Genomic DNA, 243,793 nt, shown 5'->3' with positions numbered 1-243,793 from the left:
GCCCTTTCACTTTCTTACTAGTGTCCTTTGATGCACAAAAGATTTTATTTTAGTGAATTCCAACTTACCTATTTTTGCTTTCATCTCCTGGGCTTTTGGTGTCTTATCCAATTAAATCATTGCCAAATCCAATGCCATGAAGTCTCCCCTATGCTTTCTTTTTTTTTTTTTAAGATTTATTTATTTATTAGAGAGAGAGAGAGAGAGAGAGACAGAGACACAGGCAGAGGGAGAAGCAGGCTCCATGTAGGGAGCCTGATGTGGGAGTCGATCCCGGGTCTCCAGGATCAAGCCCTGGGCCAAAGGCGGCTCTAAACTGCTAAGCCACCGGGGCTGCCCTCCTCTATGCTTTCTTTTAAGAATTTTATAGTTTTAGCTCTTATGTTTAGGTCTCTGATCCATTTTGAGTTAATTTTTGCATATGGTGTAAAGATAAGGATTTAATATTATGTATTCACTTATTGCATGTGGATACCAATCTAATGCTGCATTTTTGAAGATACTATTCTAAACAAAGCTTCCTGCTTTCTTGGATATTCTCCAGGCAATTTGCAACAGTGGTAGCTTATTTGGCACCATTCAGATTTCTAGCTTATGCTCTTTCTCACCATGACAGTAGTGGTAGAGGATAGAGCTAAGGTCTTAAGTGTTGCTGTCTCTATGAACTTTACACAGACAACGTCCAACTCCAGAACTTCACATTATATACACTTGGAGGACAAGAATCCAAGTATCCTCTGCATTTTTTTCTTTTCTTTTCTTTTTTTTGCATTTTTTTCAAGTCTCTTGCAAACATAGCGAGTACAATTATAATTAGTTGCGATCGGTTTTATTGACCATGAGCTTTTTAAAGAGCATGTATTGCACTGCATTGCGATGGTTGATTTATGCCTATCTTCCCATGACACTGTCAACTTGTTATTTTTCTAGCATCTAACACAGAGCCTGGCACAGACATTTATTAAACAAAACTACACCAGTAGCACTCTCTCTTCCTTTCTTCAAAGCCATATTAATGTGGATGGGCAAAAGATGAGAGTAAAATCTCATTTTAATTATAACACCATCTTAACTGCATTGCTAGCTTTACACAGGGAAGGATAATGATGATATTGCTCTGAGTGACATTTATTAGATTTTCATAGACTTTTCAAGTTGAGCATTTGTGGCTTCATGAGAAAGGGAACGGAGTCAACCATGACAAACCTTAACTCCCATCTATTCCTTCAAGAAAATGGAATGTTTTAGGATAGAAGTCTTAAGCAGCCAAATAATGACTTTTTAAAAAAAAAAATTCTCTAACAAAATAACTGTATTCATAGAAATGATGTTACACGAATGTAACATTCTCATCGTGGTTCTGAATGTGTGAATATGAGATGCTGTATATTTTCACCTAAAGCAAATGCATGATTTTCGTATTGCTCACATTTTCGCGAAATGAGAAATATATGAACATCTCTGTCTTTTCACTGCTGCGCCAGAATCAGGGTTACTGAAACTAACCTATTTTAGACATCACCTAAGACCAGACTAACACGAATAGGGCATTTCAACTTTATTTTTAAGAATTCCCAACGCTCTATTTATTTGGTCAGTTCCGTCCCATATAATTATTTCCTTCTCCTTAGGAAATAATCACATTTCACCTCAGGTTTACAGAGATAAATCAAAAGCCTGAGCAGGTGACTGGTTGGTAGATATCCTGCTTTCTGACCGCCTTTCGCCTTTCGGGGACCTGATTCTACAGAGAGCTTTGCCTCTCCAGACCCCTTGCCTGGGTTAAATGGGGCTCCATTGAGAAAGTCAAGAAATGTGAATTCATGAATATTCACATATTCAGTAGAAAGTAAATCTAATGCATCAGCGGAGAATGAGACACCTTATCCCACTGAGCTAACTAAGTCTCAGCTACCGCCCCATTACTTAACTCTCCGTGGCTGAGTTAAATTTAATTGAAGGATAATTTGAAGGATAGAAAATAAAGCGTGATTTGGTGTTACCCCAGCCAGTAGCAATATTTGCTTTTCCACCTAGACCGAAGAGCCTGTCCTAGAGGCTGCCTCCGCGGTGTCAGGGGCTAGTGGCATACTGCCTTTTTTTTCCAGCTTTCCCGGCCTTGACCACACCCCCCAATTTAAGGAGGCAGCTCTATTAGGAACATTATGGTCTTTGCATCCTCTATAGCCATCGAGCGGAGGATTCCCGCAGGTAGTTGGAAAGAGACCACAGACATTGAGGGAACCTCACTCAGGACCTTTCCTTCACCCAGTCTCTCCGGCAAAGTAGTAAGTGAAGTGTGAGTTTCTGCCTAAAACTTTGCTATTTTCCTTCTCCTTTCCCTTTTCCCTTTTATTTTATTATTATTATTCTTTTTTTTTTTTTTTTTTGGTTTCATTCCGGGGAATTAAACAGCAAATTGATGGGGACTTTCAGGATACCAGCGGGTTTTCTCTTCCTCTTTTCACATTTTTCTAGATTTTCCATTCAATTGCTTAATAACAATTTTCAAAAATATTTCTTTCACATTCTTAAAATAGTCTGAAATCAAGAGTGCTTCACTCTTTTCCCTGCTTTATAGAAGCAAAAATCACACACGTTTTAGACACTCACAGCTTACTTGTCAGAAACTCGGAATTTTCTTCGCATATTGGAGCAGTTCCAAAGAAATAAAGCTGTAGTTAAACATAGAATTCCTCTTTTTTTTTCCGCTTTCACTCCTAGCAAGCCTATTGCTTTTTTTCTTTCTTTCTTTCCTTTTTTTATTTTATTTTATTTATTTTTTTTTTTTTGCCTAGCAGCTTAATGAATTATTATAGAGAGGAAATTGCTACAGGTTTGGATCTTGTAAGCCAGACCAGCCAGGTTTTTCTGTTTGTTTGTTTGTTTGTTTGTTTTCGGGGGGTGCTTTCCCCTGTTTTGTGACTCCTCGTTCTCCAATATTCTCCTGTTTTGGGGGCTGTAGTTGAGAAAAGGGGAATCTTGAAGTCTGGGAGGCATCTCTTCCCTCCACCGCAGAGCTAGACTTCAGGGGCACTGCCATGGAACGGTAGGGGGTGTGAATGGCTATTTCCCTGCATTCGCTGATTTTTATCCTGCGATGCCACTTTGTGGCTTCTCATCTGCTGTTAAAAAGTCCCTGTTACCCCCACCCCTTAAAGTAGCATTTTACGTGAACAAAGTGTTCCAAAAGATTCTGGATGACTGAGATCAAGGCATTCACTTGTAGCTTTTCCTTACTGCCTTTTGGGTAAGATACGTGTTTTTAAACCATTTTCCCCCTTACTTCTTAACCATTACTGGGCAACTGAAAAGAGAGATATTGGCTAAACAACAGTAAAAACAGACTCGAAAATCATAATTCTGGCAGTTCCATTTGATTTGTAAAATGACTGACAATTTGACTCTTCATCGGTTGTGGCTCTGGGTTGCTCTGGGTTGCACCGCCTCCTTATTACTAAAAAGAAAACCTTTTGCTACTGCGGGCATGGGCTATGCGTGGAGGGTTGCTGGGCGCCCACTGTTGCTATTGAGATTCTTACTTACCTGTTCCTGAATGGAGGGAACGGACAGCTAATGAGTTAATGTCTGCAAAGTGCTTTGAAGATGAAAAGCCCTTTTCATGTGTTCAGTATTGTAGTTATTAATATTAATATTTGAAGAAGCATGCTGCTTCTAATTGTAAATCAACAACTTCCATCCTTGCCAGCTCAGTAGTGAAAAAACAAACAGTCAAAGCAGCCACACAGCCTCTTCCGTCCTGGTTCCGCTGCTGAGGACGAGGGAGGCAGAGAGTCTGATTACAGAGAGGGCATCTTTGCCTTACAGGCTCCTTGCAGCGACGTGCTAGTGGGTAGAGGCGCCACGAGGTCCAAGAGTAGAGCCCGGAAGAAGGTGGGTAAAAGGTGTTCTCCTTCCACACCTGGTCATCTGTGACCATGAACTGGTTGAGAGCATGGACCTGGGCCAATTGCCTGCCTCGGATTATAATGCGGTTCAAAGATGAGTAGGGTCAGAACTGGAATCAGTGCTGGATTTGGAGTCAAGAAAGTGGATACGCATTTGGGTTCTATTAGGGATTGGCTTGGTAACTGAGCAGAGGTATTGAACCTGACTGTGCCTTCTTTTCTTCATCCCTAAAACGTGAATGATGATTTGTGCCCCACCTATTCCACAAGGATGAGAGAATAGGAGTAAACAGGATAAAGAGTAAAAGTGCCAATCTGGTTGAGGAACAGTCTGAAATAATATTGTAACAAATTGGGTGTATGGGTGCAGGTCCCTAGGGGAGAGTGAGGCAGAAGACAACCAAATGGGAGGGAAACAAATAATTGGCATTGATATTCCTCTCTTTGATTACACCCAGAGCCTCAGTGTACAACTGAATTTCTCACTAATAATTCCATTTCTGCTACTCCTCCTGTTTTTATTTATTGATGAACAGATCTGTTTTCCACAGCAACTCTCCTTTTCTAATTACCCATCGAAAATTCCCATGTCTTCATCAAGCAGCTGAAGGAAGGGTTACATCTCAGAAGCTGAGACCATCCCCCACCCTTGGTTTTCTTTCTTTCTATATGGAAATTTAAAAGTATTTGGTATTTGAGCAAACTTAATGTGGTATGCAGCAATTTAGTGGCATTGGAAGCAAATTTTGTGAGTTTTCAATCTGGGGAAGTGCTGGTATGAAAACAACTCATTTTATGCCTCTTCTCGTTTGTCCCTGCTCTACTGGAAATTCAGCTTTAGGGAACTCCACCTTTTAATCTTGGGGACTCTCTGGGTATCATACCTGGCTTCCTCCACTCTACCTGGGAAAGGATGATAATTCCTGATATTTATCAAGCACTTGGTATGCTCTGGGGCCCTTGCTGAGTGCTTTGCACAGACTACTTCATTCAATCTATATCTCCGGACCCTTGCTGAGTGCTTTGCACAGACTACTTCATTTAATCTATATTGAAATATTTAAGGTGGGTACTCTTGTTATTCCTGTTTAACAGATGAAGACATCGAGGCTTGGTGACATGACCAGTTTAGAGGTGGGACCTGATTAGAACCACGGGAATGTGAGTCCAGACCTTGGGGCTGGCACCGGATCTCATAGGAACTTTAGTAGCTTTGAGATACTTACACGAGTTTAGGTTGGATTTTTCTGCGCGGACTCACAATTGGCTCTTATTTGGGAGAATACTGTGGATCAGGCCTCTTTTCCAAAGGGAGATCCATGGATCAACTATTCATTGTCAGAGATACTGACTATGTAGAAAAGCTATCTGGTTGACCAGATAGCAGATGTCTCCTTGAGTCTCTCTTGTGACAAGTTATCGATTGAATTTCTGTGCTGTGACCAGTCTTGTGTTGGGTAAAGTGACAGATACAGAAGGAATAATTATGGAAGTTCCATTTCTAAAATCAACATAATTTTACTTTAGGGGGCAAGATCTTGCCTAGAAAGAGGTTGAAAATAATAGACATGTCAGCGTTAAGCTATGTGACACAGTCTATGAGTATTGGGACTTCAGATGGCCAGAAATGGTGTCTAGAGCAGGGAGTGAAATACATTTCTCACCAATTTCGCTTCTCATAGAAGAAGATAGATTCGATATTCCAGTTGACCAAGGGCTGCTTCTATCCAAGAACTTAGAAGAGAATGTTTGGATAATACTTACTAGAAGGAAAGTCAAGAAGCAACCTCTTAGTGAGATGTCAAGAAAACAAACATTCTCTGTGGGGGAAATAAAATCTATAAATTTTCAACGATGTGGGAAAATAGAAGCCCCCAGAATTTAAGTCTTTTTTTGCATTTAGATCCTTTTTACTCTTCATTTTGAGATCATCTCAGGTGCATCAGAGGTTGCAAAACACAAACCAGAGAGTTTCCAAAAGACTTAGGTCCTTTAAAATTGTGAAAAAAATATACTGCAAATTAGTTTGCTTCATCATCTTTTGGTGCCTCCAGTGATCTTTAATCCAAAAGGATTCCTGTCAATGGGGAGAGAACAGCGACACTAGTTTCTTGAGATTAGTTAGAGGCTAAGTAACTAAAACTACAGGTTCTTAGGAAAGGCAAGAAGCCTTGTTAGATGTGGCCATCGTCTGGCATGTGGCTTGAGAGACAGGGACAGGTCCCAAGCTGTACATTTCCCTGGCCAGGTTTGTATTGTAGCTCAGATAAAAATCAAACTTCTGCTCAGCCTGTTCCACAGATGTCTTCTTGCCTGTTTCTCAGTGGGCTCTGCCTCCTGAACACCTGCCTTGTTATAATCACTCATGAATTTAACCAAGTTCACCCAGAACTTCCTTGCTACTCAAAGTGTGGTCCGCTGAGCTGCAGCGTCAGCGTCACATGGGATCCTGTTGGAAATGCAGATTGTCCGGCTGTACCTCAGAGCTGCTGACTCAGGGTTTGCATTGTAACACAATTCCCAGGTGATTCTTATGCAAATCAGCTGGGGAAGCGTGGCTCTAAAGAAAAAAGCCGAAACACACAAAAAATTAAAAACACAAACAAAAACTTGCAGTGTTTCCATAGCAGCTTACTGCTTCATGAGGTTTGTATCTAGTTGCTCAGGTGTTAGTCCACAAAAGATGGACATATATTTTATTTTTATTTTGTTTTATTTTTATTTTTAAATATTTTATTTATTTATTCATGAAAGACACAGAGAGAGGCAGAGACACAGGCAGAGGGAGAAGCAGGCTCCATGCAGGGAGCCCGATGTGAGACTCAATCCCGGGTCTCCAGAATCAGGCCCTGAGCCAAAGGCAGATGCTCAACCACTGAGCCACCCAGGCATCCCTTGGACATTTATATCAAAAAGATGTTGGTTTAATTCGAGAAGCTACAATATTTCCCACTTTGTGCCATGCAATCTTTCAATGAGTTTGCTCCTCACTGTAAGAAAAATGCTTACTTCTTGGTTTTATGCCTAACAATGGTACAAAGAGACTACCATTCAACAGAAATTGTGGCATTCTTAACTAATGCCTACTCAACCTCTGCTTACCGAAGGGAATCCTTTTCTGATTATTTAAATACAAGTCTTTTAGAAAAAGAGGCAAGGGATTTAGGCCATCTGGGTTCTAGCTAATACCTGAATGAATAGCCTTTGCTGCTTTGGGCACTAAAAATAATAATTAATAAAAACCACTATGACTATGAATGAATGAATGCTCATTAATGCCAGTTGCTGTGACAAAATAGCAATAAATAACCACCACCACTATTTGTTGACATTTTATGTGTAAAGCACGCTACTACGTTTATTTTATCCAACCCTCTACAATGATCTTGAAAGGATGAGGATTATTATCTCCAATTTAGAGTTGAGGAAACTAAGACTTGATGAGGTTAAGAGACTTGCCCGTGGCCTTATGCTCAGTAAGGAGCTACCGGCTAACTCAGTCTATAACTCCAGAGCTCTTTATCGCTGATAAACACTTAACCTCTCTGAGCTCAGCTTATTCAAATAAAAAATGGTGGGTTTGATGGATCTTTTCCAACTCCAAAATTGACTGAATTCGCAAAATCCCTTTTTCTTTAAGAAGGGCAGCAAGCTGCTTAACATTATATTCAGAAATTTGAACCTTACAATTGGGGCAGTAAAACAAATGAAACAACACCGTGAAAATCACAATCGGACATAGTCCAAGAAGTTGCTTGCTGGATTTGAGAGATCTAAGGCAGCTGGTGTCTTTTAGTTCACTTTGAAAAGGGCATTATTAAAATCTATCCCGTTCCCCTTTCATTGTTCTTGTAGTATCTACCTCCATTTATGACGTCTTTCAGTTTTGTTGAGAGCTTCTTAGGAGCCAGAACCATATCTAAATTCTAGATTATATCTAATGTGCTCCACATGCTGTGAGTTGAGAAGTAATTTTTAAAAATTCTAGGCTCTTTAGGGATTTCTTTGGCAACATCCATCGGGTTAGAGGTGACATTTGTAGTCTTGCAGACCTTCTTTGGATTTGACTTGGCCAAGAATCTCATATACCATGACCTCCGCTACATCTGTCATTGTGAAGCAGAGAGCACTTAATGTCATTTCTGTAGCTAACCCTTTTTTGTTTCTATCTCTTTAGTAAAAAAAAAAAAAACACACACACACACAAAAAACACAAAAAAACAATTTTAATTTATCTATTCAGCTATTCATAAATAACTATCATCTACATGGTGGCCAATTGTGATCATTTGCTGAGTTTCATGGTTAAATATAGAATTTGAGGAATGACGTTTGGAGACTGGGCTTGTGGACACTTTTCCTGTAAAACAGTGTACTTAAGGTTACCTTCAGTCTTCCAGAGGATGCTCCCACGTGAAGCCTGATTGACTAGAGAAAGTAGACTATGAGTTTCTGCTAAGTTACAGAGACTGGGGCTGAAGTTGTGGTCATAAAATTCCTCTCATTTAAGAGCAGACAGGTTTTCATGTATTCCCTTGATGTTTATGAGAAAGAACTCCATTCTACCCACTGTTCACAATGCCATTCCAACAGTGTGACTGGGAAGGATTTGTTTCCACGAGGAGGAAACATAAAATGGTCTACGAGGCACTCCTTATTTCCTAATTGCTATGGTACAGCAGCCTAAAACCGTCTTATACTCTCTCTCTTTTTCAGGACATATTAACGGGTTACTCCTTGAGGAAGGGCAAAACAATATACTCTGGTAATAGTATGATAACATGAATGTATTTTTAGTCTTCCAAGAAAGATTGGTTGAGCTATGTCAGAACTTGAAAGTGTTATGCTTAGTTAGGAGATGGGGGTGGTTTAGAGAAATAAGAGATGGATATGAGTCATGTTCATGCCTCTATTCAAGTAAGGCTTGGAGCACTTATTATCAGTGAAGCGGGGGAGAAACAAGACTGTGATGTTAGCTGTACCCTGAACTGCTGCTTTGTGAATCTAGGGAAGGTGGTGCATTTAGTTTAAGACACAAAAGCCAACGACCCATAAATCAGAATGCTGCCTTTATGGGTCAGGGCTGGCTACTCAAAATAAGAAGGAACATTTACTACTGTGACACTGAAATACCCAGTCAAGAAAATGAAGTTCTTACAGATTTCGGACCGAGGAAGAGAAACCACCTCTAATTCTTTGAACTGTTTCTCTTTTCTCCTTATTGCAACCACAAAGTTTGCTTGGGAAACCATCTACATACGCAAAAATTTTACTTCTTGGGAGAATTGAACTTGGTAGCTTTTGTTACAACTGCAAGATTAAAGGAGAGATCTACCAAAATGATTTGAAAAATACCAATGAACTACTCATGAGAGTTAAGAGAGAAAAATGATACAAAACATAGATAAACTTGTCAATCTGGTACATTCATTAGTTTAAAGAAAAGTATGATTCTGCTTGAAGTTAACATTAAAGAAGTGTAACCTAAGGGTTGCATATGGACACATGTCATCATAGGTGATGGCTCTTTTTTGTTCCAGAGATATCCTCATTCTCTTGGATATACTCAGGCCCTGAGACAAACTGATGCCCATTCTAACTCCATTTTATGGACGGGTTCTTTCATTCAATTAACAAACACATTGCATATAAAAAGGCAGTCCCTCCAGGTTTTAGGGACAGAAATAGACATCTATACTGGAAGTACTCTGAATCAAATAACAAATACCAAAGTAGGGCACATTGTTACAGTGAATCCCATGGCCGAGGGTAGAGAGTGCCCATCTAACTGCCTGGGAGGTTCAGGCAAAACTTCTGAAAGAGGTGATGCCCACACTGAGTCTTTAAAAACAGATTTTTCATGGCATTGATAAAGAAGAAACTCAAACTACTCATTGGAGATTCAAGGTGTTGCCTTGATGACATGGATGGCAACGTTTTTAGTTTGGCAAAGGTTGTCATTTTGCTTTAAATGGATAGTCTTTTTGGAACTCAAGCTCTTTTTCTCCTGCAGTTTAAGCCAAAGTGTGTCTTTTTAATACCAATGAAGGGGAATCCTAAATTTTTGATATGAGGAGAGATCCTAATTGCAAAATCTATTTAAATTCTGCACAGCAAATTACCTTATCTATGGGTCATAGCCTTATTCCACAGTTGAATCCTCCACGTGCCATCTTTATACCTAGCAAACATTGTAGTCATGATTCCTGACCTATGAAGTTAACAGGAAAGACAGGAGGGTAAGGTCAAATTTAGAACACCATGCCATTGTTGGTGGCTGTATAGTTTTGGCTTCTCTGTTATAGAAGGCAGTTGGCATACATTCTTTGTCCCAACAATACCTCTTGTAGGTATTTAATGAGAAGAGAAAATATTTTAGGAACTTTTATCATGACAAGGAGTTGGGGACAAATTAATTATACGGTAATAAGAGGCTCATTAAGAAAAGAATAACGCATACATAGAATAGAATACTCGATAGCCATAAACTTTGGAATGTAGAGTTATATTTCTTGACATAGAAAAATGTTCATAGCAAATGTCAAATGTCAATGAAAAAAGCAGATAAAATAGCATGCAGATAATTATATCATGAAGGTAAAATTATGATCATATGTATGTGTTATATCTGCATTTGGAAGGACACATTAGAAAAGACCCAGAGGAATGTTGAACAGAGCATTAGTATAATCACCTCTAGATGGTGGGATTTTGGGTGATTTTGGCATTCATTTTAGACATTTCTGTATTTTTATTATAATTTCTTCAATAAATACATATTATTTTGTCAAGAACAATCATTTTCGGAAAAAAAAAAAAGTGTTTAAGTGTAGTTTACTATTTCCCTAAAGGCATAGTGTTTCCTTGAAGAGCACATAACCCAAAATGAAAAACTGGCTGCTGTCACAGTGTTCATCTAGAAATGCAGCCAAGCAGGGGCAGAGTTGATGTGAACTGGATTCGGATTTTGTGAAGGCTTCATCTCTTTGGGATTTCCAGCTCCTGCTCCTTGGCCTGACACGCTCCCCAGCCTCTCTGCACCCTGGGCATCACTCATGCTGCCCTGGGGGGGTCTGGGTGAAAGGCAGCCTCAGCCTGCAGGTCCGGCCCAGTCATTACACTTGTTGAAGAGGGTAGAAAGTTCCAGAAGCAGTCCATAGCATGCTTTTACCAAGAATAGCTCTCCCCAGAGTCCCATAGAAAAATGTTCAAAGTCCATTATTGGACTGATACACCCGCATAAACTAAATTGTTATCTTTTCTGTCCTCTGCACAGATTGAGCATTTTTTAATCTGGAAAATTCAGGAGAGTGAGGAGAGAAAAGTCCAGGAGAAGGTAGCTGAAGACCTAGTGTCAGATCTCAGCCTGGTTGGTTTACGGCATTGCCTGTGTCCTACTCCTTATCTGTAAAAATAAAAGGGGGGGGGGCTTAAATGAGATAAAAGATGTGTACAAGTTTTCTAATTTAGCTCCTAGAGTCATTAAGTATCTGTGTGTCCATCTACAAGTGCGGGCACAGGGCAGGGGTACAGAGTGAAGACTTGGCCAAAATCCTTGCCCTGGGGGGGCTGAAATTCTAATGGGCTGTGAGTGGTGAGACGACAGCTAAGTGTCCTATGGGGTAACAGAAAACGCTTCTGTGATAAGGTGACATTAATAGCGAATGCTTGGAAATGGATCATGCAAGAAACCTTTCTTTTTAAAAAAAAAATATTTATTTGAGAGAGGGAGAGAGTGCACGGGAGATGGGGGAGAGGGGAGAAGGGGGAGGGGAAGCAGATTCCCCGATGAGCAGGGGCCCCCCACTCCTGGAGTTCCATCTCACAACCCTCCTGAGCCGAAACCAAGTGTCGGACACTCAGCCGACTGAGCCACGCAGCAACTACCCCCCCAAACCTATTATTTCAAGTGGATCTTTTAATTTTTAATTTTTTATTCGTTTTTAAAGATTTTATGTATTTATTCATGAGAGACACAGAGAGAGAGAGAGAGAGAGAGAGAGAGAGAGAGAGGCAGAAACACAGGCAGAGGGAGAAGCAGGCTCCCTGACGTGTGATCTCAGGTCTCCAGGATCACGCCCTGGGCCAAGGGCAGCGGCTGAACCGCTGAGCCACCCGGGCTGCCCAAGTGGATCTTTTTAATCCAGATATTTGATCTCTTCAGATTCTCTGATTTGAGAACCAAATGTATATCTGATCCGCTTTACATTTTCAGTCTTGTGAGACCAAGTTGTTCTTTCATTTACTAATTAAAAAAAATAATGAATTTGCTTATACCCCCCCTAGTCTGTCTTAAAGTCTGGAGACACAAAAATGAAAAAGGCACAGTGCCTGCCTTCAGAGAGCGCAGAGTCGAGCGGCAGAGGCAAACAGCAACAGGTGTTTGTAAAACACCGCCTATGCCCAGTGATAGAAACACAGGCCGGGATTGCAGAGCAAGGGCAGCCAGCCCCGGCTGGGCGGAAGGGTAGGGCAGGGGGGTCCTGGCAGCCAGGGCTTTTCAGATGAGCCCCAGGGCCCCAGCAGAAGCGGGTAGATGGCTGAGGAGCAGGGGGGCGGAAGGGCATTTCCATCAGAGGTGATCACATGCGAAGGGCAGGGAAGCCAGAACCTGCCCCCGAGAGCCCAGGGCGAGTTCCACATTATAGGAGCAGAGGCGGGGTGTCATGCAGGGAGCATGAGGCCCCAGGGCTGGGAGCACTGCTCCTGGAGTCCAGGGCAGCATCAGACACATTAATCTGCTGCTCAGCCATTACTGGTGCCATTCGAGAAAAAATGATCTCAGCCCTTCACAGCTCTGTTATCAGGTGTTCAGATCATTTCTGCATTCCGACAGGCCTGTGGATGCTTCGAGGCTGCAGAGCAGATCTTAAATCACACCCGTTATTTTGTATTTAGGTAATAAACGTTTATAATGCCAAGACGAAGAAAGCTGGTCCAGCTGATGCTTAAGGTTATGTGGGAGAGAATTCTCTTTGGCCAACAAGTCAAAAAAAAAAAAGAAAAAAAAAGTATCACCCAGACACTTCTTTTGCTTTTTCTGAAAGGGTTTTATGTCCCAAGCAGCTGTTCTATGTCACAATCTACAAGTGGAAAAAAGGGTGAGTTCTTTTTTTCTTTCTCCAAAAAATAATACAGCAGTAATCCATTCCTGTCCCAGAGTTATTTCCTGAGATGAGAGCCCTCGAGTGCCCTGGCAACTCCCTCTTTTCAGCTTCCTCCCTGGGCGAAGGGCTTTTCCCCAAGGGAAGTGTCATTCATATAACGCAGCCGCAGGAATCCAGCCCTACACGGAATGCACCATATGTGAGGCCATAGGTTTCCTCCCTCACTCTGTCAATTGGAAAGAGAAAACATATTTCCACTGAACCTTTCCCCAAGCCCTGTTGCTATGAGGAGTGCTGTCTGGCTGGCAGATTGAAACTCTTGATGCCCTGGAGCTGGGCCCGCTTCAGGACAGGGCTGCCACTTCCAAATCTTTTTTATTCCAAATATATAAACGAAATAGGAGTTCAGAAGAGTAAAGGTCTTTGTTGCTTGTGGAGTATAGAGATGATCCATATGGCCATGTGGTCACACCTCTCACTGGGCCATCTTCCATGATTTCCCATTCCCCACACCCAACAGAAGGGACTGCTTATTTTTTTCCGTATTGTTGGTACTCTGTTCATCACATTCTATTATAGTTATAGGTAAGTCTGTCTTTTCCACTGCCTGAAGGTAGACACTGTCTTTTCCTGCCTTATTCGGAGTCAGAGAGAATGTTAAGGTCCATGAAGTCAGAGATCTTTGTTTACCAGAGAGTCCCAAATGCACAGAACAGTGCCCAGCACATGGCAGCTATTTGCTGAGTGGATGAGCAACTTTCCAACAAAAGGCCTTCACTGTGTTTGTTGAATGAATGATTGAGGTCTGTGATGACTCAGGGGATCTGTGGGACCTTTTCGGAGGACGTCGGGGAGGGCTTAAAGGAACAACCCGGTGCTCCCATACCTGACATTTTCCAAAGGTCAAGGCTGCCCTGGAGGGAAGACCAAAGGTACCCCAGGGAATCTGATCATGGTTAATCCATTCTCAGGATGACATACTCTGTGTTGTTGACTTGTAAGCCTCATCCATGAGTAGATCAAAAACTTTCAACTGGGGATGTATAGATTGATAATGATTCCTTAGGACTTCCATGTCCAATTTCAAGATTAAAGGTAAGGAGTGTTTTGGTAGGAAGGGAACGTTGAACTCATTGAGACTATCTTCACGACACATGGTCAGGCCCAGTCCTTGTTGACCTAGGTTGTATGTACCTTATTCTTTCATGCTCAGGGCCCAGCACAGTCTGATATGCGATAGCTGCTCATTATTTTGAGACATGAGCTCTGAACAGGTGATACTGATGGATACTGATTTTAACAATGTCCTTGGACTAACAGACTTTGATCCTTTTCTCTTCAGCTTCAACACTAGTGGTTCTTCCAGGGGCCATTTTGCTGCCATGGAGATCAGTTCCCCAGAAAAACATGGGAACAGCATGTTGATTAACATAGCCTAGCTTCTCTTAGTTATTTTATTTTTTTTAATTAATATTATTTTGCCTGCATTTACTTTTGGAGAAAATGCATCATAAGAAAAGTAAAGTTTTCATGAAAAACAAGAAGCACAGTTCTGGGATAAGGTGTGTCTGCAGCTTCCTGATCTCAACCCTGCGGCATCAGCTGCTCTGTGATTGTGTCCTTAGTAGGTATAATTTTATATTGCTCAGCCAGTTTAACTATATTGTTTAAATTCATTTAATGTGAAGGGAGATCTGCTCATTGGCTGTCAACTGAATGAAGACAGTGAACCCAAAACCACAGATTGAACATAGGACATAGAATACTCATTTTTCCCTTGAAATGTGCCAGTGGCTTCACATATTAGCAAGAATAAAGGAAAAGACAAATGCAGCCTGGAAATAATCAAGTTAAAACTAGAATGTCCCTTCTTTTTTTTTTTTTTTTAAGTTTTTATTTATGTATTTGAGAGAGTGCGAGAGCATAAGGAGGGGAGGGGCAAGGGAGAGGGTGACTCCCCCCTGAACAGGGACCCCAGATGAGGGGCTCCATCCCAGGACCCTGAGATCATGACCTGAGCCGAAGGCAGATGCTTAACTGACTGAGCCACCTGGTCGCCCCTAAAACATCACTTCTTAACAATAGGAATCTGGCCTTCAAATGCTGTGCCTCGAAACTGAATCTTCTAAGTCACACAAGAAAGACTTTTTTCAGTGTATAATATTGAATTTATTAAAGTGTGTGAACTAATGCACATTAGGAAGCATTTATATCAACAGAAATGTTTGATACATAAATGATTTTCCTGATAACCGACAGCCAGCTGGAAAATCCCTGCAGCCAGAACGTTCCTCAAGTGTTCTTGACATTCAGATTTTAAGTTTGGATAACAGCTCCGGGCAAGAATTATTTCATAGTGTTTCTCCTTTTGTTCCAGATGAATAATGTCCAATCCCCTTTTGCAGGGCTTCTCTCTGTTTATCTGTGTCTTGGGGTCCTGGTTGACGGGTCTCTTCAGTCACGTTTTCTATCCTTCTTCCCCTCAGACCTTTCTTTATTTACTCTTTCATCAAATTTATACCACACCTGTGTGCTGAGCGCACCTGCTCCGTGCCAGGCCTGGTTGGGGTGGAGGGAAGGTGATGGGTGGATGGGGATGTTCCTCAAAATGACACGTAAGACCTGATCCTTGTCCAGAAACCCTACAAAAGGGTCTTTTTGTAGATGCTTCTACTGGTTCATGACTGCAGCTCACAGAGGCTGCCACTATCGCTGCTACTTTGGAGGAAAGAGGCTGGCTCTCTCTGCCCATTCTCTGTGTGCCAGGATCCATTACTTTGTCTTTCTGAATTTTCACTTCCTTTCCTGTAGCATGAAGAGGTGAACGCTAGGGACACCTGGGTGACTCTTGATTTCGGCTCAGGTCATGATCTTGGGGTCGTGAGATGCAGCCCCAGGTCAGGCTCTGTGTGGAGCCTGCTTAAGCTTCTCTCTCTTGCCCCTTTCCCCCACCTCTAAAAAAAAAAAAAAAAAAAAAGAATATTAAAAAAAGGAGAGGTGAACTCTGTGGTTCCTAGGAGACACCCAGTTCTCAGATTCGAACCCACTGGGGTTTCTAGTGCACACACTGGTGCATCCAGTGGCTCAGCGAAGGCTTTCTCCCACGCAGGTGCTGAAGTTGAGGATGAGCTACTTTGTGGATTCTGCAGCCAGTGGCCCTGCCCCTTATTCAGCAGTGCGGCCCGCCGTGGTGGTAAGTGGGGCCCCTTCCCTGCTCTCCTCTTGCCCACCCTGCCTCTCCTGTCTTGCCCTTGCCTCCCACTTCCTGACCTCTCCTGGACAAAGAAGCCCAGACCCGACTCCGGGGTTGGAATCAGCCTTGAATCTTTTGGAGGAGCTAAAATGTGAGATTATCTGTCTTTTTATCAGCACATAAAGTAAAAATCCAAGACTGATGGATTTGCTGAGAAAGGTTTTTTTTAGTATGTTTGAGTTTCACAGAAAATGACTCAAACATGATTAATGGTTAAAGCCAGGTGATTTTTCACTGCTCAGTTCACTTGGCGAAGATTTTTCCCACCTTGATATTCTTTAGACTTATTCTAACATAGTTAAACTTCTTTCGAGCCTCATACATAAGAGCTAAATAATACAAGCCTTCTAATCACAGAATTTAAAACTGGGAAATATAATAGTAAGTTTACAGGAAAATGTTATAAATCCTAGAATAAGAGAGATGAAAGGAACTTTAAAATAGGACTGGATAAAGTTTCTTGCCTGTAAGAGAGAAGACTCTCATGCAAGCTATGCACAGATCAGTAGAAATGTTTAGATGAATTTCTTATAAATTTATTGTGTGAGCAATCCCATGGTGCTATCATCGATCAATCCCAATATTAAATGAACCTTTATTATTAGCTGTTGTATTATTAACTATTCATCCTAAATTCTATATGTTTTCACATGAAGGCAGCCAATATAGATGCTGAACTTTTCTCACTTACTCTGGAAATGGACAGATAAAATTAATGTTAAAACTTCCTAGTACACTTATGGGTCTAAATAGACACCAATGGACCAGAGCTCTAATCTGACTGTCTTGAAGTGTCCTGCCTGAGGTTTGCAAAATTTTTGACACTGATACCCTTAAGTTAACCATGTCCTCTCCATGTAGATTGTATATTGAAAGATTTGATGTATTTGCAAATTATTTTCTGTAGCATTGAAAAAATAATTGCTCAAAGGTATTCTGTGTTCAAGCGGTGATTATCACAGCTCTCTTTACTGGCTATTCTGAAACACCTGTTTTTATTCTGTTTTAGATGGCTTCTGTTTTCACATAAACCCCATTCACTTTTCTAAAAAAATTAGAATCAGCCAAAAATTTAGAGTACAATTAACACCAGAAATATGTTTAGAAATATATACACACACACACACATACACACACAAAGTCCAGACCAGAGCAGTCACTCAGTTTTGCTTAGTAGAAATCGCCTAGAGACTTGCACTTGCAGGTCACATAAGGGGCTGGAAAAGTTGCGAGGGAAAGCCTCTTCCTGCTTCTCACACGGAGGTTATCATCTGAGGTCGGCACAAATTACACTAAATTTTTCTTAAAGATGATATTGTAGAGAGTTGTTAAAACAAACCAAGGGTATCGTGATTTCAGGGCGAAACATGTCATTGGCCTGGAAGAAGCGATTTAAAAGCCAGCCTATGTTAGTTCTCCTTACCAGTATGGTAATCAAAGCAAACAAGATTAATAACTTCTCCAAAAAAAAACAGTGCCATGCAAATTTGTATTTATTATATTTCAGACACCGAAATACATGTGATTACAAGTATTCAAAAGACAGGTATAATATTAAATTATCCTTGACAGGGTATGTGGAAATTGGATGAAATTAGAAAACCGAAACCTAGCTCTGGGTACATATTTTCAATGAAAAGATCCCACCCCCAGCTGAATACACTGGCCAGTTTTAATGCATTTTAAATGGTTTCCACTGGTTGCAAAACAAAGAGCTCATTTACCCCCAGCCCAGCCCCAACAGCCATATCTGAAAAGCATTATCAACGTGTGGGATCCTTTTTGCTGTGAGTTTCAGGGTTGCTTGGGTAAAAGCAGAAGGTTGCTTAAGAGAATTGCTAAGTACTGCACCAGCACTTTCACGCCTAACTTCTCTCTGGGCCTCAGTTTCTCCATCACTAGGTCTGGTTAGGCAACTTTTCAGAACCATAGAGCAAGCAGAGAAGTCCTACGGCTTCTTCACCTAAGCTCTCCCTAATGTGAATGAACGAATGAATAAACAAACAAAAACCAATCAAATAAATAAAAAATCTTTGGGTACAAAATCTGGTTCGACAGACCAGCTCCTACGGATACCCTCCGACCCCCGACCCGACCCTGTACGAAACAGTCGAGGACTCCGTAAGTTGTCTGTAGACTCGAACTTGGGTCACTGGCATTAGCGAAACTAACAGATCTCACACCCTCGATCCTAATCTAAGACTTCAGGGAGGAGAGAGCACAGCTTCATGAACTCTCCCAGACAGGAAAGTCCAAGCCCCAGACACCAACGAGGTCTTCTCATTCTGCTGGAGCCACTCTATCTAGAGGTCAACCGATGGTACTTGATCCAACAATCCATGCCCTCCAGCCTGGTGCCTGGGCTCCGATTTGGTTAGGCCTGGCCTCGAAGAAAAGAAACTGTGTCTCGGGTATGGGGGGTGGAGGTGGCAAGAAAATTGTAAAGTGGTGGGTTTTTAATGAGGCTGGTTTTGCCTTCAGGAGATATTTGGTGATATTTTTAATCGTTAAAATTTGGCGGTGGCATCTGCTGGGATTTTGGGTGTAGAGGCCCGGGGCGCAGCTAGCCATCCCACAATACACAGTACAGTCCCCTCCACAACTAAGAATTAATGCGACCCCAAATGTCAGGAGTGCCGGGTCGAGAAGCCCTGTGGCAGCAGCCCCAAGATCAGGTTTGAAGGCAGGATGGTGCTAGGCGCACAAATTGGTCTAAGCACGTCTTTGCTGCTACTTGTCAACTGTTGCTGCAGAAAGGGGAAATCTTAAAGAAAAACCAGAGAGAGTATTTTCGTGTTATGAGGGGTTCTGCTTAGGATGCTGCTTTAGTTGTTGGATCTGAGGTTTGGTTCGATCTAAATTGGGCTATGAATAGTCTCCGGTCCCCGAAGATGGCTAATTCCCAGATTCCTTATTCGTAGATTAGAGGTGGCATCAGCGCTCCTCGTTGTTCGCCTGCCCGGGGAAGGCTTAGGGTAGTCGCGGCAACGGTCATGAACTTCAGCCACCGGCAGGTAATTAGCCGTTTTGCACAGAAGGCACGTTTTCTGCCTCAGGGTCAGCTTGTCAAAACCAGGATGAAACCAGGATGCGTGCTTTCCTCCTTGGAAGGTCAGTCCTGCAGGAGCCCGCGCCAATGAATGAAGTGACGTCACAGCCGGGAGGGAGAACAACAGAACTTTGGGGAGTTGTCTGGCCATTGTGTGGCAGGGGGTGACGTTTTCAGGTACGAATATGGGTTGTGTGTCAGGGACCCTTTCATCCAAGGGGAGGAAGTGCTCCTTCCTGTTATGCTGCCTCAGCAAGCCCACGGTGAGCCCTGGAAGTCCCCAGCAGTGCTGGTGGCTTCATCCTCCCATGCGTCATCCCCTCCTTGGTGGTGCTGGGGCTGCAGAGCTGGGGGGGGGGCTGGGGGGCCGGCATGGGAGGGATGGGCTGCTCCTGGCTTTGACCAAATTTGTCCCAGGCCTTGGCTACCTTGAAAGCGAGGAGGATGTGTGGAGGAGGCCCTCGGGGCGAAATGACCCCCTGGTCCTGAGCTGCTGGGGGACCGGGATAGTACCACCCACTCACCTCCTGCAGCCAGAGCCCAGGCCTTTGGGGACACAGTGCCCTGTCAGGGCGAGAGTGGCTGCCCCGAGGGCCGGACCGCGTGGAAGACCCCAATGCCCGCGAGGTTGGTCACTATGCCCCAATTCCCTAGGGTGAGGCTCTGGGCTTAGGGAACAGCCCCCCTACTCTGAGAGACGCGCGGATTGCATCACACACTTGACATTCTTCCACTTTCCGGATCGAATGTTCTTGTCTTATAAATACGGTCACTATATTTCCTGAATGAAAAGAAGTGTTTCAGAAAGTGTCCAACAAAAGTCCTTTTTTTTTTTTTGACTTGTGACTTTATTCTAGGAATGGTATGAATGGGATCATACGTCCTGGGCACTGAGTTGCTATAATTGTATAGAATAACATGATACGAAGCCAGGGCTATTTCAGACGTAGGATCACTGAATAATTTGGGTGATGGACACACAAATGCTGGAGTGCACGTCAAATGTCAGCTCTCCAGGGGGCAGGGGAAGGCTGCCAGCCGCTGGCTGGTTTTAGGCGCTGGCTGTTGTCCTTCTTGTGCTTTTCCAGTGGAACTCGTGGGGCTGGCAGGCCTTCTGGATCTCTAGTGTGGTGCCTGCAAAAGGGAGTAGCACGGCCATGGGGTCTCGCCGAGTGCATTGCAAAAACGAGCTCCAAACCATGCCCTCGGGCCCAGCTTGCCAACGCAGAGACCTCTGAGATTGAAATCTTGCCATCCGCTTTGTGGTTTGAGCAAATCCTCTTTTGTACATGTTCTTTCCTCCTTCTGTCATTGATCGATTGATTGTTTGTTTGTTTGTTTGTTTGTTTTTTGGATACATAACTCTGTTTCTATCTTCTGACTCTCCAATGAGGTGAAAGCGGGGGGTGGGGGGGTGGGGGAGGACGCACCTTGTTCCCGCGTCTTTTATATGAGATGTGAGACCCAGCTTTCAGTCCTGGGCCAGGCAGCTGTGGAAAGCAGCCCATCCAATTAGGAAAGCATTTTGGAGTCAGACAGATGTGAGTTAAATTCTGGTCTGTTACTCCTTGGCCATGTGACCTCGGGCAAGTTACTTAACCTCTCTGGGCTTCAGTGTCCTCATCTGTGTGAGGGCAGAGGGTAACTTACCATGTAAGGCCATCATGATGGTTCAGGGCAAAAATGCTTGTCCAGTGTGTCCCACAAGTGTGACCTCAGCTCATTCTCTCTCCCTCATGTTCACTGTCTCTTCTCTGCTCTTCTCCGACTTCTTGATTGCGTTGGTTGGAGGCTTAGAGGGAAGAGTGGAAATGATTCCACTTATTGTCCATCCGAGGGTATTGCCAGGCCAAGATGGGGCTACTGGGGTGAAGATGGAGACATTCTTCTTGAGCAACCTCCTTGCTTCATCACTACCCTGCACTAGAAACAGCTCCCTCGCCACCAGATCAAAGTTCCCTTGTAATGGGCTGGTGGTTTACAACCCCATTGTGTAAACAGACCTGGTTCTCTTATCTTGAGTAATTGCAGTTTAATTGGGCCTCCTTGGGAAGCAATTCCCTTCTTCCCCAGGGCTGTTCGCACACTCTTCACCTCCACCCCACAGGCCTCGGGGTTCCAGCCTTTGAGTGGTCACTGGGGAGTCTGCTGCCCTGGCCCTTTGTGGGAAGGGTTCACGCTTGTCCCTATAAAGCCGAGCATCAGTGCCCCTGTCCTTCTCTCTGCCGATCCTGGAGGACAATGGATAAAGAAAGTATTTGGGATGAGAGGAGTAGAAACCCACAAAAGAAATTTGGAGTGGAAATGAAAACTGGAAAAAAAATTTGTTTTACTTGTTGCATGGGGTGGCGATGGCTGTAGCCCCGGAGAGAAGGCTGGAGCGGAGTGCCCAGGGATTGTATGCAGACGTAGGGCTCAGCGCTGGTCGGACAAGCTGAAGAAAGAGCCATCGTGTCTATTTTTCCAGCATCTTAAAGAGGGAGGCTTTTCTGAGATACTGGGTTCAGTCAGCACAATCTAGAGAATTTCGGAGCCAGGACACAACCCGCAGGCCATCTCCCGATATCAGGAATTAAGGTCCTAAGAGATTAAATAAATTGCCTGAGTTTACAGAGCCAGCGGGAAGTGGAATGTGACCCAATCCCCCGACTCCTGGCTAAGGACACCCCTTACTACTGAATTTAGCTTAATCAGTTTTCAGATATGTGGTAATTGACAGAACTTATAATAGACTTTCATTCACACATCTATACGCCTTATTTATGATGAAGTGGTCTTCCCTGATTTGGGGGAAAAAAAAACAAACCCAAACTCCATTTTTGTAGACTGCTTAGGAAATTGGAGTTACTTTTTTTTTTTTAATAAAAGATCGTATTTATTTATTCATGAGAGACACACAGAGAGAGGCAGAGACACAGGCAGAGGGAGAAGCAGGCTCCCTGCGGGGAGCCCAGTGTGGGAGTCGATCTCAGGACCCCAGGATCACGCCCTGAGCCGAAGGGAGATGCTCAACTATGGAGCCACCCAGGTGCTCCAGCAAATTGGAATTACTGCAGGGTCCTTAAGCCAGGCGAGTTCTTCCATCCAAGACCCCTGGGCCTGGAACGAGGCTCTGAGTTATCTGGCCCTCTATCTCTGTGCGATGGGATGCCCGAAGCTGTCACCTCTGGAGTCACCGGGAGTCTGCAGGTCCTGCTAAGTGAGTAGAAGCTGACAACACATATCTCCCTGCAGATCTTTCAGGAGGGAAGTGTCAAGTCCGGGTGCTCAGGCTGGTGGCGAGGTTCAGGGGCCCGGAGCATCAGCTGATAGCACGGAGTGCGGGCCATGGGGGTGGGTGGTGGGGGACTGTGGTCCCAGGGGCTATCAGCAGCCTCAGCTGTGGCCTGTCCTGTGAGCAGTCCCATGTGCCTGTCTCTGCAGCACCATGTCCGTGCTTCACGTCTCTCCCTCAGAAACCTGCAGGAGGTCAGGCCTGCCCTTTCACCAAGGCCCAAGCCCATCACTCTTATTGTTTGAAAAAGAATTTCCTGGCCTTGAGTCTAAAATTAAACTGCCCTTTGAGAGTTTCCTATTTTGTCTGTTCCTGCCTCTCCTGCAGCGGCACCACCCTCCCTCCGCTCCTCCTGGATGGGAGCGCTGGAGAAAGCAGACTCCAAGCCAAGGGGCCTTTCTGTTGGCCTCCTTGCCCTCGGCCTCTCCAGGGAGCAGGGCACATGCGCCCTCCCCAGGCAGACGCACCCCAGGGCCCTTCTGAAGGCCAGACCTGGGCTGCTCCTAGCTTCCCCTTAGCATTGCCAGAGGAGCTTCTCCACCCTGCGCTGGGTAGCCAGGGAGCCTTGTCTAGCCTCTTGGAGGATGAGGAAGCCCAGACTAAAGTCTGTGGAGTTCAGCCTCGGGGATTGGGGGGGAGGCCCTTGGGGGGTGAAGGGTTTAAACCTCGAGGTCCTGTGTTGGTTGTGCAGACTCCCCCTCCCCTGCCCCCACAAGCATCTACGAGGCAGGAGCCCCGAGGGCGAGTCTGTAGACAGGTACTTCCAAAACATTGCAGGTCTCGACTGAGAAATGGGGGATGTGGGGTCCAAACCCTGCCTGAGCCTGGTTTTAGGAAGGAATTAGGACAACAGTACAAAGACTTTCTTTTTCTTTTTTTTTTTAAAGATTTTATTTATTTATGCATGAAAGACATAGAGACAGAGAGAGAGAGAGAGGCAGAGACACAGGTAGGGGGAGAAGCAGGCTCCACGCAGGGAGCCTGACGTGGGACTCGAACCCGGGTCTCCAGGATCACGCCCTGGGCTGAAGGCGGTGCTAAACCGCTGAGCCACCCGGGCTGCCCCGAAGGCTTTCTTAAGTGCAAGGGGAGCATTGCACGTCATGAATCCAAACTACGACTAAGATAATTCTTGGCTCTCTGGGCTCCTCCACCCATGAAGGCCGTGGGTCGCGGGTCAGGAGAAAGAATGTGGAAGGGTCGGCGGGAGAGGACGGTGGAGGTGGAGCTGTCCAGGAGCCTGCAGATCCCTGTGGCCAGCCTCCTCAGGAAGCAAAACTACAGAGGTTAAGTGGCAGGTGGGACGTCACGCAGATCCTTGGGGACAGAGCAGGACTTGAATCCAGGCTTCCTACCCCCCACCCCCCCTCGCCGTCTCCTGTCTTCCTGCTAGAGCGTGTGGACATCGATGCGTTCCTGGAAAACAGTTATTCCTGCAGAGGCTCACACCCAGGCTAACTCAGCTTAACCCCGGCCTAAAATGTTTGTTTTATTGTTATTCTGATTTTTCTCTTTTTCTTTTTTTTTAAGCAGCAGCATCTAGAAAGGAGGGAAATAGTAGCAAACACGAGGACATCTATGGTTGCTTGGCTAATGGCAGACATGAATTTGAAGAACGGGTCACACATAGTCTTACAGACAGGGGGACTCCATATGTTTGTGATTTGGTGGTGTGAAAATATTCCCCTCTTCCCTCTTTTCCGACTTTTGGGGGCAGGGAGAAGGGAGGCAAGGAGCAAAAGCTGTGGCTGCGAGGTTTGGTGGGGTTGGGTGGGGAAGGGTGGGAAGACGGTCAGAAGAGACAGCAGCAGGGAGCTGGGGCTGGGGGGCGAGATAGAGTCCCTGGCTCTGAAGCTCTGAGAGGTGGAGCTAAGGGAGGTAATGAAGGAGAGGAGACCTTGACTGGAGGGCAAATGAGGTGGTGGGCTGGATGCTGGTCATTAAAGCGGGCTCACTTGCAGAGCAGAGCAGGGGTAGGGTATGACCATCGTTCTAGTAGCTTCCAGATTACTGGGGCTTTGTTTTATTTGTTTCCAGTGTCAGAAAGGTGAAGCATGTGGGCTTGGGCTGTGTCCTCTGACAGCCCCCAAGAGGACAGGAGAAGAGTGCTGTTCCCTAGGCAGCTGGTCACCATGTGTGTGACGGAGCGGGGCAAAATGTGTGCTCTCTCGAGATGCCCAGGGCGAGGGGACCCAATCTCTCCAAGGCCCTGTGGCTACCATCCTTCTCTTGGCAGCCACTGGCCAACCGAAGCTCTGCCTTTGGCTTCCACGACGCTGTACACTTTCTTGTTTTTCTTCCTCTGTCTTCAATGGCACCTTTGAGTTGTTTTTCCCTTTTTCATCTCTCGTAACTGTAGGCAACTTTACAGACCCAGTTTTGATCTTTTTTCTGTTTTGTTTGAACTACCATTTTTCTTGACTTTGTACTCTCGCCGGGTGCTCCACGCTTCCAGTTTTAACCACACCCTTTCTTGTCCTCTCCTATCCTGCATTCACCTTCAGGACCCCTCCTCCCCCAAGGCCAAGTTGCTCGGCCACCACTCCATCTAAACACAGCTGAGGGAGAAGTTCTCATCCTCTCTCCCTTCTTATGTACTTAAACTCACCTTGTTCATTATGAAAAAAGCAAGCAATCCGAGCATTATCTGGGATCACCCCTTTCCTTCATCTCCTATCAGTTAGAAAATCATGTGGATTCTTCCTTTGAGGCACACTTACATTTCTTGTTTCCTCTTCCCCTCTCTATTCATGACCCTGATCTCACTGTCCTGTGCCTGAACTCCCGCTCAGCAACCAAACTAACAGGACACCAGTGAAGCACTCACATGAGGGCAAAACAAGGGCTGCCCAGCACTCGGTAATCAAGCTACATGACGTCTTAATGCAATATTTTTAAGAGTCAAAATTAATGCAAAAATTCTTATAAAAAATAAACATTTTTTTAAAAAGTTAGGATTAGTAGCACTGATTCTTTTCCTCCTTGCCTCAGTCTCCAAAACGGCTGTGAGGCACTCTATTTCCTATGTCAGCTTCCTCACCTCCTCCTTTTGCCCAGCCCATCCTACATGGCACCATCAAATGACTTTTCTAGAACATATTGATTCACATGTCACTACCTCTAATGTAACCTCCAAAGCCTTTCTCCTGGAGCCAAATTCCTGTCTGGTATTTATTATGGCCCTAACACTGTGATCTTCCCCTGTCTTTCCAAGCTTTACTTCTTATTAACTACCCTCCATGGCAAGCATCCACATTGCCCAAGAGCACACCTTTTTTTCATCCTTCTCACTACCAAACAACACAGTCTCTCTAGATCACTTATCTGAATCTTTCTTATTCTTCCTTTGATAGTATTATATGTTCTTTTTCACCATAAGGTGCATGATCATCTTCTTTTCTTGTTCTCTAGGCCCTTCATCATATGTTCTAGGCTAAAGCTTACTCAACCTTTCGGTTACCTTAATTTGTTTCCTCCAGGAAGTATTACCTGCTGCCACTCCCCTCCCTCTACACGTTGGTACCTAACCCTCTCACATCTCCTCGCTGTAATTTCCTGTTTACTCATCTGAATGTTCCTAAGGGTGAAGTTCATTTCTTGTTTGTATTGTGTTCTTAGCATCTAACATAATACTTGGCATAGACTAGGTGCATGGTCTCAATTTGCTCCATAAATGCACATTGCCGTAATATGCCTAGTACTTATCCTAAGATAGCACTCACTCTTCTTGAGAAATCTGTACTTGAGCCACATAGCTTCATATTGGATAAGTAGAAGAAAAGACCGTCTGAAACCAAATAGACCTGGATTTGAATTCTATCCTTATTATCTTATTAGCTGTGTGGCCTTTGGAAATTTACTAGTCCTCTGTTTTTTAAAGATTTTATGTATGTATGTATGTAGGTATGTATGTATTTGAAAGAGAGCAGGGAGAGGGACAAGTAGACTCTGTGCAGAGCCTGACTTGAGGCTCGATTCTAGGACCTCGGGATCATGACCTGAACCAAAATCAAGAGTCAGACGCTTAATGGACTAAGCCACCCAGCCGCCTCTACTTGTCCTCTTAAAGCCTCAGCTTGTTCTTCTGCAAAATGGGGGTAGAAATACTAATCTTGCATGAATGTGGTGAGGATTGAATGTGACCATTTCTGTACAATGTTTATCACACCAACTGGCATAGAGCAGGTGCATGATGTACGTTAGTTCCTTTCAATAATCACCTGTGGGATAAATGAGTGAGGACCTGTCAGATGGCTTTCTTAAAACTGTGACAGGGACTGGAAATGTTGCTTACATCTTATGAGTTCACCTCCAGTTGCAGCTACGAAAGGAAGGTGTCAACAAAGAGACTCAAACTTATTTTGGGTGGTGCTTTTTTAAAGCAATGAGGTGGGGGTTGTGCAGCCTAGATTTCTGACCTGTTAATAACCTGCTTCTTTCTCCTCAACTAAGACAGTTTCATAATGAATTGGAACTAGCTATGTGGTTCTTTTGAGTAAAAATGTCATTTTCATACTCTATGAAATAGGTATTAAGTCAGTTTGTGAAATGTCTAATAAACAGGCAGGTGTCTAGATAACAAGAATCATGCTGCTTCCAGGAGCATCTGCTAGCAAAGATGTTTGTGGTTCATGGTAGGCTTGGTGTATTAACTCCTTCTAATTTTTTTAAAGATTTTATTTATTTATTTATTTGACAGAGAGAGTCTGTCTTCAGGGGGAGGAGCAGAGGGAGAGAGAAAAGCAGGCTTCCCACTGAGCATGGAACCCAATGCAGGACTTGATCCCAGGACCCTGGGATCATGAACTGAGCCAAAGGCAGCCACTTAACCAATTGAGCCACCCAAGCACCACCCCCTGCCTTCTAATTCTTAAAAGTAGGGTCCTCTGGCTCTGCTGAGGGGTGCTAAAGAGAAAATATGTTTCAAAAATAGATTTCCATATATAAAGTAATAAATAAACTACCCCTGACAACAAAATGCCTGCTTTGGGGTGGGAGAGGGTCCTTAAAAAAAAAAAGCCAACAACATAAATTCAGTGTGATGCTGAGCAGGGTTGTAATCAGGGTTGGGGGTTGACTCACCACACTGCTACATTGCTTTCATTGCCTGGGTCTGGACCTCATTGCTGTGTCCCTAACCCACAAAGTACTCCTGCCTTCGATCTCTTCCCCTGCATAGTACATCCAGATAGTTTTCCTTCAACACTTCTTTGTAGACAACACCTTGCCATAAGTAGCCTTTCCTTAGCAGAGAAAGCCTAAACTTATAAACCTGAAAAAAAGTTCTCCATTCCATCTTACATCAAAAAGAATAAAATATTTAGGAATAGATTTAACCAAGGAGGTAAAACACCTGTACTCTGAAAACTGTAAGCATTGATGGAAGAAATCGAAGATGACAAAAACAAGTGGAAAGACATACAATCCTCATGGATTGGAAGAATTAATATTGTTAAAATATCCATATTACCTAAATCAATCTACAGATTCAATGTAATCCCTATCAAAATACCAATTACATTTTTCAAATAACTAGGACAAATAATCTTGAAGTTTGTATGAAACAATGAAAGACCTTGACTAGCTAAAGCAATCTTGAGAAAGAACAAAGCTGGAAGTATCACAATCCCAGATTTCGAGATAAACTACAAAACTGTAGTAATCTAAACAGAACAGTACTGGCATCAAAATAGAAACATAGATAATGGAACAGGTAGAGAGCCCAGAAATAAATCCATACTTATAGAGTCAATTAATGTACAATGATGGAGGCAAGAATATTCAATGGGGAAGACATTCTCTTCAACAAATGGTGTTGAGAAAACTGGACAGTTACGTGCAAAAGAATGAAACTGGACCACTTTCTTACACCATATACAAAAAGAAACTCCAAATGAATGGATTAAAGATCTAAATGTGAGACATGAAACCATTAAACTCCTAAAAGAAAACATAGACAGTAATTCCTTTGGCATCACCTTTAGCAACATTTTTCTAGATATGTCTCCTCAGGCAAGGGAAACAAAAGTAAAAATAAACTGTTGGGTCTGTACTAAAATGAAAAGCTTTTGCATGGTGAAGGAAACCAACAATAAAACAAAAAGACAACCCACCAAAGGAGAAAAGATATTTGCAAGTGGTACCTCCAATAAAAGTTTAATATCCAAAATATGTAAAGAACTTACACAATTCAACACCAAAAAAAAAAAAAAGCAATATTTTCTGGGCAGAAGATATGAACAGACTTTTCTCCAAAGACATACAAATGGCCAACAGACACATGAAAAGATGCTCAACGTCACTCATCATCAGGGAAATGCAAGTCAAAATCACAATGAGATATCACCTTACACCTGTCAAAATGGCTAAAATCAACAACACAAGAGACAAGTGTTGGTGGGAATGCAAACCATGCAGGCACTGTGGAAAACAGTATGGAGGTTCATCAAAATAAAAATAGAATTACTATATGATTCAATAATTCCACTACTGGGTATTTACTTAAAGAAAACAAAAACACTAATTTGAAAAGACACATGTAGCCATATGTTTACCGCAGCATTATTTACAATAGTCAAGATATGGAAGCAACCTGTGTCCACGGATAGATGAATGGAAAAAGAAGATGCAAGATACACACACTGGAATATTGCTTAGCGATGAAAACAAATGAAACCTTTTTTGTTTCAACACAGATAGACCTAGAGGGCATTATGCTAAGTGAAATAAGTCAGATGAAGACAAACACTATATGGTTTCACTTGCATTAGTAATCTAAAAAGAAAAAATAAACAGAAATAGGTTTGCAAATACAGTAAACTGGTATTTGCGAGAAAAGAGGGGGTTTAGGAATTGGAAGAATTAGGTGAAAGGGCTTAAGAGTACAAAATTACAGTTATGAAATAAATATGTCATGGAGATAAAAAAAATACAGCATAAGGAATATAATCGGTGATGTAATAACATTGTATGGTGACAAATGGTGGCTATACTTCTCATGATGAGCATAGTGTAATATACAGTATCGTTGAATCACTAGGGTCTACTCCGGAGACTAACAGAACATTGTATGTCAACTATACTTGAGTAACAAATATAAAAAAATAAGTAAATGATATAAAATGCAAAACCAAAACCATGGGGTTTCTACCACCCTCGCAGGGCCTATACCAAACTACCTACTACCTATCCACAAAGCTTCTGCTTGTACTACCTACTGCCATCTTCTAAGGCTTCTATAAGGAGGGCTTAGGCAAACCATGTACACACTGTCCCAAAATAACAGAGCTAGGCAACTTATAATTCTCCTTTGTATAATTTAGAATCAAACTTTCCTCACTTGAGACCTAATTCCTGCATTGACATTGAATTTTGAGACAGACTCTAAAGACATATTAGAAGATGGGGATAGATATTGAGAGCACACAGGTAGTCTAGGAAATGTGTTTCAAAATGATTCAGTTGCAAAGGGTTGTTAAAGACCTACTTATCCTTGGGGTTCCAAAGGTTGTTGCCTCAGGAGCTTACAATATGAAAATACAATGTCCCCCAAATGTTTTTAACCAGAATTCAGGAAACGTTTTCTGCCTGAAGCTCAGTAGAATGTTCTTGACAATGATTTCCCTAAACCTTCTGGTCCCAAACACAAATAACTAGCAGAACACAGTTGCTCCATTTACATTCTAGTGGTTCTCACCAGGGTCTGGTAGTAGAAACCAAGGATGTTAGCCTTGGCTACTCAACAGCTCAAGGTGACTCCATTCAGTTCGAACGGTATTATTATGTTCTCGGCACCTTTAGCCCAGTAGAAGCTGAACAGCCCCAAAGTAAATTTCATCCAGCCAGCCCTACTTTGAATAATTTCATGAATGTTACAGAAAATGTCATCCTAATTAGTGTGCACAAATGTCCTTTTATATTTTGGCGTCAATTGTCATTTTTCTCTGTGTCAATGTATTCTCTTCTGTTAATATTACTGAGCTTAAGTTAGTGGACAATTGCAAAATGGGGAAGTGAAAGTAGATAGGGAATGTTGAATCTAACAGAATAACACAGAGTTCTTGTCCTGAGGCTCACGGGGAGAGAGGACACAGGAAGTTCTCCAATGAGAGGATCTTACTGGGAGTTAACAAGCTACCCTTCTGGGATGAGAATACGTCCCGAGAAACTACATTTGTCCATTAGCCCCTTGACTTCAGTAGGTTCAACCATGTCAAATTCTAGCAGAGTTTGACTATCTTAATTGAGATTTTTATGGAGGTGGAGCGGTCATTAGAGAAGAGAAAAAGGAAAAAAAGAAAGTAAAGGATGGTCCAGTGTAGTAAAGATTCCTCAGGAAATCTTTCTGTGAATCTTCTGCTCCTCTTTTGGTGTCTTACTTTTTATTTTTTTATTTTTTATTATTTATTTATTTATTTATTTATTTATTTATTTATTTATTTATTTTTTGTGTGTGTGTCTTACTTTTTAACCTTCTTGCTCAATGCCAGGATTGTTAAGGGTCTGTTATAGTAAGATAATATCCACCTTCTCTTAGGTATCACATAGATGATTTATATATGTATTTCATATTTTATTTTGCCTTATATATAATTTTCTTTACACAGATTTTACGTAATCCTTTCTACCTTAGGAGGTAGGTATTATTCCCATCTTATAATTGAGTAAACTGAGGTTTAGGTAAAAGAATAGGCCCAGGCCTTCCATTAGTAAGTGGTAGAGCCAAGATTTGAATCCACATATATATACCTAGCTTCAAAAAACAAGGTCTTTCTTTCTTTTTTTTTTTTTTTAAGATCTTACTTATTTATTCATGAGACACACAGAGAGAGGCAGAGACACAGGCAGAGGGAGAAGCAGGCTTCCTGCAGGGAGCCTGATGCAGGACTCGATCCCAGGACCCTGGGATCACCCCTTGAGCCAAAGACAGACGCTCAACCACTGAGCCACCTGGGTGTTCTGAAAGAATAGGATCTTAAACACTGTAAAACATGCCTCCCACGTGTGCTTAAGGAAGCACATCTGCCTTCCTTATAAAGTCCTGGGTAGGTGGTATATTTTATGAATTTCATAAAATGGATGAAAGAATGGCATAAGTTCCCAAAATGTTGCAAGAAGCTGAAAATTTCTGTCTAGCCATTAACATCATTAACACCTATGCTCAATGAACTGAAAAAACAAGTGATTAGTATTACATAGGCCCATGCGTGGGTTTTCCTTGACATTTGTCACCTACTGGTTCTATGAGATCAGAATATCTTGTAATAATATCCACTTACAGTGTTATTACAGAGTAAGATCACAAAATAATTCAAAAGTCAGGGTTGTGCAAAGATGGCCAAGATTCTGCATCACTGTTAATCATGGGTCCTTATTGGAAAATTAGAAAAGAGGGCGGCCCTGGTAGCTCAGCTGTTTAGCGCCGCCTTCAGCCCAGGGTGTGATCCTGGGGACTGCGGATTGAGTCCCACGTCGGGCTCCCTGCATGGAGCCTGCTTCTCCCTCTGCCTGTGTCTCTGCCTTTATCTCTCTCTGTGTCTCTCGTGAACAAATAAATAAAATCTTAAAAAAAAAAAAGGAAAATTAGAAAAGATAGTTGTCAAATGCTTGAAGAAATGGATGAAAATCACTGCCTGTGCAGTCAAAGCAAGAGACTCTTCTCCTTCCCTGTGTCTGTTTTGGTGGCGGTGGTGGGGGATTGCTGTGATCAGTAGTTGGTTCTATTCTGTTATCTTCTATGGATGATCCCTACTCACGTGGTTATATGATAAGAAGTTATTGTGCTGTTCGGGCTGGAGTATAGAGATTTTCCTGTTAATATGCTTCCTTGTTTTTTCCTTGTCACAGAGGCAGGGGCCTATCAACTCCTATGAAGATCCTCGAATGGCCTGTGGTTTCCAGTCCAATTATCACCCGCAAAGAGCTTACTACCCCTTCTGGGATGAGATGGCCACTCAGGAAGTTCCCACAGGTCTGGAACACTGTGGCTCAGGTAGGAACGTGAACAGAGGCTCGGGATACAGAGAAAGTTGAAGGACAGTGGTGGTGTGATGTGGGCTGCATTCTCTGCAGCAGCAACAGCTGCCACGGCTTATGTGGGGACAAGATGCTATTGTTCTCTAACGGAAAGTCCCAGGACTTCTCCATAATTCTGAGTTACTTTATTCTCCAACGACAGGAAGATGGAACTCTAGGAATGAGCCCAAGAGAGGTTGCTTCAGGTCTCCATTCTGTAAATAGTTCTGGCCACCATGCATTTCCTGAAACTTGCCCATTTCGGCCTGGTTGTTGACAAAGGGCCTAGAAGTTCTCCAGTCGGAGAGTATGAGCTGGATAAACAGCCTTCTTACAAAATGGAATTTCTGTATTCATCTTTTTCTCCCCATTGTCTTCAACCTCTTGGCCTGTGCCCACTTGCATCTGGCTCCTTTTCCTCCGCCCCCTCCCTCTCCCCAGCTCTCCCTCAGGGACCTCCTTCTTCTCCCAGCATTCCCTACTCTCCTTGACCTACTGGTCATCCTGCTGCCCCCTGGTGAACAGGAATCGAACTCCTCCAGAGAACTCCCCTGTGGGTCCCATTTCCCAAAGACCTGACAGCTTGAGAATCCTTACCCCTGTTCTGTTTTGCAGAAGTCACCGTGTATCTCACAAATTCTATTAGTCCATGTTTATCTGCACGCGCTTTTTGTTACTTTATTTTTTAATGCAAAATGTAAAGCTTGATGTGGGGATTCTGAAGTGATGGATTAGGGTATTAAGTTTAATTTTTCCTGAGACCAGATTATATATTCAAGTACCAAAAAGCCAGTTCAAATCTGGATTTTTCTCCCAGGATGAATTCTCAGCCTAAGGAATCTCATTACTCGCGTATGTTGAAGATATGTAATTCTGAGGCATGCCATAGGGAGGAAGCCATTGGGAACTCACTTAAATAAATAAAAATTTTTTGTCCAATGTTTCTTTACTCCACATAACGGTATGATAGACTACTTTTATAACAGCAGAGACAGAAAATTAATGTTTGTTTGTTGCCCCTGCTTTAGTTTTGACCAGAAATAAAGAGGCGCAAAGCAAGGTGCTGTAGCACTTGGTGGGTCCTGGGGGGAAGACATGAGAGTCGGTTTCTAGTTGTCTGGTTCTCTAGAGCAGAATGGAATAAATCCCTGTGTTCCATAGTCTCTTGATTCAATAGTCATTGATGTTTCTGATACTCTTTGGCACCGCTCTTGGATTTCAGACTTGGTACATTATTGTCACTTTCTGCTTGGTTCTTCCAAGCATAAATACAAATGTCTCAACCATCTGTTTAAATAGGAGACAGGGAGGATTTTGCGTCTGTTTGCAGGTTAGATTTAAGGACCCCAAATTTAAAGAGATTAAAAAAGTCATCCTTTACAAACCATTCTAAACAAATAGTTTTTTTTTTTTTCGAGCAAAAGGTCAAAATGGTTGTGCTTACACTAGTATAATTCTTGAATTCTATCAATGACACCAGGCCTAAGTCCTGTATCTTCCAGTGCAACTCAAGTTAAAGCTATTTTGCCTTAATGCTTTCTTCTCTGGACGGTGCTTCTGTTTGCTGCAAGTCACGTCTTGTTAATAGGGGAGGTTTTCCACGCTGGTCCATAGCCTCAAGATCAGAATGTTCTTTCTTCATAGCTAAAAGATATGGTTCTTCTCTTTTATTTTCAGCTGAGAAGTACATAAATTCCCAAGTGAAGATGATTTTTCATTCTCTTCCTTGTCAAGGTTCTCAAAGGCAGAAAAATTTTATTTCAGGGCCAATGACACCATGTCTGTGATGCATGTGAAGAATCTCTTGGGATGAAGCTGCTTTGAAATGCGAGGATTCATAGCAGGATAATATAGTCTTTTCCCACAGTTGACTTCATTGTTGCAAGGAGAAGGAAGCCAGGGTCACTAGGCTAGTGGCTTTTGAGTAGGATGGGAAGATGGGTGCATAGAATAACCGGTCCTAAAATGACCTGGTTGTTGTCAACCGCAGCTCAGAAAGGCTAGAAAACCTCCACGGGGAGCGGTGCCTTGGTGGCACATGTGAGGTCTGTAGTTCCTCTGCCCTAGGCTCCCTCTGATGGAAATATCCGGCAAGAACCCTGAGCTTTTCCAGCCCCTCCTTTGCCTTTTGAGCTGTCCAGACGAAATAGTTGCAACGATTATTTCTGGGCTGTGGTCCAGCCCTCCTCAGTGATGGGTGTCCTTTGGAAGGAGATTTGGGGTTATAGAGAAGGGAGATGAAGACATGGACCAACCAATGATTTCTCCAGCTGCAGCACATTTCCTTGGAGATGTGTTGAGTAAGAAGAAAGAGAGAAAAAAATACGCTACATTTTTTTTCATCTTCTTTTATCCTATTTATAACTTCAGTTTCCTTCCCGTCCTCCGTCTCATGGCCACTCCCCACCCCCGCTCTCATCTCACGTTTTGTGCTCTCAGAAGGAATGAATGAACTTCTTTTCCAAGGACTCCACATCTGTCAGTGACTGGAATACCCCGCAGGAGGGGCCATCGAGGAACATCAGGCCCCTTCCCAAGAATGTGGCTCCTATTCACGAAGGGGCAGAGGCTGAGGAAGAGGGGGGTGGTGGTGAGGGAGAGAGAAGACAGGGGATGGAGCTGAGAGGAAATGTGACTGAAAGAGAGCCTACCAGGTGAGCGGGAGAGAATGCTCAGTAAGCAAGACAGTCAAGAATGGGTTGGACAGAACAGATGGTAAGAAAGGTGCCCAGGAAGACAGTGAAGCGTGGAAATGGAAAGAAAATACAGGTATGGGTAGGCAGGTGGAGCAGGATGGGAGGAGAACATGAAAGCTGAATGGGAAGGCAAGAGAAGGGGGTCCCAGAAAAAGACAAGGCCAGAAGGGGAGGGGAAGATGATATGAGAGAGAGAGACAGAGAGAGACAGAGAGAGACAGAGAGAGAGAGAACACCAAAAAAAAAAAAAAAAACCCAGATGAATCTGAGGACATTAACTATACGGCTAAAAAGGGAAGCCACATTTGCATGCAATTGCCTGCGCAGCTGTACATTTCTTCATGACAATCTCGTAGTCATCATTTTCTTTTATTTCTCCTCCTCCCGTCCGCCCATTCCCCCCCACCCCCCCTCAACCTGGAGCCATTAGCAAGAGCCAATGGGGACGGGGAGCTGGTGTGCTGCATGAATGAATGGCCCTTTCTGTCTCCACTCCTCGTCATCCCTCTGTCAGGGAGCCTTGTGAATCAATGAGCCCCTTACACAAGACACGGCTGAAATGTCTGTTACTGTTTATAGTCTGACTGGAGTGGAGCCCACTGACCCTGCCTCCTCCCTGTTCCCGTGTCCACTCTTCTGTCCCCAACATCGGCCCTTGCGCTGCATCATCTTAGCAAGGATCACTTTACTCCTTGTGTCTAAGAACTCATTGACATTTCACTGCCATTAACTGTCGGGACGACTTCTGAACCACAGTCCAGTTGAGAAGGGACAGGGTAGATGGCAAACCATTCTTGGATGGAGCCAGTGAGCTCAGAGCGGTGCCCAGTCCCCGCTGGAGTCCTGCAATGCCTCCTTTCCACTGGGATCTAGAAAACCGACACCAGAGACCCAACTGGGCACGCGGGCCACACGACCACAGCCCATACCGCCAGTCGACAGCTGTCCATATTTAATTTTAATATTATGAATGACAACAGCGTGTATCAGAAAAATCTGAGGCTTACTGAGCACCCTTCCAGTTTGTCAAATAACTTGACAAACTATCAAGCTATTTTTCATTTCATGGGTGGATTTGTCTTGAATCAGCCACACTTGTGGCTATAAGGTGAAATAGTTGCTTGGAGCTGGAAAGCAGTTTGAAGCTGCAGAAGACAGTATCTCCAACTTATCCCTAATGGGAATGAACCCATGGTCTTGTTATGTGGTCCTTGATTTCAGAAGCAAGACATTACTTCTTCTTGTACAATGCAGTTTGGTATGTTTTTGGTCATCGGACATAGGAAAAACCTCATGCACCCCCATTTACAGCCTACTTTCCACTTCTCATTCCTCAGGAGAGAGGACGTATATATAGTATATTGGTAAAGAATCCAGATTCTGGAACCAGATTGCTTGGGTTTGCACATCAACTCTTGCTAACTGAGTGACCTTACGCAACTTACTGTATCTCTGTACTCTCGTTTCCTCACATACACCAGTGGTTCTCAAAGTGTGTCAGAATCACCTGGACGGCTTGCTAAAACACAGGGTGTCGGGTTCTATCCCCAGGGTTTCTGATTCAGTGTGTCGAGGGTAAGATCAAGAATTTGCATTTTTCACAAGGTCTTAGGTGCTGCTGCTGGTGCTGCTACTGCTGGTCCAGAGACCACGCTTTGAAAACCACTAAGTTAATATATGTAAAGCTTGAAGCAGCGCTGTCACTCAGCAAGCACCATATGAATGTTTGCTATCATCACTTATCACCCCGAAACGCCTGAGCGGCCAGAAATATCTGCGTATCATTGAGTCATAAAGTGACCCACTGATTGGTTGAACACTTTTGGTGGTCAGTGCTACATACTGGAAATAGAGGAGATGTCTGGAGAAGGGGAAGACTCGTTCCTTGTCTCTAAGCGACTCTGTTCAAGTGTGTACGGGGGGTGGGGGGGTACACTTACATGATGGGAGAAATTGCTCCCATGTGAAATATGACGCTTATTCATAAGATAATATTTGGCAGTGTGAGTGTGTGGCTTTGGATCTTGCTACTTAATATTTCTAAAATAAATTTACTAGTAAAATGGTAGAACAAAAGAATGTCTTTCTCAAATAAACTCTGGAAGTTCCAGTGGGAGATGTATTGGGAGCCCGGGTTTCTGGTCTCTCTTGGGGCTTTCTCAGACGGCCAGGCGGCTGGGAGAGATCAAGCCTAGCCCCGTGTTTGGAAAGGGCTATTGACAACCAGGTGGGAAGTTTCAACAGGAGAAGCAGATGCCTCCGTTTGGCTTTTAAGCGTTGAGAACGTTGAGAGAATGCCAGGCAGACTTGTTGAATGGAGATTCACCTTGCTCTGAAATGTTTATTCTCATAGCAGTCTTGGCCTTTCAACTGACCATCTCAGATGGCCTTGTGGTTTTAAAGAACAGTATTTTCAACTCTATCTGCTACATATATCTGTTCTTTGCTCATTTGGGCTGTTTTCCTTCTCTGGAGGACCTGTTTCAGTTTCTTTGTTCTTCAAAAACAGCTCTGATCCTGTGTGTGCATGTGTGTGTGTGTGTGTGTGTGTGTGTGTGTGTGTGTGTGTGTGTTTGTTTCTGGGATGCTGTAACATGGGTCATTCCTCTCGGGGAAAATTTTAACCTTCTCAGGTGTTAACTTTATCATTGTGGCCTTGGGGAAGGAGGAAGGTAGTCTCATGGCCTTTCACTGAAGGCTGTGGTTGGGGCCTAGCAGCCCTGGCAAGTCACTTCCATGGGATGGGATGGGGCTGGGGGAAGCTTGATGCAAGAATCTCCTCCCCCCACTCGCATGGCATCTCTGAGGTTGCCAGGAGGTGAGAGCCATGGCGCGCATTAAGAAGAGAATCTATATGCACAAAAGCTACCCTCCATCGTTGCTATATTATTTCCTTCTTCTTGTGATGAGATTTCTGTGAATGCCTGACCTCGTTCTCCGTTAAGTGAAGGATACGACTCCAACTATGGACTGAATATGTTCTGATTTACCTATGTCACGTCACCTCCTCTTTTCTACTCCCACCTCCCGAGCCCTTGGCAACTTTTTGGTCTGTGCTATCTCATATGCACATTACAAGAACTTATTGGCATAGATTTTTGAGTATGAGCTGAAGGATGCCGAGTCCAGGCTAAGGGTTTAGCAGTGGTGTGATGGAAAAGAGCAAGAACATGCCTGGAATCTCGTTCCTTCACCTTTAACAGGTGGGATACTTGCACTGATTGCAAAGAGGTCTTGTGCCCATTAAATGGGGTATATACTTAAAAGGTCATGGCCTACAACAGGCAATCAATAAATGCTGCCTCCCTTCTTTCTCCCTTCAGCATGATTTGAGTGTGCATTTAAGTGATCCAAAGAAACTAGACATCCCACCTTTATCCAGTGAATCTTGCCCACTCATCAGGCCAGAGGCTAATTTTCTGACACCTCCCAACTTTCTCCTTCATGTGTCTCCTTTTGCCAGTGAAGGGAGCCCGGAGCCTGGGGCAGGGCCAAGAGAAGGAAGACAAGCTCTGCCCCCTTAGGGACAGGAGACTCCTGCCTCCCTAACAGCTCTGGGCAGTAAGGATTGGAAAGGTCTTCACACCCGTGAATCATCTCTGGGAAGGTGCTCGGGAAGGAAGGTCCCCTAGAGGGAGGAACCGTTAGTGGAGCTGCCGTTAGCACGCCGGCCTTCTGGTTGGCTGTCCTGCGATGCGTTGCTTCTCAAAAAAAAATCCTAGGATGCAACAGCGTTGCACTGACAATCCCAGGGGGCTGGAGACAGGAAAAAAAAAACGTTCTCTGAACTTTTTCAAACCACAAATATTTGGTCCGAGTTGGGAAAAGGTCCCCGGGGCACCGAGTTCTTCCTTGATTGGAGCAGTTTGACCCCTCTCCTGGAAGTCCTCGGGCGAGGGCTGGGCTGGGGCCGGTGGGTGGTGCGCCTGGCGTCGGCCCCGGCCCCTCTGCGCGCTGCGGGCCCTGCTCGCTCTGTGAATGGAGAGCTGGGGCTGGGTGAATGGGGTGGGAGCTGGAGGCCGGCAGGGAGGAGGGGGTGCGCGCGACCCTGCAGGGGTGCGGGGTGGGGGATGCGCAGAGACAGCCTGTTTTTCTCAGTGTCTGGCCGCCGAGAGCCTCTTACCCGCGCTCTCTCTCCAGATGTTCGCTGTGTTTATAGCTGCTGAAGCAGGAGACCCAGCTCCCTCATTAATAAGTTTCTTTCTTGCACCGCGGCCAGGGGTCTGAGCCCGGAGCCCGCAGCTGGAGGAGGCTCGGCGGGGGAGGGCCGCCCGCAGGGGGAGGCGTCTCGCTCCCTCCCCCCCGCCCCCAGCCTCCGCGTCCCTAACCCCTACCCCGCCTCCCTCCTCTGCAATCCTCCCAAAATACACGGGCGCACAAAAAGAAAAACACCAGCAGATTTTTTATTTCAGAGAGTAAACACTTGGGCCATGGGGGTCTGGAGGTTATGGGAAAAGAGGAAACCATCAGGCTAATCAGGCAGGCACACACTTCCCCTGCTGAAATAAAACAGAAATCATTGCTGCGCAGGGCTGGCGGGTTAACCCCGGCGCTGCCAGCGACGCCAGGGCGGGCGGAGGGGGGAGGGGGGAGGGGGGACAGGGGAGGGAGGGCGGGCGTCGGAGGACGAGGACCAGGGTTTTTAAATCCAGATCCAGGCCAGGAGCAGGGGGGAGAGGAGTGAGCTCTCCGAGGCCTGAAAGCCTTGCATTCAGCCTGCGGTAGCCCATGGGCCCCTCCCCGGGCTTTGCAGAGAGGCGGTCGGACCAGAAGAGATACTGCCCTGAGATGCAGTTTAGCAAGAGGTGGGCGGGAGTCCTAGGTAGGTCAGGGAGAGGGAGAGAGGGTGCACCTCGCGCTGCACCCCGCGCTGCACCCTGCGCTGCACCCCGCGCGCCTGGATGGTTACTGTTCAGAAACCAGCAGCAGGGATAGTGGGGAGGGTCTGGCCTGGGTTTTCGCCCTGCACCTTCAGCTCTGCAACCCTGGCCACATCCCGAGCCCTCTCAGCCCTCATTTTTCTCATTTGTAATAGAATCCTGCTGACCTCCCCACCCCTCCCCGCCCCAGTTATGGTGGGGAGCAAAACTCCACATTGGATGTGGAAACTGCAAACACCAAAGCACGGCCCTCCATTCATAATTTCCTAGATTGCTGTCAATTGATCAGGCTCCCCTCTCCCTCCCTCCTCCTCCCTCCCCTCCCCTTCCCTCCTCCGTCCTCCCTTCCTCACTCCCTCACTCCCTTCCTTTCTTCCTTCTTTCCTCCTTCCCTCCCTCCCTCCCTCCCTCCCTCCCTTCCTTCCTTCCTTCCTTCTTTCCTCCCTCCCTCCCTTCCTTATTAAATGCCTGGCTTCAGCTTCCACCTTCACTCACTCGCCCTGCTGCTGCCTGTCTGGAGAGCATAAATATCGCCTGGGCCAGAGGTCATAGGTCAAACATGAGACCTAATTGCACTGCGAGAGGAATTACCTTTTCACTGATGTACAGGGCAACCTTTGGCTCTTTCCGAGGTTGCTATTTTTAAAAGTAGGAGTGTGTTTTCCCCACTGGACACCCCGGTTTGATTCACTTACCACCTCCGAAAAAGAGGTGCGATTCTTTTGGACTTTCTTGCTGACAAAGGAAACAAACCTTTGGAACCTCTGTCCATCCTTGCAGGGGCATTAACCAAACCATACAACAGAGCTACCGGTTCTCAAGTTGTTTCATGTCTTTCCCCACGTCTCCTCAGACTTGGTGCACTGGGTGCTTGAGAAACGGAGAGGTCATACCAGTGATGAAGTAGCCACCGGAGCAGGGTTCTGGTTGCCTTTGCTGCTCTCTTGATTTCTTACCTGCTTCGTACATTTTGGTTAATCAACCCTGACCACTTTCCGCCCGGTCTCAGACCTGCAGATTCTCAGAGGAGCAGGGATGCTGGACCCAGATGAGTGTCAGAAATGCGTCATCCCTCCTCAATGGTGTGCGAGGAGTTTTTGAAGGGTCTGTAGCTTTCCTCTGGTTCTCAGAGTGGTCTGAGACCCTCAAGGAGTTAGGGACTCTTGCCCAAGAGGAAAGGTACTTTTGAACCCCCCGCCCCACCCCCCCCAGCATTTAAAAGCATGTTGTACATAGAGGGTATGTAAAGCCAATTTTGTTGAACTGGGTTGCATTCCGTGGTATGAGCTTCCTTCCTATCAATCCCTTCTCACCGCTCTGGCCAGTCCCAAGAGAGTGGATTTAAATCTGGAAGCCGATTCTATCCCATTGTGCCAGAGACACTGGGCATTGAAGCCTTGACTAAAGTCCAGCCACATCTCTCCTTTTTTTCTTTCCTCCTTTCAACATCTCCTTTTATTTGTTTTTATTATTATTTTTAAAGATTTGAGAGACACACAGAGAGAGGCAGAGACACAGGTAGAGAGAGAAGCAGGCTCCCTGTGGGGAACCCGATGTGGGACTCGATCCCAGGACCCCAGGATCACACCCTGAATGGAGGCAGACACTCAACCACTGAGGCACCCACGCACCCCTCAACATCTTTCATATCCTGCTCCTTAGAACGAGCTTTCCGAATGTCCATGGAGGTTGTGGACCTGTGGCCTCTGTACTGTGAGGTGGAGGTGGGGAGGGGGAGAGCATTTTGGGGCGGGGGGGGGGGTCCCTCCAGAGCTTCAGGGGAGAGTCACACTGTGATCTGCATTTTACAGACTTGCTGCTGGTCATAGACTTTCCCAACACGCTGTCCTCTGCAGGGAGGCAGAGGGGGGAGGGCAGGGGGTGGGGGAGAGAATGAGCTGCAGAAACACTGCCTCTGAAGCGGGTGGGGGTCCAGAGCTAACACCCCCCAACAATGTGTACAGAAACCACCAGGGCACGTACACTTCCAGATGCTGCGTACCCTCACCCGACTGCCTCCAACTCGGGGCGCTCTTCCGATCTCGGCCCCCATTTCTGATCTCTAACCTCTTGTGGAATCACTGACTGTTCTATCTGTCGTCACAAACCGGCTTAGTCAAGCGGAGACCATTTTCAGAAAGTCTCAAATCTAGGGGGAGAGATTACCCCACCCTGGGTCAGCTACTTTGAACTGCCCAGTGACGTCATAGCATTTCCTTCTTTGGTCAGGACAGTTGGACATTCTTAACTGAACAGGGCTTCGGGCTTACGTGACATTGATAAGTTGAATGTCGGGTTTTATAATGCAAGTGGCTGAAGCGTCTGTGGTCCTGTTCCTGGAGAGTTGAGGGAAGCCTGGAAAGAACAGAAAACTTGTCCTGCCTACTTCAGCCATACGTGAGAAATTCAGGCATTTTATCGGTACTTTGTGCCATGAAAATCTGAGTTCAAAGTTCCTAAATAACAAAACCAACCTATCATGATGCCAAGTTTGATTGACTCTTAGTAGTTCTTTTTGTCCCCCTCTAACATAATTCAGATCCCTCAGAATGTCCAGTTAGATATTGGACCTATCTGTATTTCTGTTGCTTCTCTCCTGATTAATAAAAACATGTAAGAGTGTAGAGTAAAAATAGTTTGTATGACATTCTTGTTCAATTTTAAATAATCTTACTGTAGGAAGTCCCAAGAGAAGGCCTGCCTTCTTTCTAGAACAGCTAGAGAGGATGAGTAATTGCCATTCATTAAATACTTTCTATATGCGAGGAATCACACACGTGTGGTGATTTCACTCTTCAAACAATCGTCTGAGGGTGATACGATGACCCATTTTACAGATGCCAGATGGGATGAATGAGGCTCAGAGGGTAAACTGACTTCCCAAAGAAGTCCATAACTCTGGGAGATGAGGAGACGGTCAGTGAAACTGGGATCCTACTCCAAAGCCCATGCTCTGACCCTGATGGAACCTTGGCCTGCCCCCAAAGTGTTCTTTTAGGTTCTTGTTGCCTCGCCCCTAGTGGCTAATGTCTGCCCTAGACGGGTAGGAGAATACAAGCTCATTGTCCCACCAACCAGAGACCCATGAAAATCTTGGAGGCCGAATGGAGAGGATGAGCCCATGTAGTCTGTCTTTTGGGACCTTCTCTCTGGTTCCTCTGGGTCTGACAGTGGGCACGAGGGAGCTGGGCCATCTGCAGCGCCCCTTGGGAGAATGGGATTTCCTTGGCTAGGCTTTCACTTCGGATCTGTCACCTTAGCATCACGGTCCCCTTTGCTGCCTCTCTCCTTTGCCACCAACCAGTTTTGGGGGCAGACAGAGTCGCTGAGCAAGAGTAGACCCTAAGAAGTTTGTGAAAGCTTATACCCTTGAAGCTCTCCGCAGTGTACACAGCACGTGCTAAAGTTAACACAGACTCCTCAGACCTCTGAATAGAGGGACTAATTGTGGGGAAGCTGCTTTTCAGCACACAGGATGGGCTGTTCTCTGTGGGTTTTACTATCAAAAGGCTTTTAAAAGTGCAGTGTAGCCATTGTTGAATATTTCACAATGAATTAAATACCATTTTTCTTCTCGCAGCTGTTCCGTGTGAGTGAGCGTAGAGTGCTTTTTTTTTTCTTCCCTCTTCTTCTTCTTTTTTTTTTCCCTTGGCAGAAGACGTCTGCTGTATAAACCTAAGCGCTGCGGTAATGAGATTATTTGTGTGTGAATTCTTTAGGAAAAGCATTTCTTTATTTTAAACTCAATGTGATTCGGGCCTGCTGCTCTGGAGATGGGAGACAGGGAGCCTTGGAAAAGAATGGAATTGAAATGTCTCTGAGCGGAATTGGGAGCAGCCGGGGGTGGGGGGGGCACGGGGATGGGGCTTCTGGCCTCCCTGCATGTATCCACAATCCCCGACAATCCCCTGGGGGGCGGCCTGCCTCTCCCAGCCCTACTGACTGGGCTGCGGAGGAGGAAATTCCATATATATATTTTTCTTTTTTTTTCTTTTTTTTTTTAGTAAACAATCACTATTCCATCTGCCCTTTCAAAGTTTCTTCCTGAACTCCCAAGTTTTTTATTTTTTTATTTAATTTTTTGAAATCCCAAGTTTTTATATATTTTTTTAAAGATTTATTTATTTATTTATTCATTCAAAGAGAGCGAAGAGAGAGGCAGAGGGAGAAGCAGGCTCCATGCAGGAAGCCCGATGTGGGACTCGATCCTGGATCTCCAGGATCACACCCCGGGCTGCAGGCGGTGCTAAACTGCTGCGCCACCGGGGATGCCCGAAATCCCAAGTTTTAATGGAATTGAAGGGACATTTGTTTTGCTCTCTCCTGTTTTTATATCACAGAGCAGTTGAGAACTTTCAAGTATGAAATACACAAGGAAATACACAAGCTTTCCTCTCACACTTAAGGTGATTTCCACAAATTAGGACGTAGTCAACCTTACTGGTGCCATCAAGTGCTCTACCGAGCGTCCCCTTGTCTTGCCTTGCTTGACTTCGTTTTTCCTCTTCCAATTTTTCATTGCCTTTCATAGCCATCAAGCGTCAGGTAAGCAGTGAGTTGGAACTAAGTATAAAATCAATGAAGATTAAAGACTATGCAGACGTAACTCTTCATAAAGGATCATCAGGGAGTTACCAGCTGTTCTTTAGATCCAGTGAAGATGAAGGGGGGGAAAATGGGGAAAAAATGGGGAAAAGAGGTTTAGATTAGCTATGGTGAAATTTAACTCTGAAATCCATTATTAAAGGAGTTTGTGAATTGCCTATCCCCTGGAATATATTTCAGGATATTTCAGAAGTAGGTTAAGTAATTTTTTATTATCCTTCTGCTCTTATCACATGAGATAAAGATTCCAAAACCTTTTAAGGGAACTTCAAGGGAATGTTTCAGGAATCTATCAAGTGGGAAAGAGCAGGTCACATATGAAAAGAAAGCTATTGATTTCGAGAATAATCTTTTAGTTCTGCATCAGTGAGTGAAGCAAAAAAAAGGGGGACTTGGCTAGGCATGTGTTATGAGAACTCAACCAATAAGATTGGGGGCAGAGGACAGAAGGTTTGAAATGTCATTCTGCATCTTTCCCATTGTTATTGATCACCTACTCTTTTCACTTCCCATATTTCCCGATATCTGTGGCAGGTGGGCAGGTGGAAATTAATCATTCTCCCCTCCCTTTACCCGAAGTGAAAGACCTGCTTCCTTTAAAGAAAGAAAATTTAAAGAAAATTTGTAAATTAAAGAATACCTAAGGGGAAAGGGCACTATCAGTTTCATCAGTTAATGGTTAATGTTAAAGTCTATTCTATGAATATTTTCCTGTGAATATTTCACCTGGTTTGTCACACAGTTATCTCAGTTACACTTGAGCTCATCACTTTCTCTCCTGCGTCTGTAACGTAACCTATACCCTCAATCCTGTCTCAACGGAAGTCAAGCAATCTACCCATCACCAGCCTAGAAAACTAGTAGTTAGTATTGACTTCCTCCTTTCTGCCTTGTGTTGTTTGAGGCTCTTTTTGTCTGCAAGTGGCAGAAATCTGGCTCAATTAACTTAAATTGAGGAGGAAATTCCTTGACTTACAAAGCTGAGAAGTACAGAAGAGCCAGTTTGGGGAACCCTAGGATATAAAAAATCTTGTCAAGTCCCTTGCCTTCCTCTTCCTGTGTCTCTTTCTTCCTCTCTTCTTTTTCTTCCTCCTCCTTTCTCTTTAGCTTCTTGTCTTTTTGTCTTTCCTAGAAGAGAAATGGGAGGGGTCAAGTAGGAAGAAGAGGGGAAAACTCTAGGAATGCAAAAGCAGCAGGTGATCACCATATCCTCTTATTAAGTTGGGCACAAGTCCTGTCAATCTTATCTTCTAAATACCTCTCAAATTTATAAGGAATCTTCTTTCTTCCTTCTCCTCCTTCCCCTCGTCCTTCCCCTCATCCTCCTCCTCGTCCTCCTCCTCCTCCCCCTCCTCCCCCCTCCTCCTTCTCCTCCTCCTCCTTCTTCTTCTTCTTCTTTTGTCAATCTCTTAGTTTAGGCCCCAATTGCATTCCCCCAATACTGGTGAGTACCTGAATTGTAGAGATTATCTCCCTGGGTTGCAATCACTGGTTTTTGTCTTTGCTGCTCACCTATGTGCACCTCGAGGGTAGGGCTTTGTTCTAGTCCTCTTCCTAGGACCAGGCAGAGTGTCTGAATTGTCATAGGTGGTTAAGATCTGTTGGATAAATAAGATAGGGTTATGAGCTTCATCTGTCAGGACGACGGTGATAACTACCCAGGATTTCAAAAGTTATTACATTAAAACAAAACAAACAAATAAAACTCCCAAACCCTTCAGAAGAAAATCCAAAGATTGTTCCAGAAGGCTCTTTGTATTCGGTTTCTCTCCCTCTCAGCCAAGGGAATTTACCATTTATTTTCACATTTCCAATACTTAGCCCAATACTTGCCACAGAACAGAGGATGTGATTAAATATCTGTATCCTGGTTATCCAAACTCGTCATAGCTACTGGTGGGGTTATTGGTGTCTTGATCCTCAACTAGACCAGAGATAATTCAACATTTCTGACTGGTTTAGGGTCTTGTTTATGTGAAAGCACTTAATCAATCTGTCATCCATCAACACATATTTATTGAGCCCTTATTCTGCATGAGGGATTGTGCACACAACATAAGGTGGCGCATTTGTTCTCAAGGTGCATCAACCCAAGCTTGATGTGAGGCTGAGACAGACACAAGCACACTGGGCAGTCAGGTGAGCACCAGGAGAGTGGGAATTATAAGAATATTCCTGTTGCACACTAGAAAAGGGAGAGACCAAGGCGACCTGGTTCCCCCTCTGGCCTCTTTACAAATTACGCAAAGTGAAGATACAGAGTGTCTGCGTGAGGAGCATTCATTTGTCCAAACTTGGTCAGCCGTATGAGGATAGGGAGTCTGATTTGAAAAGGGGTTGTTTTACTGATGTTTAGAATAGTGGTCACTCCTGCTCTGTTTTATGTATCCTAGTTTCACTGTTATTCTTTCCTTCTTTACCCTGTGTTGATTTGCACCTCCCTGGCCCTAATCTGGCCCCTCCTGGGCCTTCCTGACTGCCTTCAGAGATGAGTTCAGACTCTGCTCAGGCCTCCCAACCTGAATGAAATGTTCCATTCGTTAGGTCTGCTGCTCCTCACTTCATTAGTGTTCCTGATGTTTATAAAGCCAGGAGATAATATTTTTAGGTTCCATTTGGAGTTTCCCCGGGCAGCCTCTCTCTGAGCCACTTAGGAAGTTTAGAAAAGAAGGTCATGGAAATGTTAGATGTTTTTCCACTGAACTTTGGTTAAGCAAATGGTCTTGAGATGATGTTCATAGACTCCAGTGGGCAGGCTTTACTGGATGATAGGAAATTCTTTTTCTCCCTTTTATTTGTCTTGACTGCACCTCTGGAAAAGCAGAGGTTTTTTTTTTTTTTTTTTAATTTTGTTTTGTTTTTAAGACAGTTTTGAGATGAACTTTATTGAGATATAATTCACATACTAGAGAATGCACCCATTTAAAGTGTACAATTTAAGAGTTTTACATATATTCACAATATTGTGCAAACACCACCATAATTCAATTCTAGAGTGTTTTTGTTTCTCTTAAAGGAAATCCCATATTAGTAGTCAGTCCTGGTCTCTCCATCACTCCCACCTCTATGTCTTAGTAACTCCCTGTCTATTTTTTATCTATGAACTTGCCCATTCTGGCCTTCTCTTGTTGATGCGGTTTTACAACTTGTGGCCAACTTTTTGGGACTATTTTCAAGGATTATCCATGTTGTACAATCTATTAGTACTTCATTATTTTTCATCACCAAATAATATTCCGTTATATGGGAACATTACATTTTATCATCTAATGGACATTTGTTTTTTTTTTAAATTAATTTATTTATTTATGATAGTCACAGAGAGAGAGAGAGTGAGAGGCAGAGACACAGGCAGAGGGAGAAGCAGGCTCCATGCACCGGGAGCCCGACGTGGGATTCGATCCCGGGTCTCCAGGATCACGCCCTGGGCCAAAGGCAGGCGCCAAACCGCTGCGCCACTCAGGGATCCCCATCTAATGGACATTTGAGTTGTATTCACTGCATGTCTGTTATAAATAATGCTGCTATGAACATTCACGTATATGCTTTTGTGTGAACCTATGTTTTAATTTCACTTGGATTTATACGTAGGCATGTAGCCAGGTTATATGGAAACTGTTATAGAACTAACAAACTGTTTTCCAAAGTGGCAGCACCATTTTACATTTCTGGCAGCAAAGTTTCCAAGGTATTAATTTCCACATATCCTCACTACTATGTGTTTTGTCTTTCTGATGGGTTTCATAGTGAATGTGAAATAGTATTTCATTCTGGTTCTGATTTGATTTTTCTTAATGACTAATGATCTTGAGCATTTTTTCACCTGCTTATTGGCCATTTGTACTTGGGGGAATGTCCATTTAAATCTTTCCCCATATTTTTAAATTGGGTTTTCTTTTTACTAATGAATTATGAGTTCTTTATATAGTCTGAATATAACTTCCTTATCAGATATATACTTTACAAATATTTTATCCCTTAATATACGGGTTATCTTTTTACTTTTTTGATGTTTTTGGTTTGCACCAATGTTTTTAGTTATGGTAGCCTGATTTATCTATTTATTCTTTTGTTTCTCATGCTTTTGGTGTCATAGCTAAGAAGTCATTGACTAACCCAGGTTATGAAGAAATACCCTTATAATTAATTTCTTGTTGAGAGTTGTATAGCTTTAGTTATTACATTTAGGTCTGTGATCCACTTTGAGTTAATTTTTGTGCATAGTGTGGAGTAAGGGGACCCATTTCTTTCTTTTGTGTATGTATAGCTTGCTGCCCCAGCACTATCTGTTAGAAGATTTTTCTTATCCTGGAGCGGTAGGCTGGCTCAGTTAGTAGAACATGCAACTCTTGATCTAGGGGTCAGGAGTTCAAGCCCCACATGGGGCATAGAGTTTACTTACATAAGTAAGTAAAGATTTTTCTTATCCTGTTGTCTTGGCACTCTTGTAAACAGATGTTTTTAAATACATAGGCCACCTATGTATTTCTTAATCAAAGGCATAGATATTCATTTGTATTAAGTGGTTCTGCAACATTGCTCACTGTAATGAGTGTTTTTTGATGGATATTGAGTGAACTTAGTGAGTTGAGGATGCCTGAGTTCTAAGTCTGGTTTGGAATGCATATATATATATATATATATGCATATATATATGATATATATATATTATCAGCTTATTAGACAGAGAGAGAGAGAGAGAGAGTATTCACAAGTGGGCGGAGGAGCAGAGGGAGAGAAACAGACTCCCCTCTGAATAGGGAGCTTGATGTGGGACTCAATCCAGGAGGGTGGGATCATGACCTGAGCCGAAGGCAGACATTTAACCGAGTCACCCAGGCGTCCCTGGAATGTGATTTTAAAGATTTTGAACCTGAAAAGAAATTGCAATTTATTGTTTATTTTGAGCCAGATACTGTTAGATATTTTATATATATTGTCTTATTTAAATCTTACCAAAAAGTCCCATGAGTCCATTTTATGGAGGAGCAAGCTGAGCTTTATGTAGTTGAAGTAACTTGCCAAAAGTTGCACTGTGAGTAAGTTCTAGACTCCCCAATTTGAGCTCAGGTTAGCCTGACTCTGTAGCTTAGTATTAAACCCTGTGCTGGACCTCGAGCAGGATCTATGAAATAATAGTTACCAGGAAAAGGCCTCAGAAAGCAGCCACTATGTGTGAAATTAGTGAAGAATGCAAAATCTAAAAATCTAGTTTTGCTAAGTGGTTATCAATTTCCTCATCTCTAAATGGGAACATAACACTTTTTCCTTACCTCTTGTATTACAATTAAACTAAAGCAAAAGAGTATTTGATTTTTAAGTCACTTCAGTGTGTTTCTTTTAGTCCTTCTTGGTGTACTGTTTTTAATCTTGGGGATGTTAAGAGGATTCATTAAAGCAAAGGATCAATCAGTCTCCAAGAATTTAACTCCAAAAAGAAAAAAAAGTCAGCAGACTTTTCTAAGCAAATTTTATTAATTCATTTTATGAATGAATTGTATAAATCCCATTTAATGCATGTTTGTTTCTCCAAGGCTTTAATATTGATATTCTTTTTTTTTTTTTTTTTTTACTTTTTTCTTTGATAGGTTTCAAAAAAAGTCACAGTTGTCTGGCAAATATCCTGAATCTATCGAGTTTGCCATAAATAATATTTTTAATATAATTAATATGTTCAATTTGGGCATCTTGAAGGAATAACCACTATGAATAAGGGAGGTAGAGCCACCTCTTATAGTAGAGATCTCAATAAATATTATATCTAAAATCAACCCTCGACTTCTGTTCCCATCTCTTTTCTCTCTCTCCCTTGTTTCAGATGCTCACTTGGCCTTTGGTGAAGAATGGGGATATGTGACTTTAGAACAATGGAACATTTTCCAGAATATTGTTTGTGCATTTGTAATGTATGTCCTGCTTGTCCTGAAGTCACCATTGGAACATGCTATTATAAAATCCCAATATACATATATAAATAGAAAGAAAGATAATTTAGAAATATGAGTTTTGTGACCAGCTGCTCTTACTTCTAATGCTTCCTAACATTTTCCTGCTGCAGCTGTGAGGGTGATGTGTAGCAGACATTGAGCATTCTGAGTGCAGGAGCTTACCCTATGTCAGTTTCCCTTGCCTCTTCATTCCCATGGGAAGGGAGCTGAGTCCTTCCTCCCCTTTCCCTTAATCCTGACCCTGATTTCATTCTTCCTCTGGTTCATCCTTGAGCTCAGCCAGATACATCACTTGGGACCTTACTCTATCCACCTCCCAATAACAGCTCCCCTTATTTCTATTTTGAGTGAAGATGGCTGGGAATTAATGCATCGATAATCCCTTCTCCACTGCACCATACCTTCCCTGCTTCTCACCCTCATCCTTTCTTGATGGGAAACAAGGATTCAGATGGTTTAAGGTACATAAGTGATAAAAGGTCTAATAAGATATCCAACAAATGAAGACAGAAGACTTGGTGGGCAAAAACCACATTTAAAGATCTCTGAGTGGTAGGTGAGAGAGATGTGGGATATATGAATAAATGGCAAGAGTTGAGCAAACGTGTGTCATCAGTATTTTGCACAGCTCTCGTGGATAAGAATTGAGCAAAAACAATGGAGAGTCTCTCCACCCTGAACCGATACTGGCATGTTGAGGCCTGGGATGCATGCCCTCCTCCTAGATGTATCTTGGGGGTACTGGGACATGATGTTGATGGAAATGCTTTGTGACCTTTGAGGTCAGACAAGGGAAAAGTATTACTGTGCCTTCAATCAGAGGAAAGGAGCTGTGCTCATTCACATTCAGTTCTGAGTTTTGGCACATAAAGGATTTAAAAAGACTCAAACTCTATGAAGATGGCATGAAATGGATGTCATTTCCTGATTGCTCTTCTAGGGGATCCCATTTGCAGAGTTACGTGGCTAGTTTACTCTGAAATCACTGCTTAAAGAACCGGCTAACCGGGATGTATTGTCACCAACTACCAACACAGCTGCAATGTACCACCAATTCTGAGCTCTTCCTCCTCCTAAAGAGAGGGTTCTTCTGTGTCTTGATTTGTCTATTTTATGACTTTAAATATTGCTGAAAACCTCAGTTGGATTCAGAAAGCAGCCATGTCTATCCCACAAAAAGTATGCTATTTTCTAGGACCTTAATAATACCATGTTTACCCAAAGTACTTAATTCTTGTGCCCAATACCTCCATGACAGTACTCATATTTACAAAACATAGTTCTTATCTTATGTTCCTACTCTTTGCTTAAAGTGCATTGATTATATGCATCTGATATTTCTCTTTGATTAATATGGTGGCATTCACACTTACTTTCATTTCCAATCATTCTTCCCTTGCTACCATATTTTCTATTTATCTTTGTTGTCATAGTTTATTTCTGCCAGGTAGTTTATTTGATCTGTCCTTGTTAAATTAACAGGTGTGATTTTTACACGCTCAGTGCTCAATGGCTGCTTTGTATTCATAGCAAGCTGCGTGTTGAAGAGTCAGATCTATATAGAAATGCAGATCTATTTGTCTTCATTTATTGTCCTATTTTTATATATCTTAGAGGTCTTGGATGAGTCTTCTTTAAGGCAAGATCTGAGAATGGGGGCACATTGTGGTAAAGTCAAGTAATAAAGAGCTTATTGCCAGCTGGAATCTAATTTGATGGCTTTCAATCCATTATGGTCATTATAAAGTGGGCATTCCACTTTATGAAGTAGGAAGTTGGCCAGAACAAAGTGACTGCCGAATGAATGACAGTGTTTTCTCCCTTAGCTTCAGGTTGGAGGTTATAGACTCGTGCTGAAATGGTTATCTCTTGCTGCTGTAGGACCATTGACTCTTCCTCTGTGTCTGTCTTTATGCCTTGATTTCTCTCTCTGTATGAAGTTACCTTCAAATATTAGAAAAACATTGTTTTAAAAGTTGAGACTGTTTTAGGAAAATAATAAGGAAAGAACCAACCCAAAGTCATCATGCTTAGACATGAATTCATAGACAAATCATCAGGTAATGAGTTTTGCGATGAGGTTTTATGTTTATTAACTTATTTATTATTTAAAAAATTCTTTAAAGTAAGCTTTATACCCAACATGGGGTTTGAACCCACAACCCCCAAGATCAAGAGTCTCACCATCCACCAACTGAGCCAGCCAGGTGCCCCAGGCTTTATGTTTTAAAGAGAGTAATCATTCAGTGACTTTGGCTGCTCTTAAATGTTTGGGGATTTGGCAAAGTTCAAAATCTCTTTTGCCACATGCTTTATTTTTTTTCTTTTATTCTTTCCTGCTGATTTGGAGGCCCACGAGTATTTCATGGGATATTTAAATGGCATATGGGTTTACTTTATAATTTAGTCATCCACTCATCAGTATCGGACGTTCAAGAAGATTGGTGACTCTTCTTAAAAACACTTGGAAAGGAAACTTTATATGGCCCAGTGACTCAGTGAGCTAGAAACCTTAAAGACTAGAGTTGGTTTGAAAAGCTAAGCTCTAGAACTATTAAGCAGATTTAGAAAATGGCTGGCCTGATCTCTTTCCATTCTATTATTTTTAAAAAAATATATCTAAGAAGTATGTGCATGTGTAAGCATGCGTATGAGATCAGACAATTACTTTTTTTTTTTTAAAGATTTTATTTATTTATTCATGAGAGACACAGAGAGAGAGAGAGAGAGGCAGAGACACAGAGGGAGAAGCAGGCTCCCTGCAGGGAGCCTAATGCGGGACTTGATCCTGGGACTCCAGGGTCATGCCCTGGGTGGAAGGCAGGCGCTAAACTGCTGAGCCACCTAGGAATCCCGAGACCAGACAATTCCTTTTTTTTTTTTTTTTTTTAAAGACTTCATTTGAGAGAATGAGGAATCAAGGGGATGGGGCAGAGGGAGAGGGAGCTAGAGAATCCCAAGCAGACTCCACACTGTGCATGGAGCCCAACGTGGGGCTTGATCTCAGGACCCTGAGATTATGACCTGAACAGAAACCAAGAGTCGGACTCTCAGCCGACTGAGCTCCCCAGATGCCCTGAGATGGGACAAGTTGAGAGAGAGAGAGAGAGAACCATGTGGTAAGAGAACAGTGCCCTTTCCAAGCACACAGGTCCTGGTGTGGTGAAGCTGGGAACAGGCCTGTTTCTACCATCTCAGATCATATTTCATACCGAGTGGTTGTTTTATTAATTCATCCATTCATTCATGATTTCTTTTAATCATCTTTTTGGTTATCTGTTCTTTCAACACGTATTAAGCATTTACTATGTCTCTATGTCCTAGTCACTGTGTTTTAAGCTGGAAATTATCATTTAAGTAGAAGATGGTTCCTGCCCTCGCTGGGCCTGAGGTGTTTTGTCAGCAATGTTGGAAGTGCTTGGTCAGAGCCTGTATGTGCTGACTTGGAGGCAGTTTGTTCTACGAGAGCAGAGGAGGAAGTGCCTGATTTTATCCAGGAAGGCCCAGGAAACCTTCACCAGGGTGGGAGGAATGCTTATGTTTGCTGCTTTGTCTTGAAAGATGAGTGGGACAGGTGGACCGGGGCTTTCTAGAAGTACACAGGAGGGTGTGTTTCAGGGATTCCAAGTGCAGGTGTGCTGGAGAGCAGTGTCCCTTTGCAAGAAAGAAGGTAAAGCGTGGTGGGAAGGTGGGCAGAGGCCAGTTTTGGCCCTTTGGGCTGTGGTTGGGTTTTATCTGCTTAGCAGTAGGAGGTTTTGAAGGAATTCATTACTTCTACATCATGTTTAAAACGTTTCAGTTGAACGGCCTCCTCTGGTCTCTGCTTTCCTCTATGATACCTTTCCAAGGAGCTCGGGCTTAGTCTGTCACAGCCCTCTGAGTTCTTCTGTGATGGAGAGCTGCTGTGGCCCCTGCCGCCAGCTTGGCTGTGCCTTCCCCAGGCTCTGCGACTTCTGTTGAAAGTCCTTTACGCGTGCTGCACTTCAGGGCTGGCAGCCGTGCTTTCAACCCCATGTGGGTGGGTTTCCACCAAAGAGTCTACACTGTGACAGACATGTTGCCCTTTCATATCATCTACTTTCTAAAATAATGATTAAAAAATAAGAACCAATAGCAATCACAAGTTAATAATAAATTTTATTTATTCCGTTAAGGTGGAGGTGACTAAAGTCTGAACTAGTGGATGAATAGGGAGCATGAATAAGCTCAACGATATTGATAAGATGGCTTTTCAAAGGGGGAGCTTAGGAGAAGTCGAACGTTGGCTTGTCTATCTCTAGGCGCCTTGCAGAGAGGTCTTGGACAGAGGAAAGCTAATCAGGAGACCTGCATGGGGAGAGAGGCGTGTTATTTAATTAGCTTTACAATGGGCTGACTTGAAGGCACGTGGTGGCTTTAATAGAGGGAGATAGATGTCCTTTTTTACAGGGCTAATTGTTGGGAAAAAGCAAGGTCTTTGTTCAGACCCAGCATGAGGGCTCTGATCTCTTGGAGCCTAGGGCTGCCCCTGCTTATAATTTTAGACAGAGCTATTCAAGGCTGCTCTGTAGAGAAAAGAAGAACAAGAACCGTATTGTGTGTGCAGGATCAGTGCCCAAACCTCCCCAAAGTCACTAGGCAAAAAAAAGAACGAGAGGACCCAGCCATGTGCATTTTGGAGTATTTCCCCATCATTTATTTGCCACGGTTGTTGGAAAGGGCAAAGCCACACTTTAATCAACTTGGAGCTGAGGTGGGGTGACTTAACCAAACACCCCCAGAAAACCAATTAAGTCCACTTGCCCAGTGATGTGGCATTAATTTTGCCAAAATGGAGCAGGCAACTAGTGAGGAGGCTATGTGTGTTCTAATGTGCCAGGCTTGATGGCAGGGTGCCAGGTGCTGGTAGCGCCAGAATACAAATTATGTAGCCGGTGCCCCCTAAATAGCAAACTATGGGTTGCCATTGGGCAACATAGAGCGGTGAGGGGTCTGACTGGCGGCAGAAGGGGCAATGTGAAACACCTCTCCCCAGGGTTCCTTTGGGCAACTGGTCAGCGCAGGTTGTTGATGCCAGCAAGTAAAGCACTTCATATGAATTCTGGGTGGCAAGTCCAAGCTTGGAGGAGTGCTACACGAGTCCAGAATTCTGTAACTAAAATGCACGCGTATGGCGCAATCGATGGTTCGAGGTTCAGAGTTACAGCCCAAGTCAAGTTGTTAGAAAACTCTAGCTCTCGAAACAGAGAAAGCCAAGGGAAATGTAAGATGGGAAAACACAAGACAGGACTTCCATGGAGTGAATGCAGTCGCGTACTGCCTAACGGGGGGCCAGCAGTGAGAAATGCCTTGGACAGCGTTGTACAGGGCGTGTATCCCATAATGCGAAAGGTTCTGCTAAGTCACTGAGCAGCTTGAAAGCCAAATGGCACAGCCATTTGCTTAAGTTCCTGTTTTGCTCGAGTCGTACAGAATCACTGAATGGGTATGAGACCTGCAGCCCAGAGCAGGGGACAATCCAACATTGGAAGGTGTCCCAGAGGGGGACTCTCTCTCTTTTTGCTGCTAATGTGTAATGTAGCCATGAACATATATTAGAACTTCCTTAACTGTATGTCATGTCTATATAATGAGAATCAATCCCCTTTCGTCCAAGAGGATGGTGTGATCTGCAAACCCAGACCTAAAGTTATCTTTATGATTATGTCATGGATTTAATGGCACACACCAAGAGGGATCACCATGTCCTAATCTCATCACGGGAGCACTGTATACCATGGAATCTGGGTTAACTTCTACGAAAATTTTATAATCCCTAAATCCACAGTCACAATTCTGGTTTTTCTAGTGAATAATAGGAGCAAAGTGTTGAGTGCTCATTCTGTATCAGGCCCAGGGCAAATTACTTGGCACATGTTCATTCCATATTTGGTTCAGCTCTGTGAGCGGGGCATGATGATCACCTCCGTTCTAGAGATGAAGAAATTGAGGCTTTCTGAGGCCAAAGGACTGACAGCTGGAGGGTGGCCAAGCTGCAACTCAAACTTTTGTCTCTCTACTGCCAAGCCTCTGCTCTTACTTACTCTACTGCAGTGCCTCCTCAGTTATTTTAGAGCTTCAGTGCGTTCCATGACGGATAGATTAAGACACCAAAGCCTGATAGTCGAATTGATGAGAAACTGCAGGTCTTCATATGGACTCTTTGGAAGCAGGAACACTTATGTGGAATTGTCTCTTTACCTCTACGCTTCAGCCCAATTCAATTCAATTGAACAACAACAACAACAACAACAACAACGACAACAACAACAACAAACTCTCCATGACAGAAAATGTTAGCTCATTGAAAATGAAGAGTCTATGTGGATGATGGGCCTCTCCCGGATCTGGGAATGGTTGTTGCCAGCCATCTGGTCTCTCTCAATGCTGTGGAATTCCCTGAAAGAAAAGTCTGCAATCTTTCTGATTTTTGATAATTCTCAACATTATTTAGAATTTTTAATTCCTGGAAAGGGATCTCTCCTGGGAACCAGCCACAAGAGAGCTGACTGCTGTTTATTCTTTCTCCCACACTCTGTTGCCAGCTCCCCACCCAGCTGCACCTCCCTCCCCCCTCCTTAGCAGGTCCCTAACGGCCCTTCCCACCCAAGGCCTTTTTGTGATGAAGTCTTTCAAGATGGTTTCCCAGTCTGGGGAAAACACATGTTTCTGATCAGTCTGATGAAATACATTTCCATTAAGAAGTAACTTCTATATTTTCTACTTTCTTCATTCTCCACATTACCTATCATTACCTATCATTTCAAGCCCCGAACGCTTGAAAGTGCTTCACAGGCCTGACTGATTAAATGGCGCCTCTTGGCACGTCACACGTGTCGGATTTGCTTCTCTCCTCCTCACTAACTCCAAGGAAGAAAGGTTTTTATTGTATAGAAGCCAATCCAGATAGATGAGATGTGAGCTGGGGTCTGTTCCACCTCATGCGTCATTGCCAGGACCATCCACTCCATTCCGACTCCTTCCCGAGAGGTGATGTAAGATGCAGAGCGAGCACAGCTGGCTCCTTGCAAATGAAAGAAGGCTTCATCTCTCCTTGGCCCTTAAGAGCAGAGAATTACATGTGAGCTGTAATCCCAGAGAAGTTGACATATCCCTTCTTGAGGTGGTTTTTCAACTGTCAACTTTCTATCGGTGGCGTACTGAGGACTTTAGTCATTCTGAAAATGACCCTAGAGTTGTTTCTATGGCCTTAGGTTCCTGAATCTTTACAAAACTTGGATTTTGTTCACATTTTTCAGGAAATACAAAAGGAGAGCTTTTGAAAGTCTTCTGCATTGCAAGGTTCAGCAGGGGCGAAGGTAGTATTCGTATGAATTCCTTGAGATATGATGATGCTCAGTGGAGGGTGCTAAAGGTAAGAAAGGAATATGCTCCTGAGTGAGATGTTTGTAGATGACCCACAGAACGGTATAATTATTGGCTAGGAGGGTGTTCTCTGTGTGACACATTCAATATGTTCTTGGGCCTGTTATATGGGCTGAGGTCCTTTGGTGGAGGTGATATAAAATAATGTGTGTTCATGATCCTCCTCACAGCTTGGTGGTAATGGTGGACCCTAACCAAACCAGTTATTGCCTTGGTTTCTATGGATTAAGATCAGCCTGCTTTTCGGTTGCAACACTTCCATTTTCCAGTAGTTGATACAACCAAGTACAGAGCCGTAGTCTGCCACGGTCCCGCTGGCAAGGGGGGTTAGGTCTTCCTTAGGTGTTTTGTTTTTTTGTGTGTGTGGGTTTTGTTTCCCTACCTGTTAGGTGCTTGTGGCTCCACTAACTCCCTGTGTCCTCCCCACTCCCATCTCCTCCCACTCTGGGGGACCCCCACAGTATGGCCAGTGCTTCCGGGAACCTGACCAGTTAGAGCAAATTTGGGAAGGTAAAGGGGATTCATTACAGGTACTGGCCTCTCTATAAGCATCTGACAGTCTATATTCTTCCTCACAAAGATGGAGCTAATGGGGTTTCTTCCATGCATTCTCTGGAGTCTATTTTTTTTTTAAGATTTTATTTATTTATTTATTCATGAGAGAACAGAGAGAGAGAGAGGCAGAGACACAGGCAGAGGGAGAAGCAGGCTCCCTGCAGGGAGCCCGACCTGGGGACTCCATCCCGGGTCTCCAGGATCAAGCCCTGGACTGAAGGTGGCGCTAAACTGCTGAGCCACGGGGGCTGCCCCTATTCTCTGGAATCTTACAAATAATGGATATAACAATTACACATCTTACCTTCACGATAACCAGTGAAATACAAGATTCGACTTAAGGTTCAGAAAGCCCTGAAGACTGCCCGGTGGGACTACGGACAGTAGGTTGCAGTAAAGTTCAGACCAACACCGAAGCAACTGGTTGGCTTTGTGGTCAGCCAGATGCCATTTTTCACAAACAACTCTACCGTATATGCTCAGATGACAAATAAAACAAATATGCTGACCTTAAGCAACATTTTCCTCTAAAGGAGGTCGAAGAGGACAGGAGCACAGTAAAACTTCATAAAGACCTTTTCAGTTGAAAAAATGTCACTCGGCCAGGTCTTTAGTCTTGAACTTGGGGCAAACTTGAGTCTCACATTAGACAAAACTAAACAAACAAACAAGTAAATAAAATCGGAGATGATATTTGAGTCAAAGATCCATATTTGGAATGCTGGGAAGTTACCGGTTCCTTAATTAAACAATCAACGTATTTTCTCAAGCTCCTACCGTCTCAAACTGGGCACTGGAAGGTGTGATGTCTGTTGCCGCCCTTCCGTAGCGTTGGGGGTAGACGTGCAGGTTCAGGTATTCACTAGGTGTCTACACAGCCTGCTGAGCCCAAGAGGAGCACCTTTGTGGGGATAGGGAGGGAAATTCTTTGCATATAGCGTGACCACTTTGGGGGGAGTCTGTGTTTGATGTCCGTTTTCAGCTTGGCCTTCCCTTGCATCTCCTGTGACCCCCTCCTGAGATCCTCACCCCTCTATCCCACTCTGTGTCCTAGGCAACGCTTCCCGCTTGAGAACCTCCTCTTGATTTGCTTTATTGTCACCCCATGACCATTGGCTACCGGGAACCATTACACGGGCCCTGTGAGCATACGGGACACATTGCCAGGCCTTGATTTCATTTTGCCATCTTGGGGCTGTAAGTCCCCAAATGCCGAGGATACAGAATTGCTGTGACCGTACCTCTTCTTGCCTGCCCTCGACCCCCAACTTGTCCTTCCTTTGTTCTCAGAGAAGGTCCCTTCCTCATGCTTCCCCCCGTACTATCATCCCTTTTCCTGTCCGGACTATTTCTTGTTCTTCTGGTACTATCTGCTTCCTTTGCTTGAGTTCCAGCATCAAGAACAGGCTGGGGAAATTCTCCACCCTATCTCTCTCCTCCTTCATCTCTGGGGTGGTAAAGGCTAGTGTTTGGGGGCAATTGCCTTGGCATTTTAAAATGAAAGGGGGAAGGAAAAAAGGGGGAAGATTCCACAATGAAATTATCTTAATTTAAGATTCAGACCACAACTGCAGAGAACATCTGTTTTGAAGTCTGCTGTAGTCTTTGTAACCCAAGAGAAAAGCGGGGTAGATCAGAGGAAGGCTTCAGCCTTCCACCAGATGAAACCACCTGCAGCCTGGGGAGGGGGCCAGGATTCTCTTCTCCCGGGGTACGGAGCTCCTTGCTAAGAGCCTGCCTCTCTGCTTCTGCAGGTTATTAAAGAGCACTGGTTCTCCGGCCACCTGTGCTAAGGCTATCATCCCTCTACCTCCTCAAGAGGCCAATTTAGGACAATTTAAATTGGAATCCAAATTACATGATCCCTAAAGGCTCATAGGGTTGCCTGCATTCTGCATTATCCAGGCCCGGGAGGGAGCAACAATCCCAGGAAATGGGCTCAGTGTGGGTGTGGAGGAAGCCTCGGAACCCTGCAGCCTTGATAGGCAGCTCCTCACCTCTTTCTGTGGGATCAGAGCCTGATTTGCTGCTAGAGGAATACGTGATGTCTAAACTGGTGGATTTTATAGTGTCGCTTGGTCTGTGGATTAGGCCAATCCATCCCACATTGTTGGGGCTGCAGATGCAGCTGAATGGCTCATAATTACAGCCTAAAGAAACTGCAGACAGCAATAGAGCCAACCCAGGCCCCTTTTCTCCCTCCGGCCCATGCCAAGCTGTCTCCCACGGGGAATGCTAGTGTGGTTGTCCTGCACCGTACTTGCCCAAAGACAACACGTCGGGCTCAGAGAACACTGTCAGATTTCTAGAAATCGAGGCCGGTCATCTATCTGTCTCTGTGTACACTGGATCCTGCTTTGTGTCTCTAGAGCGTCGGGTGACGGAGCTCGCTGACCGGCGGGGGCTTCTGCAGACGCCGTATCCGTAGACCCGAGGATGCGCTTGTAGTACTGACACGGTTTTTTTTTGCGGCCTGTGTGGCCTTGGGCAGAATGACCTACCCCTCAAACTCGTTTTTTTCCCCTCTGATGAGCAGGAGGGCTGGACTTGACCATCTCGAAGCGACTCCCAGCTAGCTCCACCGTGTGACAAAGCCAGGACCCGAGAGTTCTGGCTCCCCAGAGGTACCACCAACACCCTCATCCTTCCGAATTTGAACTGCGGTTTTTCCATGACTCTTGAATGCAAATCTGCAGTTTTCTCTTCTGATCAGGTAGTACTGGAATTTCTCAAATGAGGCCAAAGCTGGGCAAGTTCCCCAATCAAGAACTGAGTGAGGAAGGGGTCTGGAGAGATGTGTAAATTAAACACAATCGTTCTCCCCGTCTGTCTCCCCGAAGACAGTTCAGGTAAATAGAGGACCCAAGCTACCCTGCGAAGGGGACGGTCATGGAGACAAACTAGGATCTCTTGACGGTTCTACCTCCTACTGGATCTTAACAGCCACAGCAATGATTTAGCTTTAACTGAGCACGTTTTCTGACCTGGACACTGTGCTAAGTGCTTTACAGGCATTATCCCATTGAATCCTCCAAACGACTCTAAAAGGTGGGTGCTATTCTTGTCTCTACCGCGAGTGTGGAGGAGCCGGGGTTTTGGAGTCAGCTAGAGTTTGAACCTGAGTCCTCCTCCAGAGCCTACACCCCGCTCACTCTTGTCTTTGTTTTATTGTAGAAGCTCTCCCGGGGCCAGGCAGCCCCCAATCCTCCCTCTCCCTGCTCCCCCTCCCCTCACGACTTCCCCCTAACTATTGCTCTTCTTATGGCCCATTGTTTATTGTGCCTTCTAAACAATAGCTAATGAGTCTGTATTACATGGTAGGGAGAGCCAGGGGTGATTTTATTCCCTGGAACAGAGATGAGGTTGTCACACACAAAGGTTAAGTGGCTCTGGTGAGGTCACAGTGAGCCCGCCACTTGGGTTCTTGAACCCACCCTCAGGCCTTCTGGCATCAGAGTTTAATTAAGAGAGTTATTTTCATTTTCCTTTCGATCTCCAATTTGCCATTTTATTGCTGCTTGATAATGGTAGATATTGAAGCCCCAGGCAGTTTTCTGCCCCAGTAGGCTTTTTTAATGACTCAACTTATCACGGAGAAACCACTTGCTTTAGAGTTAAGCTTTGGAGGCCTGTTTCTAGGTCCCCGTGTATGACAGAGACCGTTTTCTGACAGAGGACTGTTTTCTCAGAGAAAAACAACCACAAACGCAACTCAGGTTGGTAATTGAGGACCTTTTTCTTTTCTTTCTTTCTTTTTTTTTTTTTTTTTTAATCTTACATTTAAACCAGTAAATCAACATCTGTGAGTCATAAACTTGTCCTGGATCAGCCGTTAGTGGTCTGAATGTTTTTCACCTACCTCCAATACAGCATATTTTAGCTCAAAACTCAGAGGTTCTCTGGTTTGTTGAAGCTGAAGACTCAAGAAAGAGACAAATAACTTATTCGAGCACACTGGTGGAGAGGCAGATCTGTCTTCCATGATTGTTTGAAATGAGGTGTATTTTCATATTCCTTTTTCATTGAGGCTGGTGTGGAGTTGAGTGAGGGAGTAGTAAAGAGAAAGTTTATGTTTTGGACATCTATGTGAGGGAATTCTTTTTCTTTTTAAGATTTTATTTATTTATTTGAGAGAGAGAGAGAGAGAGAGAGAGGGAGAGGGAGAGGGAGAGAGAAAAAGGGCATGGAGAGGGGGAGGGGTAGAAGGAGCAGGAGAAGCCAACTCCCCACTGAGCACGGATCCAGGGCTCCATCCCAGGACCCCAAGACCATGACCTGAGCTGAAGGCAGCCGCTTAGCCACCTGAACCACCCAGGCTCCTCTGTGCAAGGGAGTTCTTATAAAAATGTGTCTAGTTCCTTGATATCATTAATGCCTAACTGCACACCCCTGTCACCCAACTTTTGCAGCCCTGTTTTGATCCTTATCGACATGCTGTTCCAAGTTCAGGGAGTTTTAGCACTGGCTGGGTGTAATTCCCTAGGTCCTAGGAATGTTTAAAAATACAATCCTGTTTTCTCCTAAGTGTAGGAGGAGTAGACTGCTAGCAGCATAACAAACAAAAGCAAAGAAGTATGTCCCTGGTTGATTTTTCCTGAGTGCCTCCCCATCAGATATAGTCTTTGAACAACCTGCCCCAGTAGCTGGAAGGCAAGGCCCAAGCTGATCTTGTTTTGCTGGTGGGGAAACTGAGGCACAAGTGAACCCGAGTGGACATTAATGCTTGGGAATGGGGGTTCTTCTCTGCCACGGGGGAAAAAGGGCAGACCTAGGGGCAGAGTCACCAACATGCTTTAGTTCTTCTTCACAAGCCATAGCAGAACCAACTCATTTAAACCTTCGAGTTAGAGAGAGTTGGTGGCAAAGTAGATGCCCGTAGTGACCAGGAAGTTGAGAGCTCATTACTGAATACACAGTTCCCGAGTGTCTGCGATGTGTCAGGCACTGGGCTAGGGATCATTTCTTAGGCTCCAGGACAATAGAAATGCCATCTAAAGTCCATAGAACATTCACAGGAATCTACTCGTGTCGTAGAGAGAATGACGTTTCATTTGCAGGCCTGATTGGATTATTAATATCCCAGATATGTAAACATATTTTAACTTGTCTACATCAGTACCCCTTGTCCCAAATGACGTTTCAGTTAGATCCGAAGTCAGATGCATGATGTCTGATAACTTCGCTGAGTTCAATCAGCCTCAAGTACAGGGAGATTTCCTGGAGGTTTGTGGTGGCCCCTGGTATCTCACCCACCCTCCCGTCTTACCTAACCCTCTTCCTTGACTTGAGCCTTCAAGTGTTTTGAGCTTCTGTGCTACAGGACTGGGTTACAAAAGGGTGATGAATAAGGTGAGATGCCATTGTTGAATAACTGGGGGAATAATTCCCCAGTGTTTCTGGTTGGATCAGGGCGGGTTCATTCTAGTGTCTGATGGTGGGGGCTGTTAGCAGGGTTCAGGCTGGCCTGGGGAAGAAAATTGAGGAGGATTCTGGGGAAGAGAAAAGACTGACTCTGAGAAAAGTACTCACACTTGGGTTTAAAAATACCATCATTTTCTTAACACAACATCAGTAAAAAAAAAAAAAAAAAAAAAAAAAAAAAAATGCCCCAAAGCAACTCTTGATTTGCTCAGTTCTTCTGATGCATTCAGAGCAGCCAAGGCAGAATGGGTTCAAGATCCTTTTCTTTGTGGCTCATTTGGATGTTTAAATGTCCAGTTCATTCTTCCAGCCATTTCCTCTGGCTTTTCCCAGGATCAGAAGTGTCTGTTCTTGTCACCTGGAGGCCACCATTGTTTTCTCACACCTTTTGGAAACACAGCTGGATTACAACAATCCTTCAAATATTAGAATTATCACATACAAATATTTTCCTCTCGTCACTGAAGGAAGGCTGTGATCCTCTGAGATTTGACCCAGGAGCCAGGGATTTATTTTCTGTTCCTGGCTCCCTCTCTCATTTGCTGTGGGAAACCTGCAAGTTACTGATGATGCTTCAAGGAGACAAAACTGGGATTAGGTGCAGGTAGGCAGGTGTGTTAAAATTGATCAGAGTCAGAGGGTATAGTTACAGGCAAGTGTGGTAGTTCAAGGTAGGCTTAGAAATCAGGAAACGGTATTAAAAATAGCTTTCTCTGAGTTTGTTCAGAAAGATTTATGTTGGGATCCCTGAGTGGCTCAGCGGTTTAGCGCCTGCCTTTGGCCCGAGGTATGTGTGATTCTGGAGACCTGGGATCGAGTCCCGCATGGGGCTCCCTGCATGGAGCCTGCCTCTCTCTCTCTCTGACTCTCATGAATAAATAAATAAAATCTTCAGAAAAAAAAAAAAAGATTTATGTTTAATGGCCTAGTTAATCAAAGGTAGATCTTCACCTCTGGCTCTAGCTGTACACCTGTGTCCCGGGCTGGATCTCTAGATTTACCGGTTCATATGTTAATTAGAACCAACCGATAACCGACGCGTTAGTGCAAACTCATTATTTGGGATCGTGCTATAGTGTCCCAAGTGTCTGGAATTCCCAAATGGAACAGGGGCTGTGTGCATTGTGATTTCTGTCACAGCCGCGAATGATGGACTCCAGAAATTCAAAACCACAGAGGCTCTGCATCACTTTTTTGCTGCTGCTCCTGCTGCTGCTGCTGGTGGTGGTGATGGTGGTAGGGTTGTCAGTTTTATCTAGTGGAGGAGAGTCTGGGATTGGAAAGGCGAAGGGCGACATAATCACAGAGGAACAGATTAATAGCTTTTCCCTTTCCACCCAAACCACTGCTGTAGGTAAACGGGAAGCTCAAGGAAGCCCAGGTCTGGGTTCCAGTTTAGGGGCCCTGTTCTGTGCTCTCCCAATAGTACAGGAGCATCTGGGTCTTTGTTTTGGGGTCTCCAGTAGGCTGCCTTGGGCTTGATCCTTCTCCAGGGCAGCCAAGCCAGAATTCTACTGCACCCCCCCGCCCCCCCCGCGCCGCCTCTTTCTTAACTCATGTCTTAACCATGACTCGGTTGGGCTCTGGAAGACGGAAGGCTCCCCCAGCAACACAGCCCCGATCCCTGCCTGACTCACCCACCGGCGACAGTCCCTGCAGGGCTCCTAAAGCCCCGAGGACACGGGCTGGAGGGCCCCCGCGCCCGACCCCCGCGGGCACGCACGCCCCTGCCTCCGCATGCCTCACGTCCTGTGTGTCAGTCTTTGTGAATGAATGATGCACACGCACTCGGGAAACTATGCTGCTACCGGGAGGGGGGCGGGAGCGGGTGACCAAGTCCTCAAGAATGCGTGGCGAATCAGACGGACTTTCCCCGAACCGGCGGCGGCAGCGTGTGCAGCCCGTGCAGCGTGTGCAGCCGGGGTGCTCGCCGGCCCGGGGTCGGGGTCGGGGTCGGGGTCGGGGTCGGGGTCGGGGTCGGGGTCCGGGTCGGGGTCCGGGCTGCGGGGCTGCGGGGCTGCGGGGCTGCGGGGCGGCGGGGCGGCGGGGCGGCGGGGCGGCGGGGCGGCGGGGCGGCGGGCTCCGAGCTCAGCGATGCGCCGCGGGGCGGCGGGGCCTGGGCGGGCAGCGGGCGTGGGCAGCGGGCGCGGGCGGCCGCGGGGCCCCGCCCCTCCGTCCTTTCGTTTTCAGCTCGCCGCCTCCGATTGGCCGCGGACCTCAGGCCCCGCCCCCGGCCCCGCCCCCGGCCGAGCCGGCCCCGCCCCTCGCGGCCCGGCCCCGCCCCCTCCCCCCGCGGGGACCCGGGGGGATGGGGAGGGGGGGCCGGCGCGCAGACCCGGCGGCCGAGGCTCGGCGCCGCGAGAAACGCCCTAAAGAGGAGGGAGCGAGGGAGGGCGAGAGCGAGCTGAGGCTGAGGCTGCTGCCGCGGAGCGGAGGAGCGGGGCGAGGCGCAGGCGAGGCCGGGACCCGGGGCGCGCGCACTTCTCCGCAAAGTGCCAACTTCCCGGGAGAGCGTGCGGGGCGCGCACCTCCAGGGCGCGGGGGGCAAGTCCGCGGGGGCTTGAGGTCTTAGGGCAGAGGGTCGGATCCCCCCCGCCCCGTCCCCCCTTCCCCCGTTACTGACCCCCGTTAAAAGGACCGACGACAAGGATCACAGCCAAACTTGCCACCTACTCCCGCCCGCCCCCCGCTCCCGGCACCATGAAGGCGGCCGTCGATCTCAAACCGACTCTCACCATCATCAAGACGGAAAAAGTCGATCTGGAGCTTTTCCCCTCCCCGGGTGAGTGGCGACTGTCGAGGCCCCCGCGCCCGCCCCGGGGTCCCCGCCGCCTGCCCCCCCGTCGCTGCTCCCTCCCAGGCTGGCGATGCCGGCGGCAGCTGGAGCGAGGGCGCGGGCGCGGGGGGAGGACGGCTGTTGGTGGCCGAGACCCTTGTTTGGGGGGTGGTATTTATTTTCACAGCTGTGTTTTTGTGACTAGTGGGAAAAAGCTTATAGAATGTCCAGCACCCTCATTCCTGCTTTTTTTCTTTCTTTCTTTCTTAAAAAAAAAAAAAAAAAAAAATCTTTCCCGATGAGCGAGCACACTCTGGCCTTATTCCTTAGCATTAGGGGGGATGGACGCTGCCGCTGAAGACATCCTCCACAGGCCCTGCATCCCCCACTGGCCCCGCATCCCCCACTGGCCCTGCATCCCCCAGCACTGGAGCTGGATGGCGGGGCCCGGGCAGCCAGAGCCCAGACCCTGCCTAACTGGCCGGCCTGCAAGCACATTTTCAAACGTCTCGCCTCCCTGCGCTCCTCTGTCACATGTCCCTTTGCTATCCAGCTCCTCTTTTCTAGGTGGAGGGCAAGGAGGTGGTGGGAGAGCTGAATTGATCATCTTAACTTCTGAAAACATCCCGATTCTGTTCGCTCCCCGTGCAGGTTCCTTACTTTATCCTGATCTCTCTCATCTGCCACAAATTTGTCCTCTGGTACCAAAGATCTGGTATGGAAGAGGGAAAAACAGTCTGACAACCAAACGTGACTCGGGGACCTTGGTTGGGGGTGTTCTCCAACTCTGGTTTGAAGGATTTCGAGGAAGGGTCAGGAGAGAAATTTAATTTTTTGTCTCAGATACAGTTTTTGATCCTAAGCAGTTTCATGGAGTCCAGGATTCCTGGAATAAACGCAGTTTGAGGAGAATAGGTGTTTTCTTTTAGAAGAGGGAACCGCCAGCTCTCCTTTAGAGATTGGAGATTTTAGAGGTGAGAGTATCTAATAAGATATGGAGAGAAGGTGATGCTTTCTGGAAAATAATTAATGGCAGTGACCTGCTGCTCTGTTGTATCTGATTATTGATAAGTTTAGCTGCTCTTGCCTTGGGTTAACACTTCTTTGCCTCTGGCATCATGAGTTGCTTATTTTAACCCTTTTCATAATCTGCTTAAACTTCCAACCCACGCCAAGCTGGTGCTCTGTCATTTGGAGAGCTTTCCGAGATGTTCTTGAAGACACGGCCCTGTCCTCTCCTGTTAGACCCTCTAAACACTCAACCCCAGGGTTGGGAGTTCCACTGGGAAGTGCAAAAAGAAGGCTACGTTTGTTTGCTGTCACAAAGATGGGGAGGGTCAGAGCAATGCTGCTGAGTTAAACTAGGAACCCTGGAGACATTTCAGGCACTTAGAGCTACAGTTCAGAAATGATGTTGCTGTGCTGGTTGTGTTTGGGGTTCAAGGAAGCCGCAGTAAATTCTGTTAGTCACAACTGATCCAAACCGTGTATAAAAGAAATGAAAGGTTCGTTCCCAGCAAAGATATAAACTCAACTAATAAGTTCTTTCCTTAAGAAGGGCTTGTTTATGTGTGTGTTTATGGGGAAGAGACAGATTTGGCTGTCTGGGAAGTATCGTGTGAGATAGGTCAGCCCACATACCTACAATGGATTTCGTCTGCTGAGAATGAAGAAGCGCCCCTGGCAACACATGTTTTAGATCACAGTAAACAGTTGAAGTAATTTTGGGGGGATAATTTAATATTATATATTAGAGATTTTGAGCATATGGTGCTGTTATTTTGGTTATTGATAAAAATAAGCCCCAGGGCAAATAATGTTGCTTAGCATTCCCATCTGTAAAATGGGGACAGTAAACCTTCTTGCTACAGTCAACTTCTATTACAATAAGTGTCTTTACAGTGCCTCTCTTTTTCAAAAAGGGCTGACGAGTCACCGATCAGGTGTCCTAAAGCAGCCTTCAACACAACAGAATGTCAGCAGGTCGGAGACATTGGGTAAATCTTGTGCTAGTCATCATAATGAGATTTGATTTCTGGCACTGTCATGGGGAAAATAGAGAAATTTGAAAATACATATAGAAGTTTTAGTTAATGTTTTTTTTTCCCCTAGATTTTTAGTAGCATAGATGGGAATACTATACCCGTACCTCAGAAAGGAAAATAGAGGCACAGAGAAGGTAAGTCACTTAAGAAAATCTTGTAAGCCGGTGGCTAAAGTAAAATGAGTCCCTCTTTCTAACTTCTCAGTGTGTGTTGCCTCGAGTAATACTGCAAGTTACTTTTGAAAAGCTCAGCAAAGAAACTTCAGTTGAGGCTTAAGCTTGCAGGTGCACAGAGAGAAGAAACATTGGACGGGCCTGCCTGCTTTTGTTGGTGGGTGGAGAAGACACTGGCTAAGTGGGGATTTGCTTTGCCCATCAGACCATATAGGACATGTGTTTAAAGTTTAACTTTTCACAGCATGGCTTTGTGTCCACAGCTGTGACTTAAATATTTTTCAGAATGATTCTTTGGGTCGTTTAGTTTCTTACGTGTGGAGACAACTAGTTTGGGGTCTTATCTGACTTAAATAATTAAACCAGGATTTCCCTCCCCCCAACACATGGGAGCCAAAGACAGGCAGTAGGGAAGTGGGTGTTGAAACAGGAGTCCTGGGTTATTTGCCTGTCTTTGTGGCTAGGACCTGATCCAGAACCTTTATTCACATTTCTTCTAGATTGAGACCTCCCAGGATTTTCAACAGCTTTAAGTACCAAATTAACATATATTTTGAAATAACACTGGAATTGAATATCTCTTGTAAGCGTGAAGTGGGTATATACCATTTTGATTGCAATATGTGATTGCAGGGCTCTCGGATCTTAAATGGACTAAAACAAACAAAGCCTTGGAGAGTCCATGGAGTTCCCTCCTGGTGTGGAGCTTACTGAGAAGGGTGGAGGCTGGGTGCCAAAGCAAATACATTCCCAAGCCGCTTAATTTTTCCCCTCCTTCCCCACTCCACCTTCTCGGTGAGGTGAGCCTAATGTCCAGAGAAGAGCAGGAGGTCTAATTCTGCGTGTTTGCTCCCCTGGCAGGGGATGTGCATTCATGGGGGACCCATTCTGCCCTTAGAGATAGGAAGCTTCATTCCTCACCCTGTCCCTTTGGTCAGTCTTTGTGTCTTCATCAGTGTAGACAAGAAAGAAGGGCTGAGCTGCCCAGGCTATTAAGCACGCTCACTCACTATGCCTCCAGACCCCTACGGACCACGCTCCATTAGTGACTAACGAGCCCGGTGGTTCAGAGCCCTGACTCTGGAGCCAGCCTGTTTGGGTTTGAATCCCAGCTCTGCCACTTACTGGCTGTGTGACTTTGGACAGATTACTTCATCTCTCTGTGCTCTAGCTCCTGCATCCACAAAATGAGTGTAATATGCATGCTATCTCATAGGGGTGGATACGAGATTTTTCTGTCTGTGGATGTGCACAAAATCTTCAAGCAGTGCTGACCCCTGATAGATTCTAAACAGTTAACCAGACAACAAGTCAACAGAAAGTGAGCCTGGCCAGTGTAGCATTTTCAGGGGCCCTTGAAAAGTTTAGTAGGGGCCACTGCTGGATTGTGAGCCTCCTCTCATGTCCTTTTTGAGGGGGGAAAGAAGAGTCAAGGTAGAGGGAACTTTTTCTTCTCGTGGCTGAGATCTCATGCCAGTGAGGTTCAGTGCTATGCCTTCCAGAGCTAACACAGGGAGCCAGGTAACTTTCTGAGTGTCCAGGTATCTCAAGGTCCCAACTCACAGCCAGAGAAAGGCCCAGCGGTTGGTCCATTACTCTGGGTGGTGGAGGTTATCAGTGCTACCTCGAAGCAAGAGGGCCACCGAGACTAGGGGCCGGGGAGGGGGACATTTGAAAGGCTGATGAAAAAAAGTAGTGTTTCAGTTATGCAGAGTTGAGAAAGGCATCATGTCCAGTTATTATAAAGCATCTCACATTTTATTTATTTATTTGGTTGGCAGAGCTTGCATTCCTGGCATTTTTGGTTAGTTTGTATTGCTGTTTTTTTTTTTTTTTTTTTTTTGTCTATGTAACTTTTTTTTCTTTCTTAAAGAGACCAGACCACCCTGGAGGAGGATAACCACCCCCCCAACCTTCCTCCCAGGAGACAAACCAGCCCGTGGTCAGCCTCCCAGAACCCAGCTTACTCTGGGTTCCAGCAAAATCTCTGCAAGGCAGAGAGCTGGTTAGTGTAGGTCAGGATTTTTCAGGAAACGAGGCTCTCTGTTTCAAAGAGCACAGATAACTCTACAATGGCTACGGCAACAGCATAATTACAGATGTCGCTCTGGTTTGTGGAATGAAAAACCCATGGCTACAATGGTATTCCGTGAGCTTGCGCTGAACGTAGATTCTTGCCATTCACAAATGACAAATGATGGAGCCTTCATTATGTGCGTGGCCCTCTCCCATAAGATAACACTTTTACCTTTCACATTAACTCAGGTGGCGAGAGCTATTATTTTATCCATTTTTTTTTTTGCAGATGAGGAAAATGATATTCAAAGAGATGCATAATTCACCCAGGGCCACACTGTTAGAAACTTCCAAATTGAGGAGCTGTTGCAGGCATTGTAGACCTAAAATAAAAGCACCCTGCTCTTCACAGAAACTCTGGAAATCAAAAGGGACATATGTTTAATATATATATATATATATGGGCAAATGAGAAAGCAGTGATGGTGGGTGATCTGGGGGTTGAGGAGGTGCTTTTCTGACGTCCAGGAGGGGGCCTGTGCCACGGGCAGCCTCCAGGCAGGCCAGTCCAGATGCGCTGCTTTAGGAAGGTGCTTGAGGGTTTGAGCAATGCTCGCCTCCAGTCACTGAGCAGAGAACCAGGGTTCTGGTTTTTCCAATGTCTTCCAGATGTGCTGCTCTCTCTCTCTCGCTCACAGGTGGGGAGGCGATTATGTTCCCTTCCAAGGTCACATCCTTCCTGGAGCCTCCTCATGCTGCCTGTTTTTGCCTCTTGCATCACGGACACAGCTCTGCATATAATCTCATTCACAATCTGGTTGATGAGAGATATAGATCAGCAACTAGTTTGGTTTCTTAATATGGTTGTAGTTTAATTTTCCTGCTTCCTAAAGAAGCCATAGGTGCCTATGTTGGCTGTCTACACACCAGGATTTTTTTTTTTTTTTTCCAACTAAAATTTAGTATTTTCAAGTCCATTGCATGGGTCTGGGGACTGTGTGTGGTTATTCTGGCACAAGGAGGGGAGGGCAAGCTTTGGGAGTCTACCTGCAGACCCACCAGCCCCCCATGACCCATGTCTAGTTGAGAAACAGTCACCTTGACCACTTGTCCCTGGGTGAGGTATGGTTTCCTCTATCACTGCCTTAGGGGGAGCATTGTCTCCAAGTAATTCCTATCCTGGGACCTGTACAGTCATCATAGAGATGGATTTGGATATTGACAACATAGTCTCCGTATTTTTATCTGGCTTCTCCAGAATGAAGTGTTGGGCCTCCTTCCCTGCTTGGGCAGGATGTCTGATGAGATTTGCTCTCATGTTCACAGCCTCTTAGGCCCACTCTTTGCTTACAGCTGTTGAGCAGTTCTTAGCTCAGCATTGAGAATGTCAAGACAATTCCCAAATCTATCATTTCTATTTGTCATGTGTCTATAGCTTTGCTTTTCTTCGGTTGGGTTAAAGACATCTTTCAAAATGTCAGTAGATGTTTTTCAAATTGCATAAACAGGCTGTTGCTACTTGGCTCCTTTTTCCAAAGCCCTGTGCCTATCTGTGTTACTTTTCTCTTTTAATTGTGTAGTTTAGAGTCTCTGTGCAGATATGGAGAGAAATTGGTCTGTGGTGTAGGTTGCAGTAGATCCAATTTCATTGGCAGGGAGCCATGCTTACAGACATACTAAAAATATTGCTGTCCAAGCCATAAATATTTATTGATTATTTGGCCAACCTCATCATATTTCCCAGGTGCTTTCCAGTTTCTGCTGCTTGGGTCCAGGCCTGTCACTGGGCCCTCCAAGTGTCGCTTCTTACTGTCCCATCAACTTTTTTTTTGTCTGTTTCTGCACCATTTAGTTCTATCCTTGAGAATTGTAAAATAATGACCCAGATGGACCTTTAAGACCCAAAGTCGTACTGGCCAGCTTTAGGCTGTTGGATTTTAGATCTTGATGATGTATAGGTAGTGAGTTCATATAATTTGCCATCTAAACTGGGACGCTTTTGAGAGTATAACAGGTGAATAATTATACTAGAATAGTATATAAGTTTCTAACAGTGTGGCCCTGGGTGAATTATGCATCTCTTTGACATAAGTTGGGACTCTCCCAGCAAATGAGGGTCACACCGCTTAGACGCTGAATATAGATGACAATATTCTTTATAATATCTATTCTCAATTGCTAGTCTTGGGGTTTAGACCGTCCCATGTAAGCTACGAGGGCCAGATGAAGAGTTTGAAGCAATTCAATGCAGTGTGGTTTTTCCCCCAACCGTGAGTTATATTTTTAAATGTGTTTTTGACGCATAATATAATATTTCTCAGAGGCTGAGAAACAGCTACAAATCAACCTCAAACAAGTTCACTTCAAGCATTTGAAACCTCTTGGTAACTTTGGGTAGCTAAGCTAAGCTGTTAATTTTTGCTTTGCAAAGTTCTGCAGGGGAACTGTAAGCTTTGTGGATGTAGTGTGTGTGTGTGTGTGAAAATGAAGTTTTGAGAAGGGGGGAAATGTCATCATTGCACAAGTGAAGACAATTAACATTTTTGCTTTGTTTTCTTTTAATGCTTGTCTAAGATGAGGAGTTTTACTGATGGGATCAAAAGGGCAAGAAAAAAAAAAGTTTTTTTTTTTTTTTTTGGTACCATTAAAGTGGGTAAACACAAAAACAAAAGTAAAAAGCAAGCCCTCCGTGCTTTAGGAAGGGAGGAAGGGAATGGTGGATTCTATTGCAACATCCCTTTTGGCTAAAAAACGAAGAAAGAAAAAAGGAGTAAGGAAGTATGAAAGAACTCATAAAGGAACAAAAAGAAATAATAGAAAAATGAATCAAAGCATCGAAGTGATTATTTCATAGACTTTTGGAAAAATCCTCATAGGGACCTGTCTCGGGTGGTCAGGTGGGTGACCTCGGCTCTGCATTCTTCATCTGTGTTGTCTTTTCAGGAGCCTTTCAATCCCTCGCGGATGCATGGCTGGTGAAGGTGAATCAGACGTGATCATCTTCCCTGTGCTCTAGAGGCTTCCGTGGCTGAAAGTGCAGGAGGACCATTGTGTGAATTTACGGACCTGTGTGCGGATCAATGATTATTTATATTTTCTGTGCCTGTTGGGTTCTTTCTTCCAACACTTCTAGGCTAGAATAATTTCACGGGTCAGCTTCAGGGAGAACGTGGCTATTTTAGAAGCATTTGAAGGAGGTGTAAAAACAGGGAAAGGATTATTTTAGATAGAAAGAACAGTGTGGGAAGGATGCCGAAAGTTTAGCGTAAAAGAAAGGCTTACATAAATATGAAGAAAACTACCTTGATTGTAGAAGGGGAAGAGAGAAGAAAACGTGAAGCCAGGACCCATGTGAGAACATTTTGAGTCTCAGGATGAATTTTGCATTTGAAGGTAGGGAGGTTTTAAGGACAAAGAAGTTGTTACTCAATAGGCTTCTCAGAGAGGTGATTTTTTTTTTTTTCGGTGGCATTACTTTATCTCCTACTCATACTGTTAGTTATTAAAACCTCTATATCAGTTTATCAGAATAGGCGTTAAACCTCAGCAAATGACAGAATCAATCAGGTACATATTTTCAAGCTACAAATGGAAAATAAAAAAAATCTAGGTCAGGCCAGGGCATTCCTAAACCCAGGGAGTGTTTGTACATCCATGGTTTTTGAAGTATTTAGGAACTCTTACTACGGGCCAGGTACTAGAACGGTTCTTGTCGAATGGCATTTTCGTGCGATGACAGTTTTGTGCTAGGATAATTCCTTGCTTAGTGTTCATGTTTAAAATAAGAGCGGGTGGTTGAGTCTGATTTGAAAATGTCCTTCAGGAGATCCATCGCCAGCAAGTTTTTGGTGGAAGGATTTCCATAGGATGACCTTTATACTTCTAGGCTTTATGTTTTTTTCCTATGGGATATTCGTTGCCTAGAACTTGAATTCTGTACCTTATGCAAAGGTTGTCATTAGTATCATTGAAATACTAATTGAATGTTTGGAGTACAGTGAGGATTCATGAATGGTAGAGGGAGACTTCTCAGCATAGTAGGAATCAATACTGTAAGTGCAGTGTACACACTGGGGCCCCCCTCATTCATTGCCTGGTGAGTCAACAGCCCTGGATTCCAGCCATGGCTTTGCACCTGTTGGTGTGCGTGACCTTGGGCAAGTCATTTCATTTTTTTCTGGACCTCATGTTCTTTCTCAGTCAAATACATTAACCAGAGAAGATGACCTATGAGGTTTCTCTTTACCCTGACATTTTAGGGTCTCAGATAAATAATTCAGGCTTGGCGAGAGCGTAGAATGCCACTCTGGAGGTAGGCAAAATGAGGAGGTTTTCCTCCTAATCCTTGAATTTTGTCAATCGCTGGGAGCATTTGAGATACACCTGTGAAGGTCAGTAACTTTCACGGAGAGAGGTGTTGGGAACTGTTCCCGGCCTTGCTTGCCATTGGGGAGACCGGGCACAGTGGCTCAGGGGTGACACCGGACCAGGAGTCACACCTTCCTCTGGGTCCCCTCCGTGAAACAGCTTCCTCGTTCCATCAGCCTTTGCTACGGTTGCGGCGGAAGGCAGTTCCAGCGTGGGGTCTCATCTGGAGGAAGGAGATGGAGGTTAGGGGTCCGGTAGGTGAAGCAGCCGGCCCCAGCTGCATCCTCAGGGCTGAGCATGTGGTCTGAGCCGGGAGCCGATTCTGTGTGAGCCGCCACTTCTCAGTGCACTGCTCGGGGAGGTAAACAGTCCCCTCCTGCAGCAGGAATGCATTCTGCTCAAAGCCACCTCAGTACCTCTTCCTGACATACTCAGTGACTCAAGGCCCCTGCCTCCTGTTTGTCTAGAGGGCAGGGCCCGGCCCGCTGGCTTCTGGCTGTTCACACAGCAAGCAGCTGACCCTTCTTCAGGGGCTGCCCCCCACCTCGGGTGTCAGTGAACAAGCACACCACCTGCTTGTTTCCCCAGCCGACCCCAAAGCTGCAAGTGTGTGCTGGGGTGCGGGGAGCACAGGCTGCCTTGCTTTGCAAAGGCCGTTCTCGCAGCCATGGACGAGCGTTGCCTGCACGAAGCTGTTATCTGAAGATCATTTTCTTGATGTTATTTCTACACTTCGAGAAAGGCCTCTCACACTTTACCCTTTCTGTCAGCGGCAGGCGCCTCAGAGTGGCAGGCCCGTTTGGGGAAAAACAGGAAAAACTGCCATTGGTATAAGGTACTTTCTACCTCCTAGTACTTACATGGGTGCCTCTCTCCACTCAGCTCGACCCTTTGGTTTTGTTTGGTTTTGTTTGTCCTATTAGTTACTAGGTGCTGACTTCTTAATATGTTAAGGTATTCATGTCCCCAGAACCTCATTATTTTACTTTAACCCCTGATGGTGAAGTATTATTTCCATTTCACAGATGAAGAAACTGAGGAGTTCAGCAACTTGCCTGAACACACACAGCTGGTGAGGGGAGGGCTTTGAATTCAGACCCACTCACTCTGAAGTTCCGTGTCTGTGGCCTCTAGAACGTGCAGAAATATCTGGATGCTTGTTGAATTTGGTGGGGGGGGGGGGAATGCTGAGGTCTGTTGATGCTTATTAGCAGCCAGGTCACTTAATATTTGGTTATAATTTGGTAGCAGTTTTACAGTTAGACACATGACTTCACTACATTTGAACCTCAAGGTGGTTTTTCTTTAGTTAGTAACATTTTAGAAACGGGGCAACTGCAGAGCAGTGATTCTGAGTTTTTTTTTTTTCCCCAAGTTTGGGTCAGTAAGGTGTAGAGTTAGGACAGGAAGCTCTATTCCTCCAAGCCCCCTAACACTTCCATTTGGCCATACATGTTTTCACTATTTCTTTGATTTGGTGACTACATAGTGGGTTCAATGTTAATAATAATAATAGTAGTAATAGTAATAAGCAGTAGCTTGAGAGAAGAAATGCCAACAAGACACCCTGTTCTCTTTTGCCAGAAATAGATTCCCCCACATATCTTATATGTAGTTAGTAGGTTCCACACATTTGGCTAATTATTGAGTTCTGAGTGGGCTGCACAGATGATTCTGACATAGGATCTGGAAAATCTGCATAGCTTTCTGTGATGCCAACTCACTGGCCAACCCCTAAGGAGGATGGCAAGTGAGTTTCTTCTCAAGAATAAAAAAAAAAAAAAGTGAGTTACTCCACAGGCTTCTAGATAAATAAGCAATTTCCCTCTGGGAGAGGTTGACCTTGGACTTTGAGAAATACATTATTTTTTAAATGTAAAGAGTTCCTGTCCAACCTATTTTCCTATGTTGAGATATATAGTTTTCTGTGCCTCTGTTTACCCATTTCAGCAAATGAGGCCCATTTTAATGTTCTAACAAGAACTTTGGATAGCTGGAGGGGGAAAAAAACAAACAAACCAGAAACAAAAACCTTTGAATCTCATACTGCATTTCATGGGAAAGAATTGTGCCCAAGAGGTGTGTAAGAAGTATGACATCTTAGATGAGTGGGTCCCTCCCCCCATTCCCATTTGGAGCAGGGACATTTGCAATGGCACCAGGTATATACACTCCCGAGTTTAGTAAGCTCATGCCATCTGTTGTTCTTTAGCAGTAAAAAGTCCCCTCCCTCCTTGTGTTGGTCCTTCTGGCAACTTGAGGGTTCCAAGGTGGAGTGACAGGTTGTTACACTGAGAAGTATCCCCTTGGAATGTTGTTCTTTTCCTAGGGGTGAATATAATCCTAAGTAGTAGCCAGCAGTGCGCTTGGGAGGGCTCTGGAGGTGGGAATGGGGAGTAGAGGGTGGTATCCCTGATGACAGCAAAAACAGAGATGACCATTTTAAGTTTGTCACTTTTTAAAAAGGATTTTATTTATTTATTCATGAGAGACACAGAGGCAGAGACACAGGCAGAGGGAGAAGCAGGCTCCATGCAGGGAGCCTGACATGGGACTCGATCCCAGGACCCCGGGATCATGCCCTGAGCCAAAGGCAGATGCTCAACCACTGAGCCACCCAGGTGGCCTATGTTTGGTACTTCTTTGAATCTCAGCCCTGAACTTAATGCTTAGTAGGAAAATCTTAGCGTGGCTGCGAAGTGCATCTTTCTCAGCCTGGCCTTTGGCTTCGTGCTCGCCACATGTGCGGAGTTTGGGGCAAACCTAAGGCACCCTTGGTCTTACCTTTTCCTGGGTTGAATGTTCTCTGTGCTTGAAACTGGGAAGGTCCACTTAGACCCCACTTAGTGCCTGGTGTGGAAATGAGGGTTCCTGAGTCTGTTTTTGCTCTGGGCTCCCAGAGTATCTCCACATCTCTGTATCATCTCTCCACTCTTCTGGAAGAAAGGTGCTCACTCCTAGTGAGTGAGCTGCCTCTCATTGGGAGAGAGTGAGAGAGAGTTCAGGAGCTCGGGTATAGAAAGTACTCTGGAGTCATTGGTGATGTAAGGAGTGTTATTAAATTAGGGAGCGATGTGATATAGAGTCACATACAAGCTAAGGGTGAGTCATGGGTGTGTGTACAGGAAACGCATCCTTGATTTCACGTAAGATCAAGAGTTCAATCTTACACCTTCCTTGCCTCCTCATGGAAACCAAACGTTCTTCAAAACTGCTGGGTGCTCGTTTTTGGTCTTTGAATGTCTCTGGGTTTCAGTTTGGAGGAGTGAGAGAAGTAAAACAAATATTTACAGAGGACCTACTATGCGCCAGGCGCGTGATAGGGTGCTTTGCACCAACTTTGTGAGGTTGGTGTTTTTAATCTCCATTTTGAAGGTAAGAAATTGAGTCTTAGAAACGTTCTATTAATTTTTCCAAGGCTCCAGAGCTGTCAAGTCACAAATGTGGGCTTAGATCTATTTCTAATGACAAAATCCTACCAACTTAGAATCTGTTTGGAGAGAAAATTTGCTGACATTCTCATCAAGGGCCTTGATTCGTGGAACATCCTTTTGTGTGTTACGCTCTTTTAGGCTCCTCATTATTATCAGGGTAATGAAGAAAAAAACATTCAGTAGGTCTCTAAATATCTACCATTGGGATGTGTAATACAGAGAGAGCCCCCAAAAAGTTCCCCAAAAAATAGTTCCCAGAATTTTGGCTGTGTATTTTCAAATCCAAAATGCACAAATGAAAAGTCACTAACTGAATTCACCAAACTCATGTTCGGACCTAGGGCTTTGGCCCCCATTTTCCAGATTGAGAAACCGAGGAATGAAGTAAGAGCTCCACCCTAGGTTGAGAATTCTCCAGGGAGGGGACGTTCAGAGGCACAAGTCTAGGCCTTGAGGCCACTTGATGCAACAGGAATGTTTATAGATAAATAAACACACATGGAATGAATCAGTGTCTACATGGTGGACCTGGAGTTAACCTTTGATTCAATTGAAGATTTTTTTTCTTTTTTTTCTTTTTGAAAAGTAAAGTATCTCTTTCTTTATTTCTGGATTTCTGAAGGCTTCTCTTAGGGGGGCTTTGTGGCTTTTCCATGCCCTCACCTGTAGCCTTCTGTGATGGATGGGCTGATGGGAGAAACGTGAAATTCCCAACTGGCTTCAGTGTCTCCAAAGAATTTGAGGTGGTGGATGAACAAAACAGAGATTTTGGTTTTTTTCAATGAGATTGGGCCTTGACGACTTGCCTCTGGGTTCTTAGGGTTTGGTTAGGTTGTGCTCCCAGGGGCACTGCAGACAGTGAGCGAGGAGCGGAGATGAGTCCAATCTCCAGTGGCTCTCAGAGACCTTGCTTTCTAAGAAGAGACTATTTTTCAGTGTTTTTCTGGGCAAACCAATGCCAAAGAATTAATTAATCTTTGAATTTCTACAAGCTGGTGTAAGATGGGTTCCTTCTACCCAAACCAGTCACAAATCTATTTGCAAATCTCAAAATTACCCCCCCTGCAGTGTACCTTTTTTAGTAATTATATTTGGTTTTTTTGTTTGCCAGGTGGATTTGCTTATGCCACGAGTTTTTTCCCATAATCTTGAGATCTATCTTCTCTCTTTTTTTCCATTCGGTGGGTGAGACTTCTGAGGCAAAGGGAAGGGATTTGCACTTAGGTTGCTCTGTAGAGTGTGATCTTTGTCCCTAAATCACGGTCTGCCATTCATTGTGCATGTGATAATGATGTGCCTCACTGCGGGCACCGTGGTGTCCTAGGAAGAGCAGGGTTGACGGGAGCTGGTCCTGGGTTCGAATTCAGCCTTTCTACTTGCTCATTTGCCCTTAGGCCAAGTATTTAACTTCCCCAAGCTTTGTTTTTTTTTTTTTTTTTTTTTTCTGGTTCTTACAACGGGGGTCATCATGAAGAGCTTTCAGGGCTGTTGTCAGGATTTGAGATGATTTGAGACAATACTTTTCCACTGCCACGGTGTCCAATAGTCTTTTTTATAGTTATCTCATAGGCCACCGTGCTCATTGCTGACAGCGCTCTTATGACTTCAGTGGTTGTTAAAACTGTGGTTACTGTTAACCTGGTTGCAGAAATTTTCCACTCGACACCCCATAACCCGCGGGCCAGAGCAGTCCCTGTGGCCAGTTAGCAATATCTTCTTCCTCTCACGCATACTTACCGAACTTGAATTAGGACTTTGGTCACGTTTCCAACTTGAAAGCTTTATTTACAGGCATTGCCTCTGCCTTCATCCATGAGGACGTTCCCTGGAATTGTGGTTATCGGGGCACAGAATGATTTTTAGCTGCCCGAGGGACTCTCCCCCTCGCCCTGGCTGGGATCCTTTCTTTCCCTGGGAGCCGCCTTAGGGAATCTCTGCTACTTGTGAGAGCAGCAGGCCGGGAGGAGAGCCTGCTCCACCCCGGGAAGGCCCAGGCCGGTGAAGCCGTCGGGCAACCCCCCCCCCCCCCCCCCCCGGACCATGATGAGCCTCAGGACCCAGGAATCCTGCCTGCTGTCCTCTCTGTCCTGTCCGTGCACCCAGGGCGGCTGCTGGAGCTTCCCTGTTGGGGCCCTGGCTCCCTCCCCGACGTGCGGGAGCCGCCCCTCGAGCATGCCCGGTGCCAATTGCGATGGTTGATTTACAGCCGGAATCTGGCACCTCCAGAAGGGGATCCTGTGTCTTTAAACAGCTGTGTGCCAGTGTGTGTAAATGTGCTTGCTAATCCGGTGACTAATTCAGTGTATCATAAAGCAGCAGCGCCGGCTGCCAAGGCAGGGCTGCGCCCCGAGGGGACGGGGCCGCGGCTCAGGATTCGCCCTCAGGCCCGCTGCAGGCCTGTCCCCCAGTGGGCTCCAGGTGTCATCGTTGGTGCCGTGCTCCACGGTCGGCACGGCCCTCCGTCCTGCCCTGGCTTGGCCTCACGGCTGCCCCCCCCCCTTGGTTCCTGGGGTCAGTTTATTTACTCATCTGAGGGTGGAGCTGCGCTCATTCTGAGTCAGGGCCCCGGCACCAATCAGGAGCGCCCTGGGGCATTCCAGGGGACAAAACTCATGATCCCTCTTGGAAAAGAATTTTCCAAAAGATGTCTTTTGGTCACAGTGCTGTGACTGCACCTTCCTCCGTTCCTGTCCAGTGGGCCTGGCCGGGTGTGTGTTTGTCTGAAGCCCTGGTCTGTCCTCACCTTCTGTTGTCTCCCCCCAGGGGTGGGGAGAGAAACCTCCAGAAAGAACCTGGTCTGATGGAGATTATTAAAAATTTTTTCCTCTTGAAAGCCTTGTAGATCGAAGTATGAGTGCTTGGGCAGCATCTTCTGGGGACGTCTTTGGGTCGGGGGAACATGGGGTGTTCTGTGGCTTTCCCTCCCGGGCCCCGCCCCAAAGCTGTAGACACCACAAGTCAGCTTCTGGAAATGGACCTTGCCCAGCCTCTCTCTGGGGCTCCAGTGAGCAGAGCCTCTCTGCTATCTCAGGAGGCATCCACGTGGCAGGGTCCCAGCCTCTCTGCCGTCCCTTCCTCTGTATGCCATCCATCTGCCCTCCGAGTTGGCCTGCACACCTTGGCACACCTTGACCCCCTGCTGCCTCCCCCACACACACACCCAGGACATCACCAGGCTTCTGGAGCCCAGCTGCATCAGTTCATCTCCATTGCAAAACCTTTTGTCTTAGTCATCGTTCTCTTCTTGCTCATCATGAGGTGTGCCTGTGGGGCCCTCGCTTGTGTGCCTGTGTGAGGTTTGTTTATTTCCCCCACAGAAAGAGAGAGAAACTCCACGGGAAGGGTCCCCATCACCCAGGCATTGCTCGGCTCATAGCAGGTGGCTCACTAGCTCCTTAAAAAAAAACCCCAACTATATATATATATAAAATATATATAAATATAATAAATTATATATATTATAAACATAGGTAAATATATATGTATATTGTTTTTTTAATTGAGATTTAATTTCCATAACATGAATTTCACCATTTTAAAGGGTACGGTTTGGAGGGGTTTAGTACCTTCGCAGATGCATAACTTTGCAGATGCATCATGGATGCATAACTGTAGCACATTTTCATCACCCCCCTCCCCCCCAAAGGAACTCCATACCCCTTAGTAGACAGTAGCTCTTTCTGAATAAAGGAATGCAGCCAGGCTGTCCATCAGAGGACATGAGGAGGGGGACTCCTGTGTCGGGGTAAGAGCCCCCACTACTCTCCCCTGCTGCTCTCGCGTGCTCCCGGGGCTCTCTCTGCCTGTCCTAGGCTCAAGCGCCTTCCTGCTGCCTGCTGCTGCACCGGGCACGCCCCAGCTTTATTTTGGTGGCTCACTTGCTTAGGCTCCACTGTGTAGCGAGCTCCTGGATGTCTGGGCAGAGATAATGAGTGCTTTCACCATCTGCATGCAGACTGTCCGTCCGAGCGCTGAGGGCTGTGGTGGCTGCAATTTCCTAATGGCTTCCTGATGAGGCAGGGCCATTTATTAGCGGCGGATGAGGGCTTGAGGGCTCTGCATCTCGGCCTCCCTTTCCCTCCTGACATGGGCAGATGGAGTGTGGCTTCTGCTCCTTCCCCCTTTTACATTGATCACCTTTTCTCTGCTCTCTACCCATTGGCCTATCACACCCATTGATCTGGAACTCAGGCCTGCCTGGCGACTTCCCAGCCTCTAGGGTTTGCCCCTGGGAGAGGCATCCGGTGCTGTTTGCTGGGGGCCAGCGTGGGCGACACTCAGAGGGCAGCGAGTGGTGGGGTTGTCAGAAGGTTTGGGGCCATTAGGAGAGGTCTGTTCGGAAAGGAGAGAGAGAGAGAGAAAAAAAAAAAAAAAAAAAAGAATCCCGTGGAGGCTGAGACATCACACTGAGGGGTATCTTTCCCTAAATCCTTAGCTCCCTGTCTTCTAAATGGATTTCATTTAGAACTAGAGCTGCTTGTGTTGCTTTAGGACATGGCCTTTTGAGTCAGACATCTGGCCTCATTAATTAGAAGCATAGGTTCAAGGAACAGGCCGATGGCCCCTGATTTGATGTCCTGGCTCTGTTGGTGGGGTTTGTTGCATCTCCTCACCCTTATCCCTGAGTCTCCATCACTCTGTTTGGGATACCAGCAGCAGGACTGGGATAGAGTGTTACAGAACCTTTGAATGGCATGGTGGTGATCTGTTTTCCTTTCAGTGCTTTTTAGATAAAGGTCAATAGATCACTAAAATTAACTGCAGCCTTACTCTGTCTGGATTGATGTGAACAGCACCCTCAGATTTTAGAGCTGTCAAACACAGCAGTATCATGCAATTGAACTTCAATATTGAAAGTCGCTTGCTTTAGAGTTCCTGGTTTTCATCTGGAATCTCTGCTCAGAGGAAGCTCTTCTATAGTAGAGGCTGACTGGTATTGAAAGCTTATAGTCTGGAGTGGGAACAGGTGGCGTCACGGGTCCGTACAATCCCAAAGTCATGCTTATTAGATCTTTGGGTGGATTGTGCCTCTTTGATTGTTAGGAACCTGGGGAAGAGCAGTGTTAGTCCAGAAGGATGAACCAGGGCTTGATAGTGGTGAAGTTATGAGGGAGACTGACTCCTTCCCAATCTACTGTTGTAAGTAAACAGCAGTGGGACACAGTTAAAAACAAACAAAACAAACAAACAAACAAACAAAAAACAACAACACTGGACAGGGAATCAAGAGGTCTAGAATTAGCAGCCCTGAGACCAAAAGCAAGTTGATGTCACCTCTCTGAGTTTCATTTTCCCTATTCTGTAAAAGAAAGGGTTTGATCAAGGTGACGTCTGAAGGGCCTTCTAAGTCTGTGTTCCAGGAAGAGCATAGGACCCCCGACCAGTGACAGATCTGGGCTCCTCCTCCTCTCTACCAACAGCCTGCTTTCCATTCATCTTACAGTTACGTTGAGTTGCCAGGAAAGAGAACATCCCTCCAAGGAATTGTTCAAGTTTTATAGCAAATTCTATAAATTCCTCTTTCCTGCTTTTGGGCCCCAGATAAGGCTTTATGTGTCACATCGCCGTAGTGAGGTCCGTAGGGAGGAACAGAGAGGCGAGGAAAAGTGTGAACACACAAGTAGAGTGGATGGGTTGATAGTTAGGGCCCAACGCCATAAAGAAAAAAGGCCAAAGTTGAAGAGATAGGGGCCAAAATTATAGATTAGGTAGGTCTAAACAAACCTTGGAGCAGCCTCAGATGATAGGTTTAGCAGCGAACCCAGTGGTTTAGGGAGAGTACCCACAGTCCCTTTGAGGCCATCTCTCTGGGTCCGAGGTACCTCCTTAGCAGCTCGGCCACCTTGAGTGGGCACTCTGCAATTATTACCTAAATCCCTCAGAGCGACAGGATTTCTGATTCCTCATCAGGAACGTACATTTGGGTTTACCAGACTGAGTGCGGCCTTTAGTTCATGAGTTGTTTGTTGAATCCATAAAGCCTGATGCTCTAAACTCCAGATGTTCCGTGTTCTGGCGATGCCATCAGTTTTTGGCCGGGTTTATCTGGTGTGCAGGCGTCTGTGAAGGCTGGTGGGTCCAGAGAAGGGCCGTCTCCAGCACTTGCTAAACATGCTATGGGTGGGAATCCTCGCATCTCCTCCGCTGTCAGCCCCGCTTCAGGGTGGGAGCGTTGTCTCTGCCTTCTTCTGCCATGTGGCTCCCACGTGGCTCTGTTGAAGCGCCCTGGGCTGGTGCAACAGGACCCTTGCAGTAGAAGGGAGAGTGAAACCTGTTGGGAGCATGGGGGTGGGTGGGGTGGTGTGTGGTGGGGTGGGGAGGGAGGGGGGCAGTCCAGGAGGCAGGGCTGGGATGAAGCAGTGGAGCAGGTTAGTGGCCCACACACCCGTTTGGATCTTCACAGTTGGGTGTATTTTGGGTGGTCAGATGTCTCATCTGGGTTTCAGGCTCTGCCATCTGTCTAGATAGAAAGATGTTTAGGAGCGTTTGCATGCTGTGGCCTTGTACATATTATCTCAGTTAACTGGTAATTCAAGCTTCTCAGAGCACCTAAACCTGAGCATCTGGAGGCAGGCAGTCCTAGAGTCACCGGAGAGGGTGTGGGGCGCCCAGCAAAGGGACACGAGGCAGCTCTTGGAACCATTCGCCGGTGGCACCTGCTGCAGCCATGCCCAGCGCTCGTCTGCTGTGTGCTTAAGCCTTTACATTCCACACCATTGCCTCTACTTCCTGGGAATGTGGTGACATGACCCAGGATAGTCTCCACGACACATTCTAAGCTGTGTCGACGAAAAGGAGGAAAGTGATCTTATTTGGGTCCCTTTCTGCCTCCTTATGGTTGGTTGTCTAGGTGCAAGGAGGGGAGCTGTGATAGGAACGGGTAGGCACTGGGGCGGGGGGCGGGGAGGCTGAAATTACTCCTCAGGGGATCTCTGTGAAGCCCTGAATTTCTTGCCTTTGGGAGATTCCAGCCTCGCACTTAGGATTCTAGGAGGGCTGTTAGGTTGGATGCTGAGGGCTGTCAGGGGAAACAGACCATAGAGGGGTGTGGCAGGGTGACTGCCCTCAGGGCTCCCTCCCGTGTCCCCACCCCTTCTTCCCTGGCTCGGCTCTGTTCATCTTCAGCTTGGTGTCTATCACAGGCTGTGACCCCTGCGGATCCTCTCGACCGGCCTCTTGGAAGGTTAAGGATAGAAGTAACACGGTGACTACATTATACACCTGAAACCAATATAACACCATATGTTAACCCTCCTGGAAGTAAGATAAAATAAAATAAAAACTTAAAAGTGGAACCCTAAAAAAGAAAAGAATATGAGTCACACAGGAAGGATTAAAATGGACGATGGCTCCATAGTCATGTCAGAGCAGAAGGTGGCCTTTCCAGAGAAGAGAGAGACCGTCCGCGAGGCAGAGGTCTTTGTGAGACGTGAGACACACATATCAGCGGATTTCAGCTCCTCGCCCCTTTATGCCAGCTCCGAAAGAAGTGAGGAGGGAACTTTCCCACAGAAAACCTCTTTTCTGTGCCCTGCGATGGGCGTAATGAACAGACCTGATAGGACTCTTGTCCAGGAAGCGTAGAGTTGACCCCCATCCTGGTTAGTCTTCCCTTGGCCTGCCCACCTTCCTTTGACCTCTGTAGGGAAGGCCTTACTTATGTTGGGCTTGGGCTGAGCCACAGTTACGTTGGGGACCCATCCCTTCCCAGCGGAGGCTGCACTCTCGCAGTAGCCACGCAAACTTCTTTCCTTGGCCGAAGAGACCCTTTAGGCTAAGAAGAAAGTCAGCGAGCAGAAAAGGAGCCTGTGCTAAGCAGGCAACATTCTTGGTGACCTCATCATTCTCCCAGCTTGGGTCCAGTTGGAGCTGTGCGTACAGGGCAGACTTCCAGTTCCTCTCGTCTGGGACTAACAGTGGCAGATATAAATAGACCAAGACTTTGTCTGTAGCCATTGTTCTCTCAGTGACCATTGTTTCTGGATGCAAAGTGGCTGGAGCGCATGCGTGGAACGTGGAACGTGCTCTCTCCCCCTCCCTCCCTCCCTCCCTCCCTCTTTCCCTCTTTCCCTCTTTCCCTGCCTCCCTCACACCCTCCTCCGTCTCTGGGTCTCTCTCTCTCTCTCTCTCTCTGTCCTTGTGCAGAGATCTCCATCCCAGCTCCATTTCCTTCAGCTGCCTTTGCACTTGTCTGGCGCTTGGTGAGAACCCAGGAGAATGGGCTCCACATCAGGTGCATCAGCTCAATCTTGTAGCCTCATGTTTTCACTCCATCGAAGCTTTGGTCCAGGTCTTTCCATGATGTATTTGTGGTCAAGAGGAGGATATGTGGATCCAACCAGAGTAAAATCAGGAGGATTTGTAACCGGTCAAGCAACTATTGCCCAAAGGGTCTTGGTGAATGGGTCAGTGTCAGAACGATGCAGGGTCTCTAGCGTTACAGGGCCCAGGGCTTGCTCATTGCCCTTTTAGCGTTTTTATCGGGGGCTCAGATTAGAGAAGGATACAGAAAGCATGCTTACTAGACTGCACATGGTGCCAAGCTAATGGGATGAGGACAGATTCATGATATAAAAAAAGATCTCTGCACCTGGAAACATGGATCAAGACAAACGGGGTCAAGTTCAATATGGATAAATGCAAAGCCTTGCACTGAGGTTAATAAGATTCAGTCAGCGGGTTCAGAACTGGCTCAGCCTGACTTCCTATGGAAGAGAAGGCCCTGGTAGGGCACTTTGAGTGGCTTTGGTAGCGTCGCTGTTGGGAAACTCAGTGCTGGTGTGTACCCATGGAAGGGCACGGTGTAGGGGGATGGCCTCATTTCTTCCCCAGGAGTATGACATGCACCTGGGAATGCTCATGAGGCTCTTTGGGAACATGGGCATGCGGGAATGCTTCTGGGGAGGGGGGCATGGATAGAACCATGCCATTGAGCTTGGTGGGAGGAACCACCAAGGAATGTAAAAACCTGGATAGACGTGGTGACAAAGGATGTTAAAGCAGTTGGAAAACCCACAGACGAAGAAAGATTTTAATCCTCTATGGGTGGCTTCAGCCTACAGAAGGAGGGCCAAAGGCTAGAAAGCACGAGAAGGCAGATTTGAACTCAAAGTGTGCGCGCATCATGAAATCGTTATTGCAGTTCATAAAGAAAATCAAGTGGCCCCCAAAGGACAGAGCAACTGAATGTCTTAGGAAGTCAGGCGTCGTCCTAAAGGACCGCTGGGGGCCCTTCTGGGAAGCACGGTGATCGGGTCCAGGTGGTTGTCCTCACTCGTTAGCACAGGGTCCTTTGTCCATCTGGGGGCCTGGGCGGGCCACGTCCGTAGAGCGGACAGCTTCACTGCCCGTGGTGGCCTGTTGAGAACATTTGTCCCTGTACTGGGAAAATGGACTTAGGTATTCTTATTTTTCATTGTGGTTTCCCTGGGTTGAAAACAGACAGTTGTACTGTGTGAATGTGTATGAGTACGCGTTTTCCTTCTCTGTCCAGATTTATTTATTAAAAGAAAAACACATCTGCATAAAAAAGCCTCAGAACACAGGAAGAATGTCCACTTTGTTTTTCTTTCTGTAGCACCAAGACATGTGGGGTTTCAGCTTCCTCTAAGGGGTTTTTGAAGACTGGCTTTCATCTCAGACAAGGCCTTTTCCCATTGGAAAAAAAAAAAAAAAAAGGTCCTTTTTTGGTTTAAAAATGTATTTATATAATGTATAAATAAATAAGAAAGTCGAGAGAGAATTTCCTTTCAAAATTTATGGAAAAATGCTGCTTTCTGAACATCATTAATTGGAAGTTGCTGGCTCTTCCCAGCCTGCTTCCACTCTGCTCTCTGGCCTTTATTCTGGTTTAAGGTTTCCCAGTAGCTCCTTCCCCTGCCTTCTTTCTCTCCCTCTCTTCCTCCTCGCCATCTGCCTTCCCTGCCAGCCCGTCCCCTCCTACTCCTCTCCCAGCTCCTACTGTCTGCTCCCTCCCCGCCCCCGTGGGTCTCTAACCACCCCTCATACCCCTCTTCCTTCTGCCTCTCTGCTAGCCTTCAGCCACTAGAGCCCTCGCTGCAAGAGGCCTGTCTCAGTGTTTGTTTCCTGCGTGGGAGGGAGAGGCCAGCCTTGAGAAAACAGTTCAAAAGTGCAGAAAAACTTTACCTCTTCCAGCCTAAATAAACGGGCTCTACTCCATTTGTTTGCCCAGATTTTTCCTTTGCCCGTGGAGAAAACTCCTCATCCTCTGCCTCGCCCGGCCTGGCCTTCCCGGTGATCCTCATGAGGCCCCCACCGTGGCTGTCTTGCCTCCAGACCCAGTGTCAGGTGGGCCCTGAGCCCAGGGGGGTCACTGGTGGGCCCTGAGCCCAGGGGGTCAGGGTGGGACGGGCGGTGAGGGCCCCCCACCCCCACCCCCCCACGGCCCTGGGGATGGGACTGCTCTCTGCAGAGGGGCTCAGGGATTGGGGTGCTCTCCTTCTGCAGGAGGAAGGTTCTCAGCCGTACACATGATGGGGGAAACGGAAAGAAGTGTCCTGGTGTTCAGCGTTTCCGCCTCCCCTGCTTGGACCTCTGCTGATAGGTCTGGGTAGAGAATACCCGGCTTTAGGGCCTGAGGATCTGGGTTTGCGAGCCGGTCAGACCCCGACACGCTGGCTTGGGCATCTTAGCAAAGCCACTTGAGTGACCCTTGTGAGCCTCCAGGTGTCCTCACCTGTGCGATGCAGGTACTACCACTGCTTGCGTGGCTGTCTTCAGGATCCTGTTAGAGCATGGGAGAAAACGTTCTGTAAAATGTGAAATTCTGGGCTGATAACAGTCTTGAGAGGGCACCTGGGTGGCTCAGTGGTTGAGCACCTGCCTTTGGCTCAGGGCGTGATCCTGGGGTCCTGGGATCGAGTCCTGTCTCCAGCTCCTGTTTCTCCCTCTGCCTGTGTCTCTGGGTCTCTCTGTGTCTCTCATGAATAAGTAAATAAAATCTTAAAAAACAAAACAAAACAAAACAAAAAAACAATAGTCCTGAGAAATCCAAGGCAGGGGGCAAGTGAAGTGAAAATCAATTGCTTAGGCCAGCTCACCAGCATCTCCAGGGTCTCCGGGGGTGAAGCATCAAAGGCCAGTATGTAACCTAGAAGTAGTGGTGCCTGGGATTATAGCAAGAGGTAGCATCTCGAGTGGGCTGATTCTGTGCCACACCGCCACCGAAAGCCTGGTGGTCCCATCACAGTGCACGGTGGGACAAGGGTGTGTCCTCACTCTGAGGCAAAGACAGGAGAAGAGCCAATAGGAGCTCCTGAGGCCATCTGAAAAGCCTTGGGGTCGAAAGAGGCCAATTCAGGCTTCCTCCTGAGCAATGTGGAAACGCGGCTGTGTGTTTTTCTCTGTATTTTTTGTGACCAAGCAGTCACACGGTTCGCGGACACTCAGGACTTGTAAAATGTGTGATGTGGCGGGAGTCAAGTGTAATCATCCACATGGGAAATGATAGGAAGCATGTGACATACCCTGTAAATGGCTGGAAAGGATCGTGTCAGAGCTTTACATGATTCTTTACAATTCCCCGTTGAGCTGTCCCTTTCAATGCAGGAACCCAAATCTCCCAAATCTCCATTGTTCAAAGATTCTTTTAAATCGTGAGAGTGTCATCATTCATTTTCAGGACCGATGAATGACTCGGGAGGAAAAAGCAGCTTGGGTTTTGGCAAGTTTCGAACTATAGAGAAGGGTTTCGAGCCCCAAATTACAATTCTGTCTTGTGCCATGTGGACTGTAAGGTGGCACTCTTAGGAGGCTTTGAAAACCAAAAGGCATCTCAGGTTGGATCCTGGAGGTGTTGTCGTGACAGGACACACCTGGGGTGACAGTGCTGACTGGAGCCTACAGAGTAGGTCAGAAAAATAGTCTGTTCTGTTACAACAAAGAGCGAGATTCGGGGGATGTCGATTTCCATTGACATCTCAGAATCGGATTTTTGCATTCATTTTTCTCCTTTTCTCAGTTGCTTACTTGTACCTGGGAAACTTGCCAGATTCCTACCCCTTGCTGTCTCTGGAAGCATTAGGAAATAAAAATCGCGTAGTCTTTTCACTCTTGATATTTTATAAGGTACTTTTTAGTTCTCCCCAAGTCCCCAGTAATTTACCGAGCCCCTCCTCTCTGCTGGGCGCTGGTATTTTCACACTTATTTAATTTAATTTAAACCTCACTGCAAGGTGGGGAGAGAATCCTGGATAACGAAAGAAGGCTCCATCTCCTTGGTCTTGGAAACCTGTCTCATGCACCTTCACTTGCTAGGCTGCCAGAAAAGAAAAGAAAAAAAAAAAAAAAACCAACACATAATTGAGGAGTCATTCTAGCGGGGCACACTCATTCAGATGTTTCCCCTTTCAGGCCATTTGCCCAATGTGTAGGGTAGGAGATTTGAACTCCTCTAAGTAAAGAGCAAGAAAATTTAGCTGCAGGACCCAGGGGGCAGTTCTGCTTTCTGGCTCAGATTCTGGAACGGAAGAGCCTCTCTGGGTTTCCCTGAACACCTGGAATTAATTTGGGTTTTGCTCTGACTTCGAAACATTTGCTGAGGTGGAGGATGGTGGAAGGGGTAGGAAAGAAATAAATCCAGTGATTAAAAATAGCTTTGCATGTCAGGTGCCTGAACGGATTTGGGAACATGCCTGCAATCCCTTTTGTCTGGCAGGTCTGAACTCCGGCGCTGCCGAATTACAACCGCTTTCATTTGTTTTTCCTGCTCCCCTACCATGTAATGGTCAAGGGCTCATTGGAACCATGTGTGAGCCTGGTGAGTCACCAAATCCTCAGGACTTCAGTGGTAATAATGTGTTAAAACTCCTTTTGGGGGATGGGGCAGGGGTGGATGGAGGGGAGAAGGGAGAGGACTGAAGTCACTTCCTACAGATGTTCAGATGTTCAGAAGCCCTCTCTGCAGGCATCTTTCCCAGGCCCGGCTGCAGGACCCCGGGGCCGCTTTCCCGGTGCAGTTGGGAGCATGCTTTGCCTCGCCCTGGACCATCTCTTTTGTCCCGTGATGACTTCTGTCCGAGAAGGGCCACCTACCCCCGAGGTGGCACGTTGTACCCAAGCAGTGTGCATTCCCCGGTGGCGGTGGCCTTGGCAGCAGAGCCCAGAGGCTGTAGCTGGACACTCACTGGCCTGCATTTTGGGTCAGGTCGTTGGAGGGTGAATTGGGGGTTTTTCTGCACAGCCCGTTTCTGCCCTCTTTGGAATGGCTTTTTATTGGCTGGTGACTCGTAGGAGGTTGGGTGTTAAGAGAAGGGCGGAAGCCTGGTTGTATGTTTTCCTAACCGATAGGAGTCTGTTTCAGAGCTCATGGTGTCCCCTTACTTGGGGGCAGTGATGGACTATTAGGAAGGGATGGGTGGCTCCACAAGGGGACACAAGCCCTATCTTGCTCTCGGCTTGCCGGAGCACAGTCCTGCCTGTCCCCCATTGCTCCGTCACATCATTAGGTCTGTGAAAACAGAGCTGAGGGGCTGAGGAGGGACATTTATTTCCCTTCTTTGCACTAAGCTCAGCCCAGAAGCTTTGTGGATTATTCTAGCTCCCTCAGCTGGAAGGCCTTCCTGCCAAGTTTCTAGGGCCTATTACAGAATTTAGAATCAGGAGTGTGAGAGAAAGAGGATCCTTACAGGTCTCTTCATCGCTCCTTCCAGTCCACCTGTCCATGAACGAGATAGAGAGAGAGAGAGAGAGAGCAGCGGCGATGGGTTTTGAGATGCCCTGTCACATTCCTCTGAGCCGTTAGTGTCTTGACTGGGGAAGTCCTCTTCGAGACCAGTAACAACTTACCAGGGACAGTCACCTCTGGGGTCAGCGTTAGCAGCCCCTGGCCACGGGCATTTTTCTGTTTCTCTTGATCTAAAGGAGTGAATGTGCCTTCTCTCCCACACTGGGACTTTCTAGGCAGCTTGGCACTGCCCTTTGGATGCTTGCCAGAGTCAGCAGCCTTCTCCTGCAGACTCCTAGCTGCAGTTATAAGTTCGCGCAGACATTAGGAAGAATGGTCCCCGCAGTCTTTGCTTGTAGGACAGGGGAGTCCGAGGGACTGGCTTTCCATCCTAATTTGAGCCATCCCTCTCTGATCCCGCTTCCTCACTTTCCAGATCATGGTAATGCTGCTTTCAAACAAGCCCTTGTGGTTCACATGGGCCGATCAATAAGCTAGACCTAGGTTTAAGCACTGTGGAAAGTAATCTGAAGCCTTATTTTCCTTCTCCACGAGTTTATCTGTCTCTCGTAAGCTTTCCTATTACGATCCTCCTTTATCTAGAGAATGTCTTCATGACAATAAAATGTTTGTGGGTGAAATGACATGTGGTCTGGGATTAGCTTTACAGTTTTTCAGTGTGGGGGAAGGAGATGAAATAGAAACTGGTAGTGTTGATAGATTTTGAATAGGATTTCATTGTACTGTTCCCTCTACTTTGGTGTATGGTTTGAAAACTGCGATAAGGAAAATTAAAAATGCTACTTAACATTAACCTAGAACCTATTAATAGCCTTCTTTTTAGCAAAGCACTGATTAAATGACTTATCCAGTGTGATTGTATTAATGGCAAAACTGAGATAAGAACCCATGGATTTTGACCAACAAGCCAAGTCAAACCCCGCGCACACCCCACTATGTCTTTTTTCCCTTGTCTTCAGAATTCTCTTTATGTAACTAATTAACCTTATATTATGTGCACGGTTGCTCATCAAGGTGACTCAGGGGTGAACATAGACAGGGAAGGAAGCCAGGTTGTCATTTAACCTGTGTTACTTTGTATGGAAGGAAGGAAGTGTCACTACCCACACTCCCAAGAAAGGACACGATTACAGTTGATTCTGTGAATGGCTTTTAATTATGTCTTTGTGAGGCTAGCCATGTGAAATTCTGGATTTGTTCACTGTAGGAAAGGTTTTGTTTAAGTTTTTAATTATTTCCTCAAATGTATCTGATTTTCCAGCTGAGAAATAAAAGTCCCATTTTCTCTCTCTGAGCTGTAAAAAATTTAGTTTTCTTGGATCTCTGATCTATTCCTATTTTCTGCGATGGAATGGAGTCGAAAGAGCTTGAGTTTAAGAGTTGCAGGACTGGGGTCCAGCCCCAGCTGGGCCTTCCTGGTTCTGTAATTTTATGGCAAGCTCTTGATCTCTCCGAGCTTTGTTTCCTCATCTGTAAAATGGGGATCCTGTAATACCTCCCCAGGATCCTTGGATGTTTCACATGTGATATCATGAAATAGTATCCAGGAAGGGTCTTCGTGGGCCATAAATGGGTTTTCAGATATAAGGCATATTATTCATTCTTGGTGTTTCTTTCATGTTGTTGCTCTTGATTGGGACAGCACCCACCACACACAGATAATACCATCATGGTAACCTGGTGGGGTTTGGCCAGTTGGATGATCTCACAAGACTGGAATAACATACCTGGCCTTTCTAGTTCTTACTTTTGTTTCTCATCACCGAGCCCTTGGATCCCAGACACCCCGCTTTATTTTTGAGAATGGTGAGGGGAGAAACGTCTCAGGTCAGTAAGGCCATGTCCTGACTTCTCCTGGAACAAACATCACTTCAGGTGTAGATTCTCCGTAACATGGTTGATATGAGCCATTCAGTTTCAAACAGCTTAACAGAAAGGCATGAAAAGTCACATGAAAACATCCTGGACAGGTTCTTGGACATCGAACAGCCCTTAACCTTGAGTTACATATAAGTGAATTGAAACTGTTGTTCCACATTTGACTTAAAACATCCATGGGGTGTGTATAAACTTTTCTTCAGGGTCAGGCCACAATGCAAAATGAGCAGATGTTTCCATGCATTCAGAATGCCCTGGCTTCGTTATGCCCCTACTGATTCAGGGAGTGCTCTCTGCTCATTTCCGCCTCGGTACTGTGCAGGCTTGGTAAGACAAGCGTTTGGGACTGTTACTCATTCACCAGCTTCTGTACAACTCTTTTCTCTGAAACTCAGGGTGATTCTTATAAATATTAACTCACAATTAGGGTCCTGAGGAATAAGCCCTGGGTAGGAAATCCAATATGCTCGCAGTGTCTTCAGTTTGTCATGTATTGTATTTAGTCTCCAGTGTATTGGCATCATCTGTCTTTGGGTCAGGTCCTTAGCATTTTGAGACAAATGTGTTATTTGAGTCCAAGATACTGCAATTACAAATATTAACACAAAGGCAACTTTAGTTCTTGTCCATGGAATGCAGTTAGTGAATTTCTAGGGGGCGGGCATTGATTAATTTCTAGATGCCATCCATAAAATTAGAAATCTTTGGTACCTGAGGCAAAAATATTAGAACAGGTAATGAGATAAAAATGTAGCAGGAATGACAGAGATGCCTGCTTGGGCTACCCCAGGTCATAGTCTCTTCACCTGTGTAATGATTTCCTTATTTTTGTTGATCAGTGTAATTAACAGAACTGCTGCGATCACAAACTAGCACCAGAGGGGGAATTTTTGCATTCATAGTTTCTATGAAGAGAGTTTAATCTCTTAGATTGATGTCTGCTTTCAAATGTGATTATTCATCATCATTTAAATGCAATGCCCAGGCTCCTGATAGAGACAATCCTGGCTAATTGTTCACTCACTTGGAGAGGGGGTTTGCTTTTTTTTTTTTTTTTTTTTTTTAAAAAAAAAAACAGTATTCCACACTGTTTAACAAGGGAGGAAAGTTCTGACTTTCCTGTCTGAATCCTTTTGGTCCAAGGGCAATGACACGCCTTCTCCTGACCTCATCAAGTCTAAATGCAGGTGTCCCGAGTGTGCAGGGTTGGCCTTTGCCAACCAGCTGGGCTGTGAGCACTTTTCCAAGAGATCCAGCAGCTAGGGGCAGAGCTGATGGGCGCTGTGCAGCTGCAGCTGACAGCATGCGGACCAGGCTTTTGGAGATGGCATTGAGGTAGACAGGCAAAAGTCATTCCAGCTGCTTCTCTTGGAGAGAGCAAGCGAGAGCCGGGAAAGGCTAGTTCCCTAACAGGAAGCAGGAACCTGCACGGAGAGTTGTCAGCCCAGCGGTCCTGTCCAGACCATACTGCCTGAGTGTGCAGGATTATAGGAAGCAGACTCCAGGAAACCTCTTTCTCGGGCTTTCTCTTGTCATCTTTAGCCTTCACATCACCTTGGCATCTTCTGTGTAGAAGATGCGTGGGGCCTCCCAGCCAATACTGGCCTTCAGTTCCAGCTTGTAGCCCAACCACCGCTTGTGCATTTGGCCTGGCCTGTATTTTCCACGTGTGTTGTCCTGGCCAATTTCCGCCATCAGTAAAGTTCTTTTCATCGAATCATAAATCAATAGTGGGAACAAACACACAAAACAAAACCCACACAGTTCAAGTTCATGAATTTGTGTTGGACGGGAGCAAAGGGAAGGAAAGTTGATTCAAATTTGGAAAACATTGAATTAACTAAACATTTGTTGATTGACTCCTGGGTTCTGCTCTGTGCTAGGAGGTGGGGATGCTGTAGTTGTCCCTTTGAAAAGGACTGTCCTTAGGCCATTAAATAAAAGGTCCCTTTCTCTGAGGTCAACCTGACTTCTACTCTAAGTGGGGACATTTCTGGACCTGACACTTAGCTGTTCTCGGGCGTGTAGAGTGGGGACAAAGGGGCAGCACTGATGTCTTTCTTGGTGACTCATTTGATGATTACTCCATTGTTTGAAGAGCTGGATGTTATGTAATCAACATTTTATCCCCTCCCCCTCTTAACAATCTGGGATTTTCCATCATTTTGTCAACCTTCCTGGAGGCATGTTGATTTTTCCACTAGATTACTAGAATTTTTTGGGCACGTCCCAGGGCAGCCCAAACTCTCCACTCCCTAGAACTTCAGATTCACCCTTGGTGGCAGGGCCTGTGGAACAGCTGCCGTGAACCCTTCGGTGCTTTCAGAGCAGAGCTGAACTCCAAGCTGTTTCCTGATGGCATCACTCAAAGCAAACTGGAGGGAAAGTGCTGGCTCTTCTTTCTTGCAATGTACTTTCCATTCATTTTGACATTCAGAGGCAATATATTGGCTCCTTTTACAGAGATCACTAATGGTCATCTTTTCCCTTCTGTATTTCCATCTTATTCAGCCAGTAACACATACGTATGTCCAGGGAATTTTTTTTTTTTTTTTTTTTTTTAAAAAGGCCAGAGCTAAGGGATTACTGGTTGAGGAACTTATACAGTAGCCTTGCCTGGAACTCAGCCATTGTTATAAGTCAGTTTCATATGATACACTCAAGATCCATGGTGAGGAAGAGGGCTTCTGGAAATTACTACGGTAAAGTGTCTCACTGCCTAAAGATCATAGGTTGGCTAGTAGGAATTCTCAGGTCATTTCTTTGTCTTCCTATTTGCTTTTTATGGGAATTTGTGCCTGAGGTGAATCCAGAGGATTTTTAACCTGAGCCATATTTATGTATCTTTGCTCTGAACGTGGTCTGTGAATACAAGAGGGATTGGATGTGGAGATAAAAATACAGATGGATATAGCCAGGGATGACATGTTGGTGGATGTGCAGATTTTGATTCCTCACTCTTCCTCACCACCTAATAGGAATCAGGCTTTGTAGATATTACCTCCTATATGCACTTCAACTTTGCCCACTTATATGACCTGTATCACCATCTCCCTAGTCAAAGCCACCGTCATCTTTCGTCACAAGTAATGCAAGAACTTTTTGCCAAATCTTCCCACATCTATTCATGGTTACCTCCTCACCCACTCTATACAGAATAGCTAAGGTGATCTACTCTTTTCCCCCCCATTTTTTTATTGTAGTAAAATATACATAACATAAAATTCACCACCTTAACCATTTTTAAGTGTACAGGTCAGTGGAGTTATATACATTGATAGTGTTGTGCAATCATCACCAATATCCACCTCCAGAACTCTTTCCATCTTGTAAAATTGAAACTTGGTTCCCATTAAACAACAGCTCCCCATTCCCTTTCTCCCTCCAGGCTCTGGCAGCTACTATTCTACCTTCTGTCTCTATGAATTTGATTATTCTGAGTACCTCATATAATTTGTCTTTTTGTGATTGGCTTATCTCAGCATAATGTGAAAGTTCATCCGTGTCATAGTTCAGGTCAGAATGTCCTTCTTTTTTAAGGCTGAATAACATGGCATTGTGTGTATATACTACACTTTGCTTATCCATTTATCTACTGGTACACATTTGGGCTGCCTCTACATTTTAGCTACTGTGAATAATGCTGCTGTGAACATAAGCATATGGATCTCTCTTTAAGACCCCACTTCAACTCTTTCAGATATATAGAGAACTCCTAAAACTCAACAAGAAAAACCCAACAACTCTATTAAAAATGAGCACAATCCCTTGAATAGACATTTCTGCAAAGAAGATACAAAAATGGCCAATAAGCACATGGAAAGATGTTAAAAGTCATTAGTCATTAGGGAAATGCAAATCAAAACTGCAGCATGGTACCACTTCATGTCCACTAGGATGCCTGAACAGATTCCATGCTTGTCTTTCCCCCTCCTCTTAATCAACTGTCCTCCTGGTTTTTCTGATCCAACTGCATAAATCTTTTTGATACTAAGATGGACCAAGTTTCCCCTCCTACTCCCCTCTTCATAACCTTCATATGTGCTCTTCCCCTTGTCTAGGACCATGAGGATGGTCATTAGGATCACCTGGATTGTGCGTTAAAGCATAGATTTCTGGAGTCCCCCACCCCACCCAGAGGTTCTGATTCAAGAGGTCAGGAGAGGGTCTGAGAATTTGCATTTCTAGCAATTTCCAGGTGATGATTGATGCAGCTGCTCTGGGGACCACACTTGGAGAACTACTGGAGTATTTTTCTTTTTCTTGTTTAAACTAGTATGTGTGTTTTGGATCTCAGGTCAGGCATCTGTTCTCCTGAGGAAGGCCTTTTCTGATTCCCCCAGACTTGCAGGAATAACTGTTCCATGTTAACATCTCCTCTTCTGCTTCTCCTACGAAGCCCTTATTGAGATTTTGAATGTTTAATTGTGCAGCTAGTTTTGTAGTGATTGATCCCCTGCCAGAATGTCCTCACGTCCAGCTCCATGAGGGCAGTGATCATTGCTGTCTTGCTCACTGCTTGCTTCTCTAATTCCTTGCACACAGCAAGTGCTCAATATTGATTTGTTGAGTGAATGAATGTTGTTATTTCCTTTTCGTGGAAGTAGGTAGCAACATTAATACTCTCACTGAATGTGAAGGATGAGTAAGGACTATGGGTGAATTAGTAAAGCTACGCAAAAAGAATGAGCTTTTTTTTTTTTTTTTTTTTTTTTTTTTGTCGAGGATGCAGAACATTCTAGGCAAGAGTCAGGTTTTTTTTTTTTTTTTTTTTTAAGGGGCCTACCATGCTGTGGAAAGCCCCCCAAATTTTACCTGCCCTAGTGAGGACGTGTAGTACAGTTATTTCTCAGCTTGCCTTCTTCAGGCCATTCATGCCCTATCATATTTTATGGGTGGTTAACTGCCTATTAGTTTTTAAAATTAAGATACAATTAGCATATATCAGTTTCATGTGTACAACATAATGATTTGCTGTTTGTATCTATTGCTTAATGATGGCCGCAGTGAGATGAGCTAAGCTTCATCGCCTGTGTTGTTTTTATTATTCATACGGCATTTCTTTTCCTTACAGATATGGAATGTGCTGATGTACCACTATTAACTCCAAGCAGCAAAGAAATGATGTCTCAGGCATTGAAAGCTACTTTCAGTGGTTTCTCTAAAGAACAGCAACGACTGGGAATTCCAAAAGGTGTGTTTTGTTGATGGGAAAAGAGAGGGATGGGATCAGACTTTTGGGTGAGGTTGGTTTTCTCAGCTGTAGTGTGAGGTAGACATTATGACTAAGCACACGTCGGACAGCACCTGCCGCTGCCTGCAGACGTCTGCTCCAGCCATCGTAGGCACATGCCAGTGCTTCCCCATCTCCCAGGTTTTGCCACTGTCATCTTGGTCTTAGAACAGTGGTTCCTAAACTTGTTTGCACATGAGATTCACGATATTCAAAAAATTCCACAGCCCGGACCATGTCCCAGACCCAAGAAGTTGCAATCCTTGGTAATTCCAAAGCACAGTCAATCTTGGAAAACACAGTCTTAGAGTCATTTTGGGCCATCATTGGATGAACCCAGTGAGCTAGATTCCTTGGAATTTAACTGATTGCTCTTTTCTTTTCCATGTGCTTTGGCGAAATGTGTTTATGCTTGGGTGTTCTCATCTGAAAGGGTTTATTCAGGAATGTAAGGGGACTGGAGTTGTCGGAAAGGACAAATGACTGGAGAACACTTAAGCCTCCAGCAAGCAACAGTTCCCGAACAATTGAGCAGAGAGAACACTTTTCTGTTGAGTAAGAGTAATGCCCTCCACAGCTCCTAGCCCAGTCAGACCCACATCTTAGTCAGTCTGTGGATATACCTCCAAACCTTTTCTCACGTATATACTACGTCACTACAGACCTTGGCTGACAGCAGTGCCCAACATCCTATTAGGATCACAAAGCGGAAGAAAGTGAATTCTGACCCCTGGGTTTTCCCAGCATCTCATGAAGTCATCTGCTGGATGGAAGTGGGGGGGACCTGGACAGCAGGCGCGATGTGAGCACCACAGCCTGCCTGCCATCCTCCGAGCTCTCTAAGGACCACACTGGCGTAGTCATGTTCAACCTCAGGCCCCGCAGGAAGAGGATATGTTATCTGGTCCCTGATGTGCCCCATTCTTGCAGGGTGTCTGGTATAATGGATACAGGCACCTGATAATGTTATCATGACTAAGTACCACTTGAATGACTTATTATTACTAGTTGCTATGGTTATTACTAGCCACAGTCCGCTAAGATAAAAATGATTAATGCTAACATCTCAGGTCAGTTATGACAGTTAAGGGCAGGGGTAGGTAAGTGCAATCTCCAGAACACATTTGACTTTGTTATTATTGTTATGAAAGGAGTCATTTTGTTCCTTGGTCCTGGACTTAAAAAAAAAAAAAAAAAGAGCCTCATGAAAATAAGGCAGTGAGAGAGGAGATTCATGAACTTATGTCTGAATAGAGGGTGGAGACTTACTCATGTATTACGTTTTGGCCGATGGTAGTGATCCTCCTAGCTGGCAGGATAGAGAAGGTGGAGATGCTGAGTGTGGGGAGGAGTGTTATGGAAGGTGCCCCGCGACGTGCCTCTAGGGCTGGTGCTTCCTAAATCTGTAAATCAGAAAAACATCCTCAGCGAGTGCAGATCCTTGAATGTCCTCCCTGATGCTGGGGCAAGAGATAAAAGCTGACCTGCTGGATTGTCTTTTGATCCCTTTCCTCAGACCCCCGGCAGTGGACAGAAACCCATGTTCGGGACTGGGTGATGTGGGCTGTGAATGAGTTCAGCCTGAAAGGTGTGGACTTCCAGAAGTTCTGTATGAATGGAGCAGCCCTCTGCGCACTAGGGAAAGACTGCTTTCTCGAGCTGGCCCCAGACTTCGTTGGGGACATCTTGTGGGAACATCTCGAGATCCTGCAGAAAGGTAATGGTGTGGGGACAGAGCGAGGTGGAAGCTGCGTGGGGTTGCTGCGGCAGTAGGTAGGGGAACATGCCCCTGGTGGGATGTCGATGCCATTACCTGTGGGTGTCTTCTCACAGCGTATAGGGTCTGCCGAGACACGTCAGGCTGGCATGTGCCAGGTGCTCAATAAATGTCAGTTTCTTTTTCTTTTTACGTATTGGAGGTTCAGATTTTAATATTTCGCAAGATTGCGCTCCCAAAGCTTCTTGATATGCAAAATTCTGATCCCAGTCCTTACTTTAGACTCCTATGCTCTTCGAGCAGTGTCAGACGGGGTTTTTTTTGGTGGTTGTTTTTGTTTTCCTGGCCACCTTAAAACACATTCCCTTGATCCATGGCAGTGTGACACCTGTCCACATCCACCAGAAAGCTTAGCTTCTCAGAGCTAATTACTGAGACTGGCTTCTCTGCCCCCTACCTGGGGTGGAATTGCAGTCGTGTGGGCTACCTTTTTCATCTGGAGCAGCAGCTGGGGTTATATCAGGATACCGTGTTGCAACCTTGTAATGACATGGCCTCCCCTACCAGCCTCTTCCAACCTTTTTGGACCAAGTGACTCATGTACCACAGTCCTGGCTGAGTATAGAAACAGCAGCAGGCGGCAAACTTGGGTGTTTTTGCACTTATTTTTCTGAATTTCTTCTTAAAATAAATTGCAGTTACCAGCAGTCAGCGGTGCCCTCCAGCTGACTGTAAGCCTAGAAGCCCGTTGCCCTCCCTGACCCAGGCCCACCCTTTCCCTGTGGTCACCCGCTCCAACCCTTGGCGCAGACGCTGGGGGCAGGGAGCAAAGCTCAGGATTAGCACTTTTAGTCCATATAATACCTTCCTTTGTTTCAGGGTATTTTCCACCCCGCAATGCTCAGGAGAGCCCCAAATTAGATTCCTCTGGGCCCAGGAGTGTTATCTTTCTTCCTTCTCTTCAGCTTCTGCTGGAAAATAAATAAATAAACACAGTCAAGAACTAGGTGAATCTTGCTGCGGCTGCCACCGCTGAGGCCGGCGGGGGAACAGGCTTCCTGAAGCTGGGTGTCCGCGTAACTGCACACACGCCCACTCCTGTGTGTTGACATGAGTGACCTGTTTATAGAGGGAAAAGATAGGGCAGGCTCAGAACCCATCCGATGTAACCGTTGGCGTATAAACACAACAGTGGATCCTACCAGACCGTGTAACCCAAATATATTCTCCTAATACGCTGTTGGCCTCTACTTAGCTCCATGGAGCGACCAGGTGCGCTGGAGGGGCTGTGATCACAGTTGCCATTAATAAGTCTGTGGCAGCTCCTGGTTTCCAGAGTGCCTGAAGATGCGTTTTCTCTTTGGATTCTCAAAGCAGTCCTTGTGAGATAAGAGGGGCATGTACTCTTGGTGTCCTCATCTGTAAAACGAGGGCAGATTAGGTGGTTTCCTCAAGATCACTCATTTCCTTAAACTTGGGTCTCTTCGATTTAACTTCCTGCCCTGAGTTCTTTGTGTAATAATATGGACTCGTGGGGGAGCGTCTGGGCCCCTGAGACAGGTGTAGCCTACCTTCCTGCAGAGGAACAGTTTGAGAGAATGCAGGCAGATCAGGAAATCATTGAGAATGTTGGGGAACCAAAATCCCATCATCCCACCCATTTTCATCTGGGAGAGGCAGTATGAACCCTCTCTGCTTAGATCCTTGAAGAGCCACAGCAAGAAGTTTGCATGGCGGCTCCTGCTTTTGTTCTGTAATCAAACTAGAACAACGGGGCCCCAGAACATAGCTGTGTGGGGTGGGGTGGAGGGCCAAAGGTACAGGGATGTTTCAATCTGATAAGCTGCTAAAGCAAAGCTTAATCATTTTATCTCAACTGGGAACTGTTTTTCTGTGCAGGCATAAACTTGTTTTCCCAGCAATCTCTGCTCCCAATGAGCTATCAGATACCCGAGGAAAAAAGAAAAAACAAACCCAAGCCAACACTCCCTCTTTATGTCTGATTTGCAGTGAAATAGAATCAGACCACTCCATACAATGGTCAAGGTCACACCCATTGGGCTCCAGGGTGATGAGAGGATCCTCGAGCTCACCTTAATTCGGCGGAGGGCCTGTCTGTGCTCCATTCCTTTCTCATTCCAAGGGGAGGTGGCACCTGGTTGCCAACAGCAGTTGGTGATACTGTCCTCTGTCTCTGCGTGAGCCCAGCCATATCCACCAACTTGTCACCTTCCCAGTATTCCTGTTCTTCTCTGGGCCTACCCCTTGAAATCTGGGGGTGATGGAAAAAAAAAACAACCCAAAAACTAGACAGCTTTTGGAAGAAGTGGAGGCTATAAAATCTACCTACCTAAAGATTGTAATATATTTCTGAAAAAATTTTGGAACCGATCAGTTGGAGCGTTGGGGACCGATTTGGGGTAGCTTCCCCAGATGTCTTGAAGCCTCTGATGGTAATGTGTTACATGCGTGCATCAGAATGAGGGTGGGATGCCTTCCCAACCCTTAGAGATTACTCACTGGTGCTGCTTCCAAGATATTAAATCCCATTTTGCAGCTACTGAAATAATAGACTTAGCCATACTTTTGTGATCTCATCTCTAGACAAGGCCCCAGTCAGGGTAGACTCAGACACCAGCTCAGTTAATGAAAATGCCGATTTCTTAGAGGGACTGAGATCACTGCGGCCCTTGTGTCCAAGGTCCTCGTAGGCCAAACGTTACTTGCATGTTGACCTTTTCGTTTGGTTCCCTGCCCCGTCTGTTACAGAGGATGTGAAACCGTATCAAGTGAATGGAGTCAACCCTACCTATCCAGAATCCCGCTATACCTCGGATTACTTCATTAGTAAGTTCCTCTTCTACTCTTCTCTCGTTTGGCTTGCTATGGTGGGAACCTAGGAGAGGATTCCTGACCCAGATGCTCTCAGGCTGTTTCGTGGTGATTCTCCGGAAAATAATATTGGCTTAAATGTAGCCTCTTTGTCACTTATTTTGTTATCTCCACGAGGCACGAGGCTTCAACCTAGCTACATGTTGATATGTTTATTAACTACACACCAGGATCTCTCCTGATACCTTCAGCAGGAAAACCATGTGGGGGGCCCATGACTTGACCCCTGAACTTTGATCTTACTTGATGCTGTGTGCCCTGGTGGCCATCAGAGGTTTGGGTTAGGGATTTGGTTGTGGCTCTTGTTCTTTCCCTTTTACTAGTAGCTATGACAACATTGCCTCCGATCATTCCTCGAGACTGTGCCATGTAGCTTTAGATTCCATTACAGAAAACAAAGCCTTCTCCCTTCTAATAGATGATACGTAACTATACTGGAGAGGTGGCCAGAAGAGCATTAGGGTAGGGCTGTTCTTATCCAGTGGCCTTGCTTTCAAATGGAGTCTTGAGCAGGTTTGTTTTCATTTTACCCTTTTACTTTATTATGATTTTTATTCTAATAACACCAATGATATTAAGTACTGAGATGCCAAGAGTTTATCATGTGCCAGAGGTATCGGTAGGCCTTTTACACATATGCCCTCATTTGCTCTTCATCACAACGCTCTGAGGGAGATTGCAATCATCCCTATTTTAGAGATGTGTAAATTAAGCCAGAAAAGGGAAGTTATCTTGTCAAGGAAGTATCTTGTTAAGTAGTGGAGCAAGGTTAAACACCCAGGCCCTTCTCACTGAAAATATGTTCCTTTCATTCTCTAAGGCAGAGTTTGTTTTCATCTTGTGCGGCTGTTGTGAATGGTGAAGACCCGCCTATTTATTTTGGGTACAAATTGGCCCTCTCTCCAACGGCACATGTTCTGTTTCCAGGTTATGGTATCGAGCATGCTCAGTGCGTTCCTCCCTCGGAGTTCTCAGAGCCTAGCTTCATCACAGAGTCCTACCAGACACTCCATCCCATCAGCTCGGAGGAACTCCTCTCCCTCAAGTATGAGAACGACTACCCCTCGGTCATTCTCCGGGACCCTCTGCAGACAGACACCTTGCAGACTGACTACTTTGCCATCAAACAAGAAGTTGTAACCCCAGACAACATGTGCATGGGGAGGACCAGTCGTGGTAGGTCAGATTTCTTCTCTAGGAGCTCTTGGGTTTCCAAGAATTACCTGACTGTGAGTTTTTCAGGCCCCATCTTTTTTCCTTTGCCACGGGCCCTGAGTTTCAGCCTTTCCATTAGAATGTCTAGATTCTAAGAGCTTTCCAACATGGAAGTTTAGCCAAGTCTACCGTGATGGCAAAGACCATGTGTCCATGGTGGACTTGGAACTATTTGGGTAAAACATTTTATTAAATGGTAAGTCTAGTTGAAGATGGTTGTTTTTTTAAGGTATGATTTATCTTCTTTGAGAGCATTTTGCTTGGGGAAGACACAAATGGTTCAGGTGACCCTCCTCGAAAGCCCTTAGCTTCCCATGCATCCTAGTGATCCTCCCAGAGTAATCCCACGGCAGACTGCAGACCCCGGCTTGGTATCTGGGTGACCTCTGCTTCCCAGCCTGGGCTCTCTAGCCTCCTGTGACTTCTTTGGTTTGGGAAGATACAAGATGGTTAACCAACGGTTTATTTGGAACCGGTCATCAGCAGTGTGGTGAAAGTGTGTATTTAGCTGGAGGACCAGGGAAAGAGGTGGCCAGAGGCTTCCAAAAGAAGGTACTCTTGTTGACATGACTATTATGACAATGGTAAAATATTCACTGACAGTGAAGTAAGCGTTTCAAAATAGAACTGACTGACTTTATAAAGCAAAGAAAAAAAAACAAAAACCAAAAGGGTAGGTACACCCAAATTTAAGATCAGGACATGAACGCTCAGAGGCGCAGCCCGCCTGAACAGATGTCCAGATTGTTTTGTGTCTGAGAAAAGTGCAGTCCTCTGTAAGGAGGGATTCGTTCATCGAGGAAGAACTAGCCGATTTCTAGAGAGTTGAAATAAAAAAAAAAAAGACTTTTCCAGTGGATCTAGGGGAAAAAGCTATGAACAGGAAGAGGAACAGGGGAAGCTCATGTGAGCAGCGCTGAGGCGTTTGGTCACAGAAGGCAGGCTTGGCCGGCCCCGTAGTGGTTTCTGCTCAGCGCTGACCCTGCTGCCTCTTCTGAGTCTCTCAGGAGGGAGCCCAAAGACATCTTTACTTTGAAGAATCACTGTACAGGCACTGGGGGCCATACACATTGTCGTCTTCTTCGAGTGTCAGCCTCACGCTTCCTCCCAGCAGGCCCTAGGATGAGCAGAGGGAAAGTCCCTAGCAAAATCTGAACCTGCAATCTTCCTTCTCAGGGCCCCAGGGTGTTTGTGTTCAGACCGAAGGGGATGGGTGGGACCAGTTTTGCCTTCCCCTTTCTGACTTTTTTATTTTTGGATACAAGTCTATTTAAATATATACACACATGTATGTGTATCTTTTTTTTTTTTTTTTTTCTCTCGGGCAGGTCAAAGCAACAAAATGACTTTCTTTCTCTTGGGGCTTTCTGTACATCTAGGTGATGAGGCCGGGTCTGAGGGCTGGGCTCATCCGCGGCGTTACTTGGGTAGCTCTGCTGTCTCCTTGTTTTTAAGTCGCGTCTGGCTTGGCTTTCGTGGGATTGTCCCTCCTCCGGCCCCTTCTGTTGGTTCTGGGTTTTGGTCCTGACCATCCTTCCAACCCCACGTCTGTGACTGTGGACCAGGCAGTGACCCGCTCCAAGGGGCACGAGGTGTTTCTTTCTGACCTCGCGGCCCGTCCCTTGCAACAACCTGGCCATGTGCACTGGAGAGGAAGACCTCGTTGTTCACGGCTGCTTTGGCACGTGAGGAGTCCTGCAGACCTGACATCTTCTGGGGGCCGACCGCGTCTGACGTGGTGTGGTTGGCTAGACCCAAGGCCTCACCGCTAGCTGATTACTAGTAGCAATCATCCTGGTGCCCGTGTACTGCATGGTAGCGTACAAAGTGCTTCTGTGTCCCATGTCTTTGGACTCTGAGTACTGTCTTTGTGCCAGTCTGTCCAGCGGGTTGCTGTGGGGCCACCCCGTCTGCTATGTAGAGTGCTCTGAGGTCTGTTTGGGGGAGTCAGATGGCTCTGGAAGGGCCGTGCTCTGAGACCTGTCACAGAGAAGCTGGCCAGTGGACGTCTGAGAGGACACATGCTTCCCTGCAGGAGCACAGTAGCCTAACTGAGTGCCTAATCCAGTTGGATTCAACCCATTTTTGGAGAGAATACCCGTAAACGAAGGTTCCCAGCTCCAGGATTGTGAAATAGAGCTAAAATGAAAGCAGCCTACTGCTATAAACCGCAACTCTCAACAGAGTTACATTTGGCTCATGTTTGAGAGGCTGCCAGAGGGTGGTTATGGCCTAGTTTAGTGCCCTTGCTTCTTGGGGCTCCTTGGAAACTCGGCTCTCCTGCTTGTGGAAACTCCAGTCTCCGTGCCCTCCGTGCCAAATAAAAAAGTGACTGATAGAGATAGAATCGTCTCAGAGAGAGATTGGAACATAAATACTGCCTACATACTGGTGCCGTGGTGGGGTGTTCTTCACGAAAAGATGACTTCTCTTTCTTAGGCTGGTGGTGGGTTTGCCTCACAAAGAAGTGGGATGACCATTAAGAGGGGTAGCTGGTCTAAGCAAGCACCTTTTTATGAGATGCCACAACATTTCCTTTTTTCTGTTAAAAAGAGGCTATTGCATTCTGGTTGTAGGCTGTTTTCTTGAGTTTCTTCATGTGAATTTTTGGAAAAGACAATTCTTTCATTCGTTATGATAATAAAAAACTTAACAAATGTGCCAGTGGACTGGGTAGGTGGTGCCAGTAACCCATGGAGCTCTTCAGTTTGCCTTCTGGAGATTATTTTTCTTTGAATGGGTGGTTTGAGGAAGGAATGAGATTAAGTGGATAAATACCTTTCTGTTAAAAGCAGTATTGGAGGGGATAAGAGGTTCAGGAAATCTACAACAGGGGCTTTACGAAAAGTATATATTTAACGGAATACCTTTTATCTTGGATTTTTTGGTTGCTTGTTTAAATTTTATGAGCAACGTATCTTCCCTCCTAATTATGGTAGGTTTAATTTTGGTTTGGACACCATAATTAAATATTTGAATTCCACTGTTTTAACCAATCCCTAGTATTATGAGGGGGAGACTATGCCAGAAACCCACCCCTATTAGCTTATATCACCCAACCTTATTCTGGGATTTAAACTTTATAGTAGGACCAGCCACCCCTGAACAATTGAGAGCTGACTTAGTATCTCTACATACACATTTGTCACATCCGTTTGCCCCTTGGCTTGTGCTGACTTGAGATGCTCATGTAGACTCCCGTGATTTAATTTAGGTTGCCTGAAAAGTGTCTGAGAGGGAAACAGAGAAAATATTCCTTTGAGCTTTTCAGCTTTTAGATACATTTATTTTCCTCCAAATTATTTATTTTTTTGGTTAGTCTCCCTTTTCATGGCATTTTTTTTTTTTTTTTTTGCCAATGGAAATTTCTCTAGGAGCTATTATGCAATCGTTGCAGCTGTTTATAACCTGGTTTGGGAAATTAATGAACTTGCATGATCTTGTGGTCAGTTAAGAATGCCTTAAGCAACTCTTAGAGTAAAGGATTTCTGACATTGCTATGGACCTTAACTCTTTAATCAACTCCTTTGTGTTTTATTGCCCACACTCCCCCAGTGAAGTATAAGTTTCAAGTACAAAATTGTACTTGGAGGGGCTAAAGAACTTGGATTTCTATTTAGAAGAGCGATAGTGGTTGTATGTGTGTTTTTTTAATCTCCTGGAAAAAGCATCTCATAACTTATTTCTCTATTTGAGAAAGCATGGAGGCAGGGTGTATATTTCGTTTTAAAATAGTATTTGGAAAAAAATGCTAAAAACTGACACTTAAGTTCCAAGGTCAAGGAAGGTCATGCTGCTCTTAGTCTAACGGAATATTTTTTCTTATGACCAAACTACTTTGCCAAATTGGGCCTTTTGAAATCCACTCGTTGGCCTGAGTTGGAATAGGGAGTTGAGGCTGACACTGCTCCGATTTCTTCATCTCTTCGCTGAGTCTACTACGTCAGCCAGAAATTCCGTAATATCATGTGTGATGCTCCACTTTTGGATTTCCGGCTCTAGGGATCTTGAGGCCCCAAACACTGGTGTCTCCCTCTGACAGATATGAGCAGCTTGCAGCTGAATCTCTGTCCTCAGGCCTATAACATAAAACAGCACAGTGGCCATGGGCCTGCAGATTGTGACCCACGGTGGCATCCTTCCCCAGACTCAGCCCATAAGCTTCCATTTCCACTGGCCTCTCCTTCCATCCCTCCTGCGGGTCTGATTGGCAATCCGTCCTCACCAAGAGGGTTTTTACAGTTGTCTTTTCCCAATTCCTCCTCCCCCTGCCCTCTTCCTACCTCCTTCACCTCCAGGTAAGCTCGGGGGCCAGGACTCTTTTGAGAGCGTGGAGAGCTACGACAGTTGTGACCGCCTCACCCAGTCCTGGAGCAGCCAGTCATCTTTCAACAGCCTGCAGCGCGTCCCCTCCTATGACAGCTTCGACTCAGAGGACTATCCAGCCGCCCTGCCCAACCACAAGCCCAAGGGCACCTTCAAGGACTATGTGCGTGACCGTGCTGACCTCAACAAGGACAAGCCTGTCATCCCTGCTGCTGCCCTGGCTGGCTACACAGGTAGGAGCCCTGTCCCTGTCTCCGCAGCCTCTGTGTGCTCTTGGCCATGGGTGGGCTCCGTTCCGTACGAGGCACCAAGTGCATCTTCCTAGGCACTGGAGTCCACCTCTCTCTATTTCGGAGGAGTGGGGAGAAGAAGACTCTAGGAGGTCTGGTCAGTCTCTCACACCACTCTGTGACTAGCCATCGATTTTTAGAAGTAAACAGTATCATTCTGTCTCCCAGGGGATCATTTCCAAGAGTGGTAGAAAGAACTTCTCTCTCAAAGGCATCGTTGCAGGGCTTACACTCCAGATTCTTCTGCAGTAGGGTCCTCAGTAGGCTAGCTCTTCAGATGGGAAAAGCATCCTCAGTCACCCCATACTCTGTCTAGATCCTGGCCTCTCTAGGAAACTGGTGTGTGTGTGTGTGTGTGTGTGTGTGTGTGTGTGTGTGTTTATTTTTCCCCCTCATTTAGCTTTAGTATTGATTTTCTTTGAGGAGTGAAAGTTCTAGTAGTGGTGAATAAAGAAAGAGCATAGGGAAAGGAAGATGTATGTTGAGAGCTTAGGCTTTGATTGAGAATCTGGTAATGAAACAATTCATTGTCTGAAGGAGTCATTAGCATGTATGCTGCCTACGCTTGGAGACATTTGAAGAGTGGATCCGAGAAATATCCAAGGAGCATTCATGTGTTAACTATCAAATCCTTCCTGTAGGATCGTAGTGTTTTCTAAGAATTGGAAATTGTGTTGTGAGTGGAGCTTATTTTAAGCTTTGATGACTCAGCTGTGGGGTAGGCCGCTATTGTCTTATAATTGACTCCGCCCTCCGCAAGTTGACATGTGGGGACCCTTTGTGTGGATGGAGGCAAACAATCCTACCTGTGTTTCTAGGGAGGGACCTATCTGATCCTTATTCTTGTGTATGGGAAGTCTCAGGGTTTTACTAGGAAAGGCTTAGGGAAATTACTCCTTCAAAGATCAGGAGTGTGCCTTTCATGCTGCCTTCTACGTAGCTCCTAATGCAGTTCACTGCATGAAGAGGTGCTCAGGAGTTACCTCTGAGTTTTGAGGAAGTGACAACGTCTATATAGAGTCAGGACCCAGAAGGGCACTTGAAGGTCCCCTACCTTGTTCTTTCGACTCCCATAGTCTTTGCTCAAACGTTGCTAGTATGTGGAAACGTGCTACTTTTCAAGGGAGTCCTCTCCCATCTCTGGACAGCAGACTGTTAGAGAGGTGGCCCCTTTCCATTAATGATGTCTGGGAGGAGGAAATGCATATTCATTCAGTCTCTTCCAAGATGTGCAAGAATGCTGGCTTCTGTAGCTTTAGCTCCTAGGTATTTTAAGCCCAGACTCCAGTTGGATGGTGATGAAGGAAGGGAAAAATGCAGTTTAATAAGGGGGAGAAAGGAAAGGCCAAGGAACCTACCGCAGGACTCTGTGGGCTTTGGAGGTGGTGGTGTCTCTACTGGGTTGCGCTTGCTTCTGTTCTTGTCATGTCTGCCATTTGCCAGGGGTAAAAGGCTAGCTCCTCTTCAGCTTCCACCCTGACTTTGTCCTTATGGGAAGTACTTCTGTATTCTCTCTGGCATCCTCACCCTTATAACCACAGGCAGCCACAACCATTGTTCTCCCATGGCAGTTTTCATCATTCTCTCTGTTAGGAACGACATAATGAAAAATTTGCTACTTAGGGTAGTTTTGTGGATAATAAGATTGAGTAAACTGACTTTAATTTCCAAAGTCTGGGTTATGGCCAAAGGAAGCCTTATGGTTGAGGTCATCCTTCATGGGATGAGATTCTGGTCAGGATCCCTGGCTACCACTGCTGAAGATCTAGAAGTTTCTGGGAAGGGCAAAAGGCTGATCTCCACCCCAGATAGAAGCCCCTCTGAAAGTATTACATGTATTAGTTACACATTTTCTATGTGGGAGAAGCCTGCAGCGCTAATGGTCTACAAGGGTGACTTAAAGTGTTTTGACTTTGACGATCTTAGTACCTTGAAAGAATTACCTGAAAGTTGGAGAATCTTTCCAAGTGTCCCAGTTTCACGGCGAGACAGAAAGGGATGAATTGGAAATTCTAAGAACTAGGAACACATATGAAATACAAATTTGAGACAGGAACTGCCCTCAAGTTAGCCAACACCAGGGTGCTACCCGAAAGGCTTCTCTGGTGATCCAGACTCAGAGCCAGAGAGATAAGAGCCTCAGAAAGTTCTTTCAGCACAAAGACAGGTGTGTCCTGGAGGTCTGAGCTATAGTGGATGTCACTTCTCATTCTGGTTGGGTTATTTTTATTTATTTTTTAAAGATTTTATTTATTTATTCATGAGAGACACAGAGAGACCACAGGCAGAAGGAGAAGCAGGCTCCTCGCAGGAGCCCGATGTGGGACTCGATCCCAGGACCCCGGGGTCACACCCTGAGCCAAAGGCAGATGCTCAACCACTGAGCCACCCAGGTGCCCCCAGATGGGTTGTTTTTAAAAGTTGCTGTCTCTTTCTCCCTCCCTCGGTCTCTCTCTTCTCTCTGTCTCTCTGTCTCTCTATCTAAGGGAATCAAACAGTCAGTGAGTGGAAGAAAAGGGAAGGTAAAGGCCTCAATGACTAAAGTAGGCCCTTGAATTAAAAAGCACGTTTTAAGCATCTCACTATCCAGTGTTGCTCTCTGACCCTGGGGATATAACTTTCACACCATCTCGGATGGTGGTAAGAACAATAGCCCAGAAAACAGAACTACCCTGGGCCGCGCCCCCCCCCCCCCCAGCTGTAGCACACTGTGTGATTTTAGGCAAATTTACCTTGTACCCTTTTCTACTTTTAGTGAAGTGGAAGTGTACATCCTTATCTTGGTGGTGGGAGATCTGTGAAAATGAAATTTAACTAAATCAATTAATTAATGAGTGCTAGACATTGTACCAGACGTGGGGTGTGGGGAGCTCAGTTATAACAAATCCATTGTTTCAGCAAATGTTTCTGAGCACATGTTGAGTGCAGATAAAGGCCAGTTGCCCTTGGGGGTTCATTATCTTGTCACATTCAAGATATTAGAATCATCCTTAGACTTGGCCTGAATTTTCTTCATGTTGTGGTCTGAATGAAGGTCAGGATTTTGTGTCAGGCACGTGGGGGGCAGCCCAAATTTTGGTGACGTTTTTCCTGGGCTCAGTGCCTGGCGAACATCTGTCCACACTGCAAACTCCTTCTACTTAGCGGTTCCCTTGCCCTCACATTGCACCCTCGTTGTGGTCCCTAATGATTCCAGGTACATCCCAGGGAGTGGGAATGGGGATGGAACATCCCCGCACAGCCCCCGCCACCAGCCCAGAAGCTTGCAGTGCCTGGGAAATGGGGCTCTGACCCTGCGCAGACGTGTGAGGATGAGCTAAAGTATGGAAAAGTGCTTTGGAAAGCGGAGCGCATCGTATGAGTGTTGGCAAACTTTCTATGGCCTATAAAAGTCAGGCCTCTTTTCTGTCTCAAGTTCTGCCTCCTTTTTGTTCATTCCTTTAAAATCCGATTACTCGAGAGTATGTGTGGCCACACCGTGGGAGCACTTGCACCCTGACTTCCCCGTTGCTTGGCGTGGACTACAGTGTGTTTGCACGGAGCCTTCGGGAAGACCGTCATTTCCCTGCCATTACACGCGGGGGGCCTTTGTCTGCATCACCTTCAAAGGAATACATTTCACTTCTTCATATGATGTCTTAGTTACTGCACTGTACGTGTGGAAATCAGTTAGAAACTGAATTTTCACATTCTCTTGCACAGTTACATTCTTCCTCCGAAGATAAGAAAATTGCATCAACCTTCACTGGGCTCCCATGGCAACTTGTTAAATTAGGTCAAGATGTGGGGGCAGATAACATGGCTTGAAAGCCTGCCTGTGAGCTGAGTTAAGAATACATCAAATGCAATGCTGGCTTCCGCCAAAATGTACCTTCTTACCTTACTGTGAACTGCTTACGGTTATCAAACTGATACAATCAGAAAGCTCCATTTTCTCTTGTTTGAAGATACATTATGAACCCCATCTAATTACAAAACAATCTGAGAGAAGTGGCCCAGTGTTTTCTATCTATTTAATAGACCTAAAGAAAATGTTCTCCAGATCCCTGAAAAATGGAGGGATTTTTGACTTTTTTTTCCCCCCAAGTTGCAGTAGCTACAGAAGAATATACTGTATTGTCAAGTAGTATTCTCTCCTCTTCCAGCCCCATTTTATAGATGATGGAACTGAGGCACAAAAAGTGAGTTATTCAGGACTGTATAATTGCCGTGTGCCCAGAAGTAGCTCCTGAATTGAACCCTGAGTGCCAGATGTCTCACTCGATGGTGAAATCTATCTCCATGTTAAAGAATGAGCATACTCATTGCTTATCTCAGTTGCTTTCATATAGTAGATTAGGGGCCTCGTGTCCCGTTTGTTAGCAATTAGCCCCGTGTGTATGTGGGTTAGAGGTATGTAGGACATAGTGCTGGTCTTTGGCTTCAGTCTAGAGTTATTGGCCTATAAGTCACCTTCATAGAACTTCATTCCAGATTGCCAGACAGATAAGGCATTGCCACAGATAAGGCATCTGTTTCTATCACTTCTGCAACTCTTCTTGAGGCGGGCCTGGTGGTAAGGCTATTGTTGTCCAATGCCTGAGTATGTCCCCACCTAGAGTTGCAAAATCCTCAATGAGGTGATCTCTTTTTCATCCTGAAGCCTGAAAAGGGCTAAGCCCAAAGCCATCAATTAACTGTCAGGGAATTTGGTCTTCCAGTGCTGTGCAGATTTGTGAAAATACAGTCCCTCATTTTCCTTATGGCTAAATTTGGGTTATCTGGAATTCACCTTTCAAATACTTTTGCATGAAGCATCACACACACACACACACACACACACACACACGAGTGCTAGTCTTGTAGATAAAGAAGCCCCACACATTCCCTGTAGGTCCTCTCAAATTGCTTCTGGCCTGAAAGAAATCTTGCCCCATAACAGGTGGCTCTAGAGCCAGTCTGAGGTTCTATAGGAAGAAAGTCCCTGGGCTAAACCCAGAACCTTGGAGTTCTGGCTTGTAGTTAAGTTTTAGGCTTCAGTAACCCAGAGCTACTGCTAAAACATGTTTTTGAAAATAAACAGCTTCATTGCAAAGGAAGTGCTTCAAAGCCCTTCAATTCAGAATGAAACCTGAGATTTGGCAGCGTTACCTGAAATCACAGTTTTCTGAAGGAAAACTGGGTTGCAAAAAAAAAAGTCTCAAGGTACTCAGGTACAAATAGCAGCTGAGGGAGCTTTTGGTACGAGTCTTCATTACTGATAAGGAAAGGGGAGAGGGGTCACCAGAGTAAGTTTATAGTGCAGCATCAGTTTGTGCAGAGAGTTCTAAAATCCTAAACCCAGGTGCCTATGTTCTTAAAGAAGCATAGGGCTCTTTAATTTGGGGGCCAAGGGAGGATTACTACCCAAGCCAAGCGCTGGAATCTAGTGTCTGCCTATAAATGCTGTCAGTTTAAGAGAGTGTGAATTGACCAAAGTCGAGAAGAAAGAACTCATTGGCCTGAACACAGAACCCTGGTCCCCGTTTGGGGTGCTTGCTGCCTTTTCCACGGGCCCCGAGGTTCTTGGGGGCAGGCAAAGCTGGGGCTGGCCACCACGGTCTCCATAGAGAGCATCCTTAGGTAGCAGTTGACTGGGCAGGAGGACGAGACCTAGAGAGGAGGAGGGCAGCAACAGAGGAGGGCTCCCCTTTCTGGCTCCGATGCCCTGTGACCCGCAGGTTGCAGGAAGCCAGGCTGAGCCCTGGGCCTAAGCGGGACCTTGCTGCCCGCCAGCACCTCGGACGCTGCGCGGATTCCCATTCTGGGTGCTGTGTTTGGCTGTGGGTCCTGGGTAGGGGGCGGGGGCGTGGGATGGTTTGGGGGCATCTCCCTGGGGAGAGGCTGGTGGGGAGATGGCGTGGAGCGGGGGGGGGCAGGCTCTTGGGCACTTAGCACTGGCCGGGTGGGCGCTGCCCCGGTTTCTGCCTCCTGACGGCCTTGGGGACCCTTCCTGCCCCTCTGCCGCGAGGAGAAAGAGATCACGAGTGGCCGGATTCGGCCTCACTGTTCATTTTCCTTTTTCGAAATGTCTTTTAAAAACTATGGAAAAGGAGGCGCCTGCGTCCAGCGGCCGTTGGGGAGGGAAGCAGCCGCCGGGCTGGGGGGCAGCAGTGCCGGGAGGGCCGTCCCCCCACCCAACTCCGCTGCTGGCTCTGCTTCCAGCGATCGGGGCCGCGTGGACGCGTGGGCTCGGGGTGGCAGGGACCCCGAGGCCTCACCGTGTGGGGGTCGCTGTTCCTGGAACAAGACCTAACTGCATGCGATGGACCTGGGTGGTGACGGTTCTGGAACTCAGCTCTGTCTCCAGTTCGACACCCCACCTGTCGTGCCTTCGAAGCCCAGTGTTTCCGCCGCGGCCTCTGGACCTGGTCCCTGTGCCCCGCCGGCCGTGGACGGCTCCCACGGGCTGCGCCCAGGCCCCCGCGTCGCCCTCCTTCCCCCCCGGTGGCCCGCCCCACGCTGGGGCCCCGGCCGTCGTCTCCGTCCTCTCTGCGGCCATCCTCACGCCGCCTGCAGCTTGGGGGGCTGCCCCCCGGGAGTCCGGGGGGAGCAGCCGAGCCGGAGGCCTTGAGGCCTGAGGGGCCCCTGCGGGAGCCCAGGCCTGAGTGTGTCCCCGCTCTGCCGCTGACTGTGTGCAACCTCAGGCAAGCGGATGTCACTGTGCCTCAGTGTCCCTATCGGCGACACGCTAACACTAGCACGTACCATCTCGGGGTGTTGCAGAAAGCACCTAGGACCCCCGCTAGGCCACCGCAAGCCCTCTCAAGTGCTGGTTGGTACCACGCTTCCATATTCTCCAACCTCCATCCATCCAATGTAATTCTTTTTTTTTTTTAAATTTTATTTATTTATTCATGAGAGTCACACAAAGAGAGAAAGAGAGAGAAAGAGAGAAGCAGAGACACAGGCAGAGGGAGAAGCAGGCTCCATGCAGGGAGCCCGACGTGGGACTCGATCCCGGGTCTCCAGGATCACGCCCTGGGCCGAAGGCGGCGCTGAACCGCTGAGCTACCTTGGCTGCCCCTAATTCTTTTTTAATAAAGATTTTATTTATTTATTTTATATATTTGAGAGAGAGAGAGAGAGATAGAGCATGAGCGGCGGGGGGAGAGGCAGAGGGAGAGGGAGAAGCGGGGAGCCCACTCGGGGTTCAATCCCAGGACCCCAGGATCATGACCTGACCTGAAGGCAGACGCTTAACTGACTGAGCCAGCCAGGTGCCCCTCCGATATAATTCCGTATTTATATTTCTTGAGGTCAGGGGACCGTGTATTTTATTTAGAGGATTGCAGTCACCCGTGGCAGTGACTTAGGGCCCAGAAGACATTTAACATCAGATTAGGTCATTTCAGCTATTTCTGCTCACCCCACATGTGTGTTAGGCTCTTGCTATGCCCCAGCCTCTTTCATTTACTTTTTTTTTTTTTTTTAAACTGTCGCCAACAACCTCATGAGGTAGGATCGGTTATTCTCATTGTACAAACGAGGGACTCAAGGTTCGGGGGGCGGGGGGGAAGGGTCTAGCCCAAAGTCCCAACAGAAAACCACAAGGAAGATACCGTTCAGAGCTTTTCACAATGTCAGACAAGTAGTAGGAAAATCATCACTTTCAGTGGACATGTTGGTGTGTTATTTTGGGTCTGCTAAGACGCAGGTGGCACGATGTGGTGAGACGGGCGAGAAATATTACTGGGGTGTGAGGGAGATCTGTGAAGGGCAGGCAGGGGAGCCCCGAGGCCCTGCCGCAGGTCCGTCACCTGGAAAAGGAAGAGGGAAGGAGAATCTGAATGGGGAAGAGCCTCCACCTGCTGCTCGGTTCCGAGAAAGGTTTGTCCAGGCCCCCGGGGCATCCCCAGGTCAAGGGTGCCCAGTGGAGGAGAGCCTCCTCCTGCAGCAGGAGGTCTGAGTAGCACCTTGTCGTGGCTGCCACAGCTCGGGTGACCGTCCCGTCAGACCCGACGGATGGACGGGGCTTGTCAGAGAGGCCAGCCCGGCTTTTCTGTCTGGCTAGTTGTCCAGCAGAGCTCAAGACCCCAGTCCCCGTGCTCCTGGGGGCTGGTGACAGGCCTCAGAGCTCGGTGCCTATTGTCGACTGTAACAAGGCAAATGGCATTGTCTTGCGTGTGACTCACCTCTCCCTGAGAATCACAAGAGTGAAAGTTCTCCTAAGGTGAGTGAATGTGAAAGTTCATACTTCGCCGGGAGGTTGGGACGCTCTTGGCTGGAGAGGTGCTCGCAGGGCGCAGCTCTGTGGAGGTGTTTGACGTTCAGAGGCGAGGTGGGTGCAGGTTCTTCTAAAGGCCTCTCAAGGCTAAGCTCTCGGTCCTTTCTTCTTTAAAAGCCAGGCGTAGGTAGGACATGCTCAGCTCTCTGCACGATGGTGGAACAAAACGTGTTTTTTTCTGCTGCCTCTTTGGCTGTCGCTCACGTTCTGTTTGTCATCCCACCCAGTCTGGCTACCTCGCCTTACATTTGAGGGGCGTTCAGAAATTATTTTCCGGATGACGGCTGGAAAACTTCAATGCCCTGATGGGGATGTAGCTCACCTCCCCAAGACTTCGCTCGTCCCTTCCCGCATCCCTGATCCACAGGGGCAGCGTCACTGCTAGGACAAAATAAATTCCAGAGCCTGCACTCAGCCTACGGAGAGGAAGGACAGGCTTCAGAATCCCCAGATTCTACTTTCTGATCCTAATCAGCGCACATATCTTTCTTTCTTCCTGTTACCTAGATACATCATCCTCGGGAGGCAGTTTCTATAGACCTCTGCATTGGCTTGAAAACGCATTTCTCTGGTTTCTAACAAAATTTCACCCCATACCCTCAAATCCAAACCTAACCCATTTCTGGTGACTTCTTAAAACAGTCAGTTACCTAGAAGACATCAGAAGGAAAAGCTCTAAAGAACCCACTTCCTGACACGAGCTTCCCCAGCTCTCTGTCCGAGGCTGAGTGGTAGCTTGAGTATGGTTCCCCAGAGCCCTTGGGTTGGGAGGCAAGAGGTGGCTGCATTTGAATCCAGGCTGCCCCTTTAAGAGACGACCAGTCTCCTTTCTCCCTCCACCCCCACACAGGTGTACTTGAGCACCTGCAGGTGCAGGAGCCCAAGTGAAAACAAGGGTCTTTCCTCCATAGGCTCACTAAACGCGTGTAACCCTCTTGTTCTCAGGACCAGCACAGGCTGGCTGGGGCAGGGATGGGAGTGGAGGCTCAAGTACACCTGTTCCAGGTGGGGCAGCCTGGGCTCGTGGCCCGGCCTGTCCTGGACATCGATTAGCTGGACGGGACTTTCTGCTTTCCCTCCGGGTCGTGCTGTGGGATGTGTCCCTAGGCCCAGACTCCAGGCCCGACCTTTGTGAGCTCTGCTGCTGAATCCCTGCTGGGTCGGCCCTACATAATAATTAGTGGAGTAGGCTTTGTGAGGAGCATAAATGATTAGGGAGAAAAAGCACATTGGGGGAAAGAGGATCTAAGTCTGTCTGTGGCCAAGATTTCCCCAAACCGTAAATGTCTGTGATACTTTCACTTGCAAAGCAGTTTGCATCTGTTCTTTTTTGTGCATACCTACTTTGAATCAGAGCAAGAACTTCACAGAGTTATCCCTGACTATCACAAATCTGCACTGGTCCTTCTCATGTACAGTATTCTTTTTTTTTTTAAATGTCGCAGTTATAGACTTTAACCTTTCTTTTAACCTGCAACTTTATCCCTTTCCGAAGTTGCCATGTTAAAAGGCCAATTTAATTCTTGGAAGAATAATTGAATTTTATCTAGTGCTTTCGCTATGTTTAATTTTTAAAAAATGTCATCCTTTCAATCTGTCTTTCTTTGAAAACTCTGCTTTTGAAAATACATTTTCTGTTGTTTCGTTCTTCTGTTCAATCCCATTGTTGTATTTGATATTGTTTCCCAGATATTGGACGCTGTGGTTGCCTCTCTATATACGTGTATGTGTGTATAAATTTATATTTATGTATTCTTTTTGATAACAGGGACTCAGTTTACATTTCTATCAAGTAGGGAGGAGCAAGGATAACTATTTCCGTTTTAGGGACAGGAACACTAAAGCCCAGAGAGGTTAAATTAGTTGTGCAAGATCGTGCAGCGAATCAGGGAGGAAGTGGGATCAAAGTGCTAGATGCTTGACCTCCCCACCTGGGGCACTCCTTGGGCGTATATATTTTTTGATTTCTTAGGGTACCGTCCGCTCTCATCTCTCAGTTTTCTACCACTTGACATGTTGGTTTGTTTTCAGCGTTTTTTTTTTTTTTTTTTTTTTTTTTTAATTTCTTTCTCCTTTCTTTTGCTCTAACGTGCCAGAGACACGGACTTGACATCAAAGGCTGGTTTTAATTGATTCGAGAGCTGTTTTCTGTCTTGCTTCCATTGTGAGCTACTGGCTCTTTTGAGCAATAAATAAATGCAAGTTCATGAAGTCATTGTCCATTATGTTCATGGAGGGTGTTCTCCGGGGACCCGTCAGATAGTATTCTTTGTGGCCGTGTGTTGAATTTTTAGAACCTGTATCCCCAACTGCTGGTCCTTGAGTTGTTAGCGATTGATACAGGAACTTCCTGATGGACCATGTGATTCATTGAGCCGAGGCATTGTTGACTAGTTATGGAACGTACCATATTTAGATCATGTTGGAGATGAGAGGACATCGGGTTGGGGTCGAGTCAAAGGAAGGGCATAACTCAGAAGAAATGGGGAAAAGGTACCTACAGAGGTAAACCCAAGCCAAAATATCAAGCAATCTCTGTCCCTCCTTTTCTTTTAAAAGTCTTTGAAAAGACCACCAGTGCTTTGGTGGCCAAACCATGCAGTAGTTAGTTATTCATTCTCAGGCAAAAGAGCTTTGCAGCTTCGGGTGGAGTTTGGTTCAGAGGGCAAGCACCTGTCAGGAGAAGGAGGGCAAGAACTCATCAGGATGTTTCCTGGTCGTCACCCAACTTTGTTTCATAAGGACTTAGTGGAAATAGATCTTTTGTGAATGATCGTTTAGAAGGGGGTTGACAGGAAGGGCGTGATGCTTCCTAGACTCTGGGGTCACCCCCTGTACCACCAGCGGTGGGCACCTTTGCAGTGGCAGGAGGGGAAGATAGATTTGTGAACAGATGGGTCATTTCTGGATTTGGGTGTTCTGTTTTTGCCATCATCGTTTGGCTGTGGGTAGAGACACCTGGGTGGAAGGGAGGGGCCAGTCAAGGCCCCGTTCCTCTGGTTTAGGACCACCTGCCAGATGTGTGCTCTTAGAGCAGAGTCTACCCTGTTGCAAGGGTGACCAACCATGAGAGTTTCATAGGTTAAAATAAATGTGGTGTCCTGCCCACACTGAGATATTTGATTTGACTTTTAGAGTCAAGCTGAAGAGATTAACTTCTCAAAGTAGCAAATGAATCCCCAAAGGACAGGTGGTGTGGGCGTTTTTATTTTGGGGAACGTGTTGATCCAACAGCCTGGGAGTCACTCATGTTGATTAGTCCCAGATAGGGTTTAATAGAGAGAAGCAGCTGGGGTAGCCTTTCAGATCCTTACACCTTCCTGCGGAGGACGAGTGCTTCAGCTGTACGAGCCTGTAAATGTTTACTGAGCACTTGTCCCAAACACCATACCTGCCACCAAGAAAAGAGGTGTCAGAAAGATGTAGCCTGTGCGCGCAAGGAGCTAACAACTGGCGTCATTCGACAGCAAGTCGCCTTTAGGTTGTTGGTATCTGTTGGGGAGACCCCCACCTAGGCTTTGGATTGCACCCCGGCAAAAACACCCCCTCTGCCCTGGAGAGCATATATACTAGTGATAAGAGAGATGGGCACAGGGCAGACACACCCTCAGGCTGGTCTCGGTAGGCGTACCCCAAGAGAAGGCTCCCGGAGAGCGCGACTGGCCCGTGCTGACCTCCGTCTGCATGGAATTCAGCTCTCACATGTTAGCCTCATGCTGGGGCACCGATGACCAGGTGAGGTCTTGCTGTTGAAATGAAAAAGAAAAATTGAAGTGCAGTCCTGCACCCTGTTCACCAGCAGTGAGTCCATGGCCATGGCCTAGAAAATGAGAAGACACCCGACAGGCTGTCCAACGGAAAGTATGATTGCCAGGAGGCTCTTACTAGGATTTTTGTCCGCGCCTCTTTCCATGTATTGAACTTGTTCACTTCTTAGACTCAGAGTAAGGAAACAATAACAACCGCAGCAGCTGGGCAGCAGGGGATTTTAAATAACCGACCCTCATCAGGATAGATGACGGGCCTTCTAGTTCCTGGATGAGGAGAGGGGACCTAAAGCATCACCCAGATGAGTAGGAATTTACTTGAAGCTTTGCCTTAAAAAAAAAAAAAAATGAGACTAGGGCACCTGGGTGGCTCAGTGGTTGAACATCTGCCTTCAGCCCAGGGCCTGATCCTGGAGACCTGGGATCGAGTCCCACATCGGGCTCCCTGCAGGGAGCCTGCTTCTCTCTCTGCCTGTGTCTCTGCCTCTCTCTCTGTGTCTCTCATGAATAAATAAATAAGATCTTTAAAAATAAATGAGACTGACACCTTGGATTTGAAGTGCCTTGAGGGTCCCCACCTGATACTCTTGCTTCTAAGGTTTCGTCACGTTCTTCAAATCAGAACTGCCAGTGTTGTACTAAGAACTTTCCTCTTACCCAGAAGCTGAGGAGAACAAAGCAGTCAGAGGAAATCCCCCTGCTGCAGCCAGCGAGGAGCTGGAGGCCCAGCCAGTGTGTGTGTGTGTGTGTGTGTGTGTGTGTGGTGCCCTCCCTCCTGCACTTCTGGGGAGAGAGACTCCCTTCTAACAGGGACCCCTCTGTTGTTGTGGCTGAGAGTTTCTACTTGAGAAGCATAGTTTCCCAGTGATGCCACCGGATTCCTGATGTGTGACACCCCGGGGCAGCATGGTGAAGGACGCCGTTGACTGCCTTGGGGCCCCCAGACAGGCACACCATTGTGAGTCACACTGAGTATGCGAACTCCCCCTTCCCATGACTGGCACTATTCTTAGTACCATTCTCTGCTCCCTGGGACAGAGGTCACTGGGAGCACCGTCCAGTTGGGTGGGTGGGTGGGGCTGGGTACAGGGAGAAGGAGGAAGAGGCTTTAGGGTTTTAGGATATGGTGAAGCAAGGGCAAGAGATGCAGCCCCAGGGATTTGGGCAGAGCTACCCGAGGCAATCCAGAAATGTCCTCTGGGAGAGTCTGTGACTGGGAGCACCAGCCTCATTCCCTTGGTTCAGCAAGTCTGGGCCTTAAGAAGTGCCCATGGCCCAGATACGGGTCGCCAGTGTACATCCAGTCCTGGAGCTGCCTCCCAGCTGTGTGCTTCCATCAGGTGGCCCTCGTATCCCTGCCCAGACCTGAAGTGAACGTGACACCTGGTTGTGGAAGCAAGTGTAAGACTGACTGTCCACGAGTCCGTCCAGGGGATGGACCTACCCCGGACCCAGAATGTGCGCCCTGACCTGGCGTTTGCAACCGCGACAATAATTTGCGTCCTTCCTATTTATGGCTCCCCATAACCCAAAGGGCAGTCTGCAAAAGGGGGGACCCCTGGGTGGCTCAGTGGTGGAGCGTCTGCCTTCTGCTCAGGGTGTGACCCCGGGGTCCCGGGATCGAGTCCTGCATCGGGCTCCTTGCAGGGAGCCTGCTTCCCCCTCTGCCTGTGTCTCTGCCTCTCTCTGTGTATCTGTCATGGATAAATAAATAAAATCTTAAAAAAAAAAAAAAAGAGTCCTCAAGAAAGAGGAATCTTTGGGGGTGGATCTCACGGGCTCCTTTCATTTGGTGCCACACGCAAGCCTTCTGAAGGCTGAACAGCCCCTTAGGAGACCCATGGCAGGAGCCCTGTGTGTGCCTGTCAGCAGGGGTGGGTTCACAGGATCTGTCTTCCAGAATCGGGGGAAGGAGACTTGAGCTGACATCACCGTGTTTTGCCTTTGCTTGTTGTGAAGCTGACCAGAGACATTTCTCCCCATTAAAGTCCGTATGCTTTTGTTAGGCATCTGGTTTTCCTATTTAGGCTCCCTCTTGCCTGCGGTGTAAATAGGAAAAAAAGAAGTTTGAGAGCACCTCACCCACGATCTGGGCTCCTAGTTCCCAAGTTTCACAGTTTTATGTTCCTTATGAACAGAGGAAGATTCACCATGGGGAAAACAAACAAACAAACCCACAGACGACAAGAATTCACCCTGCCGCCGCCGCCCCACCACCCGGCCCCACAGGCAGACACGGATCACACACAGGCCTGCGACGTGTCCGTTCGGGCCGTGGCACCGGGCAGGAGAAACAGCAAGGGTAGTCCTGTCCGTCGTCCCTGCCTCTGGGAGCTGCTGCCAGCGACGGGACTTAAACTCCCCGCTTTGCACTTTCTGGCTGCCCCGTCTCAAGGGCCAGGGACTGGGAGGCGTTCTTGGGCCTTTCTCTTGGGGGCCTGGAATGTGGCTGCTGCTCCCCGCCAATGACCAGGATGTGCCTGGGCGGAAGGATCCCGATCTGTCCTTCCTTCCTCTCCCGCAGCTTGGTGTGACTAGCCCTCCGCTCTCCAAAGGGATGTGAAGATGAATAGTGGGAAAGAGGTTTGAAGGTAGATAGTGGGAGGGAGAAGAGTGAAATTACAGCCTAACAGCCACGAGGGGACTGACCTGTTGGGCTGGAAAGGTCACCTGTGGAGATGAACCACAAGGTCACCAGTGGTCGGATGGTCAGGAGAACCGTTGGCCATACAGTGTCCTGAGTCTGCTGTGACAAGTGAAAAAGAGATGCTTTAAAAAAAAAAAAAAAAAAAAAAAAAAAAAAAAAAAACTTGGTCCTTTTACCCATTGGCTCCCCTCAGCCAGCCAGGCTGTTGGGAGGCCAGCTTCCAGGACAAAGCAGCGTGAAGATGAAGGGCTTGGGGGTCAGACTGCCTGGGCTCCACTCAATGGCCATTTTACTCCTTAGTGGCCTTGGACGAGGCCAGTGGACACAAGGGACACAGTACCTCAGTTTTATCTGTTGTAAAAATGGTGAAAGCAGGGCAGCCCCAGTGGCGCAGTGGTTTAGTGCCGCCTGCAGCCCGGGGTGTGATCCTAGAGGCCCGGGTTCGAGTCCCACGTTGGGCTCCCTGCATGGAGCCTGCTTCTGTCTCTGCCTCTCTCTCTCTCTCTCTCCCTTTCTCTCTCTCTCTCTCTGTGTCTCTATGAATAAATAAAATATTTTAATAAAAAAATTGTAAAAGCAAATTTGATAATCTACTCCCTGGAGTTATCTTTAGGAATAAATGGGATGAATATAAAGCATCCCACGCAGTGTCTGGTGCATAGTAAGTACACAACTCCCAACTTTTGTTTGCTTTTTTCTTTGTCTGGGGCCTTTTTTTTTTTTTTAAGTTTTTATGTATTTATTCATGAGAGACACAGATTGAGAGAGAGAGAGAGAGAGAGAAGCAGATTCTCTGTGGGGAGCCAGATGCGGGATTCAATCCCAGCACCCTGGGATCATACCCTGAGCCAAAGGTAGATGCTCAACCACGGAGCCACCAGGAGTCCCTGTCTGGGGTCTTAAAGCAACTGCCCTGTCTTAGGTCTCCAGTCTGTGGCCTTGGCCCAGGAGAGGACTGTAGACTCCAGGGCCCATTCCCATAGTTTGAGTAGTTGACTTTTCTTTGTCATATCTCTCTTGAGAATAATATTAAGACAGCAATGTCCTCTGGGGTAGAGTCATTTTGCGCCGCCTCAGGAAATCTGGACTTTGGCAAGGGTTGTTACAACTGCTTTTTTCTGAGTTTCTTTGCTACCTGAAATTCCATAGCATTTCTTAGTAGAGACGTGTACTTAGCCTGCCCATCCAGGACGGCTTCTCAACGGATTCCTCACGTAGGGTCACGTTTCATCCAGTGAGCCGAGCCGGGCAGTAGTGGCTGGCAAAGTTAACTCAACTCCCAACAAATCTGCAAATGTGCCTGAGTTGTATGCGAAATGGTGTTTTAACAGGGGGTGAAACGGAAGAGGGTAGAGCTTTCCCGGTGAACGGTCTGGGCTGTTTCTTTGAATATTATTTTGTAGGATCCACTGAATCATTTTTTTAAATAAATTTATTTTTTATTGGTGTTCGATTTGCCAACATAAAGAATAACACCCAGTACTCATCCCGTCAAGTGCCCACCTCACCACTAAATCATTTTATTCTAGAGTATGCATAAGGTATTTCTTACAGGATGGTTTTAAGGTGCTCAAGGTGCATTCCCAGCAAATAAGGTAGAGCTATTTCATCTTCCATATTTAGCTTGGACTGTGGGGAGGAGGATACGGAGAATCTCCTCCAGCAGACAGTCGCATATCCACGTCGGTGCCTATGGCCCGGGTGCTTGGATCCTGAAGGCCTGGGCACTAGAGCCAGCACCACCACTTTCTCACTGTGCCCTGGTGCAAAATCACATCGTTTTTTTCTTTTCCTGCTTTAATAGAATGGAAAGAGTAAGACCAGTTGTGCTTTGCCTATAGAGAGGTCCAGGGTGTGGATTTTAGGAGTCAGCAAAATGATGCATGTGAACGTACCTTGTAGAAGTATAAGCTCTAACAAGAGATCACCCCTCTAGATTGTAAAGAACATTTCTGGTTTTAGATTTATTTATTTATTTATTTATTTATTTGATTTGTGTGTGTGTGTGTGTGTGTGTGTGTGTTTAGATTTAAAAAAGCTGGTCTCCCATTGAATCACACTTTACTCTTGATGGGACAAATCTGAAGCTCAGGTTAAAGGTTAGAGCTCTAGAAAGTCAAGTTTTCCTGTATGAGTTAGAGTGTGCCTGGCTTCCTACGTCTGCATGGACTGGCTCTTTCTCAACCCTGCTCTGTCCAGATGGCTTCCGAGATGGTGTAGACATCTCACAAGCACCACGGACTGTTGAACCCATCTTTGTTTCTCTGGCTATACCCATAAACTAGATAGGAATCACTGGCAGCATTGTCATATCTGAACAGGAAGTTATCTTAAAAGGAAATTTGTTAGCATAAATCCTTTAGCATAAGATAAATTGACGATCAGAGTATGTCTGGCTTTCCAGAACTAAGATCTTGGCAGTGTTGATGTCTAAGACAAGAGAACTGTGTGTGTGTGCACATAAGTTAGAATATACTGAACCCATAAATGATGTCTGAGACGGTCCTCACCTGACCTCTGAGGATTTTGTGGAGGGGCAGGTGAATCCCTTACAGAGTGATGGCGTCCTCCTTTCTTAGCTTGGGTGCCTGCCTGTGAGTGGGCCTGGTGGGGAACGGGATGGTGGTGGAGAGTATTATGACCTTATGACCGAAAGAATATCTAACTTCTGTGTCCTTGTTCGATGACCCCAGCATAGGGATCCTTGTCACTGACGAAGCAGGGGCCAGAGGCTCTCTAAGACAGAAAAGCATTTCTGGGGTTGGACTTCAGATTAGAACTGGCAAAGATCTTCCTTAGTTACTATCTTTATTCCTAGTTAAGGCAAAAATAATGAGTCAGTGCTTGAAGGCACAAAAGATTGTGCTGCCTTAGGATATCCCAGAGGATTCATCTAGTAATAATTTTCTTTCTAGGGTTTGCATAGCAGCAGACATGGACTGACCTTGGAGTCAGTCAAAATAATATTGATAAGACAAGGGTATATTGTAAGGTTTTTGTGTTTTTGTTTTTTTTTTCCCCAGTAGGAAGTTTTCCACCTTGCAGTCCTTTTGAACTCATAGCACCTCCTCCAACATTTGTGCTATGTGCTGCCTTCATTCTCTCGGGGCTGGATGGACTGGAGGGGAGGCAAGAGGAGTGCTATATAATGGGATTAATTGCTGGCAGTGCTGAGCATCTGGTGTAATGATTCACAATGGCTTGTGTTTCCAGGCAGTGGACCAATCCAGCTGTGGCAGTTTCTTCTGGAATTACTCACTGATAAATCCTGTCAGTCTTTTATCAGCTGGACAGGAGATGGCTGGGAGTTCAAGCTTTCTGACCCAGATGAGGTAAGAGGGGAGTGGCTTGAGAGCCCTGTGTTGGAGGAGGATGAGAGTGAACTCTGGAAAGTGGTGATGTGGGCCTGGATGACATTTTCTGGGATTCCAGCCCCACCTCTGCCCCTTGGTCCTTGTATGACCTCGAGCCAGTGACAAAGCCTGCCTGAGACTTGAGTTGCATCCTTTGGACAACAGAGAAAATATCTACACTGCCCATTTGTTTCCCAGGATTCATGGAAACGATACATAAGAAATGCCTGGCACATGGCGAGCCTTCATAAATACGGGTTGCCTTTTCTGACTTGGCACTTGTCCTGGTCCCATGGCCCTGTGAATCTAGAAGGGGGTCGGACAATTCAAGAGGTCTTGGAAGACCAGGACAATCTGTTCATTAATTCATGATTTTATTCAACAAATGCATGTGGAGCGGTTGCTCTGTGCCCTGCCCCATTCTGAGCACGACAGATTTGAAAACACCGACCAAGAGAGACAACATCTCGGGTCTGGCTGACTAGAAGATAGGATCCTCTGGTGTAGAAAAAAATTCTTCCCTTTGATGAAACACAGGCATGACTGCAGCTTAGCCCTGCCCCACTGTCTCACGTTAAATTTCATGCTTGCAGAGCGAAGGTATCCTACCAACAACATGAGGAAAGAGGAGAGTCTATAGTGTTGCTTATCTTTTTTCCCCCCATTATCAGGCACCTTAACTCTATTATATAGAAACACAAGGTCAATATATTTTCATTACTTTGAGCATTCTTGCCCAGCTCTTTTGAAAACTGGAATTCAGAATAAGTGGGTGAGAAAAAGATCTTCCATCCACTTGAATCTCAAGCCATCTTACCTGAACAACATCATGGGTCACGATGACGGGATATGGGGGCAAATAAACATATGTACTTGGATTATCCCATAGGTATTTACCCTGTCTCTTTTTCATTTTTTATTTTTAAATTTCAGGTGGCCAGGAGATGGGGAAAAAGGAAAAACAAACCTAAGATGAATTATGAGAAACTGAGCCGTGGCCTACGCTACTATTATGACAAAAACATCATCCACAAGACAGCGGGTAAACGCTATGTGTACCGCTTTGTGTGTGACCTGCAGAGCCTCCTGGGCTACACGCCTGAGGAACTCCACGCCATGCTGGACGTCAAGCCCGATGCCGACGAGTGATGGACACCACAGGGCTCGGGGAAACTCTGCTGAGACATTTTGAAGAACAACCATGTCGGTCGGACTCTTAATTTTTAATTGTTATTCTATTTTTAATTTTCCAGAACTCATTTTTTTACATTCAGGGGTGGGAGCTAAATGAGCTGCAGCTATAATCAATTGTGCGCAGTTGGAAAAAAAGAGAGCCAGGACTTGTGGGGTGGGTGGGACAAGAAATTCTTGAGCAAATTTTCAGGAGAGAGAGAGAAGGGTCTTCTTAGAAGCTTGAAGGATCTGGCTTAAGGGAGGAGGAGACGAATGTGTACCATTATTTCTAAAAATCATCCATAAAAAAATGTGTCTTGAGTTATGGATCTATTAGCAAAAGAAATTGAGACATCAGGAGTCATGAGACCCATGAAAGGCAATTACCTTGCTTTTGTTTTAAGGTCTGGGAGGGCAAAAAAAAAAAAAAAAAAAAAGAGGGAGGTGGGATAAAACATTTGTGTGGGGGATGCACTAAAAAACAAGGACTATTTACTTTTGACTCGACTTTTGAAACAAAGATGGACTTCAATGGAGAGGGGCCCAAACTGTTTTTGTGTTAAAATCTATTTTATTAAATTTTGTGCCAGTATTTTTTTTTTCTTAAAAATCGTCTTAAGCTCTAAGGTGGTCTCAGTATCGCGGTATCATGCAAGTTTGTTTTTATTTGCCGGCTGAGAATTCTGTCAAAGTGCAAGGAAACTGTTTATATAGACCCCACTGGAAATGCAAAGTGCTGTCACTGAGATCGGGGATCCCAAATTCATGTGACTTCTATATGAAGTGAAAAAAATATATCACGCTGACTTGGGCACAAGGGACCTGTGCATGTGAATTTCATCTGGGTTTTAAAAAAGGATCACACCCCTCTACTTACCCGTCATTAGTGGATTCTCGGGGTTTGGACTTAACATTGAACTAAGAAGCATTAAGTCTTTGAACTGAATGTATTTTGCAGCCCTGGTTTTGGATCACGCTCGCTGTAGGAGCACTGTTGAAGTCATAGAAAGGAGATTGAAAGAGGAAGAATGACTTGTTGCTTTGTTGGTTCTATACCTGCAACATTTATGACTTGGAATAAACGCTGTGTGCATGGGCATTACCCCTCAGGTCTTAGGAAGTAAGTCCTGAATGCATGTCATCCCAGACCAACACTCTATACTTTCTCCTTTTCCCAGCATTCCACCTTTATTGCTTCCCCCCTCACCCCCACTACCCTGTTACCCAGTAGAGAGAAATGTACAGCTTTCCGACCCGTGAGTGAAAGAGCAATGTGGTCATGGCATGAGTTGATGGGTGTCTGACAAAGCCATTCAGACATCCTGGGTTTTAGGGACAGTGGAAATTAAGGTGGCATAGAAGTAAAATGTGGCTTGGCTGTCTTTGGGAAGAGAAGCGCACGGCTTTCCTTTGAAGAGTTGAAGCTAGCGGAGTCAGGTGTCAGGTGAGGCTGTGTATTGCAGACACTGTGAGGGCCTGTGCTTGGATCTGTTTTCCTGGCACAGGGTAAGTGAGGGTGAATGATTGCAGAAGAGGCGAACGACATGAGGACTAAGGAAACATAAGAAAAGGAGCTTGAGTGAAGAAAATGAGGTGGTCCGTGAGATCCGAATAGATTTCTAGTCCCTCCCGAAGTTCAACGACAAGCTGAAAGGACCGGGGCAGTGTTGAAGGGTGGTCTGCAAATGTTTGGATTTATTCCCCGGGCGGGGAGGGTAGGAACCAATGTATGACCAGTGGGAAAAAGTGCCTAATACACTCAAGCCCCCCTGCCCCAAATAGATGCCTGATTAAAAAGGTTGCTGACAGAGGGACAGCTCTCGCGGACTTCAGTGGGAGAGGGGAAGAGACATTGAAGGTGGGCTCCAGCTGAGAGACTGCAAGTACTACCTACCTGCTAGCGAATCTTCGAGAAAGTGGATCCTTGACTCCCGGGTCCTCTTGCAGACCCTGACTTATCAGGAACTTAGCTCTGGGGTTCATGAGTCTGCTCACTCTGATACATCGGAGCGTCCACTTGGGAAGCAAAGGCAGACTTGGCTTCCAGATGCAGATGCCTTAATGAAGCTCTCGAAATATTTTAGGAGCTGCTCAGGGAGTGTTAGGCGGAACCGTTGGGCTACATTGTTTCCTCTTAGACTATGTGATCTTTGTTGGGCACTGGCCAAGGCGTGCGTGTGTGCGTGTGCGTGTGCGTGCGCATGTGCTTGCAGATGTGCAGAACTGCCGCTAAAATAATAACCTGGGTTTTTCGGTTAAGTCTTTCCACGTTTCAGTAGGGGGCAAGAGTAGAACCAAGGCAGGGCATCGGCCCTTGCTTGCTGTCCGCAACCTGGCATAACATGACTTTGTCTCAGTGCACCAGCCTTTCCTTTGGAATTTATGCTGAGAACTCCCCTTGTGTGAGTGTGTCGAAGTCCTGCAGTAGCTCCGTAGCAGATAAGAGATAAGGAAGTGCCTCCTCATGCTCCTCATCCTGCTTGTTTGCGAAGAGGCCTCTGTCCTCTAGGTCCGCCATTTTCAGTATTTGTAGCTAGTGCGCTAGTGAAGACAGCTTTGTCCATCTGGCCAGATGCTTTTTTTCTCCTTCTGTCCAGAGGCCAGAGACCATCCCAGGAAGAGTGGTGGGTGGTTTATACACTGGAAATGTAGCAGAATTGCTGCATTTATGCTTTTTAAAAACACATGTTAACTTCAGAGGAAGGATGGGCGAATCTGGTTTAGTGATGAAACCCTTGTTTTCCTGGAGAAGCCTTAACCCATGTTGGTTTTGGTGGTCGGGTTCAGGGTCACTTTTGTTTCCCTCTCCATGCAGGGGAGGGACTTCCCTACACAGAGCCCCGGTTTTGTGGCTTTGGGGATTGGAGGTGGCATTCGAAGATCAGATGTGCTTTTCCTCACTTTGGAGATGAACACTCTGGGTTTTAGAGCATTAACCTGCCTAATCTTCATGGTGAAAATCACACCTTCTCTGTTCTAGTCATGCTGTGCATGCTGCTTTCTGTTGGGGTCTATATAAATGTGTTGAACTCATATCTACATTCCAAAGAAGTTTCAAGGAACCATAAATATATGTATACATATACATATATAAAGTATATATATTAAAATGAAATTATCTCTATCAGGAATACTGCCTCAGTTACTGAACTTTTTTTAAGAATACTTTTTTTTTTAAGCTGAGAAGTATAGGGGTGAAAAAGATGTTATATTGTGTTTGACTATTTTCCAACTTGTATTTTCATATAATTTATATTTTTTAAAAGCTGAACATTTAAAAGCAAGATGAAAAAAAAAGGAAAAGCAGGTGCTTTTTAAAAATCAGAACTGAGGTAGCTTAGAGATGTAGCGATGTAAGTGTCTATGTGTTTTTTTTTTTTAAATGCAAAAAAAATTTCTTATGGGGGAGTTTTTTGTTTGTTTATTTTAGTAGCTGATGCTGGCACATCATTTTGCTGGAGAGTTTTTTATATACTGTAGCCTGATTTCATATTGTATTTTAAACTGTGTGAGATTAAAGACAAAGAAATTCATTCATAACAATGTGGGTTTGGCTCGATTCTTTCCTGTCTGGTGCATGTGTGAAAAAGCAGGACAGACCCACCAACCAGAGACGAGCACAGGAGGAAATGCAGTTCAGTCTTGCTGATCTCACTGTGTCAAGACCAGTTCAGATAAAGATTTCCCAATAAACTTATAATGATAATACAGGGAAGTATAATGCAATGCCCCGATTATTGGCTGTGCGGTGTCATCCTTTGTGGAATGTTCCTGGCCTCGTCACACCACATCTTGTTCATGTCTGAATGAACTAAGAGCCACGTGAAGCAAATTTTTAATGACTCAACAGATAAACATTTGATTTCAACTGAGTAAAGTTCCTGATGTATTAACACAGAAAGTCGAACATTTTAGTTGATGCTTTGGACGTGAACAGGATTCTGGTTTCTTCTTTCGATACGAATTTTGCTCTGTGAAAACTTGGCCCGATCACATTCATCTCCTTGGCCCTGACTCTTTCATTGAGGCTGAAAATGGGGAATGCTCATATCTGTCAGAACCCCCAGCAGCCCCCGTCATAAATAAAATCATATTTATAAGCGCTTTGGGGAGGAGCGCTTAGGAACACATCCTGCGTGGTACTTTTCTCTTGTTGTTGAAACTGTAGAAGGTGGATGTTTTTAATTAACACCAGCATTTGCAACATGAATCCCGACTCACAGCTGGAAAGGGAATTTTTGCTGAATTGTTCACAAAGAGAGCTCTGTTTTTGGAAAATCTGTTTCTCCCAGCCTGGAGCTTGAGGTTTGCTGAGTGCACATTGAACATTGACTGTGTGGTCTAGTGGTTACAGAGCTGGACTGGCCACGGCGGGACGGCGCTGACAGGGAGGTGGGTGGCTCTGGATCTTCCATCTCAGCCAAGCTACCACCACTCACGGGGAGACTCACTCAAGATGGCTTGAGGTCCTTATATTTTTTAGTCTTCAGCTGCAAACCCAAGCAAAGACGCAACTCCTGAGCCAACCTGAGGCCACATCTGAGCCATCTCCCCTTGAATAAACAGTGCACAGAGAATAGGTTTCTGCCTTAGTCAAGAATTTGGTCAGAGAGCTTACCTTCGGTAAGCCAAGCTGCTATTCTCCCCCAAAGGATCTGATTTAATGCTGAACAGGTTAAAAGATACAAGCAAGATATGCTTGAATGAAAAAAATAAGCCTCTACCTCTGTTTCTCCAACTAGGAGCTAGACTTGAGAGGGGAAGTCTCAGTTTGGTGATTTCCCTTAATGATACTGCCGAGACCGCCATATTGAAGCTGTGGTGGTGGCAGCTGGGCCAGAGGCAGTGTCTTCTCGAACGACTGGAGGATTTGGGGGACTAGGGTAAGGTGAAGATAAAAAGAGATGCAGGGAAAAGGGGGAAATCATTCAGAAGAGTCAGGTCATCAAAAACCCGTAGATTTGACAGGCTTTCACGGGGTTGTAGGGTTAGGTAATTGCCTAAGGCTAATCTGGCTCACCACTGCCATGGCTTTGGAGCAAACTATAATACTCATGCCACACAAACAAACAACAACAGAAACGAAAACAGGAACAGCAGAAGTTTCCTGTATAATGAGGTGTAACTATTTTAACCTAAAAAGGAAGAGGCTTGTGATTTGTACTTTGGGTAAAATGAGGCAGGCAATGGACATGAGAAGTTACATGTGGGCAGACCGTGGGCTGATTGTGCACCACGCAGATGTTCAGTTTGGCCTCCACAGTCGTGGGACTCACCTCTGCAGCTCAAGGAACAGTGTACTACAGTAGGGTCATGGGTGGTCTTTGAATACTGGTGTTCCTCTGTAGCAATGGCCCATGGTCGACACTGAGTGTAAGATGCCCCTCAAATTGAACACGAATCTCCTGATTCTAGAAGGAAGTCAGTCCCACACATTGACACTCCTGCCTGGTCCTTGTAGAATTTGACTTCATGACCCTTATGGGGATAGCCATCTATTCACATCCCGTGTTGACTTGGCATGAAGCTCATTTTATTCTAGAACCTACAGTGGAAGGGAGTACAAGAAGTCATCGTGCTCATCGGCACCATCTGACTTCTGAGCCCTTGTTCTTTCCATTATGCCAGGCTGCCACCAACAGCTCCAAAAGGTCTCCTTTGATGATGTTGGCTAATGGCCCCCTGTCCATGGGAACCACAGCCCCAGTTACTAGGAGGTACACTTCCCAACATCAAACACAGGACGACAGTCTTTTTTCTAGAAGGACACCTTTCCACTTCCACAACTCTGCTTCTGCTTTTCCCCAGTGGTGGCTCCGGGAAGGTGGTTGATGATGCAATTTCCGTTGTACAGAGGCCTTCTTCTGGCTCAGATACAGAGACGCTTGACCTGGGTATTCTGCCCTTGCCATTTTATGGGCGAACAGACTCAGTAGGCTGCTGAGTGTTCACTGCTCTTTGAGATCCCTCCATGCTCTGAGAATCCTCCCCTAAGAACAACAAATAACAGAAGAGAAAAGCACTTTCCTGGCACTTCTGGCAATGAGGCAGAGACTTAAGGATTCTGATTAAAGCAGGTGTTGATCAATTGGTGAAAATTAGAAAAGGCTTGAAGTTGAGATAAAAAACACTCATTGAGAATTTAAAACAGCACAGTAGGAAGTAAGATGGCTCGGCTTTGCCTCTACCCCTTGGCCAGAGCCATTTCCTGTTTTACTCAGTGTTCCAATCCCTTTTCCCTTTTCCATTTTCCTGGAAAAAATATTTCTATCCTGAGAAAGCCTGGTTCATTCAATTGCCTGGTCTATCTCAATGTGCTGACGTCCAAAGTAATGATAGTGACGACCATCTGCCCATGGCAACCCAAGAGAATCAACAATGACCACCAGGTCTCATGACGCATGGTGCAATCCCCAGAGCCCTTGTGAGTTCACAGTCCTGTCCCTAATCTCTCATCCCTGCCACTCAGGCTCTAGTGTTCTCTAGACCACAGCATTTTTACAGAGCTTTGATGTCAGGTCAGCTCTGGTCACTACATGTGGTACCACGTGTAGGAGCGAGGAAGTTTTCAGCAGCCACTTGTGGGAATTACAGGGGGTCAAGAGATAGTCACTGCCTTCTTCTCCCTGCCCAATCCACATTGTCGGACTGAGCCACTGACCCTGGGAAGTAGCAGGCTATTTTTAATTTTTTTACAGGCAAATCTTGAAATTTCAGCTGTGACACTGCTTCTCTCCTTTCAGGGGCTGTCCCCCAGATGTGCCTGGAAATAGTAAGTGACTCAAAGAGGTGGCAACAGTCTTCACAAGGCTGGAAAGTTGATGAAGCCTATTGGCTTTGATCTGGGACTCCCTTGTTGAGGCAAGGATATCCCAAATGTTAGGAGGAGAGATGGGATTGGGCACTTTGAAAGGGCTTGGGGAATGGTGTAGTGTGTTCATATGAAGTAGTCCTTGCTCATACAGCTCACAGGGGAGCACAAGTTCAGAACCCCCAAAGTAATTGAATTGGGGAATCTTCTCTACTAATCTTGGGTAGACCAATTTTGTCCCATTGGTTCTGATTTCCATGAAAATCAGAAAGTTTACAATTACAGAGCCAAGACACTTTTTATCTGAGATGTTTACATACTAGGGGAAAGATAAGAATGATGGTAAAGACAATGTCCAGTGTTTGAAGGGTAAATAGACATTTCGTTCAGGTATCTGTTTTCTCTTGGTCAAGTTTTCATGATGACAGCACAGACCTGTGTACTTGAACCCAAGGGGATTTAGTGTTGTCTTTACTGACCGACTTCAGACCACTGGGGTAGCGAATGGACTTATCCGGGCTCAGGCTTCTTGCTCAGGAGCAGGTAGGAGAACCAGATGGGCACCTGCATGATGATGGGGCATGTTCGCTGTTCTGGGCACCCATGTGTGCAGCCTGCTTGAAATCCTAGAATAGAAATCCCACAAATTCCAGATTGCCTTCTCGGCCACCACAAGTAACAACTGCAAACTGGAAACGCAGCCAGCAAAGACTGAATTAAAACAAGAGTGACCACAAAGCCTGGTGTACCTGGGACAATCCCAAGGTCTACCCATTGTCTGGGAATAATCATTCATAGCAGTTCCTCCCACTTCCATTACACTTTATGCGGTCTCCTTATAAAACCCGTTAATGGCCTAGAAGCAAACACCAGATTTCAAAATCCTACATTTTCCAGCTAACAGGGACCTTGAAGATGATCTAGGCCAACCTCTTCAATGAGGCATGCATGAACTCAAAGTCAAGAGAGGCCAAAAGACTTGCGCATAGTCGCCCGATTAGTGACAGAACTGGCAACCAGAAAGCACATCTGATTGCCCCCGTGTCCTCTCAGTCCTATCCTTCTTCCTTTACCATATTGGACCTCATCCAACTTCCAGGCAACACATCCCAGTCTAAAGTTGACCCTCACTGATTCAGAATTGATCATGAGAATTCTTTCTATTAGTTCTGGTAGATTCCAACAGTCTGCTAAGTGCTCATGTTCAGGTTGTGAACGGGGAGGTCCTGGGGTGGCAGTAGGTCTTAACATCTGGCTTTCAGAAACTGAAAGTGCAGGAGGCATGAAATTGCAATTTATGAGACTATAGGATGTCACGGCTGGAAGGTACCCTAGGCGATGATACTACTGAACAAATTTATTCAGGTTGCAACATTCATGGAACACCTGCTCTGTGGTTGGCGCTGGACTCAGGGTTAGGGAAACCATAAGGAAAAGACAGACCCAACTTTTCCCTTTCCTCTGCTTTTAGTAAATTAAGACTGTAGGCAAGTCAAGGGAGAATGACTATCCAGTGCAATAATAGTACGATTTGACATCTAGGAGGAGCACCCATCCTGGAAGAATTTATGCCCTAAAGGTGAGCAGCAGTCAGCCAAGCGGAAAGGGAAGGAGGTTCAGGTTGAGGTTCTAGAGGTGAGAAAGTTCATGGACTGAGAGAGAAACTGGAAGTCCTTTTGCAGAACCAGAGCACAGGGTGAAATGGAGTAGTGGTGAGTGGTGAGGAGGGGGAGATGGAGGGATGATTCTGAGCCTCATGCCCTCCTGAAGGCTAACCTCTGGAGGCCTGAGGACCTTCCTGCAGGCCAACTCACACGATCTGATCGTTAGAAACATTGTTCTATCTGCAAAGCGGAGAACCCATCAGAGGGCCCAAGGATAGAGGCAGGAGGACCGGTTAGAAAATGGTTCCATGTGTCCAGAAGAGAAGCCTGCAAGGGGATGAGCAGTGAGCAGATCAGAAAGGTCCTCAGGAGATATAATCTCTAGGACCAGGGGACCGGTCAGTGTGGGTGGGCGGTGGGCCAGTGTGCCAGGACCGGGACTTGGGGGGTATGCAACGATGACTTGTCTGTGGCCACAATATCATCATGCTATGGATTTCAGCTCTGGAAAGAACCTTAGAGATAAAGCTCAATCCCCTCATTGTGGGGCTAAAGGGTTTGAGGTGGGAGGGCTTAGGGGATTTACCTGAGACCACCTTGCTAACTGGTGACAGAGGCAAAATTAGGTCATAGGTCTTCTGACTCCAGGGTCCACCCTATGTATCTGGTGAGGGTCAAGGGCTTGTCCCCCCAAACACAGGCCAGAAATAACCTATCTCTTCCTTCCCTCCTCCCTTCTTCTTTCCTCTCTCCCTGCATCCCTTCTTTTCTTCCTATCCTTCCTTTCCTCTGGGGACAAGAACTATTCAGCCTCCAAATGGATGTGACAATCCTCCCTGGGTGACTGACACAGGCTGTCTCTTCTCATCAGAGTGCTAATCTCTCCCCGGAGCCCTGGACACCTGCCTCCACCCCGGGCTGTAATTGGAAGAGAGAGAAGGTGCTCATTTCTCTGGCCCAGCTGCCTGCTCTCCAGCCTCCCGAGAGCTGCCTGAGCCCCATTTGCTGAGTGATCTCGGAGTATTATTTCCAGAGTCCTATTTGGGGCATACAAAAGAACAGGTGTCTGTTTGGCCAGCGCTGTCATGGCTTCCATTCCCAACTCAGCATTTCCAGCCATCCCTCTACCTTGGTCTCACACGCCTTCTCCTGGACTGACAGTCTCCTGCTTTTTTTTTTTTTCTTTTCTCTCTTTTTTTAAGTCTATGATTCCAGTCCTCGGTGATTGCTCCTCTCTCTTTCCTCATCTATTCCTTTTATTCCTCATCTGGGTTGCCTCCCTCTGTCCTTCATATGGTCTATTCCTAGAGAGGAGATGCATGTGACATTTAAAAATGCAGGTTCTGGTGCAAAGCTGCACGGTTATAAGTCCTCGCCCCGCCGCTACTTAGCTGTGTGGCTTGGGCAAGTTACTCAACCTCTCTGTGCCTCAATTTCTTTATTCATAAAATAGAAACAATAGTACCGATCCCACTGATACGGTGATTGCTGATTAATATATGTTAGGGTTTGACACACAGTGTCCTGTAGGTGGGAGCTATTAATAAATCTGAAACTACAACTCCAGAAAGACTTTTTTTTTCCCCTTCTTTGCAAACCTGCCCCCACCCCCCGGTTCCCTGGACAAGGAGAAGACTTGAGCATTCAGGGCACGGCTCTGGAGGGCCTGTGTGAAGAGACGGGAGTGTGTTCCCTGCCCTCCCAGGCCCTGGCCAGGGCGCTGGCTGTGGGCCGCTGCTTGCTATGACAGCTGCAGGTGGGCAGAGCGCCTGGCTCCGAGCATGGAAAGGCAAATGCTGTTCCGGCCAGCTCCAGGACTCAGCATTTTCCACTACTCCTTGCTCTGTTTGCTTTCCTCTTTGGACTCCCCCCACGGAGTGGGGACTTCTGAATGACGTCCAACAGCAACGTTGGGCCTGCCCAGAGTCCTCTCCCACCGCCGGGCTCCCAGCCCGCCTTTCGTCTCCTCCCGTTGGCAGGCGGGAGGCAGCAGGGCCTGGCTGGCCCAGGCCGAAAGTTCTCACACAAAGTGCCATTGTATGGGGCTGGTCTGTGGGAGACAAATGAAAGGGATTTCAAAATCAACGGCGAGTTATTTTTATCCATGGAAGGGCTGAAATGTCTTTATTTTCCATCTTGGAAAACAAACTTTCAGGGGTCATTGTGCGGCAGAGTGTTTTCATTTACTCTGGTATTCACGCATTGGGGTGGGGTGAGGCCCCTCAAAGACCTGGATTCGCAGAGGCTGGAATCTTAGAAACCCAGGCTGTTGGACTGACGGACCCTCCTCGGTTGAGGGTCTGCTGGATGGCCCCGGCGCCCTTCTCTAGCCTGTGCTCAGAGCACTTACTGTGGAGCTGGTCCAGCCTGAGCATCTTCTCGGCTCGGCAGTTCCCAACTGGCTGTTTTTCTCCTCCGAACCCTCAGCCTTCTGTATCTGTGTATCATATATCTCAGGACTATCGTGTCAGCCTCCCTCCAGGGCAGGGGTCTCCCAGGGAGGTTGTGCATGCTCCAGGAATTGCACAGAGGAAGGCATGGGGTGTGGAAGAAACCATTTCGAATTGCTACTCATATTTATTTTTAGTTTAAAACTAGGAAGTGGATTTTTATTTACTAATATTGAATAGACCTGTTGGCCCTAATGCCCACAGTCAGGCTTCTTTGGGTCCATTTGCATGTATTCCAAGCACCATTGGGGAAAGTGGGAATTACTCAATGTGGAAGGGGTGTGTACACTGGTGCTCTGATTTCTTTCTTCATTTTTAGCATCTTATGGTGTTCTGTGGTTTACATATACACAATGGGTGGATTTATAAACTGGAATGTCTCTTTTTAACCAAATAACCTTCACAGAAAGGACAAGTGCCTTACAGTGTTTCCTGCAGTGGAACTGTGTTGTAGACATAGGAATGGTTCAAGCCCACAAAGACAACAACAACAACAACAAAAAAAAAAAAAAAAAAAAGGGCCAGATTACTTCTACTCCTGAAACAAATAATTTGTCAGTCACATATTGAGGATAAAATAATTTAATTAGATTTGGTAAAAAAAAAATGCCCAAATTACCAACATCATATTAAAGGTAGATTTACAACTCTTGTCAATGATGAGAATAAATGCCCTGGGGTACTGTATTATCAATCAATGCAAATAGATATTAACTAGTGCATCTAATTTATAAATAAATATGTATAATTGGAGGTACTTAAATTGGTGGTGCTTAAAGATATTTACTGATGGGAATACAGAGTCAGAAAAGTTTGGAGATGACTATTCTAAAGGAATATTTGCTGTGGGTCAGCAAGATTTCTATTTATGATGGAGAAAGCTCAGCATTTGCAATCAGTTCAAAATCTGAGTTTAAATTCTGACTCCACCAGTTAATAAGATTTGTGACTTTGGGAATACATACAATTTCTCTAAGCCTCAGTTTCTACAAAATGACAATGACAATTTCCACATCAGTTTTCTCACAGGTCAATTTTAAAGATCGATTCATATTAAGCACACAGAAGAGTAATACGGTGTAGTAAGCACTCAAGAAGTGTTTTACTTTCCCATTCGCATCTTGCTTCTGCTGGGAAACTAGGAAAGATCCAAGGGTTTAAGGTGAAGCTCATTCTCTATGAAATCCTACCTTTGACCCTCAGAAAGAATTCTCTTGTGGTTGAGAAGGTAAGCCCACGTTTTTCAAAACAATCACTGATTGGCTGTCCTTGGCTCTAAGAGGAAAGAAGGTTTGAGTGTGTATGTTTAAAAACCACTCTGGGTAGGCCTTCCCGGTGGCTTCCTAACAAGTGTGCAATAAATGGTTGTATGTTGGTTTTAGCCCAGTTCCCAGCAGACCATTTTTACGTCAGAAGGTAGAACACAACAGTGCCACAATTGGCAGTAATTAGCCTCCCATGATGCAACTCAGCCAGAGGTCTCAGAAGTGAATGAGCCATGGAAACTAGGAAGCCCCACTGAGCCTGGGGCCTGGCCTTTGGCAGAGGATTTGGCACAGCCCAGCCCTGTTATAAAAGAGGCAGTGTGAGGGGGTGGTGTAGGGAATGAGGCTCAGTTCTTCTGGTTCCTCTTCCCAGCTCCCATTTTGCACACAAGGATACAAGATGAAGGATGCTAGAGCCATCAGAGCGTGAGAGCCATATGCTTCCTCTCTGCCAACTCCCATCTATAACTGTATCAAACTAGGATTTCACTGATCTCCTGTCATATGCTAGCCTTGAGAGAACCCCAACCAGCTTGCTCATCACTGTCAGAGCTCACCTCCACCCCATTCTAAATAGAGCTTTAGTTTCAAGTCAATCCCAGATCTCCCCACACCCCTGGCAACTGGTCCTGGGAGAGCTTTTTGGGAATCAGAATTTCCATATCCCAAGCTTTAAGAAAATGATCAATAAACAGAAAGCAAATGAGTTTTTTTTTTTTAAGCCCCGCAGTCCATGTTGGCATGTTGTAGATATTGAAACAGATTCACTAGACAAAGAAGAAGCATGCAACAAAAAGTGGAGTGAGGGGGTGTGACCCGAGTAAGTTGACAAGGAAACAATTGCTCAGGCCCACTGCTCTCTGGGTGACCTCACTGGTGTGCTCTCCCACAGTCCATTCCAGACAGGTGACCAACCTGTGAGTCAGGCTTGCCTGGGCAGGAGGCAGCCAGTACAGGGAATGCACCCATTCCTGTAACCTGACAACCGTGACCCTTGACCTTGGAGGGGCTACCCCATCTGGGGACAAAGCAGCCTTTGTCCTATAAGCTGTTGACAAATTGTTAGGAAGAAACACATTCCTCTGGCTCCCACCATTAGCCATTCATGGTCCTAGGTTGGTTGGATTTTCTTGGAACCACCCACTTCTCTTCTTGTCTCACATCAGTCTTTCTTGAGTTTTAAATTAACTATACTTGATTCATGACTGCCTTCATGAAAAATTCACTTTGCCAGGAGAGTGAACTCCCTGAGTAAGTGCCAATTCCTAGGCCTGCAGACAGTGATATATTCCTGGGACTTTCCTATCCTGCCAAGCATTCTTTAGTCTCTGGATTTCAAAAGACCATACCAGGAACTTAAGCATCTTTTTAGAATCAAAATGTGGACTCCAGAAGCAGACAGACCTAAGATCAAGTAGAGGGACCTTGAACTAAACTATCTGCCTGAACCACCATTTCTTCTTTTTCAAATGGGATAATATCTACTTCTTAGAATTGTCATGTTTCTCAAATGAAACAATGTAATGAAGTGACTTTTGAAGGGCTAATATAGAGCAGATGCCCAGTGCATATTTGTTTCCTCTCCTTCATCCATTCTACAAGGCGGTCTCCCCAAAATACTTTCAGTCTTTAGGTTTATCTATATTTTGAAAAGATCATACATTTATTGAAAATTTAAGTAACACTGAAAAATATTCAGAAAATAATTTTACCAATCCCCTTATGTTCTTCACTATTGAATACGTGTATACTTAATACTAAATGTGCTTTTTTATGGAAGTAGAATTTAGGTACAATGACATTCACAAACCCTAATTGTTCAATTTGATGTATTAACATACACAACACTCCAGAAAATTCCCAAATCCACCTGCAGTCAATCTGATTCCTATTCTGATTTCTATTACCATAGATTAGTTTGCCAGTTCATGAACTTCATAATTCATAAGGCATTGGGTAGAGTACTGAAAAAGGTTTTGCATCAGTCATGGAACAAAATTAGCCCTAGACTAACTGCTGTGTACTCCTGCCTAATAAAGCTTAAAAGCAAGACTCAAAGGGTCAAACTAGTTCCAAGTAACTTAGCTCAAGAATATTTTTAGGGATACAAAAATAGCCAACAAAATCCACAGTGTCTAGCATCCAATAAAAAATTACCGGGCATACAAAGAAGCAGAAAAATATGACCCATAAAGAGTAAAAAAAATTGGTTAGGAAATTTCCCAGAAATGACACAGATAAAAGAATTAGTGCACAGAATATTACAGGAGAGTAACAACTTCACATGTTCAAACAGCTATTGGAAAGATTGAACATGTTAATTAGAGATGTGGAACATAAAAAAAAAAAAGGACCCAATTCAAACTTCTAAGATGAATACTATAAGGTAAGAGGTGAAATGGTAATGGATGGTATTGATGGCAGATTTAACACAGCAGAAGAAAAAGATTAGTGAACCTGAAGTCATAGCAATAGCAACTAGCCAAAATTAATCATACAGAAAAGAAAGACTGAAAGAAAAATAAGTAGAATGCCAGTGAGCTGTGGGAAAATTTTAAGTGTCTGAATAAACATATAACTGGAGGGGGCAGAAAGTGTGATAGAAAAAAAATATTTAAAGAATTATTAATGCCTAAAACTTTCCCTGATTTTATTAAAATTAAAATTATAGACTCAAAGATCCGATATGTAGAAGTCCAACAAACCCCAAGCACAAGAAATTTGAAAGCAATTATAGAAAAGCATGAGGTAGTTAGGTTGCTGAAAATCAGTGATAAAAAAGGAAACTTTAATGGCAATTAAAGAAAAAAGATATAGACAGAGAACAAGAAGTATGAAAAATAGCAGATTTCTCATCAAAAGCAATTCAAGCAAGAAGACAGTGTGCATCTTTAAAGAACAGAAAGAAAAATATAAGTCAACCTAGGATTTATACCTAGTGAAAATATCAAAAACAATAGCAAAACAAAGACTTTTTCAGATATAAAATATTGAAATATTTTATCACCAGCAGAACTGCACTATGAGAAATCATAAAGTCTTAAAAGTTGTCAATGTAAAAAAACAATTTGTAATTATATGTGGTGATAGATGTTAACTAGACTTACTGTGATCACTTCACTACACACGGAAATATTGAATAAGAATAAAATAAAATAGGGATGCTTGGGTGGCTCAGCAGTTGAGCATGTGCCATAGGCTCAGGGTGTGATCCCAGAGTCTTGGGATTGAGTCCCACGGGGAGTCTGCTTCTCCCTCTGCCTGTGTCTCTGCTTCTCTCTGTGTGTCTCATGAATAAATAAATTAAAAAAAATATATTTTTAAAAAAGAGCAAAATAAAATAACCTCACACCTGTCAGAATGGTAAAATCCAAAACACAAGAAACACAAGAGGATGTGGAAAAAAAAAGGAACCTCCTGTACTGTCGGTGGGAATGCAAATGGGTGAGGCCATTCTGGAAAAAAGTATGAAGGTCCCTCAAAAAATTAAAAATAGGACTATCCTATGATTTAGTAATCATGCTGCTGGGATTTACCTAAAGAATATGAAAACATGAATCTGAAAGGGCATATGCAACCCTATGTTTATTGCAACATTATTTACAATAGCAAGTGTCAATAGCAATACAATAGCAAAGGACAAGTGTCCTTTGATAGATGAATTGGATAAAGAAGATGTGTGTGTGAGTGTGTGTGTGTGTGTGTGTGTATGCATATTATATATATAGCAATATTATTCAGCCAAAAAAGAATGAAATCTTGTCATTTGCAATACATAGATGGATCTAGAGATTCTAATTCTGCAAAATAAGTCGTCAGAGTAAGACAAATATTGTATGATTTCATTTATATATAGATTTGAGGATACAAAGCAAAGAGCCTATGGGGGAAAAAAGAGAGACAGACTGAAAAACATACTCTTAACTACAGAAAGCAAACTGATGGTCACCAGAGTGGAGGTGGGGATGGGCAGGTGAAATGAGTGAAGGGGATTAAGAGTACACATATTGATGAGCACTGAGTAATGTATAGAATTGTTGAATCTCTATACTGTACACCTGAAACTAACGTGACACTGCATGTTAACAAACATGGACTTAAAATAAAATTAAAAATGGTTTTTAAAAAGTATAAAATAAAATAAGCAATGAAAAGAAGATATCATAAAGGATATTCTTCAGACAGATGGAAAATAATACCAGATGGAAATATGTGCAATAGAATTAAAAGCCTTGGAGTTGGTAATAATATGGAGAAATACAAAATACACTTTTTCTTCTTCTTTCTCTTTCTTTCTTTCTTTCTTTCTTTCTTTCTTTCTTTCTTTCTTTCTTCTTTTTCTTTCTTTCTTTCTTTCTTTCTTTCTTTCTTTCTTTCTTTCTTTCTTCTTTCTTTCTTTCTTTCTTCTTTCTTTCTTCTTTCTTCTTTCTTTCTTTAAAAAAGATTTTATTTATTTATTCATGAGAGACACAGACAGAGAGGCAGAGACATAGGCAGACAGAGAAGCAGACTCCCTGCAGGGAGCCCAATGCTGGACTCAATTTTGGGACCCCAGGATCACGCGCTGAGCCGAAGGCAGAAGCTCAACCACTGAGCCAGCCAGGCATCCCTTTTCTTATTATTTAAATATTTCTGAAAAAGAAAAAAAAAACAAAACATAAAAAAAACACTGTTTAAGGCAAACACAAGAGCACTGTATGTGGGGCTTATTAAGTATGAAGAAATAAAATGTCTGGCAACGGACGTCCAACGTTCATGAGGCAGGGAATGGAGGTGTATTGTTGTAAGTTTCTTTTAATGCATGTAATGGGGTATAGTATTACTTGAGGGCTGACTGTGATGTTAAAGACATATTCTGGGAACTCTAAATCAACCATTAAAATAACAGAACAAAAGAGATAAAACAGAATAATAAAAATATGCTGTTAGTCCAAAAGAGAGAATAAAGAAAGGGGAAAAGGCGCAAAAAACACATGGGACAAATAGAAAAAATTAGCCAGCTGGTAAATTTAAAACCAATAACATACATAATCCTATTAAATAGAAAAAGTTTAAACATCGCAAATTGAAAGTCAGAAATGTCACAGTGATAAAAAGAAAGATCCAGCTATATATATGCTAGCTAAGAGAATGCACTTCAAAAATAAAGGTACAACTGGGTTAAAATTAGAAGAAAAAAATGGTATACAATGTTGATACTAGTCAAAATAAAGCTTGAGTGGATATATTAATATCGAGGAAAGAAGAGTTTAGAACAAAGAATTTAACCAGGGATAAAGAGGGTCATTTAATAATGATAAACTGATCAATTCACCAAGATGATATAGCAATCCTAAATATTTATGCCCTGAGCTTCACTAAATATGAGACAAAAAAGGATGAACCGATGGGAGAAACAAACAGATCCAGTTATAGTCAAAGATTTCAATACTTCATAGAAATTATAGACAGAAAGTCAGTAAGGATCTAGAAGATTGGAGCAACACTATTAATCAAATTGACTCAACTGACAATTATAAAACACTGTATCTAACAAGAGTAGAATATACTTTCTTTTTAAGTGTCAATGAAACATTTACCAAGACAGACCATATGCTGTATTATAACACAAATCTAATTAATGTAAAAGGAGTCAAATCATAGAAAATCTGTTCCATAACCACAAGGAATTAAATTACTAATTAGTATCAGAAAGATAGCTGGTAAACCCCCAAGTAGTCCTAAGCTAACATTCATAAATAACTCATGGGTTTTAGAATCAATCAAAAGAGAAGCTGCCAAGTATTTTGAACTGAACAAAAATAAAATCCTAACACACACATAACCTAACAAAAAAATGTGGATTCAAGTAGTTCTTAAAGGAATATTTATAGCACATATGTTCTAATATTAGAAAAGAAAAAAAAAAGGCCTCAAATCAATGAACTCAGCTTCCACCTTAAGAACACATACAGCTGGCCAACAGACACATGAAAAGACACTCAACACCACTCATCATTAGGGAAATGCAAATCAAATCTACAATGAGATATCACCTCATACCTGTCAGAATGGCTAAAATCAAAACACAAGAAATAAAAAGTGCTGGTGAGGATGTGCAGGAAAAGGAACACTTGGAAAAGGAACACTTGGGCACTGCTGGTGGGAATGTAAACTGGTGCAGCCACTCTGGAGAACAGTAGGGAGTTTCCTCAAAAAGTTAAAAATAGAACTATCCTATGATCCAGTAATCACACTACTGGATATTTACATCAAAAAATATGAAAACATTAATTTTAAAAGATATATGCACCCCATATGTTTATTGCAGCATTATCTATAATGGCCATATTTTGGAAGCAGCCCAAGTGTCCATCAACAGATGAATGGGTAAAAATGTGGTAGATATATATGATGGAAAATTACTGAGTCTTAAAAAAGAATAAAGTCTTGACATTTGCAACAACATGGATGGAACTAGAGGGTATTATGCTAAGCGAAACAAGTCAGTCAGAGAAAGACATATACTATACGATTTCACTCATGTGTGGAATTTAAGAAACAAAACAAACAGACAAAGGGAAAAAAAAAAAACAGAAAACAAACTGAGAAACACATAGACTCTGAACTATAGAGATCAAACTCATGGTTACCAGAGGGGAGGTGGGTAGCAGAGTGGATGAAAGGGCTGTGGGGATTAAGAGTACATTTATCATGATGAGGACTGAGTAATGTACAGAGGTGCTGAATCGCTATATTGTACACCTGAAACTAATATAACACTGTATGCTAACTATACCAGAATTAAAATAAAGAACTTAATAAACAAAAAGAAACTAGAGAGAGAAAAGTAAATGAAACTTTTAAGACACAGATGATCAGAGCCCAAATCAATGAACTAGAAAATAATAAAGCAATTGACAAAATCAATGAAGTCAAGAGATGGTTCTTCGAGAAGCTCATTAGAATCAATTAACTTCTAGCTAGCCTGATCAGGAAAAGAAAGAAGAGAGAGAAAGAGAAGACCCAAATTACTAATGTCAGTAATAAGATAAAGGTGGCACAGCTAGTTTCTAAAAATACTAAAATATAATAAGAGATACAATAGTACCTACTGTAGGATTCCATTTATATAAAATCATAGAAAAAAGCAAATTGTTCAACATTGAGGAAAGTAGTTCTGTCATTGTTGGGGGTGAGGGAGAGGGACGAATGGATTACAATTGGGCATGAAGGAAATTTTGGAGTTAAGTATTTATTATTTTGACTGTGATGGGATCTTATGAGACTATAATATTTCAAAGCAGTTCAAATTATACGCTTTATATGGGTGCACTTTAGTGTACTTTAATTAGAAACCATTTTTAGAAAATACAATGCTCTCCATTATGGCCGAGGGTCTGCTAAGAGCCATTGCCTATAAGAAATTTACTTGGAGAAATTATGTTTTCCTTATAGTGGTTATGCGTTTCCCTAAGCCATTCACAATGTAATTCAACAACCCAAAATTGATGAAAAATACAGGTGCATTTTGTTGCCGCTGGAAATAGAGAAACTAACTGGCCTATGGATGACTCAAGCTTATGGTCTTGGCTTTGCTGACTCTGGACATCAACCAAGTGAGCTAACCCACCACTGATAACATTATAAAGAAACTTTATTGAGATTTTTGTGTGTACTAAGTTTTCCACTCTTTTGGGCAAACATTAAGGAGTGTGATTTCTGGATTGTATGGGAAGAGTCATACTTTATGCTTACATACATATAACTTCACACATCTGCAACTATTTCCGAAGGCCAAACTCTAGTGTCTTTTATTATTTTTTTTTGTTGAGGCATAATTGACATACAACATTATATTAGTTTCAGGTGTACAACATAATAATTTGATATCTGTATATAATGCAAAATGATCACCACAATAGGTCTAGTTAACATCCATCATCATCCAATGGGATTACCACTGAGACTTGTTTAGTTACAAGTAATAGAAGACATCTTGAGGTCTCCTAGGGAAATATGCATTTTATGGATTCAGGGGTGAGTGATGGGCCTCTGCAGCTGTCAGGAAGGCAGCTGGAACTGTGAAGGTTCCAGAACCAGGGACTGAAAGATCATCAGGACTTCCTGCCCATCTCCTATTTCTCCTTTCTGTACGTCTGAGGCTTAATTTCTTCTCTCTGTCGGCAAGTTTCCACTGCTTTTCTTGTTCCATGTGATAGGAAACATGGCCTTGCCAAAGTTCCAGAGTTAAGGTGGCATGGGTCCAACCATATAACAAGAAATCAAATCTCCTTTCTCTGTCATAATTTTTAAAATCCCAAGGAAAGGGCTCTGATTAGTTCAGCATGGGTCAAATGCTCACCTCTGGCCATGTAGCAATGGGAAAGGTACCCTCTTTCCAGGAGATTCTCTTGTAGATAGGGCAGGTGGTATCTAGAGAGGATCGTCTGTTAGGCCCCCTACTGGGTCAAAGTCTATGCCTGTAACAATTTTAACATATATTACCCTGTTATCCTCCAAAATGGTCTGCATTCCCATCAATAGTGTATGTGAGCAGCTATTTCTAAATCAAAACAGCAACTCTGTAATCTATCCCACTATATCCAAGTAGTCATGCAATATTCAATTTTGATCATTATAATATTCAATTTAGATAATTAAAATATTAGAGATGGAGAATCTAATGCTTTATCTTTTTCCTAAAGTGGAACATCTTTCCCGTGTCTTTAACTCATTCCTATACTCCTTTCCTAGAGTCTCCTTTTCTTCTGCCCCTAATTTTGGGTGGCCTCAAAGACCCAGGCTTGGCATTCAGGGAGTACACCCTATCATAATTTCACTTAGTGCTTTTGTAATATTGATCTTCAATATCCATATCCTCTTCTTAACTGCTCTTCTATTCTGTTATTGGTACTATAATTTCTTATAATACTCATGGCCAGAAACTGAGACATCAACCTGGGCCACTCCTTTTCCCTCGTTTACTGTGTCCAATCTCTTGCCACGTTTTTTGGCCATCCTTGTAGGATCTCTCTTTCCTATCTGTTCACCATCCATCTCTGTTATTCAGTCCACACAAAGGCAATAAATGGTAGCTCTTCAGCTCTCAAGTTTAGATTTTATAATTTGAGTCACATAAAGGACAAATGAACTCATCCCCAATTCCAAATTCTCTGCATGAGTCAAGGTCCTATTTCTGAACTAGTTAGGTATAGCCAGGGTTCAGGGTCACACAGCAGAAATATGATTGGTTACCAGCCCCTATGGGTGGACCACGATGTTCCCAGAAAAGAGGGTCCAAGAGGAAAACTCTGTAGGTGGTCATTACATGAGTCACTGAAACATCATAGAGTTTCAAGTATTAACCAAAATCAAAATTTGGGATATATTCCACGCATCGTTGATGAACTTTAGATTCAAATATAGACTTCCTGAGTAAATAAAGCTTAATTTTATGCTGGAAATTTTTATGTAATTATTTCATGTAAAAAATCCTGAAAATGCAAATAAAGGAAACACCATCTTATCTTCCTGGTTTTTATTTAAATAGAAAAATCACACCATCTGCAACCAGCAGCCTTTTCAGACTCTCATTCTTCATCATCTAGACAAGCAGTATGTGATTCCCCTGATGCCAAAGTTTGTGGCCTCCAACTCCCTGTTGCTTCATACTGCTGGAGTGACATCAGCATTCTGGGTTTTCCCAGATGTGAGCCCAGAGCTCTTAGTACTCTTAGTATGAGTTGTTTTTGGATTAGGAAGAGTAAGCAGACAGGTCTAGAGGAGACTTCCCTATAGCTTAAAATACTGTCCCTACTGTACTAATGATTACAATTAAACTAAAAGAAAAAAATTAAACTCAAGGAGAGAATCACTCTTTTTGGCTGCTAATTTTTAAAATATTTCTATTAAGCATTCCAGGGTAGAGAAACACAACAAGCCCTTTCTGCCTCATCTCCCACATTCTATATACCACATTCATACAGGATTTTTTTAAAGCTGGGGACTTGCTATACAATCTCACGCCTCTGGGTTTATGCAACTGTTGTTGCCTTTGGCTTTTCTGCGTAGTAAGAGTCTACATATTTGCCAAAGTCCTGCTCAGATATCTCCTTTTTCATTAAGTCTTCCTCTTAATTTTTCCTTCTTCTCCAACTTCTGCTGACAGAGCTGTTCCTTCTCAAGTGAACGCACCACACTTTGGCTCTTCACTCTTCGACAACGTTTAACAATTAGATTGAGCACCTACTTTGTGTCAAGTATAATAAGCATTTGACTTGTACTTGCACAGGATGAAAAGGCAAGTTTCTTGTCTACAAGTGCCTTTTAGTCTCATGGAGAGATAAAAAAGAGAAAATGCCACGTAACATGATTAAGAGTTCTAATGTGTATGTGTGTGTAATGGAAGGGATGGGTCATTTTCTTTTCTCCTCTTGGTGTTTCCTTTAATGTGGAAAGAGCTCCATTAGTTAACACTCCTAACCATTCTCTGCCCTTTACTCAATTGCCCCACTCCAAGGACGAATATAGTTGATTACTGAGTTTTGAAAGAAGAAATTAGTCCTGCTCATCAGGGATTCATATTCTCTTGTGTTAGCCCATGCTATAAATCTTACAGGGGTAGGCCCTGCAGTGAGGAAGACTGACCCAGTCCATCTGAGCCTGTGCCTCGAAGGTTAGTTAAGTCAGCCAAATTCTGTGGTCACTATTAGAAAGCTCCATTGTCCAGTTGTCCATTCCTATTAACTTCATACTATTATGTCGGCTTTATCACAATAAGAGTAATATCTGGGGATCTTGTTGCATCTATTTTTTTTTTGGTCTTTTTAAAAAAATTTTTTCAGAGCTCATGTAGGAAAAATGGGTGCTATGTGCTGACCCGTCAATCTCTCCCCATCATTGTGTAGTTAGGTGCAGGCTGCAAGGATCTTTGATGAAGGCAAAGCTGGAGGAATCAGAGAATTTGTTACAGAAGATGCATGCATTCTTTTCTAAAGAGGTAGAACATGCATTCCTAACATAGAGAGCAAGGCTCACAGAAATAATAGTGATTTCACAGAAGGATGTGCATCACCTTGGTTGAGGGGCTGAGGGTGTCCAGAGATATAAGTGGGAAAAAAATAAGAATAAGATCCCAAAGGGCTCTTCCATGATAAGGAATTTAGTTATTTGTCTAATAGCCAATGGGGGATCGATGTAGAGGTTCTGAATTGAGGAATGCTATGAGGAAATTTGAGTGCAAAAAAACATGGCTCCAGCTCAGTAAGAAACAGATTTGATAATTAAAACCGTATGGTATTGGCCTTAAAAAAGACATTATAAACCAATGGAGCACAAGAGAGAGCCCAGAAATAAATCCAGGCATAAATGGCCAACTGATCTTTGACTAGGGTGCCAAGAACATACAATGGTAAGAAGACAGTCTTTTCAACAAAATGGTGCTGGGAAAATGAGATTTCCACACACAAAAGGATAAAAATGGGCCCCTACCACATCATACATGAAAGTAAACTCCAAATAGTTTAAAGATTTAAACTAAGGCTTAAACTGTGAAACCCGTGGAAGAAAACATAGGAGAAAAGTGCCATGACATTGGTCTAATGATTTCATGGCTATGACACCAAAGGCACAGGCAAAAATAGACAAGTGGGACTACTTCAAACTAAAAAGCTTCTGCCCCGCAAAGGAAAGAATCAGCAGAGTGAAAAGGCAACCCACATAATTGGAGAAAATATTGCAAAGCATGTATATGGTAAGGAGTTAATTTCCAAAACATCTGAGGAACTCCTACAACCCAGCAGCAAAAGACCCAAATAACACCAATTAAAACAAACAAACTTGAATAAACAGTTCTCCAAGGAAGAAGGGAAGAAAGAAGGAAAGGAACTGACTTGGTGGAGGTGAGGCAAGGAGACTGGTTATGCACTCACTAGTCCCCTTGAGAGGTGACAAGGAACCAGAGTAAGCATCAACACCGGGAAAGGACCAAAGGGATGGGCTTCAATAGATCACCAAGAAGTAGACTCTGTAGGATATGGCGATGGAATGTGAGAGGTTGGAGGTGGGTTGTTAAAGGGTCCATGCTAGCTCCTAGATCAGGTTTGAGCATCTGGAAGGATGGAGAAGATGAGATGCCTATGACGACTCTATCTTCCCACCTAAAATACTGCATCATAATTCATTGATAATTCAACTGCACTCATTGAGGACTTCCTTAAAAAGACAGGTACGACTTTTAAGTGTCTGGAGAGCCTTGCTCATTGCCTGATATATAGCAGGCTCAAAATACTTCTTGAACTTTCCATGTTTTTTCTTTGGAAAACACAGATAATACTTACTATGTGCCAAGTACTAGTTGAAATGCTTTACAAATATATTTCACATACTTCTTGTAGCAGCCCCATGGGATACGTATAATTGTCTTCACATTACAAATTAGGGAAGTGAGGTACAGAGATTCATCAACTTGCTTAATGGGATAATAAGTTGCTGATCTGGGTTTCAAGCTTAGGCAGCCTGGCTTTGGAGATGTCTCCCTTTAAGCATTTTGTTATACTAAATAAATACATGAAGCTCTTGAAGGCTGCTAAGTTAATACATCCAAAGTGACTTCTATCTGCCTTCAATTGAATAACATCTTCAAAGTTCAGATCACATGTCCTCTGACATTCCAGCACTCACCTGAGCCCCAAGACTGGGTTCAGAGTCCCTCCCCTGTGCTTCCACTGTGTTCAGTGGTGACCCCTGTCCTAGGATAGATCTTACCCTGTAGGAATTGCCTATTTATTTCTCTGTTTCCTTTGCTAGCTGTGAGCTCCTTGATGGCAAAGGATTGTGTTCAATACATGTCTATAGTCAGAGCACCTAGCACTCATTCCAGAGTGCTAGGTTATCAGAAAGAAATAACCTAACGGGGTAGATACCCATACGGCAAGGTGCTCCACCTTTGCAAGATGGAGCATCAGTTTGGTGGGGGTTGGGGTGCGTGGTTGGGACGAAGGAGAAACGTAGATAGAGCAAGAGACTGCTCTCAGGGACTAAGCCCTTCTAATCTCATGAAGAGAGGAGGTCAAGGTGGAGAATTCCCTGCCAGTGAAGGCTCCAGACATCTGTTTCTCATCTTACTATCCATTTATGATTTCCCCCCCTCTTCCTCTCTCTGACTCTTTGGGGTTTGTTGCAGCCAGAAAGCCCATGTGGAAGTAAAGTTCTCGGTAAATCACCAAGAAGGCTCCAGGGCTTTAGGGCTCATTTTTCACTGGAAAGAGCCAAATCTAGCAGAGGCTGGTGAGGGCTGGTAAAGAAAGCCAGGCGTGGGACATCTCTGCCCTGTTTCTCCTCCTCCGTACAATAAGTGGGGAGTGAGAGGATGGGGGCAGTGTATATTTGTGTGTGTGTGTGTGTGTGTGTGTGTGTGTGTGTCCAGATTATGGCTCAGACCCTTCCTTAGAGCTCTGGTAAGAATCAGAAAGTCAAAGTCTCCAGGGGGCTGAGCCTTGACAGCCCTGCCTGCACTCGCCAGCCCCATCCTGCTAAACACAAGGGTGTTGCTCCCTGAAAAAGTTTCTCTGCAGAGGCCAGGTCTGCGCCAGGGCTCCTGCTCCCTGCTTGCCGCCCACAGACTTCACAGGAAAATAAACAGGGACAGGGAGAGCACACCCAGATGACTTGGAATAGTGGCCAAATTAGAGCAGAGCTAGGCAGAGACTGCAAGCAGAAAAATTAAGTAATAGGAAATGCCATTTATGGAATCTCCGTAGGGCTGGTGGTAAAACCGAGTTTCCCTATAACAGCGCCACCTTTTACACTTCAGCTGCTTTCTACTTATGAAGCTATTTTATGTTGCCATTTGGTGAGAAACAGGTTAGGGCCCTGGGTTCCACGGCCCTGGGTTCCACGGCCTAAGACAGTCACAGATGAGCCTGTGAGGAGCTCAACCTCCAGTCCGATTCCTCTGATAGACACTGAAACGTGCCATAGACCGTTCAGGCCCCAGATCTTTGTTACATCAGCCTTTAAAATTCACGTGATGCTATATTAGAACTAAGTAGATTTTGTTTTAAGATTCCCAAGGGACGGTGTTAATATATTTCTCTTTTACGAACTCCATCACTCTTTCCGGGAGGTTTTTACTGAACCAATGTGGTTCTTCTTACGGCCTTGAAAGGATCTAGAATGGGCCTTTGTGGTATAGTGCTTGGTTTGAGTTATGTTCCGTGAATTCTGCTTCTGAGCCCATCAAAGTCCTTGGCTGAGAGCAGAACTGATTGTCATCTAGAGTTCTTTCCATTCATGAACTGGCCCCCTCTAACAGACTAAATGTGAGACTCTCGTGGTATAAAAAAGGATTTCTGCACCACATCCAAGTGTGAGAAAAAGCCTGGGAAATGTAGTTTCCAGAAAAGTTGACGGGTCATGAGAATAACAGATGAGATTGTTTGAAATTGAGACCATTCCTGACAACCTAGGACTCAGAGTTCCTATTGTACAAGTGGCTTTCCCATGTGTCCAATAGGGTCTCAAGGAAGAGCCTCCCGCCTTCTACACTTGCTACAAACTTCCATTTGGCTCAGAGAATGAGTTTTCAATGCTCCTACTGTGAGAGAGAGCTAAGAGCCTGCTAGAATTCACACTAACAGGTAAATGACTAATAGCGGAGCCCAAGGGCAATGGGCAGAGAGTTTGAGTGTCTAAACTGAAATGAACAGATGACCCGCCACCATCCCTACTATTGACAAAGATGCAAGGTCTTATTGGAAGGGCCTTGGTTCCTTCACGGGAGCCTCTGAGAATCTCCCCAGGGCCTTCTTTGGCTTAAACTTTGCTACTGAGACAATTCACTGTAGCTGTACCTAGCTCCAACTTCTCTTTTTGTTCTCTCCTAGAGACCCCACACAGCTAATATAAAAGTAAGAATTGGGGGGTGGCCTCAGCTTCGTAGCTGAAGAGAAATGCACAAGCATGTTTGAACCCAGCAGCGTACACAGCCTGGGCTGAACGATAATAGTAATGGCAGTGACGACATCTAACATTTGTTGAGTATGTGCCAGGCATCGTGCCAATCACGTGGCATAAGTTACGTCATTTAATTGTCACAAGGACGCTGAAAGGAAAGTACTCTTATTACCCCTATTTTGCATACGGGAACACTGAGGCCAGCGGGGAGAGGATACACAGCCCGCCCAAACTTACGCAACTAATAAGTGGTTATTTGGAGCCTGGCTGATCTACTGCAAGGGGTATTCTACTCACGCCAGCTGTGTTTGCTCCTTCTCTAGAAACTGAGAGCTCTGAATCATAAGTCAGCACTTAGCCCCGACCGTCCTGCCAGTGCAACATGACATAGCCTGGCCACCTTAACTGGCCCCACAGCTGATATTCGGGGTACTAAGACGACAGTGTCCAGGAGTTGGATGCTCAGTATTGGCCTTTCTTATCTTCCCAGGAATAATTCCTGGTCAAGTCTCTAGATCTCTGTGCTTGTGCTATTTCCATGGCAGTGGCTGGATGTGGGTGGGAGTGGAAGACTTAGCCATTGTTACCTACTTGCAAATGTGTAAAGAAGTATTACTATTCCTGGAAATGTGAGGACACAACGACCCAACTTTCCTTGGGCAAATCCAAAGGAAAAGTGAGAAGAGACAGGTGATTCTTTCCCTCCAACCTTCCCCTCCCATTTATGTGACGGAAAGAACGAGAGGGGTGAGCATGACAGCAAACAGTGATTAATGTTCTCAGGGCTGAGCGAACCAAGGAGAATGTCCTAGGATCAACCAGCTCGGCCAGAGGGAACTGGTCCTTCCATAACATCCTAGAGCCCAGTGGGGGTACCTCAGGGGTGGTGACCTCTGTAAAGGGACCCATGTTATTACTATTTTAACTATTTCGATGACTGCACCCCACACTGTGAAGAAGGGAATGCCCCTTGTCTCAGTCTGCATAAGGGCTCTAGCCCCAGAGCCTCCTATCCCTTTGGCCTCAGTGCTCCACATTTGGATGGGGGAACTCCCTGTTGACCTTTTGGAGAGAAGAGAGTGGGTGAGTGGGTTCCAAACCCTCTTCCCTCAGCTGTGACCTTTAAGCAAGCTCTGCATTCTTGGGGGGGCCCCTGAGCCCACAGTAGGCTTTCTCAGGCCTTGATTTGCATACCTTCTAACTGCCTTCAACAGACTGGGGCTAGGGGCAGGAGGGCCGGGAGGAAGCTCTTGAGGAGGGAATCTGTGCCTCAGACGACCAGTGCTGGAAGACGTGCCAACAGAGAAGACACCAGTCAGAAACAGCCTTCTCAGCAGAGGAGGGAACTGAGATTTGAAGGGGACCAGAGGGCCTTCCACCGCTGGCAGGGCCTGAAATCCTCCCCTTCCCCCACCTCAGGAGTGAGGCCTCCTGAAGAGGATAGGCATGATTTTCTCCTAGCCTGAGATGCGATAGTATCTGAAGGCAGGTCCTATGGGTGGTCGAAACTCTGTCTTGGAGTTTGGAGGTCGGGTTCTAAGTCCAGCATGTCACTGCGTCTCCTCCGGCCCCTTCCAGGAGTGAGAGTAATGCTGGCCATTTTGTAGGCTAGCTGTAAGGCTCAGGTGAGGCACGGATGTGAAAACCTCCCATAAATCTATAATGGACTGTTCTGGGTCCGTCCTAGGTGACTATCATTCCCACTCAAACAAGGTAGTATGTTATTAGTGATATATATTTATTATGCAATCAGTTAACATGAGCAGCTAATATTTACTTAACGGACATTGCATTTAATACTTTAATTTAATAAGATATATAAATATATATAATAATTTAACATTTTTTTTCTGTTTTTTTTTTTAATTTATTTATTTATGATAGTCACAGAGAGAGAGAGAGAGAGAGAGGCAGAGACACAGGCAGAGGGAGAAGCAGGCTCCATGCACCGGGAGCCTGACGTGGGATTCGATCCTGGGTCTCCAGGATCGCGCCCTGGGCCAAAGGCAGGCGCCAAACCGCTGCGCCACCCAGGGATCCCTAATTTAACATTTATTTAAGTGCCCGTTACGTGTCAGGCAGTGTGGCAGGAACTGGTGATAAGGTTGAAAACAAAATCCTTGCTCTCCTGGGGCTTACTTTCTCCTGGGGGAGAGAGAGACAGTAAAACAATTATGCACAAGTAATGAAGATGATTTCAGGCATTAATGACTCCCAAGAAGTAAGTGATACAGAAAATGGGATACAGAGTCTCTGGGGGTGGGAGCGTAGCAGGTTCACGCAGATGGTTGCCTTCTGAGATGTTGACTTCTGTGCTGAGATGGAAGAGACTGACCGAGAAGCCACCCATGAAAAGCCGGAGGGGGGGGGGGTGTTCCTGGGAGGAGAGAAGAGCAGGTGTAAAGGTCCTGAGGCAGGAGCACGTGTGAAGAGGGGAACCGGGTCCTGGGTGGGTGGGGCTGGGGCAGGAGCCCAGCTTCATGTGGCTGCCAGCGGGTGTGGCCTGTGGGACATGGTGAGACTCTTGTTTCTGGTGGCAGCCACTGGAACGGTTCCGAAGGGAAGCGACACCATCTAAGTCACCTCTTTAGAAGAGCTCTCTGGCTCTGGTCGCTAAGAATTAGAATGAAGCAAGAGTGAGGCTCGGGAGATCCTCCAGGAGGAACCTGCCTACATCATCTCATCACCTCCTGCCAAGGGGCCACAAGCTGTTTGCTTAGTTGACAAACTGAGGCTGCAGGGCAGCCAGTGGCCTGTGGAGGCCAGACCCCTAGTGAGCAGCAGAGGCGGTTCCGATTCAGTAGGATGGTTTCTCCTACCCAAGCGTGTGTCAGCGGGACGCTGTCCCCTGTGGCTGGCCCTGTGGCTGGCCCAGGGCTGGGACCGGATTGGGGTGCGGCTGGGCGGCGTTGGGGTTGGTGGCCTGGGAGTCGGCCCCCCCTCCTGTGGGCTTTCCTGCCCGCGACCCGGGGTCACATTCCCACCAGGGTCCCCCGGGGAGCCACCGAGGCCTGGGCCCCGGGATGGCTCCCTCCACGTGGGGCTGGGCTGCCAGGGGCAGGGCAGAGCCCCACAGCTCTGTTTTGCCCTAACAGCTGCCTCCATGGTAACAGCCTGCGGTGTGGCTGCAAGAGTGATCTGTGGGACTGCAGAGCTACAGCAGGGGAGAGGGGGAGAGGGGGAGCAGGGGGAGAGGGGGTGGGGGGGCGGGGCGGGGGGCAGGAAAGGGGGAGCGGGGGAGGGGGAGAGGAGGAGGAGGAGCAGGGGAGGGGGGCAGGAAGGGGGAGCAGGGGAAGGGGGAGCAGGGGAGAGGGGGACAAGGGAGCAGGAGAGGAGAGGAGCAGGAGGGATGGGGAGCAGGGGAACCGGGAAGCGGGGGAGCAGGGAGCAGGGGAGGGGGCAGGGGAGGGGGGAGCAGGGGAGGGGGGAGGGGGAGCAGGGAGGAGGGGGGGAGTGGGAAGCAGGGGAGAGGGGGAGCAGGGGAGGGGGAGCAGGGGAGGGGGGGAGCAGGGGAGGGGGGAGGGGGAGCAGGGGGGAGCGGTGGGGAGTGGGAAGCAGGGGAGCGGCCGGGAGAGAGTCGGAGCAGGTGGCACCCAGGCCAGCCCTGGAAGGTGCGACACCTGTCTCTTTCCAGCCTCGGCAGGTTGGCAGGTCGTGTCTTTGGGTTCAGGCTCAGCACATCCAGATGTTCTTCGAGGAGCTTGTGCGCGGTTGGCCCAGCCCTACCCTGGTCTTCAGCCCTCAGCCAGGCCCACAGAGGTCGTAATGACTTGGTCTGCAAAGCCCGGGGGCCTTTGGGCTGCAGGGGGTTAAGGGGACCCAACGGGGCCTGTGCGCAGCCTCCCTCCCCCGCTCCGGCCTAGGCCAGCAGGACTTGCTGTCCAAAGGACCTCATAAGACATCCGAGCAGTCTTTTCTTAGAAACAGGAAACTGTCTTCAGCCAAGTACAAATGAACTGAAGCACCCAGAAACCTGAGGATTGCTCCAAACTTGGAGGCCTGGAGGCAGACAGGGAGGGTTGAACTCCTGGCAGGGTCTCCCTGACTCATTTGCTCATGAATGGGATTGATCTCAGCTGCGCTCAGCCAGTCCCCACTGCTCTCAGACCATTATGTAAGTGCTGGTAACAAATTCATTGAAATACTTTCAGCAAAATCCTTTTCAATCCTAAAACAAAAATATGAATCAAGACAATATTACTTGTTATTTTTCATAACCTTTTCATTGGACAGACACTAATCACTAGCATGACTGGGGAAGATTAGGGACGTGCTGCTCAGGCAGTTGTTTGAATAGAGGAGGATGGGGAAAAATACAGATTATGTTTCTTTCCAAATATAGCAGGAGTAGTAATGGGGAGCGCCATGTGGAGATGGGTGTTTGCCGTCGCGGGTTTGTGAAGCTGCTTCACCAGCCTGGAAGCTATCTTGTCAAGGGATAAATACATGCTCCTTGAGGATCAGGAGCACACACGTCTCTAAGCTTGCTGTGGCAGCTCCGGCACCTCCTTGCTTGATGCCTGAAATTTGCCTCATGGAATAGTTGTGCAATGGCCAAGTGACTGACTAATCAAGAATATTTCTTCTTGCTTCCTCCAGGTCAAACTGAGGCACCACTGGAGTGGGGCATCTGCCTGTCAGGGGCTGGGCGAAGGGGAACGGAGGAGGGCAAGAGGGCTGGTGTGGTGGAAAGGCATTTTCATTTGGGGGTGGTGGTGCGATGTTAGGGAAGGAACACTAGACCTTTCTTTTTTTTTAATGATTTTATTTATTTATTTATTTGAGAGAGAGCGACAGTACAAGCAGGCGGAGCCTCAGGCAGAGGGAGAGGGAAAAGCAGCCCCCCAATGCGGGAGCTCGATCCCAGGACTCCAGGATCATGACCTGAGCCCAAGGCAGACGCTTAACCAACTGAGCCACCTGCCTGCTCCAAGGCTAGACTTCAAATCAGAAGAGCAAGTGCCAAATCCTGACTCTCTGAGTAGTTGTGGGGCCCTCAAATTGTTCTATCTCTCTGAGTTTTGATTTCATCTCTCCATCAAGACTTGATACCTAAAAAAAAAAAAAAAAAAAAGACTTGATACCTATAAATATTATCACAATCACCTGGTGCTTAAATGGTACAAGAATGGAAGAGTGTGTCTAGCACACAGTAGGGCCTCGGCACACTTTTGATGAGTTGGCATTTTCAGTGGGCCTGGCTCAGGCTCAAGCCCATTTAGATGTGCTCTGTAATTTATTTTGCTGCCAATGGCACCCAGCACATATTTTCACAACCATCCAGTGTCCTCTTGGTGTGATTGCCTATAGGTCGCCCCCAACCAGAAAGCCTCCTCCTGCCCTGGGTGAGCTGCTTCTCCTGGCTGGGTCATGCCATCTAGCATGCCCGGCCTTCCCTCTCTGGCGACCCATCATCATCAATGCAAGGAGTCTGAGAGAGGGCCTCATAGAAGCTTCTGGATTCATCCTCATGTGCTGTTGGAGCTACAGAGTGTCAACACGGGGGAAACTTCGTGTGTGTGTGTGTGTGTGTGTGTGTGTGTGAGTGCTTTTCTCTAAAACTGGGCCTGGGACCAGCATTCACGAGTGTGCCGGGCCTACCGGCCCTTCATGAGCAACGAGTCAGGCAGAAAGGAGAGCCCTGCTGGGGCCCAAGCGTCCCTGGGCGTTGCACCGTGTGCCCACCCCTACCAGCACCTACACAGAGGCGCCCACTGGGTGACAAGGCTTCTGGAGGCAGCCCCCCCTCCCCTCCCCTCCCCCTCCCATGGCACTTGGGCTTTCCGATGAGCCCGCCAGCTGAGGGAGTGGTTTCTGTGGTATTGTCCGCCACAGCTCATTTTCCATTAGGGTCACCAGGCAACCACCCGAAAGCGACAACTCTCCTGACGCAGACTCTACTTGGCCCAGGGAGCAGCTCTGTATCCCATTACCAAGCCTGGGCTGGCTCCAGGGCGGGATGTGCCAAAGGCCTGTTGCTGGCGAGGGCGAGGGTGGTGGCGGGTTCCAGGGACCAGCTCGGAGCAGGAGCAGCGCCTGTGCCCTCGCGGGGAGGCTGGTCCCAGGGAGTGAGGGGACGTGGGCTGAGTCAGGTAGAGGCAGCAAGGTTGCTCCCAAACGAAGCATTCTCCTCTGTCCCTTCTGGCTGGAACATTTTCTCCTCTCTTTAGGATGTCACCAAGGAAATAAACTGCTGTGTTCCTTAAAAAAAAATGATGGTAACATCTTTTCATATGATGATTTACAGTGTTCAAGTTTCCACGATTGACACTTACCCTCCACCTCGCTGTTGGAGGCAAGTAGGGTGCTGTCTTTATTTTAGGATGGAGAAACTGAGCTCAGAGAGTGAGGTACGAGCCCTGTGTTGTCTCAGTGAGTAATTAATTGGCTGAGGCCAATCAGGACTTCCTCCCACACCAAGCTGGGGTGTTCACCTTGGAGGTGAGGGAGAGCCAGTATGGGCGTGTGGGGGATGGAGGAGGGCCTCTGTCCTAGGCAGGGTGATCAGAGAAAGCCTTCCAAGAAGTTGCCTCTTGATTGGAGCCCGAGAAGAGCAAGGGAGCCCTAGGGGTGCTTCTTGGGTGCATGCTGGAAGGCATCATGGACTCGTACATGCACCCCAGCTTTCCAGGGGAAGTGTCATCACCCCAGGGAGAGATAAAAACCCTCAGAGCAGCTTGCTCGAGTCTCACAGCTGTCAGGAGGGGAAAGAGGGTGTGGACCAAGGGCTGTCTTCAAAGCTCTACTCCTAACCACCATCAGTTTCAGGCAGAGGCATCTCACCAGGTGGGGTGATATTTAGGGCAGGGTCCTCTCCACTCAGATTCCTCAGAAAACACTTGGTGTTTGCCAGCACCACCTAGGTGATTTCAACAGGGCACATACTGGCTTAAGAAAAACTGGCCTGTTTTATTATTTGACTAAATTTTTATTTCCTGTTTTTGTATTTCCTATCAGGCAAAGGACCAGCGCCCACAGATGACAGTCCATATCAAGTGCGTGATAGCCAGAGAGGCTGGACCAAGTGTGACCAAGGTCATACTTCTTTAAATGTCACTATATGCCAGCACCACCATTAAGACCTGTTAGTCTAGGGATCCCTGGGTGGCGCAGCAGTTTGGCACCTGCCTTTGGCCCAGGGCGCGATCCTGGAGACCCGGGATCGAATCCCACGTCGGGCTCCCGGTGCATGGAGCCTGCTCCTCCCTCTGCCTGTGTCTCTGCCTCTCTCTCTCTCTGTGTGATTATCATAAATAAATAAAAATTAAAAAAAAAAGACCTATTGGTCTATCTAGTATCTCACTTAATTTTCACAAACATCCTGTGGTACAGGCACTACTTTTATCTTCATTATACAGAAGAAGAGCTGGAGTCCAGGGTCCAGTTTGGCTTTTATCATTGAGAAGTGTCTGATTTACATTCAGTTCACTCCTTATGCCATAAGCTGAGCTCTTGAGCCCTAAGTAATGGGTACAGGACATCTTCAGTGGCAAGAGCTGATGGAGAGGAAGCATACAAGGAGAAAAGCAGGGGAGACTGGGGGTCTGCTTTGTTGGGGTCCCCTACTTACCCGATACACCCAAGTAGAGTACTTTGGGATTGCTCGTAAGCGAAACTTTTTTTTTTTTTTTTTTTTCTAGAACCACACTATAGAATTATAAAGAGCAGTTCATTAATGCAGGAAGAGTGCAGGGGAATCTCCTGACATACTTCACATTTGATTTTTTTTTTTTTAATTTCCACCTTTGTTGAGTATTAAAATACAGGCTGAGTGGCAAAACATGAGAACATTGAGAAGGAGGTGAAGAAAATGGAAACACCCCTAATCTGACTACTCAGAGGCAACCACCACTACCACTCTGACATCTTCGTGTTCTATCTTCTGTCCGGCCTTCCTTAAAACACGTAATTGAGTCCTAACAGTTCTTTACATGTAATGGTGCAGGATCACCTCTTTCTTGGGGATCGAGCCGCGCTGTAGGCCTGAGCTTCACACACACGCAGACACAGCTCTGGTTCAAGCTGCAGTGCCCTCCTTTTCCCCTCTGCTTATCACTTGGAGTTGCACAGGAGTTTGTGGTAAACCCAGGCCCCAACTGAGCCCTGCTGTCTCTGGAAGGATTTCAGCTGACCCCGGGCTCTGGCACAGCCAAAGGGCATCCACCTCTGCTACTGAGCTATACATTTCCCCTGACAGGAGCTCCCCTCCGTCCTCCCAGGACGGCAGGCACTGCGAGCAGACAGCAAGATTCACGGCTGTCTGGCTTCCCCCTGTCCTCCCCCAGATGGGCTGAAGCCAGAAGAAGACAGAGCATTAGAGCCCAGCAGGAGCAGCCCAGGGGGTGACGCCTGGCCAAGCAGAAATGGACAGCATCTCGTCCCAGCTCAGGCCTTGGCTTAATCGCAGCCACAGGAGCCAACTCAAGGCTGCATAGTGTCATTGCAATTAGAATCGTGTCCTCGGGGAGACCGACGGGGATGGAATTGTTCAATGCGTGAGGCAACGGACTGCTGTAGGTACCATCCATCTACTGCCATTTGCTGGTGACGGCAGCTGGCACAGCATTCAGTGCGCTGGGGGGATTACCTCGTTGGTTTGCATAACCCATTGCACAGGTGGGTATTATTGCTATCCTCATTTTGGAAATGAGGATGTGGAAGCTCAAAGGGAATAAGTAGGGTGCCCAAGGTCACCCAGCTAGTAGGTGATGGAGCTAGGGTTTGAAACAAGGCCGTTTTACAGAAGATCCTAAACCTCTCGCGTAGGTTGGATTTCATCCATTCACTCACTTATTCATTCATCTATTCGCTCAGTAAATATACTGATTCAAGCTGCTGCCACCTTTCACCTGGACAACAGGTGGTAATAAATTCCGACGTCTTGCTCTCTTTAATACAGAGAGTTTCCAGCTTGGCTGCACATTGGTATGACCTGGGAAGATTTTACTACTACAGGTACCTGGTCCCAGAAATACTAATGTAACTTGTCTGAGATGTGGTTCACGCAGAAGAGAAGGGATACAGATATTTATGTGTATAAAGTCAGATCACATCCCTCTTGCGCTTAAGCCATTCTCCTAGACAAAGGCCCAGATTCCTAACGTGGCTCTGCAGCCTGTGGCCCGTCCCTCCTCAGCAGCCTCCATTGATACAGCTCGTGTTCTCACTCAGCACGCGGCCTCTCTGGCTTTCTTGACTTCCTGGAAGGATTCAAGCTTCTTTCTGCCTTAGGGTCTTTACACACTGAACGCGATTCTCTTCTCTCTTTGTCTGGTTGACTCCTACTTTGTCTTTTGGCCTTAACCCCTTAACCCGGTGCAGCTGATTGCAAACATGGCTATAATTCTCCACCCCTCCCCCATCTGTGCTTTTTGGCCAGTGACTTTGCAGCTCTTTCCACTGAGAGGTGGGAGGTCTCTTTTCCCACCCTTTGAATCTGAGCTGGCCATGGATCTGCCTTGGTCACTAGAATGTTGCAGAAGAGATGTGGTCCCAGTGCTGAGCCTGAACCTCCGCAGGGCTTGCAGGCTTCTGCTGGCTCTGGAACCTCATCATCAACATGTGAATGACTCTGGTCTGGCTTCCCCGGGGTAGGGGTGGGGTTGTTCCTAGCCAGACCATTCCAGAGCAACTAACTCCACCTCACAAACTTAGGAGGAAGCCTAGCTGAGATCAGAGCCTGGGCCAGATCAACAGAATCTTTCAATTGATCTGCAGATTTGTGAGCAACAGTAAGTTTACCATATGATTTGTTATGCAGCAGTAGGTAGCTGATACACTTCAATAGTGCTTCCTCTTTCTCTTCTAGCCTAGATCTGGTTCTCCCACTTATCCACCTTCATAGCACCATATATTCGTCAACTGTAGTAGGTATGACAATTCTATCAAAGCTAAATATTGTGTAAATGATAGTTTTTTTTTCTTCTCTCTGATTAGAGGTTAAGCTCCATGAGATCAGAGATCATATTTGATTTGCTCCCTGAAATATTCCTATCATCTAGCATTATTTTATACATGGTAAATGCTAGATAAATACTTGTTATAAAACAAATGTAAGAGTGAATTAATATACTGACTAAACATTTGTAAAGTGCCTTCTATATATTGGGTACCGTGCAAGATTTAAAAAAATTATTTATTAGAGAGAGTGCACATGAGACAAAGCAAGAGTGAGAGCAAGCAAGGGCAGAGGGAGAGGGAGAAACAGACCCCCCCACCGAAAAGGGAGCCTGATACCAGGCTCCATCCCAGGACCCCAGGATCATGATATGGGCCAAAGGCAGATGCTTAACTGGCTGGTGGCTTAACTGGCTGACCACGATGCAATATATTAAAAATGTAAGAATGAATAAGGCATAGTCTTTGCTCTTAAAGTAGTTCACAGTTTGAAAGCTGGGACATAAACTTGTAGATAAAACCTGTAGCCACATTAATAAGTGTAATTGAGGATATTTTTAGTGTTGATAAGGGCAGGGTAGATTAGTGGGTTGAATACAGCTGGAGAAAAGAAGTTTCTGGAAAGTGCTTTACAGAGGAAATAGTCTGAAATGATGATTCTACATCTGAGGAGTGTGTTGCAATGGGGATTCCAATGCCATAAGTGGTACTGCCACTGGAAATATGGCTTTTCAGAATGATTAATGAAGCTTGTTAAATTTCCATACAAGCCAAAATACAATCTTCCCTCGATTTACATAGCAGTTGCATTTATGGAAAATTCAAACCACATAAAACCATGTCTAAAACTGTACAAATATTAGGTCCTAGGTTTTTATATGTAAATGCAATTAAGTATTAGGCTCAGAGAATTATAAATAGGTTTTCATTCACATGAATGTCTAGAGGGACATTTCAAGACAATCTGGAGTGTGGGGCAATGTCCTGTACATTCCATGAGCAGCATCCCTGCCCATTGCCCGCTAAACAGCAGTAGCATCTGCTCTCAATGTTGTGACAACCTAAAATTCACTTCAAATTTCTAAAGCTATTTTATCAGCATGGAGCTACATCTGCATTGAACTATTGACGTAAAAAAATTTGCTTTGACAAATTAATGTTAATATTTTATGGAACAGGGATCCCTGGGTGGCGCAGCGGTTTGGCGCCTGCCTTTGGCCCAGGGCGCGGTCCTGGAGACCCGGGATCGAGTCCCACGTCGGGCTCCCGGTGCATGGAGCCTGCTTCTCCCTCTGCCTGTGTCTCTGCCTCTCTCTCTCTCTCTCTCTCTCTATCATAAATAAATTAAAAATTAAAAAAATATTTTATGGAACAGTGTTGTTTAAAAGAACGTATGTGATCCATACAAGTGTTTTCCCACTTCCAAATTACTTCAGTATTGTAAAAGATGATTCAACACTTTCTTGAAGGACAAAGAAAGAACCTAAATGTTCCATTTCTACCACTGGAAGCAAATATCCTTAGTATCTGCGCTGTTCACAGAAGGATGTGGACAGAAAGTCCAGCTTGCCTGCATTTCCACAGTGCAGAGAACAACCTGGCTAAAACCTCATTTCTGAGTCAATAACAACAAAAAACATGTACAATTGCCTTGAGACCTACTCTGAATAGAACAATTCCTCATTAGTTTTTACTGATCGGGGTAGTTTGGATTAGTGAAGAATCCTAGCCTTATAAATTTGCAAGCATTTCACAAATCACTCTGAAAGGTACGTACATCAGTGAGCATCCATTCGAGTACCTACCTCATGTGAAATCACTGTGCTAGCTGCTTTGAGAATCCAAAGAATCCTACTACAGGTCTCTGATCTTTAACTGAAAAATCTAAATTTGTCAATAAAATATAATCATGCAAAATTTACTGACAACACAAACTGCAAATACCTAATGAGTGGTATAGACATAAAGGGCTTTAGAAGTTCAAGGGTGAGGAGAAGGAGAAAGACCAAGGAAGTTTCCCCAGAAGCTGGAGCAGGCCCTAAAGGATAGATATGAATCAAAAAAGAAAATTAGGGAGGGCATTTTGGGTGGGAAGAGATGTCATAGGAAAAGAAAGGAGGCAGGAATATGAGTGTTGTATGCTAGAAATTATGAGTACACTTATCTGGCGAGAGTCACAGTCTGTTGTAATTAATAAGAGCACTTGGGTGGCTCAGTGGTTGAGCATCTGCCTTTGGCTCAGGGAGTGATCCCGGGGTCTTGGGATCGAGTCCTGCACCGGGGTCCCTACAGGGCACCTGCTTCACCTTCTGCTTGTCTCTGCCTTTCTCTCTGTGTCTCTCATGAATAATAATAATAAAAGATTACATTGGTAAATTAGAGCCAGATATCTAAGCATCTTAATACCAGACTAAGATATCAGAATTGGTGCTCTAAGGAAAGAGGGGTTATTAAACATTTTGATCAGGAGAGTTTAAGATCAGAGGTTATTTAGGTATTGGGAGAAACCCTTTCTTTATTACCTGTGGTTCATATTTCATTGTGTATAAATGTCTAATACAGAGATACTCCTGGCCTCAGAATCTCCTAATTCAATTCCCCTCAGGGAAGGAGGAATTATTTTTCTGATTGAGAATTTGGGATAAACCTGGGCATGAATTATCCAGCAGGCTCCTTACTCCTCTGCTGAGATATTCCTGCAGAGTGTATTTATTCCTGTTACTTGCACTCTGATTTTTATAGGTATAGGTCCACATGGAGAAGCCTGTGTCCAAATGTGCTTGTTACTGGGTAGGGAAGCCTGCCCAATTCAGAATCAAGTACTAGCATTCCCACTTGGCTGCAAACCTCAGTTGCATTCTCCCAAATAGATTTTATCTGTAGTGCAAGTGCCATTTTGATTCCCACTTGTCTAACTCCTATATTACTTAATTAATTCCCACTTGGGGGGAAGATGGCTGGTGCCTATTAGCCTCCCCCACATTGGAGATAAAACATCCAACTAGACAGAGGAAGAAGAAAAGCCTCATCAATCCAAAGACCCTAAAAAAGATTCACCAACAGAAGCTTGTGTCAGATAAATTTTAGACTTAGCAATTAAGTTGGTATGGGAATAGTCAAGGTCCTATGGCAGCAGATGAGAAATTTCTGGATGCTTGAGATCAGGTGATGATGAACTATGACTCACCTGGTCAAATCAGGCCTAAGCACCAGTTTTTCTTAATAAAGTTTTACCAGAACACAACTATAGTTATTCATTTGCATGTAATTCACGGCTGTCTTAGAATTTAGATATACTCACTACTATGTTTATTTAGATCTATTTATCAGAATTGAATATTGACAACAGAGAACATATGGCCTGAAAACTCAAATTGCTTCCGACTTCTGAGTGGTCATTGAGAATCAGGTACCATTCACACAAGTTTCAGTCTGCAAAAGCATAGTTGACCACATTGCAAGTTTGAGGTGGATTCTGAAGGGAAAGGAAAGGTCTTCTCTATTATTCCATCAGAATAATAAAGAGAAGAATGAAGAGAGAATCTGCCAAATAAATAACCATAACAAACTATCCCTTATCAATTCATTCTGTCCCTGTAATTAATTCTTATACTGCTAGATGTTGGATGCAGTCTGTGTTCTTGAGTTCATCTGCTTTTTTTTTTTTTATTGAAGTTCGATTTGCCAACATATATAGTGTAACACCCAGTGCTCACCCCATCAAATGTCCTCCTCAGTGCCTGTCACCCAGTTACCCCATCCCCCCGCCCAGAGTTCATCTGCTTTTGAATTAAAAAAGGTTTTAAGCTTTAAGCTCTGAAGCCCAATACTTGGGAATTTATACTCTGAAATTTTGGTAAAAAATGGAGCCCTTTGCATAAGGCTCTGAGATTGTCCTTTGTTGAACACACACACACCAAACGCTACACGCCTTCAGGTAAGCATCAGAAGAAAGCAGAAAATACTTGTGGATGAAATTAAATTAATCATAGCTTGTGTCCTTAATTTATTATAGTCATCAATAGCATCCAAACGGAGGTATGCAAACTTCTCCATTGGAGGACAATACATAACGGTTTCGTAAGGGTTTGACAAATGTTTCTCTGGAGGATAAGAACATATTATAGAGAGTGAAGACATTAATAAATCTCCAAGTACTTTTAATTCATAAAGTGTACAATCTCTGAAACATTTATATTAATGACATTTTTACCTACATAAAATTATCCTTTGATTTAACAACTCTCCCCATGCAGCTCTGGAAATATCACTGAGCTAATTAAAAAAGTATGAGACCATACCAAGTATACCTAATCACATCTAGTATTAGTCTTTATATTACACAAAAGGATAAATCTTCATCCAGAACTTTCTGGGAAATCCCCAAAATAGTCTTAGATTAAAAACAACAACAACAACAACAAAACGGCTTTTGGTGGGGGGGACTGACTTATTTATTTATTTATCTATCTATCTATTTATTTATTATTAAGTTTTTACATTTTAATTCCACTATAGTTAATATACGGTGTTATGTTGGTTTCAGGTGTACAATGTAGTGGTTCAGTGTTTTTCTTCCCCCAATTTAGAATATGATCTCAGGAAAATAAATTCAAGAGTTCTCAAGTAGATGAAGATGGTATTATGGGCACCTGACAAACAATAGTGTGATAATTTAATGTGTCACCTTGGTTAAGCCAAGGTGTTCAGATCATTGGCCAAACATTATTCCAGATGTGTCTGTGGGGGTGTTTTTGGCTGAGATTAACATTTAAATTGGTGGATCTTGAGTAAAGCAGGTCGCTCTCCAGAACGCAGGTGGGCCTCATCTAATCAGTGGAAGGCTTGACTAGAATAAAAGGCTGACCTCTCTGGTGCAAAAGGGAGTTCTGACAGCAGATAGCCGTGGGATTTAAACTGCAGCATCAGTTCTTCCCTGGGTCTCCAGCCTGCTGCCCCACACTCATGTTTTTCTTGACAGACAAAGACACACTTATCATTATGCAAATACTATCTCTGCTAAGATAGTCTTAATTACCCACATTAACTATAACTTATAACTAAATCACTTCCACTTTTATAGGAAAAACAGGGAGATGGATGATTGATAATTATCTGTCCATTTATAAGCATTTTAGCAGACTCCCAAGAGTATGATATGGTACAACTGGCTGTAGCCACTTTTGCCTTTTCTAAAAGGGCAAAAATGAACATATCATCAATAATGTAACTCAGAGGTATATTCACTCCATAACATATAAAAGTAAGAAGCAAAAGTATATAAATCATGATATGTATGTATTATGATCAATGTTTTAATATTCTATCTTTCTTAAAGACTATCTAGGTGTGCAAAGATTAGCCAAATTTAGTAACAATCCTAGTTAAAGTTAACAGAGACTCTTGGGAGTTGTTTTTAAGCTGAAACATTATATAACATGTTAAAACTTAATTAAAATTAGATTTTAATTTAGTTGAACACATAGTGTTACAATTTTCACACTCATAGTGATTATGCAGGAGTAACATTGGCTAATTTGATCAGTAAGCCAATATAAGAAATTTAAGCAGTCCAGAATAATTCTTTCATGCGATAATAATTCAGATTTTGCAAAAGATAGAACATATGCTTGTATTATACATATTTAAAATACATACATATTTAAAAACATGGATGGGAATGCCTAGGTGGTTTAGCAGTTGAGCATCTGCCTTTGGCTCAGGGAATGATCCTGGGGTCCTGAGATCGAGTCCTGCATCAGGCTCCCCGCAGGGAGTCTGCTTCTCCCTCTGCCTGTGTCTCTGTCTCTCTCTCTGTGTCTCTCATGAATAAATAAGTGAAATATTTGAAAAAAAAAGGATGTTTTCAAATGAAATGACCAAACCAGTATGGATTCACCTTAATTACATAAATTTGGATTTTTACATAAAAATATTTTTGAGCTAGGAATTTCTAAAAGATGGAATTTTTAAAAAATATTTATTTATTTATTTATTTATTTATTTATTTATTTATTTGAGACAGAGCAGAATGAGAGAGAACACAAGTTAGGGGGAGAGGCAGAGGGAGAGAAAGAAGCAGACTCCCCACTGAGCAGGGAGCCAGATGTGGGACTCAATCCCAGGACCCTGAGATCATGGCCTGAGCCGAAGGCAGACGCTTAATCAACTGAGCCACCCAGGTAATCTTAAAAGAAATAATTTTTATTCCTACAAAAATACAGAGTATAAGGTGTTTAGTTTCCAAATTTTCTAGGAAAATATTCTGAATTCGGGAAAATAATTTATGTAAGCACTTATTCTCTCTATACTAATTAAAATATAGCTCCTTTAATTTAAAGTACTTTTTAAAAAGATTTAATTTATTTATTCATGAGAGGCACAGACTGAGGCAGAGATATAGGCAAAGAGAGAAGCAGGTGCCTCACAGGGAGCCTGATGTGGGACTCGAACCCAGGACCCCAGGATCATGACCTGAGCCAAAGGCAGATTCTCAACCACTGAGCCACCCAGGCGTCCCAATTTAAAGTACTTTTGACCTAATTTCTTAATATACTCCATAGGTAGAAAAATATTTCACATTCATTCACAAGAGATAAAGATTTTCCACACTTACAGATACAGTTTGACAGTTTCAGCCATGGGTCAAAGTACACACAGAAAATCACCAGACTAGATCTTAAAGATTTCTTCTCCTTTTCAGAGGGCATATAGTATTCATTTGAGCTCATAAGTAGATAGTAAGACAAATGTTAAACCAGAATCTCTGCTGTGTCTCCATCACCCAAGAGCCCCATCATCCAAGAGAGATCACTAAAGGGTCTGATGATAGGACTAGGTTGCCAAGCAGTGCTGCTCATTTATGAGGAAGAACTCCTCAGCCATGCACAGGTCAGACCCAGCACCAAGCTCGGTTAAGTGTAGAAGCAGAAAAAAACAAAAAACAGAATTAGATTTTTAAAAGACCAGAAAAAGAAAAAAAGTCAGGGTAGGTTAAGTTGTAGTGCCACTTGAGACTTCCTCCAGGGACCAAGAAACGATGTTCTTGGACTTAATCCATGAAATGGACAATTACAGTTTAACTGGCTCTGTGGGCATCTTTGTGGGACCTCCCAGGCTGTTAAAGAGCGATTTTCAAAAAGTTAAAAACATGACTCTCATTCAAATGCAGAAGGATTGTTTCTCCAACATGATTCATCATTGTCCATTATTGAGGGAATTTAGGAGAATGCAAACCTGGTTCAAAGAGTACAGATTTGAGGAACTAGGTTTTTCTAAGCATTAAAAAAAAAAGGAACGTTAGAATTAAGATTGCTAGAATAGATACCAAGTCCATTAATGTCCTACAGGGCAATAAAACTTAACCTTTGGGATTATCTTCTCTACCAGACAAATATTCTCGTTAACCTAAACTTTACAATGTCTGGGCTCTAATCAAATTGTAATAGGAAAGCCAAACATAAACAAATTCCCCAAGAAAATTAAATCATCCTTGGGCTGGCCTATTAAACAATGCTTCTGTATGGTATTGGAAGAAAATACCATTCTCCCCCTTTGATTTTTTCCAGGTTTTGGACAATTTTTCCTACTATTTTATTGCCCCTGTTCTGTTTGTATGACTCAAATGTTTTGATTTTGCAAACTATTACAGTTCCTCTTGAATTTCCTGAGCTGGCTTGAGTCCCAGAGATCAAGCATTATAGACACAGGTATTTAAATTTCTCTTTGAGTTTTTAATAATTCCATTTGAGTTTTTAATAACTCCATTAATAATGACTGTAACAATTCCAATAATAATCCCATTTTTTCCTCCATCATCCCAGGATGATGGCATATTCTTTTACTAATAAAGATTCTCCTTCCTTTTCATTTGTTTATGTAAGCAACCTATTCTTCTCTGGGAGAAGCTGTACCGTGGGACTCTGAAGCCTAAAACCTCCTTCTAAACTGATGTGATCAGTTATTCAATTTACTTTAGGGTGACTTTGAACCTGGGAATCAATCAGCTACATGAAGGCAAAGTTGTTCCTTCTACATTTCCCTCTTCAGCATAACATGAGATAAAACTATGGGTAGGTGATCTAGGACAAACTTCCACTGGTTTAAAAATTTAAAGCTAGCATCTCACATAATAATGTTCTGTTGCACAAAAGGAAAGTAGCTACCTTTGAAGTTTGAATCTAGACCTACTTTCTGGACTGAGAAACACAGCTGAGCAGCCGCCATTCCTCTGCAGCATCTCTTCCCCGATACAGTCCCAGCAACTTGCTGGTCTACCACAATGCCCAAAGGGGTGGATAAGCACGACTCTTTCCTTTGATCAAATCCTTGCCACAACTGGCACAGTTTGCACATGTTTACCAAGCTCCCCCCCACCCCCAGTTTGCTTGTCACTTTACTAAGCTCTGTGGTTGTTAAGAAAAGCTACTCACCTGTGCACAGAACTGCCATAAAGTACAGTGACTTACAAAGGTCAAAATCCCATATGGTTTACTTCTAAAGCCTAGGGCTGAAACCTGCCTTCACAAGTCACTCCAGTTAAAAGCCAACCACACAACTATAAAAGCCAGTCCCATGGCATAAGGTCAAAACCTCACAATACCCACGGTTACTGAAATTTACTGTCTCAAGCCTTCAATCCAAGACCCAGTGGAGCCTTACTCTGCAGGTACTACTGAGTTCTCCAAGTTGCAATCCTTGCATATTTCTGAAGATTTCCAACCCAATAAACAGGATGTTGGGGCTCACAGGGAAAGTGAATAGCTTCTCATTTGTTTCTTGTCCCACTGAGAGGCAGCCCATGGAGTCAATGGGCTGAAGATCAACGTATTGTCTTTATAGTGAGGAAGTAGTTGGAGAATATGGCTTAGGTGGGAAGGGCATGTGGTCTTGCTAGAGAGTCTGTGCATTGCATGAACACTTCCTCCTTCCGCTGCCCTCAAACCAAAGGCAGAGTTCATCGCAGTTGTGCAGGGGTAGAGGGAGCACGTGTAGAGCCTGCCACACTACATAGCTAATGTACACGGGTAAGTTACTCTTCTGGGGACTAAAGGAATAAAAGGAAGGCGAGAATGTCCTCTGACGGCCCATGCAGTCCACCATTAGGTACAGGGAACTAGACTCCGTTTCTGAGGTCGGGACCTTGGAACACAGAGCCGGACAGGCCTCAGGATCCTTGAATTTCCCCTTCATGCATTATTCATTCCTTTATTCATTCAAAAAATAGTGATATTTTACTACGTACTCCACATTGTACTAGCAACTGGAAATCAACAATAAATAAGACTCACATGGTTTCGACTCTCATAAAATTTCCAATCTAATGTGAAAACCAGAAATCAGACAAAGGCTTAGTCGCATTGGGACTGCCAGAATTTAAGAACACACAGGGTTCTCAGGGACTTTCCTCTTGAAAATGACAGAGAATCCAAATCAAAATGGCTTAAGTAAAAAGGAAAAAAGGCGGGGCAAAAAGAAAAAAAGGCGTGGCGCAGAGAGGGCCGCCATTTGCTCACATAATTAAAAAGTTGAAATAAAAAAGTTGAAATCTGCAGGCATATCTTGTAATAGGGGTTCCAAAGCCATCTGAGTCTGGTTTAGTTTTCTCCATTTCACAACTCTGCTCCTACTGTGTGAATGCCCTTTTCACAAGGCTTGTAGATGCAGTGGCTTTAGATCTTCATTTCAACTTTAAGCCTAGTGGAAAAGAGCAAGAATCTTTATTCCAGAATTCTCATATAAAAGTCTGATTGGGTAGGGGTGTCTGGGTGGCTCAGTGGGTTAAACATCTGAATTTTTATTTCAGTTCAGTTCATGATCTCAGGGTCATGAGATTGAGTCCCACCTTGGGCTCTATACTCAGGGGACATCTGCCTGAGAATCTCTCTCTCCTCTCCCTCTGTGTTTCCCCTCCTCATGTGTGTACAGGTATGTGCCCTTGCACACACACACACACACACACACACACTCTTTCTCTCTCTCTCTCCAAAATAAACAAATCTTATTAGAAAAGTCTAATCAGGTAATAAACCCATTTCTATACCAATCATTTGGGCTTAGGTCTAGACTCCATGGATCCCCACCAGAAGGAGGCTATGGTCTATGAGTGTGGGGATGGGGCATGGTTCCCCAGAAATGATGGAATAGGCTTATTATTACAAAGTTTAATGGATACATGGGCACAAAACCCACAGATGTTCACCCTGAGTGAATTAGTCTGGGGACAGAGACAGGGCTTCTTTTTGGAAGACACAATGTTTGTAATCTGAAGGATGTGTAGAAGTTATGTTTTGGAGAAGGTGAAAAGCATTTCAGATTGAGGGAAGAGCTTGTGAAAGATTGCCAGGGAGTGTGGTAGGGAAGAACATGATGTATCTCAGGTTGGTATGATTTTAAAAAATAAATAAATAAGTAAAGATGGGTAGGGAAAGGTGAGTAGGTTGGAAATGCAACGGGCATCAGATTATATGAGGCATTGTAGAGCACAGTAAAGCCTTTATCCTTTTGGTTTTAATGTAGGTGTATGGGTCAAGAAACGGTGGACAGAGGACCAAAGGAGAATGCAGATTAGGAAAATTTGCCAGGGTGACTATAGTATTCCACGGGCAACATTTCATTACAATCTCAAGGATCTGCCTGATTTTTATTTTAGTTTTTAAAAATTTTGTTAAAGATTTTATTTTTTAAGAATTTTATTTAAATCCAATTTAACATAGAGTTTGTTATTAGTTTCAGAGGTAGACTTTAGAATTGCATATAACTCCCAGTGTTCATTCCATCATGTGCCCTCCTTAATGCCTGTTATGCAATTACCCCATCCTCCCTATTCAATTCCCCTCCTGCAACCCTCAGTTTATTCCCTATAGTTAAGAGTCTCTTATGGTTTGCCTCCATCCCTGTTTCCACCTTATTTTATTTATCCTTCCCTTCCTCTGTTTCGTTTCTTAAATTCCACATACGAGTGAAATCATTTGATATTCGTCTTTCTCTGACTGACTTATTTCATCAGCATAATATACTTTAGCTCCATCCATGTTGTTGCAATTGGCAAAATTTTGTTCTTTTGATGGCTGAATAGTATTCCATTGTATGTATAGACCACATCTTTATCCACTCATCTGTCAATGGACGTCCAGGCCCTTTCCATATATTGGGTATTGTGGGTATTGCTGCCTTGAACATTGGGGTGCATATGCCCTTTGAATTACTATTTGTATCCTTTGGATAAATGCCTAGTAGTGCAATTTCTGAGTCTTAGAGTAGCTCTATTTTTAACTTTTTGATGGGTCTCTGTACTGTTTTCCAGAGTGGCTGCACCAGCTTGCATTCCCATCAGCAGTGTAATGCTTTCTCCTCATCCTCTCCAACAACTGTTGTTTCCTGACTTGTTAATTCTAGTCATTCTTACTGATGTGAGGCAGTATCTCATTGTGATTTTGATTTGTATTTCCCTGATTTGTATTTCCCTGAGTGATATTGAACATTTTTTCATGTGTCTGTTGGATCTGCCCAATTTTTAAAATGTGCTTAAATGTAGGTAGGTGTATCTAATATTTCTTGAAATAAGTGGTCCCTTAGCTGGGCATTAGAAATTATTGTGCATGCTAGAGATGCTTGATGTAATGGAAGTTAGTGGGAATAGAATATGACCTGACATCATAAGGAAAAATATTACCATCATTCTCTTATGATTTAGACTCGCATATCCTTCAAGATACTTTTTTGGTCTTTCAATGGTTGGGACTGGGCCAATTCTTAGCAACGGTTAAGTATGATATTAATAAAAGAAGAATGAGTGTACTATATCTCAACATAGACATAATTTCACCCAACATGAGGGGTGGGGACTGAGTCATAGGATGAGTGTTCGGCTCTATTCCCCTTAGAGAGCGAGGTACCTCAGAAGATGGAAAAATCTTAGGAAACAGACCATAGAAATATTAGCCAGATAATTCTCTTCAGATGGCTGTCAATTCTTTCACCTTAGCACTCTCCAGATTATTAAAAGATCAAAGGCTACTAAGGAGATAAGGAAACACATCAAGAACCTTTGCTACCAGCCCTGTAGTGAGAAAACGAGTGACTTAAAACTATCTATCTGTAGCCCAGCCAGACTGAGATAGGACAAGAGCCTCCCTTCCGAGGGAAATGGAAGAACCAGAAATAAGGGTGGTAGAGAGAGTCTGGAAGGAGGTTAAATCATGGAGTGGATCCTCTGTAGGGCCCTAAGGTAGGATTAGCACAGTGACTTGGCAATACTTTCCTAAACCTTCTGTCCTGGAGCAATAGTAGACAAAATTAGGGGTGGATGCTGAAATTGGTAGAATCTGGTGTCTCTTAGGGGGAAAAAAAAGTTGTAACTATGTGAAGTGATGGATGTTAACTAAACTTACTGTGGCAATCATTTTGCAAAAGATTCACCTAAAGAATCATTATGGTTTACACTTTAATACAATGCTGTATGTCGATTACATCTCAGTAAAACTAGGGAAACAGAAAACTAGAATGTGACAAATGAAAAAAAAGCTTGTTTATGCCATATGTGTACAGCTGCTGAGTCAGAAATATAGGAAATGTTGGACTATGGAAAAAAAAGGAAGAATGGGTATTAATGGATAGAAGCCTCTCTTAGGGGGTAAGAAGATGTTGAATAGAGCCTCAGCTTCCTGAATGCAGAAGTATAGAAAAGATACGTGGAGATATTAGAGACAGGGATATAACAGGTCACATCCAAGAGCTCTCCTAGTACTGACCCACCCCAAGAAAAAGATAGAGATAACCTTGCTCCTTGAGTTTGTCAGAATTGTTTCTGGCAAGGAAGCTATGGATGTTTTAAGTGTGTGGGGTTGTGTACAAATGTGCCTTGGGTTGGGGGACAGGCACATCCGAATGGATACAGTGCGTCTCTTTGCTTCTTGTGGTAAGGCCACTTCTCTTCTGACTTGTAAACGAAATGAAGGAATTATTCTAGTCTGGAGGCGGTTGTTTCAAAATTGGCCAGTAGAAGAAGAAGTAGAAAAGCTAGGCTGGCGGAAAGGAAATCAGGCTGTGATTTTTGAATTGGGGTCAAATTTTGGAGCTTGAATACTGAACTTTGGATAATTTCTATCTGATATATCATTACTGGCCTGTCTCTCGTGTCCGAAGAGATTTGTAAGCTTTCTGGGGGCTAACCGTTGAAAAACTGCTACAGGATTGTTTCTTTCAGCCAATCTTTTAAGGATAAGTACTTCTTTTCAGGATCTGAAATGCTATGTAAGTGATCAGCACTGGTCCCTTAGTTATTTGGGGTCAGATGAAATCTGGCAGAGCCATAATAAACTTTGGTTTTGCAAATTGATGATTGCACAACTTGAGGAATGGATAATGGTTCTCTTTTAAAGAATGGCTTTCTCAGCATACGGGAACCACAAAAAAGTTATGAAGATCTTGAAGCAAATTGGCAGGCATGAGCCAAATTCCTAGGAACAATACAGTGAATTGCTAGGGGTTCTCCTTACTGTGAGCAAGGGTGTGTACCACAGCTCGTGGAAGCTAATTTACAGTGTCGCTAATATTTTCTCTACATCTTCTCGGCCTTGCTCTGAAGCAGATTTGGTCTCTGGTTGCTGGGTCCCAGAAACCTAGTTTTCTACCATTCTTTGCGTCTTTCTCTTCAGAAGACATTGGAGGAGGCAGACCGAATGAGACCTGCCTGCAGTCAGCAAGGCAGGGAGGACTGTGTACCTCTGTGTAAGTGGATGGGAAGGGTTCTGATCACTTACTAGAATGATTGCTCAGAAACGCAGTAGGGAGACATGGGGGAGAGGTGATGGGAAAGCCAGTGTTGGGGAAGGAAGGGTGGCAGGGCTGTGGTCCTCTGGCCATGGTCCAGGATGGGAACACTGCCTGCCTTGAGGTCGCCTATACAACTCAAGGTTACCTCTAAACACACCTTGTCTTTGCTGGGGCAATAGTGGGAAGAGAAAGAGGAAAGGTAAAAGATCAGAGAAGAAAGTTCCAGAGAAATTTATGATTAGCTAAACAAGAGGCAAAAGAAAGAAGAAAGGACAGTGAAGGAGAGAGAGAGAGGCCACAGGAAAAATTTGCTGATGTGAACAGGACAGAAGAGGTAACCTTGACTGGCAGTCAGAAGCTGGGTGTGGGGAGGTTGGGGAACCTGGACATGAAATGGGAACCACTGGTGGCTTTGTGAGTGGTGGACAGCACCAACTTGCATTCCTTTCTTTTCATCTTTTTGCCCTTCCACCCATGACCATGCCATCATGCTCTGAAATGTGCGTGATCTTTGAATGGATAAATATTTTTCTTTTCTTACCCTCAGAGGCACATGAAATTCTCTCTGCAGAGGAATAAAGAATTATTCACATAAAACAACAGGCCAAGGCGTTCCAAGGTGTGTGTTTCACATGTTCGTTAATATAGCTAATGTCGCTGCTAATGTATCTGCGTATATCTGGTGTCACGTGGAGTTGGACGGATGTGACCAGCTTGTTTTCCCCCTACCATTTTCCTCAGAAGCAGGAACCAGTTCATTGGCTTCTGAGCAAAGACATGCTGGGAAATTCAATGCCCTGGCCAAGGATGACTGGACGAAGTATTGAGTGAGGCAGCTCCTTTCTCTTCTCCCAGAACTCTCTGGTTTGTGAAAGAATAGTGAAGCCTCTGAGGGATGATTGAATCCAAGAGTCCTCATTTTACAGAAAGTGTCCTCATTTTACAGATTTGAGGATCAGAGAAGGGAAGTGACTTGCGTAGGACGCCTATCTATGGCAGAAATGAGACCAGCACTTGGATCCCAGACCCCCTGTCTAGTGTTCTTGTAAGTCAACAACAAGGCACTCAAGGGTCTTTGCTCCCTCTCTCCAAACCCTGGAGCCATGAGGGGACAGATCTGGTGGCTTCACCTCCAGTTGTTTCCTCCACTGCTCAGGCTCATCAGCTTCTACATGAGAGGCTTTTGCAATCTCTTCTCCTTGTTTTCTGAGTTTCCTGGTTCACAGTCCAGGCTACCAGAGAATTCCTTCCCAGGGGCAGCCGGGGCATGTCAGCAGTTTTTATCTTCCCTGGGACAGACATGGCAGGACCTCAGAACTCTTGCTTCTTAAGACTCAGCTCAATCTCTACCTGACTCAGCAGGGGTTTCTGGAAATCTCTCCTCTGCGTGCAGACCAACACTCAGATTGGCCCTAACCAGAAGCAGTAGGTTGCCTCTCTGCTTCTGTGATGAGAACACCAAAAAAGCTGACGATGACCATTGAGAAAGAAAATGCACAACGCGTAAACACAGCATTCTCTGCTCTATAAATAACCCTAATTAAAATGAAAACACCCGCATAGTCCCATCTTTTTATTTTTTCTGTTGGACATCATGGGAGGTCTCTCCAGCAGAACCTCCGGTGCTTGCCAACAATAACCAGGCTCTGAGGAGGAGAAATTTCCCTGCTTCTTCACTTTTTCTCATTAACTCAAATCTGATTCTTTTCTGAGGCTTGATGCTGGTCCTTCTCTGTTTCCCCTTCTGTCTTTTAAGTCGACTTTTAGAGCCCCCATCTGATTCTGTATTCCTTCCTAAAGTTCCAGGCATTATCCGGTTGATTTATGAAAGCAGTTCAGCAGGGCTTAATTCATCACGCAATTAAAATAGTGCCATGAGGGTTTCCCTTGGAGAGAGGAGTTGTGGCTATTCCAGTCTCATTTTTTTTTAAAGGGGACCAGATAACATTAGACATAGTACAGAAGTCTCTTTCTCTTAGAAATCAGTGGAAGTAGAAGGGGGTGAGTCAGCTGCCTGAGGGGGCTCAAAGGGAGGGCTCCAGAGAGGACGGGCCTCTGTGCACAGAAGGGGCGGGGGTGCCATTCAACAGCAAGCTGACAGCGTGCATAGAGCTTACCAAGGTTCCTGCCCTGGCCCTACCCTCTGTCCCCTGAAAGAGGGGCTTGAGATTTTCACACCCAGCCCTGCAGGCTGCAGGGATCATAGGGGCCCAACCCATATGTTTCTAGGGGTCCCAGGTAGAGAAGACAGTGAGAGAAGGAGTCTGGAAGCAAAGAAATCACAAAATCATCCAGCTTAAAATGAGAGCCTATCAAAATTTCAACTTAAACATTATTGTCCCTCAACTCCTAATTCTATAAACAAAAGAAACAGACTCTGAGCTTTACACGCTCAAGTTCGCATCCATAGCCAGTGGCGGAGCCAGCACGGCTCATAAATGAACAGATTCTAGGTGGTCTCTTCAAAATCACACTCTGTGCTTGTACATCTCATGCCAACTTCAGATCTCCAAACACTCCCACACAGTTAGGCCACAGCTATTCATCGAGTATAAATATTTAATGCCCCTCCGTGCTTCCAAGTGTCCTGTGAATAACTCTATCATTCTCCCAATGACACTGAACTCATCTGTTTCTAACTGGGTCTTCTACTAGTTGTAAAGATTGAAACCATGGTATACTCAGCCTTCACATTGCTGGTACCTATGTCTGCAGGATTATACTGATGTTTTTCAGACCAAACTCTGTTCTAAGCGCCTAAGAAGACATCGAAGTATATCGCCCTTTACTCCAGCAGCTTATGGCCTAATGGGAGGTATAAGGAGTACATGTGTGATCCATTTATCCTTCTACACAGCAGCATCTTCAAAAATAATACCTTTAAATAAAATTCAAAAACACTGCCATCATGTCTTTTTTAAAATCGTATTTCTTTATGAAAGAGAGAGAAAGCACAAGCAAGGGCAGAGAGAGAATCAGGCTCCATGATGAGCAGGAAGCCCAACAGAGGGATCCATCCCAGGACCGTGAGATCAAGACCTGAGCTGAAGGCAGATGCTTAACTGACTGAACCACCCAGGTGCCCCCAAAGAGATCTTTTGCTTGGGTTTGCCATCTATTTACTGCCCCTGTTCATTCTCCTGCATGCATTTCAACTATAAAGACAATTTCAGGTGCCCTGTGAAGTCTCATCCTTCCCTGGCCTTACTCACTTCCCATCTGGAGTGGCCTCCTCCCCACACCCTGCATTGAAATTCACCTTCTTCAAGATCCATTTCAAATTTGACTTCTTCCTGGTCACTTGCCTCCAGGACCCGCTTCTGCATGTGATCTGTCCCTTTCTCATAACACTTCATTGTGTAACGTGAATGATCTGTCTGGTTCCTTCCCTAGCCTTTTTATTCCTCACATCTAACTAATTTATAATTCAGTAACTTCCAGTGCCCAGCAAACAGGAGGGAAAATAACAGTCACTTCACACGGGGGGTAAACCAATCTACCTCAGTAGACTGGAGTTCCTGTAGGATGGGGATTTTATCTTGCCTTTGCATCCCCACCACATCTAGCTCAAGTCTTGCTTCTAGTAGTATGGGCTGAATTCATGTTTGTTGATTGAAAGCATGCCTAGTGATTACAGGGTAGCATGCCAAAGTGCAGAAGTATAGCGTGTGTTTTAAAGGTGCTAGCCGGGATCCCTGGGTGGCGCAGCGGTTTGGCGCCTGCCTTTGGCCCAGGGCGCGATCCTGGAGATCCGGGATCGAATCCCATGTCAGGCTCCCGGTGCATGGAGCCTGCTTCTCCCTCTGCCTGTGTCTCTGCCTCTCTCTCTCTCACTGTGTGCCTAACATGAATAAATAAAAATTAAAAAAAAAATAAAAAAAAAATAAAGGTGCTAGCCTACGAAGTGGAGTTAAGCAGTAGAAACCCTGTGTTCCCTTGAGAAGGGGGTTTCTGAGCCAGAATATGGGTTGGGGTGGGTAGATGGGAGGACAGTGCAAGGATGGAGAGAATCAGAAAATCACCAATAAGGAGAAACCAGGCCTTTATATTCTAAACCAAGGGCCCTCACAGATCAATGTCATGTGCATGGCTGACATGTCCCCTCTTCAGAGGGTAGGAAAGTAAGTGGAAAGATACTGGTTTTGGACATCAGAAGACCTTTGGCAAGGTGTTTATTTGCTTTGAACCTCCATATTCTCATCTATAGAAGCCTCCTGGGTAGATCAAGTGAAAGAATATACAGACTTAAATTTGAGCTGTTACTCTTTTGACATTTGAAGCAGCTTCTGGCATTTCTCTTCTGTAGCTTCTCCTCCATCAACTGTATTTTTCTTGTTTGTCTCTGCTCTCTGGACACAGGAATTTTATTTACTAGTGAAAGGACTATCTGCAGATCACTGGGCTAACTGTTGGTGTTCCTTCCTGAAATTCTTAAGTAAATAATCATGGCTTTAGCTATAAAATTGTTCTTGACAACACTATTTATCAGAGCTGGAAACCAGATGTAATCTAAACATCTAGCTATAGAGGACTAAATAAAATATAAAAACACCCATATCATAAAACATCATTCAACACAAATGTCCGTCAACCTGGGAAGTAAACAAAATGATACCTGTTTGTATTTGTTTAATTGTGAGAGAATTGCTGAGCATCTTTCTCTTTATTGACTCCGTGTGTTTGTGTATATGTATACATGTTGTTTTTAGGGTGCAAATACCTCCAAAGACAAGGAAGGGAGTATAAATTTCATCGCCCAATAAACACAATTTTGAGGGTAAAACCTGGTGCTATTAATAATATTACAGGAAAACCAGCAATAACCTCTGATTGCCAGGCCAATATGAGGGACATGGGTGACCCTTATGCACTAAGACTTCCCACTTTATTTTTCTGTATTACTTATTCTTCTCAAGAGTTCACTTAAAAAAATTTTAAGTTATAATAACATTAGATTCACAGAGAAGTTGCAAAGATAAGACAGAGAATTCCCATATATGCCTCATCTGGTTTCCCCTAATGCTAACCAACTATTACTATCATGGTACATTTGTCAAAACTAAGAAACCAATATTGGTGTGGCATGATTAATTGATATTAAATGGTAATCAGACTTTGCCAGTTTCTTTTTTTAAATAATAGTGGCTTTTCTCTTATCCCAAATCTGACCCAAGATACCACATTGCACTTGGTCATCATGTCACCTTAATCCTCTATGCTTTGTGATGGGTTTTTCCCCTTTGTTCTTTATGATCATGCTAGTTCCAGGTAAATTGGGTTTGTCTGCTGTTTTTCTCATGATTAGACTGGGGCATGGATTTGGAGAAGGAATGTAATAAAGGTGAGGTCCTCTTCTCATCACATGTTAGGAGGCACGTGCTATCGATATGTCTTATCACTGGTAAGGTTAACCTTGATCAACCAGTTAAGGCAGTGTTTGCCAGGTTATTCCACTGTATCACTTTTTTAAGTGGAATTTACACTCAGTGAGAGAAAACTGATTGCTTGATGTTTCTCAGACTTTCTTTAATTGGCAAAATGTCAATTCTATAGCCCCAGAGGGGAGACCAAGGCTAACTATTCCTTTAGAGCCCAAACTCCTTCCGTGGCAGTTATAACCTGTGGCTTCTGAAGTATAACTTATCCCTGAAAAGATGGTTCTATCAAAGGTCTAGGAGGAAAAGGCTAAACATAGGGGCTGGTTTGGGACATATGGACAGGTCCAAGCCAGGAGTTCCACTATGATATAGCCCAGATATAATCCACACTTAATTTTCTTAAAAACAAAACAAAACAAAAACACAAACCCTCTCACCATCCTGAGAGTCACTCAGGGTGGAGGTTGGGGGAGAATAAGAATATCCACTCTGGGTGCAAGCAATAGAAGGTGTATTTTTTATAAAGCATTAAAAACAACAATGAAGCTTACTGTAAGTCAATCTGCTTTTTTATTATCACCATGAACAGGCAATTCTAAACCATATATGTGACATGATAGTCCTCCTCACAGTGTAGACATCTAACACCCTCTCCTTCAGCATGTCACTGACCATCCCCAACTGAGACAATTTTGGATGGAGTGTCCTAGCAATCTTCGGTGGTCTTGAAGGCAGCACTGGCATAATGGTTACAGGCCTGAGTTTGTCCAGCATCTGCCATTTGTTTTATGACCTTAGTGCGTTACTTTTCCTAAGTATTTCCTCATTGGTAAAGGGGAGCCAATGTAATATGATTATCGTGAGGATGAAGTGAGTTAATTTGTGGAAAAGGTTTAATGCATATGGTAGAATTATATTTTAAGAAATAATACTATACCAGCCACTTACTCCTGGCAGTTATACTGGAATATGTCAATTTTGAGGTTAGGAAATCTTTGTCAGTCTAATGCTCTCTGGGCTCCTAAATGCTTTTGGCTTTCAAAAGTACATATCATACTCCCAGGAGGCAACAGAATTCTGGGCAAAATTGCCTGGGAAGTTTGGTTCTCTGGGTCTTCTTGTCCAGCCCCAATATGTCTAGCTTCCTAAAAAGATTAAGTTTACCAAAGGTTTTTTTTCAAAAACACTGAGGCATAGGAAGAATGAAGCCCAAGGAACTCCTGGGATTAGGAGACAACTTCCTAAGGAAGACTCCTACGGGGATGACTGATGAGGCCAAGCTTGAGGTCAGGGAGAGCTCTTTGCTGGCCTGGGGGGATGGGGTCTGTGTAGAGGCCACACTCAGGTTCTTTAATTTTCAACATCATCATCATTATTTGTGATCGTGAGCACGTTCCATGAATGGGGTCAGCCAAAGCTCAGAGACCATAAGTCCACCTTTAGCATGGACCAAAGAATATGAAAGGTTGACAGTCAACAGTGTTTCTAAGGCTAATAAAGTTCAGAGACTAATAGTGCACATATTAGGGACTATTGAGCAAACTTGTCTAATGGAGCAAATGGCACAGACCCCAGATTCTTTTTATCCTCATCCCATTGTGAATCGGAGCCCCACAGATCAAGGGTCAAATGCCATACAGGTTTAGACCGAAGAGCTCATGGAAGTCACTTGCATTTCTACTCCTTACTCCTGCCACCATTGACCGTACCTCCATGGGACCCCTTGTACTCTGCTGGAGCTGTTAAAGCCACCACTTGGCTCCCCTAAAGTGAGAACACTCCTAGATCATCTGCAGCAGTCCCCTGAGATGAATCCATCTTTCTGAAAACCAGCATATTTTGGAGTCTACAGTGAATCCCTTGTGGCCTTCTCACCCTCGTGAGGACCTTTCCCTCCCAGGGAAATACTACTCTGGGATTAGTACTTGAAAAGATGACTTAATGCTTTGTCATTCTAGATACCCACAGAATTTTTACCACATAAATTGGAAGAATTTTCAAATGGAAAGATATGTTGGTTTTCTCTGAGTGAATTTTTGGGTCAGTGATTATAGATCCCTGTAAGCTATCTATTTAACCTGGTTTTTTTTTTTCCCCCTGACTTTCTGCCACATTGAGTCTATAAGATTAGGGCACTTTATCTAATGACTTCCATGTAGAAACAAAAAAAAATAGCTCAAAGAATAAGCTAGTGTATATGGTATCAACCTTTTTGGGTCTCGATTGAATTTGAAGCCCTGTGCTTTTTGGTAAGTTGGTTCTGTGACTTTAGCAGGCAAACTGAGGCTCTTTTTGTGAGAGAGGTCCTTGAATTCCTGTTTAAATTAGATGAAAAGGAGGTAAAAAATTTTCATCTAAACTCTCTTTCGGCAAATGTTTAAGAAATACACTGTTGTTTATCTACTTTTCCTATAATGCATGTTGTTACCCAATTATCTTCCATCAGGCATCATAATAAGACAAATAAAAAATTCTAACTAATAATTCCAATTTTATTGTTACATGGTCTGGTTGTCTCCACTGGAGGTACCTAGGGTGCAGGGAAAGACGCAACACAGAAAAAACAAGAAGAAAAAATATAATTAATAAATAAAAATAAGTTCCCACATATAGGTGGAGAAATAAAAGAAAATCAACCATAAAACCAGAGAGAAGAGCATGAAAGTGATGGGAATGTGTACATGACTTAGTTGTGCACTCACTGTGCTGGAAATCTGAAATTCTCATCTTCTTCAGCACTGATTAAAGGAATCTCTTTTCCCATCTGGGGCAGGTCCCTCCCTGCTGCTTGGGTTGCTTAAACTTGATGAGAGTTAGAGCCTTGCTATTGCTTAGGTGTGTGCAGCCTGACTTAGAGACCACTCCACAGGGTCCTACCAATGGAGAAAATGCAGTGTGCTCCTGACGCAAACCATGGGAAAATATGTAGAAGTAAGGAAAGTGCTATTTATTGTCAAGCACTGTCTCCCCATTTGACTTCTGAAATTCACTAGGTTGGAATCAGAAGGCTTTTTCATTAAAGAATCTTACTGTTCTTGCTCATCAGAGCTAGTAGGAGAAATTGGCCTAACCTAGTCCTTCTCAAACTAATTGATCTGTGGTGCTTTTTTGTTTTGTTTTCTTGATGATTAACATTTCCAAGAGAATTGAAGAAGAAGAAGAATATGTTAGGGCAGCTGTGCCTCTTTCCTTCTCAAGAAACATTCCTGAGGAGCTAGCAAAGCAAGCAAGAAGCAGGTGATTGCAGTGGTCAGGTGGATGGACTTTTGGAGTCCACCAATCTGGGTTTAAGTCCTATCTCATCCTTAAAATCTAAATGACATTGGGCAAATTATTAATTTCAACATCATGTTTTTCTCATCCATTAATCAAAATATGGGTAAAATCAGAAACCCACCCACAGGATTGTTTTGAAGATCAAATGAAGTAATATATGTAGTGCTTGAAATGCTAGCTTTCATGATCACAAATGGGATGCCAAGTTAGAGCTGCTCTTACCTCATGGTTTGCAAATATTTTAGTTGAGGTTGAGATTTGACATTCATAACTAAGGTTGGTATCTGCTCCCTCAGTGGAGGAGAGTTCTGCACCAGGCTACACTTGTGGTCCTCGGGCTGGCTAAAAATGTAGTTTCGACCACTTTGAGGGGCCCTAAACTTGTTATTCAGGCACATCTCATTGTGTGGTTTGGTTGCCACTGGTTAGCAACGAAAATAGGACCTATTTCCAATTCAGATAAATACCTTCGCATAATAACAGGGTTTAAAAACTGAGCTGAGAGTTTCATAGGAGTCAGCAGAGAGATGTGATATCAAAACTGGCAAAGTAAACTCAGATCATAATAATGGACATCTGAGAACCAGAACGAGGGAATGATGCCCGCGCTGTGTTCCACGCTGGTTAGAACTTCTCCAGAATATTGTAATTATTTCTGAGAGTTGCACTTTAAAAGGAACATGGACAAACCAGAACAAGTTCAGAAATTTGCAACCAGTGTAGCAAAGAGTCTTGGAATCATGTGACTAGCAACAGTTGAAGGGAATGGACAGACACGACCAAACTGGGACACTACCCTTGTCTTCAAGTATTTACAAGGGAGAATAATGAATCACATCGTCCCCAGTAAAAGAGGACCCAGAGGGTTATATATAGTCCAGTGAGAAGATTTTTAACCAACTTTTGGCTTAATGTAAGGAAAGGAAAGTCCATCAGGGTAGGGACTTTTTTTTTGGTTTGTTTACTGCTTTTCTCTAGGGTCTAAAATAGGGCTTGGGCACTTAGTTGTTCCTGAATAAATATTTGTTGAATGAATGAATAATGGTTTTCAAACAGTAAGAGCTGCTTCCAAATGGAGTGGGCTTCTTCACTCCTGGAATTTCCCAGATGTGATCTTTGGTGAGATGTGATGGAGGACATTCCAACATGAAGGCAGGCTGGGCTAGGTGACCTTCAGTGTCTATACCAACCTTGCGATAGAATTATTGTATAAACCATGGGAAGGACCAGTAACCAGCAAATAAACACAAAGTTTGGTGCCCTTCCAAAGGGATTTCTTGACTATTCATTTATCCCCAACACCCCAACCCCCAGTCTGAGTTTTGGTGATTATGAACTCACAGCTGGCAGAGGGGTTCATTCATTAGCTGGATTGTTATGGCCTCTCTAATCTGACAAGGACACAGCTCTCAGCTCTGACTTCCATCATCTTGTCCTGAGAGTGTCTCTGAGTGAAATCTGGTAGTCATCAGAAACAGGGAAGGAGATGCTATTCACTCAGAATTCAAGATTGGTGAGTCCTTCCTTCCTCTGACCATTACCTCTTACCCCTACCACCAGGGATATGCCCGCAGCCCCCTGCTTACCTGCTTGGCCCCATCTTGTGTACACATCCCACCTCCGCATCTCTCTCTCTCTCTCTCTCTCTCTCTGTCTGTCTTTTCTTTCCAGAGCCGGAACCAAATTCCCTGAGCCCCTAACTGGTGTGTAGACTCCAAGTATAAACACAATCCCTGGCATTAATCATGGGTAATAGAAACCAGAGATGAACTGTCACCTAACTGGCTATCCTGTTGCTGAGTCAATGCAACCTTTTAAAAACACACTAAGAAATACACACGCAGGCTGGGAACAGATCATGAAAGAAATTCCAAAGAATATTTTCCTTCACCCCCGCCCCCTTTTCTCTTCTTAATTGCACAGGAATTCAGTAACCAGAAAAACATAAAGAACTAAAAATAGAATCAGGACTTCTGAGGATCTGCAATAGAGTAGTGGGTGGAGAAGAAGCTTTTTATTATTTATATGGCATTTGTGTAGCAAGAGATGTAACTATTTCAACATGGAAAATCTCCATTGTCCATCTGGTGGCTACCTCCTCACTTCAGTTGCTGCTCAGAGCAACCATGTTGTTAGGCATATGTTGTCAGCCTTGAAGTTGAATGATCGGCACTTAAATTTTACTTATTTGCTTTGTTATCTCTGTAACTTTGGGTAAATTATTTACTGCCTTTCTAAGCTTTAATTAAATCGCTTGCAAAATGAGTATCAGAATATCCACTACACAGGATTTTAAAGAAGATTTAATGACATAATCATCTGTCCAGTCCAAAACCTAAAATACGGAAGGCACTTGAAAAGGGTTCATTGATTCTTTTTTTTTTTAATAATAATTTATTTTTTATTGGTGTTCAATTTGCCAACATACAGAATGGGGGTGATATGGGTGACGGGCACTGAGGGGGGCACTTGATGGGATGAGCACTGGGTTCATTGATTCTATATCTGATCTTAATGGGGGAGCATCTCAGAAGCATGAAGCCTGGCTCAAGAGCACACTAGTCACTCTTCACCCGAACCACTTTATATATATTTATATATATATATAATTTATTTACATATTTATTTATATAAATTTATATATTATATATTATTTATTTAATATATTATGCATTATGTATTATATGTTATTTATATATTATTTTATTTATATACTTATATATAAATGAATATACTTTTGTGTATTTGTTTATATTATTATTATAATTGATATAAGATATATATAAAATATAGAGTTTTATTGTTATTTCACACTAACAGAATTATATTTGTGGTGATATAGAATCACATTATTGGTCATGTTCACACTCCTTACTCTCAGGGGTAGCAGATGCCCAAGCGAAGCAGAAAATACAGCATCTAGCCCAACTGACTCTGATTCTAGATTAGACACTTAAAAGATGCATACTATTAAAACAAGATGAGCAATTAGCGGTGACTTACTTTGTATTCATTTAGACATCCATCAGCCACAATCTGCTAAGCTATGTTGCTAATTAGTACTTAACCATTTTGCTCAGTTTCTGTCCAATTCCTAAACCTCATTACTTCCTAGATCATTACTTATTACCTGCTCTGGTAGGATTGATGTCATTTTCCCCTTTCCACAGTTATGTAGATAAAGAATAGAGGATAAGTAATTTCCAGAAGCCACCTAATAATGTCTGCTAAGGAGTTAGTCTGAGGGTTCAGACAGGTTTTGAGTTATTTTAAAATAGAAGGACTTGGGTAAAAATGAAACTAGGTCTGCCTAATAACCTCTGTTAAGCCCTAAGCGCAGGATCATGTGTGAGGGCGACTCACTAAATGTTGAATATTAAATGAGTAAACATACTCCATTTGGGTAGGTTAACTATTTTATAATTAACCATTCCAAGTAGAACATTCCTGTGCATGAAAGGAGGAGCTATACTAAATATGCTGGGGCAATATGTATAAATAAGACTGTCATGGAAAATCCAAAACACACGATCACTCTGTCTAAAGCAGGCTCCCCAGGAGAGCTGTCTGAGGTTCTTGGTATACCAGGGAGCCAACTCTCTGTAACAAGTGGCATTTGACTTGACCCTGGAACTTGCGGCCCAAACTCTCTTGGAGGTTTTTGGTTTAGAATCATGGAAATCACATAACACTAGGTCAGGTGATCACATCCTGCTTTGTGTTGCATATAGCAGGTACCATGTGCTAATGAGAGTTTTTTTGTGCGATTGCAGTTGATTACCTAAATGGTTCTTGTTAACTTGGTCTACAGAACTGGAGTCAAAATTCTTGAAGGTAGCATAAGGAATACTGTAAAATATTTAGTAAACGCCCAGACCATGGCATTTCTTTCTTTGAGTGGAAGTTATATGTCAGTTATCATAAATGTCAAATCTGAAACTCAGCTAAAGTATTTGGATCTGATGATCTAACTTGTCACGGCTTTTACGATAATGAAGCTAATACATTGGAGCAAAGCATACATTTCATTTTTATTTTACATTTCAAAAAGTTTTTGAAGAAACTGGCTTCAAGCCTCTGAATCAAATACAGGTTTTCTTAAATGATTTGAATCTTTAATTTCCTTTTTGAGGTCTTTTGTGAAAGTTCATTTGGTGTTCTTATAATATTTCAGTAAATATAGGTCCTTATACGTGATTTGAAACGAACTGTGTATTGTGGTCTTGTAAATATAGTGGAAACAACACAGGAATAGAAAAAACAGTATCTTGCTTTAATCCAAGTCTGCCATTAAGTTGCTCTTGACTTCGAATGAGTCACTCAAGCTTTCTAGGTCTCTCTCTGTGTCTCTCTCTTTCTCTCTCCCTCTTTCCCTCTCTATGTATTTATGCATCTATCTACCTATATTTATGTATAAAAACAAACCACGCACATGCACACACACCCATGTAACAACCCAACTGATGATCTTGAATACCCCTTCCAATTCCAAGTGTCTATGGTTAATGCTGGATTTTATGCTGGTTCTCTGAGGATCCTGAAGTAGGTGATAGAGTCTCAGGATATATTTAATTAATGTGGTAGCTTTCTTTTTTTTTTTTTTTTAAGTTTTTTTTTTTTTTTAGTTTTTTTTTTTTATTTATTTATGATAGTCACACACAGAGAGAGAGAGAGGCAGAGACATAGGCAGAGGGAGAAGCAGGCTCCATGCACCGGGAGCCCGACATGGGATTCGATCCCGGGTCTCCAGGATCGCGCCCTGGGCCAAAGGCAGGCTCCAAACCGCTGTGCCACCCAGGGATCCCGGTAGCTTTCTATTTACAATGATGTGCCCAAATTCACTCTTAATAACTGCAATTCCACCTCTAGAATCCTTCCTTAATGAAATAATCCTAAATTTGAAAAGAAAACAACAGCGTTTTGCCCAATGATGTCTACTGCAGTATTATAAAGATTGTGAAAACTATTACTTACCTAAAATAATCAGCTAGGTTGGGGATTCAGTAATTTATGAACATTTAAATGGTGTTTTTTTTCCTAGCCATAAAATTATGTTTTTGAAAATTATGTACTTACATGAAAAATATTTTTGATGCAATAAGAAAAAAGCAGAAGTGGGAAATATATATCAAATGGTAATTTTGTTAAAAAGAAATTATGTAATCAGAAAGGAAAGGAAAGAAATACAATAAAGTATTAATGAATGTTTTCAGATGATTAGAACTACAGGTGATAAACAGTACAATATAGCAAAAAATATCTTTATTTTAAATATTCTTTTTTAATGTGATGAGTCTGGTGTTTACTTTTCCTCTCCTTCTTCCTCCTCATTTCCTTAACATGACAGTAGGAACCTTTACTTTTGCTGCCTGACATCAATTAAAGTTTAGAAAGATTTGAAATGGCAAAAAAAGCATTTTGTAAATCAACCTCAGTAGGCTATGATTCTACTGAACTTTTTACAAATGGATCTTCTACATTTGATCACATGTGTTTCAAAATCAGTTGGAAATCTTCAGTCAAAAAATCTAATGTTCGAGAAGTCAAAAGAAGCCATCTCTGGAACTTTTAGAGAATCTCAATTGCCGAAACTAAAGCTTATAAACAAGACCATATTGCAGAAATACATTGAAATGCATTACTATGGAAGCAAAAGAGGAAACAAATTTATTGACTGATGAGAGTTTAAATAAGATGCAATGTTTAAATCAGAAATTATGTAATTGTTCATTTTGAGAAAAATATTTTTAATATAGTTTTATTTTTTTATTGGATAAATTTATATTCTGTAGTGGAATAGAATTCTGTTGAGGTGTCTTAAAATTTGCCACATCCAAATTTGGCAAGTTAGAAAATAAATACTAAAAAACCACAGCTTATTGAAGAAATTTTAGGTTGAAAATGTATGTTTTTATATTTTTCTCAAAAATTTTAATTTGAGGAATCCCTGGGTGGCGCAGCGGTTTAGCGCCTGCCTTTGGCCCAGGGCGCGATCCTGGAGACCCGGGATCGAATCCCACGTTGGGCTCTCGGTGCATGGAGCTTGCTTCTCCCTCTGCCTATGTCTCTGCCTCTCTCTCTCTCTCTGTGTGACTATCATAAATAAATAAAAAAATTAAAAAAATTTTAATTTGATGAAATGGCGAAGTGTCATTTTAGTACAAGAATTTTCAGAGGGACCCTTTTAAGGAAATAATTTCCAATTACCTAACTATTAGGCTGGTGTGATGGCTGATGGATAGTGAGTGGGTGCAAACTAATGATGCGGACATTTTGATTTCTTGGCTTCCAGTTCTGATTGCTTGGAATCTGTGCTGGTTTGTTGGTGATTGTTTAAATATTATCCCTGCTTTTTACAAAGTGAGGAAGTTGTTTCACTACTTGTTATCTTGTTGAAGGAACAACTTGAATGAAAGGGTTGTTGAGACCTGGTGTTGCATGTTCAAGGCTGGCCAAAATGGGAAGCCAGGTGAGAAAGAGCAGGGGTCCTTTGTCTCCCTTGGAGGGCAGCGGAGGGGGTCAATATCATGTTTATCTATGATGACTCCATGATGCTTGCTTTATTAGCTGAGCTGAACTTAAATATTCTGTTATATTTCCATGTAGCTACTTGTATAAGTATTTTTGAATTCATAACTTTCTTTTTATTTTTTTAAATCTAATTTTTAATTGACATAGTTGACATACAATGGTATACTAGTTTCATGCGTACAACACAGTGACCTGACAACTCTACATGTTATGCTATGCTTTTAGTTGATTTTTTAAAGTCTGCAATTCAATGTTTTGTAGTATATTCACAGAAATGGCCAATAATGACCTCAATCAATTTTAAAGCATTTTTATCCTCAAAAGAAACCCTGTGCCCATTAGTAGTCACTTCCTAGATTCCCCCAACATCCCTCTCCCCTCAGGCTAGACAGCCACTAGTTTACTTTCTGTCTCTGCAAATTTGCTTTTCATGGACCTTTCACATATATGGAATCATATCTGGCCTTTTCTGACTGGTTTCTTTTACTTAATATAATGCTTCCAAGGTCCATCCTTGCTGTGGCTTCATGCATATTCCTTTCTGTGACTATCCCACATTCCGTGTGTCCATTCTTCAGTTGATGGGGCATTTAGGTTTGTTTCTACTTTTTGGTTATTATGAATATTACTTCTGTGAATACTCTTGTACAAGTTTTTGCATTGACACATATTTTCATTTCTTTAGTTATAGATCTATAGGAATAGAATTTCTGGATCACTTGGTAACTATGTTTAAAGTGTAGGAAATTGTCAGTTTTCCAACATAGCTGTACCATTTTATACTCTCACTAGCCATGTATAAGGAATTCCAACTTATCTCCATTCTCACCAACACTTGTTACTGTTTGTATTTTTGACTCTAGCCATCTTAGTGGGTTTGGAGTGGTATCTCATTGTGGTTGTGATCGGCTCCTCTAACAAATGTCACACTATTAAAAGATAAACTGAGGTACATTGAGATTCTCAAGAGTTATTTGAACAAATATCAGTTTGAATAGGGCGGTGGCAAACTGGAAGTGCTTAGGAGCACTATGGCAACCAAAGCTAGGAGAAGTTCTTCTTAGAGAAGATGTGGAAGCAAACCAAGGAAATAACTTGATAGGCTATAACTTAAGTGGTTGCCTTATTTGAGAAAGCCTCATTGGCTGGTTGTTGTTAAATGTCTCTTTCTTTCTTTCTTTTTTTCTTTCTTTCTTTCTTTCTTTCTTTCTTTCTTTCTTTCTTTCTTTCTTTCTTCTTTCTTTCTTTCTTTCTTCTTTCTTTCTTCTTTCTTTCTTTCTTTCTTTCTTTCTTTCTTTCTTTCTTTTTCTTTCTTCTTTCTTCTTTCTCTCTTTCTTTCTCTCTCTCTTTCTTTCTTTCTTTCTTTCTTTCTTTCTTCTTTCTTTCTTTCTTTCTTTCTTCCTTTCTTTCTTTTTCTTCTAATATATGTGCCTTTATGGGAATTGACTCTGCTTTGGGTTTTGGTTTGCTTACCTAGATGAGCCAGTCACTAAGCCACCAAGGCTAGCGGCTTCCTTATGTGATTCTCAGCAGCACCCAGGCAGTCATTTGTCCTGATTGGAGTTAAGAATTATGGAATATTGCAAACATATCAAACATTCCTAAATGTGAGATTGGGTGAACAAGTGGCAATAAGAGATATATTTAAAGTTGAGCTTTAACTTAAGGAGGAAAATTTGGTTAGCCAAGTCCTTGACAATACAAGAGGCCTAGCAGTTTCTATTGAGGAAGAGTTGAGTGTAAGGTATTCCCCTTGGGTTGGAGCCTTTGCCTGCCAGCTGCCTGATGTCCATCAGTGATCAGCACATTAGCACATTGTGCCCAGTCCAACACCTCTGCACTTGCTCCAATGGTTTGTTTGTCTAACGGCTCTTCACCAACAAGAGAAAGAGAATCGCATCTCCCTTGAATGCGCATCCATCTTTCAGTTCCCCAGATGACATTTGCTTGCTCTGACCTTGGCAGTCTGTCTCACTCAGCCTTTTAATATATCAAATGGGTTGTGTTAAAACCTAGTTTGAGAAGAAAAAGTAAGCAAGGGCAAAATGTGTCACTCTGTAAGCCTCGAAACCTGTTATTTTAAAGTAACTAACACATCAGTGAAGACAAATGATAGGACGATGGTTAGAGAGCCTGTGTCCCCATGGCCCCAGTTTCTAAGAGTCTTAAAGTTCTGTGCATGTTGAAATTACCTATGAAAATTATTCTTGAACGGTGCATGCCCCTGCTGCCCTGGTGTCTGTTGTTCTGATTCAGGGCAGAGCCTAAACAACGATTATTGTTTGTTTGCTTGTGTAATAAATTCCATCCTTCCCTGTGTGGCTGGAATTGAGTAGGAATATGGATAATCAAACAGTGAATAACCTAAAGTTGTATCTTTGGTTTCAGACTAAAATAGAGATAATTTCTCCTATGCTAGGTTTCATGCTGTGTTGTGGGTGTTAGGACACTATGAGAATGATCTTTTTTTTTAAGATTTTATTTATTTATTCATGAGAGACACACAGAGAGGCAGAGACAGAGGCAGAGGAAGAAGGAGACTCCCTGTGGGGAGCCTGATATGAGACTCGATCTCAGGACCCCGGGATCATGCCCTGACCCAAAGGCAGATGCTCAACCACTGAGCTACCCAGGCGTCCCTATGAGAATGATCTTATGTGGACATGCTGGAGGGAGAAACAGCAGGAACACACTCTCTATTGCATGTCTACAGGAAACAATCAAACTTGCTATAGTCAAAGCCTTCAACCTCTTCTCTTGCTCTTTTCTCACTTGATAATCTACACCCTAGCCATTTTGGGGTACTTACATTTATTAAATTTACTTTTTCTTTATTTCTTTGCATGTGCTGTTTCCCTTGGAAAATTCTTCTACCGATTGGTCCACCTGAGGAACTCATGTTAATTCTTCAAGATTTATTTCAGTAGTCCTTTCTGTGAAGCCTTTTCTGATCCCATCTGCTCTCTTAATCTAGAACTGACCAAATACAAAAACAATTTATTTTTTCCACATTTGCTGAGCACTTATTGTATTTTGGACATTTTGCTCCAGAACAATTATAACATGCCCACTTCCCTCCTGGTGCTCTTGATATAGTAGAGGGGAAAGGAAAATATAGAGATAATCACAATGTGAAGTATGCAAAGGCTTTGTTAGGGAAATTTAAGGACTTTCTAAAAGGAGATGGGAGGGACACCTAAAGGGGAGAAGATGTCACTGATAGCTTTTGAGGAAATTGCTGACTTGTGCCATGAAGGACGTGTAAAAATGAACTGGAAACAGAAGGTAGGGTAGCAGGCTACTAGACAAAGGAGAAACAGTGGACACATCTTGATGGGCAGAGAAGGGATGGTACACTTGTGAGGCTGCAAGTTATCCGGATGGTTGGAGAACGAATGGAGTATGAAAGCATTTCGGTGGCAGGGGCAGGGGAGCTCAGGGTACTTGTGGGGCATAGACTAAGATCCATTCTAAAATAATTCTTTGTTTGTGTCCCTTATCTTCTCTCCTAAAAGAAGGGTCTTGTTTTACTCAGATTTATATTTCAGTGACTGCTGCAATACAGATTTATGGAAAAAACATTTATTGAATGAATGAATGAATGAATGAATGAATGAATGTGTGCACAGGAGGATGAGCTATATGGGGCTGAGATCACAACTCAGCCATGAACCGTCAACGTGGAAGAAATAGGGATTTTCACAAAGCATGTGGTTGACTTTGAGAAAAGATGTTGAGTGTTTTTTTTTTTACTCCCATCTCATCCAATTTTATTACCATATATTTCCTAAAGAGAAGGTCTGGCCAGTATCAAAACAAAGCATACCACTGTGTTTTTAATTACCCTTTTCAAGGCTGCACTACCAAGGCAAATGCTGCCTGGCCTAACTTGAGCAGCAAACAGAAACATTTAGTCTGCTTTCCTTGAAAGCGCTGAATGGAGCGCATAAAGCTTATATTGATAAGGGTTGAATTTTAGGCTTTATCTTTTAATAGGGGTGATAAGATTCTAATGCCTCAGCCCTCTACACTATCTGGATGCTGATGGTGGGAACAGTCACCAGAGTGATGTGCTGGGCGGTGGTGGGGGCCCTGGGTTAACCTCAGAGAAACACAAATATGAGTGGGTGGAGGGGCCGCTTTCCATGAGAATCTCTCTCCTTCTCTTTCACAGCCTGGCCCACAGATTGGGCCTTTTGCCAGTAAGCAAAGCAGCGGATTATTTTTTCCATTGGTCAGAGGAAGTTTTCTTTTTTTCCTCTTTCTCTCTTTCTTTCTCTCTTTTTTTTTCTCTCTCTTTCTTTCTTTTTGTGAATGGAGACAAAACCTTTCATTTTAAAGGGGGAACTTTAGGAATTTCATTTTAGCAAAATGAAAGACAACTCAGATTCCCAGGAAGAATTGGAGGAAGCCTAAGGAAACAAGGGTCTTTGGGATTGTATAGATGTGGGTGTAAAGCCGGTTTCGATTGCAGACCAGCTGTGTGGCCTTTCAAGTTGCTTTCCCCATGTGAGCCTCAGTTTTCTTGTCTTTAATATGGGAGAAATTTTAGCTAAATAAAATGAAATGAGTGCAAGCAAAATGTTTAGAGGGCACTCAGCATTTGTTAGTTTTCTTCTTTTGCTTTTGAAGGAAGACAAAGAATTACACCGCTTCCCACCAGTCTTCTGTATATTTGGGAACAAAGTCATGAATACAAACCTAAGAAGCCCAAGGGAAAGCTTTACATACACAATGTCTTATCCTGCCAGCTGATCTCATTCACTTCAACTCACCAAATATTTATTAAGTGTATGCTTGCTTAAAGCTGCTTGAGACTGTGGAGTTTACAGTTGGATGACAGATGGTTACTGACGTTTGTCTTCAAGAAGCTTGTCTCTTACTGCAGTGACAAAACTTTATATGTCGGGCAGGTTAATAGCACAAGGGAGTATGTGCGTGCGAGCATGCACGCACACATGCATGTGTATGGTGTGTTTCATCATGTGCAGAAAGAGTTTTAGGAGGTGAGAGGCCAGCAAGGACTAGAGGAATAAAAGCAACTTGTTCATTGTTTTGGCTGGGATGGGAGGGGCTGAACAAGGATCAAAACTATCATCCATATAACTGTTCTTCCTTATGGGCCTTGGTTTGGCCAAAGACAGAAGCCTTTGGATTTCACAAATACCCAGGCAATTTCCCTCTTAATACCGCTCAATATTTCTTTAAATGCCAAGAATGTTGGGACTCTGTGCCTCCGGGTCAGCTCTTTCTTCTGGCTGTAATTTGTTTCTCCAACTATAGAAATCTGACTCATTCTCTCAGTCCCAGCTCAAAGCTTCTCAATTGAGCCTTCTCTCCTTTTGTATATCTATTACTTAATGTAGACATGATACATATTTTAGGAGTGAATGAAGTCAGTCTTATAAATGGTTTTGAAAGTTGATTTCTGCCAAAAATATTTCACTGGCCCTCAAACTGTCCTGGGACCTTTAATAACTTGCCAACACCCGTCTCTCAGTTCTTCCTACCCTCATCTCCTCCCACGTCCATTCTTAGCAAGGTCAGAGAGCAAAAGCTTCAACAGAAGCATGAAGTCCCATCCGCCATTAGCTTCCTCCTACTGGCAACCCAACAGTCAGAAGAAAAGCAGAACACTATGTGTTTTGCAACACCAACCCCTCTCATTGATACCAAATAGAGCAGTAGCACAGATGTGAGACAGACAGAAATCAAGAAGGGCATGAGGAGCATAAAGTGTTAAAATACTGGGAATTGTACCACTTGTCTGTTTCTTTTTTTTTTTTTTAAGATTTTTATTTATTTAAAAAAGAGACACAAAGAGAAGGCAGAGACACAGGCAGAGGGAGAAGCAGGCTCCTCGCAGGGAGCCCAATGTGGGACTTGATCCCGGGACTCTGGGATCACGCCCTGAGTCGAAGGCAGATGCACAACTGCTGAACCACCCAGCTGTCCCACCACTTGTCTGTTTTAAGGAGATGTTACAAGTGAGAACGCACTCAGTTTGTACCAACAGGACAGCAAACCCAAAGACTGAAACCAGAAAAGAAACAATGCAACCATTCCGCAAAATAATTAATTTTACCAAATTTCTCTTTAAAGTTGTATAAATTGATTTAAAGGGTTTTGTAAATCTGTAAATACTATGAAATGATCATACCATGAGGTAAAACTCTATTCTCTTGGTTTACTCCTTCCTATAATGAGAATGCCTCTAAATTATGAATAATGATTATCTAAACAAAAATAACTTACGGCCTGGCAAGACCCAAAGACCTTGGCAGATGAGTCTTGTAAAATATCTACCCAAAATGAATGAGTTCAACAGGACAAATGAAATTCAGTAGGAGATCATTGAGTCTTCTGGGAATTGTAAAGAATGTTTGGGAGGTAAAAAAAAAAAAAAAAAAAAGAAAAAGAAAGAAATGTTTGGGAGACAAACTTTCTAGGGGAACCCACAGATTATGGTTCAAATTCTTGCTTAGTTACTGATAGAAATGACTTCTCTTCATGCCACGCTCACACCTCCCACCTACCCCTGGCTTCCCTGTTTGCCCCTGTACGCTGTGGGTGGGCAACTGTACAGTTTGGGCTTGTGGCAGAAGAGAGATGTTGTAGGTAGTCCTCTGCCCCACATTCCCATGCTTGAATTGCTTTCTCTGGAATTCCAGTTCCTATTAAGATTTGTTTTCAGCAATTTGGTCTTCAAACAATTTGTTAGGAAGGGAGTTTCTTTGTTTTGCTTTGCTTTTCTCTTTCTCTCTTTCTCTTTCTCCCTTCCTTCCTTCCTTCCTTCCTTCCTTCTTCTTTCCTTTCTTTCTTCCCTTCTTCTTTCTTTTTCTTTGATTTGGAGGCAGCTCTAAAGTGCTTTTAGGGCATCAGACAGCTGATTTTTACCACTTTGCTGAGTTCATGGCATTTTCTTTGCCTCCCCTCCCCAATCAAATGGAAACTAATTGGTAATGATATGAAGCAGTTATGTTTTTTCCACCTCTTTTTTTATCAGGGGAAAAACATTGGAAAAACAGATTGCGTGCCCAGGCTATTGGCTTTTGAAATGCCTTCCCTCTTCAGACCTATTATCTCAGTAAGAGAACAGTTCAGATAACATAAATCTAAGTACTGTTCACTTTAATTTGCCCCTGGAATGAGTGGGCTGGGCTCTCCCTCCTCTTTGGGGACAAAAATTAAGCTTTTGCAGGAATCCTCCTTCAGAAATGGAGGAGGAATTTGAGCTACACTCAGTCATCCATTTCCAAGTGAAATGGACTTTTTTTTTTTTTTTTTTTGAGAAACGAATTCAAGAGAAGAGAGTCAGAACCACCCCAGTGTGGACAGAAGGACCTGCTTTAAGGGCCAATTCTGGCCCCATACCTGGAACTCATACCACCCCTTATAGGTCACACTTAGGGTACTTGTGGCCCTGGAATTCCTTGTTCAATTGGCCTTCAACCTGCTTCAGAGTTTTTCTGGGCCTTTTCCTCGGGAGTGTTCTCTGGAGGGTAGGTGGTATGTAGATCTTAAGCCTAAATGGTGGCCACAAAATGGCTCTTTATGGGGGTGCAGATAGATTGAGCTTCCATGCTGGAGGCCAGAGACAGAGGTGGGAAGATATAGGGAATGGGCCAAGGTTGGATTTTTCATGCTTCCATGTTTTGGTGTAGAAGTCAGTGGATACTGAGAATACTAAATTTGATCCAGGTCCTGCAGGTTATTAGGAAAGTAAATAGAACAGGAAAGAAGGATAGGGTACTCAGGTAGCCAGATACCTTGTGTTTGAATATTTAGACCCATGGCATGTTGCTCTTCGATTACATTATTGCCCAAGGCCTCCATACATTAGAGGAAAGTCTGGAGAAAGGTATGGTGTTGTTACTCAGGTTCCTTGATCTGATGAAGTAAGTCAGGAGGAATGAGTTGAGTATATTTGCTGGATGGACCTATCTATGTCTTCTTTTTTGGGAGTAGGGAGGAAATGTTCTATTGTGGAAAGAACCAGAGATTTGAAACCCGGAAGACCTGGACTCAATAAACATTTATTAGTCCCCTATTGTGTGTCAACAACTCCAAAGAGAACACTAGGGGAGATAAAACACAGCCAAAATTCTCCAAAAACTGATAGCTTAGGGGTGGTTGTGAAAAAATAGTGATAAGAAAACATGTTAAAAGTCACTGTTAACCAGTATAATTTAAATAAATAAGCGTGAACATCTAAAGGAAGGAACAGGTCTCTGTAGGAGAAGTTGAACACTTCACAGAAGTGATACTTAGCCTGGGTATTTAACCTAGGATTAGGAGATGTTTGCCAGCAGGAAGGAGGGAAGCATGGCTGGAGGGGATGAGCTGTACAGAAGAGAAACACAGAGGAGTTTCAATCTAGATTTCAGAATTAACTTTGTCATCTTACTTGTTGAATGTCTTTGGGTAAATAATGTTTCTTAACCTAGTTTCCTCTTTGGGTTAATGGGGATAATCATAAGATATCATGACAGTTAAATGAAATAGCGAATTTGAAACACAGATTTTCAATTCTAAATAAAGCCCCAACCAAATCTTAATGATTGCTAAACGGGGGGCTCTAAATCCCAGCTGGGGAATACTCCGTGGATTTTGACATGAAAGTTGGAATGTCTCCTGGGGGTTCTGTTGGCACGAGTCCTGAGAATAATCATAGTAATATCTGGCCGTTCTTACAGAAGGAACATTGGATACAGGGCGGGCTGGTCTTTTTTTAGACAAGCCAATGCCTTTACTACAGCCCCGAAGTGAGACTGAGTGTTTGATCTCCTAGATTTGTGGGCAGTCCTCTCCATTTCTCTCTCGCAGAGCCCTCGCTCCCCAGGTCCAACTTCTTCTTTATCCTTCTTAGGCAAGAGTCAGCAATTTTGAATTCATCTGTTGGCACTGGCTGATTAATACATGACCTGAGGACAAAGGCTGTATCTTATAGAACTCAGAAGCCCTGGGATCCTGAACCAACAATGAGCACAGCACACATAATGGGGTCTGTTCCCTTCCCTGCTGATTCAGAAAGACAAAGTGTCTTGTGTGCTCTGGTCAGTGATTGGAGCTTGTGGCTCTCTAGCCCTAATTGCCAAACGCTGGGCCAGTGAAGGCACATCAGTGACAGTGCGTCTTTTTTGGTCATCCCCTGCAGGGCAAACCCCCCATGGCCCACAGGACATTGGTAGCTTCTGTTTCACATCTGTTTTTACTTCTGGCTGGGCCTTCTGGGTCACTGCCTTGGCCCAGTGATTTCCCCTTTCACCTTGGTTCCCACTCCAGGTCAGGACAGGGAGGCCTCCTCTTCTCTTCTCATCCCCAGGGCCTCTCTCTGCTCCCTGACTGGACTCTGGGTCCTGCCAGTCCTCCTGGGGCTGCAGAGTCTGAGGCTGCCTCTCTGCACCAGGGCACTCAGCTTTCACCAGCCTGGCCCTGCTCTTGTTGCCCAATGAGTGCCTGTTTGTTACTCACATGTGCTTGTCCTGACCTTTGGGCCTTGGAATGTCAGCATGCACACGTAGCAGAAGAATCCAATCTGCTAGAAGCATTAGGTCTTCAAATAGAACTCAGGGAGGCTTCTTGACATTAACATTGTATCGGCTGCATGTTTTCTGGACTTGTCACACATACACTGCCCCCTCCCCCCCAGCCTCCCACTTAATCATTTGGTTCATAGTGGACAGTAATGCTTAGATGTAAGGCTGACTGTTTGTAATACAGAGAAAATACTGGGTCTTCCTTCTTTATAGTGCACACTTCATCTCAAAGGCTTGCATAAAAAACAAACAAGCAAACAAACAAAATCAAAACATGCTCACTGCAACAACCAATTCATTGGAGGGGTAGAGGAGCCCATCATAGCTACATTAGTGATCACTAAGGAAATGCAGCAGGAATGAAGGATGTGGCCTGTGATCTCCAGGAATTTATAATCTAGTTGTGTAGATAGAACTAACCCACATGAAACCATGACAAACCATGTGAAAGAGATTATTAAGTACCTAATTGGCACTTAGTAATAAACGATCGTGGAGGCTGTGGAGATTTGAGAAGACTGCCTGGAAGACATGGAGTTGAAGGGAGATCTATAAGGATGAGTGTGTGTGTGTGTGTGTGTGTGTAGTTTATTACAGTCCCAGCATCCAACACAATACCTGGAAACTCATAGGTGATCAATAGATACTTTGCATAAGTTAATGTATGGGAAAGAGAAAATAAAGGGGGAATGTGAACACGGACGGAACTGAATATGGTGTTTGTAGCCCACAGACTAGGTGCCAGGCGAGTGTACATCAGACTGTAACTCAGGTAGGGAGAGGGGAGAAAACAGTAAATGCTTGCATGTTGCCCAAGTTTCTGTTCAGTGCAAGTCCATGCTGTTTGATGTCATTGGCCGTGTTCATCAGGGCAGAATGTGCTAAGCTCATATCACTTTTCACTTTCTGAGCCAGTTTCTCATTCCAGGGGGTTTTGGGAAAATGCTGGTATCACAGAGATCAAAAACATGGGGCTGCAGATAAGGAGAGTCGGGTGACTGCAGGTAAGGGTCACTGAGATAGGCCTCTATTCCATAGCAAAGCCAAACAATTCAGACCTTCACACCCACAAACTCAAACCCAAATACAACTATTAAATGGGAAGGAGGGGCAGTAGGGAGGGAATTATGTGCCTGATGTGCAGAAATGCAGCTGGCATGGCTGGGCAGGACAACTGTGCTTTAGTACTAGTGCTCCTCTGATGGAAATCTGTGGAAAATTCTGCCCTAGGTGGGAGGTTTAGAATATAAGTGCCAGAATATATCTGTTGCCCTTTGAGACTATATGTGTATTTGTACCATAAACACTTATTGTTTCTTGTGTGTTAGGCCTGTGTATATACATGCTGTTGATTGTTTTTGAGCCACAGACTCTGTCCTTGTGAAGCTTATAGTTTAGTGGAGGGAAAGATAATAAAGAGGTAAATGAATAAGTCAGTCAGAAGATGAAAAAAATCTATTTCTTCTACCAAGAATATTCAGATAAATGAAGGATAAAGAATTTAAGAGTTCCAAAATATAGCATAACTGATTCTTACTTTAGAAATGGGCCTTTTCTGGGGCACAGAGTGGCTCAGTGGTTGACTGTCTGCCTTTGGTTCAGGTTGTGATCCTGTGGTGCTGGGATCAAGTCCTGCATCAGGCTCCCTGCAGGGAGCCTGCTTCTCCCTCTGCCTGTGTCTCTGCCTCTCTCTGTGTCTCTTATGAATAAATAAATAAGATCTTAAAAAAAAAGAAATGGACCTTTTCTTGTACTAGAAGGAAGGCTCAGATAAAAACAAAACAGTCTATAGCAGCATTATCAACAATAGCCAAATTATTAAGAGCCTAAATCTCCATCAACTGATGAAGGGTTAAAGATGATGTGGGACACAAATATACTATGGAACATTACTCAGCTATCAAAAAGAATGAAGTCTTACCATTAGCAACAATGTGGATGGAGCTAGAGTGTACAATGGTAGGCAAAATAAGTCAGTCAGAGAAAGATAAATACCATTTGATTTTACTCATATATGGAATTTAGGAAACAAGACAGATGAACATAGTGGGGACAAAACAGAGAGGCAAACCATAAAACAGACTCTTAATTATTGAGAACAAACGAGGGTTGCTGGAGGGAAGGTGGGCAGGGGATGGGCCAAGTGGATGATGAGCATTAAGGAGGGTACTTGCTGTGATGAGCACTGGGTATTGTATGTAAGTGATGAATCACTGAATTCTTTTCTTGAGACTAATATTACACTGCATGTTAACCAACTGGAATTTAAATAAAAACTTGAAAGAAAAAAAATTAAAAACCACAAAACATAAAATTAATAAATAAAAAGAAGCACAACCTTTAAAAATAAACAAAACCAAACAAAAGAATACCAGAGTACAATGATCTGGGACTGCTTTCAAGCCAACTGTTTTTTCATACTAACTATAAGGACACATGGGCCAGCCAGCAGACATGTGCTTACGGAAAGAAGCGTACAGGATATCTGAGAGTAGATACACTTTAGAAAACATGCATTTGTTGAGCTGATGGGCATATGTGAATGCACGAGTGAGGGTTGCAGGGAAGCAGGGCTGAGAAGTAAAGGCTTCAGTCAGAAATATCTGGATTTCAATCCAGGTCCTTCTTTCTACCTGAGTGAACTTTGATAGTTTAACCTTGTGAAGCCTTTGTAAAATAAAGATACTTCTATTTACTAGGTGGTTAAATCAGATCGTTATTTAATCTACGTAGCACAGAGCCTGGAGTATGATGTGCCCAGTAGGTTGGAACTGTGTCAGCCTATATTCCAGGAGATACACTGGGTGGGTAGCAGCTGGAGATGGAAAGGGCAGCGAAGGAGTGGGGAACAGGAAGCAGGATAGAGAGCAACATCTTAAAAATGAGATTTCAGGGACACCTGTGTGGCTCAGCGGTTGAGTGCCTGCCTTCGGCCTAGGGCGTGATCCTAGAGACCCAGGATTGAGTCCCACGTTGGGCTCCCCACATGGAGCCTTCTTCTCCCTCTGTCTGTGTCTCTGCCTCTCTCTCTGTGTCTCTCATGAATAAATACACAAAATCTTTTAAAAAAATGAGATTTGAGAGTGAACAAAAGATACCAGGATGTGTCTGCTGGCTGAGAAGTTGGGATTTTCCAACTGTCTGGATCCTTCTCTAAGGATCTAAGTGCTGCTGTTTTGGAGCAGAGTGGAAGCTCTTACCTGCGAGTGAAACGGATGGGTTTCTTAGGATCTCTAAAAGAATTCAACCCTGAATGCTTGTGTCTGCTTGTTAGCATGGCTGAAGGTTCTGTTACTAAATATATATGATTGTAGTTGTGCATGCCAGCACGCATGTGGAGCTGCATATCTCATTTATGCAGTGTGTTCTGAAACACAGGAAAAATATTGCCTCTAGTTTATTATTCTGCATGAATCACTGTCCATTTAGTAAGGGTCACCGTGTGTGTGTGTGTGTGTGTGTGTGTGTGTGTGTGTGTATCTTACACTTATCAGAAAACAATGTATCAAAATTCTGGTTTAAAGTGTTTTTTGGGGGGTTAAATAAGCTTTCAAGTGGATGACTAGTCTTTCAGATTTCCTTTCCCTTTCCCTGCTTCTTTCCCAAGTAGTATATGGGAAAGCTTATGTGACCTCTTGGGGTGGGGAAAGAGAGTATCAACCTACCTGCTGCCTTCAGCTCTTGCTGTTCTAGTTTGTGAAGAGCTGGTTTAAACAGGTCTTGTTGGTCATTAAGCTGAGATGAGACTGGTTCCTTTCTGGTTCTTGGGTCTATATTCTGGCTTCCATTGCTAAAGCCCCTAGACCCAGCCATCTGGTCTGGTTGTAGTTTTCACTACTGAGGGGACAGAGACTATGTTCTCCTATTTTCTTCCCCCTCCGCTCCTGGGACCTGCAAGACTTTGAGACTTCTGGTATTCCACACACAGAGACTGAGGAGAGCCAGTAGCCTGGCAGGTCTCAAAAGCCATCTTTTCATCCACCTGCCTCCTCAATGCTGTGTGTTTTTCCCCCAAGCCAGTGTGGAAGTGACATTGAGCTGATTGCCAATCTTCCTAAAGAGCAATAGTCTTGACCTTGCCTATATATTGGAATCAGCTGGAAAACTTTTTTCAACTACTGATGCTTGAATCCTATGTCCAGATGTCATGTTCTAAGTGCTCTGAGTGTGTAGAAGTGACTCTGATGTGCAGCCACATTTGAGAATGCCGGCCCAGAGACTTGCAGCCTCCAGATTAGGAAGCAGGTCACTAGCCTTTGTGCTTTTGGAGTCCATCTTGCCCATCCATCATACTCAATCCACTGCCCAAGGCTCCTCACCCACGATGGGAGTGGAAATGAGGACGCAGACAGTGACTTCTCTATTTCACTTCTACTTTTTTCTTCTCCTAAAATTAGGAAGGAAGGGACTTCTACTTTGGTTCCCTTTCTTTCCCTAACTCCCTTTACATCATACTTCTTGAGTTCTTTTCACCTTTGCCTTTGGTAGCTGAATATTTAAGCTGCTTAGGCACTGATGGATCAATAGGAGCTTAAAGATTTTTAGGAAAAAAAAGACCTTTCCTCTCATGATATGCTTGGCATCCCAGACTATTATTTTAGGGAAGATTCAAAAACTCCATTTAAGATTTCAAAAACAATATTTGTTCTTTCTTTTTATTTGTATCTCTGCTATGAAAATTCTAAACTCTACTACAGAAAAGAAAAATGTAGAGGAAAGGGAGGAGCCAGTGGTATATATTATATATAAAATTTATATGATTATTAGTCTTCTAGGGCTGCTTTAACAAAATATACAGACTGAAGGGCTTAAACAACAGCATTTATTTTCTTGCAGTTCTGGAGGATGAAAATCCAAAATCAAGGTGCCATTAGGAGTGATTTTCTCTGCGATTCTCAGTGGAAGAATCTGTTCCAAGCTCTTCTCCTTGTTCTATATATACATGGCTGCCTTCTCTCTGTGTTCTGATGTGATGGCCCCAGGTGTCTCTCTGTGTGTCCAAACTTCCTCTTCTTATAAGGACATCAGTCAGATTAAATGACCATCATGATGACTTCATTTTAAGTTAATCAAAGACTTTATCTCCAAATATGGTTACATTTCAAGGTACTAGGGATTAGGACTTCAGTATATGAATTTTGAGTGACGTAGTTCATCCCATAGTAATGTGTATTCACATACAAATGGCACAGAAAAGTGAGAGCCTAAACTTTTATGTATTTTTAGCACCTAAAAATAAGCACATTTATAGTTTTTTTCATTTAGTCCCAACAAGTTCTTTTTTTTTTTTTTTTTAAGATTTTATTTTATTTATTCATGAGAGACACACAGAGAGGCAGAGGCATAGGCAGAAGGAGAAGCAGGCTCCCGGCGGGGAGCCTGACTCAGGACTTGATCCCAGGACTCCAGGATCATGCCCTGGGCCAAAGGCAGGTGCTAACCCACTGAGCCACCCATGCACTCCTACTCCCAACAAATTCTTATAATGTATGTGGGGATGAGGCAACTGAGACACAGAAAGTCTAGGTGGTTTTGTTCAAGGTCATTGGGATAGTAAACTAGAAGAGAACTTAAAGCAAATTCATTTCAGTGTATTTGTCTCTCTAGGGTGTAGATAGGATATATGATTAAATAACAATACTTTAGCCTGTAATGAATGTGGAGGTGTGTGCAGGAGATTGAGAGAAATGACCAATACATTTGTAGGAAATTACTAAAAGCCCTAATACAGAATGATGATCACATCCCCAAGCTCAGTGTGAATGGAGATCTGAGTAGAATACTGAAGGTTGTCTGTGACGAATATGGGACGAGGCCCTCCAAAAAGGTATAGACTGACCTATTATATGAAGTTTTAAATTAAAGGAAACTTTATATGATAAAGATAAAAACCTAAACAAATAATACTCAACATTGGTTACAGTTAGGATCATTTATTAGCTGGGTTAAGTGAAATGGAGAGCACAAAATGAATTGGTAAAATCATGTCCCACTAAATTTTTATAAAGTGTGTTTGAGTAACTTATTTCAATGAATCTTCATATTGATTCTTTAAGGAATACTATTATTTTCATCATTTAATTTTTGAGAAAATTGAAGCACATATGGTTTGAAATGCATTGCCAAAGATCACTCAGCCAATAAGTAGAGATGGGATTAAAGCCTGAATGCTTTGGTTTGCGACTTCATGCTCTTCATATTACACTATACCATTATTATTATTTTTTACACTATACTGTTATGACTTTTAATTCTCCTTCAGACAGAGATCTTTAACATGATAGCAGACCCTATGATTCATATATTGTCCTATGTCCAGTGCCTAGCATGCTGCCGGAAACCTAGTACATTGTCAATGTAAATAAATATTAAAAGAATAAATGAATTAAGTACAAAAAGATTTCTGTTCAAATATGGAGGCTTACTTACATAGATTTTTCTCTTTTATTTCATTAGAATATTCTAAACATATGATAAAATAATTTTTGAAAGATAGAAAATGGGAATGGGGTTATCAGAGACTTTGACAAATTTCTAGAAGATGGAAAGCATGTGTCAGGGGGTAACTATGACACCTTACCTAACAACAGAGACAACTGTATCCAGAACATGCAATTGTCTTTTTGTCACCTTTTCCTTAGATATAAACAAACAAACATTTGAAAAAATATAGTATAATACAAGAACAGGTGCTATGATAAAGGAAAATGAAGACTATGGAACTCTCATTATTTAAAAATACCATTTTACATAATAAATTTTAAGAGGATTGGAAAGTAGAATCTAAGAAATATCCAAAAGTGAGTAATAAAATGAAAAGATATAGAAAATAGAACAAAAAGTCATAAACATGGCTCATGACTCCAAGAAGCCAAATATCTGATTAACAGTTTTCCAAAAAGAGAAATGCATAAATATGGGGAAAAATAAAGCTTTAATTTACCTATCTAGATCTATCTAAAGGATACATACAATTGTCTAGCACAAAGAATGAAAATGCTTTGTGCTAAGCTCATACTTAAGCATATTATTGTGAAATCACAGAATACTAAGGAAGAAGAGATCCTAAAAACCCACTGAAAGAGTGAGCAAGAAGGAATGAATAGACTACCCCACAAAGAAACAAGATCGAGGAAATTGGAGCAATAATATTACTAGCATGGGGGAAATGAGTCTTTAACCTAGGATTCTATACCCAACCAAACTATCACTAAATTTTTCTGGTAAAATAAAAACAATTTTTCACTTTTAAAGACTCAGAAAATTTACTTCACTCACTAATATTAGGAAACTTCTTAAAGAAATGACTTTGTTGGCTAGGAAGGCTTTTAGTACAAGAACAGAAAACCCCAACTTAACTGGCTTATACAAAAAATATAATTATTATCTGAAATAACAAGAAATATCTAGAAGTGGGTGGTTGACTTAACCATATCACCAAAGTTCTAAGTTCTTCCCATTTTTCTTTACTGTCATTCTTGGTGAGATGCATAGTCCTTAGATGGCACTCTTCTTGGTACAAGAAGAAATAATCTTGTTACAAGATTATTTCTACAACTAGATATCATGTGCAGGTATGATAATGGACAGAAGAAGGAAGGATATTCTATTCTTGTGGGTCTTTTGTTTTAATTGAAGATTTCACTGGAGATTCCTTAGTAAGCTTCTCCTCGTATTTCATTATTTAGAATGGAATGTGTAAACATTCTTAACTAATCATTAGCATGATGAGAAGTGTTAATGTGATTGGCTCAGCAATGTACAGGTTTATTAAATGGGATACTGGAATAGAAACAAGATTTTGTTAGAAAAAAGAGAAATGTGTCTGCTACGTACTACAGCCAACCAGGAGTTAAACCTGTAAAGAAGATAAGATATGTTGGAATGGATCCAGGAAAGAAGAAAAGGAAAATCTCAGGAAGAACAATATACATGGCCAAGGGGGCACAGGTTTAAATTGGATCAGAAGGATAGAGGGACTTAGGTAGGACAAATCTATGTGAAAACAGAGTGTGAATTTTAATTAAAAAAATTAAAAAATTAATATAAAGGCAACAAAATTAAAAGTAGGCATTTGAAGTTCCAGAAGACACAGGAAGCATTGCAAGGAAGAACTATAATCATGAAAACATGACTAATTTTGTTGTGTCCAATACTGACATGGTCATAATAACAGAGATATTGCCAGTTGACTTTCAATTTCTAGAATCAGCCCATCAGTGAAAACTGGTTATAGAATGAGAGGTAACTGCCATCCATTTTGAAGATAGAAAAGAAGTGTACATGAGATAAGTTGGTGATAGAAGATGGGAGAAAAAGCAGAGATTAGAAGGAAAAAGCAGGGATGCTAATATTCTTACCTGACCGAGTAGCCAGATAAGCAGAGATACTCTCTTCAGCTGGTGGAACAAAAAATATAAAAATAAATTGTAAAAAGGTAAGGAATAAAAGACATAATTTTGATTTACTAAGATATTTGGTGCAGGGAAGATAGGATGAGGCTGTGTGAGCCAGATGCTAATTTATCTGGAATTCAAAAGATAATGTATAAAGTGAATAAGAAGTAGAGGCAAAACCATATATTATCTGGAGAGATGGCACTAACTCCCAGGAAAAAAAGTCAGAAAGAGTTCAAAGTATTTTCTGTGGGGACGGAGTTGGGGGTAGGAGGGATGGGAGCCTTTGGTGTGTGATTATTTCTTATTTCAACCATGTGCACACGTATCATTTGGTAATTGAAAATATATTGTAAAAAATGATGTATTTTTACCTTCTATCATAAAGCAGAAACATGCGTTTTCCATGTATAGCTTCATCCTGAACATTTTCCCTGATACTATGTAGCCTTGATAATGATTCAATTATCAGCTGTATAATATTTTGCTTTGTTTCCTTGGAAGTTCCGATTCATTTGTATACAATCCCTAGGTCCCCTGGTGTCAGAAACCGAAAGCAGTGGTTGAAGTTTGGGGGAGCAGCCTATGGCCAAAGAAGAAAGTTGTTTTTGCTTTTGTTTTCATTTTCTCAAAAAAGAACTAAATCTTGAACTGGCCCATATTATTAGCACTGTGCATTAACCAAGGTCGAAGCCCAAGCAGAACTGTGTGTCCTTGCTCATTGCAGAAGCCCTGGGTGGTACACACACACCTTGAGACAGAACTACAAGGCCCAGGAGTGCTCCGGGACAGCCTGGACAGCAGCAACCCAAGGCCGCCCTTTGCACTGACACTGCTCTCAAGTTCATTTGAAATGGGGGCTGCCAGAAAGATGAGGCTTCATTTGCAAAGCAAGAGCATGGTTTTAATTAGCCTTTAGATCCATAAAAAAGAGAGGGGTGGGGGTGGGGATAGATTTATGGCTTTAAATTCTCTTCTATGCCGTTTATAAAACAGTATTTATCAGGTGTGGGGCACATGGCAGCTCTGAGGAGTGCCAGACGGGATCAAAAGCAAAGCATAAAAACCTTCCCCTTTCAACATACCTAATCTCCTTCTATCTATAAATGGCCACATTAACCTCACGGCTCAGAAGAGAGATTCATTCTGGCATTTTGCTGTCTGAGGTATAAGGAGCAAGTGAGAGGCTGGCTTCTGTGTGCCAGGCCTGTCTTGCCTCCCCTTTGATGTTTCTCTCAGAAGAACCGAATCATGGCCAATAGCACTGGGGCGGGGCACGTCTGCCATTGTGCTGGAGAGTGTCCCTTTCATAGGGAGGCATTTACATCCCTTCCAGGAGAGTATCAGATGGCAAAATGACTGGAAATTAGCAATCAATCATTCATTCCTTCAGTGCTGTTTAGTTATCTCTCATATGCCCCACACACTTGCAGGTGTTAGTAGATGCTAATGAAGCACAAGATAGGATTTCCACCGTCAGAAAACTTCAATGTTAGTTGGAAAAAAAAATCCTACCCATCATAGACTCATAGATTATTAAGATAACTTTTGGTGTTGTTGAGTTTTGGGAAAAAGTGGCCTTAGTGAATCTTCCGATTGAGTTGGGTTTTGCCAAGAAGGTGTGATATAGGCTAAACCTTAAAGGATGGGTTGGATTTGAATAGAAAGGAGGAAAGGAGAAATGGACAAAGCCATAAATAAAATCCCCGAGGCCTGCATAAATATGGTATGTGGAGGGAACAAGAGCAGAGAATTTATGTTGGAAATATCTCTTGGGCTCAGTGGTTTCTGGATGTGCGTCCTGCTCTCCTGAATTGTGGCTTGTTGATCAACAAGAGCCTGCAAAGGGCAGATTCAGGAAGCATCTTCATTTCTAGAAAACAAAGCAATTTTTCCATGATTTTTCTGCTTTCATAGCTCTAGAAGATATTTTGCTTTTTTTCTTCCTGCAAACTGGGGATAGACCTTTCCTGCAAACTGGGGACAGACCTTCCCTGAATTAGAGTATCAGAGTGTAAAGTCTTAAATGCATAGAAACCCTGAGGTTATCTAGAATGCAAGCTCCATGAGAATAGGAATTTTTGTTAGTTTAATAAAACCAACTAAGCACTCAGTGCTTAGCACAATGCCTGGCACATAGTAAGAACTCAGTAAGTATTTGTTGAATAAATAGATGCATGAAAGTCTAACCTCCCATACAACTGAGGCTAGACTTTTATGAGCCAGATTTATGGCTCCTGCTCTGAAATATTTTGACTCGTATTAGGTTTGGTCACATCATCCCTAGTTGAAACTCAGTTTTCTCATCTTTAAAATGGTAGTATTTTTTTTTTTTTTAAATGGTAGTATTAAAACCTATTTTAACCCACAAAGTTCTGAGGATCAACTACCCACTCAACATATTTTAATTTCTGTAATTGTTTTATACTAAAGTCTGGGAATTTTATGTGCATTTAGCTTTTAGGGAACTTAGTCTAATGGAGAAAGCAGAGAAAAACAAAAAAAGATCTCAAGTCAATGTAACTAAGCTAATAGCTTAGTTGCTAGTATGCACAGAAGAACAACAGCTAACACGGACTAGGGGGTGCAGGACACATTTCCTACAAGTGACAGTTGTGTGAGCACCTTGGTTCAGGTAAGATTTATTCAGGCTAAGTGAGGGCAGGGTACGTGTAGCATCAAGGCAGAGAAGGGGTGTGAATTCCCACAGGCCCAGAGGCTGGACAATGGTGGAAGTGTGCTTCTCTATACAGGTGAACACAAACTAAGTATATACTGATTTGTGCAGGGATTAGCAATAAATCCTTCTGGTGAAGCTAAGTAAGTAGCAGAAATCACATAAAGCATTAATTTCTAAATAATGACATTCAGGCTTTAGCGAAGAGTTGTAAATCATGTAGGGACATTATCAAATTCACATTCTAGAAAAATATCACTGAAGCATACATAGAGGATGGATGGGGAAAAGATGAAACTGAAAACAACACTGATGGTGACGGAAATCAATTAAGGAGCTACTGAAAGAATTTTGGGAAAAATGAGGAGACTTGGCACCTGAAATTGTGTTAAGGGGATAGAGAATTCGAGGGGTACATGTAAAGAGATTGAGAAAGTGGACTAAGTAGTGGCTGGCTGCATGCGAGTTATATGGAAAAGGGTAATGATTTAGGTGTGTGACCTAGGCAACTGATTGGGTCATCCAAACCAGACTGTAACAGCTGGAAATCTCAAGTCAGTAATAATGTAGTGCCCTATCAAATAGATCTATTGTACATACTGTGCATTGGGTGGAGAAGAAAGACACCTTGCATACATTCTCAGCCTATCCTCTACTGTCCTGAGCAATTCACCTCAAGCTTCAAACTTGCTTCTTCCATTCAAACCAACAAAAAGGCAGCAGTTAAGCAGGCTGTCCCATTTTGGAAGAGGGTTTAGTGAGCATCTCTTTTTACTAGAGCATACTTCTTTGAAAACTTACCTTCTACTGAAAGAGATTTATTCGAGTTGTCTCTGAGAGGAAATCTGCTAGAAGTGGGTTTTCTCTGTTTCTAGTAACCTTTTAACCATCACAATAGACTGTTTCTCTGAGCAAACAGCAGTCTGGTCTGCTCCATAATGCTTTGAATGATGGTATTATTAACTAAGTTGGGGACTATGAGATAAGATGTAGGGGATCTGGGAGTGGGGGATGGGGACTGGGGTGTGGTCAGGGAACTCAGGAGTCTCTGGAACATCCATAACATGTCAAGAGGGCACCTGCCTGCTTACAGCCAGAGCTCAGGTCAACAGAGAAATGGTTGTGGAGAAGACCCACAAGGTGTCTATGTCCTTTGGCCTAAGAAATAAAAAGATCATTTGTGAGATTCGCTATTGACCTGTGGTGGAAGCCAGATTTTGGTGTTGAGGTAGCTAAGAAAAGTGAAAATCAGACAAAGTAGGTGTAGGCAATACAAAACATAATACATTTTTTAATGAAATTAAACTATTTTTAAAGAATTTTATTTATTTGTGAGAGAAAGTGCATGAGCTGAGCCATGTAGACTACTATGATTATATATCCTTTCTTGTAAAATGCTACTTTTTCTAGCATTGTTAATTTTCTTGATTTTTTTGCTTGTTTAGTTTCCCCCATACCTAGAACAAAAATCAACCCCAAACACTGTCAAAAGTGTCAGTTTTCTCTCAATTTTCAAGCATATCAGATGTTACATCAATTTGACTTCTTAGAGAAATATTTCCTTTGGTCCTCCATTCTCCCATCCCAATGTGAACTGGTTGTCTTCTTTTCCCAATGTAGATACATCCTGAGTTTTCCGGTCTCATCCTGAGGATTTCCTTCTCCTGTCTCCTTTGCTGGTATGGCTGTTTCCTTTATTTTAGTCTTCCTCTATTTTTAATCTATCCTCTCATTCTGGTAGAAAATAATTGTCCCGTAGATCCTGAAAAAGTATTTGGAAGTAATTTTTGTTCTAAATTGCAAGCTGAATATATCTTTATTCTTTGCTCATGTTTAATCAATACATTGATACGGATTTCTAGGTAGAAGGTCATTTTCCCTTTTTTCCTCATAATTTGTAGGCATTTTCCCTGTTGTTTTCTAGCAACTAGACTGATTTTAGAATCTCTATGTCATTCTGACTTGAATTCTTTGTGCAGATAATCTGATTTGTATTTTTTCTCCTTTTCATGGTTATTAGGATCTATTCTTCACATCCTAAAGATTTCTAAAGTATTTCTAAAGTATTCTAAAATTTCATTCATAATGATGTGATTTCGTATTGTCTGTATTTATGCTAGGTACTTGATGGGCTCTTTCAATCTGGAAACTCATGTTCTTTGGTTCTATGTAAATTTCCTGTATGATTTCTTTGACAATTTCCTTCCTCCATTTTCTCTTTCAGAGTTCCCTATTATGGATAGCTCTTCTGTACTGGTTTTCAGTTACACTCATTATTTTCAGTTACATCTAATATATTTCTATTGTTTGTTAGTTTGGATGTCTTATTTTGGGTGACATTTTCTCAATCTTATTCAATTCCATTGATATTTTTAAAATATAGTTTAGATATTTTTAATAGCCAAGAGCTCCTTTTTTACCTCTCTGCATATTCTTTTCATAGGGGCATAGTTTTGTTTCATCGACTTAGAACTTTCATCTATTTTATGTTCTCAATTATAGATAAAGTTTTTGTTTCTTTAGCTGTCTGATATTTTTTAGAGGGAGGGGTAGAGGTAGGGGACAGGGAGAGAGAGAGAGATAGAGGATCTTAAGTCAAAACCAAGAGTTTGATGCTTAACTGACTGAGCATGCAGGCACCTCTTCATTATTTTTGTTTTGATATATCCTTCATTTTGCAGGATTTCCTCAAATATTTGATGATTCTTGGTTTTCTGTTCATATTTTAAAATGATACACTAAAACCTCTTTGGAATCTTTTTGTACTTGAGTGGAGCTTGTGGACTGGTGGGGTTCTCTGGAGGGTGAATTGATCAGTCACTGTTTCAAGACTCCCATATATCAGAATCTTTCCTAGTGGATTAGGCAGATTTCTCAAAGAAGAATCTCTGGTCCTTTGTAAGGGAGAAATAAAGCTGATTACCCTTAAGGAAGGCAAATTGGGGTAGAGGTATAGGTGAGGTCTTCACATATGGTGTGATTTAATGTAACACTCTTGTTTCAGTGCAGTGTTCTCATACTCTTCTGAGCCTCATGTCTTCAACTCTAGAAAATCTTTAGTTCAACATATCCAGAAGGCAACTCTTTATTCTTCTGCTAGAATAAATGATAGGCAGATGCCTGATTGAATGGAGGGAGTAGAGATTCGGGGATCTGGGAATCTAACCATTCCCACAAAAACTTCTAATAAATCTTGCTATTTTCAGTCTTATTTATACCACCATTTTCAGAAGTATCTTGTCATCTCAAATTCCTGATCTTTTCTCATACAGGATAAATCACTTTTTTTTTTTTTTTTTTTTTTTTTTTACCGCCAGAGGAAGTTTTCTCTTTTTCTGCCCTGCTTAGTCAGCCTGAAGTTCTGTTTGTTCTGTACTTTGTATCTCATTGTGATAGGTCATTTTTATCCCAAACTTAACATTCTAATACCAAAGTCTTCATTTCTTCCCCATCCAGACCTGCTGCTCTCACATTCTCATATTAGGAAATGACATAATCAATCACCCAGTTGCTGAGATCTTTTTAATTATCTTCATTCTTTTAATTTCATAGTCAATCCATCAGCACATCTATTGACTTTAACTTCAAAGTATATTTCAGTCTGACTTTTCATTACATTTCCAACTATTGACCTGGACCAACCCAGTATTATCTCTCACTTGGATTGCTCTCAATTGTTAATTCCATTTTTTTTTTTGCCCTGCTAAGAATATTCTCTACACAGCAGATGGAGTGATCTTTTAAAATCTAAGTCTGCTCATACATTTCCATTGTTCAAAGTACACTACTGATTTACCTTTATCTTTAGAATAAAATCCAAAGTCTTTCCTTAGCATTATATGCTCTGTCTGTCCAAATTCTATCTCCTACCATGACCTCTTATACTTACTGGTCTCAGCCATACTAGCCTTCACTTCTATTGAAGATACTGAGCATTCTCTTGTCTTAAAACCTTTTGCTTGCTGGTCCAGCTTCCTGAAATTCTTTCCCTACAGATATTGTGATTCTGAAATAACAACTATTTCCATTTTCTATCTCCTCACATATCACAACATAAATTCCTCAATTCTAAAGACTGTTTTATCTGCTGCTGTATCTCCAGTGCCAAAAATAGGCCTGACACATAGTAGGTACTCAATAAATACTTACGGCATGAATTACTGAAACTCCAATTTAGTGGAGTTTCAAGTGGAAGTGGCAATAAATGCGTGCATTCAAATAGTCATCTCTAACCAGTCTGTGAATATTTTTTAATATAGGAAATAATTAAATTACTAAGGAGCTATAATTTCATCTTCTGTTTGAACACCTCAAATCATAAAGATTCACCATCTCAGAGGCAGTGAATTCTATCTTTAGGGAGAGCTCATAATTTTTAAAAATCATGTTCAGCTTAAAACTCAACAACAAAAAAAACAAGCAATCTGATTTAAAGAAGGGCAAAGGACTTGAATAGACATTTCTTTAGAAAAGATGTATAAATGGCCAATAAGCACATGAGAAGATGCTCCACATCATTAAAATCAGGAAAATACAAATCAAAGTCATAATGATATACCACCTCACACTCAGTAGGATGGCTACTATTAAGAAAAATAAAGAATAGCAAATGTTGATGAGGAGTTAGAGAAATTGGAGCCCTTGTGCACTGTTGGTAGGAATGTAAAATGGTACAGCTGTTTTGGAAATAGTATAATGGATTCTTAAAAAATTAAACATAGAATTACCATATGATCTAGCAATTCCACTTCTAGGTATATGCCCAAAGAATGGAAAGCAGGGGCTCAAACAGATATTGGTACCCACATGCTTATCGCAGCATGATTCACAATAGCTTAAAGGTGGAAGCAACCCTCATGCTGATCAATGGATGAATAGACACACAAAATGTTGTACATACTGTGGAATATCATTCAGTCTTAAAAAGGAATGAAATAATGATATGTGCTACAATGTAGGTGAAACGTAGGGACATCATGCTAAGTTGAGTGAGCCAGTCACTAAAGGACAAATAGTGTGTGATTCCAATTATATGAGGTCTCTAGAGAGGTCAATTCATAGAGACAGAAATCAGAATGGTGCTGCCAGAGGCTGGGAGGAAGAGGGAATGGGAAGTTATTGTTTTGTGGGTTCAAAGTTTCAGGTTAAGAAGATGAAAACAAACTGGAGATGGATGGTGGTGATGGTTGCACAACGTTAATGAACTTAATGCCACTGAACTATACACTTAAAGTAATTAATATGATAAAGTTTATGTTATATATATTTTACCAGAGTTTTAAAAAAATTGTATTTGGCTAAAATAGGCCAACTGGAACATTTTATCTAAAGGACCTTTTTAGCCACGGATGGAAACTCTGATGATAATAGAGGGAACATTTAAAGACATCAGTGACGGGTCAGAGGATTCCAAATCTTCTCTTTTTCGGACCAATTTTCCCACTCAAGTGCCTGTAGCATTTTCTCCATAATCTGGCTCCTCGTTACCCTTCTTTGCCTGTCATCCTACTTGGGGATAGCAGAGAACCCCAAATTTGGCAATATTCAATAGCAGCAAGTAACATTCTCAGTGTTTCTTTCATGGAAATGTTAAGTACCTTGAGATGTTATAAGATGTTTTTGGAAATGACTAATTTCATGGTCAAATTCACTAAACAGTTATTGTTTTTGTAGGATTTTTCCAAGTATTTAATTGGCTAATGTACATTGTCAGTTTCCAAGAACAGGAAGACTGTTTGGGGCTTCTCTAGCACTTTTGGTCACAGCCTTCTATCTCAGCAGTTTCCCATAGAACCTCATTTAGGGAAGTTGTCACTAGTGCGATGGTTAACTCTGTTGTGTTTGCTGAGTGCCATCAGTTTATGAGGTTTTATAAGCGTGTGCTCCAAGCACAAGAATTACTTCTGGATCTAGGCTATGGAGTGTTTCAGTGCTTGTAAAGAATTTCCCTGAATTGTCCTCTGAGAAAGTCAACGTGATTTCTTCTGACATGCTACAGAAACATATGCTTCACATACATGAAAGACACTGCCACCCAAAATAGACCTTTGCCAAGCTGTAGGACAGATCATCTCACTTGAGTGCCACAAATCATGCTTTGCGTTTTCTCAAGGCTCTGGAAGCACACAAGTTTTATATACAGGTCTATAACTTTTTATTCAAAATCCAAAATTGCCAGATGTGCCTTTCAATTGGAGATTTTTTAAGTTTTAGAAATATAATACAATGCCTATGACATTATAGTATATCCCAGCAGGGCCTGGATCCCTGCCCTAAAAATGAATGTAAAAAATGTTGGCTGAGTATTCATACTAGGATAAATAAAGACTATAAATAAAAATATTCATCTATATCAGCTTTTTAAAAAAATATTTTATTTATTTATTTATTTAGAGAGAGAGTTCAAGCAGAAGGAGGGGAAGATGGAGAAACAGACTCCCTGCTGAGTGCACAGCCCAATGTGGGGCTTGATTCCAGAACACTGAGATCATGACCTGAGATGGAATCAAGAGTTAGATGCTTAACCGACTGAGCCACCCAGGTGCCCCTATATCAGCTTTTGTTGTCAAATGAGTTTCAGTGACTCAGTAAGAATAACTTTGAGTTTCAGAGTATTCTTGAGCTTTGGAGTTTGGAATGGTGAACAAAGGGATCATAGTCATGCTAGTGATAACATGGCCAGGGTAATGCTAACAGACTTTTGCTAGCAACAGGCTCCCATATATTTCAGCATTCTAATCTTCGGAGGCACCATGGAGAAGTTTCAATAGAGAAAATCCTTAAGGAATAAGGGCAGGGATAATTGCTCTTAAGCCTTCATTCCCTGGTCCCTCTGGCTTGACCCCCTCTAATATAGTTTTTGACAGATGAACTCATTTGTGTTAACCTGCCACCTTCAACTGAGGAAGATAGAAACCTCCATGTTGCCAGAAAACAAAATCAAACAAAACAACGAGGTCAAATGGTTTTACAACCTAAGTTCACACAGCCAATCCAAGATGGTGGACCGATTGTGGAACTTTCAGAAGTGAACATTGTTTAATTTATGTAATGGGATAAACCAAGGGCCAGAGTCAGAAGGTGTGACTGTGTGACTTACTCTCTATATGACCTTAGGCAAAGCCCATACACTGGATGTTCGGTTTCCTTATTTAAACAATGAAGATCGAACAATCATTTAGTATCTCCAGTCAAAACAACATTACCCACTAATAGATTAACCGCAGGTGAAATATCTGTTTGGTAGACAAACAAACAAACAACTAACAGCGGCATCTTCTTGCTTCTGGAGGATATCCTTTTAGAAAAGAATACTACCCTGAAAGACATGCATGGAAATTCATTTCCTCCATCCTTCGGGACATTTTATCCTACTCGTAGCATATTGCACTGTATGTTCAATGTCTACAATAAGGACTTCATTTAGATTCAATAAGTCAGATTTGTAAGCATTAATGAAATGAAATAGAGTGATTAAGAACACACGCTTTGAAGTTCCTCAAATATGCACAGAGAGAGAGAGAGAGAGAGAGAGAGAGAGAATTTATAAGAAAAATGTCCAGACATGGAACTTTACCCTGTAGTGTTGTTGTTTTTTTCCCCCTTTCAGAATTGAAATATCTCTCGAATGCTCAGTACTGAACAAACAGAAAAACAGCAGGAGGATGAAAAAACAAGACTGAATTTCAGTCATACAGATCTCAGCAAGAAGTAAAAATAAACTCCTTAAATGATGTTCCTTGTCCGCAGCACCCAGAGACAGTTTTGATTAAAAAAAAAAAAAAAAAAAAAAAGTAACTTTCAAACAGACAAATTCATCCTCCACCCCTGCCTCCCCCAACCTTGGACCCCACTTTTTGCCTCTGCTCTGATTCTATTGATCCTATAATTTCTTCCACATTAGTTGAAGATTCCTGGGAATTTGCTCTTTTATTTTTTTCCTCTCTATTCCCCGGATCTAGCAAAGAACACAAATACACAGATAACAGAAGCTATCTGCTAATTCTGCATTATCCCGATTTGAGGAAAATAGCACAGACACATTACATTGGCATTTCCCTGGCCCAAACTGCCGTTTTCTCAATGAAGTCTAGAGAAATGAAGTGATCTGTTGGGTGTCACTGCTAGTTTGTGAGCGATGTGACCAATCACGCAATACCGGTACTTTTCTCCCCAATACCATATGTTTCCTGCTGTCCCAAATTAAAATAGGATAGTTTCCCTCACCAACCCCCTGTTGCTGTAAATACCTCTGTGGCATGGCATTCAGCTAGGCAGCTCTGACCACATCACGAGCTCCATGAAGCTGGGGGCCTTACAAGTTCAGCACCTGAGAAAAATTAAGGGGAGAATTGGAAATCACATCCAGCTGGGCGTTAGCATGTGTTAAACAGGGTTTTGATGTTAAAGGGTTTTAAGTGCGTGACTGGTACACCTCAGGGCAAGGCCCAAGCTTCCCTGAGAATCTGTTCTTGCTTTTCTTTCTTTTCACGTCTAATCGGTCCCATTCGGTTTTCAATTCTCTTTCTCACTTTGCAAAGTGCCAGACAAATTACTGGTATCCTCTGTGAGCCTCTGGTTCCTTTTTTGGTTTCTGAACTCATACCCTCTTGAGAATATTTCAGGGTAGATCTTGCTCAAGACACATTTCATAAAACTTTAGGAACGTAATTAAAGCAAAGACCTCTTCATAATTTTTATGGCCCTGATCCTCCATTTCCCAGTCCTCTCCTGGAATGTGTGCATGTTTTCTTCTTGTTTTCTTCTTGTATTTCCTCCAAAATTCCTTCTTGTTCTTCAGCTTCAACAACATGGCTTCTGAACTGTGGACTTTTATCAAAGTGTTAAGATTACTAATCTGAAGTTGTTGATATTCAACTATTTTTGCACTGTAAAGATGGCAACTTCATTTGGTTCAGGCTAATAAATTTGGAATATACTCATTTTAGCAGAGTTTTTTAAAAAAGGATTTTATTTATTTGTGTTTGAGAGAGAGTGTGAGTGAGAGAGCACAAGCAGGGAGAAGGGGCTGAGGAAGAGGGAGAAGCAGACTCCCCACTGAATAGGGAGCCTGACGTGGGACTCGATCCCAGGACCCTGGGATCATGACATGACCTAAAGGCAGATACTTAACCAACTGAGCCACTCAAGTGCCCCCTTTTTTTTTCCTTAAAGAAACCATGTAATAAAACCATGAGGTTTACTGAACATTATAATGTGGAAACTTAAAAAACACTTTTTTGAGAGAGAAAGAGAGAGAGCAGGAGCAGGGGGTGGGGAGGGGCAGAGGGAGACAGAGAGAGAGAATCTTAAGCAGGCACCATGCCCAGCATGGAGCCTCATGTTGAGCTTGATCTCACGACCCCAAGATCATGACCTGAGCTGACATTAAGAGTCGATGCTTAACTGACTGAGCCACCCAGGCGCCCCTGGAAATTAAAATATTTTTAAGAAAAAAATTCTGCTTAGATGATTTTGTTTGTTTACTTAAAGTACAAGTAATCTTATGTCTCAATTTGCTGGCAACCATCTTCGTATTTTGTCTATTGTTCAGCATTCTGTCCAATTTAGCATTTGCTCTGGATTGTTCACTGGCTGCTGAAGTATTAATATTAATTGTTGCATTAAAATAATAATAACACTTATTTAGGTTAGTCTTGGTGGACTTCTACTTTGTAGCTAACACTTCCCATCTGATGTCTTCTAGAATTGTATGAGCCACATTATAGTGAGCACAGCAGCTCTCAGTTGACTGTGTGGTTAAATCGCTGCTTTAAGACCAACTAATAGATGCCTCCTTCTCAAGGGAGGAACGTCAAGTGATTGGTGATGAAATCTGCTCAGATACAAGCCATATGGGGTGGTTAATTTTTTCTGGTCTTGAGTGGTGCCAGTGGAGGCATTTGAAGTTGCTGCCCTGGTGGCCACTTGATTTGCCAGCCAGTTGTGACATGGCCTTCCCGTGACTCCTGCTACAACCTGAGAGATGCATAAAGCTGCCAGGCCCCTGGTTGGCAGGAGCAATGAATGAGACACATGGGAAATTTTGTGAGGTCTATATGAAATGTGTGTGTGAACTGGAAACTGGGCAGTCCTGTGTAGATCACGTAGTGAGTAGTGTGAAGGCTTTCGCTATGGTGAATTTTTTTTTTTTTTTCGCTATGGTGATTTTGTCATCATATATGTGATATAAATTTACAGCCAACAGTTCAATGTTTGGTGATACATTTTTTTTCTTTTGCAATAAGCCTTTTTGACAGAAATAAGTTCAAAGGGAAGAAAAGAGCCTGTTGGATCCAAATTCAAGGCCTGTTAAATGCAAATTCAAAGACTACATCTTCATTCTATTCTCATGGGAGTTGATGATGAATGGGTAACTTGAACACAAGGTCTGTCCACATTCACCAGTCCCCCCAGAGGCTGCGGCGGTCACTGACCACATGGCAACATGAAAACACAAATCTGCTGAAGAAGCATCAGCATCAAAAAAAAAAAAAAAAAAAAAAAAAAAAAAAAAAGAAGCATCAGCATCCACTAGAGAATTACTAATTTAGGAAGACCATGCCCGAATGCAATAATTTAATATCTATAGTTCTAGTGGGTGTGTTTACATATAATAATGGGAAGCTTGACTTTTTATGCACATTAAAAAAAGTGAATATTCTAAGATAATTTCTCTGACTTTTTATACCAAGTTTTCTTGTGTATATAATGCAAAAACTGAAGTAATAACTATTAACTGTGTTGGCTCCTTTTATGGAAGAAAATATTCAGTAGCCGTTAAATGATGACAGTTTTATATTAGTGCGATCAACTGAGTTTCTGGGCTGAACCACAAAACACAGAAAAGTGACTTGAGAGACTATTTTCTCAGTTTTTCCCAAGATGGTAGATAACCAGTATCATTCCAGATGTGCATGCCATTACATACAATAGATGCCTTGGAGCCAGAGGAGTTTAATTCTCTCAAAGAATCCTGGTGGAAAAAGGCTGAGTCATATGTTTCAAATTGAAAGCCCATAAAGATAGTATCCACAAAACAGGTTTTCTCCCAGTCATAGGATCAAGCAAAGCTTCTGGAAGTTCATTCTTCCAAAGGTGAAATTTCTGACATTATTTTCAATATTACTGTAATTGAGTTAAAATTTTCAACATCGAGGGATGCCTGGGTGGCCCAGCGGTTTAGTGCGGCCTTCAGCCCAGGGCATGATCCTGGAGACCTGGGATTGAGTCCCACGTCGGGCTCCCTGCATGGAGCCTGCTCCTCCCTCTGCCCGTGTCTCTACCTGCCTCTCTCTCTCTCTGTCTCTCATGAGTGGATAAATAAAATCTTTAAAAAAAAAATTTTCAACATTGAAACAGTTTATATACTTTGTGATGATGAGATAAATACAAAGTTTCGTGGGGCATATCCTCAAAATGATCAGTGTTGCTATAAAGTGAAGAAATCTGTGAAACAGAAGTGTGTATGGAGTTAGTGGTAAACATATTACTCAAACTGTGTCCATCCAAACAAGCCACACTATTCCATAGTCAAAAATAGAAGCTATCACTGATAACACTTACAACTACTTTTTATTGTTATAGTTAAAAGAATTAAACTTAATTTTTGGTTATGAAGCTGACATTGAATATAAAGAAAATAAAAGGAGGTAAATGTTTTGCTACCTGTCGATGAGCAAATGTTACAAATGTTAAAACTTTATGTAAATCATCCTACAGGTCCTATAAAGTTTCTGAAAAACTTTTTTTTTTTTTTGTAAATGAGTTACCTGATTTTAATTCCATTTTATTTCAAATCATTTGGACATCTTTTATTAAAGTTTTTTGGGATGTTCCGCTTTTTGGCTGCAATGCAGGTTGCAGTTACTGTTCATGATGGCTGGGGCCCAGAAGCTCCTGTGCCAGGGTGGCCAACTTTTTGCCCTTTAAGGACAGGCTGGAGACTGTGTGCTCGCAGGTCAGCCACTGTCAAAAAAAAAAAAAAAATCAATAATTGGCACACTGAAAACCTTTAGTTTTTGAAGATTTTAGAAAATTGCAATTACTAAAAATAAATTGTCCAAGTGAGATGATCCTGAAAATTAATAAAAATGCAGAAAAAAATGATCTTGAGTGCCAGCATGGGGCACATTTTGTCTAATGTGACGTTGAGAATTCAGAATATAAAAGCCTTAATCTTGAAATTCCATAAAACCCTGACATACCTCAGCTTTGGGAAATAGTCTTTTAATGGAAACTTTATTTTTAATTAGATGCATTTATATTTTCTTCCAGAATAGAAATAAAGTTGAGAAGCCTTATGATTTTGCAATATTTGCATTTTATGAAAATTATGAAACATTTATTTTACTTATTAAGGATTTAAGAAGTTTTTGAGTATAGTTGACACACAACGTTATCTTAGTTTAAGGTGTACAACATGGTGATTCGACTTCTCCATGCATTACTCTATGCTCACCACAAGTGTAGCTATCTTTTGTCACCATCCAACATTATCACAATATCATTGAATGTATTCTCTATGAATGCCTTTTATTTCCATGACTTACTCATTCCATGCCTGGAGGTTGTATCTCCCACTCCCCTTCACTCATTTTGTCCAGTCCCCTCCCTTCTGGCCATTATTTTTAAATGTGACAGATAGAAGCATTTTATTTGAAGAGTTTGATCCTATGTGAAATGAAAGTAATTTGGGTGGAAACCCAAAAACAGAAACATTGAAGACATTTGAGCTGAATATTTGTATGCTTCCTTACAAAGAATTAGAACTAGGAATATTCTGTATTTAGTAGAATTTGGTCTGATGTCACCTGACCACCTGGAGATTTTTCTCAGTAAAATATAACATGGTCTAAAAGATGAGTCCATTGGCAAAGCCAATAATTTCAAATTTATTAAACAAAAATTTAACTTTTAAGAAAATTAAAAGAAACTTTAGGATAAAATTAAAAATAATAAGACTGTCTTAATAAAAATAAATTCTACAGCAAAATATTTGTGACAGCTTTCAAGTCTGCTACAGCTAAGAAACTGATTAAAGTATACAAAGATACATCAGGAATAATTACTCTGCTTGTGTTTCTTAATGTTCAGAACATTAATATAAAGAAGTTTTAAAATTTTGGCCGTAATGTATACAAATATGTGATTTTTTTTGTCCTTCAAACAGACTTTTGAAGAGTCTTTTTGAATAGAACTATCTATGGATGTGCTTACTTTGGCAGCAAATACACTGAAATGGGAATGATACAGAGAAGATGAGCATGGGCCCTGAGCAAGGATGACACACAAATTCATGAAGTGTTCCATATTTTTAAAAAATAGGTGATGGGGGATCCCTGGGTAGCACAGTGGTTTGGCGCCTGCCTTTGGCCCAGGGCGCGATCCTGGAGACCCAGGATCGAATCCCACATCGGGGTCCCGGTGCATGGAGCCTGCTTCTCCCTCTGCCTGTGTCTCTGCCTCTCTCTCTCTCTCTCTCTCTCTCTCTGTGTGTGTGACTATTATAAATAAATAAAAATTTATAAAAAAAATAGATGATGGGACTTAAGGAATGCACTTGTGATGAGCACTGGGTGGTGCATGGAAATGTTGATTTACTATATTGTACACCTGAAACTAATATTATGTTGTATGTTAATTAACTGGAATTAAACCAAAAACTTAATAAAACAACAACAACAACAACAAAAACCAAAGAAGAACCTTTATTCTTTAAAACAACCAAAGAACTTTCTATGAATACATAAAGCCAACTTTTAAAATCAAGAAATCACCCATGGAATATTTTCTCTCTTCCTTTCCATTTGGGTATCTCCTCTCCTTCTTTCAGGGCCAGTTCAAGCCTGACCCGATAAGGGACTATTTCTCTGAGCCTTTTATACATAACGGATTTCTCATCATCTGAATTATCTCTGAGTCCCTATGACCTTGCACTGAATTACCTTTTCACTCACTGTAGCTTTTAGGTGGTTTATACCATGTCTCATAGCTTTTGTGTCCCCGTATAAGGGTAAGTGCTCAAAAAAAATGTGTGTTGTTGATGACGATATGGCCACATCATATTCAAGGAAGAAATGATAGATGTCTGGATTCTAGGTGGTGGGTGAGGAGGGCTACAAATGAAATGTATGACTGTGGCAACTCAACTGTTGTTAATCTTCTTTCTAGCAGCAGAAAGAACTCTTGCAACACTTCTGGTCCTGCAGATGACAAGAAAGGTCAGTCTGGGAATGGGGGTAGAGGAGGTTGGGGTGGCTTTCACTTAGTTGATCAGAAAGGATGAAAGATGAGGCTCGGAGGGCAATATGTAAGATTATAAGAATGAAGAATTAAATACAGTAGTTACATTGGCAAATATGCTATATTAGCAGTACAGGAGACAAAAAGCAAGTGTCAAAATCAAGGACATTAAAGAAAAGGAAAAAAACTTCTATCACAGTAGGAAAATAGGGAAAACAGGAAATGAACATGGCTGTTGGAAAGGCTTATTTATTTTGACAATATTTCATCTTAGCAGAGCCTAAAATGTGATGTGTTAACATTCATTAATAGAAACTGATTGGAAAGGAAATTTACCAATAGAACTGTAATGCAGAATGGAAAATATAGATGAGTTTAAATAACGCTACACAAAAATGGATTTTTAGAGGTTCCTGTGTGCACGTTACCTCCAGCATTGGCTTTAAACAAAAACAATAACAGCAAAAAGCCTTTGTGACTTTAAAATGAGGTTATTGGTACAAACGTGTGCTGGAAATCAAGGCACAATTAGCGTTCAAAGATTTATTATTAGGTTAAGAGCATTTTGAACCAACTTTATTTTATGTACATATAAGGCCATGTCTTAGAGGGAATGTAATCTCTCATTTCCTGCTCCAAGGAGCATGAGGGGCATGCTCCTTGGAGACTCTGTTTTTTTTTTAATATTTTATTTATTTATTTATTTATTTATTTATTTATTTATTTATGAGAGACACACAAGGAGAGAAGGACAGAGACATAGGCAGAGAGAGAAGCAGGCTCCATGCAGGGAGCCCGATGTGGGACTGGATCCTGGAACTCCAGGATCACCCCCTGGGCCGAAGGTAGAAGCTCAACTGTTGAGCCACGCAGGCATCCTGGAGACTCTGGTTTTTGTTACATCTTCATATCCTAACCATATATAGAGGCATGGGAAAAAATAAACAAAAAAATAAATAAATAAATAAATAAATAAATAAATAATAAATAAATAATAAATAAATAAATAAGGCAGGGTTTTAACTTCAGCTAGGTAGGAAAAATGACACAGTTTCTTCCATATTATACTCTCAGTTATGATGATCAGTGCCATTAACTTTGGCAAATATGTTTAGAATTTCCTAACTTTCTTGGATTCTCTCACTTGTAAAATAATGATTAAGAGGAACTTAACAAACCTGAATAGGTTGTAGAGAAGGCTTTTAAAATGCGACTTAGGAGGCTTGAGTTGTTTGTCTGTTTGTTTGTTTGTTTGCTTGTTTTTATTCCAGATAAGATAGTAGTGATCTTGGACTAAGTGATTGACCCCTGGGTCTAAGCTTCTTCACTTCTCAAAAGGAAGTTGTACAAGAGGACAGCTGAGATGCTTTCTGACATATGATTTTTATTTTTATTTATTTTTAATTTTTATTTATTTATGATAGTCACACAGAGAGAGAGAGAGAGAGGCAGAGACACAGGCAGAGGGAGAAGCAGGCTCCATGCACCGGGAGCCCGACATGGGGTTTGATCCCGGGTCTCCAGGATCGCGCCCTGGGCCAAAGGCAGGCGCTAAACCGCTGCGCCACCCAGGGATCCCTGACATATGATTTTTAAACCTATGTAGTGATAATATGACCCATTTATCCAAACGGAAAGATGCAAGTAGTAGGACTGATGAGAGCAAAGGAACTGTCCAGGGTGCTTAGAAACACTGGGTCCACTCATTCTCTGGAGTGATGACCAGAAGCCACAATATGACTCTCTCTGTTATTCATCCAGCATTTCCACTATGTTAAATACGTGGTGAGCTATTCCGTCAGTATCAAGTGGATATAATTCAATATGAGATCAATTTCCTTTTGCTTAAGGAGGAGATTACATATTGAGAATCATCGCTGTTCTGTCTCCAGCTCATTGTTGATCTTTAGACTAGTCATTTCACTCAATTATTATTTAGATAAAGATATCATAGTAGTTTTCATGGCATACCTGTGATACTGACTTTCCAGAAAGCATATCAGGAGTTATGAGGATGTGTACGCTGTTAGAAAGAGAGGAGGGAGAGAGACTCTGAAAAAAATATGTTTGATCATGGTACCAAAATAAAGGTAAAGGAACAAGGAAGAGGAAGAAACATAGGACAGATCTGGGGAGGCAATCATAATTAAGCAATCCTTAGTTGCCTGACCAGGGTACACGAGAAGGGGTTATTGATGTGTATGTGTGGATAATATTAGCTTATACAGATTAACCTGGTACTCCAGCACTAGATGCTGTAGCTTCCTGCTGATAACCTACTTTGTGGGGGTGGGGAGTCCCGATAGAGGGTGTAACGGGAATATGATGTTGGTGAGTCTTAGATGTAGGCCTGCTAAGCGAAAAGTGGGGAAATGGGAACTAAAGACTTGTACCATCAAGTCAATATCTTGAAACTCTACTTTTGTGTCTATCGCTTCTGCCTGGATCTTTCTTCATCTCATGCTACCCTGACCTTTGCTTCCTTCCTTGTTCTATGCTGAGCTTAAAGCCAGAGTTTCAATCTCTTGGACTCTATGGCCCTGTGTTGTTGAGAAAGCAAATGTTGTCTTTTCCAGTCTACCCTCCCACTGACCCCAGGCCTGAGACATCTTTTCACTTTTGAGTGCACAAGATGGCAACCAGAAACTCAGTCTGGTATTTAACACAATATGAAAAGACTTTTACTCCATTTCATCTCTGTAACTGACACATAATTTCTATGGAGCTTACACAGGATTTCATGATGTGCTAGACTTCGAAGGGTATACGAGAAATTGATATTATATTAAACTTGAAGTTGTTCCTTTTTTTCAATGACCAAGGCTTTAGCTCATGACCTGTATTCTCTGCCTAACCTTTCTTTCCTGAGATATGCACTCTCCCAAGGTGCTCATCACCCTCTTGTGCACATGAACTTTGAGTGGACACAATCATATCCGATACACCAGTTTTCCAGATTTATGCTCAGACATACTTGAATTCCAATAGTTGGTAAAATTTAAGTTTTGATTCAAGGTGTCTCCTTATATGTAGGATACACAGAGGAAAAGGTTAGTGTAGGCAGCAGCTTCTCAAGCTGCTAATTTTGCTGGCATCAATACCCAGGCTAAGGGCCATAGGATGGTATGCTCAGTGTTCCCAGTAGAGATTTTGAGGCAAGTGTGATGCTCAGAATGACATGGAAGAATCATTGAGGTCACACTGCTGTGGCACAGAAGATCCTCAAGCAGAGCTTGGTAAGAATCAGCTAGTGTCAGTGTCTCTGCTTTACATGGAAAGAATGAAGTCTTAGCAGAGTATTTGGAGAATGCATGAGATAACTGAGAGAGAAGCCCCACCACATGAACTTATCAGACAGAACGAATTAATTCTAAAGACACATAGGGGTCAGGACTCTTTTTGGGTATGCTGGATATTAGGTTACAGGAGGAGTTGGGAAGAAGATGATACAGAAACTATGGAAATGACTGAAAGATCTGTGATTCCATTCACTTAGGCTGAGAACAAATGATAAAACAGTTTGGAAGATGTTTTGTTTTTCTTTCTTTAGCCTATACCGAGTTTGAGGTTTTTGTAACACAGTCACGGGAAGCTGTGCAGTAGGTGGTCAAAAATGTGAATTTGGATTTTGCTTGAGAAGGTAGCCTCGGGATTATTTAATAACCTGCATATAATTTTTATTTTCCTCCTATTTTTTTATTTTATTTTTTTCCTCCTATTTTTATGTCTCCTCAGTATTTCCCCCTTATTTAAATGATTTTTTACTTATTTGTCTAGTGTTTCTAGGGATTCTGTAGCTGAGAGGTTTTCAGATTTTCAGTGTGCCATATTGTTAGAAGTCGCCTTACCAGTATTGGACATTTGATAAATACTATTAGGTAAACGAATAAACTGAAACAACATTGACAATAAGTACACCTGAGAGTAAAGCTTTCTGCAGAATCGCCCGATGGAAACATAAAAATATGTGGCAGGGAAACTAGTGGCAGGATAGGTGACAACAAGTTAGGAGGGAGCTATATGGTGGGAGAAGGCACCTTTGTGGAGCGTTCATAAAAGATAAACAGGAAGGGAGATCTGAGATGGAGAACAGTATTTGAGGATTGTTAGGTCACTTTTTTAAAAATAATTTTTAGTAGGCTTCTCACGCAACACGGAGTCCAACTTGGGGTTTGAACTCACCATCCTGAGATCAAGACCTGATCTGAGATCAAAAGTTGGAGGCTTAACCAACTGAGCCACTCAGGTGCCCATGTTAGGTCACTTTCTACAGGTGATGAGAGAAGAACCCAGGTTACAAGGGCTCGGGGAATGCGGGAGAGGAGAACAAGAAATGTGATCATGAAAGCAAGGTGACAGGTAAAATGGTAGCTTGGGTGGGAAGCAAATTAAAAGAGAGGTTTTTTCTTTGGTTGATTTTTTTTAAAGATAAGGGCGGAGGTCATTGATTTGAATTTATTCACACCTCTACTATATGTCACCTAGAGATTCAGTATAAAGCAAATGTTCCCTATTAACTGTCTCCTCTGATTAATATTAGGCTTGAAGCTATTATTAAAATTTTGGAGCATTACATGTTTAAAACTGGTATGTTGGGCAGCCTGGGTGGCTAAGCGGTTTAGCACTGCCTTCAGCCCAGGGTGTGATCCTGGAGACCTGGGATCAAGTCCCACGTCGGGCTCCCTGCATGGGTCCTACTTGTCCCTCTGCCTGTGTCTCTGCCTCTCTCTCTCTCTCTCTGTGTGTGTCTCTCATGAATTAATAAATAAAATCTTAAAAAATATAACTGATATGTTACTTCATAGGTAAGAAAATAGGGAGAGTGGTCTATAACCAACAAAATCTTATTCCATTTAAAAATATTATCACTTTTTGTTCTCCTTTGCATACCTTACAGATGATTATAATAACGTCAGAGACTCTGGTAAATGGAGCCACATGAATTCAAACAATTTTAATTTAATGTTAAAATACCTCGAACATTGAACATGGCACAGCTATTTAACCAAGTATCCAGGAGCAAGAGGGTTTGGAGATGAGCTTACAATTATTTCCCTAGACTCTTTCAAAGACCATTGAGTATGTACTCAAGGAGATGTCATAATTTGATTTTGTCCAGGAATGCTTAGTTCTACTCACTGAATTCATTAAACCCAGCTGTGCTGCTCAAAGAACCAGCTGAAGGAAGTGGCAAAGGTGGTGACAGAGAAGCAGAAATAAAAGACAAGAAAAGGTGAGAAAGCCAGTGTCAAACAGGAGGGGCGATCACAGTTTCGCACTGTTTAGAGCATTTGTTTCCTTTTGCATTCTCAGACTAGGGGAACTTATTAAATAAGACCCTTTGTAATCTCACCACCAACTTCTTCTTTAAAAATAAGATTGGGCTGGTTTGAACTTGTTGTGAATGTCATAACAATCAGCATTAGATGCCTGTACTTGTCTTTGACGAGTGAGGTTTCAGACTCCCTGGTTTTTGTCCATCCCCACGAGGCTCTTTGGCTATGGGGCCAATGTGCCCACTGACACCCACTTGTCATCCTCAGCTCGGCAGAGTCTGATGGGGCATGGTGACAAACGAGGTCAAGTGCCACGAGCATTCACCAACATTCCACGTGGTTGCCAAATGTTGTGAGGCATAGAGCTGCTTGTGGTAGTCTGCTGTTGGCTGGGATGAGATTAATTAGGGAACAGGATAAACATGCACGATGCTTTCCGATAAGTGGAGGGCAGCCAATTGAGGCCAGGCTCTCAGGCTCGCAGAAATCACTTACCCTGAGGGTCCATGTAAACACACACGCTCACACGTACTTATGAAGACTTTTCTCCAACCCCAGCTAGAGCCAGAGAAAAATACAGAAGGCAGAGATTCCCAAACTCTATTAGACCTCATCTAAATAAATGGATTCTTTTTATAACCTGTACTTAAAACTTGAATAACAGTAAGTCAAATTGGCAGATGCATTTCTGCTGACGATGTTAGCTGGAGAAAATATTTAAATTATTTTCCATATGGAAAAATAGAGGCAGAGGCTGTATGTCTTCTTTCAAGATTATCCAAAGTGATACTGTTTTACTGGGGCATAGACATTTTTGTGAGGCTAATGAAAACTATAGACAGTTTCTCCAGAAAAATGCATGCATTCTCTCTCTCTCTCTCTCTCTCTCCACACACACACACACGTTCTCTATCTCTTTCTCTCTCTTTTGGGTGCTCTTTCTCTGTAACTCATTTCTGGTCCCCAGGTTCAGGATAAGAAATCCTAGCATAATGTATCATAGAAAATATCATGTGGGTTAGTAAAATCTGAAAATTTAGTTGGAGTCTCTCATATACCAGGAATTTTATTAGGTACTTGATGGGCATTATTTCTAATTTTCATAGCAATCCTGTAAAGTAGGCATCATAGCCTCTCTTTAGTAGGTGAAAAAAATTGACAGTAAGAAAGATAAACTAACTTTACAGGGAAATAGTATTTCTTAGTGGTTGGGAGGCTAGACTCTGGTATCAGATTCCTTGGGTTCAAATTTTTTTTTTTTTTCCCACTCAGCAGTTAGAAAATTCTGGGCAAGTGTCTTATCCTTTTGTGTCAGTTTCCTCAGCCCTTGGTGGGGATAATGATGGAATGTATTTTATAAATTCTCATGAAGATTAAATAATACAAGACAAGCTAAGTGCTTAGAACGTTGACTGGCATATGGTGAGCACTAAATAAATATTTGTAGTAATGGCTGTTATGGTTAAAGATCACAAAGCCAGTAAGTAGAGGAACCAAGAATCAAACCAACTTTTGTTGGGTTACAGCCACTACACTTTCTGCTATACTATGCACATTTCCAAACCTTGCATTGCATTTATCCTTTGGCAAATCACGTAATGTTTCCAAATTTTAATTTCTGGATCCATAAAATATAGACAATGATATTAACAATAAAGCATTTCCCCAATTTGTTAGGATGATCCTATTTATAAAAAATAAACCAGGGATCCCTGGGTGGCCCAGCGGTTTGGCGCCTGCCTTTGGCCCAGGGCGCGATCCTGGAGACCCGGGATCGAATCCTACGTCGGGTTCCCGGTGCATGGAGCCTGCTTCTCCCTCTGCCTGTGTCTCTGCCTCTCTCTCTCTCTCTCTCTCTCTCTCTGTGACTATCATAAATAAAAATTAAAAAAAAATAAAAAATAAACCAATAAATACAGTTGGGTAAAGTGTCAGATGCTGTGCCAATATCCATCACTGTCATTATCACTGATGAATGAATCGATCTGACTCAAAGGAAGGGTCTTATGTTTTCACTTCCACATTTATCATCATGGAATTAAATTTTTATCACGTGCACTCACATATAAATCTATCTTGAATGACACAAGTCATTGGAGGATAGGCATGGTGCTGAAAAAAGAATTTCACGATCTTGACTTGATACAAGGCAGTGTTTAGCCACCCCACTGGATTTCCAGTAACACTTGCCAAAGGTAGGAATAAAAAAAAAAACACTTCTATTAAAACAAATGTTTGGGAATCACATTTATGTTTATCTAAAAACTGAGAGAATGTAGTAGTAGCCAACAAGTTCATTATGTTGGCACAGAAACTTATTTTTTAAACATCAAGTTCATTGTCCTCAGCTGGAATGCATGATTTTGGTTACTTTTTAAAAGGTCAGTTTATTTCTGGGAGTAATATTTCTGCAATGCTGAGAATCAGAAGCCAAAAGGGGAAAGAGGACACGGCCTGTGGAATAGATCATATCCCTTCCTGGGATCCCTTAGGGAAGCTTAGAGACTAGAGCTTAGCTGTCCTAAAGTGGAGACTTCCACTCTGGAATGGAATTACGATGTTGCAAGAGATCCATTTAATCAAATTTAGTTCCATTTTGTTCACAGAGTCTAATTCCCTAGACATCAATTCAGATCTCTTCTCTGCAAGTTCATGTCCATCAGCTCCCTTAAAAAATAATTCATAGTTTACATGAATTGACCAGGCAAATACTGAGCGCCTAATGCGTATGAGATGTGTGCACTATCCCAAGGCAAAAGGCATGGTTTCTCTTTCCAAGTGATTCAGCCTAGTGGAGAACACGGTTCTGCCAAAAACCCATGTCAGGCCCTGCAGGGTGGTAGGTGCCCGATAAACGTCTGTTGAAAGAATGAGTTCATGCTAATAAAATAAATAAAGTGCTATAGGGAAGCTGTTGCTAGGAAATTAGATGTTTTGTGGTAGGGGGTGGTCAGGGAAGAAATGTCACTTCCCGAGGGACAAGTGAACATTTGCACTATTTGGGGGGAAAGGCAAGAATGTGCTGGATGGGAAGCGAGTGGGAGTTGTATGAGGAGAACACAGATGTGCGCAAACGCAGAGTGGGCCATGTGGGCTCGAGCAGCTTTATTGAGGTTTTCAGGTGTGAGTGAGGAAAGGAAAGGCAGTTAGCAAGATACACAGGGTGCAAACCGTCACTTCTTTAATAGTTTAAATAAGAGGAAGGCTCAGTTTATTCTATACTAAGGAGTCCCAGGGAGTTTCATAAACTCGCCTCTTTCTTTTTGTTAGTTCTCTCGGAGCTCTGCACTCACAGAACATTACTGTCATTCTGCCCACATGAGCAGAGTTTTGTACCAAGTCTAAGAGTCAGACATTAAAGCCAAACCCCCACCCCACCCCAAGGGTTGAGCTCATACCACCCACAGGTCCTTCACTGCTATGCTGTCTTTTTCCATGAATTCCTAAGGGCTGGGAAGCCAAGTGGCTTGAGAGCTGGTGATGTTACTAGAGCTGGGCCCGAGAGAGGGATAGTGTATAGGGTCCTGCCAAAACTCCTCTGAATTGTGGAGGGGTGGCTGCTTAGACTGACTTCCTAAAGAAATACCAGGTGAGATACTCTGCAGCCAGGATCCTTGAACCTGGAATGGATGAAAAAAAAGGAATCTGAGACATAGAGCTAAGTCTTTAGGATGACAGGAGGTTTGAAGAAGACACAGGGAGAGGAAGGCAAGTCTGAAGGAATTTCCAGAGCTGGTTTCAGAGACTTATGATGCTTTTGAAGAGTTGCCTGTGACCTCCTAGGGGGATTGCTGAGGTCAAAGAAGGGGTCCATCATGTGCTGGATAGTTAGAATCTCTTCTGTGGGCGTCCATTCACTCTGTGAATGTCTATCAAGTTTATAATTATTTTTTAATGCCTGTATCCCCAACTGCATTGTAAATTCCACAAGAGCAGGATTCCTGGCCACCGTTCCTGCTTCTTTGGTGCTACAGTCTCAGTACTTAGCTTAGTAGATGCTCAGCAAATTTTACTAAAGGAATAATTGGATGTGTGTGTGTGTGTGCATGCACGCGGTTCTACTTTCTGGCCCTACAGGGCATGTAACTAAGGGTTTTGCTAGATAGAATGGGTGAAATTTTGACTAAAACCGGGATCCATTGGAGCTCTTCCCCTGAAAGAAGGATTACAAAGACTCTTCTCTCCTGAAGGAAACTGCTGCCTTTTGAAATTGTACCTGAGGGAACTGATAACTTTACCTACTCTTCTACCAGAGAACATGATCCTCCCCTGAGCTCCCTTTCTCCCACAGGCCAGGCCTGGGTTTTCAGTGTAGCAGACAGTCAGGAAATGCCTGGTGAATTGACTTTTTAATGTGCCATGCAAGAAAACAAAAGGCAAGACATTTCAGATTTTTCTGAAATGAAGGAAACAATTTGGATAAAGGTCATAAGAAGGAAGAGGACTTCTTTACAAGTATAGATTTAGATTTGGATGTTAGCCCTACTCTCATCTTACATGTGGGGATCCTGAGACCCAGTAGGTGAGATACTTTGCTCATCCGTGCAAATGCATCGGGCAGACCCCAAACTTGAACCCAAGCCTCTGACTTCCTCTTACGCCCAACCTTCCTCCTTTTTCAAGGGCAAGAAGGTAAGCACACCTGGCCCAGGAGTGGCAAACAGAGGCTGAAGGTGGTGAAGGCTGCTGAATCAAGAGTTCAGAGCATGCACCTTTTTAGCCTTGAATTTCTCTTAACTTTGAAGTTATCTCCAAGGCTCTGGGAGTTTTCTGTTATTCATCCACATGCAGCTCTGTCCCTCCAGACGGCTCTCCAGCTCCACACACATACACATCTATAATTTCCACAGACAGCTTTGATGGATATCCGTGAGGCCACATGTTCTTCCATTCATGCTTTTTCTTTCTCTTAAATATTTATAAAGGTTCACAAGCAGAAATAAAAGTCCCTCAGATTCAGAGCCAACTAAAAATAGCACTTCTCTTCCTTGCCAGGCAATCTGGCATCAATCAAGACCATCAGAAAGATGCTAGGGAGGGAAGAGGAGCTGATAACCTTTTTATCCAGTTTTTTAGTCATCCCTCTCTGTTATTAATAAGTTAGCAAGATGGACAGCTTGGGATGCAACACAGATGTTCTTGGGATCTTGCTGCTGAAGATCATTTCTTCTTCATAGATTCTCTGATAAAGTGTGTCCAGGAAGAGAGAGGGCTTTGAACTAGCTAATTGCCAGGGTACTCTAGTTGGGCAAAGGGAAGGATCAGTAGAATTTTCTGAATGGGGTGGGGACTACACGAGCTCTCGAGATAGCCACCATTTCTTCTCATTGGGTTTAGGTTAAGCTTTCAGCCACATATCTGAGGCTGTCATTGATTAATGCATTCAGTAATGGCTCAGGTGAGTGGCCAATCATGGGGTCCTTTTTTAAGTCTTGCAGTTCACCGGAGTGATGATTTCTTCTGCTTCAGGGTTGGCCTTCCACCGTCTCTAACACACAGACTTGACATTTCTTCGGGGGTGTGTGGTCCCTTCATCCTCTCCCTCGGTGCCTTTATAAAAAGTAAGTGTTCTTCCCAGAACACTGCAAATACTGAAATTCTAGTCACATTTCTCTGATTCTCCTCTTCCTACCTATGGTTCGACTTTTGTCTTCTTTCGATTGGGAAAATATTTTTAGTTCATAATGCCTTCTTTTCTGTTTTCTTTTTTTCCCCTGCTTCTCACAACTTTGGTTTATGTATTTGAAAGCTTTGACTTTTGGTACCATTATCACTGATAGGAGATTTAAGGGCAGATTTTTCAAATTTGACCTCTTGAATTTGAGTCTTGGATTTTACCTGAATCAACTTCTCTCTACAGGATAATATATAAAGTTATTACTACTGGCAGAATTGAAGACAATGGCAGTTGGAGAGAGTCATGGGTATGAGGGACCAATGGCAAACAGCTTGTGGTAATAGCTCAAAATTTTCTCTTATTTTACAATCCACAGCATCTTTCTGGCTTCTATTTATTCCTATTTGATTTACTCCTATGTTAACCTGGATGTAGTCATTGGGAAGGGGAAAGGAGGAAAACAATTCTTCACAAATGGTTTTGCAATGGAAAAATAAAGAAGGTTGGAATGAATTCAGATCTGAACCGGGTAAATGACTTTACTAATAATCTAGATCCGGGAGTGCCTGGGTGGCTCGGTCAGTTAATAACTGCCTTCGGCTCAGGTCATGATCACGGTCAGGTTCCCTGCTCAGGGGGTAGGTCTGCTTCTCCTTCTCCTTCTGCCCCTCTCCTCTCATAGTCTTTCTCTTGCTCTCTCTGCCTCTTAAGTAAATACATACATACATACATACATACATACATAAATACATAAATAAATATTCTTTTAAAAAATAACCTACATCCTCTGTATTATGTGTATTGGTTTTCCCTCAAAAACATTTATTCCTTTGACTTCAGCTGAATTGATTGAAGAGAAGAAGAGGTGTATGCAGTTTTTTTCAGTATTCAATTGTCCGGAAAATTTTTTTGTTGTTGTTCAGAAGATGAATGCCTTTCATTGCCACAAATAACTTAAAAATAGAATGGACAAGAGGTTCCTAATTATACCTACTGCCCATTTTTTATTCCATGAACTTTTGTTGTTGTAGTTGAAAACCAGAGAGCACATGGTTGAGAGCTTATTTTCATGGGCTTTTCTATTTATTCCCGAACACTAAAACAGGATTGTACTTAAACTATGGGATTGTTATGATATTTAAAGGAATAAATGGATATGAAAATGCATCAAAAGCCCTAATGAACTATGTTAGTGGGAGAAAAAAAACTGCGATTATTTTTAATAAAACTGATAATAAAAATGATGTGAGGTGTACCTCCCTATATTAGGAGATCCCACAATGTTACCTACCGTTACCTAACTGATTCCAGCTCACACAGCAATTCAGTGTCTTGGTGTTGTTTTGCAAATTAATGTAAATTATTTTTGCTTCTGCATGAATATAAGCTTCCTTTATGGCCCATGATCATGCAATTTTTTTTATTTTGTTGAAAAATGACATACATCACCATGTAAGTTTAAGGTATACAACGCGATGGTTTGATTTACATATATTGTGAAATAAGTACCACAAAAGGTGTAGTTAAGATCCACCACCTCATATAAATACAATAAAATGAAAAGAAAAAAATAGTTCCCTCATGATGGAACTTAGGATCTACCTCTTAACACTTTCCCTATATATCTATAGCAATGTTAGCTAGAGTCGTCATGGTATATATTGTATCTCTAGTACTTAATTATCTTATAAATTTAATTTGTACCTTTTGACCACTGTCACCCAATCCCCCGTCCTCTCCTCATGTTGCCTTAGGATTACAGGAGCCATTCACACTTCTTCCTGCTATGGATATCCATTCACTTGAAATGCAGTTACCCAACACATGAAATGTTGCAGACAGTATGTATGTTTCAAGGAAGATATAGAGATACCTAAAATACAATTCTTATCTTCAAGTTTCTTACAAATCCAATGATAAGAAACAGACATAGAAAAAGCCAAATCCATTATAAGGTATAACCTAGAGTGCTTTGAAGCAGCATCCAGTATATGGTGCCACTTCTCTGAGAGAGTCAGGATTCACTCATTCAGGAACTGAAGAGTGGAAATAGAAAGGGTGCCATTCACTATTATCCTTAGTGAACTACTAGCCAAATGTTTGCTTCTTGTTCTTATGACTTTGTGCCCTGCTAGCCTAGAAGTCTTAACTCCAGAGGGCAGATTGCTTCCACTAGGAGATATAACAATGATTCCAGTGAACTGGAAGTTAAGGCTGCCACCTGGCCATTTAGGGTTCCTCGTGACTGAATCAACAGGCAAAAAAGGGAGTTACACTTTTGGCTGGGGTGACTGTTCCTGACTACCAAGGGAAAATTGGACTACAGTTCATTCCACAGTGGGGATAAGAAAGAGTATGTCTGGAATGCAAGAGATTTCTTAGGGCTTCACCATGCTCTGTGATTAAGGCCAATGGAAAATTACAGCAATCCAATCCAGGTAGGAATACTAATGGCCCAGACCCTTCAGAAATGAAGGTTTGGGTCACCCTACTAGTTAAGAACCACAACCAGCTGAGGTGCTTGCTAAAGGCAAAGAGAATACAGAATGGGTAGTAGAAGATAGTCATAAATACCAGCTATAAACAGGATATTAGTTAATGGAAATAAAGACTGTAATTGTCATGAATGTTTCCTTCTTATTTAGTTGTGAATATGTGTTTGTGTGTTTATATACACACATATTGAGCACATATCTTTGTTTTCTTTCCTCTTTTATTTCTCTATCATGTTACATAGGTGTATTGACTTTAT

The 243,793-nt window shown here is 43.6% G+C and overlaps 1 protein-coding gene and 1 non-coding gene across 8 annotated transcripts; both read left to right on the top strand.

Annotated features, from left to right (window-relative positions):
- Positions 1-2,155: 2,155 nt before the first annotated feature.
- On the top strand, positions 2,156-132,910 carry ETS1 (ETS proto-oncogene 1, transcription factor). Of its 7 annotated transcripts, none has more exons than XM_077894144.1 (11): positions 2,156-2,288; positions 16,125-16,208; positions 32,438-32,582; positions 91,603-91,704; positions 99,584-99,703; positions 101,259-101,459; positions 104,229-104,306; positions 105,279-105,527; positions 109,865-110,125; positions 128,055-128,173; positions 129,128-132,910. In XM_077894144.1, the coding sequence occupies exons 1-11, from the start codon at positions 2,166-2,168 to the stop codon at positions 129,341-129,343; spliced, it is 1,698 nt and encodes a 565-aa protein (XP_077750270.1). In that variant the 5' UTR covers positions 2,156-2,165; the 3' UTR covers positions 129,344-132,910. The 7 variants fall into 7 exon arrangements, with proteins under 7 accessions (XP_077750270.1, XP_077750271.1, XP_077750273.1 ...); XM_077894146.1 differs by having other exon boundaries at positions 2,199-2,299; XM_077894145.1 differs by lacking the exon at positions 91,603-91,704.
- A 96,208-nt stretch (positions 132,911-229,118) lies between these two features.
- On the top strand, positions 229,119-229,221 carry LOC144311665 (U6 spliceosomal RNA). The gene has a single exon (XR_013377250.1). It is a non-coding gene; the product is annotated as a U6 spliceosomal RNA (small nuclear RNA).
- Positions 229,222-243,793: the final 14,572 nt, after the last annotated feature.

This window comes from Canis aureus, chromosome 3, assembly GCF_053574225.1.
Source record: "Canis aureus isolate CA01 chromosome 3, VMU_Caureus_v.1.0, whole genome shotgun sequence".
Lineage (NCBI taxonomy): Eukaryota > Metazoa > Chordata > Mammalia > Carnivora > Canidae > Canis > Canis aureus.
This window is presented reverse-complemented; position numbering and strand designations above follow the sequence as displayed.

Excerpts from the sequence above, each read along its gene's own strand:
- ETS1 (XM_077894144.1), top strand. The coding sequence starts at position 2,166 with ATGGTCTTTGCATCCTCTATAGCCATCGAGCGGAGGATTCCCGCAGGT. Across the intron at positions 2,289-16,124 it reads CCAGTCTCTCCGGCAAAGTA|GTGCTGAAGTTGAGGATGAG; the intron begins GTAAGTGAAGTG and ends TCTCCCACGCAG. Across the intron at positions 128,174-129,127 it reads AGCTTTCTGACCCAGATGAG|GTGGCCAGGAGATGGGGAAA; the intron begins GTAAGAGGGGAG and ends TTTAAATTTCAG.